Source organism: Acomys minous, assembly GCF_964271855.1.
Source record: "Acomys minous genome assembly, chromosome: 13".
Lineage (NCBI taxonomy): Eukaryota > Metazoa > Chordata > Mammalia > Rodentia > Muridae > Acomys > Acomys minous.
In genome coordinates, this window is record NC_140495.1 from 4,989,981 (window position 1) to 5,270,249 (window position 280,269).

Sequence of the window (280,269 nt, forward strand, 5' to 3'; positions counted from 1 at the left end):
GGAACTCTGGGGCGACCAGTTCTTGCAGGTTCTTAAGATGGTCCTAGGCCCTGGGAATCCTCTGGAATTGCTCTTGAGTAGTGGAGTAGCTGTCCACCCCACGGTAGTAACTCAAAACTCACAAGAGCATGGGTTCTGAGGTGGTAAGACCTGGGCTTTGACAGGCCTTGGCCACACCAGCACATCCGGTGGTTCCCTGAATGTGACACATCTCACCTCTGGATTTAAAAATCAGTTCTCTTGAGCTTTGTCTGGCCTCAAAAATTCCTTCTGCCCAGATTGTCCTTGAACTGTCAAAGCCTCCCAGTAGCTGAGATTACAGGCCCGTGACAGCAAGTCTGTTTTAAGACAAGGTCTCATAAACCCCAGCCTGGCCTTGAACCCCTGGTCATCCTGCCCCATGTAGGCTCAATTTTCTTAGCCAATATATTTTATTAACAACTTAGTGACCGAGCATACGTCACTTATAACCCGACTAACCAAAACAATAGGAAATGAGGATAATGAACACAATAACAAAACCTTAAGGATATCAGTTTCGAGGAATGATTCTCCTGGCATAATCAGCAGGATTTCTTCTGCTGGAACCTGGGGTAACCAGAACCCAGAACCTCAGCAGGAGCCAGAGCCCTGAAGCCTTCCCTCGAGCGGTTCTCTCTAGGAGCGTCTCGAAGTGGAGCAATGAACAGCCAAATCTATCCCAAGTCTCGAAAAAGCCCCGCCTCCAGTTCTGGGCTCATTTACATATCTCCTCCCAGAGTCTGTTCACAGGATCTTTTCAGCTGGCAACAATTAAGCTCCTGCACGAGGTGGTCGGTCTTCTAGTGAATTAACCTCACCTGTTCTCTCACGAGACCGTTCCAATCCTGCACTTGAGATCCTAAAAAACAGGTTTATCTCTCCTTCAGCCCCACCTTCCCAAATGCTGGGATTGCAGGTCTAGGCCACCCTTCTCTGTCTGAATTTATCTTTTATTGTTACCTGTGGGTCAGCAGATAACTGGGGTGAGCTCAGCTGGGGTACCTCTGCTCCACATGACTCTTGTCCCCCCCCTGAACCCAGTAGGCTCACTGTGCACCTGTCTGAGACCATCAGAAAATGGCTTGGTGGATGAAGCCAGGAAAGGATGTGCTGCGTGCACAGTAGGATAAGGATGGGCCAAGGGCCCCTGGCATGGTGGCTCAGGCCTTTGCATTTTGGAGGCAGGGGAAGCCAGAACTCCATGAGTTCAAGGCTAACCTACTCTATATAGAGAGTTCCAGGACAGCCAGGACTACATGGTGAAACCCAGTCTCAAAAAAAAAAAAAAAAAAAAAAAAAAAAAAAAAAAAAAGGGAGGGGTTGGCAATGATGAAATCCACAAAAAGCCACTGCCAGATGGAGAGGGATTTCATAGTGTTTGTTTGTTTGCTTTTCGAGACAGGGTTTCTCTGTGTAGCCTTGGCTGTCCTGAACTTTGTAGTCTAGGCTGGCCTCGAACTCACAGCGATCAGCCTGCCTCTGCCTCCTGAGTGCTGGGATTAAAGGCATGCATGAGACTGGGAGTGAGTTAGATGTGTGAAAAGAGCTGAGAACGGGCCAGGCAGAGGCTGCCCAAAGAGAATTATGAAGAAAACATGCAACACATACAGGAATCATGACAGGTAGAAGGTAGAAGCCTTTAGAAGAACCTTCTGGAAGGTGGGTATTTTGGCAGTTTGGCCACCAAGAAGTTGAACAGTAAAAAGACAGATCCTAAAAATTCAAAAAGAGCCAGTGGGACCCCTAAGGATCTTAGTGTGTGTGTGTGTGTGTGTGTGTGTGTGTGTGTGTGTGTGTGTGTTGCTATAACCAAATGTCATGGCCTAAACAGCAAACCATGTTTCTCACAGTTCTCCAGGCTGAGAAGGCTAAGGTCATAGTGCTGACGGTCAGTCAGCTCCTAGTGAGGGCTCTTTCCCAGACGTGCAAATGGTGGCCTCTGTGCCCATGTCCACAGAAAAGGGGGGAAACCCTTGCTGTCAAGGGGTCCAGGGAAGAAGGCACATCTCCACTCTGGCATGCACAGTAGCCTGAGCGCCCCCAATCTCTTAGTTACCTTACCTCAGGCCAAGCTGAAACACCTGGCTCTGACCCAGAAAAGATTCTCACTACCAGCCAATATAAAGCAGACTCTGACTTACTTCTGTAATTTATAACATATTTTATAACATATTTATATGCAGGAGATTTCATCTTGGGATATATTAGAAATTAAATCTATGTTCGGTCTATTGTGACTCAGAAGAAATAAAGTTGGTCTTGAGGGCAGTGGGAAGCTGTTAGGACTGAAGAGGGTGTTTTGACCAACCGTCCCTATGTGGGCAAGCATCTCACAACTCCTGTGCTAGTTGGAATGTGGGTCTGGTTAAATAAGTAGCTTGTGTGGCTGACATTAAGATTTTTAAAGAGCTGAGTTGGTGGTTACAGCTGGGGAAAAGCTTGATGGACTTTGATGTTTAAGCAAACAGCTCTGCAGGGAGCTGTGCTCATCGTCCCCAAAGGGGACGTACCAGCGCGCGTGTGTTTGTACTCTCTTTAGAAGCAAATTTGGTTTAGGAAAATTAAATGTTATCTTCTTTCTGATTTTACAGTGTTTACCCCCTGGGGTCTCCCTGCCTAGTTTCCTCCACTCTGTGAGCATTCAAAGCTGGTACATCTACACACATGAAGGAAAAGTCTGGAAACACATACCCCTGTTCTATCAATGAAAATTATCAAGATTCAGAAACTGGTGGTTAAGGGGTGACTTTTACTTTTGGGAGGAGATAATTCTTCAAACCAGGCTGGCTTAGAATTATGGAGATCTCAAACTCACAGTGATCTTGCCTCAGCCTCCCAAGTGCTGGGATTATAATCTAATTGATCAGAACTTTTCTTTTCTTTTTTTGGTTTGGTTTTTCAAGACAGGGTTTCTCTGTGTAGCCCTGGCTGTCCTGGGCTCACTTTGTAGACCAGGCTGGCTTTGAACTCACAGCGATCCGCTTGCCTCTGCTTCTCCGGTGCTGGGATTAAAGGCATGTGCCATCACACCAGGATTTGGTCAGAACTTTTCAAGGAAATATTCGTTATAAAAAAGAACAAGGGGCTGGAGAGATGGCTTAGTGGTTAGGAGCACTGCCTGCTCTCCCAAAGGTCCTGAGTTCAATTCCCAGCAACCACATGGTGGTTCACAACCATCTATAATGTGATATGGTGCCCTCTTTTGGCTTGCAGGAGTACATGCAAGCAGAGTACTGTATGCATAATAATAAATAAGTAAATAAATTAAAAAAAAAAAAAAAGAATGAGTGCAGACATGCCTGCAGTCCAGAGGTGGGTGTTCTAGGCAGTGGTGAGCCACCTGATATGAGTGAATGCAGATTCTCTGCAAGAGCCAGACGCACTTTTAACTACTAAGCCATCTCTCCAGCCCCCATCAGAACTTTTACATCATTCTCTTTATGAAACAGAATCTCTTTTTTCCTTTTATTGAAAATAGGGGTTTTTTCTCAAATAATATATCCTAAATTATAGTGTTCCCTTCCTCACTCCTCCTGGCTCTTCTCCCACTTTCCCGCTCACCTGGACCTACACACCTTCTGTGTCTCATTAGAAAACAAACAGGTTGCTAAAGGATAGTAGTAAAATATAATAATAAAAATTAACACATCAGGCTCCACTTGGCACTGTGGACGGAAAAGCTGCCTTGGATGCCCCGTTTCGGATCCCTAGCAGGCCCCTCCTGTCCTCAGGATAGAAGCTGTCTCTCCTCAGCCCTCAGCCCATGCAACATCCTCAGCCCAGATCATGCTAAGTGAGAAGGGCATTTTCCTTTCTCTGTCCCCTCTGGCCTCCTAAGGACAGGGAAGGCTTCTGCCCTGACCAGGTGCTGTCAGGGAGCAGGTGTGTGTGGACCAAATGCACCAGGTGGGGGCGCTGCTGAGCCGTGTGCTTGGCAGCTAGGCTTGTCAAGCTGGAAGGACTGCCCCACAGAGGGATAGAAAAGGAAATTCCTGGATCTGCAGTAGCCATAAGCAGAAAAGCAGGGGACAGTTTCAGATGGAGGCCACTTACTGGCCACCAACAACCTGGGGTGACACTGTCCCCCACCTGCTGTCCTACTAGAAGCACTGGGAGTACCAGATTCTGTCAGAGTGCCAACCAAACTGCTCAGGCAAGCTGGAGGCTTCCCTACCTTCTAGGGAGGAGGATAGCGCTGGCTGGGCTGTTCCCAGTCCTGCCTTGCCTGAGTGAGGGCTGGAGGGTGTGAAGTCAGCCATGCTCCACTGAGCCTGTGTCTAGCATACTAAAGGAAAACTACCTGGACAGATCTGGGGGTGGGGGTGGGGGTGGGGGGTGGCCTGATGGGTGGGGACAGTGAGAGAGATGTGCTGCTTTAGGCCTATGGAGCTCCAGGGTGAGGTCACAGGCCAGTATGGAGCTAAGTTAGTCAGAGTGCCTGGCTTGGGCTATGGGCATTGAAGGGCAGGCCTGAGGAAATGCCAGAGACTAGAATTAGAGGCAGAACAGGCTAGCAGGATCCTGCAGCCTAGGCAGCAGCTGAGGCAAAAGGGGTGGGGGGAAGGAGGGTAACCATGGCAACATTGGAGGGTGTATTGAGGCCTGCTGGGGTGCCAGAAGTCAGAGAAACTGCCTGATGGTCCAGGGCCTAAGGAGCCAAAGGCCAAGCCTGGAACCCCAGCTGTGGAACTCAGTCTTCCAAGCTGTTAGCTTCCTGAACACTCAGCTGCTGGGGTTCAAGACACCCACACAAGATGGGCCCATTAGCATTCCACAGTGGAGGGCAAAGAGAGGTCTGGAGGCAGCAGCCCTTCCTTTGAGGATATTAACCAGCTCTAGGGAACGGAGAAGTAAGTTTTCTTCAATGATGTGACCAACCATAGGCTGCCCATGTTCCTGTAAGGAGACCCAGATACTCTCTGGTTCATTAAGTGGGATTTGAGTGGAATCAACTTCAATCTGTTGTTGGCTCTTTATCTGGAGGAAGAGACATTCGTTCTTACCTCCTTAGGAAAAGATCGCATGGTGGTGTAGGCATAAGGTTATTGTGTAGTTTGTTTTTTTTCAAGATTTATTTATTATTATGGATACACTGCTCTGCCTGCATGTACACCTGCAGACCAGAAGAAGGCATCAGATCACATTATTGATGGTTGTGTGCCACCATGAGGTTGCTGGGAATTGAACTCAGGACCTTAATCTCTGAGCCATCTCTCCAGCCCAGTTACTGTGTAGTTTAAATGCTGATTTCTGACTCAGGAGGCAGAGGCAGGTGGATTTCTGTGAGTTCAAGGCAAGCCTGATCTAAAAAGGGAGGCTAGGACAGCCAGGGCTGAGAATTTACTGTCTAAATGTCGTGTAAAATCTGTTCCCCAGTTGTCGCCCTGATATGTCAAACAGCTTACAGCCAATCGATGAGCAGGAGAGAGAACAGGGCTGGACTTCCTGCCATCCAGGGAAGGAGACGAGGGGAAGTGGGGGTGGGGGGGGTGGGGGTGGGGTGGGGGTGGGCGTGGGGGGACTCAGCCACAGGCAAAGGGGCAGGAGGGACTGAAAGATTCAGCTGGAGCGAAGAAAGAACTAAAAGGTAAGTAACGTGGGGATTTGGGCAAAGATGGAGTCAGGATTACATAGAGAGTTAAGAACAGCCTTAAACTGTTCAACACTGTGTCATGAAGCTCTCAGGTATTTGTGTGATAGCTAGGTTAAAAGAGAAAGTAAGAGAAACAAACACAGTTTTATAAAAATAACTTCTTCGTGACAGCTCCACAGACGGGAGAAGGTCATGTGACTTGCCAACCTATAGGAGCAGAGCACTGAGTTCGGTGGGAGGTTATCCCTGCCACCTATTTCCAGGAGCAGCGGGCTATGCTGGGCTGCAGCTGGGGGCCCAGGCTCTCAGGACGGCATGCCTCCCTACATGGTGCCCCCAGCCTCAGCCCCAGGTGAAGAATTCAACAAGGCCCGGGACTGGAGAGCTGAGTAGGGACCGCGGTTAGAGGCTGTACAACTCCTGGGAGGTCTCTTCTAGGCCAATGCTGTCAGCTGAGGTCCTGTCTGACAGGTCGCCAGAGCTTGCAAGCAGCTGTGTCTCACTGGGGAGACCACGGCTCTTAACCATTATGTAGAACTCACAGAAACTCAGGAAGTAAAAGCTGACCCCTGAAGGAAATGACAGCCACCAAAATGGGACAACACATATTTACTACATCCATCTCTCAGAGGTACAAACGACCTTGCAACCCGGGTGACCCACGCTCACTTCGGCATAGCTTGGGGCACTTGACTGGGCTGTCCCACCTCCTTGTGTCACCAGTGATTACGCCTTCTAAATTAAAGTGCTGTGATTCGCCCCTCCAGTGCCGAGTGTCCCACGCAGGTGGCTTCTGTAGCGTCCCTCTGGTCACCACAGTAGGACTCTCTGGGTAGTGCCCGCAGCCAGGGCTTCAGTTCCCAGGGTACTCAAAGACAGCAGCGGCTCCCATCCCAGTCCCGATGCACATGGACACCACTCCATAAGCCCTGGGGAAGAGAATCTGCATTGGCTGGGCAGAGCCAGACCCCAACCCATGTCCCCGCCAGGCAGAGCTGCAGCCACAATGGCTGTGGACACAGAGGCAAGAGAGCCCCAGTCAGACACACTCAGGGCCAGACACCCTCCTTGTCTCTTTCTTTTTCTTTCGAGACAGGGTCTCACTCTAGCTGTCCCAGATCTCACTATGTAGACAAGGCCAGCCTCGAACTCTCAGTGATCTACCTGCCTCTGCCTCCCTGGGTGCTGGCATTAAAGGCATGTACCATTATGCCTAGGGTTCTTTTGTTTGTTTTAAGCTATTTTATGCTGTTTTTCTTTTTTTAATTAAAGATTTATTTATTATGTATACAGAGCTCTGCCTGTATATACACCTGCAGGCCAGAAGAGGGCACCAGATATCACTATAGATGGTTGTGAGCCACCATGTGGTTGCTGGGAATTGAACTCAGGACCTCTGGATGAGCAGGCAGTGCTCTGAACCTCTGAGCCATCTCTCTAGCCCATTTTATGCTGTTTTTAAAGCAAGGCTTCTGGAAGACAGGTCTCACCCCCACATTCCCAGTTCAGAGCACCTGTGTGTGTGTGTGTGTGTGTGTGTGTGTGTGTGTGTGTGTGTATGCTCGCCTCCCCAAGGCCCGGCTATCAGACACCTCAGCTCAGACACCCCCACAGCACCCCACGAGGAGCAGCCTTACCGTTTCCCACGGCGCTTCAGCTCATTGAGCAGTGTGACGACCTGCCTTGCTCCAGTGCAGCCCAGGGGGTGGCCCAGGGCTATGGCACCCCCCAGGGGGTTCACTTTCTCGGCGGGAATCCCCAGCTTCTCCACACAGTAGAGGGCCTGGAAGGAGCCAGAGCAGTAGGCGGAGTCTCGGCCCACCCTGCACCCCTGACTCTCTCGTCCCACCAGGCATCACTCGTCCACCTGGGCAACACCGAGACGCAGACTCACCTGGCTGGCAAAGGCCTCGTTGATCTCAAAGACATCTATGTCACTCACAGTCAGTCCTGCGGGTGAGGTGCAGACCAGAGCTGACAACGACCACTGGGCTGGACTCTGGGCCTCCCCAGGACCCCATCCCAACTACAGACCCCAGGAGTCTAGTGTTTGTATTCTAGGGACAAGTGAGTGAGTCCCAGCTGTGGAGTCAGGAGGCCCTTGGGTGTGGGGCGCTAGCCTGCCTCACCCACAGCACCCACAGGGTCAAGCCAATTCTGAGGTACAGGTATTGAGGGACCCAAGCCCAGGGTGAGAAGGAGCCGCCTCACCTGCTTTCTGCAAGGCCGCAGGGATGGCATAGGCAGGTCCGATGCCCATGATGTCAGGGGGGACGCCGACCACAGCATAGGACCTCAGGACCCCAAGGATGGGGAGGCCCAATTCTTCAGCCTTGGACCTCCGGGCCAGCAGGACGGCAGCTGCTCCATCGCTCACCTGACTGGAGTTCCCTAGGGAAGGGAACGTGGGACAAGGAGGCATCAGGCCTAGCTGAGGAGAGCCAGACCCCCACCATCACCTTCCCAGGGGTCCCGGTCAGCTCCAGGGTGGAACAGGTCACCTCAGTCAGCCCTAGTACCGGCCCATGCTCACCAGCCGTGGTAGAGCCTCCATCCTTGAAGGCAGGCTTCAGCTTGGCCAGGCCCTCCATGGAGGTGCTGGGACGGACACCCTCATCCTGGGTCACGGTGATGGTTTTCTTGTTGCCCTGGTCGTCAAGGACGGTGGTTGTCACGGGCACGATCTCAGCACGGAAACTTCCCCGGCTCTGGGCTCTCGCCGCCCTGCCAGCACCAGGGGACAGTAAGACACAGGCATGTCTGGGATCCCTTCCTGCCTCTCCCTGACCTTGGCCAACTCAGAAGAACATGTGCTCAGGGCCCGAAGTCTAGGAGCACACCGGCCTTTGAGGAGCACTGCCTGGAAGGAGCCCCTCAGGACCCGCACCCTGCCTGAGGATGTGCAAACACTCTTCTTCATCTGCCCCACAGCTCTAGATCGTGTCTAATTCCCACCTCAAAGGGGAGGAGGAAGTTTGAAGATGTTGGCCCTCCTGTATAATGGGCACAGGCCAACTGTGGGGAGTCAGTTCTCTGCTTCCTCCTTTTGGGAGGCAATGTTTCGTTTCTGATGTTACGCTGAATCCTTCAAATAGCTGGACAAGCAAGCTTCTAGCTGCTTGCCTTGTCTCCGCTAAGGGCTCCGCTTGAGGAGGCCATCTGGACCAGACACCATGAATTTCTTGGTTGTCTCCTCTTTGTTTGTCTTTGTTTTGTTTTCAGGTTTTTTGAGACAGGGTTTCTCTGTGTAGCTCTGGCTGTCTTGGAACTCTCCTTGTAGCCCAGACTGGCCTTGAACTCACAGAATCTCTGCCTCCCCAGTGCTAGGATTAAAGGCGTGCACCACCATGTTGTCTCCTTCTTGTACAGCTGGGCTGGCCAACCTAGGCTGCCCAGAGAGCCGAGGCTTTGTATTTCTCTGATGGCAGCTCAGCTTTCCCTGAGATCACCTCCCCAGTCTCAGGCCTAGTCAATCATTTGGGAAGGCAGAGCCCTTGCCCAGTCCATCATGGTGCTGGCCACAGCCACCTCCCAGCCAGAGATATGAAGTTTGTCCCTTGGCAAAGCTCTACCTGAAAGTACGAGGGTGGCTCTGTGATCCGCTCTCAACCCCTGCCAATAGTCCACCCCACCCACACTCACTTCTGCTGGGACGCCAGCGCGAAGGCATCCTGCTTCTGCCGTGAAATGCCAAACCGCTCAGCCACGTTCTCCGAGGTTATCCTAGCGCAGAGACAGGAAAGCAGGAGGTCGTGGGTCTGCTGGCCTGAGGGCCAGGGCCACACTGAAGGCCTGTGCGTGAAGCTCCGGGCATCCAGGTCTGAGACAGAAGCTTCCAGTCCACACCCCAGGGGCTCGTGGCTCATCGTGGATACCGAGCAACCACGTGATGGATGCTCAAAGACTCGCAGTTCAAAGATACCCTCTTGCAGGGCAGAGCAGCGTGAATGTGGGGCCCACAAAGGGAACTGTCCCAGGGGAGCTGCCTCAGCCCGTAACACAAGGGCAGGAGGGATGCTGGGGGCACACTCTGGCTGCAGTTTCTCCAATGGCTTCCAAGCTACTCTTAGAGACACAGGCTGTAGACCAAGCCAGGTAGTCTAGAGTTCTCACATGGCCAGCCTCCCAGAATTACAAGCCCCTGGACGCACTGAGGAGAGCTCAGAAACACGGCTCCAAGCAGATCTCATATACTGCATGTCACAGGCTCGAATCCTCCCCTGCAAGTATAGGAATCCAAGCTCCTGGCGTCCTCAACTGTTGAGGCCTCCACGCCTTTGGAGACTGCTACCACTGCCTTCCCTAAGACACAGCCTCTCAGACAGGAGGATGAAGGATGAGCTACATTTGAGGAACTTATAGAATCGGAGGTGTGTGTGTGTGTGTGTGTGTGTGTGTGTGTTGGAGGGCTGTGTCAGGAAATGGAAGTCAGCAGCATTCTCATACCCGGTTCCTATGGAGCATATGACACCCAGAGGAAGAAGTCCTGCAAGCCCCAGAGAAGAAAATTCCCTGGTATCTGACAAAGGACAGGCAGAACAGCGAGTGGGTAAACACACAGTTTCCTGTGAGCACTCACCCCATAGGAATCAGGCAGTCTTTGGCTTTCTCATTCTCCAGCAGGCGAGAAGAAATATTCCCAGGGTTCCCTCTGTCAGACAGGGTCATGGACTCCACCCTGAGGAGAAGGAGCGAGCTCTAGCTCTAGTAGGAAGCCCCAGGGGTGGCCAGCTGAGTGGCGAGTGCTAGGAAACAAATAGGCAGGGAATCCTCGGGGAGTGTGCTGAGCTGTCTAGGAAGCCTGAGAAAGGCAGACGGCCCTTGAGGCAGGTGGAGGTTACAGGGCAGCCGAGCCCTCTCTCCTTCAAGCCCAGCACTGGGCAGGCACTGTACTAGACACGCTGCCAGGGCCAAGGCCCCACTGCTCAGTACTGATGCAGGAAACTGGCCACCCCCAAGGACAGCCTCCCTGTCCCCCCTCCCGGGGCATATGCCCAGAGTTAGGCCAGCTTTCAGCAACTACAGATTCAAAGGGAGAACAGAGAAAATCCTTTTTAAATGAGTATAAAGTTAATGTCAATCAAGGCTACACAGAAAAACCCTGTCCCGAAAAACAGAAAGAAAGAAAGAAAGAAAGAAAGAGGAAGAAAAGAAAAGAAAGGGTGTGGGTGTGTGTTGGAAAGTAAAGCTTCTTCAAGATGATAGCAGATGGCCTTGACTGGGTGTTTTTCCTACCTCTAGTGCTAGCTTGAACTTTTTTCAAGCATAGAGCCCTTCAAACAGACCCCATGGTGTTAGGTGAAGTAGGTGTCCCCTTCTAAAGACGAAGACAGTCAGGTTTGAATGGTGAGAAATTTGTCCATGGTTGTCCAACCTAGACCACCACTAGGCAGCCTGGCCTCAGACATGACCCTCAGCGAGAAGCCCCTGGGCAAGCTGCACTCTCAGAGGCTGGAGGATGGTCAGGTTGTGACGTAGGCATCCTTTAGACCCACTCGTTTTGTTTCCAACACTCGGGTGCTCAAACTGATTGGGACTAGACTCCCTCAGGGAGGCCTCATGGAGGCTCCGCCCTTTCCCATAAGCCATCACATGTGTGGCCCTCATTATGGCAAACAGGAGGAACAGAGATATGCAGGCTGGCTGTGACCCTTGCTCACCGCAGTCCCCATTTGTGCACTTTGGCTGTTCTCCTACTGACACAAAGGTGAGGACAACCCAGTGCGGGCAGCCAGGGCCTGAGCACAGTCCAGCGGTGCTTCCTATCAAAAGCCGTCCAACGGAACCCGGGGCTGCCAGCTCGGAGGCCTCTCAAGGCCTCCTGTGGCAGCTTCAGACACCCCTAAGTGCTAGGCCCTAGCACCCTGGACTGCAATCTAGAGGGGTGACAGTGAACAGATATCCAGCAACCTGTCCCTCAGAATCCAGATGTACCCAGGTGCCAGTCTGGTGACAAGAGAATGGCTAGGCGAGTAAGACAGACAACAAAAGCTGTCCCTGGCCTTAGTTAGGATGGCTTCTAACCTAAGACCCTCTTGCCTCAGCCTCACTAGCTAGGATGACAGGTGTGCGTCACTGTGCTTTGCTCTATGCGTCTCTGGGTTTAGGGAACCTAACCTGATATTCCTTTCTCAATGGGCACAGAGAATACGCGAGCGCCACTGAAGGCACTCCCAAGAGTATAGTGCTTTCTTCTCAACATGCTTGCGTACCATCTTCCACCCTGGCAGACTCCCAGGGTGCTTTGGGACCAACCCTCCTTCCTGCTGGTGGTAAGACTAGACGGTTCCTGAGCGGCCCAGTGCTTGGGCCACTCCTGGACACATTTCTGGGAGCCCAGCCTACTCAGCTGTCTTAGTGGGCGGGAGAACCCTAAAATCATGGCTCCTCAGAACCTAGGAGAGGAAAATTAGTTTGATTATTGCATTGGTTAATAAGGTCCGGCAGGAAGGCGATCTTACCCACAGGCCATGCCAATGTCATAAGACCCATTTCTGATGCCACCTGCAACAAAAGCAGCACTTCATAACCATCGTCGGCCAGGGCGGGCCTTCCCTGCAGCAGCAGCACAGCCCGCTCCCTCCCTGCTCTCGGGGTGCGGTCAACAAAGGCTCACAGAAGACCCGGGAGCACCCAAAAAGGCTGGGGAGTGTGACAATGGCTGTTCCTCCACTCCTCCTGCCTAGGGTCGTGAGGGTCAGGGACTAAAATCAAAGCCTGGTAGTGGTGGCACATGCCTTTAGTCCCAGCACTCAGGAGACAGAGGCAGGTAGATCTCTGAGTTCAAGGCCAGCCTGGTCTATAGATCGAGTTCCAGGACAGCCAGGGCCAAAGAGAGAAACCTTGTCTCAAAAAACTAAAACAAGAAAAGAACTGAGGTCAACATCAGGGCATGCTCACGGGCACCCGGCAGTCACAACTTACCAGCGATGTTGGCCACTGCCTGCAGCCCCGACGAGCACTGTCTGTTGACCGTAGACAACGGTACCGTCTCTGGAATGCCACTGAAACACAAGTAGAGATGGTAGACGGCCCTGAACATGCCATAATCTCATGGAAAGCGGGGCCCATGAGGCTCTAGGGCCCTGTTATGGCCCATAGCAGTGTGTACAGACCAGAGGACTAACAGCTGGCCTTGGCCCAACTAGGGTAGACGTAGGTAAAGGAAGGGTCAACTACTGGGCAAATGAGGGTCCCCAATCACAGGCTTTCTTATGATTCTAAACTCGGGCAAGGAAGCTTCCTTGGGTCACAGGCAGTCTTCCTCTCCTTCTTAAGGCTTGAGGAAGAAAAGAGACTGGCCACCCGCCCAAGAGCTAGGCCTCATGGGCTGGACTCCAACCAGCCCTGCCCCTTGGCCTTCCTGGCCCCTACACTCTGTGGGCCCTGCTTGCATTCTCTAAGGATGAAGAGTGCTTCTGGCATGTTCGCTCTTACACCCTTGGTCCTGGGTGTTCTTTGGGCTTTGTCAGCAGGCTCAGCTCTGGAAGCTACCCAGGCTGCCCCTCCTGATAAGATAACCTGCCCTGGCCAACAGTACAAAGCCTTGGCCCTCCTCAGGCAACCTCAGGAAGTCCCTTGAGATCCTGGCTGACTCTGTTGTGCATCAGGCTTGGAGATCCTCAGGCCAGGCCCTTAGTGATGACGTCTAAGGCTTGACAGACTTCCACGCTACCCACTGCTCTAGCTGCTTTCCCTAAATCTCCACGCTCTCACCAAGCAACTACCGAGCACAAGGCACTGTGCCAAGCAGGCTAAACTACGACAAGCCTGTGCCCCAGAGGATACCCAGCCAACACACAGAAGATCGATCCACTGCTGAGATGGCAATAATGAGGCCAGATGGCGAAGCCACAGTGCGGGGAGGAACACAGCACCCTGCTGGACAAGGTCACTTATCTGACACCTGAGAGCCAGGTCTCCAGAGGTGTGCGGGCAGGGACTGCCAGAGCAAGAACAGGGAGAGAGACCTCTATGGGGATGGAATGGGCAGCAGCGGGCATACAGGAGGCAGCAAGTCAAAGCTAGGATGCACATAAGAGACAAAACTGGACAGTTACAGGGGGTGGAGGCTAACTCTGACCCTCTCCTAGTCTTTTTTCTTTTTTTTCAAGACAGAGTCTCTCTGTTAGCCTTGGCTGTCCTGGACTTGCTTTGTAGACCAGGCTGGCCTCGAACTCACAACGATCTGCCTGCCTCCCAAGTGCTAGGATGAAAGGCGTGTGCCGCCACGTCCAGCCTCTTTCCTAGTCTCTAGGTTCTGGTTTTTTCCCCTGTTCTGCCCTTGGCCACTGTTGTTATCATTTCTGTTTCTCTTCCATGTGGCAGGAAGGACTCGGGGAGGTGGGTCTTCAGTTTACACGTCGAAGTAAGTAAACTCCTGCCCCCCCCCCCACCCCCCGACCAGAAGGGCTTCTCCTGGCTCTCCTGCCCCATTCCCACCCTCATGCTTCTGATAACAGACCGAGCCTGGAGTTCTCAAGTAGCAACGGAAGCAAAGTCACCGATCAGCTTGGTTATGCGATTATGTGACATGTGAGGACAGAGTCCACGCTTCCAACGGGTAAACAAGTTGTCCTTAGGAAACATCAGGCTGCCTTTGCTCTAGTCCCAAAGCCCTGGGTATGCTGGTTCTGGGCCAAACACCTCACCCTTCAAAGTAAGAGAATAGCTGGGTCCAAAGATTGAGGTTGATTTGACATCTAATGTTCAACCTGATAGCTCAGCCTGGTTGACGGTGCTAGAATCCCCACCAGAGGCAGAAGGGTTACCTCAGAAATTGGGCGATGCGTGCCATGACGGCCCCAGCTCCCGGCTGAAGCACATTGCCTGTAAACAGAAAGCTTCTTTAGTACCAAATAGTGTTCTGCACTCATGTTCAACCATGAGTTCCAGAGAGGAGACATTCCAGATCTTTCTTTGGAGTCACTTCAGGATTTCCCTAGGCTCATTTGACGCTGTAGAAACTCAGAGTCTGGGGAATAGGGAGCCAGCTACCCAACAGCCCAGTGCTGGCATGCCACCAGCATGCTTACCAAGGCTGGGTGTCGCCTGCTTGCCTGGTAAGAGGGAGTCTCTAGGGTAAGAGGCACACAGTGCAAAGCCTGAATGAAAGCTGAGGGAAATGAGTCTGCAACTGTCACCTCCCCAAGTGCCCTCCTCCGATCCCTGTGTCAGTGCAGTGGGGAGGTACAGGCTGGCACCTCCGGACAAAACCGTGTCCTACACTACATTGTTCTAGGGCTGGAGAGATGACTCAGAGGTTACGTGCACTGTCTGCTGTTCCAGAGGTCTGAGTTCAATTCCCAGCAACCACAGGGTGCCTCACAACCATCTATAATGAAATCTGTTGCCCTCTTCTGGCCTGCAGGCACACATGCAGACAAAACATTGTATACATAATAAATAAATAAATAAATCTTTTTTTTAAAAAAGTATACATTATGTTGTTCTAGTTCAGGGAAAGCAGGGGTTAGAGTAGGGAGGTGAACTCGTCCACACCTGTAACCTGGGAGCATAGGTAGGGACCCCTGCTCTCCCACCTCCTGGACTTAGGGGCTTTAGAGCAACGGTTCTCAACTGTCAAAATGCTGTGACCTTTAATACAGTTCCTCATATTGTGGTGACCCCTCCTAACTATAACATTTTTTTTTCAGCCAGGTGCAATGGCACATGCCTGTAATCCCAACAGAGGCAAAGGCTGGTGTATTTCTATGTGTTCGAGGTCAGCCTGGTTTACAAAGCGAGTCCAAGACAGCCAAGGCTACACAGAGAAACCCTGTCTCAAAAAACAAAACCAAAAAAAAAATCATTTTTCATTGCTACCTCATAACTATAATTTTGCTACTGTTATGAATCATAATGTAACCATCTTTCGATGGTCTTAGGTGAACTCTGTAAAAAGGTCGTTTGACCCTCAAAAAGATCGCAACCCACAGGTTGAAAACTGCTGCTTTGGAGCATCTACCACAGGGTACTCCTGCTTTCCGCCTCCGTTCAGTTGGCCTACGGATGTGCCTGGAATGGTGCACCAGCTGGTTATCAAAGAATCATCCCACTGAAATCGGTGCAGACAATCGTCTTGCTCAGTGAACCCAGGTCCCCGGTGAGAAAGAAAGGCTCCAGGGAGAAAGAGGGCGGGGAGGGCCCAGTGCTGGCCCAGCAGGTGAGCTCACCCACGGAGATGTCTCCCAGCTGCTCAGGCCTGAGGTTCACGTCCTGGAGAACCGCGGTCAACACGGCCGACAGAAGCTCGTCCGGGGTGGTGTCCTGCAAGACGAGGCGATCAGCGGTGAGCCCAGCTCCCGCATCCCCACCCGGGGACTTTGCGGTCCCCGGACCCCAAAGAGCAGGATCCCACCCGCGCTGGCTGCCGTCTGCGCCCCTCGCCCGCAGGAGAAGCCTCACCTTGAAGCCGCCGCGGCCCGCGCGGCCGATGGGGGTGCGCCGTCCGTGCACCACCACCACGTCGGAGGCCGAGGCCTGCGGGAAGCCAGCGGCGCAGGGAGCGGCTTGTAGCGCGGAGCTGGACTCGGGCCGGCCAGCCAAGTGGCCCAGCACTACCTGCAGCCGATGCATCGCGGAGGTGGGTCTCACCGGTCAGCTTGGGCTCTGGGTGCCGAACAGAACGAATAAAAACAGGCGCAGGCGATGGCGCAGGCGCAGGACCGCCCTCTATCTCCTGAGGCCTCAATAGTGGAGGCTGTGGTCTTTAAAGGGGCCACCTACTCCTAGACAGAACCAACTAGATTAAGGGGATCTGCTTAAGGGCGGCCCAGCCACCCACCCCTCGCCCCAGAGCCCCGCCCAAAACTCATCCTAACTTGCCCTTTCTACTAAAAGCCCCGCCCCCCAATCCTAGGGAGGCCAATCACGATACGCACTCTTAAGCCTCACCCAGGAAGACAAGCTGGAAACTTTAGTTTGTGCAACCTTTTGCAGACACTAAAAGGAGCCGCAGCAAACTTTCGGTTTCCTGAGATGAACTCAGCCTCGAGGAAGGCCCTCCCCCTGAGCTCAGCGCGCAGGAGCGTGGAAGGCGAGACGGCGAAGCCCGGCCCTCCGCCGTTTGCTTGTGTGAGCCCTGGAGAGCACATTGGAAAGGAAATTTGCTCCGTTCGGCCCCGGGTCCCAAAAGTCTGGGCTGAGGACCTAGATAATGTTGAGGCAACAAGTTCGTCCCCGACGGGGTTGGACTGTCACAGAAAACAAAGCAATATTGGGTGAAGAACCGATTTTACCAAGGTGCTGAGAAGCAGACAGGTTCTAACTGTAGCGTGTCCCACAGGTCTTAAGCCTGTTTTAGTTAGGTGTGTTTGGATGATGTTATTAGTGCCCACATACCCCTAGGAATTCTACTGAGGCGGGAGGGTGGCGGGTGGGGGTGGGTGGAGACCGTTTGTCGAAGATTGACACCTAAGTAGATTGAGTGAACTCATGAAAACAAGCCTCCCTGCGTCTAGACTGAATTCCCAACGTTAAAGAGTAAGGTGGTGGGTCTGCGTGTTCTCTGCAGAGCCCCGGAAGGTCGTGCTGACTCCAAAGGACAGGATACTCTAAATGTCAATTTGCTGGCATGGTCGTGGCCTTCCCCTTTAAAAAACGGAGGCACCATCTTGCCCCACACGGCTAAAGGTAGATCGAGCCTTCGCGTTGCTTCTTCCGAAGCCAGCGTGCTCCTGTTACCAGAATATGGAAGGACGGTAACTCCTTCTAGTCCTAAGCAAGGCTGAATCAACTCACCACGCGTAGCCACCACTACCAGATTGCCCAGGACAGGTCGGTGGGCCAAGACATATGTCAGAGGCATTTTTCTAGGTTTTTACACCTTCAAGAGGAGATGAGAAAAGGTTAGAAACAGGAGTCGAGTGACACGGAGGGCAGTGGCGGGACGTTCCAACTAAACTCTTATGGTCTGGGCTCCAGACTCTAGCAAAGGGCGGAGCTTCTCGGAAAGCGAAAAGAAGGAGGGCCTGCCAGGAGCCCTAGGGGAAGTAGGAAGCGCAACAGGCGAGCGCACCGATCGCACCGGGGCCCGGGTGACTCGCTATGTCTGCGGGAAGCCCTCGCGCGGGACCCGTGTCCCTGGACTCCTCTAAATCCTCCCTACCCTTGGCAGCGCTCAACGTGGGAGTGCGGCGCCGCCTCTCGCTGTTCTTGAACGTACGCACGCTGGTGGCGGCCGACTGGACCTCGCTGGCGGAGGAGATGGGCCTCGAATACTTGGAGATCCGAGAGCTGGAGACTCGCCCTGACCCCACCCGCAGTTTGTTGGATGCCTGGCAGGGGCGCCCTGGCGCGACGGTCGGCCGGCTGCTAGAGATGCTGGCCTTATTGGGACGAGAGGATATACTGAACGACCTGGGGCCCCTCATCGGTGAGGAAGCATGCTTTCTGGCCTTGTGCCAACGGTCGCGGAGACTGGCCTTAGCTTGCCTATTTTTCTGCGGTGTGCTGGGGAGTAAGTGAGAGGCAGTCGAATTTTCTGTCAATATTCAGGACAGCATAGGGCTTGGGAGAGGGCTCAAGAACCCTAAGGTAGGGAGTTATGAGGAATGAGCCTAGGCAAAGACCTTCAGTTGGGGGGCTGGAGCGATGGCTCAGCGGTTAAGAGCACTGATTGTTCTTCCAGAGGTCATGAGTTCAATTCCCAGCAACTACATGGTGGCTCACAAACGTCTATAATGTGATCCGATGCCCTCCTCTGGCCTGTATATATAATAATAAATACAGCTTTTAAAAAGGACCTTCAGTTGGTCTAGAAGTCAATATCTGCTCTGGGGGTGTCTCGGTTGTGTCAGGAGCAATGGGACAAATGAGGGACTAAAGCGCCCTCTGTCTCAGCGCAACACCCCTGCCTACACTTAGGTACACCTTGCCAGATGGGGGTCACCATGTGTCAGTTTGCCAGAGCTATAGAGCGGTCCATGGCACCAGTGGCTAGAGAAGGCCAAGTAAGGCCAGAGAAGAAAGACAAGATTCTGAGTGTGTACAGCAGCCCGGGGCAACGGCGAGCCTTCTTCACCCTGCCTCTTCTCCACAGAGGAGAACTGCCAGAAATACATCCGTAGTCAGCAGAAACAAGAGTCTGAGAAGCCCTTACAGGTGGCCAGAGTGGAGAGCAGTGTCCCACAAACAAAGGAGCTGGAAGGCATCACCACTCTTGATGACCCCTTGGGTAAGGGCCCCTGTTGTTCCCCTGGATAGAATAGGTGGGCCACATCCCCCAGAACATGGGGTGTGCAGACCATGGACCTCGGAAGCAGATGGATGGGCCTGCGACCTTGGGCAAGTCACCCATTCTTTTCCAGCCTTGGTTTCCCCATTCCAAGAAGTGGGGACAATAGCAGTCCTATTTCAGAGTGGTTCTGACACTGTCATGTCATGCCTCCATCATAGTTTAATCCGGTGTTCTTCTGGGAGGGAGCTGTCTTTTCACTGGTGGGAAGGGCATGTGGGTGACATCACTCTGGGATGGGTGCAGTGCCCGTGTCCCTCGATGGAAGACTCTAGGCTGGGCTCCTTCCCGCAGAAGGCCGACTGCTTCTCTCGTCCCCCATCCTCAGGACAAATGCCAGAGCTTTTTGATGCTTTCATCTGCTACTGCCCCAGTGATATTGAGTTTGTGCAGGAGATCATCCGGCAGCTAGAGCAGACAGACTACCGGCTGAAGTTGTGCGTGTCTGACCGTGACGTCCTGCCAGGCACCTGTGTCTGGTCCATTGCCAGTGAGCTCATTGAGAAAAGGTTGGTCAGGTATCTAAGGGGGTAGGTGGGTGAGTGTGTGAAACCCAGAGGTCCAGATGCTGCAACTCTCCTGCCAGCTGGGCTCTGTCTAGCCTGTCTAGCCTGGGTAATGTGGTCCTTCCTAAGGCTGTCCTCTGGAGGTATGGTGCCTGAACTCTGCATCTCCCTTAGGTGTCGCCGGATGGTGGTGGTTGTTTCTGATGATTACCTACAGAGCAAGGAATGTGACTTCCAGACCAAGTTTGCTCTCAGCCTCTCTCCAGGTGAGCTTACAGATCGAGGAGGGGAGGTATAGCTTTAAGATGCCAGACCAAGAATGCAAGACCAAAGCAAGGCAGATATCTGAGATGATGTGCCTGTGCGCTTCTTTATATAGTGGGTATGTACCATTGGTTCCTAGCTGGTGGAGAGCTGGTGCCAGCCCTTGCTGTAAGGCTGGGTCTGCCCCACCATAGGGCATAGGCCTGGTCCCAATACCACACCCTTTGGCCTCCAGGTGTCCAGCAGAAGCGACTGATTCCCATCAAATACAAGGCGATGAAGAAGGACTTCCCCAGTATCCTGCGGTTCATCACTATCTGTGACTATACCAACCCTTGCACCAAGTCCTGGTTCTGGACCCGCCTTGCCAAGGCTTTGTCCCTGCCCTGAAGATGGCCCTGGGAGCCCTAGGTCTGTCAGTCTGTCCGTGCTCTTCTGCTTGCCGCCTCTGACATTGTAAGAGGGAACTTGTGGTCCACTCATCTCCAGACAGCTACAGTAGCCAGGCATCATCTGGACCCCATCCCTCCGGTCTGGACTGGAACTAGTGACTGCCAGTGACATCATTACTTGACTGCTGTCAGGCAGCACAGTGATGATCAGGGTTGGTTGAGTCTAAGTGGAGGACCAGCTGGGCTACATCTCAGCCATCTTTGGCCTCAGTGTCTCCACCTGAGAAACAGGCTATGGAGATCAGGCAGGGGACACGGTGAGGGACTGCTTTGGCTTTCCTAGGAGAGACACTCTGTGCTGAAGGAGAGCTGGCTATAGGACCACACAGTGGCTGTTAAAAGGGCCACAGGCTTGCCAGGACAGCGGCTTTTTCCACCTGTCTGCCTTAACTTTCCTCCTCCCACAGGCCAGAGGGGAAGTTGAGCTGACTAGGAGCCATCTTGACTCCCCTTAGTCTCAGCCCATGTCCAGAGGTGAGTGGCCTGAGCAACTGAGACCGCCCCTCACTCCCACCTGCCCACGCCTGTGCACACATCTCATTTATGCCTTGCCTGAGGTGGGATCCAGTCCTCTGACATGCCTGTCATGCATGAGCTGGACCACCAGGGCCATCCGGGAGCCTTCCTCCCTGGCTCACAAACACAAAGACTTTCTACCAACTTTCTGTACCTCGATGACCTACTCTGTTAACAAGCAGCAACCACACAAAATACCCTGCACCCAGTGCTCAGAGAGACGTGGTCCCATATAGTCTTGTTCATGTAGATATGTGTAAGTACACACATGCTCCTTCCCACACACACACGGGCATCTGCATGTTTGTGTTTCCTTTGGGACAGCTCCCTAGAATGGCTGAGTGGAAGAGTTCCACCGTCAAGGGGGCCTGGACCCCCTTGGCACAAGTAGTAGCATGTGCCTCTAATTCCAGCAGTCAGGAGGTAGAGGCAGGAGAATCAGGAGGTCAGGGCTGTCCTTGGCTACAGACCTAGTTCAAAGTCAGTTTGGGCTACATGAGATCCTATTGCCCTCCCCCGCAAAAGAAGAAAAAGATGGGGGCATGGTTGATTTCTTCTCTCTCTTCTCCAATCATTGTAAGCAAAGTCTAGAAAGGCCCCAACCATGACAGTCTTTGGGCCTTTAGCGAATTGAAGATTAAAAAAAAAAAAGGAGAAGCTGTTTGGCTCTCTACAGCACACATCAGCTGCAGGCTCGGCTGTTTTCTCTCCCAGCAAGGTGGTTTGCGTATTCCTCAGGTTCTCACTCACAGAGGCAGTGCTTGGTCCCTCTCCAGGCACACCTCAGCATCCTGAATCCAGAAGAAAATGGGCCTCCCCTCAGTGTCTGAGGGAGGAATCAATGGAGGCCTGTTTGCGTGACCTCACCAAGTGTTTCAGTGCTTGATGTTGGACATTCTAAAGCCATCAGGAGAAAGTGTCTTCTATACCTGTTTCTTAGGTTTTATGAGAACTTCAATAAGATAGATGGAAGAAAGGCTCATGTTTGTCATTTCTACTTCTGTATTTGAAATTGACAATAAAAAGTACTCTGTTTTGAGACAGTGTACTTGTTTGTTTGTTTGGCTTTTTGAGACAGGGTTTCTCTGTGTAGCCTTGGCTGTCCTGGACTCACTTTGTAGATGAGGCTGGCCTCGAACTCACAGCAATCCGCCTGCCTCTGCCTCCCGAGTGCTGGGATTAAAGGCGTGGGCCACCAACGCTCAGCCCAAGAAAGTGGGCTATGTGTGGAAGTGGCTATGTCTTTCTCATGTAAGAGAAGCTGCTCTGTAATTTGGTGTTCCCTGGGGCTTCCAGATGGCTGAGCCCCGGCCTCATGGGCGCCAAGAGGAGCCAAAGGTATCATCATCAGCTCCAGAAGCCTGCTTCCTCCCACCAGCCTGAGGCTGTCCTAGGTGAGACCATGTTCTAGAAGCCTGCTTCCTCCCACCAGCCTGAGGCTGTCCTAGGTGAGACCATGTTCTAGGCCTATTTGTCTGCAATGCTAGGGATTGAACCTAGGGTCCATGTTAGGCAAATCATCATCTGAGATATATTCTCAGATCATGATTATGATGTCACCCATATCCGGTGATTGGATGACAGGTGCTGCACACATACGATACTGATGTCACATTTGTGGTCCTCATTTTTGAGGAGCTTGTGTGAAGAGTCTAAGAACTCTGATTACCTTCCCAACTTCATGAAGATCTGTAATTATCTCCAGATAGAAGTTTTAGAGCTAGGTGAGACGTCGTGCCTATAGTCCCAGCTATGTGGGAGACTGAGGCAGGAGCACTGCTTAGGCCCCAGAGTTTAGGAAACAGCGAAATTCTGTCAAGAGAAGTTTTTTTTGTGTGTGTGTTTCATGTTTTGTTTTTTGTTTTTCAAGACAGGGTTTCTCTGTATAGCCTTGGCTGTCCTGGACTCACTCTGTAGACCAGGCTGGCCTGGAACTCACGGAGATCTGCCTGCCTCTGCCTCCCAAGTGCTGGGATTAAAGACATGTGTCACCAATGCCCGGCAATTTTTTTTTTTTTTGAAACAAGGTTTCTCTATGCAGATTTGGCTGTCCTGGAACTTCCTATGTAGGGAAGGCTGGCCTCAAACTCATAGAGATCTACCTGCCTCTGCCTCCCAAGTGCTGGATTTACAGATGTGTGTGTCAACACACCCATTTTATTTTTTTAATTTTTAAAGGAACATTTGTCATTTCTGCATCTATGAAAGTACATCTATTTCCAATCACCATGGCATTTCAGAAACTTTTCTTCTTTTCTTTTTTTCTGAGACAGAGATTCTGTGTAGCCTTGGCTGTTCTGGACTCACTTTGTAGACCAGGCTGGTCTCGAACTCACAGCAATCTGCTTCCCTCTGTCTCCGGAGTGCTGGGATTAAAGGCGTATGCCATCACACCCAGGGCACGTCAGAAACTTGATTTTTGAGGTCCAGGCAGAATAGAAAGGCCAGTCATGCTCTGTTCCAAAGGAAAGTAGACTCCAGTAGAAGAATCACGACACAAATGCCGGAGAGTCACAACAGCTCGGGAACCTGACGGTAGAGCCCTGGGCAGCGGGTACGGGGCGGCTAGACCAAAGGCAGTGTGCCCTACATGTCCTGGAGCGAGGGCTCTGGGAGGTGGTGGATGGGATGGTGCAAGCCCTCCATCAGGAGAAGCAGTAAGAGAAAGACCTTAGCGGCTGAGGCAAGCGAGAGGCACGTATAAGATGGGGAACCGGATGGTCAGAAAAGGTCAGCAGAGATGACTGGAGTGGTGGACCTCGGCTGCGGCGGGGCCCGGCTTGGGTCTGGGCAGGAAGGAGTGCTAGACTGAAGTACGTAGGGAGGAGCAGGATCCTGGCTGCCTGTAAGGTGGATTAGGTGAGTGGGAAGGCAGCGTTGCAATGTCTGCCTCAGGGAGCTGCTTGAAAGATGAGAAAGGAAACGGTGGCTTGCGGGAGTTGACTCTGTGGTCTCCATACTTCCTCTTTCCTTGGATCAAGCCCGACTGGCCTCATTCTAGTGCACCCCATGTTTGCAGCACGTCTCAACCCCGAGCACCCACATTTCCATTGCTCCATGTGGCTGGTTGCCCCTACACTGAGCTGCTCTGGAAGCCTGCTGCGTTAGAGCATGGTCCCTGAGCCAACAGCAACAGCATCAGCTCCCCTGTTAGACATGAGGCCTCTCTTTGATGGGGGAAGTACTGCAAATACAATTTATTAGAATTTCAGTGCTATTTATTTATTTAGTCATTTATTTTTTTTTTTGTTTTTCGAGACAGGGTCTCTCTGTGCTAGTCTTGGCTGTCCTGGACTCGCTTTGTAGACCAGGCTGGCCTCGAACTCACAGAGCTCTACCTGCCTCTGCCTCCTGAGTGCTGGGATTAAAGGTGTGCACCACCACACCCAGCTGCTTTTTAATGTTTTAAAGAGACTTTTATTTTATGTGTATCCGTGTTTTGTCTGCGTGTATTCATATACACCTCATGCATGCCTGGTGTCCACAGAGGTGGAAGACGGCGTTGAGACCCTTGGAACTGGAGTTACAGATGGTTGTGAGGCGCCATGTGGGTGCTGGGAACTGAGCATGGGTCCTCCCCAAGAGCAACAAGTACTCTTAATCACTGAGCCAACTCCCCCTCCCCAGACAGGGTTTCTCTGTGTAACCTTGGCAGTCCTGGACTCGCTTTGTAGAACAGGCTGGCCTCGAACTCACAGAGATCCACCTGACTCTGCCTCTCCAAATTCAGGTGTGCGCCACTGTACCTGGCTTGAGCCAAGTTTTTAAAATTTTTAAAAATTTTTATTTATTTAATCACCTTACAGCCTAATCCCAGCCTCCTCCTTCCTCTCCTCCAGTGCCACTCTCAAGCTCCCAGACCCCCTCCACACACCCCTCTCTCTTTCTTCTCAGAGAAGGAGAGGCCCCAAGGGGAACCAATTCACTGTCGCACCTCAAACGACAGCAGAACTAAGTGCATCCTCCCCCACTGAGGCCAGGCAAGGCAGCCCAGCTAGGGGAAAGGGATCCAAAGGCAGGCAGCAGAGTCCGAGACGGTCCTTGCTCCCATTGTTGGGGGACACACATGCTGAGTATGATGCACATCTGCCACATATGTGTAGGGGGTGTAGGGTGTAGGTACAGCACTTTGGTTGCAGTCCCTGTGAGCCCCCACACTGAGCCAACTTTACAGCATAGAACTCCAGAACTTGAGCGTCCTTATGTATGTACTCAGGAATGGTAGAGCTGGGTAGCTGTACTTCTAGTTTTTTTTTTCTTGTTTGTTTGTTTTGAGGAATCTCTATATTAATTCCCATAGTGGATGCACCACCTTACACTCACGCCTGTGCCCTATATACATGCATTTTTCATGCAGGCGAGAAGAGGGCATCAGATCCCATGGACTGGAGTTTACAAGTGATCCACCATGTGAGTGCTGGAAATTGAACCCCAAGTCCTCTGGAAGAGCAGCCAGTGCTCTTAAATGCCCCTGATTTTCTCTTTTTGTTGAGTCCAGAACCCAAGACTATGGAATGGTGCTGTCCATATTCAGGGTGGGTCTTCCTCTCTCCAATAAACCTCTCTGGAAATACCCTTAAAGGTATACCCACATGGCCAGGCATGGTGGCGCACACCTTTAATTCCAGGACTCAGGAGGCAGAGGCAGGCAGATCACTGTGAGTTCAAGGCCAGCTTGGTCTACAAAAGAGTCCAGGACAGCCAAGGCTACACAGAGAGACCTTGTCTCAAAAACAAAACAAACAAAACAAAACAAAACAAAACGTGCCCCCACAGGGTTTTCTTCCAGGGGAGTTTAAGTCCCACCAATGTGTCACTCAGGACACCATACATGCTGAAGAGCAAGGCCTGATGGGTTGGTTCTAGAGGGGGACCTGAGAGGTCTTAGGTCTTTTTATCTTATTTTAGTGTATGTATGTGCAATGAGAAAGAACACACACACACAGCATATATATTTGAATTCTTGGTTTCTAGTTAGTAAAACTGTTTGGGAAGGATCAGAAGATGGGCCTTGATGAAGGTATGTCACTGGGGGCAGACTTTGAGGTTTCAAAAGCCCATGCCCCTCCCAGAAAGCCCTCTCCTTCTGCTTCAGGCTTGTAGGTAAAGATGCAATCTCCCAGCTCCAGCTCCAGCACCACTTCTGGCTGCCTGCTGCCCTGTTGGTCCAGGACTCACCCTCTGAAACTCTAAGCAAGCCCTAATAAACTCTTTCTCCTATTCTTTGTTTTGGCTGTGGTGTTTCTTCACAGCAATAGAAAAGGTAGCCAAGACAGTTTATCCTTGTTTGTGTTCATGTGTATATATACATTTGTATGGGAGCATGTGTGTGTCAAGGCCAGAGGTCAATGTCAGACATTTTCCTCAGTAGAATCCCACCTTATTTTTTGAGCCAGGCTCTCTCATTGAACAAGTTTGGCTAGACTGGCTGGCCAGCGGGCCCAGGATTTCTTTTCATCTTAAAAAAAAAAAAAAAAGCCATGGGAAGGGATGGTTCAACAGCACCCACACAGTGGCTCACAAGCATCTGCAACTCCGGTTCCAGGAGATCCAATATTTATTTCTGGCCTTTGTGAGTACCAGGTACACAATGGTGCACAGAAGTACATGTAGCCAAAATCCTCAGATACACACAAAATAAAAAAATGATTTCAATTTTTTTATTGCAAAAAAAAGCCCCCAGTGATTTCACCTGTTTGTTTCATGACTGTGGACACATTATTACTGGCTGTTTCACTTTACTCTTATGGTTTCCCCACTGTGTGAGACTGGACCCTCAAGGGGTGAGCTGAAACAAGCCCTTCCTGCTGGGGCATGTGGCTCAGTGGCAGAGTACTTGACTGACCAGTGTTGCCTCATTCTTTTTTGTTTTGTTTGTTTTTTGTTCTTTGCTTTTTTTTTTTTTTTTTGAGACAGGGTCTCTCGGTGTAGCCTTGGCTGTCCTGGACTCACTTTGTAGACCAGGCTGGCCTTGAACTCACATCGATCCTCCTGCCTCTGCGTACCGAGTGCTGGGATTAAACGTGTGCACAGTAGCCGCCCAGAGACTGACCAGCATTCTTGAGGCCCTATGTTCATTCGCAGATGAACATTCTCTTTTTCTTTTATTTTCTTTTACTTTCTTTCTTTCTTTCTTCCTTTTTCTGTTTGTTTGCGATAGGTTTCTCTATGTCGCTCTGGCTAGCCTGGATTCACTTTGTAGACCAGGCTGGCCTCGAGCTCACAGCCATCAGCCTGCCTCTGCCTCCCAAGTGCTGGGATTAACCCAGCCAGGATTCCCTGTCAAGTAATGCCTTCGGCTTCTCAGTGATTTGAGAAGCTCTGACCTCTACTTCAGATTGAACACTCTCCTTCAGACTGTGTTATGACTTCCCTCAACACTAGCTCCTGCCTCTGAGTACATGACTCAGCCCAGAGTCAAGGACGCCTTTGGGAGACCCCAGGGTGCTGAGTGAAAAAGGCTGAGCTCTGGGGCCACGCCGGAGCTTGGGACCTGTAAAACGAGGGCAAGGCGATGGCAGCACCTGGGAGCCCTGCATCAGACACATTTAAACAAGTCAAGGCTGTGTGCAAACCATCGTGCATTTTCTCTGTATCTCTTCCCCTTGACCTCCATGACCCTGGCTTTATGGCTTGCTGACGGCCAGGAGATTCAGAAGTAGGAGACCGTAGGGGTGTTTACATAAGCCTTGGCTCTCCTATGGAGGGACTGCTGGTGACTGGTGCTTACAAAGACCACACCGCCTTCAGGTACCTTCCCCGCTCCTGCCCTTCCACTGCTAGTCGTCCTCATCCCATAATCACTTGGGGTTTCTCCAGAGTAGCCAGCTTGGAGGGGCTGCACCAGGCTCCTGGCCTTTCCTTTGTCCTGCTTATGCCTGGGCAAGCAGCTCCCTTGCCAAACTATTCTCAATCATCTACTTTGATGGTGTCATTTATTCCTAATTGGTATACTTGATGCAGCAATTGGTACTGGGAATGGCCTTAAGATGGGATTCTGGAGCTAAGAATCATATGATCCGTTGGAAAGTGACAGCCTGGCAATTCACAGCAAGCAGTGTCATCAAAGAAACTGAAGACCATACTAGAGATACCGGTTGGTGGGCAAGCCAGGCAGTGTGAGCACCAGGGCTACCTGGTACACTGACCCATCAGGTTGGACTGGCACCTCAGGCTCTCATTGTGCAATGGAAGTGTTATATGCTGAGCTTAGGCAAAGGCACAGTGAACTCTTCTTACCCACAATCCCACTGCCTATGTCTCTACCTATGCCTTTAAAGGAACACACTTCCTCAGTTAGTGGAGGGAAAGACAGCACAGGTTTCATTCAGAAAGGAGTCTGTCTAGTGGCCAAGAGTGACAGCTGTTGTTCCCAGCCTCACATGGAGTGGCTTGAGAAACCACCAGTGATGTTTGAGTCCGACGGACAGCATTGCTGCAGGTCTATCCGAGGTCCAGATCTGGCTTCACTTATGGCTAGTAATTAATGGGTATGCCAGGTGATCAGGAATTTTGAAAGGACAGACTTAAAGACCGGTGACAAGGAGGGAAAGGGGAAAAGGTCTGTAGCTAGATTGTTCCCAATGTCCCACAGGAATGCACATGCAGTGGCATTTCTGGGGGGACTCTCAGATATCAGGAGAGAAAGTCGGATGGCTCCTCCTGGAGACATCAGTTGGCCTCAGCTCCAGATGTGCTAGCATCGGCTGATAGGTCCAGTTACAACGAGATCAGAATTGCAGGGAAAGGGACTGTGGTGGCATCATAACATAGATTTCTCTCTGCTTAAAGAAGTAGACATTTAGCTGGGCGTGGTGGCACATACATTTAATCCCAGCACTCCGGAGGCAGAGGCAGGCGGATTGCTGTGAGTTCGAGGCCAGCCTGGTCTACAAAGTGAGTCTAGGACAGCCAAGGCTACACAGAGAAATTCTGTCTTGAATCCCCCCCCCAAAATAAAACCAAACCAACCCAAACAAACAACCATCCCCCCCCCAAAAAAACCCCCAAACAAACAGAAGTAGTAGACATTTAGTCAGAAAAAGGGAGCTGGAGAGATGGCTCAGTGGCTTAGAGAGCTTACTGTTCTGAGGAGGATCCAGGTTTGACTTCCAGCAAACGCCTGATGGCCGACTCCTCTATAACTCCAGCTCCGGGGGATTTAATGCCCTCCTATAGCCTCTGTGGGCATCAGGTCTGCACATGATGCACAAACACACCCTCAGGCTTTTAGACACCCACACACAGAAGATAAATCCTTAAGAAGAAAACAAATGAAAAGATAGATTTTGGTAGGTTGTAGGAAGGAAAGGAGTGTAATGCTCCGATGAGGAAGAATTTGGAAAGAGTAAGGGTAACTTCAACGACAGTTGTTTTAGCGAGATGGTGTGATGGGACTTGAACCCTGAAGTGAGTCTGAAGCATCCAGGGAAGAGCCCCTCACAGCTCTCCCACAGAGGGGTGAGAAAATGTGAAGGCTGAGGGGAGCCAGCGAGAGCAGGAGAAGAACAAGAAGGAAGGCTCCCAGGGGTCTAGCCTTGAGCTTGCTGGGTAGCCAACAACTTTGAACACCTGGTTGTCCTGCCTCTACCTCCCAGCGCAGGCCTCAGAGGGCTGTACCGGCAGGTTTTAGATCAACTTGACGCCTGCTAGAGTCATCAGAGAGGAAGGAGCCTAGTTGAAGAAAGGCCTCAGCCCAGCCCCCTGTGGGTGGGGCCATCTCTGGGCTGTGGTCATGGGTCCTTTAAGGAAGCAGGCTGAGCAAGCCATGATAAGCCAGGCAGTAAGCAGCACCCACCGTGGCCTCTGCATCAGCTCCTGCCTCCAGGGTCCAGCCTGGCTTGAGCTCCTGTCCTGACTTCCTTCAGTGATGGACTATGGTGTGGAAAATTGAGCCACATAAACCCTTCCCTCCCCAGCTTGCTTTTTGGTCATGGTGTTTCATCCCAGCAATAGAAACCCTAAGACGGGCTGAGCCACCCAGCTTAGGCTCCTCTGTTTGCTTTGTGCTGTGGTTACTTTCTTTCTACCTGCATAGTCATCTAAGCTACTTTTACATGGCCATAGTATATTTCTGCTGCTATACAGTACCCACTACCTTAGTATTTTCATACTTTGCTTGTGTGGTTTCCTTTACTTCCTCATTCTTTTAAATGTCACTGTGGGTGTTCCTGGATATGCTACTTAAAATATATGCACAAGAGTTGGTTTTGGCTGTAGATTGGACAGTGGAGTGTAGGGTTTGGAGCAGAAGCGTGGTTTTTACTTTGCCAGGATACATCAACTCACATTCCAATTAGCGGAGGATGAGAGTTTCTGCTGTTTAGCATTTCTGCCAGCATTTAGTGTTCTCTCATTTAAAATTCTTTATCTGGGCTGGATAGATGGCTCAAGGGTTAAGAGCACTGACTGCTCTTCCAGAGGTCCAGAGTTCAATTCCCAGCAACCATATGGTGGCTCACAACCATCTATAATGAGATCTGGTGCCCTCTTGTGGAGTGCAGGCACACATGCAGGTAAAATACTGTATAAAAACAAAACAAAAACGTAAAAATGGTCAAAAAGCAGCCAGGCATGGTGGCGCATGTCTGTAATTCCAGCACCTGGGAGGCAGAGGTAGGCAGATCTCTGTGAGTTCAAGGCCAGCCTGGTCTACAAAGCAAGTCCAGGACAGCCTGCGCTGTTACACTGAGAAACCCTGTGTCCAAAAACAAAGGGGGGAAAAAAGGTCCAAGAGCAACTTGGGGTTTATTTGCTTTACAGAGTACAGTTTATTATGAAGAGAAGCCAAAGTGGGGACTCAAGACAGGGATCTGGGAGGTAGGAACAGAAGCAGAGGCCATGGAATGATGCCACAATTAATTTCATAATGAGGTTTGCTTTACTGTCTCTCTCCTGAGATGGTCTCATGCAGCCCCGGTGGGCCGTGAATCCACTAATGCAGCCGCAGGCGGCCTTGTTCTTCTGCCTCCACTTCCCAAGCTCTGAGGTTACAAGAATTTGTTACCATGTTCAGCCTTGAAGTAGGCTTTTTTGTTTTGTTTTGTTTTGTTTTGTTTCCAAGACAGGGTCTCTCTGTGTCACCTTGGCTGTCCTGGACTCTCTTTGTAGACCAGGCTGGCCTTGAACTCAAAGCAAAGTGCCTGCCTCTGCCTCCCGAGTGCTGGGATTAAAGGAGTGTGCCACCACTGCCCGGCTTGGAAGTAGGTTTTTATATTTGTTTGTTTTTGAGTAGAACAGGTTGAGGAAAGGGAGAACAAATTCCTGAAAGTAGGAGAGGCACCAAGGATGAATAAACAGTAGGCTTTAAGAAAGACCTAGTAAGGGCTGGAGAGATGGCTCAGAGGTTAAGAGCACTGTTTTGATCTTCCAGATGTCCTGAGTACAAATCCCAGCAACCATATGATGGCTCATAACCACACAGAATGAGATCTGCTGCCCTCTTCTGGCGAGCAGGTGTACATGCTGGCAAACACTGTATACATAATAAACAAATAAATCTTAAAAAAAAAAAAAAAAGACCTAGTAAACCTATCATAGATACTGTTTGAAATGTTGACAGCACCTAGTAACTGGCCACCTCAACCACATATTTCCCATTTTACACTTAATTAGCCTGAGCTAATTAAGCTGCTGTGGTGCAAAGGCTCCATCTTAGGCATGGACTGGTCATTTCTTCCTTACAATCACCTTCGCACCCACCATGTGTGCCCTAAGTGTCTGTCACTTCGGTTATTCGTAATGTGAATTCACCAAGATGTCAGTTTCTCACCGGGCTCCAGGCCCTTAGCTTATGTACACAGTTCACGTACTAACACCCTGACCCAACATGCTTCTGCAAGGTGTTACGCCAAACGCAAGGCAGAACGCACACCGAAGTGGGGTATGGTTGTCACCTCTTGTCCTTATAAGGGATGACATCACATTTCATGTGACATGTACAACAGACTGGATGGAGGGATAGATGTCAGCAGTCTGTAACTCACCTTGGTACTGATACACAAGTGAAAAAACCAGCTCATCACAGAGACATAACATTGTATTAAAAAAAAATATTCAGAGCCGGGCACGGTGGTACATGTCTTTAATCCCAGCACTCGGGAGGCAGAGACAGGTAGATCTCTCTGAGTTCAAGTCCAGTCTGGTCTACAAAGTGAGTCTAGGACATCCAAGGCTACACAGAGAAAACTTGTCTTGAAAAACAAAACTATATATATCTATCTATCTATCTATCTATCTATCTATCTATCTATCTATCTATCTATCTATCTATCTACCTATCTATCTACTCAGAGGGGTGGGAGTACAGCTCAGTGGTTCAGGATGAAGTCATAGGTTTAATCCCTGGTATTGCCAGAAAGGAAAACAGTAGTTCAGATTCCTCACAGGGGTTGCCCACTAATTTCTGCACTTCAAAAGCAGTTTTTTTTTTAATTTAAAAAGCCTATAAAACTCGAATTAGGATAGCTACATAACTACCAGCTGATTACCCAAGACATCACTGGTCTTGAAATACATCTTTTCCTATGTGTACTGCAGGTGCTAACGGCAAAACTCCAGGCAGGCAGCTGCACAAGTGAAAAAGCATGTATAGGCCTTCACATCTGGTTTCTCAGTCCAGTGACACACGGTGGCAGGTCACAGTCCTTGGGCCTGATGCAGAGTCTGCCTTCTGACAGCATTGGTACATAGGCACTGGGCTGGGGAGAGGTAAGGGGCAGTTAACACTGAAGGGATCAAGAGTTCCTGGTTAACAGCTCACCTTTCTTCCTGCTCCTCCCTTGTGGTCCTGAGACCTGGCCTTCAGGAATTCTAGGCTGGCAAGAATTCTACCATAGCCGGGCACGGTAGCACACGCCTTTAATCCAGCACTCAGGAGGCAGAGGAAGCCGGATCTCTGAGTTCTGAATTTGAGGCCAGACTGGTCTACAAAATGAGTCCACGTCAGCCAAGGCACACAGAGAAACCCTGGGTCGAAAAACCAAACCAAACCAAAACAATGTGGGAAAAACAAGGATTCTCCTCTTGAGTAAAATATGCTATACTTTCAAGAACCAGGGTGGGATGTGGTGGATGCTGGCTACAAGGAACAGGGTTCCAAAATCACTCTACAATTCCTTCTCTCTCTTCCCTAGATGGTTATCAATGGAGCTATAAGCACAAGTGGGCTAAAACCATCATTTTATTAAAAGTACCTATTTTAAGCACACTTTATATAGCTGGCTCCCTAACTATTTGCTATCATAGTACACTTTTCCTGTATGGCACTTTATGACTTATAATTGCTTAACTAGTAATTTACTTAAGCTCTCTGCTGTTGACTACAAAAACTGTATACTTCACAAAAAAAAAAAAAAAAAAAAAAAAAAGGAACTAACTGCTCCAGCGCTCACAAGGAAGATACCGAGGCTGAAGCTTGCACTTGTGGCCTCAAATACTCAATCCTTGCTTCCTTGCTCTTTAAAATCATGGTACTGTAACCTCTATCAGCCCAGAGAGGGAAAGTCAGGGACGGGGGAAACAGAGCAGATCTATAGGGCGGCTTCCTCTTCTACTAATCCATTAAGGCGACGTGTGAGGAGGTAAGTGAGAACACATTAGTGAGTGTGAAGTGGCGTAATCTAACAATAATTTAGACCCGCTATCTTGACATTTCACCGCGAGACTGGTAGTTCCTTTACTTGGGGGAAGGGGGAAAAGCCAGGAGGCAGTCCTGAATTCTATACCAAAGGAAATGAAAGAAAATTGTAAAGTCTGTCCGTGGTGCACACAGGCCAGTAATTCCAGATTATCTTCGGTTTATTGTTTTTTTTTTTTTTTATTGGTACAAACCTTGACAGTTCTAATCCTTCCCCAGCTCCTCCTGATGTTACTTTTACTCTTCTCCTTCGAGTAGGTAAAAAGGTATCACACGTGTTGCGCTTCAGACCGGGAAAGCAGCTGAGGAGCCTTTGCAACCACGGCGGACCTAGCTAGCCTCCAGGTTCTCCCAGATGCCCTCAATCCCTCTAGCCTGAACTTTCCAGTCCAGGGGCAGAGTTTGCCCTTCCCTTTCAGTATACGATCAGATTTTCCTTCCCCTCCCCCCCCTCCACATGGCGACTTCCTGGCCCCGGTCTTTGGGGACCATTGAACACTCCGAGAGATGCTCCCAATAAGCCTGCATTTATATACTTTAACTTGTCTTGAACTGGCTCATTTCACCCCGGTAAAAATGAGAACCTAGCAACATGCAGTAAATGTGCAACTGGTAATGCCGGAAACGTCTTTCTACAGCAAGACCTTGCGCCTTTGCTGAGACTGGAATACCCATTTTCTGTTTCTTGAAGTCACCTTAGTCCTGTAACGTCTGTTCCAAATGGCACCTCGTCCTGAGGTGTTCTACAAGTCCTAGCAACCGGATATGCTCAGTGGACTTTCTACTCGAGAGTTCAGCAGTGTTGCCAGTGCCTGCACTGACAGTGTTCCGCTGAGACTATCCCCATGGACCCCACCCAGGTTGACGCTTTTATAGTTTTGTTTCTTCCCCTCTCCTTCCTATTTTACTAAAACGCGATCTTCTAAGGTCGAGAAAACTTAACTTTCTGTAATGTTGACAAAAGACAGAGCCCTTGAAATGACCCCAAGGCGCGTGACAAAACCTCACCTAACAGTCAAGGCGGTGCTGGGCAGAGCCAACTAACCAAGGTCCGGGAGGCAGGTGCTAATTGGCTCTCTAGACTCGACGCTGAGGAGACAAAAAACTCGCTTCCGCCCGGATCCTGGAGGCGGCGCTGAGTACTTCCGCCTCAGAAAAAAAAAATGTCATCACCAGCTGAGCTTCCGGTTCCATTCTGGAGCCGCGCCCCCCAAGACCTTTTATCCTATTTGGCCGTCGTCCAAGCACCCAACCCAGCCTGGGCTTCTCCACACCCTGGGGAGCGGTTTGTACGTTGTAAGGGCGTAAAGGTGACGCCGTGACGTCACCTCAGAGCACAGCGTCCTTCAAGGTTGTAGCGCTCCGGCAGAAGCCCGAGTCAAGCTCCCGGAGGCGGGACTAACGTATGATTGATGTCCACACGTACCAGTTGCCCTTCTCATACTTCCTCAAACCAACCAGTGAATGGGAAGCGGCGACGGTAACGTCAGTCCGCCGCTGCAGGAAGCTCCGCTCCCTCCGCTTGGCACTCAGTGGCCGCCATGCTTGGTGTGGCTACTCGTTCTGAGGATGTTTGCTCTCTTTTGGCTTTCAGATACCCTCAGCGATCTACGTAATGAGCGTTTCCTTCCCTCTGTCAACTTCCATTCTCTCCGGCTCCTTCCTCGCTTGCTGCTTGTCCAGCCACACCTAAGATGGCGGCTGGAGGCAGCCGGCCGAGGCCAGGGTTCCCCGGCGTGATGACGTCAGCGCGCTGCGCGTCAGCAGGTGGAGGGAGAAGGGAAAGTTTGGCCGGTGCTTGGGGTTCGGGTGGAGGGCGGGACGGAGGGGCAGGGCCGAGGAGAAGCTTGTGTCGCGGTGCCGTGGAGGCTGAGGCCCGCTCGTGGGCTGGGCCGGGGACTGCAGGACGCGGAGCCACAGGAGGCGAGGTCGGCCTCAGCTTGCGCGCCCCTGCCTCGGAGCCGCGCGCGCTTGACCCGCGCGTCCCGGCGTCGTGCGCCCCAAGGCTGGGCCGAGCGACTCGTGGGGGGCGGCGGCTGGGCGTGGGGAGGCGCGCGGCGAGTGGAACGGAGAGCCCGGAGCGTGAGGGATTGCGGAGCCAGGCGCTGCGGCCGTCATGTCCGAAGACTCGAGCGCCCTGCCCTGGTCCATCAACAGGGACGACTACGAGCTGCAGGAGGTGATCGGTGAGAGCCGAGGGGCGACGCGCGGGGACTCTGGGCCCGAGCCTTGCAGGGGCACTGGTGCGAGGCGTGCGCACAGGGTGGGGCTCCCTCGGTTGGGAGAGGCGTACCTGAGAACAGATGTGTCCTGTGCAGAAAGAGCCGTGTGGATGGGCCTGGTCGAGGCGGCACTGGGGGTTCGGGGGCAGAGCCGTCCGTGTTTCGGATCGTGGGCTATATGGGCACGTACGTCCATTCCTGCCTGTGCGCGAACGACCCTTTCTAGTGGACACGAAGTGTACAGGGGCAGGGATGGGGCTGAGGGGAGCTGCAGGTGCCCGGTGCAGAGCAGGTTAGACGCAGCTCCGACTCCTTATAACTGACTTCTCTGGTCGAGGAGGCAGATGTTAACTAAATAGAAAGAATGAAAAAGCTGTGAGGGTCTCGGTAGGTGGCAGGAAGGGAGTGAGCCAGATGACTCATCCAAGTGACTTGGATGAGTTAGGTGATTTCAGGGAAAATTGCTTTTCTAAGGTCAAGACCTGTAAATTGAGTCGAGGGAAGATTGCAGTCTCGGCACCCCTCCCTCCCGCCCCCCATGAGGGGTAAAGAAATGTGAAGACTCTGAGGAGAAAGTGCTTGATAAGGTTTAGGACCAGAAAAAGGGCACAGGTAGATCTCAGGGACCTTTGAAGCTATGGTAAAGATTTTGGAGTTGTAAGTGTCCTTGGAGGGCTTCAACTAGGGACCATGGCGTGATCTGTAAATCTGGTTTCCATGTGTGCAGTGGACCGGAATTGGGTCGGACGTCAAGCATGGATTGTCACTCCGAGGTGTATACTGCATGAGGAGGTGGTTGTTGAGGGGCCAGGGATGAGGGGAGGATTTGTAGCACAGCAGTAACCCAGGGACTGTAGAAATGAAACGGAGCCAGCCGGGCAGTGGTGGCACATACCTTTAGTCCCAGCACTCGGGAGGCAGAGGCAGGTGGATCTCTGAGTTCCCGGCCAGCCTGCTCTACATAGAGTGAGTTTCACAAACTCTGCCTCACCTTAGTTAAACAAGGGCTTAGTCAGCTTACATGAGCAGATCCCTGAGTGTTGGGAGAAGATGGTTTACACTGACAGCATCCTGCCTTAAAATTAGTTTTATAATAGAGATCAGTCGAAGACCCCGTAGCTTCCTTAAAGGTGCCATTGTTTATTGCACTGTTAAAAAAAAAAAGCAACCCACCAATTTTCTGTGTGTGTGTGTGTGTGTGTGTGTGTGTGTGTGTGTGTGTGAGAGAGAGAGAGAGAGAGAGAGAGAGAGAGTGTGTGTGTGTGTGTGTGTGTGTGTGTGTGCATGCGTGCATGCATGCTCAACAGTAGCTTTCCGCCTTATTTTTTGACCAGTCTCGTTAGTTGACCTGGAACTCACCATTTGGCTAGGCTGACTTTAGAGTCTTGTCTCTGCCTCCCAGAACCAGGATTTCAGGCTCTTCACAGCATCGCTGGGCCTGACACTGTACATGGTGCTGGGGATCCAAACTCGCTCAGCAAGCACTTTACGCTGAGCTATCTCTCCAGCCTCTCTATATAGATATATAATATATTATATATCTACACACACATATGTATTTTATACTTTATTGGCCTCCTGATTTCCAACAACATGGGCTAAGTTTTATCTAAAAGATATGCGCTGGCCAACGAGGTAAAGGAGGTTGTTGTCAACCTGAGGATCTGCGTTCCACTCCTCGGACCCTCTTGGTGGAAGGAGAAGCATGTAGTGGCGTCTTGCTCCCCCCCCCCCCAATAGAAGCTGAATAAAGCATGGAGGATGCTGATGTTTAAGTCACTTCATAGGTCCGCCTTGCTGCGTGTTGGCTCTTTGATGTGCACTGGTTGAACTAGGTACATCTCTTTCTCTTGTGCAGGCTCTCCTGATTGGTTGTTTTCTTGGGACTTTAATGAAGGGTTTAAATTCCAGGATAATGTCAGGAAAGAAAAGGGTCTGTTACTGTTAAGGAAGAGTGACATTGCTTTTCTCTCTGGTGGGTGTATGTCCTTCCGAGTTCTCCACAGCCTAACGAGGGTGAAAGGAGGGCTTATAGTTGTCATCCTTGATGCTTTTGCTGTGTACTGTGAACTATCAGATTTGGAAGGGCTATAGAGCTTTAGTGACATTAACTTTGCATACTCAGCTATAGAGCAGGATGTCTGAGTGGGCAATAAGAAGGAGTCTGTCAGTTGTTTGAGCGGATTCTCACCCCAGTCACAGAGTGATCCACAGTTCATCATAGGCTAAGAATGCCAGTGTGATTTGGTCATCTTTTAAAAATCCTGGTGGCTGGAGAGATGGCTTAGCAGTTAAAAGCATTTACTACTCTTCAGAGGACCTGAGTTTGGGTCCCAGCTCCTGTGTCAAGTGGCTTACAGCTGCCTGAATTAGAAGCTCCAGATCTGATGACCTCTCCTGGCTGTAGGTACCACCCACATCTACAAGACATTTGAATACACAGATACACATGTAAATAAAAAAGACAATAAATCTTAAAATAAGCTTACTTAAAATTTCTGACTTAATACTGTGAATTTCAGTCATTATAACATTATGTGATTCTTTTTTTTCCTTCCATCATCCAGCTTTAGAATATTTTCATCATCCCAATGAGATTCTTTTGTTTCCTGGTCCCAGTCAGCCACAAATTTATTTTTGCCTATAGGTTTGTCTTTTGTAGAACTTTACTTAAGTAGGGTCATATAATAATGGCCCTTTGGTGTTCGTCTTCTGTCACATAGCACACCATTCTGACTTCCCTAAAAACGTTTGTGGAGGTATAATTTACATCCCATAGAGTTAATCTGATTAAAGTGTGCAGATCAGTAATATTTTAGGAAATTTGCAGAGTTGCTCAGCCACACCACAGTCCAGTTTTAGAGCATTTCTCTCATTCCAAAGCGATGCCTCATGTCCATCTGCAGCGACTCCCTGCTCCACCCCAGCCCCAGGCAGCCAAAACTTAACTTTCTGCCTCTATAGACTTTTCCCTCTGGATGCTTCATATGAGAGTAACCTATAATGTGTATTTCTTGGTGTTTGTCGTCTCTTCCTTTATGTATTTGCTGAGGCTCACCCACGTTCTGCAGCATGTAGAAACAGTTATACATAGTTCCTTTGATTGGATCCCAGTTGGTGTCCAATGGACTCTTCCTGTTCCTTGGCTGTTTAGAATAAAGCTATTAGTATTCGTAGCAAGTCTTATTTGGAAAATGTTCTATTTTCCTTGTACAAATCCAGGAGTAGAATTTCAGGGTAAGTTAACTTTTCTCTATAAACCACCAAAATGGTTTTTCATTCTACTCCTTTGTATGAGAATTTCCATTTCTGTATAACTTAGCAATTTGCAGTTTGTCTGTGTGAATGTATATGTGTGTTCAGGGGAGCAAGCCCAGGGCCCCACACACGCTGGAGGACATGGCTAGCCCTGCCTCTGTGGTTATAGCTGTTCTGGTGGGCGTGGGGTGCTGCCTGACTGCACTTCTCCAAGGACTAGTGATGGTGAAGATCCTGTGTGCCTGCTTATTAGACTTCGTGCACATATCTTTAGTTCTTTTACTTGGGTTGTACTTAGGGACTTTTCTGAGGCAAGGTTCCTCCTGGAGCCCAGGCTAGTCTCAGATTGGTGGCAGCTTTCTTTCTTTCTTTCTTTCTCTTTTTCTTTCTTTCTTTCTCTTTTTCTTTCTTTCTTTCTCTTTTTCTTTCTTTCCCCCTTTCCCTTCCTTTCTTCCTCCCTCCCTCTCATCCTTCCTTCCTTTCCCTTTACCGTCTGTCTGTCTGTCTGTCTGTCTGTCTTTTTTGTCTGAGACAGGGTCTGACCATGTAGCCCTGGCTGTCCTGGAGCTCCCGATATAGATCAGTTTGGCCTCGAGCTCACAGATCTTCCTGCCTCTGCCTTCCAAGTGCTGGGATTAAAGGTGTGTGCTACCACGCCTGGCTGGGGGAGGGATTTTTTTCTTTCTTTTTGAGACAGGGTTTCTCTGTGTAGCCTTAACTATCCTGGACTCTCTTTGTAGCTCGAACTTATAGCGATCCACATGCCTCTGCCTCATGAGTGCTGGGATCAAAGGTGTGCGCCACCACTGCCTGGCTATGGGGGCCAGTTTTTCAAGACAGGGTTTCTCTGTGTGATAGCCCTGGCCATCCTAGACTCACATTGTAGACCAGGCTGTCCTTGAACTCATAGTGAGATCCAGCTGCCTCTGCCTTCTGAGTGCTGGGATTAAAAGCCTACCCCCAGCTTTTTTTTTTTAAACATTGTAACTGTAGCTGCTACATTTAAGTCTCTGATATGTCTTGAGGTTTTTGTATGATGAGAGAGAAGTAACTACCTTGTTTTGTACTTAAAGACCTTGAGACATAGAAGGTGAGAGAACAACTTTAAGAGTCATCTCTCCTGCTGTGTGGGTTCTGGGGTCAGACTCTGGTCATCAGGCACCTTGACCCTTTGAGCCATCTCACTGGCCCCTTGTTCTCCTTTATGGTAACACAAAGGAGCATGCTTTAAAGTTTCCTGTGTGATTATTTGTAAAAGATGTTAGTATCCTTACAGTTAATCACGTTACTAACTTTGAACTCATTTCTGGTTTAGATTACATAGACATTTTCAGCATGTTATGGCTGGAGAAATGGCTCAGCAGTTCAGAGCACTTGCTGTTATTTCAGAGGACCCAGGTTCAATTCCCAGAACCGATGTTTGGTAGCTCACGACTGCCTGTAATTCCAGTTAGAGGGGATTTGACACCTTATTTTGGCTTCTGTTAGTGTGTGTGCACACAAGTAAAAATAGAATGTTTAAAAAAAGAATTCCAGCACAGTTATACTATATTTGATATGTGTAGAAGCAGTTTTAAAAGTAAGGAATTTGGAGTTAGACTGACTAAGCTTGTCTTTACTGCTTAATGGCTTTGTGATTGTGGGCACATTTCATGCAGTTTGCTTTTTTGTTTGTTTTGTTTTTTGAGACAGAGTTTCTGTATGTGTAGCCCTGGCTGTCCTAGACTCCCTTTGTAGACCAGGCTGATCTCAAATTCACAGAGATCCACCTGCCTCTGCCTCCTGAGTGCTGGGATTACAGGCGTGCGTCACTTCGCTTGGCTTATGCAGTTGGTTTTAATGTCCAGTGTTTTGATGCTAGTAGTACCTGTCATGGGGACTTGGATTGAGAGCAGTTGTTTGTGCATCTGTTTTAGTGTGTATTAAATGCTCTCTAAAGCAGTGGTTATTGTCTAATTCCTTTACCCATCTTTCTTTCTTTCTTTCTTTCTTTCTTTCTTTCTTTCTTTCTTTCTTTCTTTCTTTCTTTCTTTCTTTCTTGTGACAGGGTCTACATAGCCCTGGTTGTCTAGGAACTCTGTCGACCAGACTACCTCAAACCCAGAGATCCACCTGCCTCTGCTTCCCCAGAGCTGTGTTAAAAGCCTTGCACCACCATGCTTGGCCCCTTTGTCTGGTATTTCCCAGATCCTGATACTGCTGTGAAACATGAAATTCTATGTGGTTTCAAGTCTTTTAAAAATTAATTTGTGTGTGGGAGGGCACTTGGTCTATGTAGCTCTGTGTGTATGTTGTGTGCACCCTTTGGGGACAGGCCAGAGGTGGACATTGAATGTCTTTTATGGCTGCCCACTCTGTCTTGTTTCTGCACCCCTACCCTCCACTCTGTGCTGGTTACAGACACATGCCCTGACCTACATAGGGGCTGCTATCTGGACGCAAGTCTTCATGTCTGCATATTAGTCACTTTACCCACTGAGCCATTTCTCCAGTCCCATGATTTGAGTTGAAAAATTGTAATAAATATTTTGAATCTGTTTATCGCTTACTGGAACATCTCTGCATGCCCCTTCCCCTTATTTCAGTTTTCATTCAAGTTTTGGTAGGTTGGGGATTTATGCTAGATATGGCAATATAAGGCTCTGCACCGTGGTATTTTTAACACTACATTATGGTGGGAGAGACAGAAACCAGCCTGGCAGAAACCACCTTGTTAAGGAAGGACTGCGCCATGTGACTGTTGTTGTCATATGTGAAAGTCTCAGTTAGTAATAACTGGTTACTTCAGACGAGGCTTAAAACTGGAAAACCCTAGACTAGTTTTGAGATTTCATTTTGGTTGATGTGATTTGCCAGCTTTGACAAAGGCAACTCTCTAGCTTTATTCTTTACTTTCTCCTCACTATTTTAACATTTATGAGTTTTTCCGCTAGCTACACATTTGAATCTTTAAACTTGTGATTGCCAAGTGTAGGTTCTAGAGTGTCCCTCTGTAACTGTGGAAGACTTGATGTTCTGTCTGACCTGATGTTTTCTGCTTAGTTGGGTGGGAAAACCAACTGACATTTACAGTGAGGCTGTTGTTAGATCCTCAACTTCATTAGACCAGAGATTGCCTCTGTCTGCAGGTGTCATAAAGCAAACACCAGGGCTTTAGTACTTTAGTACTTCCCTCCTCTGTATAGAAGACTAAGGTTTTCAGACCATCATAACTTAGTCTGTGACTCTCATTCTCATGATGATGTGATGGGTGTAGATGAGTCCGCACCCTTCCAAAGAGCTCTTCCTCCTGGATGCCTTAATTGGTGACTTCTTCTGTTGGCTTGAACTGTGATTTGGTCATTGCAGAAGGGAGTGAGGAATGACTCTTTTAATTGGGTAGCACATTGTTACTTCAGTAAAATAGAAAGTTGTGATAAAGCTAGTGTGTTGTTTTTGTCAAAACTAGAGTTCTCTTGATAAAGAATTAAGTAGTTAAAAAATAGTTAAAATGGTTAAAGAAGACATTGAAAGTAAATAATTTAACCTGATGCATGCATGGTGAGTAGTTAGTAAATATAGGTGTTAACTGTAAGAGGGAATTACCTACTAGTTAAGAGCAAAGTTCATGTCTTCAAGTCCTGCTTTGCCTTGCACTCACTGGATGATCTATGTCTTTTGGAAATTTTTTGTTTATATTATTTTATGTGTACATATTTTGTCTGTGTGTATGTATGTGTGCCATGTGTGCCTAGTGACCGAGGAGGCTATAAGAGTGTGTCAGACCCCTTGGAATTGGAGTTACAGATAGCTGTGAACTCTTTGGTTTTTCAACACAGGGTTTCTCTGTGTAGCCGTGGCTGTCCTGGACTCTTTTTGTAGACCAAGCCGGCCTCGAACTCACAGTGATCCACCTGCCTCTGCCTCCCGAGTTCTGGCATCAAAGACGTGCGTCACCACGCCCGGCTTAGCTGTGAACTTTTAACCTCTGGGCAATCTCTCCAGCCCATGACTTAAGTCTTAGCTTGGCTTACACTGTTGTGTTTGCATTATTTTGTGAGGGCAGTAATATTAAAGAAATTACTCAGCATAGTAAGTGCTCATTTAATGCCAGCTTTTATGATAATGACGATGGGGTAACACCATAAAGATTCGGCGATTTTTGTGTTCTGTCTTAAGTGAGGAATTCCTTTCCTTGAAGAATATTCTATTATTTGATTGATTTGCTCAAGTATTTATATGTACCAGGCACTGGTCTTGGTTCTGAGATAAAGCAAACACAGAAGTTCTTCCTCTCCTGAAGTTACTAACCCTGCTGTAATGGAAAGGGAGAAGATTGGAGGTTGCTAGAGATAGAAGTGAGGGTCCAGGTTTAAATAGGAGGAGGAGAGCCAAAGCTGACTGACTCATTTACTGGAGTGGGGAGGGGGCGTTTGAATAATGACTCCATGTATATGGCAGGATGGTGTTGCCTGGTTGTAGCCTGGTTTATGATAATAATTCTTTTCTTTCTTTCTTTCTTTTTAAGATTTACTTATTACATATACAGTGTTCTGTCCGCAGGTACACCTGCATACGGAACAGGGCACCAGATCTCATTATAGATGACTGTGAGCCAACACGACTATAAAAGAAACCCTGTCTCAAAAATTCAACCAACCAACCAAACAAAAAGAATAGCACTATAGAATGTACTTTGGAAAATTAACTTGGTTACTGTTGTGCACATAATATGAACATGAGATTGTTTAAACAATGGTACCGTGTAGAACAGTCAGTGTGCATTCTGTGATTTGATAGTTGTTCTCCATATAATCAGCCTTCTTCAGTTACCCGTTTCCAAGAGTCACATAGTGGCTTCTCCCTGACAGCAGAGATGGTTAAGTTTTCTGTGTGGCTTTATGTGTAGAAGAGTGTCTGGTTCACTGCCTAACCTGTGTGCGCAGGGGCCTAGTAACAGAAAGACGTTCAGCCTTTAAAAAAGCAAATTGCAGAGCCCTTCAGTAGTACTCCCTTGGGAGAGTTTTAATTTATATTTTGATAGACAAACCACAAGAGAAGGCAACACAAAATGCATCTGACACCCTTTTCTCATAAGCTATACACAGAAAAGCATCTACAGTTTCTGCTAAGGAAGACATGGAAACCAGGTATGTCCTTTTGGCTTCAGATAGTTGAAGATGGCCCTGAGTCTTCTAAATTGTAAATTAAATCTTAACAGACACTGTAGCAGACTTCTAAGGTGGCTGTGTCATTTGTAATCCTACTACCATTAATGCAGGAGGGTTCCAATATTTTCATATTTTCCTATGGTACTTTATATTTTTTATTTTTTGAGGTAGGATCATTTGATGTATCCCAGGGTGGCCTTGAACTTACGATTTTCATCTCAGCCTTTCTAGCAGTTACTCTCAGCTATTGTCTGTTCTAGGGCCATATTTATGCCAGACTCTACCAAGCTGTGTCCTATAGTCTTCCCTTTTCCAAGCCAAGGCCTAGGCTTTCGAGGCAAGTGCTTCATCTACTAGCAATTTAATTCCCAACCTCTTTTTCTTTTTCTACTTCTTGTTCTCCTCCTCCTCTTGTTCCACCTCCTCCTCCTCTTCTTCTTCTTCTTCTTTTGAGACAGGGTTTCTCTGTGTAGCCATGGCTGTCCTGGACTTGCTTTGTAGACCATGCTGGCCTTGAACTCACAGAGATCCACCTACTCCTGCCCGCTGAGTGCTGGAATTAAAAGTATATGTCATGTCAGGAAGGACTTTCTGTTTGTTTTTGAGACTGTCTTTCATGTACCCCAAACTGGCTTTGAACTCTAGAGACTCCTCCTGCCTGTGCCCCCCAAGTATGATTTCTAAGTGTGAACAACTATGCCGACCTTATGAAGGGGTTTAGAGTAGCCTCAGAAGCTGTTATACTATATATTATATGTTAGTTTTTGACTAGATAGTATTTGAATAGATAATGAAGTGTTTGGTTATACAAACAGTGCATGCTTAAGATAACTTTTTTTGTTTTTTTGTTTTTTGAGACAGGGTTTCACTGTGTAGCCTTGGCTGTCCTGGACTTACTTTGTAGACCAGGCTGGCCTTGAACTCACAGCGATCTGCCTGCCTCTGCCTCCTGAGTGCTGGGATTAAAGGCGTGCGCCACCACGCCCAGCTCCAAGATAACTTTTTTCAAAAAAAAAAAGATGGTCTTTGTCATGTTTTTTTGTTTGCTTTGTTTTTTCTCTCTTTCTTTCTCTGTCCTTTCTTCAGATAGGGTTCTCATTGTGTAGCCCTGGCTGGCCTGGAGCTGGCTGTCTAGACCAGTCTAGTCTTGAACTCACAGAGATTTACTTGCCTCTGCCTCCTTAGTTATGGGAGTAAAGACTGTGGTACCATGTCCAGCTGTCATGTTCTTGTCATGAGTTGACTTGTAATTCAAGAACAGTTAGCAGAATTATCAAATCTTTGTCTATTACAGTTTTTTAACCCAGAAATATAGAATTGATTATTTAATGTCAATATAGTAGAATTATGAATAAAAACAACATCATGTAAGTTGAAAAAATAGCATCATACTTCCTCATTAAAACCTAAAAACAACAGTACTCTGGAGGCAGAGGTGGGCAGATCTCTCTGAATTCTAGGTTAGCCTGGTCTACAGAGTACGTTCCAGGATAGCCAGGGCTACACAGAGAAAACAAGCCATGTCTGAAAAAACTAAAAGACCCCCCCTGCCACAGCCCAAAAACCTATAGACAGAATATTATCGTCATTGTTGTCATCATCATCATCATCATTGTTATTTTTTAATTTACTTACTTGGTTTTTCAAGATAGGGTTTCTCTGTGTAGCCCTGGCTGTCCTGGACTCACTTTGTAGACCAGGCTGACTGGTCTCTCAAGTTCTGGAATTAAAGATGTGGGCCACCAATACTAAGCTGGTTACCACTCTTTCTATTTGTTTTTGAGATAGTGTTTTTTTTTTAAAATGTATTTATTTATTTATTTATTTATTTATTTATTATGTATACAATGTTTTGCCTGAATGTACACCTGCACACCAGAAGAGGACACTAGATTTCATTATAGGCGGTGTGAGCCATCATGTGGTTGCTGGGAATTGAACTCAGGACCTTTGGAAGAGCAGGCAGTGCTCTTAACCTCTGAGCCATCTCTCCAGCCCCTTGAGATAGTGTTTAATGTATCCTAGTATATCTTTAAATTCAATATGTAGCTGAAGATATATTATCTTGAACTCTTTTTGTTTTTTTGAGACAGAGTTTGTCTGTGTAACAGCCCTGGCTATCCTTGAGCTCCTATGGAGACCAGGTGGCCTCAAACTCACAAAGATCCTCCTGCCTCTGCCTCCCAAGTGCTGGGATTGAAGACCTGTACCACTGACTTTGAACTTATTTATTAATTTATTTGTGTTTAACTGTTTATTTATTTCTGAGAGTTTCTCTGTGTAGTCCTAGTTATCCTGGAACTAGCTCTGTAGACTAGGCTGCTATGAAACTCCAAAGATGCCCTGTTTCTGTGTTCCAAGTGCTGGAGTTTAAGGCATGGGGCTCTCTGTGTGTGTAGCTACTTTTAATACTTTATTATATTTACATGTAGAAAATGGTAACCTTCATATCCTTTTATTTATCATTTTGCTCAGTGCCTTTTTCCCTGACATGCTCTCCCTCTCCTTGTTTTGTTTCTGAGACAGGGTTTTACTTTGTAAGCTTGGCTAACCTTGAACTCCCTGAGCCTGGGTTGGCCTAGAATACATACATGATCCTCCTACCTCATCCTGATGAACACTTGAGATTGTAGGCCTGTGATGAAATGGTCCACTGAGATAGTAATTGACAACCACGCTCATTAAACTACTTAAGGTTTTTAGTCCAATAGTGGTCTTGTGACCCTGAAAAGTATCTTGGTGACCAAGATTTTTTAAAGGAAAAGCCACAATTTAAATTAAAGTTAATTTAGGGTAAAAGTAGCATTAGAACATTTATTCTTGGCAGAGCATAATAATTATTTCAGCTATAACAATTTTTTTTACTTATATATTTTTTAGTTAATTTAGCTTGCTTTATTTATTTTGTTCAGTACATTGTAAAGGCCATGGAACTCTCAAATGTAGTGCCAGGGCTGATGTAACTGCTGTGGGGAGGGTATAGAGGGCCAAGAACTGTCTCAGCAAACACAAAATGTAGTTAGACCAGGATGATGTTACCTTAGTCATTTAAGTATCACTGTGCCTCATCATAAACTGTCATATACCTCTCCTGGGATGATGATGATGATGATGATGATGGTGGTGGTGGTGGTGGTGGTGGTGGTGGTGGTGATAAAATAAATGGTTCAGTGGTTAAGAGCATTGGCTGGTCTTCTAGAGAATATGGGTTTGATTCCTAACATCCACAAGGCACCTTACAAACATTTGTAACTCTAGTCCCATGGGATCTGGCCTCTTCAGGCACCAAGCACACACATACTAAAATATCAAATACATAAAATAAATAATAAAATTTAAAACCATTTCCTTTGGTGGTATGTGTGCATAAGGCTAGATGTAGGATGACTTTTGCAGTTGTTCTGCACCTTTTATTTTGAGACCTGGTCTCTTACAGATCCAACAAGACCAGCTAGCCAGCAATTCCCAGATCTTCCTGCCCTTGTCCCCCAGCAGTAGGCCTGCCGGCATGTGCTGGGCTGCCATGCCCAGCCAATGTTTACATGGGTCATGGGCTTCTGATCTCAGGCTCTCATGCTGCTGTGGCACCCACTTGATGGATGGAGCTGGCTTCCCATTTGTAGGTTGGTTCTGAGTCTTTTTTTTTTCTTTTTCTTTTTTTCGTTTGGTTTTTTGAGACAGGGTTTCTCTGTGTAAGTTTGGTTGGTCTAGAGTTGCTTTGTAGACTAAACTGGCCTCCAACCCACAGATATCTGCCTGCCTCTGCTTCCTGAGTGCTGGGATTACAGGCGTGCGCCACTGTGCCAAGCTTTTTGATTCTGAATCTAAAGTTAAGCTTGGGGCTGGATAGATGGCTCAGTGGTTAAGAGCATTGAATACTCTTCCAGAGGACCCAGGTTCAATTCCCAGCAACCACATGGCAGCTTACAACTGTGTGTAACTCCAAGATCTGACACCCTCACCCAGGTATACACACAGGCAAAACATCAATGCACATTAAAAAAAAAAAAGTTAAACTCTACTGAAAGTAATTGCTTGTTATAAAAGAGTCTAGGTAGCTTTCTACCAGAATAGTGGAATCACTTTTAGTTTTGTGTCCAGCTGTCTGCTGAAGACTTTTCATTAGTAGAGTTACTATGCAATACTAAAGCATTTTTTCCCTGTCCATTTGCCAACATTTTCTTGAAATTGCTTTATATTTGAGAAGAACATGAGACAATAGTGGAGGGGGGGAGGAAATCTCATGAGCACTTTCCCCATAGTGTTTTAGTATTTTTCTATCTGAGGCTCACTGTACAAGAACATGGTTAGTATACTAGTGATTACAGTATTGGGTGGAACCCATGTAATTTCGGTGAAATGAATAAAGGGTGGAAAGTTGGTAGGGATAATTTGCCCTTCTGTGTTTTGGTAAAGATTCAAGTACTTTTCAACCTTAATAAGCTCACCCTAGGCCAAGTAATACTTGAGACACAAGGGTATTTGAACAGTTTAAATGACTGAAATTATGCAGTGAGTAAATGACTGAATAATAGCAACCACTAATTGAGTGCCTCTCTGCCAAGCACAGGGTTGGGAAATGGAAGTTTATTCTATCAGTAGCAGTGGAGCTGGAGCACCAGTGTTGAGGCTGTTCAGTGGTACTGCTTGGAACTGGGTGAGTTTTGAGGCAGGCTTTGAAAGGAGGCTGTCTGGGGACTTAGTCGTAGGAAGATGGAAGAAAGGCACATAATGTGCATGAAGATAGTGCTAAAATAAATTAGATTCAGGATATGAAAAAATAAGTTAGAATATGTCCCTTTCTCAAGCACTTAGTGCAGGCTCAAGTAGGCGCTGTAGTTGGGAGGTGTGAGGAGTGGCTTGCTAGTGCACATGCCATTCTTGAGGGAGGGAGGGAGAGAGGGAGGGAGGGAGGGAGGGAGGGAGGGAGGGAGGATTCCCCTAGGAAAGAGTGTCATGGAGTTTATGACTCCTGGAACAGACCGTAGACTCAATCCAATCATAATTAAAAGACTTATTGACTAGGGGGCTAGAGAGATAGCTCAGTGGTTAAGAGCACTGTCTGTTTTTCCAAAGGTCCTGAGTTCATGAGCCCAGATGGTGGCTCATGACCATCTATAATGAGATCTGGTGCCCTCTTCCAGTATACAGGCATGCTTGTAAGCAGAATGCTTATATGCTATAAAGTTTTTAAAAAATCTTTTTTAAAAAAGATTTATTGATTAGCTGCTAGTGGGATGAACAGTCTCTAAGCCAAATTTGAGAATGCCATGAAGAAAGTATCCGGCATGGGGATGGACTTTAAAAGTGAAAACCACACAGACCTTCAATGTCTGTGCAGTTAAGTTAGGTGTTGTTTTCTGCTGTGTTCTGCCAAATTAGGTGGTTAAGGCACTCAGAACAATCCTTGGGTATCTATATAAGTAAGTTACAGAAGCAAAAAGCAGCCAGGCGCATCCTAGAAAGTAGATGGTCATGGCTCTATGGTTTGGGTGGAGTCACTGAGTCACGGTTACTGGAACGCTTATCTTCAGAGACTGGGGTCAGTGACAAACGGCTGCTAGGTACCAAGATGGATGCCTAGAATAAAATGGAGCTTCTTTAGACAGAACAAAGAGAATGTGAGTGAGATTAAGTTTGTAGTTTAATTTTCACAGTCTTAAAGGGCTTGATAAATGTCTTGAACCTTCTTTGGGGAGCGGGGATGGGGGAAGAAGGGGAAACCAACCAATGACAGCTTTTGAGATTATCCATTCAGCTTCTTCATCGTGGCTGTGTCTTAGTTGTTTTTGAAACACTGTTCCATGCTCGTCAAACAATTACTGGATTAGGAAGTAAAAAATAATAAGATAAAGTTTTTTTTTTTTCTTTTCCCTTTTGAGACAAGGTTTCTAAGTAGGCCTGGCTGTTCTGAACTGGCTGTGTAGAACAGGCTGGCCTCACAGATTTTCCTGCCTCTGCTTCCTGAGTTCTAGGATTAAAGATGTGTACCACTACACCTGGCTAAATTGTACCATTTTAAATGTCCACTTGGTTGAAATTTTTTTGCATTTAGGATATTTTATAAACATCACTAAAGAGAAATAATAAATTGAGTTTGTGGTGTGGTTGCTTCCACTCCTTAGTCTCACTTCTGGCAAACACTGTAGCTCAGTCTGCCTAAGACTCTTAATCAGTTGTTTTTGCCCCTTGAGTGCTGGCATCACAGTTGTGCACTGCCATGCCTAGCTTTAGAGCTTTAATTTGATAATATATTACAAGTCCTTAAAAAAATACTTTGTGTGTGGAGAAGTTTTCCCTACTGTGAGTTTATGGAGGGTTGGTGCCCATGAGGGCCAGCGGAGGGCTTTGAACCCTTGGGATTGGAGTTAGAGGAGGTTCTGCTACTACCAAGTGGGTGCTCTCAGCAAGAGTAGCAAGTGCTCTTCATCACTGAGCCACCACCCCCACCTCACCACATAGATTGGTATTTTTATAGCTTTTATGTCTTGGGGTGGGAACATTACGCAGTACACGGAGTGTAGCTCCTCAGTGTTCCCTACTGCTCCCTAAGGCTTTCCCTCAGTGTTTTCTTTGTTGTTCAGATAAACTATTGATCTTGTCACTAGTTCACAGATTTCATCCTCTGTGGTCTCTATGTCACTGAGTTCCTAGCAAATGCTTTTTCTCAGTCATTATAGTTATATAGTTCCATTTTGTATTTAAAAAATAACTTCTGGGTGCATATTTTATTGTCTTTTTTCTGCGTATCTTTGGCATGATAAACAAACCTTTGTAGATAAATGAGCAGCATGGCCAGTTAGCCACTGCTCTTAGCCACCTCAGACAAGGGTCAAGACTGAAAACAAGCAAAGCCTTCTGGGGCTGAGGACAGGCTATGTTGGTAGCGCTTGTGCTCAGTACTCACAACTCCCTTTATACACATTCCTAAGTTACTACGTGTGTGTGTGTGTGTGTGTGTGTGTGTGTGTGTGTGTGTGTGTGTGCGTGCACGTGCGCACATGTGTTTGTTATGTACGTGCACATGTGTATGACATATGCTTCCCGGACTCTCTTTGTGGGTACTGTGGCTACAACTCAGGCTTTCAGGCTTGGCAGCAAGCATCTTTACCCACTGAGGGGACACCCCCTCATCTCTTCATTGAGAATTTATTATTTTTTGAGGTAAGAGCTCATGTCTCATTCTCATATAATGTAGCCCAGGCTTATCTCCAACTTGCCCTGTAGCCGAGGATGACTGCACTAATCCCATCTGCCTCTATTTCCTAAGTGCTGTGATTTCAGGTGTGTGCTACCACCACATCCTGCATCGTGTCATTTTGATTATATCCTGGGCATTTAGGTTATTATGTTGGCAGACTCTTGATCCTATTTTAATCTTGTATTTTGGCAAGCAGTTACTATTTAGGCTTAGAGTATAGCTTTCTGTCCTACTTTTGGGAGCTATAATCCCCATGCTAGTTTAGTTTCAGGCTCTGTAATATTGTAATATTTCTCTGGCACCACTACAGCTCCTGGTCCATATCTGCAGGAGCTGGCCTGGCCCTAGGTACTGCTGAGGGCTGCTTGGCTTGCCATTGGCATAGGTGTGCGTGCACACAGCTGGATCTGCCTGCCACTGTTGAAGGGGTAGAGCAGAGAGCCATGCCCATGCTGGTGCTGGGGTTATTTGCCAGTCCTTGTCCTGGAGGAGGACTGGGGAATATTTTGACCTGCTATGTCTGTGCTGAGCTGCCCTTTTGCTAGACTTGTGTAGCCAGAGGGGCAGGCTCTGGGAGTTTGTTACCTTGACTGTGCGTGTCTGTCCTTTCTTGGCTCTGGGCTGCAGGCCTCTCTCAGCCTGGAATACATGAGAGAGAAAAGGAAAATGCAGTGAGCTTGCCCTGAAGTCTTTAGGTGGTCTGCCTCTTCTTCGTACTTTCCTTTTTGTGATTATTCTTCAGTTTTTTGTTTTGTTTTAAAAAGATTTATTTATTATTTATACAGTGTTCTGCCCGCATGTGCACCTTCCCGCCACAATAAGGCACTGGATCTCATTACAGATGGTCGTGAGGCACACCATGTGGTTGCTGGGAATTGAACTCGGGACTTTTGGAAGAGCAGCAGATGGTGTTCTTAACCTCTGAGCCATCTCTCCAGCCTCATTTTTATTTTTAAGATTTATTTATTATACAGTGCTCTGCCTGAATGATAGAAGAGAGCATCGAATTACACTATAGATGGTTGTGAGCCATGTGTGGTTGCTGGGAATTGAACTCAGAACCTTTGGAACAGCAAGTGAGTGCTCTTAACCTCTGAGCCATCTCTCCAGCCCTATCAGTTGTGTTTGTGGTATTTAGTTGCATTTAGAAAATAACAGGGAAAGCCAGGTGTGGTGCTACATGCCTTTAATCCCAGCACTCAGGAGGCAGAGGCAGGCGGATTGCTGTGAGTTTAAGGCCAGCTTAGTCTACAAAGCGAGTCCAGGACAGCCAGGCTACACAAAGAAACCTTGCCTTGAAAACCTAAAAAAAGAAAAGAACAGAACAGGCTCTTTGGCTCCCTGTGCTATCACACTTCAGAACTAAACATGAAATAGCTGCAGTGGTTTTGGTTTTTGTTTTTTTAATATCTAAATTCCACTTTTATTTATTTGTGCATGTGTATGTGTGGGTGCACAAATGCCATGGTACGAGTGTGGAGGTCAGAGGAATCAGTTCTCTCCTTCCACCATGTGTGCCTTGGGTTTGAACTCAGGCTGTCAGGCTTGGTGACAGGCGGAGCCTTTACCTGCTGGGCCATCTTGATGACCCTGAGGTTCTTAGCTTCCGTTCACCAGCTCTGTAGGGTGTTTCTCCTCATCCGTTGTTCACTGTGGGACAAAGTAGGCTTATTCTTTACTGTTTAAAGTGTGTGGTGATTAAATGCTATGCTTTGTGTGTGTACTTACTTACATGTGTATTTCACTTCAGGGAGTGGAGCAACTGCTGTGGTTCAAGCAGCTTATTGTGCCCCCAAAAAGGAGAAAGTGGCCATCAAACGGATAAACCTTGAGAAGTGTCAAACAAGCATGGATGAACTCCTGGTATGCATAGCTCATATGTCTTAAATGGAGATATATGCTCTTATATTGCATGTTAAAAGAAGAAATAATGTGATGATTTTTTAGTTCCTTTTGAAAAGATGACTTACTTTCATTAATAAGTGATTAATATAAAATTTATAAAATCAAAGTAAGTAAAAAATACTTATAATCTTATTACATTATAACATTTGGTACATACTTTTTTAGACTTCATATTTTGTGCTTTTTATGTATTTGCTCTTTACATTAAATGGCTTGTGTTTGCTTATGTAGGTTTAACCAGTATGTGTGTAATATCCATTGACTGTAGATAGCTTATTGACTGTATGTTCTAGTATTGCATGGTTGCTGTTTGTTCTTAGTGATACCTATGGTAGCTATTTAGTTCTTTTTTTTAAAAAAAGATTTATTTGTGTATATAAGCACTCTATTGTATGTGTGCTTGCATGACAGAAGAGAGCATCAGATAGAAGAGGACACCAGGTTTCATTACAGATGGTTGGGAGCCACCATGTGGTTGCTGGGAATTGAACTCAGGGAATTGAACGAGTAGCCAGTGCTCTTAACCTCTGAGCCATCTCTCCAACCTTAGTCCTCATTTCTTTAAGTAATACCATGAGTTTGTGATTACGGGGTCAAGATTGTTTTAAAAGAATCTGGCCTTAGAGAAGCAGGGTATCAGTTTGTGTTACGCACACTGAGGTAAGATGAGAGAGAACAGGTCCTCTAACTCTTTTTATTTATTAAATTTTTGTTTTTGTTTTTCAAGAATGGGAGTTTCTCTGTGTAGCCCTGGCTGTCCTGGAACTCTATAGACCATGCTAGCCTCGAACTCAGAGATTTACCTACCTCTGCCTCCCAAGTGCTGCGATTAAAGGCGTGTGTGTGCTACCACCACGCAGCTTTGCTTTGCTTTGCTTTTCCTTCCTTCCTTCCTTTCTTTCTTTCTTTCTTTCTTTCTTTCTTTCTTTCGAGACAGGGTCTTACTATGTAGCCCTGGTTACCCTGGAACTCTATATGTAGATCAGGCTGTCCTTACACTCTAAGACTCACAGAAATCCGCTTGCTTCTGCCACTAAGTGTCGAGATCAAAGGCATGTACCACCATGCTGGTTTAAATTACTTTTTCTGAGACAGGGTCTCTGTGTGTAGCCATGGCTGTCCTGGAGCTTGCTCTGTAGACCAGGCTGGCCTCTGAAGTCACAAAGATCCACCTGCCTGTACCACTACTGCCCAGCTCTTAAATTTATTTTAAAGTTTACTTTGGTATGTGTTTATATGTGTACATATCTGTGGGTCTGCATGTGCATATGTGGGCCAGAGTTTAATGTTGAGTGTCTTTTTCAATTGCTTTTCACCTTATTTTTTGAAGTGAGCCTGGAGCTAATTTGACTTGGCTGCTGGCCATCAAGCCCTATGGCCCGTCTTCCCAGGACTGGGACCGCAAGCATACACTAACCAGGCGTTTATGTGCGTTCTGGGGACCCAACTTAGATAGGGATTGAAGTAAGGACCTAGCACGTGCTAGGCAAGTACTCTGTCACTAAGCTTACGTTTTCAGTTCCATGACGGCTGGGAGAGCAGGGTTTAGTATTTCTTATTTCTGTGAGGTAAGATATTTATGTAGCCATGATGACCTTAAAACCTCTGTGTAGGGTGTGGGAGGAATAGCTTAGTGGTTAAGAGCTCTGACTGCACTTCTAGAACACCCAGGATCAACTTCAGCCCACATGGTAGCTCACAACCATCCATAACCCCAGTTCCAGGGGATCTGATACCCTCTTCTGACCTCCCCAGGCACCAGGCACAACAGACATACGTTCAGGCAAAATACTCATAAAGTAAAAATACACACAAAAAAATAAATAAGTATTTTTTAAAAAGCTGTATGTAGCTGAATCTATCCTTAGATCCTTTTATTCCTCTTGCTTCCCCCTCCCAGGTCGTAGGACTGTATCCATGTGCCATCACATGTGGAAACCCAGGTCTCAGTACTTGCCTTACATAGCCCTCAGTGTATCAGAACCAGGCAAGTAAGCATATAGTACACTACGTAGTATTTATTTATTTATTTTATTTTAGTTTTCCAAGACAGGGTTTCTCTGTGTAGTCCTGGCTGTTCTAGACTCACTTTTTAGAGCAGGCTGGCCTGAAACTCAGCAATCTGCCTGCCTCTGCCTCCTGAGTGCTGGGATTAAAGGCGTGCGCCACCATTCCCGGCTACTACGTAGTATTTGTATGCTGTGATGGGAGAGGATACACAAGGTGCTTATGAGTTAAGAGGCTCTCGAGACTTCCAGTCTAAGACCGCTCTTACCTTGAAAAATTAAGTTGTTACTTTTGCCTTTTTAATAATTAAAAACAAACAAACAAACAAACAAAGTAGCAACAGCCCCTGACCAGCCTGGATGCCATGGGAAAATGTTTTTAAAAAATGCCTACACTGAAACCAGATTGCTAAGTTAGGATATTGTGGGACTATATGTGATACTGAGGGAATTGAGGGGCTCAAGGTCCAGAGATGGAAGCATTAAGTTGTTTTGTGTGACTGCATCAAAGGCGTGGTGTCAGAAGGGAGAGGGATGAAACCAGAGGGCCCCTGGGTCACTCAGGGTTCTCTAAAATATTTAAATTTTATAACCTAGGACAGAGCTAGGCTTTTGCACAGGGTTCATTACTCTGGACTTAGTTCTAACTTTGTCCGTTTCAATGTACTTCTCTTGGTGTGAGAATTGTTAGTTGCTTCACAAAACCGAGATGAACTGATAACTTTAGTAAGACAAACAACCCCCCACAAACACACAGACAAATAGAAAAACTTACCTTCCGTTTATTAGTAAATACTCTCTGTGGTCCAGATCTTCCAAGATGGGTTTTCAAGAATGTCTTGTGTGATAAACAGTACTGTTCTAGTTTGAGAGATTCAGTGCAGTTCTAGATGTAAACTCAGAACTGATTGAAGGAGGTCTTGTGATTATCTGGGTTAGCTTTATTTTGGGTGGGGGAAGCGGGCCTTGAGACCAGGTTTCTCTGTGTGGCCCTGGCTGTCCTGGAACTCATTATTTAGACAAGGCTGGCCTTTAACTTAGAGCTCCACCTCACCCTGCCTCCTGAGTGCTGGGATAAAGGCGTGTGCCACCACGCCTGGCCTGGTTTAGCCTTTGAGGCAGGAGCTGGCCTGTGCATTCTGTCAGGCTGTCGTCCAGCTGTCAGTCGTCCTTTCTCTCAGGGCCTGCAGTTAGAGTTATATGCAGCCAGGCCTGACTCCTGGGTCCAGTGTAGCCGTTCATGAAGATCTTAGTTCCTTGGAAATTCCAGAAAAGACTTTAGCAGTTTTGGGCCAACCAGATCTGGATTTGCTTATTTATAGAGGTTGCTTTAAGCTAGATTTTAATCATTATCCATGTATTTTTTTCCTTTGTAGAAAGAAATTCAAGCTATGAGTCAATGTCATCATCCTAATATTGTGTCTTACTACACATCTTTTGTGGTAAAAGATGAGCTATGGCTAGTCATGAAGTTGCTAAGTGGAGGTAAGTAAACTGCAGTAGAATGCTAAGTTCCATAAGTTAAAATTTTAATAAAAATTTCCAGCACTCAAGATGCGAAGGCAGGCAGATCACTAGGATCTGCCAGATCAAGGCCAGCCTGAGCTACATATGAAGTTGCAGGCCAGCCTGAGCTACACAGTGAGATCCTGTCTAACAAAATGAGTAAACATTCTTCTCATCTTGATAAGGTTTTGTGGACATTTTGCATCTGAGGAGATACCGAGAATGCAGTTTCAGGGTAACAAATGCTAGCGTGTAAGTGATAGGTTCCACACTCCTTCTGGCTGTTAGGCCTCATCTCTCTTAATTTAGTATGCTTTTCTCCCCTTCCTTTCAGGACATAAACTGATGGAAAGACTTTGTCTATTTATGTAGCTTCATTTGACTCTTCCTGTTTGATGCCACACATAACCTGTATGTATTTCTAGCATACTGAGTATTAGAATGAAAATGCAGCTTGATGAAGTTCAGGCTGAATATTTTTGGATCTGTAACGTTGTACATTCCATACTGCATCACATCAGGAAGAATTTCCTATCTAAATGTATCTTTAATAGTTTATTTTATTAGCTTAAGGTTGTGACAACCCAAACCTCTCTATGAAAAGTATTTTTCCTTGTAGCTAGCAGAGAATCTGTGAGATAAAACTTTGACACTATTTTCTATATCCCTGTAGGACTTATATTTTATTGTTTTAGCATGCAGTCCTTGTTTAAATCAGTTAATTCATTAGAAGTTTTTTAAAATTTATTTTTGTTTAATGTGCATTGGTGTTTTGCCTGCATGTATGTCTGCGAGACAGTGTCAGATTCTCTTAAACTGGAGTTACAGACAGTTGTGATCTGCCATGTAGGTGCTGGGAGTTGAACTAGGACCTCTAGAAGAGAAGCCAGCACTCTCAACTGCTGAGCCATCTCTTTAGCCCTAGAAGTTATTTCTGTTATTGCATCATTTCTTCTGTAAATATAAGCAGACTGTTCTGTTTTGACAGGAACCTTGCCTTATTAACTGGGGCCCTTTAATCTATAGTATAGTTCCACTAAAACATGCAGGGCAGACAGGATGGCTCATCTGGTAAAAACACTTGCTGTAAGAGCAAGCCTCCTGCTTTGCTCGGGGCTCTGGACCTGTATAAAGGTGGATGGGAGCACGGCTCCACTGCGCCCGCAGACCACATGTGCACCGAGCATACACGGCCACTCCAGTAGCAAATAAACATTGTAATGTATCTTAAGAATTGATTGTTGGCCTGGAGAGAGATGGCTTAGTAGTTAAGAAAACTTGCTTCTTTTGTAGAGGCTTGATTTCTATTTCTAGCACCTACATGATGGCTTACAACCACCCATAACTCCAGTTCCCGGGGATCCAATGCTTTCTGACCTCCAGCGGTACCAGGCACGCACATGATACATATTTATACACATAAGCAAAATACACACATAGAACAGTACAAAATAACATTTTAAAAATGGTTGTCGAGCTGAGTATGATGGCTAATGCCTGAGCATAGAGGAGGCACAGGCAGGAAGAGTTCAAGTCTGGGGCAAGCTTAGAGTATGTATAGCTGCTTCCTTGCTGTTTGATTCCAGGTGTGTGTGTGTGTGTGTGTGTGTGTGTGTGTGTGTGTGTGTGTGTGTTTGCATTCATTTGTGTGATTGTGTGATGTCCTGCCTTCCTTGTTTTCAGACAGGGTCTCACTGCCCTCGTCTTTGCCAAATGGACTAGCCAGCTGGCCAGCAAACTCCAGCCTTGCCTGTCTCCACTTCCCCAGTGCTGGGATTACAAGAGGGAGTCACTACTTCCAATCCTTTCTCCCACGTGGGTTCTAGGAATCGAGCTCAGGTCCTGCTTGCTTTTTACTGGCTGAGCTGTCTCACAGCCATATCAAGAGTCAGCGGATATTCTAAGAAGTATTGGTATTTTCTCTGAAGACCAGTATAACTTAGATGCTTGCAGTGTCCATTGCTGTGACCTCAGTGATTTTGGGGCTTGGAAGTATTGTATGTTACAAATGCATCATAATTTTACATTAATATTTCCTGTTTGGACATAATATAAATTCATAAAACTTTTAATATTATACTTGAATCTGTTTTCTCTTGCACAGAAAATCTTGATTTCCCTAGTACTAAAATAATTACATATATTTTCTTGTACCATATATGTAATATACACAAATACATAGACATTCAGCATGTATAGATTGACCATTTTTATGGTTATGCTATGCATAGTGATATATCTGTTTTTTCCCTATTGGTAAGGCTTGGGTTTGAGTGTGTAGCAAGATTGGGAAGACTTGTGAGTGACGGAGCCCTCAGCCTTCCCATCCCTAAGTTGCTTGCTTGTTTTGTGCATGTGTTTTTGTAAGAGACTGTGAATTTCCATTTTATAGTGTACAGTTGCAGAAGAAAGAACCCCAGAGAAACATAAGGTTTAGAATAAAATAGATCTTTCTCTCTAGAAATTGTGTCTCATTGGAGAAGACTGTGTTTGAACTCTTTTCACTTATTTGCTGAGTGAGAATGCCGTTCTGTGTTCCAGAGTGTTCATAGGAATGGCGTAAGATCATAGAAATGAAGCTTCCACCACTGTGCTTCCACGTAGCAGGTGCACAAGAAGCTTATTCTAGGAGGAGCCTGCCCTTGCTATGTGATGCTTTCAGCGTAGCCAGAATCACCTTTTTGTTTCAATCCCATTAGTGACACACTGGAGAAACTGGATTGCTTTGTTAAAGGCCCGTTTCATATGATGGTTGCTAACACCAACCACCTTTCAAGATGGTGGCCGAGCATGGTTCTTTTCAGTATGGACAGATATGGGAACATTAGGTAATACTGTATCTTTTGTTATTGATCACCTATAGCATAATTTTCTTTCTTTGTGACTTATAAAAATGTGTAATACAGAGTTTTTCATGTTTTAAAAAAAAGAATTTCATGATGGATGGGAGTGTCTATTTAATTCTCATCACTTTTATCTCCTCGCCCATCTTCTCTGTGACTTTTATGCACATTAACTGTCCTGTTAAAGGGTTCCTGTTCCTCTGTCTGTGATCCTGATCACAGGCGGACAGGGTGTGAGGAGGGTTAAAATATCTTTTAACTTGCTTTTTGTCTCTCCTGGTCTTAGGTTTCCTGAGTCAGTATCTGATTTTCCCAGCTTAGCACTAGGATGCTTTAAAAATATATCCTGGTCATAAATCTTTATGTAATCATGTATCATCTTAATATATCCAGTTTTGAATATTAAAAGTTCTGCATTTTTAGGAAGGTAAAATATTTTACTATTTACCTCCTTATAATATTGCTTTATTATACTATTTACTATACTAAATAGAATAAACCTTTAAACTAAATAGGTATATTAAGCAATATGTATAAAACAAAAACTAGAGCTGTACTCACCACATGCATACATACATACATTTATTTACATTAAGGAATTTTGTTCTCATATGTCCAGCATAAGAAAAACACTTTATATTTTTTATTTAAATTAATTTTTAGTCTAGTCTATGTAGTGTTGGCATTTATTAGTATTCTCATAAATCTTTAGAAGCATGCTCTATCCAAATATCTGTTTCTGCCATTTACTAGAGTGATGCTTCAGTGTAAGATTTAAAAAAAAAAAAAATATATATATATATATATTTGTTTATTTATTATGTATATGAGTATGCTTTCTTCATGTACACTAGAAGAAGGCATTGGATCATAATACAGATGGTTGTGAGCCACCATGTGGGTGCTGGGAATTGAACTCAGGACCTTTGGAAGAGCAGCCAGTGCTCTTAACCTCTGAGCCATCTCTCCAGCCCTCAGTGTAAGATCTTAAAAGATCCAGGTAGTTGGGGCCATCAGGTTGTCCTCTGACTTTACTCCACTTGCATACACGATGTTCATACATGCACACACAAATCAAATGAATCTCAGTGATTAAGAAAAAAAACATTGGAGAAGAAAAACAAGTACCTATACCATTAAAAAATTCTGTATAGAAGTACAAACATCTAATTTAGATAAACTTGTCTAGCTAGTAAGGTATGTTGTTTAGAACCTTCCTCATATTTGTCACATTCTGACATTTGTCACATTCTGTCCTTCTCCTCGAGGACCCAGTAAAGTATCTGATAGTAACAATGATCTCTGCATTGCCTGATGAGCAGTATTGAGTTCTTGGGTTTTTTGTTATCTGTTGTCCTATCATGGAATACTGAACTAAACAAACTCTGGGCCCTCTTAAACCTCAGTGGCTCAGAAACATCTTCGTGGGAACAGCTGGTAAGGGATGAGGGCAGAGTTCAGGGGTAGCGTTCAGGCCCTGGCTTCAGTCTCCAGCCATGTAAGACAGAGAGAGGGAGAATAACAGCTATGTTTTTAAGTGAGTTCACTTTTGTTTTTAAAAAGGATCTTTTCATAAAAGTGAGGGAAGTACTTGAGGTACCTGTCAGGCTTAATGGGTATCGCAGGTCAGCAGCTGCTACACTTTACTACTTTTTAAAAATCTTTAACATTTTTTATTTTATTAGATGCATTCATTGTATGTGTGTGTATGAAGTGCCCACAGAAGTCAGAAGAGGGCATTGAATCCCCTGGAACTGGGGTGTGAGCCAGCATGTGGGTGCTGGGAACCGAGCCTGGATTCTGCAAGAGCAGCCAGTGCTCTAACCACTGTGCTGTCTCTTGTCAATACTATTTTGATAATTAGCAGTGATTTCCTGGGACAGTTGGAGTTGGGTCTGCATTGCTATTTGATCAATCTGTACCAAGGCTGTGATGGCACACAGATTATTTTGGGGCATAGAAGAGGTTATTTTTAACTTGCTTTGTTACAAAATTTGTACTAAATCTTATTTTTCAGTATTTTAATTGCTTTATTTTAAAACTACTTGAGGTTTATTTATTTTTCTTTTTAGAATTTCTTTTTGAGACAGGTTTTCATATAGTACATGGCTGGCCTCTTCCAGCTTGCTGTGTATTGAGGATGACCTGGAGCTCCTGGTCATTTAGTCATCTCTAATGCTGGGGCTCCAGAGGGCACCATGCTTGCTTAGGTCATGCATTGCTGGGTTAAACTCGCCTCTTGTCTGCTAGATAAGCACTTTACCAATTGAGCTGCCTCCTGGCTGGCAATGCCTGGAGTTTAATGGATAGCTGTCATCAAAGTAGTGCGGGTCTTAAAATGTCCTTTAAAAGGGAACTTCCTGGGCTCATAGTTTAGTAATGACAGTTTATAGCATTTGGGGAGTCTGCTGTTTGTTTGTGGGTGCTTTTGTTTAAAAGCTTGCTTGTTAAAGTTCAAAATGTGAGTTTTCTTTGTATAGTGTTCCTTGCAGACTGTGGTCAAGACATGGTCGAGCACACACTACTACAACTGTCCCCACACCCCTAATGTTCTTTAGTCAAATGGGAAGTCCGGTGATAATCATTAGTCTTTTTGGCTTAGTATATTTTGCCCTCACGTTTCTTTTACTTGACATCAAAACAAGTTCTAGATAATAATATAATACAATTTAATTGTAGTTTTCATTTAATTTCTGTCTGTCTGCCTGCCTTTCTCTTTCTCTCTTTTGAGGCAGGATCTCATTGTAGGCAAGGCTGAGCTGGAATGCAGTGTACAGTACAGGCTGGCCTTGAACTTAAGATAGTGCTCTTGCCTCAGCCTTGAACACTATCTTTGGGCATAATTGTTAAATGAATACATTTTGTTGATTTTTTAAATTCTATCAGGATTTTCCCCATTTTTAGTCTTTATTTTAAAAATTCTTAAAGTTTCAAACATGGAACTTTATTTTCTCACTAAATAGTTTTTGTGGCCTAAGTTTTTCAGAAGAGTGATCATACGGATTCACTGATTTGGTCACTTTGCTTCAGGGTTTAAAATGTGTTTGATAAGCTTAGCAGAACTGAGCTTCTCCCTAGGCCCTCTAGATGACAAGTTTATAAATTCCAGTCTCAAGGAATGGAAAGCTGCCCTGAAATTACGTGCTACGAAGTATTGTGTGGCATTTAGACCTGCTCTGGCTCCTTATTGCTAGACAGAATAACATGCCTGTTTCCTGCTGAAAGTCCTGCGTGGCAGTGGGGTGGCTTCCAGAGGGGAGAATTCGGACAGCTCTGCTGTCTGCAGTCCGTTCTCCCCTCGCCTTCTCTCTACATGGCGTTGGCACTGGAACTCTAGGAGTCATTACTTTGTTTTTCCTCTTTTAAGGCTAGATTGCGCTGTGTAGCTCTTGCTGGCTGAAACTCAGTGATTGACCTGTCTCTGCCTCCCAGGAGCAGGCGGGGATCACCATGTTAGTTCTTCAGGCGCTGAAGTTGAGATTTCTCTAGTCTGCCTTCTTTCCAAGAACATTGCTACCCATCTTCTGTTCTCTTGTGTTATCTAGGCTTAAGGTGCCCTGCTCAGTCTGGAGGGGCAGTTAGTTGCCCACAGAGGTCAAGCTTGACTCTCACCTGTGTTCTGTCACAGAGTCTTCTGTGGACTGTTCCAGGGGCTACATAGTCCAGGATTTGGCTCTCAGTTCTTTTCTTAGGCAGTTGGGCTGTTGTGCTGCAGCTACCACTACTACTATTTTAAATCAAACTTGCTTGAGCCATGGGATTATTTTGTTTGAGAGGGAGCTTTTGAGGGCATTCTCTTTTTCATGCAATTCATGCCATCCTTGAGCTCTCTGTGCAACTGAGGGTTATCTTCTTTAACTCCCTAACTTCCTGCCTGATTTACGTCATTGGATCTTAAGTGTGTTGGACAGTGCAGTGTTTTCTTTGTTTTGGGAATTGAGACAAGGGCGCTCGCTCCATGCTGCATCACCATCCTCCTAGATTACTGTTTCCTGTGTGCTTGAAATTAACTTTTTCAAATGAGTTAAGTGACGGTACTATATTTTTCGGACCATAAGATGCACCTTTTCCTCCCAAAAGTGGTGGTGGTGGTGGGGAGCAGTTAGAGTGCACCTTATGGTCCGATTGCTGTTTTTCTGCTCTAAAAATTGGGTGCATTTTATGGTCAGGTGTGTCTTATAGTCTGAAAAATACAATATGTAGTACAGTAGGGTTTTTTTGTTGTTTTTGGTTTTGGTTTTTTGAGACAGCGTTTCTCTATGGTATAGTAGATTTTTAGTGGGATCCAGTGATTTTACTTTCTTAATTGAAAAAAAAATTTAGAGAGTGTAGGTGGTAAACAGTGCATGTATAGAGGACAGTGGGGCCATTTCTATGTACTTTTGTGAGTTTCTGTGAAATTTTTGACTGTAAGTAGTTTTGATTGTCAGTGTTGTGTGGTTTTAACTGCTCCATAGAGTTTTGTTCCTCCTGCTCCAATTCTGAGAGGAATTGGATTGATAAGCCATCTGGACGTTACTTCAAGGAGAACGGAAATTACTTTTATTCCCATGTTTACCATTGTCTTACCTGTTTTATTTATGTATTTATTATCCTAGAATTTTAGCCCTTAAATTAACTTGAGTACTGTATTAGTCAGAGTTCTCTAGAGTAACAGAATTTATAGAGTAAGGGGATTTACTAGGATGATTTACAGACTGTGGTCCAGCTAATCCAACAGGTGCTGCCTATGAACAGAAGGTCCAAGGATCTAGTAGGTGTTCAGTCCCATGTCTAGGTGTCTTAGCCAGAATCACAAAGCCGGCTCTGATGCCAGTGAAGGAGTGGAGTTGCTAGCAATGCCAAGTGCCAGCCGCAAGGAATGAAACTTCCTTCTCCCATGTCCTTGTGTGGTCTTCCAGCAGAAGGGGTGGCCCAGGCTGGAGGTGTGTCTTCCCACCTCAAATATCTGGATTAGCAAAAGTCTCTCATAGGCATGACCCTCCGTTTTGGGGTTTTACTTAATTCTAGACTTAGCCAAGTTCACAGCCAAGAATACTTTCCATGTGTTTCTTTATTGAGTGACCTATATTTCGGTTGTATTTACCTCCTCAGTTATGAAATGCCAGTCTAATCTGGGTTGAAAACTTCTTTGGCTTGTGATATTTTATTTTTGAGTATTATTGATTGGTGTGATTCCCCCAGGGATTCTTTAGAGATGATTGGAAATCCTATACTAACCTTTCCAGGTTCTCATTAGAGACCTAAAGAGCACCCTGGTGTAACATACCATTTGAATATTAATTACTTTCTGTTTTAAGGTGGACGTTAGAATTTGAAGCATCATTTGAAGCAAGTATTTCCTCATACTTGCTATTCTTCCTTTCTTTCTTACATAATTTATTTTAATGTAATGTTTTACTGTGCTTTGATTCCAAACTAAATCAGAATGATTGGATGAGTTAACATTTTTACTGGGCTGTTTTCTGTTCTTAGGTTCTGTTCTGGATATTATTAAGCATATTGTGGCAAAGGGGGAGCACAGAAGTGGAGTCCTAGATGAGCCGACCATTGCTACAATCCTCCGAGAAGTCTTAGAGGGTTTGGAATACCTGCATAAGAATGGGCAGATTCACAGGTGAGTGATGCTGCCCGCTTCCCCTCTGTGGGTTGTGTTCTGCTTTTATATTGAGGACAGTTTCTTTCCTTTATGAATTTGTTTTATTTTTGAGCCCTGTGCTTTTTGTATTATTAGTTTCAATTTGTTTTGTTCATTATTAGAGTGTGACTTATACAGCCTATAAATATTAAGAAAGTGATAAATGGTTAAAAGAAAAAAGAAAGAGAGAAAACCAACATCAACAACAACAACAACAACAAAAAACAAACAAAAAGTAAGCCAGGCATGTCTTTAATAACAGCACTTGAGAGGTAGAAGCAGGTAGATATCTGTGAAGGCTAGTCTGGTCTACATGCAAGTTTGGGGACCAGTCAGGTGATATAGTAAGGTCCTGTCTCAAAGAACAAACAAACAAGTATTACGCATTTTAGTAAAACTGGAAAACGAAAAAACAGGGCAATTAAATTTCTGCCAAGAACATAGCCACTGGTAATGTTTGGAATGTTGGTTTTTGTTTTCTTAAGAACTTAGGTATGATATTTATATCATTTTGTCTCCTATTTTTGAAGTGCTAGGAATTGATCTCAGGCTCTGTGCATGCTATGAAAGTATCTTAACACAGACCCATGTGTTTCCAGCCTTAAGCTGGGTGCAGTGGCTCATACCTTAAATCCCAGCACTTGAGAGGCAGAGGCAGGAGGATCTTTGTGAGTTTGAGGCCAGCCTGGGCTTCAAAGTGAATCTAGGCCAGCCAGGGCTTGTTACACAGAGAGACTTTGTCCTGAAAAACAAAAACAAAGACCCCCTGCCCCCATAACTTCCCCTGCAAACCTCCCCCAATTGCCCCCAATAGTTAAAACCACACCAACTTTGAAAAGTCTTGCTAACTTGCCCAGGCTAAGATTAACCCCTGGTGCTTTTTTTTTTTTTAAGATTTATTTATTTATTACTTATACAGTATTCTGCCTGCATGTATGCCAGCAGGCCAGAAGAGGGCACCAGATCCCATTACAAATGGTTGTAAGCCACCATGTGGTTGCTGGGAATTGAACTCAGGACCTCTGGAAGAGCAGCCAGGGCTCTTAACCTCAGAGCCATCTCTCCAGCCCAACTCCTGGTGCTTTTGCCTTACTCTTCCAAGTACTAGAGTTACAAGTATAGACCACACCATGTCCACACTGTCTATTGCTCTTTTCATTTTACTTTATATCTTAAATATTTTTCCAAATTACTGAAAAGTTCTTTGTAAAATAGTTTTTTTTTTTTAATTAAAGCTTTAATTTTTTCTGTGTATACAGTCAGCACACTCATCCTAGTGCTGCTGCCTGGGAACTGAGTGGTAGACCCTGAACACATGGGTCTATAAGCCCTTTTCCAGACTCCTTGTGTGAGCTGCTGTCTGGTCCAGTGAGGTTGTTATTGCCAGTGGAGATGGAAGGCTTTTTCCTTAAGCATCTTTGGCCGCTAGGTAGGGAATAACACACACAGGTCCTGTGGAAGATTAGAATTTTTGTTTTGTTTTGTTTTTTGGTTTTTCAAGACAGGGTTTCTCTGTGTAACCTTGGCTGTCCTGGACTCGCTTTGTAGACCACACTGGCCTTGAACTCACAGTGATCCACCTGCCTCTGCCTCCCGAGTGCTGGGATTAAAGGCGTGCCCCACCACTGCCCGCCTGGATTAGAGTTTTTTGATAGCACATTGAGCAATTGTATAAAAGATGCTTCTCAGAGTTTCCTCCTACTTCTCTGTCATTAAACAAACAAACAAACAAACAAGATAATAATTCTAGTGGAATGTGTGTATCTGACTTTGTAGTCATAAATGCCACATCTTTTGCTGATTTGTAGCAGACAATATTCAACCATCTTGAATTTAGATACCAGAGAAAAGCATCAGAAACAGTTACAAAGATGTTTCATAGCCCATCAAGGAGAAGGTCTTATGGGCTCCTCTGCAACCATGATGGAGTGTTGATGGGGCCTAGCCTGTGCAGATAGCCATTTTTGTTGTGAATTCATGGGTCCAGCAGCCATGTCATGTCCGGAGTATAATGCTTGACAACACTTTGGCTCTTATATTCTTTCTGCTTCCTCTTTCTGCATTTTCCTTGACTCTCGGAGAGGGTGATGTGGACATCCACATTAAATTCGAGGTCTCATGGTCATTGATTCTCAGCATTTTTGACCATTTAGGAGTTTCTGTATTAACGGTAATCCACTGCAACCAGAAGCTTCTCTGACCAAAGCTCAGAGCACAAATCTGTGGGTATGAATAGATATTTAGAAGGCAGTTTGACATGTCCATTTAGGCAAGGCCTTTGACTGCACTGTAGGCTTTTGACTAGGTGTATAGTACCAGGTGTGGTTCCTTCTGTGGAGAGGTTGTCATACCCAGTCAGATAGCAGTTGGCTACTCCCATAGCAGTCACGTCATTTTTATACCAGTTGACATAACCTCGTCTGGCAGGTTGGCATGGAAGCTGAAGAAGTTCATAGCTAAGTAAGACAGTAAGACTGTCATGTTGTTTCTTTTTCTGTGTTTTTGTTTACTTTCTGTTGCTCTGATAAATACCATGATCAAAAGCAACTTGAAGTGAGGTGTGGCCTATTAACCTTACACACCCGTGTATAAACTTTAAGTGGTAGTTGTGAAGGAATGTTGCTTACTGGTTATGTAGCCCAGGCCGCCTGCCTAGGCATGGTACCACCCACAGTGGGCTGGGTCCTCTTATACCAATTAGGAAGTTATAAAATTCCTCACAGACACAGCCATGGCCAATTCTTGGGTTGAGGTTCCTTTTTTCAGTAGACTCTGTGTCAAGTTGACACCTGAAGCTAGCCATGACACTTCTCCCAGTAGTCTGTTTAAGTGTTCTGTCACCGTGAATGCGATCCAGGAGGAAGGAGGCTTCCAGCTCAGTTCCAGCTTGATTTCTCTGTGTCCTGCAACCAAAATATACGGCATCTTCAGCAGTAGGGGGTTTTTAGTGTTTATTTTATGTATATGTATGTGTGTCTGCACTTCTGCTCTGTGTACGTCCCTGGTGTGTGGCAAGGGCGTCATATTCCCTGGCACTGGAGTTACAGGTACTCGTGAGCCACCTGATTGTGAGTGCTCGGGCCCGAACTCGGGTCTTTTGCCAAGAGTAGTGTACATTCTTAACCACAGAACTATTTCTCCAGCCCTTGGCCTTCATTTTAGAAAAGTTTTGCAGACTATTGAATTCTTGGCTCACAATTTTTTTTTGTTTGCTTGCTTTTTAAATTTAGTGCTTTGAATGTGTCTCATTAACTTGTGGCCACCATTGTGCCCATGTTAAGTCAGTGTTAACTGTGTAACTCCCATACCCCTGCACGAGTTGTTTTTCTCTTGCTGCTATGTTGTTGCTGTTGGGTATGCACTTTATTTTGAATGTGTGATTTCTTCCTTTCTTCCTTTTTTTCTTTCTTTTAGTGTTTTGAATTTGTAGATTACTTTTTCTTTTAGATTGATAATGCTGTCTTGAAATTTAAAGATTGTGGGTCTGGAGAGATGGCTCAGCGATTGAGAGCCCTGGCTGCTCTTCCAGAGGACCTGCATTCGGTTCCCAGCACCCACATGGCAGCTCTCAACTGTCTGTAACTCCAGTACCAGGGAACCTGACACCCTCACACAGACATACATACAGGCAAAACAGCACATGGAATACAAATTAAAAATTATTTAAAATGTTGGATAAAAAGAAATTTTAAGCAGCCAGGTGTGGTAGTGCACAGTTTTAATCTCAGCACTTCGGAGGCAGAGGCAGGTGGATCTCTGTGAGTTTGAGACAAGCCTGTTTACAAAGCAAGACCAGGACAGCCAGGGCTCTGTGTAACAGAGAAACCCTGTCTCAAAAAGCAAAACAAAACCAAAAGAAAGAAAAGAAATTTAAAGACTGTTCTGCCATCATAAATCTGCTTTTTGTAGAATTTTCAATAATCCTTCCATCCTCTCTCCCTCTCTTCCTCCCTTCTCTCTCGACTGTCTTCTGCTCTTTTGCTCGCTCCCTTCCCCCCGGCCCTTTTTTCTAGTGTGTAGTCACTGCCTGCTCTCTTGTACTTGTCTACGTTTTATTTTGAAGGCTGAGGGGTGGGTAAAGGTCATACATAGCAGTGGCCGCCATGGCTTATGTCCTTCCTGTTGATGTTGGACTGTTTTTCTCAGAAGCCTGGGGTGGTGCTGCAGTACTTTTCGACCAGGCTCTTGTGAAGTTGTCTTTGCTTTCTGTGTCTTTGTATGGGTGGAGCACCTGTGTCTTCAGTGTCTTGGTTTGTAGTTGGACTGCAAGCACAGATGATAGAGTTACTGTTTACCCTTTCTTGCTGGCCAGTCCTCAGAAGGTGGCTTCTGTTGGCAGTGTCACTGTGTGCAGGTGTTGCCCACACTTGTAATCAAGTGAGTCTGAGTATCTCTGGCTGGAGATGTGCTGCTTGTCACTGTGTAGGCGACACAAAAATAGCACTTGCCTCAAAGGGGGTAAGAAACTTCATCTGGAGCCAAGTGTGAGCACCTGTGGCCTGAGAACACAGAGTTAGGTTACCACAATTACCTGTTCCAACAAGGTAGCAATTGCATTAAGTTTTCATAGAAACACTTTTTGAATACATTAGTGAAATCATCAGGTAGATGATTACAGCAAAGGAGAAAATCTTAGTTCCTGTCTCAGATGCTGTCTGATGAACTCTCAGGTTTTGGTTGGGGAGAGCTAGTGGTCTGCTAACTACATTTCAAGCAGTCTATTGTGAGGGCTACAAGAATGTTACATCTAATGGGGTTGGGAGTTCAGGGGTGGGGCTGGCTAACAAGGGGCTAAAGATAGCACAAGATAAATTGTTATTAGGTTCTTGACTATAACGTTTTGACCTCCCCAGTCTTTGAAGTTGTAATCAGATAATCAGCCCTGTGGAACTGTGGAGGGCAGGATGTAACTTCTTTCTGGGAATTTCATCCACAGTGGTCGGGCTGCCCTGGTAGAACCTCACAGGGACTGAACTAGGTTGCTGAGAATTGAACTCAGGACCTTTGGAAGAGCAGCAAGTACTCTAAATCTCTGAGCTATCTCTCCAGCCCCCTTTAGAATATATTTAAAGCACAACTCTAGCCTCATGTATTTGGTATGCTTAGGCAGCAGGATCATGAGACGGAAACAGCTTGGGTTACATAGCAAGATTCTTGAAAACAAAACAAAGATAAGAGGGCCTGGAGAGTTAGCTCATTGGTTAAGAGCACAATGAGGACATAGGCTCAGTTCTCAGCATGTACATGGAAATTCACAACCATCTCTGACTTCAGTTCTATGAGTTCTAATGTCCTCTTCCAACTTCCTGGGTACCAGGCAAACACATGGCACACATACATACATTTAGAAAAAAACAAAAACCCCATACACATTAAATAAATAAGAGAAAGAGTATATTTAGGTTCTCTATAAACTTGTGTGTTCATGGGTATTCACAGAGCACAACCTCACTGGTGACCTACTAATTACGTCATTCTCATTCTTTGTAAAATATTAGTTTATAACTAACATCTGGAACAGATGTAGGCAGTAGAGGCAACACTTTGCATTCATTTTCTCTCCCTCTCTTCTTTCCTTCCTTTCCTTCTTTCTGTCTGTCTGTCTTTCTTTCTTTTTTTCAGACAGGGTTTCTCTGTGTAGACTTGCTTTGTGGACCAAGCTGGCCTCAAACTCATGGAGATCCACCTGCCTCTGCCTCCCTGAGTGCTGGGGTTATAGGTGTGTACCACTGTGCCCTGGCTAGCATTAATTTTCAACCCCCTTGCCTCACCCCTGCCATCCTTGCCAGAAAAATAAATACTAGGTAGGCAGTCTTCCATGTACTTCATTCGATGGTTGATTACTACAGTGGCAAGGGACAGTGCATTGTTATACAGATCCAGATGTAGCTCATGGTGACACGGGGAGACAGACCTAGAAGTACAGCCATCTAGTAAACTCTGTAGGTCCTACAGTACAGCCAGTTACCCAGGGTGGGGGAAGTAGTGGCTGAATTGTACTCTTTTCCTACCAAAGGTTGTTAAGGTTCTTTTCTAGGAAAGGTAGTTTGCCCTGCAAGGACTCAAATTTCCTGAAGCTTCAGTCCCATTGTACCAAATAGCCAGTCAGGTTAGAGTATGACATCTAGCTCCCACCAATGGGATGAGGCACAGTCATCACTTAGGTCAGGGATAAAAGATGGATGCCATCTTGGCTGAATGAACTCACTAGCCTGGTTTGGGTTTTGGTGCAGTTTTTACAAGAAGAATTGCCTTGTTGAATTTTCTCTTTGTGTAGTCCTTTGTGCAACACCAAGATTTTGTTTTGTGGTTTTGAGACAGGGTCTGGCTGGCCTGGAATGCTCTGTGGAGACCAGGCTAGTCTCAAATTGACAGAAATCCATCTGCCTCTGCATCCCAAGTGCTGAGATTCAAGGTATATCCCACTATATTTGGCATTTTTAAAAAAAGCTTTTTAAGATAACAAACATGTCTGTTCCTCTTTTACTAGAGTTAAAATTAGATGTCATTACCAGTAAAAATATACCCAGTTATGAGTAATTTTGCTTTATTCTGTAAGTGCACAATAGTATGTTTTCCACTGTGCACTCCTTATTTGATCAGTTAGAATGTAAGAAATGAGGGTTAAGGAACTGGGAGTGAGTCATTGTTTTAGTGTGTAGTTTGTATAGAAAAAACTTAGTATATTTCAGCAATAAGGATTAGGTAAGGACAGATGAGGTTCACTTTCTTTGTCCATTATCATCCCAATCAAGAATATTTAATGAGCTTAGGTTTTCTAGATCGTATAAAAAGTTATGTTCCTATTATAGTTTTCTTTTTAATGTGTAGGTTGTACTATAAATGGCTAAAATTAAAAACATGCTATTGGCATTGGTACTTTTTAATATAAAACAGTATTTAAATATTGCTAATGTTTTGTAAATAAAATAACCCGTTGCTTAAATTGTGCTATTCTAAAGAACAAATGTTTGATAGTATTTTTTTCCTTGAAGAGATGTGAAAGCTGGAAACATTCTTCTAGGAGAAGATGGCTCTGTACAGATCGCAGGTAATGATTAGCATAACTGTGTGTGTGTGTGTGTGTGTGTGTGTGTGTGTGTGTGTGTGTGTGTGTTGCATAAAGGCATACATGTATGTGCTTTCCCATTTGTGAGTGCACTTGTTACCACTTTGCCTCAGAGCACCCTGAGCACTCATCGTAAGTGGCCACATGTCTGCCTGCCATTTGTGTGGTGCTGGCGGTGTGGGAAGGGCCACTCACGGAGCCACTGCCTCAGTTCATAGTGTTTCTTTTTATTTTGATGGAATATGTAAAACTGCCTTGTCTTTTGTGTTTTCTTAGTATCTGATTCTGTTCCGAGGACATCTTCCTGTTTCAGCATCCTCTCAAGATTGCTTCTGCTCCTCAGATAACTGTCCTGGCTGTTACTCATTGCTTTCCATTTTCCCACTCCCCGCCTTCATTAGGATCTTCGGATAGGGCTTCCATCTTGTAGCACTCTGTGCTTTTATTTGAAGGAGAAACAGTTAGGATTCCCCAGTGCTGAGGAACAAATACTCTTTTGAGAGGTGATGTGAAGTGGCCTTTTCTAGGGCTGGGGTGATTGGGTTTAACTGTCAGCTTGCCTCAGTCCAGAGCCTAGGAAGGGAGGCTCGATTAGGTTACTTGAAGTAGGCTGACTCACCTTGAACTTGGGTGGCACCATTGCATGTCAGCTGAGCACTAGCATGACATATGATTTGATGGCTTGTTGGTCTTGACTGTGAATATGTGTGGTCAGCTGCTTCAAGTTCCTGCCACCTTGACTTCTCGTAAATATGAGTGAGCTATTATAACCTAGAATTATTTGCCAACTTTCTCCTAGAGTTGCTTTTTAAAAAATCATAGTAGCGAAGCTGGGTGTGGTGGTTCATGCCCTTAATCCCAGCACTCAGAAGGCAGAGGCAGGTGGATTGCTATGAGTTTGAGGCCAGCCTGGTCTACAAAGTGAGTCCAGGACAGCCAAGGCTACACAGAGAAACCCTGTCTTGAAAAACAAACAAACAAACAAAACAAACAAACAAACAAACAAATCACAGCAGCAGGAAAGGAATAACACAAGGGTGGCACGGAGTCAATGCCTTCTAGGAAGCAAGCATGCGTGCAGTGGGAGCACAGCTTTGGCAGGTTGGAGTTCATGTCTGAAGGAAGGGAGTAGTTTACCCATCCAGATAAAATGCCAACATAGAATTGATTCTTCTAATGTTAACTTTCTTTTGGTTAAAAGAGGAATGAACACTTCTCACTAATTACAAGACATGGAGTAGTATGGTTACAGCATGAATAATTTTAGAATGCATAATGAGTTGAAAAAGGGAAAAAAGCTACACACAGTGCCATATGTTTGGAACCTGACTGGAGGAGGGAGCAAAGGTAAGGAGGTTTCCAGGGCTCACTGGCTAGCTAATCTGTCTATCCTACACCATGAGCTCCAGGCTCAGTGAGAGGCTGTGTCTCAAAAAATAAGATAGTCATTGAGGACTGTACCCAACATTTGTCTCTTGCATCTACAGAAACGTGCACACGCATGCACTGCACATGAATGTGAAAAGATGCAGAGCAAAACATAAAGCATACAAACATGAATCAGTTACTAGGTGCCAAGTGATTGGTTTGACCCAAACACCAGACAAAGCCAATTGTTGGGTCCAAAGCAAGAACACAAAACTCGGATGCTAGGAGTAGCTCAGCACGGTGATGTGTTAAAGTTGAAGATGTGTGTATGCAGACCCTAGGCAGTAGCTTCTGATAAACTCCTCCACACACGGGCAGCGATCTCTTCATCATGAACTTTAGACATTCCTAATGCCCTTCACTAGCAGACAGTGTAAATAAATTGTGGTTAATTCATTTACCACATACCACATGATGAAAGGCAGCACAACCAGCACAACTGTGGTTACCTACAAAAGCACTGAGCGGTCACGTGGGGAGAGCAACTGAGCATTAGCACCTTTGTCTAGCCATCTGTGCAGTGACAGGAACTCTGCTGCCTCTCTTTGCTTTCCCATACCCATCCTTTACCAAGTGTTTCCTTAGGTAACTTAAAATAATTTTGTATCTGTTTTTGTTGTGGTGAAATAAAAAATTTACTATTGTTAACCATTCTTAAGTGTTTGATCCTGTGGCTGTGAACTGCATACCTAAAAATACAACCCACAGATTCACATATATCACATTTTATTTATGCATTGCTCCATCAGTGATCATTCAGATTATATCTACCTTTTTGACTATTTTGACAAAAGTTGCTATAAATTGTGTATAAATATCTCAACTCCTGTTTCCATCCTTTCTTCTCCTTCCCTCCTCCCCTTTCCCGCTTCCCCCCCTCTGTTCTTCCCTTCCTCCTTTCTCCCTACCTTGCTTCCTCTTTCTTGTGTCATGTAGTCCAGGCTAGCTTGAACTCCTGATCCCCCTGTCTTCTGTGCTGAGACTGGAGCCATGTGTGACCATGCTTGGCTTATTTCTTCTGGGGTTATGCTCATAAGTAGGATGAGTGGGTATATGATGACGTTACATTAGCTTTTTAAAGAGGATTGTCTTGCAGATGTACCCTTTTTATTCCTTCCTGCAGTTCACAAGGGTTTCCATTTATCAACATCCACAACAACATTGATTTTCTAGGGTGCTTTTTTTTTTGTTTTTTGTTTTTGGTACACAGGGTCGTTTCACTATGTAGCTTGCCCTGGCTGGTCTGGAACTCATGGAGATCACTGTGCCTCTCTGCTGGAGTTAAACGTGTATGCCACTATGCCTAGTTTCTAGGTTTTTTGTTGCTGTTGTTGTTGGTGGTAGTGGTGTTTTTTGTTTTGTTTTTTATTTTTTTTTGTTTTTTTGAGACAGGGTTTCTCTGTGTAGCCTTGACTGTCCTGGACTTTGTAGACCAGGCTGGCTTTGAACTCACAGCAATCCCCCTGCATCTGCCTCCCAAGTGCTGGGATCAAAGGTGCCACCACCACCCAGCTAAAAAAATTTTTTTTATTAGTCATCTAAAGTAATGTCAATCTCATGGTTTTGATTATACTTGTCTAATGATCAGCTATGCTTTCATATACATACACACACACACACACACACACACACACACTGTTCATCTGCTTCTTTGGTGTCCGGGGGGGGGGGTGTGCTCACCTTAAATCCCAGCACTCGGGAGGCAGAGACAGGTAGACACACTGTGGGTTTGGGGCCAGCCTGGTCTATAAAGTGAGTCCAGGACAGCCAACGCTACACAGAGAGGCCCTGTCTAAAAAAAGAAAGAAAGAAAGAAATCTTTCCCTTGTTCTTTTAAATGTAATTTCTGTTGTTGCTGAATTGTAGGGCTGCCCCCCCCCCCCCCCCCCCGAGACAAAAATTTCACTTTACAGCCTGTATTTACTTCAGACCCTTTAGTGCTGGGATGTAGAAATTCTTTGTGTATTCTGGATATTAATACTTTTTCAGTTATGGTTTCAAGTATTTTTTTCTGACTCTGTGGGTTTATTTGGCTTGTGGTTTCATACACTTCAGTCCATGGCTGACTAGACCCATTGATTTGGTCCTAATGTTCACCCTGAGGTGAGGCAGAGTGACAGCATGGTAAGTAAGAGCATGTGGGATAAGGAAGCTGTTCACGACTGTAAGGAAGCAGAGAGCAGCAAGAAGGTCCTGCAACAAGGGGTCTTTCCAGACCACTGGCCAGTTTTGGCCCAACCTCTACACTGTCTCCCCAAATGCTATCTTACTCTGACTCTGTACAGGGATTAGTCCATTGATTCTCTAGAACTTTCAAGAGCTGTCACTTCCCAGAATCCATCAGTTGGCAACTAGCCCGAATTCATGGGCCTGTGGGAGATATTTCCTGTTTAAACTATTACTAATGCTGTGTTGTCGAATTCTGTTTCAGATTTTGGTGTTAGTGCTTTTTTAGCCACTGGTGGTGATATTACCAGAAATAAAGTGAGAAAGACGTTTGTTGGCACCCCTTGCTGGATGGCACCTGAAGTGATGGAGCAGGTACTGTGAGTTCTGCCTTTTTGAAATGGTTTAAGATTTTGTTATTAAACCAACAGGAAACCTTAGTGCTTGTGTTTGCTCACTATGCCAGGCTAGCTGCATGGAGTACATGTTCTGTTGGTTGGTTAAGAGCTTACTCTAAGGACAAACAGTACTGCATTACGAAGCAAACAACAACAGCAAAGTTGCAGACCTTTACATGGACACAAGAAACTCAAGCCTATACCAAAGACAATCCAAGGAATAAGATAATAAAATTAAAAAAAAATATGTCTTAGTATAGACGTAAGTTTCATTGCTAGGGCTTGTCTCTGTTTCCCATTTGCATGTCAGACACTTCACTGCAGACTCTTGCCACTTGTCGCATCACTTATAGTGAACTCTCATGAATTCAGAGCTCATTTCTTAGTGCTCATCTCATCTTCCTGATGGTACTGGAAACTCTTGACTGTGCAGCTTTATTTACTTTCTTCATTTTTCTCAGGTTTGTCAGACTGTTTCTCTGACCTCTTTTAGGCTGTCTACTCTGTCCTGGAACCAGGCTGGCCCTCTCTTCTCTACTCTTGAGTCTTCCAGCAGGTTGTGGTGGGGTACACATGTTCCAAGCACAGGATGGGACAGGAGGATCATGAAATTGAGGGCAGCCTAGACTGTATAGCCACACCCTGTCTCAAAAAACAAAACAAGATGTTGTTTCCTAGGGGCATCTTCTGGGCACATATTCACTGGATGGTCTCATCCCATCCAGGCACCACCTGTAAATGGTTCCTAAGTTATACACAAGCCAGACTTACTTCTCAAGATTCCAGGTTACTTTGCCTACTGTATGGGAACTTTTCATGATAGATGTATTGCCATACAGCCTGTGGGAGGAGGAGGAGGGCACTATGGCTACACAGTGTCACACAGCCTGTGGGAGGAGGAGGGCACTATGGCTGCACAGTGTCACACAGCCTGTGGGAGGAGGAGGGCACTATGGCTTCACAGTGTCTTAAGAGGCTGGACTCAGGAACAGAATGAACAAACATGGGCTATGGAGAAAGGCTGTGCCAGGGAGACAGGTATGAAAGAATTTGAGACTTCATTGGTTTTCTGGGGTGGATATGGTAGCGGCTAAGCATGGGTTGTCCCTGATCTGTCTGATAGAGAAGCTTGTGGAAATAAGGAATGTTGTTCATGGAGGGAGCTTGCCTTTGGATCGTTAGAGGCCTTCCTGATGTATCAGAAGGCAGGACAGCACACATTGACCACTGACTACAGCTTTGGAGACCAACTTCTCTTATGTAGCTCAGTATACAAGATGGTAATGATGATAACAGAAATGGTGAGAAATTTGGCAGGCTGTTTGAATCAGATCTTTTTTTTTTAAACCACAATTCTTTTATAACCTTTTTCATTGTAGTAATAATGATAAAACTCCTGGATATGGTAGCACACACTTTTAATTCTATCACTCAGGAGACTGAGGCAGTCTGGCTTAGCAATAAGATCTTGTCTTAATACAAACAAACAAACAAACAAACAAGAAACCTCATGGTAAGGGAGATAGGAAAGAAAGGGAAAGAATGATAGTTTCACATTTTTATAAATACTTTATTATGAATATTTTCCTGTAGAATTAATAAGCACTGCTAGCAATTGACTATAACATCCTTTTAAGTGAGTATAATAGTTAACAGTTTATTGGTTTAAAGTTGATGGACGTGTTGTGGTAGTGCACACTTATAATCCCAGTACTTAGGTGTCTGAGGCAGGGCAATCAAAAATTCAAAGCTAGCCTGGGCTACATAAGGAGCCCTCTCAGCACCCTCCCCAAAGCACCAAAGCTTATGACACTTTAATTTTACATGACATACTAGAAACTTTTGTATGCCTGCTAAAAGTAATTTTGCATCTCTCTCTCCCTCCCTCCCTTTCTCCCTTTCTCCCTCCCTCCCTCCCTCCCTCCCTCCCACCCTCCCTCCCTCCCTCTCTCTGTGTTGTCCATCTCCCTCCTCCCCTCCAACCATTTCAGGTTCGAGGTTATGATTTTAAAGCTGATATTTGGAGTTTTGGAATCACAGCGATTGAACTGGCCACAGGGGCAGCTCCTTATCATAAATACCCACCAATGAAGGTGAGGTTCGTATTCAAAGTATTGTTCCAGCTCAAGTCCCAGTTACTTTCAGAGCATTTTACACTTGTCAATCCTACAAGTAGTTATTTATTTTCCTAGGCATTGTGTGTATGTTGTAGCAAAATATAGTCTTTCCAATGAAATTACCAGCATAACCATTTTTACTTTGAATTATATAGGGTCACACCCAGAACAAGCCATTTTTGAATATGCATCTAAATGATACATATGTTCATGACATATAGCCATCACCGTATCCAGATGCTTTCTTTCCTTGGGTTCAGAGCCAGTGGCCTCTTCTATTTAGCTCTTCATAGAACACACACAGAACGGAGCTGTCGTGGCCTTGCTGGACTCAGCACAAGGACTGATCATAGTCTGACTGCTTCTTGCTGTCTGTTGTCCTTCCTCCTCGGTTTCTCTGCTCATCTGCCTTTCATAGGCTCTGGTGACAGAAGAGCTAAGGCTGCCAGTGCTTGCAGGGGAGGCAGCAAGAATGTGAACTAAATGACTGGGGCTTTGTTACTGAAACACACTTGGTGATTTCTGTAATAGAGATTTCTGGAAGAGAAAGCTCCACACTATGAAGTGAAGGAAAAACAGGTGAAGCAGTAGGTAAAGCTAACAAGGCTGTTCCCGTGTTCTACTATGGTTTGAATGTTTTGTGTTTTATGGTCGTTTGGCAGTAGAAGAACCAGGGCTGTGGATATGAAGAGATAGGAGTTTTAACTAAGGGACATAGCAGCAGCTGACAGTGGGCACCTTTGGGGGACCGTCCATCTATAGTTCCTCACCAGTATCCACTTCACATGGAAACTTGGGCTCTAAACAGTCTGTTTCCTGTGGTACTGAGTGTTGAGCCCAGGGTCTCCCACATTCTAGACAAGGACATATATCCTTTGGGCTAGAGCAGCAACCCTTAAAACTCCGTGTGTGTGTGTGTGTGTGTGTGTGTGTGTGTGTGTGTGTGTGTGTGTACACTTTTAAGAGATGAGAGGTTGTTTGCCAGGTATGTTCTGCAGTTACTCTTCACCTTGTATTTTGAGACAGGGTTCTTCCTGAACCTGGAACATGCCAGTTTGGCTGGACACCTGGCCAGCCATCACTCAGGACCTGTCCCCCTCACCTCCTCCTGTCCCCCTAGCTGAGATTAGAGGCATGGCTTTTTTATGTGAGTTCTGAAAGATTGAACTCAGGTCCTTAACGCTTATACAGCAAACAATTTACCAGCTGAGCCATCTCCAGCCTATAGATATCAATCAACTTCTGGAAAGTCAAACCTGCTTGTATATTGGAAACCTTTATCCATATTGAAAACGCCTCAGAAGTTCATACTGTACTGAAAATTCTTACAGGTTTTAATGCTGACACTCCAGAACGATCCTCCTTCTTTGGAAACTGGTGTTCAAGATAAAGAAATGCTGAAAAAATATGGAAAGTCATTTAGAAAAATGATTTCATTGTGCCTTCAAAAGGATCCAGAAAAAAGGTAAATATTAGATAAATGTGATGTCTCTTTTTTGATATATAAGCCAGTGTGGGAAGCCCTAAGAATTACATGTGTATACACGCATGATATTCTGTGTGTAGTCTTAAAACGAATGAATTAAAAACCTTGGAAACATTTATAAAGGTCATTTTACAAGGTTGGAAGTGATTGCTTTGATTTCAGTGGTCTTATAAGCATATACTATGTCTAAGTTGTACAGCTATTTCTTGATGCTTCTTACAACTATGAAATTATATACTGTGAATTCTGTATTAGTAAAATACCATGTTTATGGGAAAGTTTTTCTTTTTTCTACTTGTACCTAAAATATAACTGACATTTACAGTTTAATAACAAGAACTATAACATAATACATTTATATTTCATGTCAAATAATTGTACTTTCCATATTGGAAAGATTTTAGTAATCAAAGTTTCAAATAGTTTCTTTGTTGGCTTTAGACATACTGAGTGCTAAGCAGCAGGCTCTTAGATAAGGGCATTGAGTGTGTGTGTGGCTGTTGAACAGTACTGTAGGGGTGGTCACTGAGTGGAACCTCGTGTGTTTAGGTCACCCAGATCCGTTATCCTAGACATAGAACTTGAATCTGAAGCTTGTCATTTCTAACTTGGGGCCGCATTGCCACTGTATCTTACTCTCTGATCCTGTGTGGATGCATCAGCTTCCCACACCCACAGATCCACTCACCTGTGGATCCAAGTGCTCTGCTCAGATTGACTCAGAACTCAGGGTCCTCAGTCTTTTTCTGGTCCTCGTCCTCGAGCAGCCCAGTGTGTAAAACAGCATGGGCACTGCAGCAGCCGCTCTAGTGAAGCTGGAGGCGTGTGACCTGCGGCAGGGCTGTGTGGGCTCTACACAGACCTGATCCACTTAAGTACAGGGCATTGAGCATCAGAGTTTTGGTATTGGCAAAGGGGTCCTGGAACCGATTCTGGGATACCACAGGACAACTGTATATTCCATTAAGTTTCTTAGTACTAAAAATTGTTTAATTTTGTTTTTTCTAAAGGTTGACAAAAGTAAAAGACTTTGACATCTTTGATCATGTGTCTAGTATATGTAATGGGGCTTCAGATTTTTTTGGGGGGGGGAGGGGCTTCAGAATATACTGTTGGAAATATTGGAAAGGGTAAGAAAAACAGGCAGCAAAGTTCATGTCTATGTTTTTAGAATTTTTTTCTGTTTCTCAGTAGTGGCTAAAACTGATAGGGAATACCTTTGTTTCTGCCAAGTCAGCTGACAAAAAGAACAAATTCCTTTTTTATGGAAGTAACAGGTAGATCCATCAAACTGAAGGATGTGCAGGTGCCAGAAATAGTGAAGAATCCATAAATTACAGAAGAAATGTGAACTAATCCAGGGCCACCACCAATGGAACACTACTCAGTCTGATCTCCTACTCGGTTGGATTTCTGACACCGTGCTGTGACTTTCAGAATTGGGGCCTCCGATCCACCTGGAGGAGATTTTCATCTGAGGACCGTCAGAAAGTATCTTCCTCCTTTTTTATAAAGTGTTTCAGTTTACACATACAAGTGTTTGCCTGCATGAATATATGTGCACCACATGCATATATACAAGGAGCCTCCCTACTCAGCGCAATGATAGACATAGGAATGCTTGCCATCACCAAGAGGCAACAAAAATCTCTTTGTATGAATTGTTTTGACTTTACTTCCTATAGATTGAGAGTCTACATTTGTGCTCACTAGACACAGACTCAACACCTTTCAGGGCTGAAATGTAGAAACACTGTTGTCAAGCAGCTGTGTATTTGGCTGTAGGGCTCTCAGACATGCACTTGAAGAGTACCTGCAAATCAGAGTCCCTTGGCTACTGGGAACAGAGGCCCAGTTCAAGCTGCTGCCCACTTGGTGACACTGTGCATGCATTAGAGTTCTCAGGCAGCAGCATTAGTTCTTCAGTGGATAATGCAGTGGTAGCTGAAAAGGTTATAAATCTTTAAATTTATTAAAACCATAAATGAAAACCTTAGAAAAACACTAATTATGACCAAAGAATCAAGCAAGACTTTTAGAACTGAAAGGTTCAGTTAAAATGTAAAACAATGGCTGCTTCTTGTGTGGGCTGGACTGCGTGATTTGTTCCTGCTTGGATAAATTGTGAAGAAAGAAGAAGAAGAAGAGCGGAGAAGCCTGGTGGGCAGGCACCTTCTCCACCTGTCATCAAGGCCACAGCATAGCGAGCCTCCAGAAGTGCTGAAATAGGAAAGGTGCATTGCCTTGTGCGCGACACACACACACACACACACACACACACACACACACACACACACACACACACACACACACACACACACACACACACCACACACACACCACACACACACACACACCATTCTGCCTGCAGGCCAGAAGAGGGCAGCAGACCTCATTGTAGATGGCTGTAAGCCACCATGTGGTTCTCAGGACCTCTGGAAGAACATCAGTGCTCTTACCCTTTGAACCATCTCTCCAGCCCCCTTGTGAAGCCTTCTTTATCCTATTCCATAATTTCAGTTTATAATGAGAGTACCAGAAAGCCCCAAATGGAGGAATATGCTATAGAATACCTGACTGGTATTTTTCAAGAGTATTAAATGAAGAAGAAAATGAAAAGCATGATTAGAAGAGATTATTTGGACATGGAGAATAGATTTGACAGGATATTTCACAGGTGAATTAACAGAGAAGGAGCACCATGTGAAACTGAAGAAATTCTAATAAAATCTGTAGTTTCTAGCTAGAAAGATTGTACTAGTATTAATGACTTGGTTATTTTTTGATAATTATAATTTAATCATATAAAACATTAACTTCATAGCTCTAGTGAAGGATATGAAAGATTGCATAATATCTTTTCAACTCTTTTATAAGTCAAAACTACTTCAAAAAATATGTTTTAAATCTCTGGGAAGTAGAAAATGCATTCCAGTTTAAAAATTAGAGTTAAGTGTTGTTTAAGCACTTAAGATCAAATAACACAAAACACCACTCAGTTAAACAGAAAAAAAAATGAAATAAACAAAACACAAACTACTGACTGATTAAATATCAGGCACTAGAATAAACCGTAAAATCAGTAGGGCGCCTCCCTTCATCTTCTCAGGAATCTTACCAGGACATCATTTTTCGTCTGTTTCACAGAGTCACACAATACTTACATGCGCAGGTGTAGACTTATCAAAGGGAGGCTAGTGAGGATGGGGAGTGATAGTCAGCTAACCCACGGAACAACCCTCTGCTGGCACATGCCTGCCGTCTTAGAGTTTAGGGCGACGAGGAGGAACAGAACTTTAGTAATCGTCCGTGGCTCTTCAGCCAAGTTTGAGGCCAGCCTTGCAGATGAGAGACTTAATAATCACAACAATAACAGTAACGATGGTGATGATCATCTTTCTAATCCTGAAGCCTTGAATCCTCCTGGTACAGAGCCATCTGTTGTACACTCCAGCAGCATGCCTTCTCTCTTACTTGTAACCCTACGGAGGAACTGCAGACACACAGCAGCTCCCTCCTCTCGGCAGTTCTCTGGCTAGTCAGCTTCTTACTGTTCAAGAGTGAACACAAAATTAAGACTTTTTTGTTGGTAATAATTGAGTTTTGTATTACATTCTTTTACTTCACTTTTCTAAAAGCTGTACTTTAGAAAAAAGGAGATGGACTTAGAAGAATGAAATGAATAGTAAAACATTATCCTGGGTAAGGGAGGCATTGAAACATCAAAATCTTTACTGAATGTCAAAAATAAGAGTGCCACTGTTTAATTTCAGCTGGTGTAGCTTTTGCCGGTTGCTCGTTTCCTAACCCACCTTCATCCTCTGAAACACTGGTTCTCAACCTTGAAGTTTACTTGGAACTACCTGGGAGGGTTTAAGAACTACCAGTACTTTGGTTTTGTTCCCAAATACTGTGCTCCATTTGGTGAGATAAAGCCTAGTGTGGGAAATCTGAACATACCTCCCAGATGTAGTGCACAGCAGTGTTTAAGAGCCGCTGTTCACACTGAGGTTGTACAAGGTTCTGTGTAAGCATCCGTCCTCAGCAGTGTTATGTACCTCTTTGCCTCTGAGAAATAGCATTGTATTACATGGTAAGTATGTGGTAAAATTAGCTGTGGTCTTTGACAAGTAAATTCTTTATTCTTAGCTACCCTCTTTTAAAAGCTTGAAAGTTGATAATGAACTTTACTTGAAACAAGATTATGCATAACTGAACTCAACTGAATTTGGGTTAAGTTTGGAAAATTCAAACTCCCCCACACACATTTTTTTTAAGATAAAGGGAAATTGAGAAATCTCTAAGAATCTGTAGTTGCCTTAAACTGAATCCTGTTGGGCTACTCTGTAGCAAGAACCAAATGTTTGATTTCTTTTTCCCAGTCTAAACAAATTTTTATGCTTTGCTAAAACTTTTCGGTAGTTACTGTCAAGCTCCCTGAAGATGATATTGCCAAGTAGCAAACATTTTGGAAGTCTGTAAGAATTCTCTTCTAGAAACAATATTTTATTAATGAACTTTTCAAAGAGTGTACAATTGTCATTAGCACTCCCCTTCTCCAGGGCTTCGCTGTAGCCCTGGCTGTCCTGGAACTCACTCTGTAGAGACCTGCCTGCCTCTGCCTTCGAGTGCTGGGATTAAAAGTGTGTGCTCCCCACCCCAAAACCTGGCCGGTCATTAGCATTTTTCTCTGTGAGTGTTTGTTCTACTCAGTGTGCTATGCCAAGATTATTTTGTTTTTTGGCAGGTGAAGGAAAATGGACTATACTGAGTGTTTAGTTTGCTGCTCAGAAGAAAATTTCTCATTTTTGAAGATGGAAATTCACATTATGTTTGAAAGCTAAAAACTCTCCTTTCTGCTTTTAGACCAACAGCAGCAGAACTGTTGAGGCACAAGTTTTTCCAGAAAGCAAAGGTGGGCATTGCAGCTTGTGAGTGTATGCATTCATATGATGCTCCTCTGCCGGGCACTTTGCATTCACTGCTTCTAAGTTGCATTTCTTAACATGATTACATTTGGAGAAATTATGACAGATAAAATAATTACTACCAGTATTATGTATGCAGTCTTTGGTAAGTAAGTAACTTGCTTGGGAACCTAGAGTGAAAGATGAAGACCTAAGTTTGATTCCCTAGAACCCACAAAAAAAAAGGTGAGGTATTAAGACTTGGCTTATAATCCCCTAATTGGAGTAGAGACAGACTGTTGCCTAGAGCTCTTTGGCTGGTAAGACTAGGCTAGTTGATGACCCTCAAATCTCAAAGGGATCTCTTGCCTGAACAAGCAAGTGGATGCTGGGCCTAGTGTGCACACAGGCACATACCTCTGCATACGCATGGACATGCTGTTTCCTGTTGTAAAAGCAACCATCAACAGTTTAGCTCTCATTTCAAGGGTTAGTGCTGAACTAATAAATGCCCCATATCCTAACCAAAATGCATCAGTATATAGCCAACAAATAGACCTTTTTCCTAATGCACACTAAAGGTTTGTGGCTAGTTGAAAAATAATGGAAGTGCTGTATCAAAGCCCTCGGAGTGAAAAGGTGAAAGTGTTCCTTCCTCATCTCTTCACAAAATAGTTTTACTCATCACATATTAAATGTGATTGACATTTCTGTGTCAGATTTTGGTACAATAAAAAGTTCTGATAACTGACTTTTCTTTTCCAGAATAAAGAGTTTCTTCAGGAAAAAATACTACAAAGAGCACCTACCATTTCTGAGCGATCTAAGAAGGTACGTGGGGGTGTTTGATTCAGTGTTCTTAGGTCGCTTAAGCTAGACTTGGGGGAATTGTTGTTGTTGTTTGTTTTACATTTTGAAGTGGGTGCTATTCTGTTAATAGAAATGAGGGTTATTAATTTCAGCTATTTTAAAGCATTTCATATGTCCAATCAGAAACTCCCTGTCAGCCATCTGCTCAGGTATTACTCTGCTGTCTCCCAGAATAACAAGGGAAGCTGATGGCAGTTGGTGAGTCAGTTCCAACCCCGTTGAGTCACTGTTCCCAGACATCCAGAGTGAGATGGAGATTTTGCATAGCATGACAGCTAGAGGTGTAAAGCATATTATCTCCCAGCTCAAAGCATGTTAGAACAAAGCGTTTGTTCTGGGTGTGTTGTTTCTAAGAACTTTGCTCATACTTTGATCGTACGGAATGCATTAACGTTCCAGTTTGGACAAAATACTTGTTTGCCATTTCACCAAAAAGAGAATCCCCATTTTCCGTACTCTTCTCCCCGGAAAGGAGACTTAGCAAATGCGAAGGAGGCGCCGGCCTGTGGCTTTCTGTTGATGGTGCACTAGAGGGAGAAGACGGCAGGGTGCGCTTCTGCTCCACGTGGTGTAGTAGAGGAAGGCCTACCTGGGGAGTTAGGACCGTTCCAGTAGAAGCTTCTTGAGATTTCTGTCATTATCCAGAATGCTCTGCTTAACAAACAACAAATATTCTGAGTTTATACTCTCACTATCAGTCACTAATAGCACATTAGCTTGCCTTCACTTCCGAGCCTTGCCTCTCTGCAGGTAAGGACATACAAGCCTGCTTATAGGAGATCTCCATTTTCTCGGAACATGTGTTTGAGAAGCTAACTATACTCTTCCCTTCTAGGAAGGACCGCCTTCTATTTTCACTAGCGGCTCTTTGCCCTCATGTTTATCAACTGCTGTCATGTACCAGAGTCACAAGGGTTTAGAGCACAGATGGCTGAAGTCGAACGTCTGGGCAGTGGGCAGGTCAGACCAGCTGGTCCTTGTCTCGCTTCACTCTAGGCCGTCAGTGTAGCACGTCCTCAGAGTAGTTCTCCATAACTACCCGGACAGCAGCGCACCTTCCCGAAACTTTCTATTTCATTGTGACTTCCTTTACTTCTTTTAGCCGCCTGAACCATCTAACGTGTGACAGCCTTTCTACACCGTTAGAACAAAGCTCACGTCACCACCCCATCTTAGTAGGCCTGTACCAGTTCTTTGTACACAGTAAACATTTGCAAATAGTTGAATGCAATGTAAAACATCTCTGCTTGTAATTGCAGTAAATCCTAATTGAAATTGTTAAGTGTCTTTTGTGTGATTTCTTTGAGATCAGTGAGCCTTAAAGAAATCACAAGTTGGGTTTCATAGCACACACCTGTACCCACACACATAGAGTATTTTGGCAGCTAAAACAAAAGCATTGAAAGTGTGAGGCTAGCCTAGGCAACTTTGTGAGATACTGTCTCAAAATTAAATTCTAGGGAGGTGTGGTTCTCCTCTTGGGGGCGGGGCGGCTGATGGCCACCAGCTTGCGGAGGCAAGAGGAGCAGAAGAGGAGACAGACATAGGGCTTGGAAGGCTATAAGCACAATGGAGATCAAACACTTTGGGAACTACTTCAGGATCTAGTTCAAATTTACCCAGGGAGAACAAAGGCTATGTAGTGCTTGGGAGTGCATGGGGGCTTCCAGGAATGGTGTGAATGATTGGTTGAAACCTGGCACTTTAAGGATGCTTGTTTTACACGTGGCAACATGATCCTATCATGAGCAGGAACACAGCACCTAATTATCCTATAGGCGCAGGGAGGGGAGAGCTAGCAGGGAGCTGTGTCAAGGGCCATATACCAAGTGTGGTTAGGTGATCTATGTCTAAAGACACTCTCCAGGTGAGGTCAGGCAGAGAGCCGGAGGTCCTGCTGGGGAGAGGGAGTCCTGCACCTAACACCAAGCTCAGAGTGGCTGTCTGGACCGGGAGGACTGCAGCCTCAAACAGCAGGGCCCTTCCAACAGGAGTGGGAGTAGGAGATGGCTCAGTGGGTAAAGTGCCTGCTGCACATGATTGAGAACATTAGTTTACATCTCCAGAACACACATAAAAAGCCAGCCATGGCAGGGCATGCCTAAAACCCTAGCCTGAGGGGTGAAGAAATGGGAGGCAAAGGGAAATCTGAAGCTCAATTGGTTACCCAGTCTAGCCAAATTGATAAATTTCAGATTCTGCGAGGGACAAATATTAAGAATGTAAATGTAAAAGTGTGCTGGTTTAGTAAAAGTGGCAGTTGTAGGTTCTCCAAGATCCACGGTCTAGTACCAGGCATAGCTTCCCGCTTGTTGAACAGGCCTTCAATCTAATTAAGACATGTCCCCTGGGGGTGTCCATACCATGCTGATTGGCGTTGCGTGTGTAGTGTCACATAGCTAGGTAAGACTGTGAATGCTTTTCTCCATCCGAAGCTTGCCGCACCTTCTGTACCACAAAAACTAGTACTCGGAGGAGGTTTCTAGTCAGTTCTAGCTCAGGCCCTCTGGGTTGAACTTTTCCTGACGATGTCATAAATCCAATTTGAGATGGAATTGAGGAAAGGCAAAAGCATTTGTCTTATCTGGGCCAGCCTGGTCCACAAAGTGAGTCCAGGATAGCTGAGGCTACACAGAGAAGCCCTGTCTTGAAAAACCCAAAAAAAAAAAAAAAAAAAAAGTGTCTGCCTTTAGGTCCCGTGGAAGTGGCTCAGTGATTAAGAGCATTGTCTGTTCTTTCATAAGACTTAGTTCAGTTCCCAGCATGTACATGGTGGCTCATGACTGTTAGTCCCAGTCCAGGGGAATCTAAGATCCTCTTCTGGCCTCCCATCACGTGGTGCACAGATACACATTCAGGCAAATACCTACACACATTAAAAATTAAAGTTTGAAAAACTAGTTATCTTTAATAGATATAACATGCCAATACTGGAGGAAGTACATGTGATTGGAAGTCATGAGATCTAGGAAGTATCTATCCTTTGGCTCTCTTAAAGCTTCTTTAAGAAGATGGCAGTGGTGGAATACTTACTGTTTCCAAGCACAGGGAGAAGAAATTACTAAGCAAGACTTGAAGAAGGGAGTAAGATACTAAATATAGTGAAATTTTCATCTTTATTGTGGAAAATTCAATAAATTGATAACTTCTAAAATAGACAACAACAACAAAGCAAGCAGTAATGTTGTACACCCATTAGAGAGATGAATGTACATTTCCAAAGAAAGCTAAAATTAGGAAGAAGGTAGTGGACTTGTTCTTCTGAGTCAGGCTTTCATGTAGTCCAGGCTGACCTCCAACCCACTTATGGCCAAGGGTCCTTCGGCCAAGAACTAGGCACACACTACTTTGACTGGCACAGAGTCTCCATTATCACTCCTCCCCCAGTACTGAGCGTGGATCCCGGCATCTTGTATCCTAGGCTAGTGTTTGACCACTGAGCTACATCCTTTGCCCAGTGTGTTAGATTGTTGGATTTTCCTGTCAATACTTGCCTGGCTCCTGAGCTCTCTGTGAAGTATAATTTTGGATTACAAAGTTGAAGCTGGGCATAGTGGTGCCCATCTTTAATCCCAACACTTAGGCAACAAACAGGCTGATCTATGTCAATTCAATGCCAGTCTGTCTGTACTGCAAGCTACAGGCTAGCCAGAGTTACCCAGTAAGACCCTGGCCCAAAAGACAAATGGGGGAAAAAGTTGAATTCTTTACCTTGGGTTTATTTATAGTGTTCTTGAAATCTCCTTTCCTCCCCTTTAACTGCCTTGGTATGTTAAATGTTAGATTTTATTTTATTTTATTTTTTTGTCCCCTGTGCCTTAATCTAAAAATATTATTGGGCTTCAGAGTAAAAGAAGGTTGTGGTTAAAGTACTGGGTAGGACAGATTGAGGGTTGGAGGGTGTGAATTTTTAGGGGGCACACTTACTTAACCAGGATAATAATGATCTAGTTTCTATTTTACTTAAGTGTATACAGAACACTACCATAAGCACATGCGTTTCTTTTGCTCAGGTTCGGAGAGTACCAGGCTCCAGTGGCCGTCTCCATAAGACAGAGGATGGAGGTTGGGAGTGGAGTGATGATGAATTTGATGAGGAGAGTGAGGAAGGGAGAGCAGCAATCTCACAACTCAGGGTAAGTTTTATGTAGCTGGATAGATTCTTTAGAGTTGTCTGTGGCTCTTGTTACACTTTGATCTAAAACAGAAAGAAGGCCAATATTACAAGACAGAATTTTCCAGTGCTGTTTAGCAAATTAAACCATCACGATCTCTCAATGTGATAACATTTAGGTAGCATGAAAATAACACATGTCTAGAGGTGAAAACTGTCTTGATCTGGAGAGTAATTGCACGGTGCTATTGGCTAGACACTGCAGAGGAATGTCAACTGGAAAGCCTTTTGTGGAGAGGAACAGTGGACTTCTGTAATTGGTATATACTGGACGTCGTGTGTGTGTGTGTGTGTGTGTGTGTGTGTGTGTGTGTGTGTGTAGAGAGAGAGAGAGAGAGAGAGAGGAAGGAGCCTTGGGGTCTTCCTTTTCCTTTGCTTCATCATTATTTTCAATATATATATATATATGTATATATATATTTATCTACAATTTCATTCATCTCTTAAAAATGAAGTGTTTGGGCTGGGCGGTGATGGCGCACGCCTTTAATCTCAGCACTCAGGAGGCAGAGGCAGGCAGATCGCTGTGGGTTCAATGCCAGCCTGGTCTACAAAGTGAATCCAGGATAGTCCAGGCTACACAGAGAAACCTTGTCTCAGAACAAACAACAACAACAACAAAAACAAAAAAATGAAGTGTTTGTTGATGGACCTCTTAACAGTATGTGTCTTGGCTATTCTAAGTATGACAGCTTTAAAGCTGGAAGCATGCCTATCTGTGTACTCTGACTTAAATTCCTTCATACAGATGCACAGGTGTGCTACACCTGGGCCATATGATAGTTCTCATTTTAGTTTTTGTTTTTATACTTATTTATTTTGAGAATTTAAAAATTAATTTAAAAATTGAAAATTAGTATACAAAGTAATGTGTTTTGCTACGTATTTCTGATTCTACTTTGTTCTGACTGTTTTGTTCGTGCTCTCTCTCCATCCCCCTTTCCTGTTTCCAGCTCATGACTTGCTGGTTTTCCTTCTTCCCTTCCAACATCGCCTGTTCTGTTTTCATGTCACATGCATCTCATTATTTTCTCTCCCTCATTAAGACATCTTCTTCAGCTCTTAGGCTTCTCTCTCTAGACTTGCTGAACACCAGACACAAAGGGAAGTTTAAATCTAGGCACCACCCAGGGTGTGTTTGTTGTTACAGGGGTGGCTGGCTTCCATTCAACCTAATGGTCTCCAGTTTCACTCGTTTCCCTGCAGATGCTTTTGTTTTTCTTTGTGGCTGAATAAAATTACATTGTATGCTTTCCATATTTACTTTATCCAGTTTTCTGTTAATGGGCATGAACTATTGTGGATAACAGCAATAAACTTGGATGTGCAAGAAAATTTATAATGGGAGTTTGAAAATGTATTGACTAGCTTAAAGGCTTAGATTTGGCCTATGATCGTAGGAACATGATATGTTTATGATTAGTGGAAAGAAATTTGCTCTTGAGTATGACCTCTACTTCCTGGGAACTCAGACAGACTGGATGTTTGCTTATAATACTAATAATGTTAAATTTTCTTTTTGTTTTGTTCTGTTATATTCTATTTTGTTTGAGATGAGTTTGGGGGTGGGTGGGTAAGGTTGTAGCCCTGGCTGCCCTGGAACTCAATTTGTAGACTAGGCTGGTCTTGAACTCACAGAGAACTACCGGCCTCTGCCTCCTGGGTTCTGGGATTACATGCCTGAGTCACTATGCCTGGGTGAAACTGTTAACTTGTAATACAGTTAAGTATATTGATATGTTCAGTATGGACTATTTGGACAAAGACTGTAATATTTATCTTCGGAAAACTTAGATTCGAGTTAATATATAGATCAGAATGGAATGGAATGACTTATAGTCCATATTCCTTAAGTTCTTGAGTCTTGTTCTGAGTTAATAAGCATCTCTTTCTGTGTCTCTTTCAGTCTCCCCGAGTGAAAGACTCAATATCAAATTCTGAGGTAAGTAACGAGGTTATCATGCCCTTGTTAGAATAGACATTTTACTTTTGTTGTTTGTTGTTTGTTCAGTCTGTCTGTGTTTGTCTTTGTCTGAGTTTATCTCTGTATCATTAAATGTTGACGAGGCATTATACCAGCCAGATTTTAAGTTGGCTTAAAGGTCCTGAATACTCTTCCTTGCTTGCTGAATTGGTTTTTAGGTTTCTGCTGTTTGAAGTGGAAAGTAGCGGTTTTGCCTACATCTGATCAGGAACTTATATTGTTGTGCTAATGCACTATTAAGTACATAGCTATGTACATAGAACTATATTACGTATCTGACACCTTTCCACTGCTGTGCGTTTCTATTTCTCACTCTTAGTCCATATGGAATTACTCTCCTTCCCAGAGCTGCCATTGCACATGGTCAGCTCGTTTTTTAAAAGATGTATTTATTCATTTTGTGTATATGAGTGTTCTGTCTGCATGTACACCTGCATCCCAGAAGAGACTTAAGATGCCAGTTTAGATGGTTGTGAGCCACCATGTGGTTGCTGGGAATTGAACTCAGGACCTCTGGAAGAGCAGTCAGTGCTCCTAACAACTGAGCCATCTCTCCAGCTCCAGGTCAGTTCTTTTGAATAGTGAAAACTTCATCATGGGCTGAGGATGGCTTTGTTGGCAGAATCCTTGCCAGCCTGAAGCCTTGACTTCCATCCCAGTGCTGCATCAAAACTAGTGTGGTGCCTGTGCCTGTGATCCAGCTCTTGGCAGCTAGGGAGATTAGAAACTCAAGTACATTCTTGGCTACCTAAGAAGTTCACAGCTAGCTTGGAATACATTGAGCTCCTGTCCTTTACCCCACCCTTTTAAAAAAATTAGCAGAAATAGCCAGGAGGTGGTGGCACACCCCTTTAATCCTAGAACTTGGGAGGCAGAGGCAGGAGGATCTCTGAGTTCAAAGCCAGACTGGTCTACAGAGTGACAGCCAGGACAGCCAGGGCTCTACAGGAAAATCCTGTCTCAAAAAAGTGAACAAATAAACAAATAATTAGTGGAAGGAAAGGTCACTCTATGATCCCTTATTTTTTAACCCTTGTCACCATGAGCTGCATCCAAAGAGACCCTGTCTCAAAAAACAAAAAACAAAAACAAAACAAAACAAAAATCTCCATATGAATTATTTGTTGTTGTTATTGTTAAATCTTTTCTATAAAATTTTATTTATTTATTTATTTGTTTGTTTGTTTATATACATTGGTGCTTTGTCTGCATGTATGTCTGTGTCAGATCCCCTGGAACTGATGTTACAGACAGTTGTGAGCCACCATGTGGTTGCTGGGAATTGAACTCAGGACCTCTGGAAGAACAGCCAGTACTCCTAACCTCTGAGCCATCTCTCCAGCCCTTCATGTGATTTCTTATCTACCCATATTCTCATGCTATTTACATTGTTTTCACTTAATTGTGATAAAGTTAATATTACAAAATTTACAGTGATGATAATTTTCAGTTTGGTGACATTGAATAAATTCATTCTTTCTGCAGCCCTTGCCTTATCTATCCCAAGACCTTCCATCTTTCCAGGCTGTAACTCTGTCCATTGAATTTCTTTCATTTCTAGCTCCTGACAACTGCCTTTATATTTTCTATCTCTATAAACTTGATCATTTTATATACTTCATATTAGTGGAGTCAGAATATTTGTTTCTTCTCTCGCTGGTTTACTATACCCAGCACAATGTCCATCCATGTCTTTCTGATTTTCAAGGCTACATGTGTGATACTTCATTATATGTCCATCTGCCAAGCCATTGGAGTGCTTCTGCCTTCTGGCAGTTGTGGACAGCGCTGCCATGAGCGTGAGTGTGTAATGCTCGCTCTCAGTTCTCTAGAAGTGGAATTGCTGAATTGTGGTAAATCTATGTTTTCAACTTGTTTGGTTTGAGGCAAGGCACTACTTCATAGTGCAGGCTGGCTTCAAGTTCACAGTTCCCCTGCTTCAGCCTCTGAGCTAGAGTCACGAGTCGTACTCTGCTGGGTCATGTTCTGAAGAGCAGCTGTGTTGTTTTGTGTAGGGCCTACGCCATTGCACAGCACAGCAGCAGTATGCTGAGATGTCAGTCCTTCCATATTTACTTTCCCGCCCCTGCTTTGTTTTGCAGACAGGACAAGATCTCATGTAGCCCCATCTGGCCTCTGACTAGTCACTAAACTTCTGTCTCCGCCTCCTCAGTCAGGGGGTACAGGCTTGTTACTACCATTGCCTGCTTTTAGGTAGTGTCGGGACTCAACCCTAGGACTTTGTACATATGAGGCCGGGCTATAGCCCTATCCCTTCACATTTTATTTCTTTGTTTTTATATCATTTTGGTTTTTAGGATAGATAATCATATGCACATGCATTGTGAAAGCTGACCCTTTGAAATGCTACTAATAATTTTATGACCTTATTCAGAACTAATCTTCAAGTTGTATTTTTCTGTCAAAATCTAAAACCAATGCTAGCTTTTTACTATGCACTTAATGAACACAAAAGTTTCATTCCTGGTCTCCTTATTTTGTTTTTTAATTCTAAATTTAATTTTAATTTTAATGTATACATATATTTGTGTACAGGCACATGGATATGGGTACTTACAGAGGCAAGAGGATGGCATCAAGTCCCCTGGCACTGGAATTACAGGCTGTTGTTATCTGCCTGATGTGGGTGCTGAGAACTGAACTCTGGTCCTCTGCAAGAGCAAGAAGCCCTCTTAACCACTGAGTCATTTCTCCAGCTGGTGTCCTTGATTTTTACTTATATACAATGTTTAGGAGAGGTGGGGGGGAGTGTGTATGTGTCTGTGTGTCTGTCTGTCTGCCTGTCAAAAGTAGGACTTATTATTGTCCATTGACCTTTTTCTTCTAATACTAAAATATATTGATATTTTCCCCAGTAGCTAATTTTAAATGTTTAGCTTACTTTTATAATCAAGATATGTTTTTCCTCCAGATTGCCTAATTAAAATGTGTTAGATATTAAGGCATCCAGTGTCTAGTATCTGTGTTAATTACGATACTTCCCATTGTCCTCTGCCCCTCACACAGGGTCTCACTAGGGAGCCTGTTGAGCTCTGTCCTCCTTACCTTCCTGCCTCTGCCTTCTTCCTTTAATATGTATTGTTTGTAATAATAAGTATCAAAGAATATGGTTCCTTGAGGCTTTATCAAACAGCCTTGGTGCTATTTGTCCCTTGTCCTTCCTTCTTCTCTGTTGCTCTCCCTCCCCTCTCCCTGCAGGTGGGACCCTCTCCACATTACACTTCCTACCTCCCATCATCGGCTCCTGTGCTCCCTCCCCGCTCACCCCCATGTGTGCCTTCTGTCTGTTGTATGCTTGCTCATCTCTGAGGATGTGGAGCTAGGAGCCTCAGGGGAGGACATGAAGCGCTTGTTTTTCTGGATCTGGTTACCTTGATAGAACCTTTTTTCGTTACGTCTGTTTACGCGGGAAGCCCATGACTCACTTGTCTTTACAGCTGATTATTACCCTAGTGTGTATGAAGCACATTTCCATTGTTGTCCATCTGTTGAAGGGCAGTGCAGTTGTTTCCATTTCCCGGCTGTTGTGAGTAGAATAGTAGTGAACATTGCTGAGCAGGTGTCTGTGAAGCAGGCTATCAAATCCTTTGGGCCTGTCCTAGGACTGCCATAGCTCAATATGGTAGATTTGTTTTTAGTTTCCCACCAACCATTTTTCCAAAACCTCACCAGCACTTTTTGTCACTTGTTCTGTTGAACTCAGTCATTCTGACTGAGGTAATAAAATCTCAAAGTTGTTTTAATTTGCGTTTCTTTGATTGCTTAGGATGGTGAGCACGTTTTGAGATGTTTCTAGGCCATTTTTATTTCTTCCAATGAGAAATCTGTTTAGATTCCTAGACCACTTTTAAGTAGAGTCATTTGTTTTCTTGCTTCTATGTCTTTTGAGTTCTTTGTATATTGTGGTTGTTAATCCTCTGTCAGAACCACAGCTGGTAGAGTCCCTCATTCTGTGGCTTGCTCACTTGGTTGATTATTTCCTATGCTCTACAGCTTTGTAGTTTTATGGAGTCTTAGTTGTCAGTTGTTGCCCTTAATTCCTGGGCAATTGAGTCCTGTTCAGAAAGTCTTTCCTGTACCTGGATCTTATGGTGTGGCCTGTGCTCTCTTCCAGAAGTTTAGTGTTTCAGGTCTCAAATTGAGGCCTTTGATATACTAATTGGATGTAATTTTTGTGCAGGGTTATAGGTGCAGGTCTAATTTCGTTCTTCTGCACATGACAGTCCAGTTTTCCCAGCACCACTTAGTGAAGATGCTGTCTTTTCTCCCATGTTTCTTTTCTCTTTGCTCACAGTTCTAGAAGCCAAAATTCACAGGAGTGAGGTTCTAACCTCAGCATGACATGACAGGCTGCACAACTTGTGGGGGCATATGTAAAAGAGACGGCATATCTAGACGAGATTCTAAGCTATCTGTAGGACAGTCCATTCTCACAAGCAGTATCTACTCACCCCCTTTCCAGAGGTGGGACCATCACAACCCCCTCACCTGCGCTAGGCTGGTCCTCTACAAGTTATACCTCAGAAAGTCACTGGCCCAGGTGTGATAGTGCACATCTGTAATCCCAGCACTGGGGAAGCTGAGGGGAGATTTTGAGTGAGACTAGCCTTGGCTACCTACCAAGTTCTACACGAGCCTGCTTAATAAAACAACAAAAAGCCCTCCTCTAAAAAAAAAAAAATCAAAACTAGCCAGCCTTTAATCCCAGCACTTGGGAGGCAGAGGCAGTAGATCACTGTGAGTTCGAGGCCAGCCTGGTCTACAAAGTGAGTCCAGGACAGCCACGGCTACACAGAGAGGCCCTGTCTCAAACAAACAACAAACAAACAAAAAAGATGAAAACTAAAAAATTGTTTAGAATGCTTAGAAAGAATGACTTGTATGCAGCACAGACAAGTGTAGAGAAATGGTAATAACTCTGAGAATGTTGCCCTGTGAGTCCACTCAGATATCGCAGGCCTCTCTCCGTACTTACACAGCACTGCATCCTGTGTTTACTGCAGCTCTTCTCAGCAGCTGATCCAATGGGTACTTTGCTCCAAGTTCCAGAACAGATTTCTGCTCATCTACCTCAGCCAGCTGGCCAGATGACTACACAGCCAGCTCAAGTCTCTCTCCTGCCTCCTGCAGAGCCAGCAAAAACAGCACAGGTAAAATGGGTGGGTATGTTTTCTGGGTCTGTCATCTTGAGGGCAGATGAAAAAACATTAATGCAGCTTGTGCATTCTCAAGATGATAATTTGCCTTGGAACAAGTGAGAAATTCTGTCTTCATAGTTTCACAGGTGCAAATCAAATAAAAGTTCTATAAGGATCACACTGGTTTTTAAGCAACAACATAAGTTACTTATGAAAATGTACCAAGTACAAAAAGTTTTGCTAGTATATTGTTAGTTTATTAGATCATTATTAAGTTTAATGAAACTAAGTACAGTTATTGCAGTTTATTTTGAGACTGGAGAGCTAGCCGTCATTAATACTTCTTTTTTTAGGCTCTGTGTTTTCATATTTATTCTTCTTAGGATTGTTGTCCATTTTGTGAGAACTGATTTTGTTAAACTAGGTAATATTTAACTAAGCATGCACAATGGTCATTAAATTGTAGTGTGGTGGAAGTATCTGGGTAGTAACGGCTTCCCCGTGAGCCCCTGCACGCCATGTGCCTCTGTGGCTCCATCTGGAAACCTCTGGAATTTTGTATCATGTGATCTTATGCCATTTGGCTAAATTAAGAGTTTCAGTGTCAGTTCATTTATTTATTATCAGAGGTGCTAGCTGAGAAAAGAAATGGAAGTTCCTTTTGTATTTAAATGTATCTTCATTTCGTGTTTTGTCCCTGTAGACCACTGCTCTGACCACTTCCTTTATCACATGGAAAAAAATATAGATGTCTTAGAAAAATTGATGGAAAGATTGGATTTATTTTATAGACAAATAGAATGTATGTCCTCCAGCAAGCAAAAGATAGCTTTACAATTTTCAGAAAGATTTACTTTAGCTGCGAAAAGACCTGGAGCCTTGGGTGGAATGGAGTCCTGGGAGACAGCTAGTTTAGGCCTTTTTTTGGGATCAACTTTCTAATTCTGTTTGGCATGGCTGACAGTGGTCTTTTGTTGCTCCTTGGGAGTTGATACCCTCCTACAGCAAGGGCTGTTTCAGGGACTACGACGACCTGGGCTGGAGAGAAAGAAAACTGCTGCCAAGTATCGTCTTAGATGACCATTATCCTTGCTAATGTTCCCAACGTGACTTTATGCTTTCAAATGCATTTCAGGCTCAGTCTTCAGAACAATCCCAGGAGACCAAGATTCCTATCAGTCTAGTGCTAAGATTAAGGTAAGTAGGCATGTGCTGTTTTCTGAGTATTCTGTAGACGTTGTAATACTTGGGACTGAGAATAACCACCCAGGGGTAATTTCCTTAGAAATAGCAGCAGTAGTTTGAGAGTCCAGCTGTTAACAGGTTCTGTGGCTGCTGTGCCTCACTGCTTAGAGGTGAGCAGGGTGTACCTTGGCAGCACGGCAGTTTGGGTTGTGATGGAGGGTCATTGGGACACTGGCATCACTAACTGCTTCTCTGAAGATGAGTCTGATAATGTGAACTCTGGGAGTAGGTGCTTTACAGCTGTGATTGAACAACCTGTAAATACTGTTTGTAGCTTTTCTGTTTTATTGTATATGTTGTCATTGGTTCATGGTGGGGTATACAGAAAGGTCTAGACAGATTGTCAGTAAGAAGCGTCCCTGGTAGCGGATCTGTGCTTCCGCTCTACCCCACTAGCAGTTCCATCCAGATTCTGTAATTTTTTTTATCAGAATAACTTTGAGGTTGTATTATCTCCTTGTAGTCTTTCAGCATTAACGGTGTCACTGAAGTGCCATGTAGTAGAATCGCACACAGGAATCCAGGCGGTCGTCTCTGTAAAGCTAGAGATAGAGGCCACAGAGCGGTTTCCACTAGGAGCGGTGAAATGATGACACAGTGGTGGCTCCTCTCCTTATGGAAGTGGACCATTGCAGATGAGCAGGAAGCCTCGGTCTCCTGGCCTGTCATAACTGCGCAGGGCGATGTGCACACCTCTCTCTACAGAGAAATCTGTTTTGAAATCTTAGCAGTAGCATGTGCTTCAGGAAAGTGGAGAGGACACTTGTATGTGATAGAGTTTCTTTTATCTTGAGGGTGACTTTTTTTTTTTGCTTGTTTTTGTTTTATTTTGTTTTTTTGATGTTTTTGAGACCAGGTCTCACTTTGTAGCTCTGGCTGTTTTAGAACTTACTATGGAGACCCAGAGATCCACTTACTCTGCCTTCAAAGTGCTGGACTACAGTTGTGTGCCATCACGCCCAGTGTGAGTGATTGTTTAATGATCACTGTTTCAGAGTGAATGGAAATAGGAGAAAGGTGGATTCTTATTCCCATTGATGGAGACTTTGAAGCTGAACGAGCAGAAGGGATGATAAGACACACCTGTGGTCCATGTTGCCGTAATGTTGTTTGTAATTGGAATGCCAGTTAACGGCACAGTTTCAGTGAGAAGTCCCTGTTTAATTAAATGGATTTAAATCCACAGTGGTCTGTCCTGTGTACTGTTAGACATTATGTTCTGATTTCTCTGCCTTAGCTAGACTTTCCCGGGGACCTGGACTGTCTCAGCATTTCAAATGCTGACCACAGCTGCACCTCACCAGTCACACTGGAGATTCTGGGTTTATTTATTACTGCTACCAGCACGGGCCAGTTCCTTTTCCTGCCCTCTCTGCCTGTTCAAACTCTGCCCATCTTAAGTCCTGTTTAAAAACTATCTTGGCAGCTGAAAAGATAGTTCAGTAGTTAAGAGCACTGGCTCCTTTTGTAGAAGACCAGAGTTTTGTTCCCAGCACCTACACATGGCTCCCAGCCGTCGGTAGCTCCAGTCCCTGGGTGTTTGACACCCTCTCCCGGCCCTGAGCACGCTAGGCATGCACTGCATGTGCAGACTGCCATGTGTAAAAGGCGTGAGCAGACAGAGCCTGCCTCTGAAGTCCTCTTCCCCCTGACCTCGTGTTTTCTCTGGATTGTTGTGGAATTTGAAGGGATAATGTGTACTTAATTTCAATTTTATGAGTCTGTCATAGTGGACAAATGGGAATATGGGTGAAAAGGGGTTGTGTAGCATTTGAATCACTCGTTTGTGCTCACACACGTTTTTCTTTTACTTTTATATGATTATATGCTTCAGTTCACTTTTTGTTACCAAAACAGAATACCAAAGATTGAGGCTCACACCTATAATCCCAGCACTTGGGAGGCTGAGGCAGGAGAATTGCTGAGAGTCTGATGAGCCAAACCAGGCTAGAGAGTAAAATCCTCTCTTAATAACAGCAACAACAGCAAGAACCACAATAGAATCCTGAGATTGATTTCTTACAGTGGAAGCCAGAAGTTCACAGAGTTGTAGGGTCTGTGTGTCCATCTCACAAAGACCTTCATGCTGCTTGTTCTGAAGGGCAAGAGTGCACAAGGAAGCAGGGGCGGCACGGCTCACTGATTACAAGCCTTCTCATCGCAGCAACGTAGTGGCCTCTTAGTACCACACTGAGGACTCACTTGCCAACACTATAGCTTTGTGGGACTCATTCAGATCACAGTGTTATCTTAGTGGGAAAAGGTGGGACTGGGCATGAGCATCCTCAAATGCGAGATTCTTGTACTGATCAGTGGAGGTAATAAACTTCCACTGAAACATAAATTCAGAAATTCTTATTTTCCTTATTCTGTTTTCTTTTATAGGAATTCCAAAAAAGAACTAAATGATATTAGATTTGAATTTACTCCTGGGAGAGGTGAGTATTAAAAAATATGGTTGAAAACACGATGACTAATAATTTGTTGCTTAATTAAGTATAAAGTTTTTGTCATTTAGATAAGTTTTGCTCTTGCACTTCCTGGCTCAGGTTTTGGGATATATTCATGAAGAAAAACTGCAATGGATTTACCAGTACTTTCATTTGTAAACCTGATGGCAATAAGACATATGGTAATGAACACAAGCCTATTAGTAAATGCCACTGTCGGGCATGCATTTTGCTAAACGTTATCTCACTCAGTTTTTTGTTTTCGGTCTTTTGTTGTTGTTGTTGTTGTTGTTGTTGTTTGAGATTTATTATTATTACGTATACAGTGCTCTGCCTACGTATAAACCTGTAGGTCAGAAGAGGGCATCAGATCACATTACAGATGGTTGTGAACCACCATGTGGTTGGTGGGAATTGAATTCAGGACCTTCAGAAGAGCAGGTGGTGCTCTTAACCACTGAGCCATCTCTCCAGCCCACCTTTAAGATAGCCAGTTAAGGAAAAGTGATTCCCATTTAATAGAGGATGATCTCCAGGCTTAAAGGAAGGCAGATAACTTGTTCCTAATCTAAGAAGGGGCATGGGAGTTAAGCTGAAGTTCTGTCAGAGGCCAGAGTCCTTGCTCTTATCATGGCCATTGCCTCTTCTCTGATAGTAAACAACAGACAGGGCTCCAGCCTTCCCTTCTCCTCATGTGGAAGCCGAACCTTGTCACAATACTGTTTCTAATTGTGAACTTTGCCCTGCAACGAGGCTTCTTTTTTTCTTGCCTTTGTTAACTCAGGCTTGAGGAGTGGCCAACAAATGCCTGTTGCTAATTAATTTCTGAGTGCAAATATACAGAGGGGTATGCACCTTACTACCCCCTGCCCCCTGGAGATAGGGTTTCTCTGTGTAACAGCCCTGGCTGTCTTTGTAGACCCTTGGCCTCAAACTCACAGAGATGCGCCTGCCTCTGCCACACCCGGCATCTTACTTTTTAGGAATGTTTTCAGGAATCTTTCATTATTAGTCATCTGTATGAATGTGTACACATCACCTCTGCATTGGTTCTATTGTTCCTTCTACAAGCCTCTGGGACCTAATCAGTTAAAGATGAAATATGTTGCTTTGTTTGCTTATTTGAGAGAGGGTCTCACTGTGTAGTGTTGGTCTTGAACTCATAGACATCTGCCTTCCTCTACCGCCAGGGAGCTTGGGTTAAAGGTGTGCCCCTAAAGACGAGGCTGTGCCGAGGTAGTTTGCTTCATCTGTAGGGTTCCTGTTAGAGCCACTGCTTACGTGGGATCCCCAGGACGAGTAGATGAGAAGACGAACGGCCAGAACAGAGGTGATGACGTCAGTAAACTCAGGATTCTCAGGGAAGATCGGAAGACATTTTCTCATGTTTTCAATTTGAGAAATGCACTCAAATTCATTGAGTTTCCTGTCTCTTCATCTCAGAGAACTCAAGTTCAGAATTCAGTTTGACACAGGACTGTCTTGTCATCACTTGTAGGCTGCTCTGGTGGTTGTGAACTCTGCATTGTACAATTTAGCAGTTTATCTCTCACTTTGAGCTGATATTTGTCATGTAGTTCGTATAGATTAAGCTCCCTAGCCAGACTTATGAGAATTCTTTACTTGAAATTCAAGGATAACCCCCACCTGGCTTGCTAATTCAACAGATTTAGTGTCCAGCTTGATTCTGGCAGTGCTTCTATCATGAAAGTTACAGTGACATGTGTATACAAGCAGACAGCACTGTGTTCTTTGTCCCTGCAGATACAGCGGAAGGCGTCTCTCAGGAGCTCATTTCTGCTGGCCTGGTCGATGGAAGGGATTTAGTGATAGGTAAGCATATTGCTTTGTGTCCTTAGCCCTGATAGCATCTTGTATACATAGTACCTATAAAACCAGCTTCCAGTGAGCAGGTCTGATGCTTCTTAAAATAGTCTAAGCTTCCCTAAAGTTACAGCATCAAGAATAGTTCCTTATCAGAGCAAACAGACAGAAGCATGTCCTACCTCAGACCCTTGGTGGTGTAGGTGTCGCTGGGACACTAGTACAAATGACAGGAAAAGCCGTAAGTTAGTACATTAGTGGCTCTCCCACTTCTGATGGTTGGCATAACTAATCTTCGTAGAACACAGAAGTGAGGAAAACGGAAATTGAGTCCTAGAAAAAACAGAGTAAAAATGGGCTACAGTTGCCAATACTGACTACAGAGCCATCGGTTGGATATGCCAACACTTTCCTCTGAAACACTGATTAATGGATACTTTAGGTTTTGTGTGTTTTGTATAGTCTCTGTCTTTTTTCGTTGTTTTTTTGGGCTGCTTTGCCGCCCAGGCAGGCCTGGGACTTAGCATCCATCTCCTGCCTCCACCTCTACAGTGCTTACAGTGTCACAGGTGCGTGTCTCACACTTGGGTTTTGTATTATGTCATTTGAAAATCATTCTTATTTACAGATAGAACAAACACAGATCACAGGCTATACTTGGTTGGCTCCTAGTCACAGGCTTTCTGGTCTTTTAACATAAGGCATACCTTTTACTCAACTGTCTTTTTAGGGTAGTTAATACATTTTAAAGATAGTTTATTTAACAATGATTCAGGATTTATTTATTCTGTCTGAATATTAGTGATAGTTTTGATTTGAGAAGTGATTGGCCTTTTCTTCCATTTTGATTGTACATCGAAGATTCTTATTTTGTTTTTTTGAGACAGGATTTCTCTGTGTAGCCCTGGTTGTTCTGGAATTTGCTTTGTAGACTTGGCTGGCCTCAGGCTCATAGAGATGTTCTGCCTCTGACTTTCAAGTGCTGGGATTAAAGGCGTCTTCCACCACTGCTCAGCACACATCCAAAATTCTTAACCACCTGTTTAAGATTTTAAAATATCGTTGAAAATGTATTTATGTAGCTGCTTATTAATTTTCTTTGTTTGTATGATTACAGTGGCAGCTAATTTGCAGAAAATTGTGGAAGAACCTCAGTCAAATCGATCCGTCACTTTCAAACTGGTACTCAATTTCACCCCTGTACTCCCCTGCAGACCAGCCTTTCTGTTCCCTGAGTGCCGAGACTGTTAGCGTGTGCTGACTATGTTCATTTACTCTTCCAAGACCCCAGGCTGAACTCTCAATTTGAGTTGCCTCTCCCACCCAGAAGCTGACAGTCCAGACCTCTCACTCGAGTTGTTTCTGGAAGAAACACAGTGGCCTTCTATTTATACCCCAGGGACCTTTCACCTACCACCTTCCTTTCTGCCCCCCCTTACCAATTTTTATTGCTACCTGAAATTTTGTGTAAAAATTGCCACGCCTTGTTATTTTGTTTGATTCTTAGGCATCTGGTGTTGAAGGCTCTGATATCCCTGATGATGGCAAGCTGATAGGATTTGCCCAGCTCAGCATCAGCTAAACTGCAGCCCTGGACGGGTCAGTAAGGAGACGCCACACATGGACATCTGTTGCTTCTGTTGGCCTGAACTTACAACTGCCAAAGAACCCAGCAGCAAACTTCCTGGCTTGGAGCTGTAGAGTTTTTCTTTATGTTCTTCTTGCCGCCATCCCCCTCCTTGTCCCCCTCCTTACCCCTCCCTACCTCCCACTGCCACACCCTTTTCCCACAAGGAAAGAAAAGTTGGGTCACCAGTGGCCAGCACCCTCTCAGAGACTCCATCAGTAGACATGCTGCCCATGGCCCCTTTCTCCCTCCATCTGAGGAGCAGAAGCAGCGGTGTGCCTCAAGGCCCAGGAGGAAGTCTCTCAGCTCATTCTTGCCTTATACAGCAATGACCCAGGTGGATAGTAGCAGCTGCATTGGGCATCCTCATCTTGCCTGTTCTCCCACACCTGCCAGGATTTGAGCATCTTGGGATATCTCTTTAACACTGAAGTAGCAATTAAAAGTTGATGGTTCAGCTGGAGCCCAGAGAATTTAATGACTGTATTTTTTTTTTCTTTGTATGTGATGCGAATTCTAGCAACCTTTGTTAGGAAAAAGCACAGCCTCAGATGGAGGCAGCCCAACTCTTGTCTGTCCTGCTCACAGTGTCTCTTGCAAAGTGTTTTGCTGAGCTGTTCTCAGGCACCCCCTTCACTGCTCCCTCCAGAAAGGGTTGCTAGCCTTAACTTCAGCTGGTGCAAAACGTCTGACTCTAGTCAGACTTCAGCCATTTGCTCCTTCAGAATGGAACTTTAGATTGTGTGTGCAGAAAACATTAAGCCAAATGGCTTTTAAATCTTCTCTTGCCAGAGGTAGTTTTTGAACAGGAAAAAGAACTTGTAAGTCATATCATTGGGAAAGTATTTTCAATTTTTAAAACTTTAAACTGAAGGAAAAACTGATCTTTGATCCTCCTGTGAAGACGGATTTGCCCGGCCTCTAGGTCATGAGGAAATGGGTGTACACGGCTGAGATTTTACAGCAATAAAGGAGACTCACTAGGCTAGAGTGTGCCTTTTGTTCCTCCTGCACTGACTCCTTGGAGGGGGTTCTTAATTCGCTGAACCACACGTGCCGTGACCCTAGGTTTTATGAGTAGACAGTGTTAATTTGTTTTTCTACAGAAATTATGTAAATTATTATTTAGGTTTTTAAAAAGAGCACTCAATGCAATATGTGAATAATCAGTGGGGCTGGTTTCTCTCTCTCTTTTTTTTTTTCCTACTGTTTAATAGCATTTGTGTAATTGCTAAGAAGCCTACCAAGTTACCAAATTTTATATAAGAATGGAATAATCAGTCTGGCTTTAAAGAGATGCACAAAGATGGGCTGTGGGCCCCTAGAAAGGGACTAGTTAGTTGCCTTTTGTAGAATTTTTGGCACCTGCCATTGTTGGTCTGGTGAACAAGATTAGGTACCTAGTATGTTCCCACCCTCACCCCAGCCCCTCACAGTTCTGAGGATCAGGCCGCAGTATTGCCTGTGCAGGGTCTCTTGGAACACACCTGAAAGCTTTCCTCACATCTGACTTGGGTCACTGTATGCTTCATTCATTCTGAGCCTGCAGTTTCAGTCATGGACTTTCTTCACCTGTTCTGAGTGCAAAGGCATGTTGGGAAAGGGATGTTGGAGAGGAAGAGAAGCTGGATTTGAGAGGGAGTTAGGAGGAGAATAGATTAGATAACAGAGTTCAAGGTCCAGGATTGGTAAAAGGAGGAACCTACTGAGCCAGGAGGGAGAAAATAGATTGATGAGCTAGCTGAAAAAAACATTGCTCTTTCTTCCCATCACTCTGCCCTGTTATTAGGGGTAGGGTTTTGAGGAAGCAAAGACAGAGAAGGTGGGATTGAGGTATGGAAATGGCCCGTGTTTGTTATCTTTGGCACAAGACTAGGGGCTTGTTGTAGAATCCGTTTTGGTTTCAACAACTTGTCTTGATTCACTTAAGAGCTCAAGAAGGATTGCGTAACTTGGAGGTGGCCCAGTGCCAGGCTGGGAGTGAGGAACTGCCCCTCTCCTGGTCACGTGCTCTAGACCATCAGCTCCTTTGCCCTGCTGTGTGCGACAGGCACAACAGTAAAAGTGGCTGTGAGCTCTTTTTCAGTTCATTGTTTGCGTTTCTGGGAACCAGGAGGTGGGGACTGGTTACTTTTACATGATGTGTGGTGAATTCCTTCTGCTGGCTTCTGCAATGATGATAAAAAAGAAACACTCATTGGGAACTGCCATGGTGTGACATGGAGAAGTGCAGGGAGCCGTCTCCCTCCTTCCCAGGAGCAGTGCCCCTCTATCACTAGGTACTCAAGAGGCCCTCATCCCCGGAGGAGGGGCAGACTAGAGCACAGGATAACGTGCCAGCATAGCCAATATAATATGTGAAATGTGTGCTCTTTCTAAATGATTAAAGGAATTGTTTGGGTTATTTGTGGTCTCCCCCCACCCCCCGTTTCTGTTTTGAATCAAATCCTAGAGCCAGCTGAGACTGATGAGTAATCTGGAGGATAGAGCAATGATTTACCAATTAATGTCACTGCCTCCTTATGACGTATCCTAGATGATGGAAGATGTAAAATGCTACCTTCTCCCTCTTCTCTTGACTTTGTATTTTACTGCATGTTTTCTTCATTTTTAATCAATAAAGAATAAATTGTCCTTAGTGATGTATGAATGCTTCTGTTTTTTAGTAAAGTGGTTGATAAAGTGCTCTGGGGCTAGGCATGAAGTCATGACTTGTAACTTACACATGAAGAGAGTGAAGCCAAGGTGCATATAAACAGTAAAATAAACATACTGACATTGAAAGTTTAGTAGGTCAGCTTAAAATTGTGCTTGCTGGGTGTGGTGGTGCACGCCTTTAATCTCAGCACTCAGGAGGCAGAGGCAGGCAGATCGCTGTGAGTTCAGCGCCAACCTGGTCTACAAAGCGAGTCCAGGACAGCCAAAGCTACACAGAGAAACCCTATCTCAAAAAACAAAAAACCCTCAAACTGTTGTGCTTCAGTTGGGGTACCACATGCCCCAAGTCAAAAGAAGGAAGACTACCCAAAGAAACTGGACATGCCAGGCTATGCCATCTCCATTGCGTCCTGATTTCATGTATTGACAATGTAGAGCAGTGCTGTACCTGTGACCCCACCCCCACCCCACCCCCGGCTTAGATGCTGAAACTGTGGTTTCACAAATGATTCTAAGCTCCTTAATGTCTTGTCATCCACTGCTCGTTGGCTAACCTTTCTGATGATAATCTTTCCTGACAGAAGTAGCCAAAACCATGATATGTGTACTGTGGGCCCCAATATTTCTTTCAGAGCATAGAGCTGTGGAGCCTGAGTTGAGAGGGCTGCATAGCTTGAAGCTCATGAAAGCTTACTTTCCAGATCAGCAAAGTAGAGAAGTGAGCTGTGTGTTTCATGCAGAGTAGGGGCCAGGTTCTCAGATGTGCCCATGCTGTGTGCAAGGCAAGAATACGGCAGCCTCTGCTTACCTCTTCCAGAAGATTGAAGTGTCCCAATCTAGGTCCTTAGCCTTTACTTCCTCCTTTGGGTCATCTATCCCATGTTTGTTTTTAAAGTAGACTTCAGTTTTTAGGAAAGTAGAGTGGTTTCACCGCAAAATCAAGTATGATGTGTCCCCTAACCTTGGAACAGCCTTCTCTGCCTCCAACATTCCACACTGGAATTACATTTTTGATATTAATAAACTGCACCTGAAACTACTGCTGCCTGGGCTGCACATGTCTTCCCACAGTGACCCTTGGCTGTGGCTTGTGTTTGTTCTTTTCCTGTCACTAACACGAGGGTTGAGCCCGGGACCTTATGGATGTTGAACAAGCACTCTGATGCTGATTTGCATTCCCACATGATCCATTGGTCTTTCTATAGTTAGCATCAATCAGACAATGTAGTGTGTTCAGATCAGTTTCTTTTAGTAACACTCACCTGAAGTTCTTTCGTGTCTTTTATAACAGCTGGCTGGCTGGCTTGCTTGCTTAGCGCTAAACTCCAGTCTCTGCCACAGCTTGCCGCCCACCCACTGAGGAACGTCACTCTTCGTGTTTCCGAGTTTGGATAGTTAAGAGCAGAACTCCTGAAATCCTTGTGCAGGATTTTGTGTGGACATAGGCTTTCAACTTATTTCACAAATGCCAGTGAGCATAATTGCTCGGCTTTAGGGTAAGAGTGTGTTTAGTTTTTAAAAGTAAATTGCTAACGCATTTAAATAGCTGCTGTTTTACAGTCCTGCTGCTCTACAGCCCTGGCCTGTGGTGGTGATGTCAGTGTTTTGAATGTGGCTGTTCTATTAGGTCTACAGTAGTTCCTTATCTTAATTTGTAGCTTCCTAATATGTTCTGTTGGACATCTTCATGTATGTCAACTTACTTTATGTGTGTTCCGGACACATAGCTATTCAGCTCTTACTTGGAAGTAAGGTCAAACTTACAGAAATATTTGCAAATAATACCAAAGATTCACCTATATCAGCCTGTTGGCTTCTCTGAATGTAAATATCTCGCATAACTACATACATAACTATATACATCTATCAAAATTAGGATATGAGCCTTGATAGGATCCTACTGACTCATGTACAGACTGAGAAAAGGTCAGGCACTTGAGTATCATGCCTTTCCTGGGTTCAGTCCACAAACCCATATTGTCTTCGGCGATCATACATCCTTAATCTCTAGCCTGGCTCAACTTGATCTTTGTTTCTTTTGACCATAACACTTTTCTAATCAAAGTAGTGGGTGGTTACTTTGCAGAATGTCTCTTAGTTTGAGAAGACCATTTTTATGTAAATGGTTGATGGGCTTTTATCTACTTTTAACCAGTTGCTTGTTTTTCACTAAGTTTTAAGAGTTACTTATAGCTGAGCATGTTGTTAAGTGCCTATAACTTTGGGACTTGGGTTGCAGTAAGGCAGAATAACCAAGAGGCCAAGGCTAGCCTGGAGACGTGATATCTTGTCTTTTTTTTTTTTAAGATTTAAAAAAAAAATAACCTTTTCAAGTGTGTGGTTTAAAATCTCATTCTCTTTACCAGTGTCTTTCCTAGAGTACAAGTATTAAGTTTCAATTAAGGCTAACACCAGTTATTTTATAGGTTGTGATAGATGTTTCATTTTGAAAAACATTTGTATGCCCAAAATTATTCCAGTTTAACCCAGTGTCATCGTCTGGAATGCAAGGTTTTATATTTTATATTTATGTTTACAGTCCAATATAAGTTTTTATATAATATTTCCTTTTTCTTTATATACACACTACCTGGCAGCACTTGTGTTGCCTGGTTCATGAATGTTTTTTTTTTAATTTAAATAAATGCTGCCAAGTTTAATCTGTCTAAAGCTTCAGTTGAAGCTGAGAACAACTTTAATGTTACCTTCCACCCATGCCCTGTCTCTATCTATAGACAGGCGATTGCTGGAGATTTTCCTGACACTCTAAATAGATACTATATTTATTCCACATAAAACTGGGCTGGTGGTTAGAAAACAGTCATTACTTACCTTTCTGGGTCTTACAGTAATGGGAAAGGAGACTAGGAACTGTGTGTGTATGTGTGTGTGTGTGTGTGTGTGTGTGTGTGAGAGAGAGAGAGAGAGAGAGAGAGAGAGAGAGAGAGAGAGAGAGAAGAGAGAAGAGAGAAGGAGAGAGGGAGAGAGAGAGAGAGGGAGAGAGAGAGCATTCACACGTGTACATGGGTGTGCATACACGTGCTTTCATGTACACCACATCGTGTTAGAGGGCGATGTTACACAGTCTGTTTTCTCCTGGGGAGGGGGCAACGAATGGTAAGTAAACCTAGAAGAGCTCTCTGTGCACCATATTTGGCTTTGCCACTGTCCTGAGCTGGGCCAGATGGGCTGGGGAAGTCACCTCACCTAAGAGCTGCCCTATACTACCTTGTTTTGTATATTCTACTTATGTTCCTCTGCCAGCCCCTTTTTTTTCCTTTCAGTTTTCCGAGGACAGGGTTTCTTTGTGTAGCCTGCCTCTGCCTCCTGCAAGCTGGATTAAAGGCGTGTGCCATCACCTCCTGGCTACTTAACTCTTAAAATGGTTTGGAATCCAGAACATGAAAAGCCCTTCTTATGACTGGATAAGCAGGGTTGTGCACTGCACTGCATACGCATATGCTTGTGTCCATGCGTAGGAGAGATGATAGAGGGGACTTTGTCCTGTATCTTGCTATCGCTGAGTGCTTTGGGAGGTTGGAATACATTGGGAGAGCCTGTATTTGTTTTTAATCTAGTACAAGCACTAACAGTTTCTTCCTTGATTAGAACTGAAAATGCAACACACACACACACACACACACACACACACACACACACACACACACCTTGCTTGTAATCACTCAATGTTCTTGGTTTGTCTTTGGTAGTAAATAGAAAGGGTATGGTGTATCTCCTGACCTGGATGCTGCTCTGCTGAATAGCTAGTATTACATATACTACCAGAAAAAAAGAAATCAACTTAAACAGCAGAAGAATATTAAGGTCATAGGCAGGAATGGGCTCTTGGCATAGTTAGTGCAGGGTGGTTTTTTTCCTTTGAAGAGTTCATACGTGTGTGTCTTAGTCACATCTACTCTCTACTCCCTCTTTCTCTACAAAGTCTTTCTCAGTTTTCCCTAACACATCTTCCCAACTTCGTGTCTTCATTTTGTTTCTGTACATTTTTAAAGTTTTAAAACATGTATTTATGTGTATGAGTGTTTTGCCTGAATGTGTGTATTATATGCATCATGTGCGTGCCTGGGTCCTGTGGAGGTCAGAGGGGACACTGGATAGCCTGTGAGACTGGAGTTACAGGTGGTTGTGAACTGCCATGTGGGGGCTGGGAATCAAATCCATGACCTCTGAAAGAACAAGAAGCGCTCCTAACCATTGAGCCATCTCTCCACCCCTTGCTTAGATAAAAGCCAGTAACCCACTAAATATAGCTAATAGACTTATGAGTCCATACGTGCTTGGATATGGGTTCATCCAAAGAAGCATAATCGGGGCTGGAGAGATGGCTCAGAGGTTAAGGGCACTGACTGCTCCTCCAGAGGTCCTGAGTTCAATTCCCAGCAACCACATGATGGCTCACAACCATCTATAATGTGATCTGTACATGCAGGCAGAACACTGTATATATAATAATAAATCTTTAAAAAAAAGAGAGAGAGAGAGAAAGAACCGTGGTCAACCAGTCAGTGACCACTCCTTCAAAGAAGGCTGCCTCTGCTCCCATCAGCATCTCGGCTTGGGGTGAAAGAGTGGAATATGCCAGAGGTTCTTTTTCATGGATCTTACATAACAGACATTGATCAGCCTTTCCCTCCTCTCTTCCCTCCTAATGCTCCCAGAACTCTGATAACCACTCTTCTAAACTTACCTCTTGTGAGAGAAAGATTTAACATATGAGATCATATGATATTTGCCTTTCTATGCTTGTCTGTGTTCAGTTACTATAATGATCTCCAGTTTAAATTATGTTGTCACAAAAGAAGAGTTTCATTTTTTATGGTGAGTAATATTCTGTTGTATATATGTGCCACATTTCCTTTATGGATACTTGGGTTGTTTCCATTTTTGGTTAATGTTTTATTATATTTTTACTTATACATTGATATTATTACACATACATACAATGAACTACCTACAGCAAGAAGAACCACAAAACAATAAGGAATTATATAAATGTTACATTCATAGTGTTTTGGCTATTTGTATTTGGCAGCCTTGAAGAAAACATCTTTCCTGTCTTGGTGAGTCTAAAATTCTGAATGTAAATCAATATCTATCCTATCTCATCATTACCAACTTAAAACATCTATCTAGACCTAAAAACATCTTAACCCCTAAACTAAACTTAATTGTAAAACTAAGCTATCTGGTCTTCAACCCCATCAGAAACTTGAGAAGGAATAAAATTAATTACCTGAGTCCACAGGGAGTGTGTTTCCATTTCTTAAATGCTGTCATTTTTTAGCTGGCTTGATCTTACATAGGTCATGTGCAGGTAACTGCAGCTCCTAGGAGCTGATGTGTGCAGCAGCTGTGTCATCCAGAGGTCAGCACTCCACAGGACTCCACACTAAACTGCAGTTCATACAGTCTCTCTGCCCTCTCTTCTGTGATGTCCGAGAGCCTTGTCAGAAGGCAGACAGAGATGTCCCCCCTGGCGAATCACCCACAGTCACATACTCTCAACCATTAGAACAGTTTCTAAGTCCCAAAGTCAACCACTACCCTCCACAACAGGAAGCTCTGGTGCCCAAGACTGAGAGCATCTCACATTGTGAATATAAACACATAAACATCGAGAAGGCGGTTAACAGCATTCACAGGTTCTTTTCCTAGGGCCTAATACTTTAGTAGCCATGTGTTTTTGATCATGTTTATAGTCACAAGCATAAATTCCCTTCTGTGAAACAGGTCTCGGATCCGTGTGAGAGCGGCTGGTCAGCCTGGTAACAGCAAGTCTTGCCACAGTTACCCGAATAGGCACATTATGTACGGCACTGTAGCCTGTGGGGTTGAGTGCTTGGCAATGGGAGAGCATTAGAGTTGTTTTGAGATGTTATACTTGGAGGTCACTGAGAATGACAGCGGTAGCCTAGAAAATTGTTCTTCCTCATTATGATGCCTGTGTCTGTCACGTCCAATAAAACATTCTCAGATGACTGTGGTTTTGTTTCTGTTTTTATTTCTCCCATATTCCTTCTTGTCAGTCTAGGGACGTGAGGTAAGGTATAAGCTGACAGGTGTAGCTGTTCAAAGCTGGGTTAAACATTAATGCAGCTGTCACCACAGCCCAGAGCAGCAAGCGCCACAAAGCCAGGATACAGACTTGCCTCAGTTCCTAGACTGAGGAGTGAGAAGAAGACATGTCTCAGTTTGCACAGGTCATGGCTGAAGTGGGCGACTTTGGTCGCTTCCAGGTCCAGGTGACCGTCCTGATGGGCATCCCCAATTTCCTGTCTTCGTTCTTCGTGTTTGGTCAGGTCTTCATGGTCCTCGATGAGGCGCACCACTGCTCAGTGTCCTGGGTCAAGAACCACACTTTCAACCTCAGCGCTGCTGAGCAGCTGGCTGTAAGCATACCCAATGACACGGCAGGCAGGCCTGAGTCCTGCCTCATGTTCCGGCCACCTCCTGACGGTGCCAGCCTGGAAGACATCCTCAGCCACCGCTTCAACGAGACACAGGCCTGCGACTCAGGCTGGGACTATCCTGAGAACAGGCCTCTGTCCTTAAAGAATGAGGTAGGACAGCCTGTTGTTTGTCTTTCATAGGTTTGTCATTTGTTTGACCCTGCCCCTTTGGTTGGAACTTGCTGCCCTGTCTCTGTCCCTATGCCTGTTGCTCCATTGCCAGTCATCCTGGTCCCCTGTTGAGTATCACAGGCCAGGCTACCAGCCCTGTTGCCCAGCCTTGAGCTCTGTGTGCCAATTGATTGCATGGTGCCATTTCCTCTGTGCTCTGCTGCCCGAGTGTATCTTTGCTTTTGGATGTTCTCTCGCCTGTATCTTCCGGCTTGTCCCTCTGCCTGTTTGCAAAGCTGCCTGCCTTTATTCTTCTCCCCACTTGCTGCTCCCACTGACCACTTCATAAGATCCATGTGGTGGCCTCCATTCCATCCTGACTCGCTCTGTCTCCTCCCGCAGTAGATTGCTGCTTTTCGTCTTCTTTCTGGGTATGCACCTGCATGCTTGCCTCTGGGTACGTTGTATGGTGTCAGTATGAAGTCATTGAGTGGATCACATTCCCTTTACATTTTAAATATTCTGTCCATTCACTTGTGGTGTCAAGGATTGCCTTGGTACACAGGGTGGAACTATAGGGTTCAAATGATAAAGTTGGTCCTGGCTGCTGCACCCAGGTCACATACCCTGTTCTCATCTCAGTTTGACCTGGTGTGTGAACGGAAGGCCCTGAGGAGGACCTCCCAGTCAGTGTTCATGGCTGGGCTCCTGGTTGGAGCCCTCATCTTCGGACCCATCTGTGATAGGTATGTGCACTGCTGGTCCATCTTCCTTTTAGGCTCCTGGTGCTGGCTTGGTAACCCACCTGGAGCCTTCCTAGTGGTCATCAAGATGAGTCCTCATGCCTACCTTCCAATGAGACTCGCAGGGAAGACGCGCCCCGCACAACTCTCTTGGCTCTGACAGGGAGCCCGGGATGGGCTTGCCTGGGTGTCTTTTGAATCAGCCCCAAGTCATCCTCAGTTTACAGCCTGTTCTGTTACCTCAGGATTGGCCGCAGACGCTCCCTCCTAGTGCAGCTGCTTCTGTCAGGCGTCACAGGCCTGGCCACGGCTTTTGTGCCCAGCTTCGAGCTCTACATGGCTCTGTGCTTCATCTCAGCTTCTGCTGTCGCCGGGTATATGATGAGCACGATGATCCTTGGTGAGTGCCTGAGCCATGGGGCCATCAGGTGGAGCCCCTGAATAGCCTGTGGGGCTAGCTCCAGTCATCTGTACCCAAAGGAGGTCAGAGCAGAGCTTCCTGTGCCACGAGTGAGGCACAGCACTGACATGATACCATCTGGATGTCAACAGAGACAGAAGAGATAACCTCAGCCTTTGTTTTCAGTTTCTGAGTGGGTGGGGCCATCCAGGAGAACACAAGCCATGGTCGTGGCCCAGAGCAACTTTGCGCTTGGGCTGATAGTGCTAGCAGGACTGTCCTATGGTGTCCGCAACTGGAGACTCCTTCAGATAATAGGCACCGCACCAGTGTTCCTGCTCTTCTTCTACTTCTGGTGAGGAGACCCCTGCCAGTGACAGGCCACCCTAGCTGGGAGTGCTGTGGCAGGAGCAGGGCACAGAGGAGAGCCTGTGGAGCTTGGGCGGGAAGCTCAATGCACACTGGACATCTGGGTGGCTACACAGAGCTCAAGGCCCCAGCATCACAGCCGCGTTGGTTGACAGGGTTCTGCCAGAATCCCCGAGGTGGCTCCTCTCCCAAGGAAGGATAGAGGAAGCCAAACAGCTGGTGCAGAAGGCAGCCTTGGTGAACAAGCGGCCAATTTCTCCAGAGCTCCTGAACAAGGTACCTGTGGGTGGGCTCAGGCCCACCCCTGCCTCAGGCCAACCTCCATGCCTGTGTCCTGCCCCTCACTCTGCCCTTCTTCTAGCTGGTCTCTGAGAAGGCAGGCCCCTCGGGGAATGCCTTGGATCTTTTCAAACACCCTCATCTCAGGAAGATGACCCTGATTCTCATTGCTGTCTGGTAAGTCAGGGCCTTGTCCCTCCATGAGGACAGAGCCAGAGGGCCACTCGTGTTCTCTGTGTCATTGGAGGGGTGGACAGAGGCTCTGTGACTTTGACGGTCTCTCCCCAGGTGAGCCTGTGTCTCCTGGTGTGTGACTTGATGTACACCCAGTAGTGACGAGGATACTTGGGTACTTTGTAGGTTTGTGGACAGTATGGTGTATTATGGCCTCAGTTTCCAAGTGGGGGACTTTGGCCTGGATATCTACCTGACACAGCTAATATTTGGAGTAGTGGAAGTGCCTGCCCGCCTTTCTAGCATCCTCATAATGGAGAAGCTGGGTCGGAAGTGGAGCCAGTTAGGTGCTCTGATGCTGGCTGGTGTCATGTGCATCATCATCATCTTCATCCCAGGAGGTACCAGGCTGTTTCCAGCCCTCTTTCTCCCTGCTAGGGCTTGATCCATTGCCCCCACTCGCCTTCAGGAGTAAGGGCTTGCCTAGCACATGGTCCTGAGGGTGAGTGAGGCATTTGAGTAGACAGGGAGGTGTGCAGGCTGGGGTGATGTGTGTCCTCCCTCTTTGGGGCTGACCTGCGTTTCCCTCCAGATCTTCCCACGGTGGTCACTGTGCTGGCCGTGGTAGGGAAGTTTGCCTCGTCTTCTGCCTACACCATTTCCTACGTGTACACTGCTGAGCTCTTCCCCACCATCATCAGGTGAGAGCCTGTCGTGCTTTTGGTCTCTTGGCCCAGGATCTCTATCATCCAATCCCTCTGCCCCTCTGCTCCTCTGCCACCAGCCCCCAGGCCGTCATTGAGCTGCCTATGGGGCTCAGGCCACTGGAGGTTTAGTGCCACTCACCAAGCTGCCACAGGCTGTTGGAGGACAGATGTGGACATGGGCATGCCCTGGCCTGTCAGGGCCAGCATGTGGGACATAAGTAAGAGCAAAGCATGGCCCAAGAGAGGAGCACTGAGAAGTGGCCAAAGTGTTTGGGTTTTAGAGGTGACGAGAGAGTAAAAGAAAAAGCTTGCTGGTCCATGAAGCAGGCCCCCTAGGCAGGCCAAAGGTGTCTGAGACCCGGGTCCTCACATCTCTGGAGTGAGTGCAGCCTCATAAGTGGCCAGAGCCTTACCTGTGCTGCTCTCCCCAGGCAAACAGGCATGGGGCTGGTGAGCATCTTCTCCAGGATCAGTGGCATCCTTACACCACTCCTGATGTTGCTGGAGCAGTACCACAGGGCGGTGCCCATGATCATCTTCGGCAGCCTCCCCATCGGGGCAGGCCTACTGTGTGCTCTGCTGCCTGAGACACGGGGCCAGACCCTGAAGGACACCCTCCAGGACCTGGAGCTGGGCTCCCGTGCCCGGTGAGCATTGACTGTCCCTCGGGCCAGCTCTCCCTGTCACCGTTACTCCATATTTGCTTACCCAATGGTCACCCAGCAGCCTTGTGCCACTTTGGTGCCACAGATAATTGTTTTAGGTCATTTTCCTCGTACAGATGACACAGGAAATTATCATTGGATGGCATCCTGGTCAGCTACTGACAGCCTTTTCCCCTTGCAGGTCCTCCAAGGCACTGTCCCCTGAAAAAGAAATTCAGGCTAAAAGCAGTTTTATCGCCGGTGATAGTGCTCCTCGCTGTGAAAATGGTTGTTAAGAGCTTGGTCGTACACAGCAGCAGACGACATAGAGGACATCAGTGGGTCCTGCTTGTCGTTGGACAGGACCAACCCTCCTGCTCCCCTCTCTCTGAGTCATTGCCCGGTACCGTTTTTTGAGTTAGGGTCCTGGTGTGTTGTGGGTTTTGCCTCTGCCATTGTTTCTGTGGCTGTCTGTGTGATGGTGACTAGGATCCCAGCAGAAGAGTCCACGCATATGTGAGAAAATGCTCTCATAAGCCAGAACGTGTTGCACAGCTAGTAACAGTCTCCTTCTCCTACTTGTTAAACGTCCCACCGGCTTTCACATCGTCACCTGGGCCCAACGTTCAAAATGCAAACCCCTGAAGAACACTGGGAAACCATTTCTGGGGCATCACAGATTCTTTCAGAAACTTCCCCCTTCTTGCTTGGTCACCTTATCTTTTCAGAGTAGGCGTGAGCAGTGTTGTACCTGTATGCTCTGCATCCAACTGTGGATATTTCATACTGTTCTTTTTTTTTTTTTTTTTTTTTTTGAAATTACGTAGAATCATGCTCTTTAGCTTCGCACAAGAACCCTCTGGAATTTGATTCTGTATGTTCCTCTAATCAAAGAGAACCTACAAGAACAGGAAAGTGCATTTCAAGGCTGAAGCCTGCAGTGCTGTGATTATATGTGTGTTCTCCTTCAGCAGTGATTGCTGATTCCTTGGGAAAAGACTTAAAGGGACCCTTTGTTAACAGTATTGCCACAAGGGTTTGCCTATCGCTCTTGTTGTTTGCTTGGCTGTATGTATGAGCTGTATTCCCAGCCCTGCCTTGGAATCTATGCAGACATTCTAGCTTCCACTTTGTAGGGATGTGTATGTCTGGGGAGAAGTATTTTCACTCTGTCATGCTTAATTTTGTTGTCCACCTGAGTGGATTTGAGTCACTGTTGAAGATCATCTCGTGTGGGTGGTGTCTATAAAGGTGTCTTCAGAAGTTTCCCTGAGGAGGGAAGACCCTTCCTGAGTGTGGGCAATACTGTCCCATTGACTAAGGTCCTGGACTAAAATGAAACCATGAAACAAAGCTGAGTACCAGTGTTCAAAGTGCCTACTTCCTGCCACCACAACCACACTGTTAGAACTGCACCAGTGTTCAGTGTTGACTCCCTGCTGCCGCAGCCACACTGTAGAACTGCACCCTTAACCTGTAAACCAGAATACAAGTTTCTTTCCTTATTTGCTGTCATTGGTCACAGCAATGAGAAAATTGGTATGGAAGATGGAAGCTGTTTGTGATATACTTCTCATGTGATTCTTAGGTCTTTGGGAAAGGTTTGCAGGAGTGCGCGAGCTGGGCTCTTTGGGCCAGTGCATCCTTAAAATATTGTTTGCAGAGCTTAGCTAGCCATTCTGTTGGGAGCTTGTAAGACCAGAATGCCAAGAGAAAAACGGGCTGTCTCATTCAGCTTAAGAGATTTCAGAGTGAAACAAGGATTCTACTGGGAATTGGGCCGGAAGCCTTTGATGATACATTCTGGAAAAAAAAAATGGCTGCATTCTATCCTCCAGGAAATTGAGTGAAGCACTGAGGTGCTTTGTCTTGCTGCAGAAGGTAAACCGCACGCTGTTCGGGCCGTGCCAGGGTTACTGGGTATGCATTCAGGTTTACAGCGTGAGAGTGCAGAAAGATAAGAGCCGTGAACCTTGCTGGGAAAGTAGTGTGAGCAACTTGAGCTGCAGATAAAGAAAGTGCAAGCAAAGCACCATAAATAACTGTTAAAGGAACTAGCACCATTACAAAGAAGCCCTGTCTCTTTACTGAGATAGTAGGAAAGGTGCCCTTAAAGATAAGCCTTAAAGAAAGATTGGAATTGGTGAAAATACAAGTTCATTCAAAGGAAGAGCCTGAACTGAAAATAGTGCTGAAAGTTTCCCCCATTCAGAAACAACTCCATAAAGAAATGTTTCTCCCAGAGGCCACTGCAAGCTGCAGCTGTCATTCAAGGGGACCAGGCAACATCTCAAGCTGGCAGCAGGACTTGGCAACCTCATATGTAGCAGTGGTTCTAACCTTCCTAAGGCGGCCACCCTTTAGGACAGTTCCCCATGTTGTGCATCCCTTGTGAAAGGATTGTCAACCCCCAAAAGGGTTGTGACCCACATGAGAACCGCTGATCTATATGGTACTGGTTTTTGTAAGCACAAAAGATACAAGAGTGGTTGATCACAGAGGCTTGCAGCAAGGTTCCAGGATGTTGCTGAGGCCAAGAAGCATGTGATGAGGTTATAATCCCTGCAAGGCGGCTTTGGGATCGTTACAGATCTCTGTGAGGGTGCAGCCCAAGTCGCAGTGGAGACCCCGGATATTGGACGGTATCCACAGAAGAAAGCGGCAGATGCAGAGGAGGCAACCCAAGTGGGTGGGGCTGCCCAAGGCCACAGAGCCCAGTTGGGTGTACTTCCAAGCGTCCTGGCCTTTATCCTGTTATCAGGTAAAGGTCTGTCTTTATCAGCATGTAATTGAAGGCCATGCCAGACACACAGGCCTGTGTTGTGTGTGTTATCTCCTCCAAGCATGACATGGCTATTTCTACACTGAAATCTGAGAAACCCAGAGACAACTTAAATAAAGAAATGTTTCCCAGGGTGAGACCATCACAAGATAGGCCCTAGCAACATTTGCAAATAAAAAGAGCTGGGGGAAGTCATCAGACCCCCGACCTGAGATTACAGCTCCTGCACGCCTCTTCCCTCCACTCTAACTTTATGTCATCTGTTCCTGATGTGTGTGACCTTGGCAGGTGCTAGAGTATACAGAAGGGGGAAGGGTCACACAAGTGGGGACGTTATCATTCATCTAGGATTGGACTTTTCAGTGTGCAAATGCTGAAGGTTATCCACACTTGGTCAATAGACCTGGTAAACTCTTTACTTTATCAAGGCGGGTTTGCGTGGATCGTCTTTCTGCTCTAGGCATGGTGATCTGCAGTGTGAATAGATGTTTCTTCAAATCCCTCTAGGAAAGTAGTGCCACCGAGTTCTCCTGTCTCTATCTTGATGAGCACAACAGAAGGGGCTTTATAAGGAACGATATGGCTAGCATGTGGTAAGACATACATGTCCTTGGGAGGGTGCTATAGACTAGAGAATTGCCCATACTCTGGGGACATGGTAGCAGTGGACCTCCCTCTCAGCTCTATGGTTGTCATTGTCGAAGCTGGGATAGGATTCAGATCTCAAGCACAGTATGCAGGAATCCCCCAATCCAGGCCACGAACTTACTGTCTTAGAGTGGACACTTTTACCTAGTATGTTTGAATTAGTTTGGATAAGAACAGCCTCCAAGCCGGGCGTGTTGGCGCACGCCTTTAATCCCAGCACTCGGGAGGCAGAGGCAGGCGGATCTCTGTGAGTTCGAGGCCAGCCTGGTCTACAGAGCGAGTCCAGGACAGCCAAGGCTACACAGAGAAACCCTGTCTCAAAAAACCAAACCAAACCAAACCAAAACAAAACAAAACAAAACAAACAAACAAACAAAAACCCAAACAGCCTCCAGAGGCTCATTTATTCAGGGAGTTAGAACTGTTTGAGAAGGATTAAAGAGGTGTGGCCTTTGAGTAGGGGGCGGAAGTATGTTACTGGGCTTTGGGTTTTCAAAAGTCCATGCCAGGCCCAGTGTCCGTCTGTCCATCTGCCTGCCTTCCTGCCTGCCTGGAGATCGGAGTGTAAACACTCAGCCGCATCCCTGGCTGTCTGCTACCATGCTTCCTGTCATGGTGATAACGGACTGGCGGTTTGAAACTGTAAGCAAGCCCCCAGTTAAACGCTTTCTTTTCTAGAGTGGCCTTGGTCATGGCGTGTCTCCACAGCAATAGAAAGCCAGCATGCACATGGTCCTGGGTGTTAGTTCTAGAAATACAAATCCTCTCAGATCCTAGTCTTGGGTTCTCTGATTAGAGATTTATAGCGAGACTTTCTGGACCTGCCAGCCATATAAATACTAACACAGAGACATTAATATTTATAAAAATCTAAGGCACTATAGCTGGGTAGACTCTTAGCCAGCTCATACAAATTAACCCGAATAATCCTGGCCTGCATCTCACCACATGGCCCATTCTTTCTTTTTTTCTTTTTAAGATATTTATGCATTGTGTACACAGTGCTCTGCCTGCTTATACCCCTGCAGGCCAGAAGAGGGCACCAGATCTCATCATAGATGGTTGTGAGCTACCGTGTGGTTGCTGGGACTTGAACTCAGGACCTTTGGAAGAACAGACAGTGCTCTTAGCCTCTGAGCCATCTGTCCAGCCCACATGGCCCATTCTTTCCCTCTCTCTCACAGCCCTGGTGAGTCTGTCACACTGGCAAAACCTTTCTGCATCCGATTCTCCTCTCAGAGACCCTTTCTCAGCCCACAAGTCCCACCTTCCCTTTCTTGCCTAGTTGTTGGCTGTCAGATCTTTATTAAACCAACCAACAAGTGAGGGAGGAAGAGTGTTTACAAAATATGAGGTGATAATCCATAAGAATAACAACGCTGCCGGGCGTGGTGGCGCACGCCTTTAATCCCAGCACTCGGGAGGCAGAGCCTGGTGGATTGCTGTGAGTTCGAGGCCAGCCTGGTCTACAAAGTGAGTCCAGGACAGCCAAAGCTACACAGAAAAAAAAGAAAGAAAGAAAGAAAGAGAAAAAGAAAAAAGAACAACAACACCAAAATCTAACCAGTACTCAGCTCTCTGCTGGTATAGCAACCAACAATTGAATATACAGGGACAACCTTCACACAGTACACAAAAAGTCACCCCAACGGATATTAAAAGCAAGAGTTTCTAGAAATCTGACCCCTCAGATTAAGACCACTACTACCCTGCTATATTGTGGATCTTGAGTTCTCTCAAGTTGAATACTCACAGCAAAATAAAAATATATTCCGTAGCTTTTCTATACATCAGTAGGAAACATGAGGAAAAAGAAAAACAGGAAAATCAAGGAAACACACACACACAAGTAACTATTATTCACCTCATGCAATTGTCATCTTGGAGGCTTACTGCTGAATTAAGCTCACCCTTTCTGGCTTTCTCTGAACTAGCTGGCAGGTTCAACTCAGCTGTTCTGGCTCGAACCCTACTAGCTGATTGATTCAATCTGGCTTCCCCCAGCTTCTGACTGAATTGCTCTGCTTTGTCTTACACTAACTCTGGCAATCTGTTCTAATCTTCTGGCTCTCCCTTATTCTCTGCCTTCAGCTGCCTCTGCTGACCTGCCCTGAACCTGTATGAACTCACGAGCTCAGCTTCACTCCACTGCACTGATTCCCACTGAATTCCACTCACTGACTGCTCTGCACTCAGCTGAACTCAGTGGAACGGCCTGTGCTGAACCAGGCTCTGCTCTGCCTCTGTACCTGTCTCCTCTACTTTACTATATTGACTTCTCTACTGTGCCCAACTCTGTTGTCTCAACTCTACTGGACTGCTCTTAAGTAGCCTTTCTTTCCTGTCTGTTCTCCTGTGGGTTGGGTGTGTCCTATCTCTGACTCATTCTGTCAAATCTTTCTCTTATTTGTCACTTTGTCTGCCCCTCAATTAGATGTCACTTTCAAACATGGCTGCTTCCTTCCAGAAATTAACTTTACCTTCACTGTTTGGGAATAACGGTGTGTACTAAGGTGTGTCTGTGTTCCAGCCAGAAGGATTAAAGATGTGTCATTCCAGATGGATCCGGATAGAAGGTCTTTGAATGTGATCCCTTGTTGGAGCAGCTGTGTGGCTGGATTAAAATTCCTCTACTCATGCTCCCATACACAGCCCGCTTACACGAGCTTGGTAAAAGGAACATGGTGGCGCACGCCTTTAATCCCAGCACTCAGGAGGCAGAGGCAGGTGGATCTTTGTGAGTTCATGGCCAGCCTGGTCCACCAAGAGAGTCCACAGCAGCCAAGGTTATACAGAGAAACCCTGTCTTGAAAAACAAACAACCCCCCCAAACAAACAAACAAACAAAACTGCTACAGTGAAATGTTTAAGGCACTAAAGGAAGAAATTGAAGATGACAGTAGAAGATGGAAAAATACCTCATGCTCGTGAATCTGCATGATTAATGTTTTGAAAATGGACATGTTGCTGCTGAGATCAATCTATAGTTCGTGTCTAAAATTCATATGGAAGCACCAAAGACACTGATTAATGAAGGCGACTAATACAATATTGAGCAGAAAGAGCAAAGCTGGAAGTTTCCTACGTAAAGGACCCAAACAAACTCACGCAGCCCTAGCCACATGATTCTTGACGTCAGTGCCAAAAATGTACGTTAGAGGAAAAAAGTCTCTTCAGTTGTGCTGAGAAAACTGGCTTAGATATGTGGAACCATAAATCGAAGTTTTATTTCCCACTATACAAAAGTTAACTGAAAAATGGATCAAAGACCTTGTAAGACCAAGGCTATGGAACTATTAGAGGGTAATGCAGACAAGACTCAGCTATAGGCAAGGAATTTCCAAAAAGGATTACATGAGTACAAGAAATGATTATAAGATTTGACAAATGGGGATGTTTGGCCTTAAAAAGCTCCTGTGTAATAAAGGGGAAGATCAGCAGAACTAGAAGACAGCCTGCACAATGAGAGAAATCTGTGCCGTGTGTACATTGAACAGTCACTATTCACCATATGTAAAGAACTTAAAAACAAAATAGAACAGAACCGCTGGGAATGGTGGTGCACATAGGCTCAATTTTCTTAGCAAATATATTTTACTACGAACGTATTAACTGAGAGTACCTCACTTATAACCCGGCTAACCTAAACAATAGGAAAAGAAGATTAAAGAATACAATAATTAAACTGTAAGGATATCAGTTCCGAGGAACGATTCTCCTGGCATAATCAGCAGGATTTCTTCTGCTGGAACCTGGAACCTCAGCTGGAGCCCAGAGCCCTGAAGCCTTCCCTCAAGCGGTTCTCTCTAGGAGCATCTCAAAGTAGAGCAGTGAACAGCCAAAACTATCCCAAGTCTCCAAAGGCCCCGCCTCTTGTTTTTGGCTCATTTTTACACCTCCTCTCAGAATTTGTTCAAGGATGTTTTTCAGCTGGTTAATAACCAATCTCCCCCACATGGTGGTTTGACTTCTAAGGGGATAAACATCACCTGCTCTTTCACAAGTCTTTTCTCATCCCCCACTTGTGATCTAAACAAAAAACATGTTTATCTCTCCTTCAGGTACATCCCTTTAGTCCTAGGAACTCAGATCTCTGTGAGTTTGAGGCCAGCCTGGTCTACAGAGTAAGTTCTGGAACAGCTACACAGAAAATCCCTATTTAGAAACACCAACCAACCAACCAACCAGCCAGAAAAACCAAACCAAACCAACCAACTAATTTTTCCTAAAAGATCAATGAATGGGCAAATTCACAGACATTTCTCAAAAGAAAAAAATTAATAAATACATATAGAAAATTTCAGTATCTTTAGCCATAAGGAAACTACATTGAGATTATGTTTCACCACAGTCCGAACAGCTATGATCATGAAAAGAAGTCACAACAAATGCTAGTGACCATGTGGGAGAAGGAGCCTTTATACACGGCTGGCGGGATCACATGATCAGTGTGTGGATCGCATGGTGGCATGCTGTGAGCAGCAAAGGACCTGTGCAGCCTTGCTGACTGCATCCCACCTGGCCACTGCTCTAGGACGAATCTGCTCAGTGTGCCTGACTTCCCTTGACCTCTCACATTCTGGCCATTTTAAATTCCTGGGCTCTCCTTTTCAGCCTTGGCATCAAAACATTATTTATTCAACAGCTTCCTGAACAGACTTCAACCCCAAAAGGCATAGACTGATTCACAGGCTTTCCTCGAGCCCCATATCCCCCCCCCCCACCATAACTTCTGAGTTCTGTGTAACTACAAAACCAGCCCCATATAGATGCTTGCCAGGTCTGCCACTGGCTGTAGAGATGACTGTGGCTGAAGTGACCTTTCAGGCCAGGAGTATCTGAGCACAACAAAACATGTGTGCATGTGCTAGGATGCATGTGCAGGGCATCCTGGCACTCACTCTTTTCTCAAAACAAAGCCTCTCAAATGAGGTCGAGCATTTCTACCCTTGAGCCTGGAGTGCGAGAGGCCAATTCTTCAGCTGATCCCAAGACGTCTTATTGTTCCAATGGAAAGAACTTAGATTCTCTTGATGGCACCAATCTCTTCAGTAACTGCACCATTTGAAGCGTGGCCCAACATTAAGTTCTCCCCTTTACTCACCAAAATTTGTCAAATCTTTATACCTCAGTGTTTATTCCTAATTCTCACAGTAAACCTCCTGAGAGCGGCCAGCAACACCTATACCGTTGCCCAGATGTGTACGGCCATGAGATCTCCTCTACAGATTCATCAGTCCATCATCTTTGAACTCAACATCACAAAGTCACTACAAAACAGATTAAATATAGACAAGTTGGTGCTTGTTTTCTGGAGTGTGACATGGATGGATCCTAGTCTGGTTCCTGATGCCCCTTTTCTACCAGGGACCTCCTGAGCACAGCCCTTACTCTGTACTCTTACCAGTGCACTGGTCTTTGATACTCTTGCCGGAATCATTCACAAAACTCTGCTTACAAAAAGACAAACTGGCCAGGCGTGATGGCGCATGCCTTTAATCCCAACACTCAGGAGACAGAGGCAGGAGGATATCTGTGAATTTGAGAGAGGCCAGCCTGGTCTACAAAGCAAGGCCAGGACAACCAAGGCTACACAGAAAAACCCTGTCTCAAAAAACAAAACAAAACAAAACAAACAAACAGACAAACATACAAAGATGAAACTTCATTCCAAACGCAAGCATCCTGGTTCTCAATGCCGGCTTTTGCTGCTAGTCAGCTTTCTGTGCTGTGACAACAGACGTGACAGCAATAATTTAAAGGACAAAAGATTTATTTTGGTTCATACTTTCTGAGGCTTCTCGGCCACTAGGCTCTGGTTTTTGTGGTCTCACAGTGACACAGTCAGTATGACAGAAGGGCATGCTGCAGCTCTTCTGCCAGCCTCATGGTTTTCTGGAAACAGGATAAAAGAAAGATGGAGGCTGCAATAGCGCCTTCAAATGCAGGCCTTCAACTGCCCAGTTCCTCCAGAAAGACCCCCACCTCCTCAAGGTTGTGTTTAAGTGTCAAACTATAGCACTTTCTTAGGTGACAGCAGTGATAGGCAGAGCTTAGTAAGGCTAGATTAAACATTAATGCAGCTGTCACCACAGCCCAGAGCAGCAAGCGCCACAAAGCCAAGTTTCAGACCTACCTGGTGTTCCTAGACTGAGGAGTGAGAAGAAGACATGTCTCAGTTTGCACAGGTCATGGCTGAAGTGGGCGACTTTGGTCGCTTCCAGGTCCAGGTGACCATCCTGATGGGCATCCCCAATTTCCTGTCTGCGTTCTTCGTGTTTGGTCAGGTCTTCATGGTCCTCGATGAGGCGCACCACTGCTCAGTGTCCTGGGTCAAGAACCACACTTTCAACCTCAGCGCTGCTGAGCAGCTGGCTGTAAGCATACCCAATGACACGGCAGGCAGGCCTGAGTCCTGCCTCATGTTCCGACCACCTCCTGACGGTGCCAGCCTGGAAGACATCCTCAGCCACCGCTTCAACGAGACACAGGCCTGCGACTCAGGCTGGGACTATCCTGAGAACAGGCCTCTGTCCTTAAAGAATGAGGTAGGACAGCCTGTTGTTTGTCTTTCATAGGTCTGTCATTTGTTTGACCCTGTGCCTTCGATCACCTTCTGTGACTCTGTCTCTGTCTTTATACTTGCGTATAGCTTTGTGTTGTCTGTCTCCCCCGCTTTCTGATCAACCTGTATTTTTCTTTGTCCTCTGTTTGTTGGCCTATCTCCTATTCTCTCATTTTCTCTGACTGCTTTGCTTGTTGTCTACCAGCGTTTTTTTCTTTTTTGGGGGGGGGGTGTCTGTCCTTTTGTGGAGCTGGTGGCACCAAGATACCCATAAACTGTTGACAGAGAAGAGGAAATCTTTTACAGAGAAGGAAAAAAAAAAAAAAAATGGAAGCCTGGCTGCAGGCAATAGCTGGTATGTCAGGGGGGCTGGGCCATGGAAGTCAAACGGAAGTGTTCATAACATCTTTCTGTTGGTTTTGTTGTCTATTTGTTGTTTAATGCCTTTGAAAATAACGAACAAATACGAATTGAGGAGAGCTTGGGCGATGGCTCAGTGGGTAAAGTACTTGCTTTGGATCCTTACCACCCATGAGAAGAGTTTATGTTGTCTGCTCGGCCGCTTGCCTCCACCTCTGTCCGCTTACCTGTATCCACCGCTCCCTTTATCTTTCAGAGTGTCTGGCTGTAAGTTAACCTATTTTAAAGACCTCTAAGGCACCTGTCCAGCTGGACTCCTAGCGTTCTCTTCCTGTTTAATGTCTTCTTCTTCCACGTCCATCCCTCTGCCTTCCTACGTACTCAACATGGCTTCCTCCTTTTCAACTTCTCTCTAGGTCTTTTTCTATCTGCTTCTAGGATTCTGGAGAATACTTCAGACCCTGTGATTGTGGTGTGGATAACCAAACATTTGCTTCTATTAGCTCTATTCCCTCAGACATTCAAGCAGATAAATCAATTTCTCTTCCAGGTCCCTCCAGGTCCTGGGGGCCCTTGGAAAGCACCCTGCTTTCAGGCTGTTTCTAGAACAGGAATACTGAGGCGTGGCTGGAGATGACGTAGGCCAGGCAGTGTGGGAAGCAGGCCGTGGAGCCAGGCCTGGTCTGCTGGGCCCCCACTGTCTGCCTTACCTTTCTTTGTCATCAGAGGAGCACATATGGAGAGGCCAGAGACCCGAGGGAGCGGGCTCTTCACGGGGAGCTCTGCATTCTCGTCATGTGTCTGACTGCAGATCTCGATCACACGGATTAAACATTCACTCCCCCTCCTCCCACACATTTGAAAAAAAAAAAAAAAACAACACAACATCTGTTTTCAGAAGTCTTTGGAGACAATGTTTTAACCGAAGTGAAACATTCACTTTTTTAGATGGGACTATAACCTTTCTAAGTCTGAGGGCATGTCCTGCCTGGAAGTCTCCTCACTTTGTCGCCCTGACCCTCACCTGGGGGAGCTAGGTGGCTTAAGGGTGCTCCTAACCACTGACTCTAGCCAGCCTGGCCTGGAAGACTCTGGGCCAGTAGGTTCTCAACCTTCCTAATGCTATGGCCCTTTTATGTAGTTCCTCATGTTGTAGTAACCCTCAACCATAAAATTATTTACATTTTAATAATTTTGCTACTGTTATCAATTGTAATATAAACATCTGACATGCAGGATATCTGATATGCAACCTCTATGAAAGGGTCACTGGACCCCTAAAGGGGTTGAGACCCACAGGCTGAGAACCACTCCTCTATGCCTCTCCCTGACTCCTTGGCATCACCTTGTGCTAAGTGCTAACCTTGACTATCCCTCAAAAGTTTGGGGGCAAATTTTAGTTCCACAGAATTTCTCTGTCCACTTGGCCAAACAGCAGCATCTTTAAGGCCTAGTGAACCTTCCATGTTGTTCTGAGCCTACTCTAAACCTTATCCACAGTCTATGCTGGACTGCTACGTAGTTTCATCCAGCCTAAATAGTGTGGGCATAGTCAAAGGAGAGCGGTACCCTGTTCTTCGTCTTCTAGCATCCCAGTGGTCAGGGAAGATGTGGGTCCCATGTACAGAATACGGGGTGAATGGACTCGTGACACCCGACATTTACTTCTACCTTCTTTTTGTTGTTGTTTAATCTTCTTTGGCAGGGGCAGGGTTTCTCTGTGTAGCCTTGGCTGTCCTGGACTCAATTTGTAGTCCAGGCTGGCCTCGAACTCACAGAGATCTGCCTGCCTCTGTCTCTCTGATGGCTCGGATTACAGGTGCATGCCACCACATCCGGCTGCTTTTACCTTCTTGAAGAGGTAGTAATTGATGCTTGTGGCACCAGAATGTCCCCCAAAATGTTGAGAAAGAATATGAAGTCCTTTGCAGGGAAGAACAGAAGAAAGCTTCACTGAAGGCAACAGGTGTATGTCTGGGAGCCTCAGAGAAGGTAGGGCCAAGGACCTCTTTTTGTTTGTCCTTTTAATGCTCTTGACAATAATATATGAAGTAACAAATTGACAAGAGAACTGAGTGCAGAGGCAGGTGGATCTCTGTGAGTTTGAGGCCAGCCTGGTCTACTAAGTGAGTCTAGGACAGCCAAGGCTACACAGAGAAACCCTGTCTCAAAAAAAAAACCAAAATGAAACAAAAACAAAACAAAAAGATGATGGACTTACTTTCTCAGCGGGGCTCCCTCTTTGCCTGACTTGGGGAACCCCAGAACCTCTCAAATGAGTGCCACATAGCCCTCAGGGAGATTACAAGCCCAACCCTTTCCTGATAAGGAGCCCAGTTCAGCAAGCACCTGGGGATTCCCGGCAATATCCCTCCAATGCTGATAAGACACAGAATGATGCTGAATCTTTTTATAAGTTGGAAACTGCAACAATAGGAAGAGGCTCCGCATAGCTCCTGCCATGGTTTCTATGACACTGGAAAGCCCCATGCCTGAGGCTTCTCCGTGTGCTAAGCAGACATCCGGGGTTCCCTTGGCTGGTTCCACACTGTTAGAGTTCCTTTCATCCCCCTAACCAGCAGCTCCTTCAGGTGACAGGCCTGCTTACCCATCGCCCAAAAGCACATAGTCGTGCCCTATAGACCCCTCAGTTAGCACCATCCCTTAGTTTTCCTCTCTCCCCAGCCTGCAGCTGGGTTCTGGAAAGGCCATATCCTCATTGTCAGGTCCCAACTCTATGCTCAACACAGACGACAACTAACTGAAAGGTAACAGTTGCTGAAATAATGAGCACAACCAAGTTGGTAGGTTTTTGTTTTTAAGTTTTTATATTATATGTATGGGTGTTTTGTCTGCTTGTGTGCCTGGTACCTGTAGAGGCCAGAAGAGGACATCAGAGTCTCTGGACCCAGAGTTACAGGTAGTTTTGAGCTATGATGTGGGTGCCGGGCTGGGCATGTGAATGTGTGTGTGTGTGTGTGTGTGTGTGTGTGTGTGTGTGTGTGTGTGTTGTGCGCACGCAAGTGGCGGCAGCATATGCATGGTCAGATAACAACTTGAAGAAGCCAGGTCTGTCATTCTATTATGAGTCTTGGGAGTTGAACTCAGGGTCTTCAAGTCTGGGAGGAAATGCCTTCACTCCCTGACCTATCTTGCCATACCCCATTTGGTGTCTGAAAAAGTTTCAGTCCTTTTCTTCATTTATCAGGCATCACTAAATGACAACACCCTCCAGGGCCTCCAGGGCGTGGATGTTCGCTTATGATAGATGCACTTGCTGGGCCTTTTCATGGGCCTCAGAGTGGTCTCTGTGTGCTCAACACTATCCTGGCAAGGGCCCACTTTGTGGGACCTCCGATGTGATGGCCTTCTGTGTCTCCTTGACCTGTTTCTCAGCCAGAGATGTCACCCCTAGGAGCAGCCAGGGTCCTCACAAGCAAGAAAACAACTGGACAGTGGCACACGCCATTTCTACTACAATCTTGAATAAGCACAAAGAGATCACTGAAACAACCTGTCTGAGGTCCTCCGCAACCACAATCCCTCATCACCCTCTTGTCCCGGGGTGTCAAAAAGTGCAAGATCTGCTGGGCATGGTGGCACACACCTTTAATCGTAGCCCTTGAGAGACAGAGGCAGGCAGAACTCTGTTACACAGAGAAACCTGTCTCGAGCCCCCACTCCCCCAAAGTGCAAGATTTCATGACTCTGCACCAATCCTTGTCTGTAAAGATGTCAAAACCAGTCAGCACAGGGCCAGCAAACGGCTCAGCAGTAAAGGTGAGGCTGCCGGGCCTGATGACTTGAATTCAATTCCTGTAACACACAATATAGAGAGAACCAATTCCAGTAACTTGTCCTCTGGCCTCCGTATACATGCTATGGCATGTGCTTGCACACGTACACACATGTACAGGCGCACACACACACACAATAAATAAATGAGAAGAAAAAAAATTAAACAGCCTGTCCTCACAAGGTGACTTGAACATTGTATTGGACGTCAGGAGACAGTGGTGCCATTGCTCCAAACAACTTGTTTGATGGTCTGTGTTGTGTCCTGGTCACTTGGAAAAGTGAACCCTTTACTGAAGAATTGTCTGGATTAAATAAGGCTGTGGACTTGTCTCAGAGGCATTTTCTTGATTGCTCATTTATGTGAGAGGGCCCAGTCCTCTTTGAAGAAAACTGGTTCAAGGCAGGTTGGCTTCAGCCATGTAAGAAAGGTAGCCGGGAAGCAAGCCGCCAAAAAGCAGCCTTTCTCCGTAGTTTCTGCTTCAGCTCTTGTTTTTAGATGCCTGTCTTGGATGCCCTTGATGACGGACTGTCATCTGTAAACCAAATAAACCATTCCTCCATAAGTTGTTCCCAGTCACAGAAAAAGCAAACTTGGTACCAGGATAGGATGGTGCTGTGCTGGACCCTCACATGTTGTGTTGGGGACTGTGGAAGATATGGGGCCTTTGAGTGGAAAAACAATCGAGTGCTCAGAGCTTAACGGGCTCTTCTGTGGGATCTTGGAAGACAAGGACGTGGAAAGAATTACAGATGGTGGATGATGTGTGGCTTGTGAGGTTTCAGGGGGAAGGGAAAATTCTTAGTGTTGGATCATACATTGGATTAGGAATGTGTAGAGATAAAACCGTTGCTTCACACTGGAACGAAAAGGATGGTCAGCTGGGACTGGAAATTCAGCCATGGTTAATAGAGACTATCATTGTTGAGGTGAAATATTTTGGAAAGTATTTCCTCAGAGTCAGCACACAGAAGCTATAGTCCTGCGGTGGGGTGGGTGGGTGGGGGCGCTGGCTACACCTCAAGCTGGTAGCTGAACTTGGCGATATGTAAGAGTCTCCCATGTGGTTCTGGCATGAGAGATGCAAGACTGAGGGGGTCATGAGGACCAGCTCAAGCCTGGAACCATGTGGCAGTAATTGGATTTCCTAAGGGGAGTTCAGGAGAAGCCATTAGCGTAGGTCAGCCTCGGTTCCGGTGAAGACCCAGGGACTGAAGGGTCCTGGAAAGAAGCTAACAAACACTTGGCACTGTGGGGTACATTTGGAGCCCTGGCAGAAAGGCCAAGGAGAAGCCATTGGTGAAGGGACACCCTCGGCTGCAGAGGACATCTCAGAATACTGACAATGCCAGGAGCATGGGATGGCCACCAAGGATAGCAGTAGGTACGAGGCAGAGGCAGCGGAGCTTACAAGGTTAGCTGTGCGTATTTTGGATGATAGAGCCAGAGAGGTGGGACTTCCCAAGCTACTTGGAGCCCAGAAGCTCGTGAGTGAGTTTCAGCTGTTGGCTATTGGGCTCTTTATACTGTTTGATTTAAGCTTTGCTTTCTTGGATTATTCCTATTGTTCAGTTTGGGGAGTAAGAAAGTATATAATCGTGTGTGTATGTGTGTGTGTGTGTGTGTGTGTGTGTGTGTGTGTGTGTGTGTGTGTGTGTGAATTTTATAAGAGCCTACAGCTGAGAAACCTTAGAGTTTTAAAGAGACATTGGACTTTTAAAACCCTGGAACTTTTAGAGACTGTGGGAGTTTTAAAGTTGTACTGTATTTTATATTAGCATATCGATGTAAGTAAGATCTTAGGGACAAACAAGACAGGAACATTATAGTTTAACAGGCGATGTGTTTATGCACTAAGTTGACAAAGGGTGATGTCCTGGCTAGTTTTACTGCCAACTTGAAATGAGATTCATTGGGAAATAGGGGCCCTCAATTGAGGACTTGCCCAGGTCAGATTGGCCTGCGGATATGTCTGTGGGGGGCATTTTCCCCCCTAATTGATGTAGGAGGGCTCAGGCCACTGTTGACAATGCCACTTTTAGGCATTGTATAAGAAGCTGAGCATCTGGGAGCTAGCGAGTAAACAGCATTGCTCCTTTTCTGCTTCAAAGTGCTGCCCGGAGTTCCCCACTCGGCTTCCCTCAACAGTGGACTATAACCTGTAAGCTGAACTAAGCCCTGTGCTCCCCTGTTTGTCACAGCGACAGAACGCAAACCGGGTCAGTCTGCTTGACTGCAACTGTCTTGTCCAATTTATAGAGTTCGGATTTGACATTGACCCCGTCTTCTTCACCATGGTATTGACCACGCAAAGGCCTAGCCTAGTCTGGGTAGGCTAGGTCTTCGGTAGCCTATTTACTTAACTCTCGCTCATAACCTCTTCCCTCAGACTCTCTTTGTGTGAGCTCCCGTATACAGGGTAGGGTTCTGCACAGCAACCCAAGGGCTCTCTGAGCAGAGCCTTTCCTCACTCTGAGCTGCAGCGTCATGGTTGAACGCAAACACAAACCACACTAACTTGAAGAGAGCACATTTTATCACAGATCGTGTGCCCTTGAAGATGTTTCTCCTTCTCACTGTACCTTCTCCACAGTACCTGGGTACCTGGCCTCAGTGACATGCAAACATGCCGGCCTTTCTGCCCACATGGGCCAATAACTAGTGACAGATGCACTGTTGATGAGCCACAGCAGTGTGGTCGGTCCAGGGATGAAAGGCATCTGAATGGGGGGAAGGGACAGAAATGAACAGCCTTTCTCAAGGGTCTGGAGGCACAAAATGCCCAGCACAGTGGCAGGATGCTGACATAAAAGGACCTGGGAAATAGGTAAGAGCCCCTCTTAGAGGTTTTGGGAGCAGTGCCAAGGAGTCCAGGCTTTCTCCTAGCAACCCAAGGGAGCCATTGGATGGTTAGGGAATCATGAGAGAGATGTGGTGGGCTGTGCTTTAAGAAATGAGAGTGGAGGAGCCAGGCAGTGATGGTGCACACCTTTAATCCCAGCACTCGGGAGGCAGAGGCAGGCAGATCGCTGTGAGTTTGAGGCCAGCCTGATCTACAAAACAAGTCCAGAACAGGCAAGGCTACACAGAGAAACCCTGTCTCGAAAAACCAAAACTAACCAACCAAACAAACAAAAGCAAAAGCAAAACTCAAACAAACAAGAAATGAGAGTGGAATTCTCTCGGCCACCACAGTGGATCTAGGGCAGAACTGTACCTATTAAAAGCCAAAGAGGGTGATGACTTGGCGTGCCGAGTTGGGACCCTCCATCCCTTGCTGACGCCTGCACCTGAGACTGAGCGTGCCTGGGCCTCCCTGCATATCGTAGGCGCTGATTCTGGAGAGTGCAGCGGGTAAGCTTTCCCCAGGACAGAAGCTGCAAGGGTTCCTAACCAAGGGGCGTGGCAAATGGCGCTGTGGACTAGGGCTGCCAGACTTGGAAGAGTGTGTGTGAACCTCTGTGCCCCTTGCCTCCCCGCCCCCCAGAAGCTTTGTAGCCATAAGCACAGCACACAGTAACCCTGGCTAACCCCGACAGGGAGTGCCCTGTGTAACAGCCACTGGTCTACAAGTGTCATAGATGGCCCGATCAGATCCGGTCACAGCGTGGCTGACTTTATTCCCATTTTTGGGTGACTGGCTAAGAGGCTTAAGGACCCACAAAGCTATTCAGCTCTGACTATGGAGCCTGGCGGCAGGAGGCCCCACCTGTCTTCTTTCGCAGCAACCTCTAGTTGAGGAGAATGGGGAGGCACAAGAGTTAGGCTCTGTCTGGCCGTGCTTCATGCAGAGGCCGTTAGCTCACCCTCCCACACACCCAGCAAGTCCTTCAGAATGAACTATTGTCCTTGAGAAGTGTGTGTGCAGCAGTTCCTGTTATTGATTAATTTCTTGCTAAGTTATTTAACTGATGCTGACCAACTGGCTAGGTGCACGCATTAGTTCACGCATTCATTAACCCATTTCAGCAAACATTGTCCTAGCCTCCGCTTGCTTTAATTTCATGCATACAGCAATAGACACATTCAAAAAAATTAAAAATTTTTTTTTTCCGAGATAGAGTTTCTCTGTGTAGCCTTGGCTTTCCTGGCCTTGCTTTGTAGACCAGGCTGGCTTCGAACTCACAGTGATCCATCTGCCTCTGCCTCCCGAGTACTGGGATTAAAGGAGTGCACCACCACGCCCTCTGTTTAGATTTTAACTATCACGTGCACACTGTGCTGCTATGAGGTGCCTCGGCACACAGTGTGTGAAGTGTGGGGCCCGAGATAGTGAAGGTTTCCCTGGATGCCACACCTTGTCTTACGTGAATATGTTTCTGCCTCAGTTTGACCTGGTGTGTGAACGGAAGACCCTGATGAAGACCTCCCAGTCAGTGTTCATGGCTGGGATCCTGGTTGGGGCCCTTGTCTTCGGACCCATCTGTGACTGGTATGTGCTGCTGGTCCATCTTCCTTTTAGGCTCCTGGTGCTGGCTCGGTAACCCACCTAGAGCCTTCCTAGTGGCTGTCAAGATGAGTCCTCATGCCTACCTTCCAATGAGACTCCCAGGGAAGACGCGCCCCGCACAGCTCTCTTGGCTCTGACAGGGAGCCTGAGATAGGCTTGCCTGGGTGTCTTTTGATTCAGTCCCGGGAAGGCTCTTCTCTTCACAGATCTGTCTCCCTGTTACCTCAGGATTGGCCGCAGACCCTCCCTCCTAGTGCAGCTGCTTCTGTCAGGCGTCACAGGTCTTGCCACAGCCTTTGTGTCCACCTTCGAGCTCTATCTGACCCTACGCTTTGTACTGGCTACTGCTGCTGCTGGGTATTTACTAAGCACCAATGTCCTGCGTGAGTATCTGGGCCTGGGAGCCTTCATCTTCAGGGGCAGAGCCCGGAACTTGCTGATGGGGGTGGTGAAAGCCAACTGTACCTAAGAGGGTCAGAGCAGAGCTTCCTGTGCCGCAAGTGAGGCACAGGACTGACATGATACCATCTGGATGTCAACAGAGACAGAAGAGATAACCTCAGCCTTTGTTTTCAGTTTCTGAGTGGGTGGGGCCATCCAGGAGAACACAAGCCATGGTCCTGGCCCAGAGCAACTTTTCCATTGGGCTGATGGTGCTAGCAGGACTGGCCTATGGTGTCCGCAACTGGAGACTCCTTCAGATAATAGGCACCGCACCAGTGTTCCTGCTCTTCTTCTACTTCTGGTGAGGAGACCCCTGCCAATGACAGGCCACCCTAGCTGGGAGTGCTGTGGCAGGAGCAGGGCACAGAGGAGAGCCTGTGGAGCTTGGGCGGGAAGCTCAATGCACACTGGACATCTGGGTGGCTACACAGAGCTCAAGGCCCCAGCATCACAGCCGTGTTGGTTGACAGGGTTCTGCCAGAATCCCCGAGGTGGCTCCTCTCCCACGGAAGGATAGAGGAAGCCAAACAGCTGGTGCAGAAGGCAGCCTTGGTGAACAAGCGGCCAATTCCTCCAGAGCTCCTGAACAAGGTACCTGTGGGTGGGCTCAGGCGCCCCCCTGCCTCAGGCCAACCTCCATGCCTGTGTCCTGCCCCTCACTCTGCCCTTCTTCTAGCTGGTCTCTGAGAAGGCAGGCCCCTCGGGGAATGCCTTGGATCTTTTCAAACACCCTCATCTCAGGAAGATGACCCTGATTCTCATTGCTGTCTGGTAAGTCAGGGCCTTGTCCCTCCATGAGGACAGAGCCAGAGGGCCACTCGTGTTCTCTGTGTCATTGGAGGGGTGGACAGAGGCTCTGTGACTTTGACGGTCTCTCCCCAGGTGAGCCTGTGTCTCCTGGTGTGTGACTTGATGTACACCCAGTAGTGACGAGGATACTTGGGTACTTTGTAGGTTTGTGGACAGTATGGTGTATTATGGCCTCAGTTTCCAAGTAGGGGACTTTGGCCTGGATATCTACCTGACACAGCTAATATTTGGAGTAGTGGAAGTGCCTGCCCGCCTTTCTAGCATCCTCATAATGGAGAAGCTGGGTCGGAAGTGGAGCCAGTTAGGTGCTCTGATGCTGGCTGGTGTCATGTGCATCATCATCATCTTCATCCCTGGAGGTACCAGGCTGTTTCCAGCCCTCTTTCTCCCTGCTAGGGCTTGATCCATTGCCCCCACTCGCCTTCAGGAGTAAGGGCTTGCCCAGCACATGGTCCTGAGGGTGAGTGAGGCATTTGAGTAGACAGGGAGGTGTGCAGGCTGGGGTGATGTGTGTCCTCCCTCTTTGGGGCTGACCTGTGTTTCCCTCCAGATCTTCCCACGGTGGTCACCATGCTGGCTGTGGTCGGGAAGTTTGCCTCGTCTGCTGCCTTCACCATTTCCTACGTGTACACTGTTGAGCTCTTCCCCACCACCATCAGGTGAGAGCCTGACGTGCTTTTGGTCTCTTGGCCCAGGATCTCTATCATCCAATCCCTCTGCCCCTCTGCTCCTCTGCCACCAGCCCCCAGGCCGCCATTGAGCTGCCTATGGGGCTCAGGCCACTGGAGGTTTAGTGCCACTCACCAAGCTGCCACAGGCTGTTGGAGGACAGATGTGGACATGGGCATGCCCTGGCCTGTTACGGCCAGCATGTGGGACATAAGTAAGAGCAAGGTGTGGCCCAGGAGAGGAGCACTGAGAAGTGGTCAAGGAGTTTGAGTTTTAGGAGTGAGGAGAGAGTGACAGAGAAGGCTTGCTGGTCCATGAAGCAGGCCCCCTAGGCAGGCCAAAGGTGTCTGAGACCCGGGTCCTCACATCTCTGGAGTGAGTGCAGCCTCATAAGTGGCCAGAGCCTCACCTGTGCTGCTCTCCCCAGGCAAACAGGCATGGGGCTGGTGAGCATCTTCTCCAGGATCGGTGGCATCCTCACACCATTCCTGATGTTGCTGGAGCAGTACCACAGGGCGGTGCCCATGATCATCTTCGGTAGCCTCCCCATCGGAGCAGGCCTACTGTGTGCTCTGCTGCCTGAGACACGGGGCCAGACCCTGAAGGACACCCTCCAGGACCTGGAGCTGGGGTCCCCTGCCCGGTAAGCATTGACTGTCCCTCGGGCCAGCTCTCCCTGTCACCATTACTCCATCATTGCTTCCTGGGGATCATGGTGGCCACTTGGGTCCACAGATCTGAGTGGTTTAAGAGCTCATTTCCCTTATGCCAAGCAGGGAATGGTAAGAGAACTAGCATGGGGCAGGGCTGTTGAGCAGCCACTGACTGTCTTCTGCTCCCTGCAGGTCCCACAAAACAGCACCCCAGAAAAACGAAACAGAACGGACTTCCAATGTGAGGATGGCTGTTGTGAGCAGCTCATACTTCTGACTACGGTCGCTAAGCACCAGCCAATCAAAACCAGAACTGCCCACATCATTTTTTCTTGTTTGATTGGGATTCATAGCACATGAGATCAGGCCAGCCTTGGCCGCGGCCCCAGCACCACACTGCAGAGCCAAGTGGATGCGCCAGGGACAGTCCCACTGCCCTCCGCCCTCCACATCTCGCGCACAAACTGCACCCTAGTACCATGACTGAGTTAGGGCTTGAGTCTTTCTTGGTCTTCCCTGACAGCTTCTGAGGTTATGGCCTCCCTGTTCTCCTCAGCATGGAATACTCCACCCTCACAACTACAAAACAAAATCAACACCGCCCCAAACAACTTAAGCCTCAAACCCAGGGCAGGTCGCCAGGTAGGGCAACTGTGGGAACAGGCTAGCAGAGACAATTTTTATTCCATATTTACTTTCAAGATCCCCTCTTTCAGGCCAGTGGCCAGTTTGTGCCTCACCTGTGTGAGGCTGGCAAGGGGAGGAGTCTGATCAGCTCTTCCTCAACCCCGCTGTGCTCTGCTGCCCAAGTAGGCGGAGGAAGAAAGCCGAGCTTCTTTTGCTTAGCAGCTGTTGCTTGTTATTCCCAGCATGCCCTGCTTCATCAGCAGTCTGCACCTGACGGCTGGTAGAGGTGGCTCTGCTACCATGGAGCATTCACGGGTTGTTTAGAGGTTCTCTGTGTTGTCTGCTAGTATAGTAGAGTAGGGGGGACAAGCTGGTGTGTGTATTTACAAATGTCCTATGGCCGTCAGGTTATTGCTAGTGGTTGCTCACCAGCAGTTCAAAAGCTAAGACTTCTGGGAGCCCAGGTCCGATCTCCTCTCCTCTGTCTTTGCAATAGAAGGGAGGAATCCTATGGGGAACAGAGGCTAGCACGTGCCAATCCACACCTGTCCTCTAGAGGGCGCTGTTGAATAGCGAATAGCCGGCACACGGGGACCTGCTGCTCAGTGGCTGTCTTTGTTGGGCTGGTTCAGCATTTGGATCTCGAGCAATGGGGACAGAGGTCTTGCAAATCTGGACCCCAGACTTCCCATTCTATAGTGAGTGGGTTTTCCCAGCCTAGGGAGGCCATGAGTTTAATTCACATTACTCTCGCCTACCTACATACTTGCACACAATGAGTGGTTTTGTACGTTACTTTATACTAAGCCTCAGACGCTGCCAAGGCATGCACAGCGAAGAGGTCTGGCAGCCTGCTGTCCTCAGTCGACTTCTGAGATTAAGACCCCTTTACTGCACATCTTGAACTCTTAGCTTTTCTATGTCAGAGCTCTAAGATGCTCCCACGCTCCCCAGATTACTGTATCTTTTCTGTGACGTGGTCCCCATGGAACCTGTCCCTTTTCTCGTCCCACTCTTCTCACGGGTAAACCTGTGTTCTTGGAACTGTTGACCAAAGCCAGTCGACAGCCCATGGTCTCAGCCCTTCTTGCAAGGACTCTGTCCCCTGCCTCGGCACATGGTCGTGAAAGAACGCTCTCAGGGCAGGGGAGCTGGGTAAAGGGTCCCAGTCTTCCTCCTCAGGGGTCCTTTGTGGACTTCATATCACTTCATGTGTCAAGCTCAGTCTGTGGAAAGTGCTCTCTCTCTCTTTCTCTCTCTCTCTCTGGTGTGTGTGTGTGTGTGTGTGTGTGTGTGTGTGTGTGTGTGTGTGTGTTCTCTCTCTCCCTCGTTCTACTTCTACACCTCCAGACCACATGCCCCACTCTCCCATGACTTTTCTATGTGGCTCATGGTCACCCCCATTCCATTTACTGTCATCCAAATCTCAAAAAAACACCTGGCATATAAGTGAACAGACGAGTGAGTCTCATCCAGACACCTCACTTACTACGGCATCTGTTCTAGTTAATTCTGTGTAACCGTGACCAACATGAGAGTACAACTTCATTTGTGTGTGTGTGTGTATTATCTGCCATGTGGATGCAGTACCTGCATAGGCCTGAAGAGGGCACCAGATCCCCTGAGCTAGAGTTACAGGCATATGTAAGCTGCACAAAGTAGCTACCGAATGGGAACTGGGGCACCGCAGAAGAGCAGCAAGACCTCCTGACAGCTGAGTCATCTCTCCAGCCTGACAAACAACTTGCAAGGAGGAAGGATTTCTGCTCAAGGTTTCAAAATGTCGCGTCCATGGCTGCTCAGCACACGTATTAGTGGTGGTGGGGGTGTGGCAAGGCAGATTCTCCACCTCCTGATGATTATGAAAGAAAGTGAGGAATAGACTGGGGGTCACGTACAACTTACAAAGGCATGCCTCCAGTGATCTGCTTTCTCTAATTAAGCCCCACCTCCTGCAGCTTCTAGAACCTTCTAAAATAGGGCCATCAGGTCAGTATCAAATATTCAACCCATGAGACTCTCGGGGCCACTTCACAGCCACACGCTAACGGCGTGCTAACACTCTAGGTTGTCCATTCTTTGCATCTGGCTTGGTCGGCCACAACAGCAGGCAGATAGTCTGGGTTCAGGATGCCAGTGTGGCTAGCTTCCAATGAGGAGCCTATCCATATACCTATTTACATCTCTATGTGTCCTCCTCTACATGGAAGGCCACCTCTCTTGGTCCTTGCATGGTCTTCCTTGGTGCATGTACATGGAGACAAATTTTTCTCTCCATCTTCCTACAAGGTCACTAATTCCATCTGGAGAGTCCCATCTGATGATCGTATTGAGATATGATCTATTGCCATGACCTCGCCTCCACTTACCGTGACACTGGTGGTAAAGGGTATAATATATGAATTGGAGGAAATGCAAACGTTCTAGGGCAGCATTCTTTGTTCCCCTGGGACCTCTGATCTGTTGACTCTTCCCCAAGTCTCTCTCATCTCTCTACTCAAGTCAGAGGGTGAAGCCGTCCTTCCAACTGCTACTGAGACAGATTGGTCCTGTCCCTGTTACTGGCACCTCACACTTTAATTCTTGTTCTGTTTGGTTGTGTCCAACTAGAAAAGCCACAGTAGCGAGTGAGCTCAGGCACCTCTTTGTGTGTGCTGTCTCTGTACCTTGAACTGCAAGTGTCATATACTGTACAATTTCATTTTTCTGTGAATCCAGGGACCAGCCCCCACTGGTTGCTTAGCAGCCCAGCTTCTAATGGGCTTCTTTTCCATCTCCATTGGTGGCCATTTGTCCTCTCCACTCTGCACGCCTCCCACCCTCACTTCCTAACCAGCAGCCCCTCCCCTTGCTTGGGAAACGGAGGCCACCATGCTCAGCTCTCCAGCCTGCTGACTAGCAAATCTGTTGACCTAGAGGTGATTGCATGACCTTTGCCCCACACCTAACTGCTGCTGTCAGCCTCCGTTTCCATAGATCAAAGATTTTTGGCATCAGACAGGTCAGTGAAGGCTCTAAGTCACATTTGCCTCCATGTTTCTATGGTATCAAGAGAGCATCTGCTGCCCTCAGAGCTCTCTAGAGAGCCAATGGCCGTCCACTGTACCAGTGGTCAGCCCAGGTCACTTGACTCCAAAGGAGTCTTGGACAGAACTTAACAGTCATTGTATCGGGAGGGAGCAAGAAGGGCTCATGGCTTCACTGCTCCCTGATTGCCATCTCCTGGCTTTTGTTCCTCGTAAACTAGGGCCAAGGCGACCATCAGCCCTGGAGATGAAAAACCCTAATTATTTGTTAGTTTCTTCATACTGCAAGGGAGACAGAGATGACATTCTGGGCATTCTATGGTTTTGTGTGCATGTGTGTAATTATATGTGTGCATGTGTGTAACTATATGTGTGCATGTGTGTAACTTTATGTGTGCATGTGTGTAACTATATGTGTGCATGGGTGTAATTATATGGGTGCATATGTGTAATTATGTGTGTGCAGATGTGAGGCATGTGCGGTCAGAAGATGGCTTTGGATCTTGTCCCTTGACTTCCATCTTGCCTGAGACAGAGACTCTTTGCTGTGTGTTCCAGAGTAGCTTCTGGGGATTCCCAGCTCTGGCTCCCACCTCACAGTAGCACTGATGGGTTTCAAATGTATGCTACCAGTCCTTGCTTTACATAGCAAACGCAGGCCCCCATGATCGCATGGCAAATGCTTTACTCACTAAACCACCTCCCCAGCCCCATTGTGTATGTGTGTGCACATGTGTGTGTGTGTGTGTGTGTGTGTGTGTGTGTGTGTGTGTGTGATTAACATGTATAGCTGGCGTGAATATGAGCTCTTTACTCTCTTTCCGTTAAGCATCCCTCTGTCCTGTGTTGACTAGACATCTCTGGTGCCTAGAGGCTAGAGACTTCGGGGCGCACAGGACCAGAGCATTCTGCTCACTGTGTCACTGTCCTTACCAACCGCTGAGCTCCCCACTGTGCCACTTGCTCAGGCCGTCAGCCCTAGCACTTCTGCTCTTAAGATTTGGGAACTCAAAGGAGCCTGAGGGTTCTTGGACCAGCTGCACAGATGGGCTGTGAACACCTGGGAGGCCTGATGGAGACGAAAGGGTCTGTATCCGAGACATCAAGAGGACTGCTGTGCCTTCCCCATAAGTGGAGACTTGAAGCTAACATTGCATTCACATTCTCTCTCTCTCTCGTGTGCTTGCTCGCTCTTGCTCTCGCTCTGTGTGTGTGTGTGTGTGCACACGCGCACATGCGTGTAGGTGCACATACATGCACATAGAAGCCAGAGATCAAGCCTGAGTGTCACTAGGAGCTGTGCACCTTCTCATTCCATCTCTCTCTGTCTCTCTGTCTCCTTTTGTATCTGTCTTTCTCTGTCTCTCTCTGTCTCTCTCTTGTGTGTGAGCTCACTCTTGCTCTGTGTGTGTGTGTGTGTGCACACGCGCATGCGTGTAGGTGCACAAGCATGCGCGTGGAAGGCAGAGGTCAATCCTGGGTGTCATTGGGAGCTGTGCACCTTCTCACTCTCTGTCTCCTTTTGTAGCGCTCTCTCTCTCTCTCTCTCTCTCTCTCTCTCTCTCTCTGTCTCTCTCTCTCTGTACTTGTGGGAGCCAGAGGTCATCATTCCATGTTTTTCTCAATCCGTTTCCACTTTATTTCTTGAGATGTGGTCTGTCACTGAGTCGGAAGCGCTTACACTTCATAGAGTCAGACTGGACCTCCAGGACCCACTGGCCTCATCGCAGCCTCCCTCCCACCCACGCAGCGCCAGGAATGCAGGTGTAGGACCCACCTGGCCTCATCGCAGCCTCCCTCCCACCCACGCAGCGCCAGGAATGCAGGTGTAGGACCCACCTGGTCTCATCGCAGCCTCCCTCCCACCCACGCAGCGCCAGGAATGCAGGTGTAGGACCCACCTGGTCTCATCGCAGCCTCCCTCCCACCCACGCAGCGCCAGGAATGCAGGTGTAGGACCCACCTGGCCTCATCGCAGCCTCCCTCCCACCCATGCAGCATCAGGAATGCAGGTGTAGGACCCACCTGGCCTCATCGCAGCCTCCCTCCCACCCACGCAGCGCCAGGAATGCAGGTGTAGGACCCACCTGGCCTCATCGCAGCCTCCCTCCCACCCACGCAGCGCCAGGAATGCAGGTGTAGGCGGCTGTGCCTGGCTTTTTAGGTTTGAACTCAGGTCCTCGTGCTTCTGTGACAAGCACGTTCCCGACTGAGCCATCTCTCCACCCCCTCTATCTTGTCTTATGAGATAGGGTCTGTCACTGAGACCTAAGATGTGTTAATTAGACGAGGAGGGTTGGCCAGCTGGCTTCAGGAGTCCACCTGTCTCTGCCTCCCCAGTTCTGGGATTACAAACACAAGCTATCACTCCTAGCTTTTCATGTGCCCTTGGCCCGCTGTGTTGTCTTTTAAGTCCTGCCTCCGATTTTTCCTCAGTCAGTTTTGCCAATGTTCTGAGCAGTACTGTTTGCTGATGGAGAAATTAGGCTTCTTCCTGGATATGTCTGAGCATGTCTTTTGGGTAGAGTCAGGGTCCCTCAAGTCCCCTGCTTCCCCACAACCAGGTCAGCCTGGCTCCTGGTCCCCTGTTGATTCCCCCCATCTCTACTCCAAGCAAAAACGCTGGGGTCCTGTTTCCAGTATCAGGGGAGGGCTCTGGCTCCTAGGAAGGTGGGTCAGACCAAGGCCGTTCCACCAAGGAAATGTCCCTGAGGCAGAAGAGGGTACAGTGCAGATCCCAGGTATGGGATCAGGAAGGCTGGAAGGGCAGCCGATAAGGAGTGCGGATTCATCCAGAGGGGACGTGTTCTCAGGATAGAAGAGAGTTTTGTTTTGTTTTTTGAGACAGGGTTTCTCTGTGTAGCCTTCACTGTCCTGGACTCACTTTGTAGACCAGGCTGGCCTTGAACTCACAGCGATCTGCCTGCCTCTGCCTCCTGAGTGCTGGGATTAAAGGTGAGCGCCACCACGCCCGGCTGAAGACACTTTGCATAAAGGTACAAGGTTGCCTCATGAGGCGGTTTGCATATGTGCCTTAACCAGTTCTGTACCCAAGACTTTGGCCACTTGTGTGCCTGGAGTGGCTTATGGCCCTTACCATTCCCAGCCTCTCTGTCCCATTGTGACACCGTCTCCCCAGCTACCAATGGAATCCCAGGGTTCTGCTTCCAAGGTTATGGTTGGGTCTGGACCACAGTCAGGTGAGCCCTGCCTTTGGCTTGTGGTCCTGTCCCCAGGTAGGAGGGACTGGGTGTGTGTGTGTGTAGAAGGTGGCAATTACGGGGCTGTGTGCTCAGCGCAAAGGTGGACAGGAACATACCTGGGCCTGTTTAGCTGTGAGAACTCTGTGGAAAGAGCTGGCTGTCCTCACAGGAAGTGTGGGCTCTCCAGTGAGGCACCTGCTGATTTCCTGCATGCAGGTGGAGTGCTGAACCCTTTGAGTTCAGCAGAGGGAGGGGTGCTCAGGGGCCTTGCTGACTGCTGGTCCCTGTGGGTATTTAAGTACTGCCAAATTAACCAGACTGACCTTGAAATCGTCTTGTACCCTAGGCAGGCTTTGAACTTGTGATGCTCCTGACTCAGCCTCTCAAGTAGATGGACTTACAGGCCTATAGTGTCAGGCCCAGCTTCCTTTCTTTACTTTGGCTTTAATTTTTACTATCTTCTTTGAATTTATTCTTTCATTTTTCTTTCACTTTTTATAATGAAACTTAGTATGAATACACATTCAACATTTAAATTCTGCTATTAAATTGTTCTTAATTTATTTCCACAGTATATACTGCATGTTTTCTCTTGAATGTGCACTGTGTGTTTGTGTGTGTATGTGTGTGAGTGTATAAAATGAAAATAAGGGACTATTTGGGGAAGAGGAAGGGCCCCTGGGAGGGGGCACAAGAAGAAGACAAGGGAGAAAGGACAGAGGGTAATGATGACTGAGCAAAGTATAATATATATACATACATACATACATACATACATACATATATATACATGTATATACATATATAGGTATATACACATATATATTATGTGTGTGAAAATGTCATAAGGAGACCTGTCATTTTGTGTAATAAATATAATATTATATATGTATGTATGGATATTTAAGTGGGTCCTATGGAGGTAGAATAGGTCATCAGACCCCTTGGATTTGGAATTATTGGCAGTTGTGAGTGCCTGATGTGAGTAATAAGATGGGGCCTTCTACAAGAGCACTATATACTCTTAACTGTTGAGCCATCTTTCTAGGCCCTAAACACAGTCATCTTAAAAAGGAAAAAGAATCTATATGTTCATATCTTGAAATTTTCTGAAGCTTCACTTACGGTCTGGTACATGATTATGTTTCGCGGTCCTCTAAGCAGGTAAGAGGAAAAGATATATTCTCTAGTTGCTGGTTGCAGAATTTTATAAATGACAATAGATAAAAGATCCTTCATGAGCCAGATGTGGTGGCACATGCCTTTAATCCCAGCACTTGGAAGGCAGATCTGTGAGTTCTAGGCTAGTCTGGTCTACATAATCTACATAGTAACTTCCAGGACAGGTAGGGCTACATAGAGAGATGCTGTCTCATAAAAGAAAAAAAAAAGATCCTTAGCTTTAAAACACTTTTGAGGAGCTGGGCGTGGTGGCGCACACCTTTAATCCCAGCACTTGGGAGGCAGAGGCAGGTGGTTCGTCGTGAGTTCAAGGTCAGCCTGGTCTACAAAGCTTGTCCAGGACAGCCAAGATAACATAGAGAAACCCTGTCTTGAAAAACAAAAACACTTTGAAATGTGTGCGCATGTGTGTGTGTGTACAGGTGCATGGGTGTGAGTGTATGTGTACAAGTGTGTGTATGTTCATATTTGTGTGTTCGTGTGCGGGTGACAAGTGTGTGTGTGTTCGTGTGTGTGTGTGTGTGTGTGTATGTTCATATGTGTGTGTTCGTGTGCGGGTGACAAGTGTGTGTGTGTTCGTGTGTGTGTGTGTGTGTGTGTGTGTGTGTGTGTGTGTGAAAGCTGGAAGATGTCAGATGTTCTCCTCAGTGCTGTTGTTGTTGTTGTTATTATTATTATTATTATTATTATTATTATTATTATTAAGTCAGAGTCTGTCTGCATCTAGGGCTCTCATTTTTTTCTAGACTGGAAAGCAGCAAATCCCAGCAATCCTCCTATCTCGTCCTGTGGTGCAAGCATGCATTCCTGCTGACCTGGCATGTGGTGCCAGGCTCTGAACGCCAGTCCTTGCTTTTCCAGTGCTGCCCTCCTCACCCCCACGTTTTGAGGTAGACTTTTGTTGTATAGCCAAGGTTAGTCTTAAACTTGGATCTCCCCACTTCCAAGTTTTGGGGTGACAGGCATAGACCACCTCAGCCTCCCAGTGGTGTCAGTCTACATCACTGTTAAGTATGTGTCTGTTTTCCCTCGTAGGGGGCTTGCATAGGGCCTGTGGCAGTAGCTCAGGGGCTAAGAGCATGTGCTGCTGGTAGAGGATCCAAGTTCTGTTCCTGGCACTACACTGAGAGGCCTACTGTCCATCTCAGGGCATCTCACACCTGCTCTGGCCTCTGAGGGAGCCTGCGCTTACACACAAACACATATTTCCACACAAACGCATGCACATATACAGAATTAAAAATTGATCGGATCGCCGGGCGGTGGTGGCGCACCCCTTTAATCCCATCACTCAGGAGGCAGAGGCAGGTGGATCGCTGTGAGTTCGAGACCAGCCTGGTCTACAAAGTGAGTCCAGGACAGCCAAGGCTACACAGAGAAACCCTGTCTCGAAAAACCAAAAACCCAAAAGCCCAAACCAAAACAAAATAAAAAAATTGACCGGAAGAGTTAGATTTTTATCATGTATAGGAGCTGTTACTTCTGTCCACTTGTTAGTGTTTGGTATATTTGAAGGCTTTTAGAGAGATTTTGTTTTGCTTTTGGAGTCAGGAGTTCTCTGCGTAGCCCACCTACAAGTCCCTCCTGTTGGGTTTGAGAGAAGTGATGGGTTTCTTGGATATATTGATTTTTGGTTTTGGAGTTTGAGAAAATGTGTTGTTTCTCTATATGTGTTGCTTTTTCTGTTTCTCTTTAGAGTTTCTGTTCAGACTTGCCCTCTCTCCCACCTACCAAGCCGCAGCTCCACGCCCCGCTCACTACCTCTGTCTATTGGATCTGTTTGTTTAATTTTTCTCTTCAGATTTTTTTAATTTCAAACAACATTTTACCCCTTCTTATGCTGAGAAGCTTTACTATCCGCGTCTGTGAGACCTAGGTTTGGTCTTTGCGAACCCCACAGACTCAGTGTATGAGGGAGGTGCCAGAGAGAGCCGCTGCCGCTCATGGGGGGCGGGGGGCGGGATCTCCAAAACATTCAAAATGTCCGCTGCAGTGAAAATAGGGTGGCTGAGCCAGGAAGAGCGAGTTGTACAAACTAATGCGGTTTAGAAGGGAAGGAAGGGCCCATGAAGTCCACGCTGACCCGTTGGCTCCGTACTGGGATCTGACCATGGCAAATGATGACCCGAGGATTGAACTGCATCCTTTCTCTGAACAGATGGAGCAGGAACAGGATTCCAGGCCGGCCTCTGCATCCCAGAATCCCAGGAGCTCACACCAGCGTGAGACCTCCCTCCACTCCCATGCCTGGTCCTTGGAGATGTTGTTACGCAGGCTGAACGCCGTAGACGCCAAGAGGGACGACAAGCTGGCCAGCATTCTGGATGCCATAGGGGAGTTCGGCACATTCCAGTGGAGGCTGGTGGCCCTCACCCTCGTCCCCAGCATGCTGTCAACCTATTTTATGCTCTCTGACTTCTTCATGGTGACAGCCCAGCGGCCCTATTGCAACACCAGCTGGATCCTGGCCGTGGGTCCCAACCTCTCCGAAGCTGAGCAGCTGAACCTGACCCTGCCCCGTGCATCGAACGGCAGTTTCCTGACGTGCCTCATGTACATACCTGTGCCGTGGGATCTAGAGTCTATCATTAATTTTGGCCTCAATTATACAGAGACATGTAAACACGGGTGGATCTACCCTTATGCTGAGAAGCGCTCTCTAATCAACGAGGTATGCCGCTGTTGTGTGTGTGTGTGTGTGTGTGTGTGTGTGTGTGTGTGTGTGTGTGTGTACTAGAGCTGCCCTGGAGAGGCTGCAGAGGCAGGTGGCAGTTGGCCTTTAGCACACTCTGTGGAGGTGCACCAGGAGATAAAATTAGGCTCTGTGTTCTCCATCCTTGGGCCCTGCCTTTATTTTCCTTCCTTCCTTCCTTCCTTCCTTCTTTCTTTCTTTCTTTCTTTCTTTCTTTCTCTCTTTCTTTTTTTGGTTTTTCAAGACAGGGCTTCTCTGTGTAGCCTTGGCTGTCCTAGACTCGCTTTGTAGACCAGGCTGTCCTCGAACTCACAGAGATCCGCCTGCCTCTGCCTCCCGAGTGCTGGGGGCCCTGCCTTTCTTAGCCATGAAGCTGGAGTGCCTTTCAGCTAAGGGCCAGGCTTGCCACCTGTCCAGAGAAGTGCATCTCAGGTGTGGCTCTTCTGATGGAGGGAGGAAGACCCTTAAGCTGAGGGCACCTAAGGATGGCGCACAGGCAGCTGTATGCAGGGTGTCTCTGCTCCATAACCCTCGTCTTCTGTCCGGCATCTTGCAGACCTTGGATCTAAGCCTGGACTGAGGCAGCAGAGGCATGGGGGCATGGGAAACAGGTCAGAAGGCAGCTATGCAGAGTACATAGAAGCCAGTGATGGAAAAGAGAAAGCCTGTGGTGGCCACTCCCAGGGCTTCATGGGCTGAGTTGAGGCCTGGGCCTTTTCCAGCACAGATCTGTGCAGGATGGATACCTGGACCAGTGTGTGTGCCTGTGCTTATTAAGCCCTCTCTACCAGTCTCTGTCCTGCCTGACACCTCCACTTCTTCTCTCCAGGTTTTGCTACAAGGTGTTGGACAGGGTCCTGGGGTAACAGAGTGCAACACTTGACCCAGAACTACCTTCCCTTTCCCCCAGGTGCTATCTGCTTAAAGGCGGGGCTTCTCAACCTGTGGGTCACTCCCCTTTCCCAGGCGTTGCATGTCAGACATCGTGCAAATCAAAGATGTATGTTGCAAGGCATAACAGTAGCAAAATTACTGTTATGAAGTGAGAACAAAATAATTTCATGCTTGAGGGGGTCACCATAGTACGGGAAACTACATTACAGGGCCGCAGCATTCGGAAAGTTGGGAGCTGCTGGTGTAAGGGTTCCCCTCTGGGACAAGCTCAGTCTCTGTTCTGTGCGGAGGCTGCAGCCAGAGCCATTGTCTGACCCGCAGTTTGACCTGGTGTGTGGCAACGAGCCAAACATGGAAAACATGCAGACCATCTTCCTGGCAGGCATCTTGACGGGGTCTCTCCTCTTCGGGATCTTAAGTGACAAGTGAGTCTCCTAGAGTTCCCACGGATCCCTGGGAACCCCTTGCCTCTTCCTCAGGCTGGGGGAGGAAATATAGGGGTGCTCCAAAGCCTCGGGATAACACAGAGCCTGGCCCAGGTGCACAACCACGGCTGGCCAGGGAGGTTGTGGCCCTTGGTGGCATCTCTTCCTCACACCCACAGGCTGGGCCGCCATCCAACCATCCTGATTTCGCTGCTGGGGCTCCTCGTCTTTGGCTTTGGAACAGCCTTTGTGAATAGCTTCTACCAGTATCTGTTCTTCCGCTTCGCTGTGGCGCAGGTGTCCGTGGGCTTTACCATCTGCAGCGTATCTTTAGGTAACTGGATCTCAAGGGACAAGGTGGGGGGTGGAAACAGATACAGTTCAAGCTGGACCAGGAGGCAGATCTACATGGGATGGACAGACTTACACTATCCTACGGGGGAGGCAACAGACCACAGAGGGGAAGGAGTAAGAGGCGGCCTGGAGTTGTGACGGAATCAGCAGGCAGTGCTGCAACCCTCAGCCTCCGCTGTAGCCTCCCCGGGCCCCTTTATGATCGTTGTGTAGCCTTGAGCCCTATACGTGCTTTGTTCATTTCATCCTGTGCCTCAGAGGAGTCAGCCAACTTGTCCAGAGCCACGCACCAAGGAGGAGTCGGCGGCTCTACTCAGGCCTGTGTGATGCTAACACTTTCAACCCGCAGCCAAGTGCCTGCAATCCCTTATTTTCTCGAAGCTCCCTGGCACCTCTTCTCAGTGAGAACCTGTCAGAGCACAGCCTCAGGCTACGGAGCTCAAAGCACTAATGTACTCCAAGGCTTGCTCCTTGGCTCGGCACACACCAGACCATACAGGATGCCCCGCACCTGGCCCCTCCTATGAGTGGCACTGGTTAGGCCGAAGTTTTGGAGGCAGTGGCTGAGGGTAGAGCAGCAGCTAGGGTGTGTGGGGGCTGGGGATAAGAGGATGTAGGGAGCACACTGGGGACATGGGGACAGTCTAGCTGCGAGAGGTATCTGAAGAAGAGGCAGACGAAGCTGGTACTGTTGGTGGCGGGGGAGGACAGTCGGCCGCATGGAGGGCCAGGCTGGGGGCTGTGAACTGACCATGGTTTCGTTCTCGTGTTTTCTGCCCAGTCATGGAGTGGCTGGTGGGCGAGCACCGGGCCCAAGCCGTCCTACTTCAGCATTGCTTCTTCGCTGTGGGCATCCTGGTCCTGTCGGGATTAACTTACAAGATTTCCCACTGGAGGCTGCTGTTCCTCGTGGGCAGCGTGCCTATGTTCCCCCTCCTGTGCACTGTATGGTGAGCAAGCCAGTTTAGGGCGCGCACAGGGTGGGTCTCACAGGCGGGAGGGGGTGGGGTGGGGGCGGGGTGCAGAAGCGGGGAGGGCGATGCATGGCCCGAGAAGGAGCCAAAGGCTTTCGGTAGGAGTGCCCCGGGTCCAAAGACAGGCACAGGTCAGGCTTGAAGAGGTGAGACTAAAGATTTGGGATGTCCCCTTGGTCACCTTCTTGAGGTGACTTCAGTGGAGGAGAATCCAGAAGCATGGCACATGAGTTGAAGCTGAGCAAATGGGGTTCCCCCTTCCCCCGCCAGAAACGACTGTTTCAGGAACAAGAGGAAGGGGCTTTTGTGGTCAGTTGGGACATGATCAAGCTAGTTGGTGTTTTTAATGTAGGGAGCCACAGACAGGGAGCTAAGATATGAGCTTTGGCGCTGATTCTGGATCACTGGCCACACTGTGGGACCAACTGTGCTTGGTGGTGTCTCCCCACCCCCCATCACCTAGGGAAATTTGTAAGTGGCTTGGTGTTACTTTTTTTTTTCCATTGATTTCAGCCTCCTCCCACCTCTCTTCCCAATCACACACTCACACCCCTCCTCTCATTCCCCAGTCCTCTTCTCTGAGGTACCACCATGGGTACCCACCTACCCAGGCACCTCAAGCTACAGCAAGATTAAGCACATCCTCTCCCACTGAGGCCAAAGAAGGCAGCCCAGCTAGGGAAAAGGGATCCAAAGGCAGGCAACAGAGTCAGAGACGGTCCCTGCTCCCATTGTTAGGGCCCCACATGTTGACCAAGCTGCACATCTGCTACATATGTGTAGGGGATGTATGTCCAGCCCATTCAAGCTCTTTGGCCAGTGGTTCAGTCTCTGTGAGCCCCCGTGGGCCTGTGTTAGTTTATTCTGTAGGTCCTATTGTTGTATACTTGACCCCTCTGGTTCCCTCAGTCTTTGCCCCCACAAGACTCCCTGAGCTCTGCCTATTGTTTGGCTATGGGCCCCTGTTTAATGAAGCCTCTCAGAAGACTCTCAGTTAAGCTAGGCACCTGTCTGCAAGCATAGCAGAGTATGATTAATAGGGTCAGGGATTGTTGGTGTTCTCCCATAGGACTGGTCTCAAGTTTGGCCAGTCATTGGTTGGGCTTTCCCTCAATCTCTGCTTTATCTTTATGCCTACACTTCTTGTAGATAGAACAAATTTTTTATTTGCTCATATATTTATTGCTTATTTGCTCTTTTCACAATTATAAACAGTACCACATTGAACCCATCAATAAATATAACTATCAATAAAAACATTAAGTTTCAAAAATATAAAAATGTAGGTTTCTTAAATGAAGATGACAGGACAAATTGTGAATGTTTTGTGGGTAGGTTGGTGTCCCCCTCCCTCCACTGGAAGTCCCACCTGGCTACAGGAGGTGCCCACTTCAGGCTCCATATCTACCTCTGGTAGGAGTCTCAGTTTGGGTCACCCCCATAGACTCCCAGGAGCCTCCCCGATTCCAGAGATGCCTCCACCAATTGTCATTCTCTCTTCCAATCCTCTCCTGGGCCCCCAATCTCCCACACTTGATCCGCACCCGTGTTCCCCTCCCCCACCCCCTCCCCCACCCCCTCCCCCACCCCCTCCCCCACCCACTTCCCCACCCACTTCCCTCCCTCCATCTACTTCAGATGTCTATTTTATTTTCCCTTCTGAATGAGATTCAAACATCCCCCCTTGGGCCCTGCTTGTTACTTAGCTTTTTTGGATCTGTGAATTGTAGCATGATTATCCTGTACTATGTGACTAATAGCTGCTTATAAGTGAGTACATACCATGTGTGTCTGTCCAGGTCTAGGTTACCTCACTCAGAATGATATTTTCTAGTTCCATCCATTTGCCTGAGAATTTCATGATGTCCTTGGTTTTTAATAGCTAAGTAGTATTCCATTGTGAGCCACATTTTCTTTATCCATTCTTTGGTTGAGGGACATCTAGGTTGTTTCCAGATTCTTGCTATTATGAATAAAGCTGCTATGAACATAGGTGAGCAAGTGTTCTTATTGTATGGTGGAACATCTTTTGGGTATATGCCCAGGAGGGGTATAGCTGGGTCTTGAAGTAGAATTATTCCCAATTTTCTGAAAAAGCACCAGATTGAAGAGTGTTCCCCTTGCTCCACGTCTTTGCCATCATGTGCACCATCTATTGAGTTTTTTTTTATCTTAGCCATTCTGATAAGTGTAAGATGAAATTTCGAAGTCGATTTGATTTGCATTTCCCTGATGACTAAGGACGTTGAACATTTATTTAAGTCCTTCTCAGCCATTAAAGATTGTTCAGTTGAGAATTCTCTATTTAGCTCTGTACCCCATTTTAAAATTGAGTTATTTGGTTTGTTGGTGTTTACTTTCTTGAGTTCTTTATATATTTTGGATATTAGTCAGATGCAGAGTTGGTGAAGATCTTTTCTTATTCTGTAGGCTCCCATTTTGTCCTACTGATGATGTCCTTTGTGTTTTTCAGTTTCATGTGGTTTTCAGTGGTCCTATTTATTAATTGTTGATCTTAGCGTCTGAGCTGTTGGTGTTCTGTTCAGGAGGTTGCCTCTTGTGCCAGTGAGTTCAAGGCTCTTCCCCAGTTTCTCTTCTAGTAGATTTACTGTATCTGGTTTTATGTTGAGGTCTTTGATCCACTTAGACTTGAGTTTTGTTCAGGGAGATAAATACGGATTTGTTTGCATTCTTCTACATGCTGACATACAGTGAGACCAGCACCATCTGTTGAAGATGCCTATCTTCTCAAAGAACCAGCTTTTTGTTCTATTGATTCTTTTTGTATTGTTCTCTTTGCTTTTAGTTTATTGATTATTGATTTCAGGCCTAAGCTTGATTACTTCCAGCCGTCTACTCCTCTTGGGCGTCTAGAGCTTTCAGGTGTGCTGTTAAGTGGCGAGTATGGGATCTCTCCAGTTTCCTTAGTGCTATAAACGTTCCTCTTAGCACTGCTTTCATTGTGTCCCATGAGTTTGGTATGTCGTGCCTTCATTTTCATTGAATTCTAGAAAGTCTTTAATTTCTTTCTTTATTCCGTTCCTCAACCAGTGGTCACTGTGTAGAGGGTTGTTCAATTTCCATGAGTTTGTAGTCTTTCTGTTGTTGAAGTCCAGCTTTAATCCATGGTGGTCTGCTAAGATGCAAGGAGTTACTTCAGTTTTCTTGTTATCTGTTGAGATTTTCTTTGTGTCCAATTGTATGGCCAATTTTGGAGAAAGTTCTGTGAGGTGCTGAGAAGATGGTATATTCTTGTGTGTTTGGGTGAAATGTTCTGTTAGGTCCACTTGATTCATAATGTCTGTTAATTTCATTATTTCTCTGTTTAGTTTCTGTCTCATTGGTGAGAGTGGGGTGTTGAAGTCTTCTGCTATTAATGTGTGGTGTTTGATGTGTGATTTAAGCTTTACTAATGTTTCTTTTACAAATGTCCTTGCATTCGGGGCATAGAAGTTTAGAATTGTGGTGTCATTCTGGTGTATTTTTTCTTTGATGAGTATGAAGTGTCCTTCCCCATCTCTTTTGATTAGTTTTGGTTGAAATAAACTTTTGTCTCAGTAGAAAAGCTGAAATGTCTACTCCAGATTGCTTCTTGGATCCGTTTCCTTGGAAAAACCTTTTTCTAGAAGTGGCTAGACTTTCTAATCTAGCTAGCTCCCAAACAATTGAGGCAGAGATCTGCTGATTCAAGCAGCCTTAAACACAGTAACTAAGCAGGTATTCCTCTAGTCCGGCATTCTGTGCTGATCTGGCTATTTCTCAGCCACACACCCTGATTACTTGCTGTGCTCATTCCCCTATTGGCTCGATCTCTATAGTCATCTGCCTTCCTGTCCTCCCGCTCCCTCTCCTGCCTCATGGTCCCCTTCTTTTCTCTCTCCTTCCTCTTGAACCCCTGGCTGGCTCGGAAGTCCAACTTTCCGGTCTCTTCTGCCCAGTCATTGGCTCTTTAGCTTCTTTATTAACCAATCAGAGATAATTGGGGCACATTCTTTACACCGCATTGATACAGGAGATTCTTCAACAATCGTGACAGTGCCCACGTCCTGACTGCAGCCAGATCTCAGGGGACACACATCAGCATCTGAACACACAGAGCACAAGACCAACCTTCAACATACTTCTTTAAGCTTCCCTATGCTCTGGTATAAACTACCAACAGGCTGTGGCAGCCCTACCTGTGAGGCCTGGTGTCTAGGGTCCTTTTGAGCTGGGACAGTCTCCCATATTCCCCTAAATACATTGTACACCAGTGGCTTTGTGGGGTTCTGTGGTGAGTAGACTGTTAAGGATGAGATCAAGAATCACCTGGGAGACATGCTTCTGAAGGATTATCTTGGTTAATCAAGATAGAAAGACAGCCTACTGTGGGTAGCATCGTTCTCTGGGCTGGAATCCTGGATTGTGTGAAAAGGAAAAAGTCTAGGCATATGGGAAACTCAGAGGCAGCTGCATCGCTAAGAAGTCCCTCTCCCAGTTGCTGCTTACCTCTAACAGTTTACACATTTTAATATCCCAAGATTATATAGCAGAACTGGGAAAGAGCAGTGGTTGGAGTCTCGGGTCAAGGTTAGGGGAGGATCTTGTGACCCTCCCACTCTTTCTCTAAGAGAAAATGTTGGCCACCCCTTGGCTATTAACCTAGCTATCTGCTATAGACGCTGTTGATTTAGTTGCCATGACTGTGGGCCACGGCCTGCTGTAGGTCGATATGCTTCATGATAAATATGGTCATGCCACGCCCAAAGAAACTAGCTGTATAGCACTGTATGCCCTCCAGCTTGTACGTTCTTCTGCGGTGTTCCAAGAGCCTTGGAGAAGATGCTGTATGTATATTTTCCTTCACTTAAACCTGAGGATTGGCCCACACATGCCACAACCACAGTACAGACTGTAGCAGCAGACATGTTCTCAGCAGTTTGTAAAAGTTGCCTTTACTCACCTGATGCAATTGTCATCTCGGAGGCTTCCTGCTGAAGGAGCTCACCCTTTCTAGCCCCTTTTGAACTCTAGCTGACTGGTTCAACACAGCTTTTCTGGCTCAAACTCCTCTCCAAGCTGACTGATTAAATTTGGCTTCTCTCAGCTTCTGACTGAACTGCTCTGCTTGGCCTCAAACTAATTGTGGCAATTTGTTCTGGATCCTTCTTATTCTTTGGCTTTAACCCCTCTGCTGACCTGCACTGCACTGCAAGAATTTATGAACAAACTCAACTCTACTACACTGTTGTATTGTCTTATCTACTGAACTCGTTTTTGTTTTTGTTTTGTTTTGTTTTGTTTTGTTTGTTTTTTTGTTTTTTTCAAGACAGTTTCTCTGTAGCCCTGACTGTCCTGGACTCACTTTGTAGTCCGGGCTGGCCTCGAACTCACATCCATCTACCTGCCTCTGCCTCCCAAGTGCTGGGATTTAAGGCATATGCCACTACCACCTGGCTCTACTGAACTCTTTTTTAAAAAAAATAAATGTGATTTAAAAAAAGATTTATTTATTTATTATGTATACAGTGTACATTAGGTCACATTATCGATGGTCGTGAGCCACCATGCGGCTGCTGGGAATTGAACTTAGGACCTTGGAAGAACAGACAGTGTGCTCTTAACCACTGAGCCATCTCTCCAGTCCCTGAACTCTTATTGTACTCTATTATATTGACAACTCTACTGGATTGCTCTTAAGTAGCTTCTCCTTCCTGTCTGTTCTCCTGTGGGTTGGCTGTGTCCTATCTCTGACTGATTCTATCCAACTTTCTCTAATTCATCCCTTTGCCCCTCAATTAGACGTCGATTCCAGCCGTGGGTGCTTCCTTCTATAAGCTAACTTTCCCTTCATTGTTTGGGATTAAAAGTGTATACTAAGGGTGTGTCTGTGTTCTGGCCAGATCATACTGTAATCCAGAGTGTTTCTACATCCCAGCTGGATCACATAGACCTAGGAGGCCTTTGGATGTGATCGCTTGTCAGAGCAGCCATGTTACCGGGTTAAAGTGCCTCTACATCAGTTTGATTGCTTATGAGTCTCTGCAGTAAGCACGACCTAATGTACAAATAATTTTTCCTTCAACTGTAGCATCCCGCAGCAGGATAGTCACAAAAATCTGCAGAACAAATTGATAGGCAAGATGCATTGGCTTGATGAAGCAGTAGTAGTAGTTAACTTCTCCACTGGGGCTTACAACACCCCACACTACAGTTTTTGTCTGATTATTGTACCAAACATGGGTTCCTTCCTGTGGAGTGAACATCAAGTCCAAGCTGGAGGTAGCTGGCTGCATCTTTAACTGCCGTGCTGCTGTTACACCAGTGGCCATGCTGATACGTAGGGCCCAGAATGGAGCAAGACTGTTAGTGATGAGAATTCTCTTGCAGGAGTCTATACGACCCCTTCAAAAGCTATGACCACTCACCAATAAGGAGAACGCTCACGACTCAGACTTAGCTCAGTTTGTTTTCTGCAACTCTATGGTATCTTCAGCATTAGGTGCTAACCATCCAGTTTTGGAATGCAAATGGCGATGGTAAAAGCATGTATGGTTTATGAGGCTTCACAGACCTCCCTGGACACAGCAGTGGCCCACTCCTCTTTATTCAAAGTTGGAACAATCTCACTTCTGGCCAGGTAGTGGTGGCGCACGCCTTTAATCCCAGAACTTGGGAGGCAGAGGCAGGTGGATCTCTGTGAGTTTGAGGCCAGCCTGGTCTACAAAGCAAGTCTAGGACAGCCAAGGCTACACAGAGAAACCCTGTCTCAAAAAACCAAAAAAAAAAAAAAAAATCTCACTTCTGCCTGTGTTCTCTCTCCTCAGTATCCAACCCTTCCCTTGAGTTTCAAGGCTTTGAATCCCAGAATGGGCTTTTCAGTAAAGATCCATTTTGCAATCCTCCTTCTACGCTATCTCAAGACATAAGACAGCAAGAACAAAATGCCAAGCCAGCATTTCCACCTGTCTTCCCTCTTGTTTAATTTACCTCCCAAATCACAGTCTTTTACAGAGGACACTGCTCACACGCCTTCTCACCTTTGTAACTTCTCCATTTGTTATAAGCAAGTTTTCTGTAGGCAGGCAGGTTAGTCTTGTGACCCATAGTAACAGCCATGCAACTGCCTCAGTGTTCGACACTCGGTTACTCTCAGGGACTGCAATATGTTTTCCAGTCCATTAGCCTTTTGGGAGACAAAGAGCAAGATGGCTATCCCAGCATTTCTTCCAAGAATGTTCTACCCTGAGTCATCTCTGCTGCTTTTCATATAAATAGTGTGTGTGTGTGTGTATCAGATACTCTGGAGCTGCAAGTGATCGTGAGTTCCCTGATGTAGGTGCTGGAAACTGAGTGAGCCTTCTGTAAAAGCAGTATGCACGCCTTTAATCCCAGCACTCGGGAGGCAGAGGCAGGCAGATCGCTGTGAGTTCGAGGCTAGCCTGGTCTACAAAGCAAGTCCAGGGCAGCCAAGGCTATCATAGAGAAACCCTGTCTCGAGACCCTGCCCCAAATCAATCTTCAATAAAACAACAACAAAACCAGTAGAGGGCTACAGAGATGGTTCAGTGGTTAAAAGTGTATACTTTTCCTGGAGAGATGTAAGAGACACATTTATTCATCCCCCAGTAATGACAAGGCCAACAAAGCCAGAGAAAGATTTATCAAGGCCAGTTTGGCGAATGTATGAGCTCATCGATGTTTTCTACACACTCATAGGCTGCACACAGTCAGGTGCTTCACCCGGTACCCAGCCCCTTAGTCAGACCCTGCTTACCACAACAAGGGGCAGAAGGGAGTGAGCACTGAGATGTTAGCAGCCTCATTACCACTGGCAAGAGTCAGCTGCTGTAGAAACTAACCTACTAACCGTTCTCTTCGTTTTGTTGCCACAACCGTGGGCTAAGGAAGGTTTGCTACAGAGCACCGTTGCCTTTCTTGCTTCGTGGTGGTGATGGCCGCAGCAAGCCTGAAGGAGACAGCCGCGCTATGGTTCTCAGAGAGTGGGCATGAGCGATGATGCTCAGACATGCTCTTGAACTTTGAGGAAAGGAGAGCTTAGAGGTGAATGATTGGGGGTAGCTGAGGAGACTATAGGGCAAAGGATCAAATGGCCGAGTGCTACCTCTGAGCAGCAGTGGGGGCTCCAGGGGTTTAGGTGAGAGGGGCTGATCGCCATGCAGCAGAGCAGAAGGCATCAAGGTTGGTGGTGGCCTTCAGGGCCCCTTGGTCACGTGCTGATGCACATGGCCACAGCTGAGGCATCTCAGCTGGAGAGCCACTGGCCTTGGGTGCATCCTGGGATGCTGAGGTAAGGCAGAGGTGGGTCACACAGGGTTCTCCGAGAATCCCCACGGTGGCTGATGGTGAAGGGGAAGGTGGAGGAGGCCCGGAAGGTGCTGTGCTATGCAGCGGCTGTGAACAAGAAAACCATCCCTTTAAATCTACTGAACGAGGTAAGAGGCGTCGGGCCAGGGCGAGGCTAGGGCTGGAGACGGTGGAGAGCTCTGCCCTCCCTCGGCCTTTCGGTGGGACCTCAGCCCACTGCTTCAGAGTGATGACAACAAAGCCCAGCAAGGCCAGAAAGCGGCTGGCACTGGGGCAGGGGCGGAGGGAGGGCCCTGCTCTGTGTGTGTGGGGGTGGGGTGGGGGTGGGGGAGTGGAGAGCAAGCTGGGTTTCCTCTCCTCTGCCTCTGGCTGGTCTTGCTGTCTTTTAGCTGCAAGTGAGGGGAAAGAAGGTGACTAAGGGCTGCATCCTGGACTTCTACACCAAGCAGCACCTCTTCAAGGTGGTCCTGGCCATGTCCTGTGCGTGGTGAGCATCTGGGGTGCATGGAGGCCAGCCAGGCCTAGGGCTGTGACTTCCAGTCTTTGGGTTATTCCTACATTACCACCCCTTTTCTTTGCCTATGCCCTTATCCCTGGCGCTCAATCCTCCCTCTCCCTCTTCCTCTTCCTCTTCCTCCTCCCTCCCTTCCCCCTCCTCACTTTTCTCTTCCTTCCTCTTATTTTGTCTCTCTTCCCCTCTCTCTTCCCCCGTCTCTCCCTCTTCCTTGCTCGCTTCTGGTTTTGTTCCAGGTTTACTATCAGTTACATCTATTTTACATTGAGCCTCAAGATAAAAGATTCTGGGGCAGCCATCTACTTCAGACAAGTGGTCCCCAGCATATTGGAGGTGCCGGCCCGGCTGTGTTGCATATTTCTCCTGGAGAATTTTGGGAGGAAGTGGAGCCTATACCTGGGTGTCATCCTAATTACCATCGTGTGTTTGTTCCTCCTTTTCCTCTCTCAAGGTACAATATTTAAGGAAGGCAGCCTCCAGACCTCTCACCTCTTCCAGGTTTTCCTAAGCTAAGCACGTAGAAACTGGCTTCTTGCATGTCTCGTCTGTTCTCCCTGAGGAAGCTCAGCCCCCAAGACACCATGTACCCACATGCAGAGTGGGTTTTCCTTGAGTGTGAGATGAGGCAACCTCTGTGACCCCATTCCAACCCTCACCAGAAGCGGATCGAGTGGGCAAATGAGAGTAAATGGTGGCAAAGGCATTTATTTATTTATTTATTTTTATTTACTTTCTAATTTTTTTTTTTGGTGCTCCCCAGGTCTTGCCTTGCACCTACAGCCTTTGGTTAGCAAGTACCTACTGTTATCTGTGCCATCTGTGTTAATCTGTTCATTGAAAATTGGTATAGTAGTGACCAGGTCCCATGACAGGGGGGCTCAGAGGCCTTTCCCAGGGGCTCACTGTCTGGATCCTGGCATTTGGTATTATCTCCAACATCTCAAAGGCCCCTGGGCAATGAACATGGGTCAGTCTGTAGGGCTGGAGTGCACAGAGCTGTGATGCTCCACCTGTGGCCACAGTGCATGTCTGCCCTAAGGAGCCTCTTCCTTCCTCTTGAAGACCTCTCAGTGCCCTCCCAGATGCTAGCAGATATTGATTCGCTGTCCACAGCTTTCTTCTTCTTCTCCTCCTCCCTATTCTTCTTTTTCTTCTTCTTACTTCTTCTTCTTCTTCTTCTTCTTCTTCTTCTTCTTCTTCTTCTTCTTCTTCTTCCTATTATTATTGACATTATCACTACTGTTAAGCAGAACCCTGAATCAAGTGGACATGTTTACAGATCTCATATGTGGGCAAGACACTAGGACTAGAATTCTGGAGCTAAGTAACCTGAGGGTTGGTGACACGGCTCATCTGGTGAACTGCCTGTCACATAAGCATGAAAATATTGACTCTGAATATCCTGGGCTCGTGTAACAATCTCAGTGGGACAGCACATGTCATAATCTGGGTCTTGGGGAGAAAGCGACAGTAGGATCTCTGGGTTTTGCTGCCTGGTCAGTGTTGCTGAATCAGTGAGTTCTTGGATCAGTGAGAAACCCTTAAAAAAAAAGTGTTTGGCCTGCCCCAAGTCCTGTCCACGTTCAGGACTGGCTGGCCCCATGCAGACCAGCTCTCCTGTGGCTGAATGTTTGAGTCTGCTGGCTAGGTGACCAAGTGGAGGGGTGGGCCACTTGGCTACCTTTGATAAGGGGCTGAGAGAAAGCTGTAGGGCCCTAAAGGTAGAGTGGTCCGAGACTCAAGGCCACGCTGTCTTCACTCAGAGCTGAAGTCGACAATAATCTTGATGCTCATGCTTGGAGAGTTTAGCCTGGCTGCCACTGTCACTATATTCTTCATCTACACTGCTGAGCTCCTCCCCACTGTCCTCAGGTATGGAGTCTGGTGTGTTGGGAGGGTGGGGAGCACAGGGGAGGATGAGACAGTGACAAGATTGATGTAGCAGATAAGGCTGAGCATTGGCCGGGGACCAATTACTGTGTTAAACATGGTTGGCACGGATTGCCAACCCAAAAGACAAAACAAACAAAAACACAACCCAAAATGCCACCATTGACCTTTCAGTTGACAAAAAATCAAAGACATGAAAGGCTCTTGTTCTAGGTCACACACAGCAAGGGACAGAGCTGGAGTTTGGACTAAGGGCTGTCTTAGTTTCTTTTTCCGTCACTGTGATGACAAGGAGTTTATTCTGGCCCGCCGAAGTTCAAGGTGGGGGCAAGGGGGGGGGGAAGATCATCGTGATGGGGCAACCCAAGTAGAAGGAGCTTGAAGCAGCTGACCACATTACAGTAAGGACTCGGTGATGCATGCCCATGCCTCTCACTCCCCTTTCCTGCTCGCACAGTCCAGGACTCCAGCCTAGGGAATGGTGCCACCCACAGTGGGCAAGTCTTCCCACCTAGCCTGACCCCCTTAAAACCACACTGAGAGGCCAGGCTCCCAGGTGATTCTAGATTTCGTCAGGTTGACAAAAATGTTAGCCACCCCCACAGGGTCTGACTCCAGTTTCTCTGCCTTGCACCATCTCCTGGCTTGCTTTCTGCCCCGCTGCGGCAAACACCACAACCGAAAAGCAGCTTGGGGAGGAGAGGATTTGCTTTGCCTTGCAGCTTACCTTCATGAAGGGAAGCCAGGATATGAACACAGGCGCGGGAACTAAGTGATAAGCCATCGTGGAATGCTGCTGACTGGCCTGTCCCTCGTGGATTATTCAGTTTGCATTCTTATACATGCCAGAACCGCTTTCCCAGGGGTGGTACTGCTCAGCTAGTTAGGCCCTCGCACATCAATCATCATCAATCAAGGAAGTGTCCCAAGACTTCCCCACAGGCCAAACTGATGGGAGACATTTTCTCAAGTGGGGTTCTCTCTTCCCAAATTACTCTAGCTGTGTCAGGTGCAGCCCAGGGGTCAGATCGATAAGGCTGCTGTCACCAGTATCTCTGTGGCCGAAGAGGCAGAACCTTAGGGCAACCCAAATACACTCTAGGCATCTGGTGTGGGCCCCACCCTTGCTCACAGGAGCATATACTGTGACTCTCCAGGAGAAACAACTGCCGAGTCAACGATGAACTTGGCTCTCCCAGGTCACTCTGGGCTGGGACAGGGTGAAGAGCAGAGGATGTGGGTTTTAAGCAGCTTCTCTCTCTCACTGTGCCCAGCCTCCGAGCCTAAGAAGTCTGCTAAACCAGTCTCGACCTCACTTCCAGGTCAACAGGTCTGGGGATGGTGTCTCTAGCCTGGGCAGCTGGGGCCATCTCCTCTCTGACCATGTTCAGTCAGATCAAGTCACAGCTACCGATCATCTTCTGCTGCCTTTCCTGCATCTTGACCCTGTGTTTCTCCTCGCTGGTGCCAGAATCAGGAAGCCATGCTCTTCGTGACAGCATAGACTATTCAAGGTAGGTATGCAGTGATTTCTTGTCTCAAGCTCTGGGCACTCTCCATCCCAATGACAAGAGGGCCGGTGGCACCAGGGTTTTCCTGTCCAAAGCCATCTCCCCAGAGCTTCTGGATGTGGCCACTTGCCTGGGTTCAGTTCGGGCTGCTGGCTTTCTCCCTCTGCTTGGCTTTCCTTGCCATAGATGCTCTCATTGCCTCACCTTTTATGCTTATCTGGACTAGGGCATCATCCTTGGAGATGAGGAAACTGAGGTGACATAAATTCATGCGGTATCAGACTGTCTTCCCCTAAAGGGTTTTTGAGAAAATTAAACCCACATTGTACAGGGTCCAGCATGTGGCAGGTACTTGGTGAAAGCTAGTGACAATGATGGTGAGACATACTCTGCACTCACTGGAAAGGTCTAGTTGGGGTTGGGAGATGGATCCAGCATGATACTGAATAGAGGGCTCCTCCTGGACCCATGACCAAGCTCGGCTAGGGACCGAGATGAATGAGAAAGCCCCCATCTCTCACAGAAGGAGTCATGATTGAAGATGCCTCATGATTTTTCTCAGCATCCACAGAGAGTCTTCTGACTTCAAGGATAGAAGCCTAGACATTTCCACAGTTATGTTGCCTGAGGAGTCAATGTCTGATGTTGACTGTACTGACGAAGTGACAAAGAATACCATGCTCAACGCTATGCCTCTAAAACCAGAAGCAGAAAGTTTCTTCAGCATGGCCTTGGAGAAACCCAAGAACAAAGAATTGGTCAGCCCAGCTCCCTAAAGACCAGGTTCCCTGGAGCATTTGGATTGGAGTCTAGTGGCTGGGTGTGGGACCATGGACTTAAGGCCCAGTCTGGCATCTGGGAAGAGTCTGTCCTCCTCTAAGGCCAGCCCTCAGGATCCAAAACTAGTCCCTCCTGAAGGAGGATCTAACTTGTGATTCATTCTAATAAAACAGTCATGTTGGTCTTGATATGGTTAGGCCAAGGTTGGCTGTGTCACGACAATCCAGAGGCTGTGGCTAGACAGGTGTGGCGTGGTGGTCAGACAGGCAACCAAGGCTTTTCAGGATCTTTAGTTAAATCCTTGGGGACAGAAAACAGCTCTCTGGATGGAGTGGGTGTGGGATGGGGAATATCTCTGTGGTCCTGTGATGGACCCTTCTAGCCCAGCCAACAGCTCAAGCCCGGACCAAGGACAGAATTTATCAGGGTTTAGATGGAATGTGGAAGATCAGTGAGAATGTCTCTCATTGTCTGGGGGCAGTCTTACTCTTCCCCTTGAGAGTCCACATAAGCATGGCTTTAAATGTTACCCATCCCAGGCTTTATCCTGAGAGATACTCTCCCGATAGCTCCAATAAAGTTGACCTCTGACTTCCACCACCATCACCACAAGAAAAAGCCCTTGCGATGTTTAGTTTTAATTGCCAACTTGACATCATCTAGACTCATGTGGGAACAGGCCTCTGGGCATGCCTAAAGGGCATTATCTTCATCAGGCTAGCTGAGGTGGGAAAACTCGACAGCTGTATATGGTACCGTTCCTTGAGTTGGCCCTGAACTTCATGAAAAGAGGAACATTAGGTGAGAAGTGACCAGTGTGTTTCCATCCCTTTCTGCTTCTTCACTGTGGCTGCAATGGAATCATCTGTCTCAAGATCTCCACCGCGATAAACTGTAACCTCAAACTATGAGGTGAAATAAACCCTGTCTCCCTTAAGTTGTTTTTAAAAAATTTTTTTTAAATAACAGTGAATGGAAAGGAACTCTCCTACTTAGTCAAATTGACACAACCTAGAGTTATCTGAGAGGAAAACCTCCATCAAAGAACTCTTTAGATTAGACTGGTCTGTGAGGGCTGCCTTGACTCTGAATTGATACAGAAGGACCCAGTCCACTATGGGCAGTACCAATCCCCAGGTTGCGGGATATGCAAAGCTAAGCTCGAGGCAGTGAGGGAGCCAGAGTATCCTGCCTTGAGTTTCTGCCCCAAATTTTCTCAGTGACAGATTGTAACCTAGAAGTGTAAGCCAAATAAGGCCGTTCCTCCCCCAAGTTGTTGTTGGTCAAGACTTATAATCGAAGCAACAGAAAGGAAGCTAGTGAAGTAACTTAGTACAACACTCAACCTACAACCCTCAGAACCCAGGGCGAGCCTGCCGTTGTCAGCTAACATAAGATGCCCCCAAGTCCTGGGGGGTCAGGCCCTGGCACCACCATTTCTCTCCCTCTGTGGGATTATTTATTTATTATTATGTATGCAGTGCTCGGCCTGCAGGTATACCTGCAGGCCAGAAGAGGGCATCAGATCACATTATAGATGGTTGGTTGTGAGCCACCATGTGGTTGCTGGGAATTGAACTCAGGACCTCTGGAAGATCAGTCAGTGCTCCTAACCTCAGAGCCACCTCTCCAGCTTGATCATAAACTTTTAAATAGTAGCTTTCATCTAACTCTTGGATCTTCTGCAAGGATAGGAAAGCCTTCCGTTCTCATGAAGGCAAGACTCTTCTGATTGGATTTAAGGCCTATACCATGAGTTGGAACCCATACTTGACACTACGAATGTGGCCAAGAACAGACTAGATAAGACAAGGGCCTACGGAAAACCTAATACTATTATTCTGCTAAAGGAAAATGGCAATAAAATACCTCCTAATGGCCATATATTGCTATACCGTATAAATCTGTGTCTCATCCAGCCCTCATCAGAGAAGCCTTTTCTTACAATGGGTGGGAAATAACACCGAGACCCACAACTGGACTAAGTACAGAGTGAGAGGCTTTTGAGCACTCAGTCCTAGGTGGAATGTTTTTGTTAAACCCTTACCTTCAAGGATCAGGGACCCAAGCGCAGGAGGAGGTAGAAATATAAAGAGCCAGAGGCTACAGATGTCTCCAAGGAAACCGTGTCCTCCAGATACAATAGGACTGATCACACATGAACTCAGGCTGTGTTGGGAAACACAAGATCTGCACAGGCTAAGACAGATGTGGGTAGGGGTAGTGACTAGGACGTCCATCTCTCACCAAGAAGCTCCCTATCTGCAATTGATGCCTGCTGGCCAAGGGAAAATAAGTTTTCTCTAGTAGAATCTCACTAGCTGAATCAACTTCACTTCAGGGTAGGTCCCATGCCCAACACAAAATGAACTCCATAGTATTTATGTGGACTTTTTTTTTTTGGTCTCCTCTTTCTGTCTCTCTCTGTCTCTGTTTCTCTCTGTCTCTCTCTCTGTCTCTCTGCCTCTCTGTCTCTCTCTGTCTCTCTCTCTCTCCTCTCTTTCCTCTCAGTATTTTTTCAAGCATTTTCTTTTTCTTATTGGTCTTCTGCTTGCTTGTTATTTTTGTTTTTGTGGTGTGTGTGTGTGTGTGTGTGTGTGTGTGTGTGTGTGTGTTTCTTGCTTTTGATTCCTGGGGGTTTGTTTTTTTTTTTTTTGAAAGAGAAAAAAACATAAAATTGGGCCGGTAAGGTGGTGGGGGAGGATTTGGGAGGAATTGAAGAAGGGGAAAACACGGTAAGATATGTTTAAAATTTTTTCAACTAAAAAAAAAAATCATTAAAAAATATTCAGAGGTGAAGTGATGCAACTCTTAAAACACAGGCTAGGTGCCTCTGACTCTGTTGCCTGCCTTTGGGGCCCTTTGCTCCTACTGGGTTGCCTCGTGTAGCCTTAATAGGAGAGGAGAGGAGGTACCTAGACTTACTGCCACTTGACAAACTATGGCTGGTTGATATCCGTGGAGCCCATGGAGGAAGAGTGGATGCGGAGGGTGGGGGCGGGGGTTGAGGGGGGCTGGGAGGAGAGGAGGGACGGAGGAGAAACTGCAGTTGGGATGTAAAAAAAAAAAAAAAAAAGACAGACTTGGAAAGGGACACCTGCGAGTCCTAGAAATGCACGCTGTAGAGACTTAAATAATAAAGCTACAGACACAGCCCAGGAAAAATAGAATTGAATACCTTTTAAGGGTTGTGTCTTGTATAGTACAGAATGATTTCTCTATTGTTGTTTTTTATCTATAATACTTTGTATCACTTAAATTTCAAATCGAAGAGTAACCTAACATGCCTGTGATGCCAGCACTTGGGAAGTGGACACAGGAAAATATGGGTTCTAGGCCCGGTGTGGACTACATAGCAAGTTCCAGGCCAGCCTAGGCTATCGAAGGAAGACTCTGTCCTTAAAATATAAAACAGCTATACGTTACGGTTGTGCAGCTTGGTGTTCTTGTGGGACTCCTAACAGTGGGAGCAGGGGCCGTCTCTGACTCTTCTGCCTGCTTTTGGGACTCTTTTCCTCCTACTGGCTTGAGTCATCCAGCCTTGACATCAGGGGAGGCGCCCAGTCTTTTGGCAACTCGATATGCCACGCTTGGGAGATATCCCTGGGAGGCCTGCTCTTTTCCGAAGGGAAATGGAGGAGCAGTGGGTGGGAGGAAAAGGAGGTGGGGGGAAGAACTCAGAGGAGAAGAGGGAGGGGGAAACTGCAGTCAGAATGTAATGTAAGAGGAGAACAAATAGAATATATAAAATAACATATGCACTAAAAAGAAAGATAAAATGATAAACATAAGGTTAAACTACAAGTTCATGAGTTAGAATCTCCATGTACAGTCCATGGCCTTTGGGTAACTCAGAGTTCCGGCCCTTCTGATAGCTCGAGTCCCCACACCTGCCGTCCTCAATTAAGACAGGAACACAACAGACAGCCGAGGGCAGGCTGGCTGTGGCTGTTGGCTCCCCTAGTCCCTGCATGTGGACTTTGGCTATCGTCCAACTGGGACACGGGTGAGACACCCACTGCAGAGCATCACGAACCTGGCTATTGCCAGGAACACCTCCTGACAAGGACCAGGATCTAAGAGGCACCAGGGGCCCGTCAGAACCTGGGTTTCTGCCCCAGAGCCCCAGTGCCTAGCTCAGCTGCTCAGCTTCAGATGCCTCCGCCGAGTCCAGAGCTGGGGGTACGTCCAGGCTTGAGATTACTAGAGCTTTCGGGAAGGGGCATCTCTAGGTGCTTGTGGTGTGCACTCAAGCTAGGAACTCCTGAGTGCTTGGGCCAGCCACGCTCTGCAGCCATCTTCTAGGCAGATGAATTCTGGTGAACACCTGTCAGGTCCCCCCCTAATTCCCTTATTCACTCACTGTCACCTTTTCCTGCATCCCTGGCTTCATCAAACAGCTGCTGAGCAGCAGGTATACTGAGAAAGGCCAGGGTGCCGACAGTACTGTGCCTCAGAGACTGAGAATGGGGCCAGAAGGCAAATCCTCGCCACAGGGAGGCACGCAGGAACCCGAGGGACAGGAAGATACCTCAAGGAAAGCCCCAGAGCTTGGAAAAGCAGCTCCCCAAAGGGGGGAACAAGCAGAGACTGCTCTCCATGGGGACAGAATGACCCGAGAAGACGGCTGAAGGAGGGGAATCAAGGCAGACAGTCAGTCTGGAGACTGGTGGAGGAGGCCTTGAGGCCCAGGCTAAGTCTGATGCTCTTCCCAGGGCTGGGAGCTTCCGCTTCCTGCCTGTGCTAACACTGGTGGCTAGTATTGCTATTGTCCTTGACGCATGTGGCAGGAGGGATGACCTTCCTGCTTCGTCTTGGGATGGCCAAGATGGCCTGGTAGGCCCCTCTTCCCTACATGGTGTCCTATCCCCAAAGGTCGGGAAATCAAATGGGGCCTGGAGTTCAGGGTTGTGTAACAAGCCACGGAAAGGAAGCACTGTTCGGCATGGTTATTTGCCTGACATAGGAGACCAGAGTCCACCCTTCTGCAAGGAAAGCAACAGACTCACCTTAGTTGAAAAGTCAGGATACCTTTGCTCTAGTCCCAAAGCCCTGGGCACTTGGCCGTGGGCCTGGTAACACACCCCCTCTAAGTAGGGGAAAGGTCGGACCATGGGGGGGATGGGGGGGTGCAGTGGCCCGAGCCCTGCCCTCAGGTCGCAGTGAGCATCCCAACAGCTAGAGGCATGGAGCTGCCTCAGAAGTGGGCTGTCTGCACAATGCTGGCCCTGGCCCAAGGCTGGGTTATATCACTCATGGACAGGAAAATACTTTTATATTTTATTTTTTTTGGATCTTTTCATTTATTGTACGAAGGAGTTATACTAGTCCAAGTTAAAAGCAGACCCTAACATTACATTATACAAGCTGTAAGGTTTTTAGACTTGTGACAAAGGACAGAAAGGAAATTCTACCCATTGCAAGGAAATCTTCACTTAAGCTTCAGAGCCACAAACACTTAAAAAAACCCATGACCCTTCAGCTGGTTGTCCTTAGCCAGTCCAGTCTCTATCAGGAACTGGCATCTGTTCTTGCGCTGGTCACCCTGTAGCTGAGTTACTTCTCTGTATTCTAGATACTCAATTACAGCACCGTTGCAGGCAAATTTCTTCTTTAAACGCTTTCGCTAGTTTCCTTTTATCGTAACCATCAGAGATCCCTTGGACAGTAGTAAGGGTCTTCCTGCCATTTCTCTGTTGAATTCTTATATGGATATAATCCTCAGTGCCAGCAGGAAGCAGGTCACCACCCTTACTTGCATCAGCAAAGGGGTCCTTGGTGGAAAAGGCCTGCGGAAGGCGGCTGCAGGAGAAGAGGGGGCGGGGCCAGAGCTTCGAGAAGCAAGGGGCCCTGAGGGGGAGGCAGCTGAGTCTTTGGTGGCTCAGTGACTGGGCGAAAATCTTTTATTTCATGCCCTCCTTTACAGCTGTAAGACCCAGACAGGACACACTCTAGGTGTCTCCTTAGGACAAGTCCTCTGGAAGGCAGGCTCAAAGACTGTGGAGGCCAGGTACGCGCAGCCATCCACACTCTGGCTTCATTGTGTCACCTCTGTCTCTCTAGCGGAGGCATCTGCCCAACTCAAATCAGCTCAGACTGGGCAGTGGCTCGCCCTGCCAGGTGCCCGAGAGTCTCCTGGGAACTGAAGAACAGGAAGCTGGGTAGGTAGGGAGAACCTGGGAGGAGCTGGGGGAGGGGAATAAATATGATCAAAATTTACTATGAAAAAGTCCAAGAGGTTAAAATGTTAAAAAAAAAAAAATCTGTGGGGATGCTGGGCATGGTGGCACGTGCCTTTAATCCCAGCACTTTGGGAGGGAGGCAGAGGCAGGCAGATCTCTGTGAGTCCAGGACAGCCAGAACTACAAGAGAAACTAAGATATCACCAGTTTTAGTTGATCTTTCTGGAATGGTTTTCTTAATGGGACCCAGGGCTCCAAAAGTTTCCAGGGCTTTAGACTGGGTGGGGAAAAAAATTATTCAAAGTCTGCCTAAAGAACATCCTGGGTGTGAGGTTGCATTGCGCTCTACGAATGTTTGTCACACCACAGTATCTGGAATGAAAACATTTAAAAAAATTTTTAAAAGCCCAGTAATAGGAAAAGCATACACAAAATTAAATGAATGTAAGTAAAATTTAAAAATAATTTAACAAGCACAATACTTGAAAGAGCTAACAAAACGAGACCTGTAGGCGGGAGGGGGGGCGGGTAGGGGGGGTGTAATTTTGAAAGTGTACAGCCTTAGGCAGTAAGGTGTATGCCCCATCAGCACGAGGGCCCAAGTTCGATTCCCAGCACTCATGTAGTAGCCAGGCGTGGAGGGATGGAGGCATGGGGGTGTCGGGGTGCCGGGGCATGGCGGTGTGTACCTAATGTGTTAGTACCAGGGATGCAGAGGCAGAAGGCTCTCCAGGGCTTGCCAAGTCCGTAAGCTCTAGGTTTAGTGAGAGACTGTCTCAAGTAACATGGGAGAGACTGAGGGAGACACTCACTGTGGACGTCTGGACTGTAGACATCTGGATTCTACATGCACACATACACTTGAGCACCTGCGTGAATCACACATGCACGCATGCCACCCCGCACACTCATGCACACATGCACTCATGAGCAAGCACACACGAAGAGCGTGCTCTTTTCCAGAGACCTCCAACACGCTAGCACAGGGAGTTTGGTGCTAGACCCGAGGGAGTTACCAGCTAGATGACGTTTTTGTCTTTAGGGTGTTGCTGTAACCCAAGGTTAGAGGGATAAGGATGGGGGCAAGATTAGATCAAAAGTCGAGACTTTGCATTTTAGCTGGAAACAGTGATTGACTCCATTTAAAACGTGAATTTTAGAAAGTTGCTATTTTGGGACAGAGTGTCGTAGGCCGTCCCCAAATCCCCATGCCTGGCCCTCTCTCACGTTCTGCCTCCTGAGCCTGCTAAGAGCAAGCCTGCACTGCCACAGCTCCTTATGCTGCGGTGGGGATTAATCCTGGACTTGTGCATGCTGGGCAAGCACTCCACCAACATGGCAACATCTCTGTGACAAGCCCTAGAAGCACAGTAGGCATGCTCTTGAGGTACGCAAAGCCAGTAAGCACCGTCAGTAGTGAGAGAGTGAGTGAAAGGTTTAGCTTCTGCAGCACCAGGGCTCACTTCCAAATCAGGAAGCAGCTGGAACAGAGGGAGCCATTTTGTGCACACTCACGTAGGGAAGACGCCATTGCATGCAGAGGGTGGCGCATTCCTGGTCCTGCCTGTCTTCAGATTGTGTTTCTTTATGAATCACGTGCCCTAAAATGCCAGATGGCAAGGCTCCCTGGGCTTGGGCCAGAGAGGCCAACATTAGGAGATAACTTATTAAGAGCAAAGTTAACTGTAGGGCACCTATGGGAATGACTCACCATGACTCGTATTTGGGTTTGTGTGTGTGTGTGTGTGTGTGTGTGTGTGTGTGTGTGAGAGAGAGAGAGAGAGAGAGAGAGAGAGAGAGAGAGAGAGAGAGAGAGAGAGAACATGTGTGTGTATCTGTGTGTCTGTGTACAGGTGTGTGTGTGCATGTGTGTGTGTCTGTGTAGAGGTGTGTGTGTGTAGCCCCTTGTTAGGAACAAAAATCAACAAACCCCTTGAACCTGTGTTCATAGTCATTTAAAGCGACAGCAGCTTCTTCCCTTTCAAGCACAGATATTTGTGCCTAAACCTGTCCTTCCCAGTGGCTAGCACCTGTCTTCTGTCCTGCTTTAGCACCCATTGCACTATGGTGCTGGAAAACTCTGCCCTCCCCGTGAACGCTGACCCTGGAATGCTCTGCCAGCACTAGGCATTTAGAATGCCTTCCACCTGAGATTCTTGCTTTCCATTAAACTGTGTTCCGGTGGGGGCTAGGCAGGGCTTAATGTTGCCATGGCTGGCTTTAAACTTGAAAAGTAGCCAAGAGGTCCTTGAATTCCTGACCCTTCTATCTTCATTCCCCAAGTGCTGGGATTATGGACCATCATGTCTGGCTTTTCCATCAGACTTAATGGAGATTACCAGTGGGAGATCGTGTGGGTCAGGTTGGTCCATGGGGGGGGGTTGGGGGGTAGTTTTACATTGACTGGTGTGGGAAGACCTACAGCCCACTGTAGGTGGCACCATGCCCTAGGCAGAGGGTGCTAAGCACAAGTAAGCACGGGAAGATGTGTTTCTGTCTGCTCTCAGCCGTGGGTGTGGTGCGACTGGCTATTTTAAGTCCCTTCTGCTCTGACCTGCCTGCTATGATGGGCTACAATCAAACTTTGAGCTAAAATAAACAAACCCTTTCTCCATTCAGTTGCTTTATCAGGGTGTTTTACCACAAAAACAAATGAAACTCAGAAAGCTCCCAAGGAACACCACCCAAGGTTGATCTGTGGCTATCACATGAGTTCACCTACACACATGCATAACTGACACATAATGTGCACCCATACAAACACATACAAATACACACATATACACACAAAGACAAGCAATGTGCTTCAAGCACATGAGAGAAACAAAATGGGAGAGACAAGGATAGAGGGAAATGAGGAAGAAAGGTGAAAACAGAAGAAGGGAATTTTGGAGCTCACATAATAGCAAGGAGGTGGTTCAATATTGAAACAGAAAAGGGGAAACACCCTCAAGAGAACACAGAGGGAAGAGTCAGAAAGTTTAATGACTCCTGTACAAAATGTCTTTGTAAATGAAAGGGGCAGAATAAAAAGTTAAACACTTTTTTTAATACTTCAAAAAATCACTAAGAAAGAGAAAAGTTGAGGGCTGGCAAGACGGCTCAGTGGGTAAAGGCACTTGTTGTACATACCCGACAACCTGAATTCCATTCCTGGATCCCACGGCGGAAAGAGAGAAGTAATGCCTGAAGAGATTTGAGTTCCACAAAGTGAGCTGTGGCACACACACACGCACACACACTCACTCACATATACACACTCACACACACATACGCACACATTCACACAAATACATGTACTCACACACACATACAACACACATATACACACACTCACACACACATATATACACACACATACATACATACATACACCCACACATATATACACACACTCACACACACACTCACACACACATACTATTAAATAAAATAAAATGTAAAGAAGATAAAAAGCTGGGGCTAGATATGTAGCTTAGTTGTTTGAACGCTTGCCTGGCGTGCACGAAGCCCCAGGTTCTCATCCCCGTCTTGAACGAACAGAGTGGGGTGGTGCAAAGCTTGTAACCTAGAACCCAGAACAAGGCAGAGGCAGGAGCTCGAGGTCGTCCTCAGCTACACAGGCAGGTCCAGGCTAGCCCCCCAGATACCCGAGACATGTCTTGAAAACAAAACAAAACAAAAAACAAGTGAAAAATTCAGTCTTTAGGATGAGCAAAATGGCTAAGAGGCTTCATCCTAAGATGTCTGGTCACCAAGTGCTCTGTCCGTGAGAGGAAAGATGAATGCCCTGGGTGCAGCTGGGAGGGTGAGGGGAGTGGAGCTAGGACCTCCTCCTGCAGCCATGTGGGTCCCCTGGAGTTGGCAGGTGTGGCGTCTCTCCCTGCCTTCAATCCCAGAGAAGCACTCTGTTGTCCTGACGTCTGCAGTCTCTGCACCTGTGCTGGGACAGGGGCTCCCACACTTTCATTTGAGGTCTCTGGGGCATCTCAGGCACGTCCTTGAGACCCACCACCCTGGTTGTGGAGTGGGCTGTCCTGTCCTGATGCTATGCAAACTTCTCTGGGCCTTTCTCAACGCAGAAGGACTCAACATTGTGACACCGGGACATGGCACTGTTACCTACAAGGTTCACACTCAGCATCCATGGCATCAAGTTACAAAAAAACCTAAACAAACAAAAACAACAAAGCACAAAAAAAAATCTCATTTCTTCTCAGGCCTTAGATACACTACGATTTTGGTCTTGGGCAGTAGCTATGGCTATCCTAGGCCTAGCTGCGTGCAGTCAGTGGGTGGTGGGTTTGTACACGTGTTATAGGAGTGATGTGGTCACAGTCTCCCCCCACCCCCCACCCCTGGGGCTCTAGGAGGTTCACAAAGTCCAGCACTAGAAAATGGTGGAGAGGGGACAAGGGAGGAGGTGTGGTGCAGCCTGCCCTCTGGGGTGTCTAAAGAGCACACAGGCCCCGCTCTTAGGAAGACAGGGAGGCAGTGTGTGCACTTGGAGGCGGAGATGGAAAGGCATGTTCTGCCTTTAGGAGTCTGGGTCTCTTATGCTTCCTCGTAGACGTGTGTGCTGGTGTGTGTATACGCTGAGATATATGTGGGCACGTGTGTGTGCATACAGGTGAAGGCCAGAGGTTGTTGGTGGGTTCATCCTGGATCTTCCTCCACTTTGTTTTTTGAGGTAGGGCCTCTTTCTGAACCAGGAGCACAGTGGTTTGACTGGTCTGGAAGCCACTTTGCCCTGAGGATCCTTTGCCCTTCCCCATCTGAGCAGAGCACTAAAGTTATACAGCTGCCGTCAAGCCTGCACATTGAAAAGGTGTGCACGTAGGATCTGACCTCTGACCTCACGCTTGTGGGAGAGGCACGTCACCCTCTGAGCCCTCTCCTGGTATCCTCTCCCTTCATGCTTTTGGGCTTTCCTGGGGTCTGAGAGAAACATTGTTATTGTCATGGTCTGGGGCTGGCCAGTCACTGTGACTGGGGAACTTGGTAACATCCTAGATGCAGGGACTCCGGTTCATTCACTCAGCAGGAAGTCACTGGTGAGCTAACGTGCCAGTCACACTGCAGGCTCCTTCGCTTTGCCAGACACTTCGGCTACGGGGAAAGGGGACCGGTGGCTGCAGGGGTGTTCGACACTAAGGAAGTGCATCTCAAACAGGCGTTGAGACCCGTGGGACATTCTCAGAGACCTGTAGGACCGCTTCAGTGCCTTGATGCAGTGTGTCCTGCTCTTCCGGCCAGCGAGCTGCCCAAGAGTAGGACCCGGAATCTCAAAGTACTTAAGCTTCCAGCTTGTGTCCCAGGACCCAGGAGAGAAGTGAGCAAATCAGAACAGGAATCAGAGGCGGGACTTCAACTCCATCTCTAGTGTAAAGCTGTTGCCAAGGCTCCAGAACCTTCTGCCTTCCGTCTGATAGTGTGTAATGGCAGTGTTAGGAGGTGGGTATCCTGGTTCATGCCCAGAAACCAAGAAGACTTTTGAGGTTCTGCCTGCAGTGTTGATTGCAAAATGCTGTGAAAAAAACCAGAAAGTTACAGTTTACACTTCTGGGAGGGACTTCAAAAATGTGCGCAGACTTTAAAAAAAAAAACTATATATTTGAAACAAAATCTTATTCTGTAGCCCAGACTGGCCTTGAACTTGCATGTACCCACTTGCACCATCACATGGGTTAAATGGATGCTCTTTGAGGAGGAGGGGTTTTGAAGTTCATTGACCGGCTTTGAGAACCTGGAAGGTGATGATGGGGTGGCCTCACGAAGACTCACCTTCTGATTGGCTGCAGAACGGGTGGGCAGGACTTGTGAAAAATGTAAAGCTCCGACTGGCTCCCTTGTGCAAGCCACCGGTTTTTTATTCTTTGGAGTCCAGAGCCCAGGCTGACCGGTGAGACCCACCTCCGCGATGCATCGGCTGCAGGTAGTGCTGGGCCACTTGGCTGGCCGGCCCGAGTCCAGCTCCGCGCTACAAGCCGCTCCCTGCGCCGCTGGCTTCCCGCAGGCTTCGGCCTCCGACGTGGTGGTGGTGCACGGACGGCGCACCCCCATCGGCCGCGCGGGCCGCGGCGGCTTCAAGGTGAGGCTTCTCCTGCGGGCGAGGGGCGCAGAAGGCAGCCAGCGCGGGTGGGATCCTGCCCTCTGGGGTCCGGGGACCGCAGAGTCCCCGGGTGAGGATGCGGGAGCTGGGCTCACCGCTGATCGCCTCGTCTTGCAGGACACCACCCCGGACGAGCTTCTGTCGGCCGTGTTGACCGCGGTTCTCCAGGACGTGAATCTCAGGCCTGAGCAGCTGGGAGACATCTCCGTGGGTGAGCTCACCTGCTGGGCCAGCACTGGGCCCTCCACGCCCTTCTCCTTCCCCGGATCCTTCTCCCACACCACAGACCTGCGTGCGCTTGCTGAGGGACAGGAAGGACTCTGGACCATTGCTCCTAACAGCCTGTCTCAAGCCTAGAACCTTGGGCGCCCCCTCGAGGCACACCAGCCAACTGGGTGGAGGTGGGAAGCCGGAGTACCAGGTGGTGGTAGCTGCTCTAAAGCACAGATGTTTCTGGACACTCCGGGAGGTGGGAGAGCAGGGATCCCTACCTACGCAGACGTCCTTTCCCGGGTTACAGGTACAGACGAGCTCACCCCGCTCTGCTCTAACCCTGCTTTCCCTGAACTAGAGCAACGTAGTGTAGGACATGGTTTTGTCCAGAGGTACCAGCCTGTTCCTCACCACCGACCCCCTGCACTGACTTTGGGGAGGTGACAGTTGCAGACTCACTTCCCTCAGCTTGCAGGCTTTTCGCTGTGTGCCTCTTACCTTAGAGACTCAAGCAAGCGGGCCCCCAACTTGTGCCGATTTAAAGGAGCTCGCCCTACTAAGCGTACTGTGGGCGTGGCGCTCCAGCTTGGGTACCTGACTCGCCATCCCCCACATCCTCCACAGCCTCACGCAAACCTCTCTCTCTAGAGGCTGTAGTTCCTGGAGAGATCTGGAACATCTCCTTTCTGGGGCGTGTTTTACCTTAGGCCTCAAAGGACACCACCTGGCACTGAGTAAGGGCTCTCTTCTGCCCACAGGTAATGTGCTTCAGCCAGGGGCCGGAGCCGTCGTGGCACGAGTGGCCCAGTTCCTGAGGTAATCCGTCTGGCTCCAGCTTTGATTGTCCACCATGACTGTGGGGGGTGGGGGTGGGGGGGTAGAGGGGCCCTGGCACAGGGGATACATCTGCGTGTGGTGGAAGGTCAGGTTGAAAGACGATATTGAGGCAGCTAGAGTGCGCTGAACTCTGCTCTGTAACCTTTCCCCTATTAGAGGAGGGGGTGTGTCACTGGGCCCATGGCCAGAGCACCCAGGGCTTGGGGACTGGGTCAGGGCCTCTCTGTGGTCTAACTTTCAGGCGAAGCCGTCTTACCACACACCCTTTAGAGGCAATGATCGCATCGCCACGCCGAGCCGTCTCTACTTGCACTCTTAGTTGAACATCTGGGATGTGCAGGCGCTTGCAGTCAGCAGCAGCTTGGGGTTGAGTTGACACCTCATGGGGGGCACAGGAGCCCAGGGGGAGGCAGGATATTCTTGGCTTTCATTACTGGGGAAGCAATGGTTCATTAACTCCTATGTGGAGACTGAGGACGCCCTTCCCCCAGTCCTTCCTGCTGTGTGGGTTGGAAGTCATAGCAACACTGGCCACTGACAGAACAGGAAAAAACAAAACAAGACAAAACAAAACAGAAAACGAACCAACAAACCGCAGAACCTCTGGGAACTTAGCCTGATGTTCAAGGTCTCCCCGTCTCTCTCCAGGTTAACTGGCCTGCTTCCTCCAGTTGGCTGTTTGGGGCTGACTGCCTGCTTCCATCACGCCTCTGCCCCTCCGTCCCCACAGAGGGCTGTCTTTGTCTGCTTCACCTGTCCCCGCTGAACCCTGCCCAACTGTACGCTCCTCATTCTTTGTGCTTAGCGTCCTCAAACCCTCGGGGTTCAAACGAGTGCCCCCCAACCCCCACCATGTTCTTCCTGTGCTGTGGCCGCCCCACACGTCAGCTTTCTCTGTATTTATGAGGCACAGTGCTGTCCGCTCCACAGATTCTCTGCGGTGAGACCTCAGGCTCAGAGGCTATTTTAGGGGAAACTTGGTGAATTTGGTAGAGTGGTAGCCAGACATGAGGGCACCTAGGAGAAATTCCGCAGCGTGGGGAGCCACCCACCCTCCTCAGGGCCCCTTCAGGACCTGGCTTAGAGCCCCAGTTCAGGGCCTCGCCGGTTCTCCTGCACACCAGCACCATCCTAACTCCTGGGGTTCTCAGTGTCAGGCAAGGGTCTGGGCTGGTCCCGGGGCTTTACCGTGTTGGCCAAGGCCTGCATGCCACCTTGCAAGGCAGCTCCAACAATAACTTAGTGGCTGAACGCAGGGAGCCCCAGAGCAAGGGGTAGAGGAATGAACATGCCAAGTGGGGGGGGGCACCCCACAGGGCTGGAAACTAGACACATTGCCGGGGATGAATGGTGGCTCAGTGTTGGAGTGTTACCGCTGTGCCGCAGCCTAGCAGCAGTCTCACGCTCAGAGGACCACAGAAATGACTGGTTCTCGTGGCTGAGTCTTCATGGCAGCAGAAGGAGGCTGTCGGTGGCCTCACAACAGGCCCCCACGTCCGTGTTGGGAACTGTGGGATGGCTGAGAATGTGCTTGGAGAGTCTGGGTAGAAAGTCACTGTGGAGACAGGTCTGCACAGATGCTACTTCTGCTATTAGGAGCTGCTCAGTTGGGGGCGGGGCTGCCCGTTCTCCTCATCTGTGCACACATTGCTGGGGCTCTCGTGGGCCCCGATTTCTGTGAGATTATGGCATGTTCAGGGCCGGCTGCCATCTCTACTTGTGTTTCAGTGGCATTCCAGAGACGGTACCGTTGTCTACGGTGAACAGACAGTGCTCGTCGGGGCTGCAGGCAGTGGCCAACATCGCTGGTAAGTTGTGACTGCCGGGTGCCCGTGAGCATGCCCTGATTTTGACCTCAGTTCTTTTCTTGTTTTTTTGTTTTGTTTTGAGACAAGGTTTCTCTCTTTGGCCCTGGCTGTCCTGGAACTCTATCTGTAGACCAGGCTGGCCTTGAACTCGGAGATCCACCTGCCTCTGTCACCTGAGTGCTGGGACTAAAGGCGTGTGCCACCACTACCAGGCTTTGACTTTGGTCCCTGACCCTCACGACCCTAGGCAGGAGGAGTGGAGGAACAGCCATAGTCACACTCCCCAGTCTTTTTGGGTGCTCCCGGGTCTTCTGTGAGGCTTTGTTGACTGCACCCCGAGAGCAGGGAGGGAGCGGGCTGTGCTGCTGCTGCAGGGAAGGCCCGCCCTGGCCGACGATGGTTATGAAATGCTGCTTTTGTTGCAGGTGGCATCAGAAATGGGTCTTATGACATTGGCATGGCCTGTGGGTAAGATCGCCTTCCTGCCAGACCTTATTAACTGATGCAATAATCAACTAATTTTAGTCTGTTCGGCTATAATTCTCCCCGACTGCCTGGCAGCTGGCTGGGCTGGGCTCCCACAAATGCAGCCTAGGAATGGTTGAAGCTCTGAGTGTAGTGGCCTCTTTCCATTCTTACAAATCTGGTTGTCACGTTGGAAATCTGAGCCACATGGGCTTCCGTTGCACTGGCTGATTTCCCATGTTCCTGAGAGAAGTGCCAGAGTGGGTTCCCTGAAGTCAGCGACATTTCCTTACTATGTAATGTTCGTCTCCCTAGGATGTAAACTTGTCTGCCACCCTAGTACCAAGGGAGAAATGCCAGCTGGCTATACTGTGCTCTGATCTCTGGTGATCTGCTCACTGTCCCCTTCACTCAGACTGCACCTTTGTTTCTGCCTCTGGGTCAAAGCCTGTTAAGCCTGATAGTGTCTCCAGGAAAGGACAGAACACTGGGGCCACCTGCATGGAAGGCAGCCTAGGAGAGCTTTGGAAGACGGTCTTGGCAGGTTTTGGAGCTAGCAGCGATGCCTGGAAGATACTTACATCATGGCCTGATCATCCCCTAGCTTTAAGATTTGCAGCTGGCTCAGGATCGAACTGTGGGACCAGATTGTCTATTTGGGGTTCGTGCTGGTGACAGTGAACAGCTCATATCCTCATATCCTCATCTGCAAGCAGGGACACCCTCCTCAGCTCTGTGATGTGGTAGCTGACTCTGTGGGGCACGTGTCACTCAGTCACACAGTTTGACAGGGTCTCATGCTTAAGCAGAATTCAAGTGCCTAGCCAGGTCTATATCCTGGCCGAAGCAGGAGCATTTTAAGGCTCACCTAAGCTATGGAGCAAATCTGGGGCTGAGGCAGTTTAGCAAGGTCCTGTCTCAAAATGAAATCAGTTTCTTCTAAGGCCAAGAGATGCAGTTTAGCAATGCAGTGCTCATTCACCACACAAGACCCTGTGGTTAAAACTCAACCCTTCTAAAAGAACAGAGGGTTCACGTTACACCAAAGTCAGGAGAAGGCTTAGCAGAGGCCTTTGGCAGTCATGTGGACTCGTGGCTGCCTCCCCAGCAATGTCTGACTCCTCTGCACTGCCCACCGGCCTTTTTCTCAGCCATCCCAACCCACGCAGGCTAGGTCTTTAATATAGGCTTAGTGCTCACCGTTTCCCCTGCCTCCCGCAGACTTGGGGACACTGTGGGCTAGATCAGGCTGATTTGGTCTGCACTGCATTGGAGGGGCAACTGGAGGGCCACCCCTGGGGCTTCCTGCTAGAGCTAGAGCTTGCTCCTTTTCCTCAGGGTGGAGTCCATGACCCTGTCCCAGAGAGGGAACTCTGGGAATATTTCTTTGCGTCTGCTGGAGAACGAAAAGGCCAGAGACTGTCTGATTCCTATGGGGTGAGTATCTACAGAAAGCTTCCTCTCTCTCTCTCTCTCTCTCTCTCTCTCTCTCTCTCTCTCTCTCTCTCTCTCTCTCTCTCTTCTCCTTTGTGGCTGGCAGTGCCAAGCCCTGAACCTGCCACCCCCCCCCCCATCCTTCATCCTTGGAGTGTTAGGCTCAGCAAGATCGAGGTATGGGATTGCCACTACCTTCCCTGAGCTGCCCAGTCTCAAGGAGGATGGTGGCAGATGCCGCCCCCATCCCGCTACAAAGCCCCAGTTGGAGACCTGGAGCATTGGAAAGGATTGGGGGGTGGGCACTGAAATTCTGAACATGTTTGGGAAGGACTCGAGACTGTGAAATGCAGTATACAAGAGCTGCTCCATCTCTCCAGGGCTTTAGCCTTGCAACCAGGTCTCTGAGCTCAAGGGTGTCCAAGGGCTAGGGATTCTGGGATACTGGCCACACGAGAACTCTAGGCTGGCCTGGCTTGGTCCGTAGCCTGTGTTTCCAAGAGTAGCCTGGAAGCCATTGGAGAAACTGCAGCCAGAGTGTGCCCCCAGCATCCCTCCTGCCCTCGTGTTACGGGCTGAGGCAGCTCCCCTGGGACAGTTCCCTTTGTAGGTCCCACATTCACGCTGCTCTGCCTTGCAAGAGGGTGTCTTTGAACTGCAAGTCTTTGAGCATCCATCACGTGGTTGCTCGGTATCCACGATGAGCCACGAGTCCCTGGGGTGTGGACTGGAAGCTTCTGTCTCAGACCTGGATGCCCGGAGCTGCATGCACAGGCCTTTAGGGTGGCCCTAGCCCTCAGGCCAGCAGACCCACGACCTCCTGCTTTCCTGTCTGTGTGCTAGGATAACCTCGGAGAACGTGGCTGAGCGGTTTGGCATTTCACGGCAGAAGCAGGATGCCTTCGCGCTGGCCTCCCAGCAGAAGTGAGTGTGGGTGGGGTGGGCTATTGATGCCAGGGCTCACATGATGGTACAAAGGTGCTGACTAGCCTCATGCCTCTAGCTGGGAGGTGGAAAGGCTCAGCATCATTGTCAGGTGTGTCTTCCCAGGGCTCTCTAACTGTTCACTCCATTTTGTGTTCTCTTCCTACCTGGGCCTCAGCCTCTTCCCAGCTCTGCTCCTTGGGGCAGAAGGACTAGGACCCTGTTCTGCCCAGATATTGGTGCCCATTGGTGATCTCTAAGGCTGGATTTGGGGCCAGTGATGCTAAGGTCTAGTCCTCCCAGCACAGGAGGCAGACCTGGGCCAGGAGCCGTGACCTGAGGCTGCCATTCAAGAAAACCAGAGCCTCAGGCCTGTGGGGAGCAGAAGGGCAAGTTGGCCACTTAGGCCATGTATGGAGAACAGCAAAGGAAGGGATAAAACCTGAGCCAGGCGGCCTCACCTTTTAGAGTTGGTCAGCAGTGTGTGTGTGTGTGTGTGTGTGTGCGCGTGTGTGTGTGTTGCCTGGAAGCTGGGCGTCCCTGCCCATGGGAATGTCTACTTCCGTTTTGCACATGGCTACAAAGGGTCACCCTATACGAGCCTCGTGTACCAACTGCGTGTGAACAAGAACATACATCCATCTCACTGTTAATTTGAGATGGGGAGCAGGTGAAATTGTACCTTTAGCGGTCAAGCATGAAACTTGAAGAATCCAGCACAAATATTCCCAAGGGTCCAGCCTCATAGTGGAAGAGACCACTGAGCAGGCTTAGCGGCCAGTGACTCAGGAGAGCCAAACGCAGTAGCACCTCTGAACATCCTGGGTTGAGCACCAACGAGATGTGAAAATTAGGAGTCAGTGATGAAGAGTCTAGGAAAGCTTTGGGCACCCCCTTCCCCTCCCAGAGGAGGGCAGTGTCCTGAGGGACTGTCGGCATCCATCACAGCTCCACCAGGGGATGAGCAGTGGTTGCACAGCCTGGGGCTGTGTGTCTTCCTGAGTTGGCCAAGGTCAGGGAGAGGCAGGAAGGGATCCCAGACATGCCTGTGTCTTACTGTCCCGTGGTGCTGGCAGGGCGGCGAGAGCCCAGAGCCGGGGAAGTTTCCGTGCTGAGATCGTGCCCGTGACAACCACCGTCCTTGACGACCAGGGCAACAAGAAAACCATCACCGTGACCCAGGATGAGGGTGTCCGTCCCAGCACCTCCATGGAGGGCCTGGCCAAGCTGAAGCCTGCCTTCAAGGATGGAGGCTCTACCACGGCTGGTGAGCATGGGCCGGCACTAGGGCTGACTGAGGTGACCTGTTCCACCCTGGAGCTGACCGGGACCCCTGGGAAGGTGATGGTGGGGGGCTGGCTCTCCTCAGCTAGGCCTGATGCCTCCTTGTCCCACCTTCCCTTCCCTAGGGAACTCCAGTCAGGTGAGCGATGGAGCAGCTGCCGTCCTGCTGGCCCGGAGGTCCAAGGCTGAGGAATTGGGCCTCCCCATCCTTGGGGTCCTGAGGTCCTATGCTGTGGTTGGCGTCCCACCTGACATCATGGGCATCGGACCTGCCTATGCCATCCCTGCGGCCTTGCAGAAAGCAGGTGAGGCGGCTCCTTCTCACCCTGGCCTTGGGTCCCTCAATACCTGTACCTGAGACTTGGGTGCTGGGCTTGACCCTGTGGGTGCTGTGGGTGAGGCAGGCTAGCGCCCCACACCCAAGGGCCTCCTGACTCCACAGCTGGGACTCACTCACTTGTCCCTAGAATACAAACACTAGACTCCTGGGGTCTGTAGTTGGGATGGGGTCCTGGGGAGGCCCAAAGTCCAGCCCAGTGGTCGTTGTCAGCTCTGGTCTGCACCTCACCCACAGGACTGACTGTGAGTGACATAGATGTCTTTGAGATCAACGAGGCCTTTGCCAGCCAGGTGAGTCTGCGTCTCGGTGTTGCCAGGTGGACGAGTGATGCATGGTGGGACGAGAGTCAGGGGTGCAGGGTGGGCCGAGACTCCGCCTACTGCTCTGGCTCCTTCCAGGCCCTCTACTGTGTGGAGAAGCTGGGGATTCCCGCTGAGAAGGTGAACCCCCTGGGGGGTGCCATAGCGCTGGGCCACCCCCTGGGCTGCACTGGAGCAAGGCAGGTCGTCACACTGCTCAATGAGCTGAAGCGCCATGGGAAACGGTAAGGCTGCTCCTCCTGGGGTGCTGTGGGGGTGTCTGAGCTGAGGTGTCTGATAGCCGGGCCTTGGGGAGGCGAGCGCACACCTGTGGTTCTGAAGGCTCGCTTAAGAGGCAGCATAACCTGTGGAGGGTGTCTGGTGCCTGGGCGTGCGTCTGTGTGGGGCTCAGTCCCCACAGATCTGCTCTACTGACTTTGACTCTGCCACAGCCCTTGTGGCTGCAGCTCTGCCTGGCGGGGACATGGGTTGGGGTCTGGCTCTGCCCAGCCAATGCAGATTCTCTTCCCCAGGGCTTATGGAGTGGTGTCCATGTGCATCGGGACTGGGATGGGAGCCGCTGCTGTCTTTGAGTACCCTGGGAACTGAAGCCCTGGCTGCGGGCACTACCCAGAGAGTCCTACCGTGGTGACCAGAGGGACGCTACAGAAGCCACCTGCGTGGGACACTCGGCACTGGAGGGGCGAATCACAGCACTTTAATTCAGAAGATGTAATAATACAGGGACAAATGAGCACTGGGCCATCCAGCCCAGTCCTCTCAACTGAACCAAAGTCAACGCAGGCCACTCTTGACCATGGGACCATGTGTGTTTCTGTGGGACAGCGGCCTCATGAATGACGGCCATAACAGACATAGTAAACGTGTGTTCTCTGACTTGGGTAGCAGTCATTTCCCCCAGACCTTGCTTTATTGGGCTCTGTGGACCATCACTGTAGAGACTGCCATAGGCTCTCTGGTGGTGGCCTGTGCTTGTTAGCCCTGAGACCCGTCATGCAGGGCTTGGCTGACGTCATTCCCTAAAAGGAGATCCCTCATTCTAGAAGCTGCTTCGGCCCCGTAGCCTGTGTGCCTCTGCTCAGCAGCCCTGCCCCTCAACCCCGAGCCAGACTCACGCCCCGGAGCCTCAGAACTGCTGAGTTTTAACATATCTCTCGTCGAAAGAGCCGTGGCCCCGCAGCCTCAGGGTGCAGGGCTTCTCACCCAGAGTGCCTTCCACCACCACCGTGGACTCGTACAGCAGGCCGCTCCTGCGGAAGGGGTGGGTGAGGTTAGGTAGTACTGGCCGGTGCCCAGGCCCTACAGGCCGAGCCCCGGAGGCAGGAGGCAGCTCTCACCTAGGACTGAAGGAGATCTGAAGGGGAATGGAGGTTGGGGGTGCATTGATGGTTCGGGCCTCCAGCATCCCGCTGCCTGGGGAGACCCCAAAGGCATGATCTTCCCTGGCTGGTTCCTCCTGCCCTGCACCAAGAAGAAAGGGGGCTGTGTGTGGGCGGGGCTGTTGCATGTGTTGTTCTCCCAGACCAGACCAGCCTCTTGGGTGCATCACTGGTCATGCCAGCAACCCGGGGCATGGCAACCAGGAACTCCAGAAGTGTCGGATGCCATGAGCCCTAGGGAGCCAGTCTATTTGGAGAGGATCCAGCAGTCTTTCCTAGGGGGTCTTGCTAGTCCCATCGAGGGACAGCGGCATATGGGAGGGCCCAACGTACCCATCAGCACTGTCCAGTAGCTCAGACAGCCGCTGAAGTTCATCAGGTAGACCTCCTGGGTGTGCTGCTGGTTCACAAAACAGGTCCCAAAGTCTAACCAGCTGGCAGAGAGCCGCAGCGATGGCACAGCCACGACAGCCCGCAGGGGCACCTCCTAGGAGCCCAAGTCAGTGACTCAGTGGAGCAGGAAACAACCTTGCCCACTGGGGGTGTTCTGAACCGGGGTCCTGGGGCACAGGGATCTCCACCTCACCCAAGTACTGATACTTCTGAACAGAGCTGGGGGTGAGGGACTGGGGCTTGGCACTGCCACCAAAGCCAGAGGGGCAGGTGGAATCCCTGCAGAATGACACTCTCCACTTCTCTGCCTGCCTCCTACCCACAGACCTGTGTCCTATTCCCAGTCAGCAGGTCAGTCAGCCATCTGACCTCCTTCACCCTCCTTGTCTTCTGCCTCTTAGGGGGTCCAAGACACCCCCCAACTTATTAGACCCTGAAACCAAGTGGCCAGAGGCCCCTCAGAAGTCCATGAAGTCAGGCACTGCCATGGTCAACTTCTCCTTGGCCCCAGCTGCCTCCCAGGACCCTGGCTGCAGGACTCCACTACCCTGCTCTGCTGCTGGTGTCTCTGGCACCTCACAGGGTTATCCTTCAGTTCCTTGCCTGCGTCCACGGCCCTCTGACTCCCGTGGTGCCACACTGGCCTGTGTGTGACCTGGCCAATGGCAACTCATTCTAGCACTCAAAGCCCCGCAGGAGCCAAGCCACGCCCCTCACAGCACGGTCCCCACCAAGGTGGCCACATCCTAGGCCTCTCTGTGTAGTTTCCATTTTCCCTCGATTAGACAGGAGACAGGCTTCACCTGTCACCTCTTCCAGGGAGCACCATGGATTGCTCCCTCCAGCCCCTCACCCTTGGGGAAGGGTGCTGTCTTTCTTCCTGAGGCGCAGGTGGTTGGGGTAGGGTGGGCTGGGGTGGTGGTGGGGTGGTGGTGGTGGTAGAGGTAGCACGGGTAGGGGCAGGTTAGAACATGCCTGAATGGTCTGGTTGGTGAAGCCCAGGAGCAGATTCTGTGTAAACACCATTGTTTTCTCTCCGTTCTTACTCTGCTGGATATCCACTCCAGGTAGGATCTGGTCGGCTGGAAGCTTCTGGTAGGACAGCAGCTCCAGGGAGAGTAAGAAGGATACGTCCACCTGAGTAGACGTGACATGGCGTCACCTGAAGGTGGGTGACCTGCTTCATCTGAAGCTCTCCTGCCTCCTTCACTCCCCCCCCCCCCCCGCGACAGCTCCTGTTCCTCCAGCCAGGTCCGGTCAGCCTCTAGCTTATACGGCTGTGCCCCCCCACCCCACCCCCAGTGCCCCAGCTGCCTTGCACACAGCTCAGCAGAGCCCCCATGTCAAGCAGTTGGTCCCCAATGCCTCCACACACCCACTGTGTGCACAGCATCCTTGTCACCTTCCTTGTCCCCCCAGGAGTCTACCAGAGGCAACACAGTAAGGAAACTGTCCCTCTCTCACTGAAGATGACTTGGGGTGAGGTTGTGTATATGGGCCAAAGAAGGACTGTTTTTATCCTGAGGCCATGGAGGGGCCTGTTAGGGTCTGAAATGGGACATCCAAGGCAGCATTTCCTTTCACAGTGCCTCTCGATACTGTGGGGAGCTGGCTGTGGAAGGACGAGACGGCTGAGAACAGCAGACAGGAGATCTAGAGTGAGCGAGCCTTGGGCTCCTGGCCCTCAAGACAGCTCTGTGGAGGCTCATCAGAGTCAGCCGGAGTGTTGGCCACACGCACTGAATCCTGACTTTCATGTGGCAAGGAGGTAGGAAGGGGGTCTGGGAGCTTGTGCTTGTTGTGAGCATTCTAAAGGTCGGTGTTTCCAGACTCGGAAGCCATTGTCTAGGGCCAAGACGAGGAGCACGGGCAGAGCTACAGGTCAGAGGTCACCCTTGGGGCTTGGTTGGTTATCAGGCTCGGAGCTCCGGCTGGTGGGAGTGTTTGCAGTGGTACCGAGTAGAAAAGGGGCCGCATGGGGCAGGACATGGTGATGGTGAGTTCAGTTGTATGGGTTGTGTTTCGGTCTAGAGCTAAAAAAAGTTCCGGTCAGGAGCCAGATGCTCAGGTACCATCTGCCTATGACCACAGAGAAGGTCCAAGGCCACTGTGTGATGGTCATTTTGTTTCCCTTTCTGAGAGTGTTTGGTTCTCCCCCGAGCCTCCCGGGGAGCTCTAGTAGAAGAACCCTCCCATCCTCTTAGCTCTCTTCATGAGGAACCCAGGCGGAGTGGTCGAGAGAGCTCTGTGCCATCTCCCACAGCTCTGGCTCTGGCTCCCCAACCTCCGCAAGCGAGGCATGGGAAGTCCCTCCAGACAACAGGTGGCAGGCCCTCACTGCACAGACAAAGATGTGTCTGCAAGCCTGTGGCTACTCAGTGGGACCCTGGAGGAGGTAGACCAGATGACCCAAGATGTGCAGAGTAAGGCAGGCACTCGGCAACAACTGCGAAACTCAGCAACAGAAGGGGTGAGGGTCTGCAGGGAGGGGAGAAGGAGGGCCTTGCAAGGCTGGAGGGGAGGTGGGAGAGGGAGGGTCTGCAGCTTTGCAGACCTTGACAAGCCTGTGCTTACCCAGGGAGCCGCTATTCAAAGGGCTGTGCGCATGCCCTATTTCTGCAAAGCCTGAGTCCTATTCCCATTTCAGGTACCCCTAAACCCAAGGAGGCAGACGTTCATGGTTATTGTCAAGGCATCCCCCAGGACAACCCCACCTTTAAAAATCCAGGCTCTGTGTTCTGCGTGGCTTACATTCATGGCAATCCAACTGTGAGTGGCCCCAAGCCAGGGCATTTAACCTTGAGCCAAACGGCACATGAGAAGGGAGGGTCATGGTGTAAAGCAGAAGTGCTCATGGGACATACACTGCAGAGTCTGGATGTGCTTATGGGATGCATGTGGCCATTTGCAGTAGGTCTGTCTGTGTGGAACCTGTGCAAAGGGACTATGTATGTTGAAAGGGACACGCTTGGGACGGGAGGCACACAACCTGTGATTGTCCATTTACCTGATGCCTAGATGTGAACAGGGTGTGTGTGTGTGTGTGTGTGTGTGTGTGTGTGTGTGTGTGTGTGTGTGTGTGTGTGTGACCTGTAGAAGTGGGGAGGGAAGTGGTCCACCCCTGCACTGACCAGCATGTTCTCCTGTGGGCGGAGCATCAGCTGCTGGCCCGTGGAGGCTAGCTCCTCTTCACACTGCTGCTGAGGGGCTCCACCTTGAGAAACGAAGAAAGGCCTGGAGACCAGGACCCGGAAGTAGTGCAGAATCTCCCTGGTGTTGATCAGTTTCAGATGACGGGTGGTAAGCCAGTCACTCAGCACCTGGGGGCCACAGAGGTGCGGGAAAGGGCTGGCATGCCACATCTCTTCCCACTCCTCAGGCCCGTGACTCTGGGAAAGGGACTCAAGACTTGAAAGGCCTGTGCCCCAGAAGGACCCACAGGCACATGGGAGGTCCAAGTCCTTTGACTGGTCAGGGTGACAGCATACTTACCCCATTGCAGGGATTTTTCGGGATGAGGTCGCTGGCCTGGCACCGGAATTCCAAGTAGCCACTGCTGTCCAGTTCAACATCCAGCCTGCCCAGTGACAGGCACTGCTCTGGCAGGCAGCCAGGGTCTGGGTCCCCTACCGCCCTGTCCGCGCCCCTGCTGTCTCCTCCTCCCTTCTGTTCCCGTCCTTTGGCTCTGAGAACCCCACCAGTGAAGTGAAGAGATGGGGACAGGCAGGGAGATCCGGCTGACTCACTGCGCGTGTCGCACGTGGCCGTTCAAATCTAGTCTCAGGGGGCCAACGGCAAAGCCCTGAAGACGCCGCATTCGACCTGGAACCTCTCTGTCTGTCTGCAGAGCCCAATCCATCAGAGATCACTGGTGGTCCCTGAGCTGAGCAGGCAGTGGGGCTCCCAGGGGAGAGGAGGTAACTATGGTACCCTCACCCCAGGTGGGAAGGCTCACCTCCTTATCCAAGCTCATGAAGCCCAGGGCATAGCCAGTATACCCCACCTTGTGCATAACATCAAGGCTGAGCACCGTGGGTGTGAAGGAGAGGTACATGGTGCTGTTGCCTCCAGCTGGGATGACCTGGCAGGAACACGGTGGCCTCAGCCCTGACCCATGCTCACTGGCAGGGCCAGGGCAGCTCCACAACAGAGCGCCTGCTGCTGCCCACTCACCATCTGCCTGGGGTTGATATGGTATATGTTGTCGGAGGGCACTCCCTCATGCCCCTGCAAGATGACTGAGATGATCTGCTCTTCAGCCCTGGTGCCATCACCGCAGCTACCCTGTTGCCAAGGAGACTCTGCAGTTCACGTGGGCTCAGCTGACCGGGGCCTCATCTCACCACACCCCGTACCCCTGCTCACCGATGAGGTGACAGCATAGCTGGACAGTGACATGTTAGAGAGACTTGGGGACCCTGGGGAGCTGGCCTCAGAGGTCTCGGGGCACACGAGCTCATTCCCAGCTTGATCCCGCAGCGGGAAGGGTGGTCCATAAAACACGAGCAGCTCCAGCAGCTGGTCCTCCTTTTCTTCTGGGATGTAGGTCTCCCAGTCTAGGCGGATGTCTGGAACAGTCATGGAGGATAAAGGAAGGGGGAGGTGGTCTCTTTCTGGTCCCCACCTCCTTACTCACCCACATTTCATGGTGGAGGAGACATCAGTGGTTTTTTTTTTTTTTTTTATGATGCCACAGGTTTAGAAAAAAGTTCCTGGGGATGGGAAGATGACTCAGTTGGTCACTTATTGGCTGTGGGTACTGGTTAGTTTTGTCAACCTGTCCCAAACTAGAGTTGCTTAGCAAGAGGGGACCTCAGTTGAGAAATCACTTGCATCAGTCTGTCCTGTGGGCATGTCTAGGGGACATTTGCTTGAGGAATGATTGATGTGGGAGGGCCCATCCCACTATGGGCAAGGTCACCCCTGGGCAGATGGTCCTGGGTTGTATAAACACAAGCTGAGTAAGCCGAGAGGAGCAAGGCAGTAAGCAGCATCCCTCCATAGTCTGCCTCGGTTCCTGCCTCTAGGTTCCTGCCTCGACTTTCTGTCCTGCCTTCTGTGATAATGAGCTGTATGCCAAATACACCCTTTCTTCCCCTAGTTGATTTATTTTTCATTGTATTTTGTCACAGCAACAGAAAGCAAACTAGGACCCTGTGTACACAGGAGGACTTGAGTCTGAACCACAGAGCTACATGAAAGGCTGAGTGTGGCAACACATGCCTGTAATCCCAGCTCTGAGGAGGCAGGGACAGGCTGACCCCTGGTGGTTTCTGACCAGCCAGTCTAGGCTACCGGCTACCTGCTGAGTCCTGGGACAATGATAGGCCTGTTTCAACAAGCAAGGTGGGTGGCACCTAAGGAACAACACCTAAGGCTGTCTTCTGGTTCCTACATGCATGGGCACACTCATGAGAGCATGTCTAAACACACACACACACACACACACACACACACACACAGAGAGAGAGAGAGAGAGAGAGAGAGAGAGAGAGAGAGAGAGAGAGAGAGAGAGAATAGTTCTTCACAGGCTTATGTCACCTGAAGCTCTCATCATCATGTGACCATTCTTCATGTCCAAATCCCCACACCTAGGCCTTCCTTGCTTCTCACAGCTTCCTGTCCCATTGGTTTGCCTCTGACAGGTTGGCTTCCCTTTGTACCCCTATTCTTCTGCCCAAGAGGCAGAGCCAAACTCTGGATGAACCAAACTGCACCATCCCCCCGGATAGCACTGGGTAAGTCCTCCAAGCTGAGGAGAGTGTACGTCATTTCTCCCCAAACCTGGGCTGCCACACTGTCCTCGTTCCTGAGCACAACAAAGCTTAGCTGCACCTTCTCTCCTCGGACACCTCCTGTGGCGGCCTCCCTTCACCTGCCAGACTTGCACCTGTCTGCAATACTGTTCCACGTAGCAGTGACTCAACAAGTCCAGTGCCCCTTCTGCCCCTGCCTGCCCGTGCACTCCACCTGGCTGCTTCCTAGCAGCACTACAGCTAGTTTAGACTTTTTTTTTTCCCCATGCAAAAGCTTTCCTTAGCCGTGCCACCTCTTCAGCTGTGCCAGGAACCAACCATCCAGTCACCTCCTCGTGCCTCAATTAGCACGGAGTTTCTGAATCAAACAGGCAGGCACTGGTCCTGGGCACCAGTCCTGGCACCAGTCCTGGCACTGGGGAATGCATCGGGATACACCCAAGGCTCATGATCTTGTCTCTCCTGTCTATTATCTGGTGTCCGCTCCATCCCAGGGTCACCAATGACCTCCATACCTTGAGTCTGGAGGACTGGAACAGTCTGCGGAGATCTTGAGTGGTGAGGAAGGAAAGAAAACCACTAGGGAGAATGGGAGCCAAAGAGAAGGCCTGGAGAATGGGGAGGGGGGGTTGCGACATAGGCCTGTAATCCCGGCTACTTGGGAAGATGAGGCAGGAGGACCCCAAGTTCAAGTCTGCCCTGAGTGAGTTCAAGGGTGGCCTTGGCACCTGGAGAGACCACATTTCTAAATAAAAAGAGAGAATGGCTGGGGAGAAGGCCGTGGCCAGAGCACTGGTTTAGCATAAGCAACACCGGCAGTTGACCCTTTCAGAACCAACAACCAACCAAAAAAAAAAAAAAAATCCACAGACAAGGTCATCTCGGGACTTTCAAAAGCTTAGCCTCCTGTTCCTTGTTTATCAAAACTACACGTAACGGGAAAGTGCATACTCCTGAAAATTGTCCTCTGTCCTCCACACTGTCAACATATGACTCTTCCTCACACACACCAATAAATAAATAAATGTAATTTACAACCAAAAACAAACAAGCAAAAATCACACCAAAGTGTTGGCAAGTCAGTGACACTAAGATAGGCAGGTAGCAATATTTACACAAGGCAAGGGGAGTCTGGAGAGTGAGAGCGGTAAACTAACGGGATCGATGAGGAACGGCCAGGGGCAGGGACGAGAGAAGAAGCTTTCAGTGCATCCATAGAGCAGTGTTGTAAATTCAGTGAGGGTCTGATCTCAAGACATGGCGGCAGTGAAGACAAGAATAGTTTCAGAGCTGTGTGGCTCCCACAAGGAACAGACATTCCCAGTGCCCTGCTTCTCGCCTGTGGCCGTGCCTTCCTTAGAATGGGCTGCAGAGTTTAAACCTCTGGCTTCTGAGTTGTCCACTACCCTTCCTTAGATCACCATATGCCCACCACCTCTCTGCTCTACCAGATGCATCCTAAGCTCCCCAACCCCAGCTCCCCAGCCCCCACCCCCTCAACCCCCCAAAAAGAAGCAGAGAGGCTCCTCAGAGGCCCCAGCACCTGTACACTCCCCTCAGGATGGAAGGCCAGGGGAGCCTCCCTGACCATGATGTGAGCAACTCACCACAGGGACTGGAGTTATACAGACGGAGTGTTCTGGTGACTGTGTCTCCTCCGGAGATCTGGGTCCCAAACCTGGAGGGAGAGGGCAGCCTGAGCTGGCCCACTCCTCACAGACTGTGCATCTCAGGCCAGAGAGGCATCAGCCATCTGCCCTTGTCCCAGTATCACCAAGACCCAGGGCTACAAGCGCTAGAGGAAGTGTTGCATCAACCCAGGGCTCTGACACTGTGCCTGGGGTCATCAGGTGGGCCCTGGCTTAGCTGTGTCAGCCCCAGGGTCTGGTGCTGCCTTGGATCACTCTCTGCCCACCCACCCGCTCACCCCAAAGCTCAGAGAGGCACAAATGCCCCTCAGGTTTCTCTTCTCCAAGGTGGCCCCGCCCTAGAGCCTCCTTAGGGATGGCTCAGGTGGGCCCAGGCCAGCTGGAGAACCAGGAGCCGGCACAGACAACCTGGCCTGGCAGCCAGCGGGTCCTTGGGGAGAGAGTCCTGGGGATCAGGGACTAGGGCTGAAGCCGGGTACCTGATGATAGGCTCCTTGGGTAATGGGGCCACACTGTAGCATGTATTCCTCAGGGAGCTGATGGGACAGCCCACCACAGCCATGTACACGGGGATGACGATTACTGGTAGGTCTCCCACCTGCAAACACGGCAGCTCTTTGTCAGTGAGAGCCACTGCATTTCTTTTGGGCAGAGCTTCCACTTGTTCAGCCGGGCCAGGGTCCCCAGGACTCAGGTCCTGCTGAGCCCAGCCTCACTCACTGCCCAGTTCCCAAGCTAGGCATCCCTTGCCTGGATCGCTTCACTCCTAGCTCCTGCTTGCCCGTCCTTCCCCTCACAACCTGCTACTTCTACTGATCCACTAGCCTTGGGGGCCTCCGGCCTCTTGCAGCCCCTTTGTTCAGATTTCTGTATCTTTCCATTTGTTAAAGGTTGGGCGTGGGGGAGGGCATGGGAGTTGGAAAGATGGCTCAGCAGTTAAGGGCCCTGACCACTCTTCCAGAGGACCCAGGGTTCAAATCCGGCACCTGTGCGGCAGTTAACAACTGTCTGTAACTCTAAGATCTGACACTCTCACATAGACATGCAAATCACCAGTGCTTGTAAAATGAAGGTTAAAAAAAAAAAAGGTTGTGTGTGTGCGCATGTGCACGTGTGCACGAGAGTGAGTGGGTGTATGAATAGGCCGCCTACCACCGTGCAGAGGGCTGGAGAAGGGCGTGGTGCTGGGCAGCTGGTGTTGCCTCTCTACCCCTTATTGTTCTTCTCAGCCTGCCCTGCACTTCATGGAGATCCAGAAGGTTCTGCCACACAGGAGGCCTCTCCTGTCTGAAGCGCCTCAGCTTTGGACCCAGAAGCTGTGGCAGATGTGAGCGAGCAGTACCTGGGCAGGGGCTGTGTTTGGAGAGGCTGCAGGCCACAGCTGGCAGAGAGAGACTAGAAACTGTGTGCCTATACGTGCACCCTTACCACGCAGAGGAGGTCATCCCAGTACTCGCCCCACATGTTGGCACAGCCTGTGATGTTGATACTCAGCTCCTGGTAGGCTCCCAGCATGCCCTGGGAGATGTGGGGGAAGAAAGCAACTCCTTTCCTGTGAGATAACACGCTCTCCATAAAGTCTGGGGAGAACAGAACAGAGAGTGAGGGCTGAATCCCCAGTTAGCAAAATCTGGCCCTGGTAGAGCCACCACATAGCCTGTATTCAGTCCTGAAGCCAGCTCAGGCTGGCCCTGCTTGGCCATCTTCTTGTACCTCCTATGAGGTCAAGATGTCAAAGCCCAAAGCCGTGTCCTATATACAGCTCAGGCCCTAGCAGGAGGAAAGCTTGGGGGGTTCACTGAGGGGACACACTGAGAGGGAATCTCTGGTCCAGATTTCCCTCCCTGGCAGGTGCTGCCCCACATCCTCAGAAGGCCATGTCGAACCAAACTCTGGCTATGGCTTGGGCCCAACACTTCCCATGTTGGTGGCTCTTACCCAGATGTTCTTTCTTGGCCAAGTGCTCTTGGATGCGCGCTGTCTTTAGCAGGGCAGGGGGCATGTCAGGGCTTCACAGAGATAGGAGATAGTATTGAAACGTCTGTCCTTCCCACACCCTGAGCCACAGCCCACGGCAGAAACAGCTGGACAGGTGCTCCGCGAGGCTGGACAGGTGCTCAGCACAGCTGGACAGGTGCTCAACACAGCTGGACAGGTGCTCAGCACAGCTGGACAAATGCTCAGCACAACTGGACAGGTACTCAGCACGGCTGGACAGGTGCTCAGCATGGGAAGGTAACCCTGCCTGCTCTGCCCAAGGGAAGCTGATCAAGTCCCTTCTTTACCTCTTCACCTCTTCAAATTTCTTTTCCCACTAGACTTATACTATCCAAAGCAACCACAGGTGCAGGCTACCCACTGAAGCAGGAATTGCCTCCCAAGAAATACACAGAACGGGCTCTGAGCCAGAGATGCTGTTATCCCAGAGGCAGATCCCAGCTCTGGGGCCCCAGATCTTTAGCACCCTCTCCCAAGCTGCTCCCTGACTTGCTTCAGGATTTATTGACATGCTGGAGTGGGAGGCTAATGGTTTAGACAGCTCTTCCCCGCCTCACTGTGCCTACAGCCCGCATCCGTGATCTATCCTATAGCCCACACCGGTCGTCTTAGCGTCCAGGACAGTCCCTGTTCCTTACCCCTCATCCTGCCCCTGTGCACTCAGTCCCTCCAGCCACCCTAGCATCTCCCTGATCTTCCCTGCCTGGTCTCAGAAGCCCTCCATATCCAAGGCCAAGCTGAGGAGGAGTCAAAGGCCTGGCCTCTCCCACAGGCCAACTTGGGGTCTTCACGGTGAGCTGTAACAGCCATTCCCTCTGTGTATCTATCTGTGAGCCATAGACACCACCACCCCCGGCACTCAGCCTGCAGCTCTCCAAACCACACCAACACCCAGTGAGGAAAACCCTCCTGACCACATGCACCCTGGGAAATGCCCCCAGAAAGAGACTGAGACTTACAGACTGGTCTTTTTGTCCAGGCTGTCCTGGGAGCTCCCGAAGTATTCAAATGTGAGGGTAAAAGGGGTTTGTATCGGGGAGCAGTTCGTCAGGATGAGTTGGCGAGTCACGTGGGTCCTCAGTGGCACATTCGAGCCAAAGTCCAAGCGGAGGTCTTCCAGGTGGCCTGGCCACTGCACAGGGCTGGCAGCACTGCCTCATGCACAGATACCATGTCACCCACCACTCCTGTTCTCACTCAGAGAGACACCCTGGGTGGGGTGGGGGAGTAGTCCTAAAACCCAACTTAACTCTTGACCCCTTCCTTACTGAGTACCAGACCCCAGATCCAACCTTCTTGCCAATTCATGGTTGCCCGAGGAGTGCTCAGGCTGCGCAAACTGCCCCAGTGGTCAGAGTGGCATCGCTGTCCATTTGCTGGGCCTCATACGGGAAAACCCGCAGATGAGCCCCTGCCATCTCCTGCCTCACAGTGTGAACACACATGCCACGCAGGGTGGGGCAGAAGGAGTGGTTTCTGCAGAGACAGTGGGGCCTGTGACGACTTGGGAGCCTTCTTTCCACTGTGGGGATTTGCTTGGGAGTAAGGGGGACCAGGACCATGGTGCAGCGGCAGACCCTCTGTGTGGCTTCTCCTAGCCTGGACTCACCTTCCAGCAGACTCCTCTGCGGAGATGGCGATGGTCACTTGCAATCCCAGAGGCTTCCCAGAGATGCCCAGGGCCAGTGGCTTCTCCATGCCAGACACGTGGCAAGGGAGGACCAAATCTGTAAGCTTTTCCTGCAAGAAGTTGATCCACGGGTCAGCTTCAGGGGTAGGGCCTCAGAAGATGGGTCTATGGGTGACTCAGCACGGAGGCTTTGGCTTCTCTGAGGAAGGGTCTCCAGGGCCTGCATGAACCATCCTGGCAGCCCATGGCTATGTGTGTCTGCCCCACATATCTGTATATATCCACAGGCAGGTGTAGTGGCTCATCTTTCTCGCCAGATTAATGGGACTTAAGATCACTATAGAAACAAATGTTTTGGCAAGCCTGTGAAGGACCAGGTTAACTGATGGGAAGGCCCATCCTAAATGTGGGCATACCATCGAGACGGGGGTCTCTCTGTAGAGCAGGCTGGCCTCGAACTCAGAGATCTGCCTGCCTCTGCCTTCTGAGTGCTAGGATTAAAGGTGTGTGCCACCACCACTTGGCCTTTCTTTTTCTTTTAGACATTTTGTGCATATATACCATACATACATAATGGCATGTATACCACTGTAGGCATGAGAGTCCTAGACTGAATACAGAGGCGCGAGCTGAGCACCAGCATCCATCTCTCTCTGCTTCTTGTTTGCAGATGCAGCATGACCAGCCGCCCCATAGGCTTGCAGCATAACTAAACCTGCCTTCTCTTCAATTGTTCTTGTTATAGCAAGGAGACAAGTAACTGATACCGGATACTCAAAAAAAAAAAAAAAAAAAGCCACGTCTGGAGAGCAGTTCATGTTCTTTGATGGGCAGCAGGATGCTGTTCCACGCCAGGCCTGGGTCTATCTGTCCTTCACCCCGGCACCCAGGCTCAGCAGAGTAAGAATGTCCATTGGCCCATGTGTGCCATCAAGGAGTTGAGAGCCGGAATTGTTAAGTCTCTGAGAGATGGCTTCTAGCCTCCACGTGCAGTGGCTTGTGTGCACTCACTCTTACATGCACACCGTCAACGGATGAATGGATGAATACATACACACATACAATATTAAAAGGAAAAATAAAGGCCAGGTGGTGGTGGTGCACACCTTTAATCCCAGCACTCAGGAAGTAGAGGCAGGCAGATCTCTGTGAGTTCCAGGCCAGCCTGGTCTACAGAGTGAGTTCCAGGCCAGCCAGGGGTACACAGAGAAACCCTGTCTCAAAAAACCAAAAACCAAAATGAAAACCAAGAAGAAGGAGGAGGAGGAGGAGGAGGAGGAGGAGGAGGAGGAAAATTCAGTTTTTAGGAGTTGAGGATCCACAAAGAGAACCCAGCAACACCCAAAGCCCACTGTGATGGAGTCCCTCTGGGATACTCCAGGAAGAAGCCGAGCCTCTCCTAGGAAGATGTTAGCCACTGCTACCTTCCCACTGAAACACCCAGAACAGTGTCTGCCTTGGGCAATGGCTTTGCCCTGGGAAAACTGGACAGCTGGGTTGCCTGAGGCCACAGAGTTGCCTAGAGAAGGGTAGAGCTTGAGGCAATGTGGTCAGTGGGTCTCAGGGCACATCCGAGCCTCAGAGAGTGGGTCCAGAGTGAAATGCAAATACATTAAGCCTTTTGCCCACTCAAGAAGAGCAGGCGTTCTGTTATGACCCCTCTAGTGGAATCTGTGTGACAAAAGTTACCACGGAACCGAGGTGACAATCCCTACCAAGGGACAGCTTTCTGGAAATGGGTCAGGTGTTCTTGCCAGGAGTAACTAATTGTAATCTCCCTCCCCCCTTCTGCCCCCCCTCATTAATTGGAAACATCTTGATTGTTTTTTTGAATGCTTTCTCTTTCTGTCTTTGTTTTTTATTTTCCGTATCAAAAAACTTTTCAAAATGTAACTGTGTTGCTAGGCGACAATTGACTTGAAACTGCAGCCAAGGGTCATTCAGTCAAGTTTACTACTAAGTTCCATTCCACTTGTTAATAAAAACATGGATAAAAATTAATCATAGTTTGAGTAGAACTCCAGATAGTGACGGATGAGCTAAAAAACAAAACAAAACAAAACTGTCTTGACTCACAGATGTTTGACATAATGAGAAAACTTGACCTTTGATAAAGAGAACACATACACTGACTTACAAACGATTGTTCAAGATCAACAACAACGTAATTACACTACATCCTGTATTTTGATTTGTATAAAAAATAGTGTAACCACATATAAATGCCCCCATTTAAAAATATGTATATAAACCCGGCTTGCTTGTCTCCAAATTACACTAAAAAATCAAACAGCACCTCTGGCTTTGTTTCTGTTTGTCACTTGACACTTCAAAAACTCCCGACACAAAACCCTATACCCGACTAAAATGGCCCACGACAGGGTTCGGTATGTGGTGGGCCTCCCAGGAGGCACAGGTACCAGCGGTGGCAAAGGGTGCTTTCCCAGCCGCTAGGCACCCCCAAACCACCTTACTCACCAGTGTGTGGGCTGTCAACTCCAAGGTGACCTGGCGTTCTTCACTGGGGCCCAGGAGGCCACGTTTGGGAGAGATTGTCACTGTGCACAAGGCTGCTTGAGGCCCCAGTAGCTGGAAGATGCAGGGTGGGCTTATTGTTGTGCGAGGCTCCAGGTGAACTAGGGTTTACACAGAGTGCTAACACAGCAAGCTGGGTGGGGTTGAGTGCTTCAGGAACAAACCACAGAGCCTTCTCTCTCCCCAAGAATGGATGGACCTCACCCCACCATGCAGTTGCCTGGACCAAGTGGGCACCCCGCTGTGATGGAGACCAGGAGGCAGCTGCCTTTGAGGTTTCTCTCACGGTGTTCAGTGCAAGCTCCACTGTCAACGACAGGGGCATTGCCATGACTAGGGTCTGAACAGCCTGTGTGGACCAGCTATGGGCTGTGCTGGCTGGGAGGTGATAACTGTGCTCATTAAAGATGGGGCCATGAAAGGCCAGGCAAGATGAACAGCTCCTTAACTAGCCATGGTTTGCTGCAAACTGTGGATGGAGCAACGGGCTTTGGGACAGGAGGGCAAACATTTAGTCTAGAGGGTGGCCATTCACAGGGTGGAGCCACACACATCTCTGTTGCTAGGAGCTGCAGTTTCTGCCCCCGCAGGCTCAGTCACCTTGCCCCAGTGGAACCGGGTGGGCAGGAGTGTGCCATTGACAAGCATGACGCTTAGCTTTGTGGGCACACCCAGGTAGAGGCTGCTGAACTCCATGTGACTGTTCTGCAAGTAGACGTAAGGCTCCTGCACCTCAGCATACACAGGAAGGTAGCTGGAACACAGGAAATCACGTGGCACACGGATCAGAAAAGGAGAAGGAAAACTACCCCAATTTATAAAATGGCACCAGGATGTCTGTGCTAAAAGACCTGGGATTCTTAGCATAATAAAAACAAACAAACAAAAGCCAAACCAAAACAACAACGAAGCAGCTTGGGGTAGTGGTGCATATATATAATTCCAGAACCCAGAAGGCAGAGACAGATGGATCACTGTGAGGTCACAGAGAGCCAGGTGTACATGGGGAGTTTCAGGCCAGCTGGGGCTACACAGTAAGAGCCTGCTGCAAGAAAACCAAAGGCAAAAACATACAAACAAAACTCTTAAAACCAAGTTTGCCACGGCTGCAGCAAAAAGATCATCATTCAAAAACAACCACATTCTTATACCTTAATAATGAGCATGTAGAAACAAAATACTTAAAATTTAAAATCACTCAAAGTTGAAATATCTGAGAATTTTTAAGGAGGATACTCTGGGTTTTCTTTAGGATGGTTACTCCCCTCTTCCTGTTCTTAACCAAATGAAAACAATAAGAACAACAACCAAAAAAAAGAAAAAAGAAAAAAGAAAAAAAAGAAAACCAACTATTTTTCCTATCTTTACCACAAGAATCTAGGTCTTCCTGTCCTAGGTAGCTCTGCCAATTTGTCACCTGAGAAGTAAGTCTCACTTAAGGAGCTATCCAGATCAGACTGACCTGTGGGCGTGTCTGTAGGGGGTTGCCTGGACCAGAACAGATGCAGGAGGGCTCAGCCCACTGTGGGCAGCACCGTTCCCTAAGCAGGCGGTGCTGGTCTGGATAAGGAAGCTGAGCATGAGCCCAAGAGGGAGCCAGCTGAATTCCAATATGGTTCCTGCTTCTAGCTCCTGCCCTGCCTGCTTCTCTGCCTTCATCATCACCTGCACCACCAGGTGTGTGCCAGATATAAAGGACCGCCTGTCCCTGTGCTCTCTCCCTGCCTCGGTTTCTCTCCCCTCTGTGTGTCTGAGGTGCCCCCCTCTCCCCTTCCATCTCTCCCGCTCTCTCCCAGGTCTCTCCTGGTTGCTCTCCCACTGTCTCTGTTTCTGTCTCTGTCTCTCTGCTTTCATGGCTCACTCAGACTAGAACTTCTCTTCCTCTCTCCCTTTCCCTTCATACAATAAACCTTTTTGTACCAGATCTGTGGCGTGACAACTCTCTCTACTTATATATATTACAACACCGACTTCCCTCAGTGACGCACTGTGAGACGGGGAGTGTAAGCCAGACAAACCCTTTCTTTCTCTAAGTTGCTCTGGTCAGAGTGTTTTGGTTTTCTTGACAACAACAAAAAGTAAACTACGACAGCTCTAAAAAAGCTTCGAGTCTTATCCCAGTCAGCGTTCAGCCCCCAGAATTTTCTGAGGTTATTGAGTTACTGAGTGTTTCTCCCATGACTGGCTCCAGCTGTTTCTGCTTCAGGAAGCCTGACCTGTTTTCCATGTTTGCCTGCCTCCCTGGGGTTTGGGTGGTACTCTGATGGACATGAGGGAGATGCTTTTTTTTTTTTTTTTCCTTTTCCTTGGTGGGGCAGGAGCTTGATGGACAAGTGCTCTCCATGTCTAGATGGCTGGAGGCAGTTTTTAATATGATTAACATTCATGATGAGCTGATGTAGTAAGCCAAGGAGATTATCCTAAAGAGTCCAGATGGGCCTCTCAATCATCTGAGAGGCCTTACATGCAAGAGCCTGGGGTTGCCTGACCAGTTGTAGTCAGGTGAGTTGATTGAGTCCTTGCAAAGAATTATATATGCATGTAACCATCCCACAATATTACACATATATAGTTTGTATATTATATATTATATATACACACATATATATACTATGTAGTATATATAATACATAGCCTTGCTATGTATCTTGGGCAGTGCTTAAATTTATAATATTCCTATTTCAGCTACCTGAGTGCTAGGATTATAGGCATGCACCGTGATTGGCTGTACCAAAGCCTCGTGTGTGCGTGTGCGTGTATGTAAGTGTGTATGTGTGTGTGTGTGTGTGTGTACATGTGTGTCTTTGTGTGTGCATGTCTGTGTGTGTGTGTCTGTGTAGGCCAGAGGTCATGTCAGTACTGGGTGTCCTCCAGCATTGTGTGTACACCTGATTTTTGGAAACAGGGTCCAGCTGCCTGCCTCTGCCTCCCCAGGCCTGAGATTACAAACACAGCGTCTAATGTGGGTGCTGTGATCCAAACACAGCTTTCATGCTCTCATAGCAAGTACCTCATCAGCAGACCCTAAAATTATATTTTAATAAATGTATTATTGTCCTATTTCTCTGGGCTGACATGATACTATCAAAGATAACCCATAAATAAATATAAGATGTAATAGATTTCTTTTTCCCTGTGACTCATTTCTTTTATCTGACTTAAAAGAGAACTACACTACACAAACCAGTAATTAAATCTGTGTTGATGGGCCTTGTGTACACATCACAGAAGCTGGCAGAACAAAACGATAACGGACAGCTCATCCTGAACGGTTGGAGACCTCAGGGTCTTACTTTTAAGAATGAACAGAACTCTGCCTCATGTTTTGCTATGTATCTCCGGGGGACGTGTTGTAGGGGCCAGAGAGGTCGAGCACACCAGGAAAACATGGCCCACATAATCAACTGAGCAGGGCTCACAGAGGCTCATGGAGGCTCACGGAGGCTGAAGCAACAATCATGGAGCCCGTGTGGGTCTGAGCTAGGTCCTCGCACATATGTCACGGCTGCAGAGTTGGTGCTCTCACGGGACTCCTAACAGTGGGAGTGGGGGGCGTCTCTGACTCTTCCGCCTGACCACGGACCCTTCTCCTCCTCCTGGCTTGCTCTGAGGGTGTGCGCCTCGTCTTACTGTAACTTGTTTTGCCATGTTCAGTGGAGACTCTTGGGAGGCCTGAAGGCAAATGAGGGAATCTGGGATTTGGAAGAAGGGATCTGGAGGAGGGGGAGTTGTATCGGGTGGGGGGTGGGGGGGGTGGGGGGGGTGGGAGGTGGGGGGGGTGGAGCTAGGAGGAGTGGAGGGAGGAGGAACTGAAGTCAGGATGGAATGTATGAGAAGAGAAGAAAAAAAGAAAATAAAAAAGAATGAACAGACCTAAGGTGCATGTTGAAGTGGAAGGCTTGAACACCGGGACACGCGGCCAGACTAACAGACACCCAAAAGAGGTGCAGTGGGAAATTCAGCAGAGCCCTTGTGTCCGGCACGAGTTCTGGAGTGGTGGCACCTAGGCTTTTCAAGTGACCTTTTGTAAATCATCAGCAACTGTTATCTGAGGTTTATGGAGTCGCTTTTCCAGTCTTGTATGGCTGAGAATTACTTAGGTAGCGGTCCCTTCAGACAACCCCGAGATCAGATCAGAGGGTTTGGTATTCAGAAACTGACTTGCTGCAAGTGCCTTTTGTGTAACAATAAAGAGGCAAAGGGGTTTGGAATTCACGTCATCAGAGTCGGCCTTGCTGCTCGCAAAAGCTGTAATACATCCTGCAGTGTCTCCCTGAGTAACTCAGGAGGCCAACAAGAGAGGAGAACTTTGTAAGTCAAACCAAACAATGTTTAACATTTTGTGCTTTAATAATACTTTATTTTTGTACTTTAATAAAAGCCACAGAAAGGTTGAAAGCCGTGTATCTAATTAGAGACTTGTGTCTTAGAGACAAAGACTGCTTACAACCCAGCAGTAAAAAAGAGAATATTATTTCTTTTCCTTCCTTCCTTCCTTCCTTTTTTTATTTTTTGTTTTTTTATTTTTGAGACAGGGTTTCTCTGTGTAGCCCTGGCTCTCCTGGAGCTCACTCTGTAGACCAGGTTAGCCTTGAACTCAGAGATCCACCTGTCTCTGCCTTCCAACTGCTGGCATTAAATGCATGCACCACTTTTGCCCTGCTGAGCATCCTATCTCTTAATGCATTTTAGCATACATTAATTATTCATAACAGTGGGTTTATCATGGGATTTTTATACATGTGCATTTGTGCTTTTTAATTTATTCACTTGTTTACTCTCTTGTCCCCCTCCCCCTCTCAATAATAACCTCCAGTCTCACCTATTCTCCCTTCTACTTCCATGTCTTTTCTGGTTATTTTTGGAGGGAAGAGGGTGGGTGACTGTGCTGGGTAGTTTTATGTCAACTTGACACAAGCTGTAGTCATTTGAGAGGAGAGAAACTCACTTGAGAAAATGCCTCTGTAAATCAGGCTGTAGGCAAGCCTGTAGAGCATTTTCATAATTAGTGGAGAGGGCCCAGTGTTAGGATACCTGCCTGCCCCATCTGCCTAGCAACCTATGACATCATCACCTGCCTGCTACTAGGTGCGCCAGCTACCCAGGATATAAAAAGGACAAACCCATCTTGTCTGTATGTCTGTCTGTCTGTCTGTCTCTCTCTCTCTCTCTCTCTCTCTCTCTTCTCTCTTCCTTTCTCTTTCTCACCCTCTTGGTCTGTCTCTTCTCTTTCTCTTTGGGGTGCCCTACCCCCTTCCTGCTCTCCCATGCTTCTATGCAAATAAACTCCATATCATGTCTGTTGCCTGGCATCTTATTTTTCATATTTAATATTCAGCCCACTGTGGGTGGTTCCATCCCTGGGCTGGTGCTCCTGGGTTCTTTAAGGAAGCAGGCTGAGCAAGCCATGGGGAGCAAACCAGTAGGCAGCACCCTCCATGGCCTCTGCCTCAGCTCCTACCTCCAGGTTCCGGCCCTGCGTGAGTTCCTGCCTTAACTGCTTCAGATGATGGACTGTTATGTGGAAGTGTGAGTGAAATAACCCTTTCCTCCCCGAGGTGCTTCCTGTCACAGTGTTTCAGCACAGCAACAGTGACCCTAACTAAGACAGTGACCCAGTAAGCTTCATTAGGGTTGCTTATAGGAGCAAGGGCAAGTGAGATGCCGGAAGAACTAAAACTGGATTTCAGGGTTACTGGTTACAGGGTTACTCCTCCTTTTTCACTGCAAAACAGCTTCAGCAGCTGCTGGTCTGACCTGCTGCCTGAGGCACAGCCATACATTTGGCTTCCGGGGCTGCCTAGACCCACTATTGAGTCCAAGGCCAGCCTAGGATACACACACACACACACACACACACACACACACACAGAGAGAGAGAGAGAGAGAGAGAGAGAGAGAGAGAGAGTCCAAGGCCAGCCTAGGATATACATATATAATGAATCCAAAGTCAGCCTAGGAGGTGTATATATATATATACATATATACATATATATATATATTCATTCCAAGGCCAATCAGAAAGGGAGGGATTCCCTTCTCTCATTATGCTTCCTCTTACTAGGAAACTGCCCAAGGCAGCCAGAAAACGCCCTCTCGGCCACCCCAGAGCAGGAGTCACAGGTGCCTGTGAGACACTGACTTGGTGCTGGCAATCAAACCCTGATCATCTGGGGAAACGGCAAGCACTCCTAACATTGAGCCATCCTTCCAGCCCCTGTATCTGTAGGGGTTTTTTTTTTTTGGGAGGGGGGTTGTCTTTATTTGTTTGTTGTTGTTGTTGTTTTGAGACATGATTCCTCTGTGTAGCCTTTGCTGTCCTGGACTCGCTTTGTAGACCAGGCTGGCCTCGAACTCACAGTGATCTGCCTGCCTCTGCCTCCTGAGTGCTGGGATTAAAGGTGTGAACCACCACGCCTGGCCGTGTAGTTTAAACTCAGAAATATCTCTAGATGAATGCATAGTTGTACCCACTATAAACACGAGCTGCCAACAGGCCCCTCTCGCCGCCCCGCGGTGCGCCCCTCCGTACCTGCAGGCCCCTCTCGCCGCGCCGCGGTGCGCCCCTCCGTACCTGCAGGCCCCTCTCGCCGCGCCGCGGTGCGCCCCTCCATACCTGCAGGCCCCTCTCGCCGCCCCGCGGTGCGCCCCTCCGTACCTGCAGGCCCCTCTCGCCGCCCCGCGGTGCGCCCCTCCGTACCTGCAGGCCCCTCTCGCCGCCCCGCGGTGCGCCCCTCCGTACCTGCAGGCCCCTCTCGCCGCGCCGCGGTGCGCCCCTCCGTACCTGCAGGCCCCTCTCGCCGCCCCGCGGTGCGCCCCTCCGTACCTGCAGGCCCCTCTCGCCGCGCCGCGGTGCGCCCCTCCGTACCTGCAGGCCCCTCTCGCCGCCCCGCGGTGCGCCCCTCCGTACCTGCAGGCCCCTCTCGCCGCCCCGCGGTGCGCCCCTCCGTACCTGCAGGCCCCGTTCTTCACCTCCAGCTCCAGCACTGTCTGCAGCCGCTGACAACGCAATGTGTCTAAGGTGATGGTCACTTTGCACTCCCCCAGGGGGTGAAGATGGCCGGTTAAAGGCTCCATGTCGAAGGGGGAAACCTGGGGGAAACCCAGAAGACACAGTGAGAAGTGAGGCCAGGGGAATGGAGGTGCTGGAGGTCGCCTGTGCCTGGCCAGGATCACCCGCAAGCCGCCCCTGGATCTCACAGGCGTGAAACCAAGAAGGAGGCACAAAAGCAGTCAGGAAAACACAGCTGGGTGAAAACATTAGGAAGGAGAGATAAGAAGAAAAAAACAAACAACAAACAAATAAACCAGCGACGACAACAAAACCCCTGCGTGTTCAGGTAAAGGAATATGCAAGACAGAGTTTCCAAAGTTCCTGACACAGATCTAAGAAGTGGGAGGCAGAAGGAGGTGCCTGGGGAGGGAGTGGGGGGAACTGAGAAAACCAAAGACCATAAAGGGAGCTTGGCTGCCCTGGAGGAGGTGCTACGGGCAGGTCCAGGTCAACCTTCGACAGATTCATCTGGGGCTAGCCCTCAGGCCCTCAGGCCGCTCCACTGGGGAGGGCAGAGGTTGCAGATAGGCAGTCCTCTTTGTACCTGTCCTGGTATCCCCCAGCGCCCCCCCCCCCCCACCATCACCACCACAACAGGATTGACTTACCTATCAGCAAACCCAGCCCTCCACATACCCAAGGCAAGAGCAGACAGGTGAGAAGAAATGCCAAAGGGTCTGCTTCTGGGAAGGCAACTCTACTCTGCCCCCGCACCCCCCCCCTGTCGATGGCTCCCCCCCTTACCCCCCTCGGGTCTGATGAGAAGGGCACCTGTAGGATTAAGAATCCTTAGGTCCCAGGTGGGCCACAGTGGGATGTCACTGGAAGGATATTATCTCTCCCTTCAGTGAGACCACGACAAAGGGTGTGAGAGCCACAACTGCCTGGAGGTGCCACACGATCTGGATAGACCCCCATCTCGCCCTCATCAGAGGGCGATCTTGAATTTCTGACCCCCTCTGGCTCAGAGTGCTGGCAATGCAGGCGTGTGCCACCAGGCCCTAGGGATTGAAATCAGGGCAACTGACAGCTCAAATCCCTAGAAAATTGTCGAACTCTCAGGTGTGCGGCACCAGCTGCCACCCGGTGGCCAGTACTCAAACCGCAATCACGGTTTCCAGGTGAGCCTCAGGAGGCGGGAGTGTGGCCTTCCTGGCTGCTTTGCCTGTTCTCTTCTGGACTCAGGATGCTTCCAAGGAGAAACCCCACACCACCCTTTTCTGCATCCAGTGGTTAAAAAAAAAAAAATTCTGTGTTCAGACAAATCCCAGTTCAGACAAAAGCCAAAGGTGGGTGTCCCGTGGGGAGGCCGCATGCATCTTGGGAGCGTGCAGGGTCCTACTCACATCCTCTCCCCTCTCTTCCAGGCAGTCTGGACTCTCCTTCAAATGCCACACAGCGTCGAGCTGGCTCACGTTCCGGATCTGGATGAAGCTTGAAGCCTTCTGTCCCAGGCGGAGCAGACCGAACTGAAGGGCTGGGACATCGATGACCAGGGCAGGTCCCTGAAACAGCAGAGGGGCTTGCCACTGCCGGCCTGCCTGCCTGAGAAGGGGCTGGGACCTGCTTCACTCCCTTCCCCCACCCTCTTCAGGCCCCTCCAGCTGCCCAGTTCCCACCCAGGGAACCTTAAAGGCCGCCTCGATGTGGAGCACCACCGGGGAGGGCGAGTCTTTGATGTCACACTGCAGGTCCTGGCTGGTTGGGCCAGGCGCCCCACCAGTTAGGTTTAACTCAAAGTCTCCAACCTCGTTGGGCTCTGGGGAAGAGGAGGAGATTGAGGTGGAGATCAGAGGTGGAGATGGTTTCCTTCCAGACCAAGGCTGCGTCTGACCACAGGACAACCAGGGTCTGGCACGGGTCCCCTGCATCCATCCCCAGGCAGGCCACACCCTCACAGGGGTGAGCTACCTATCACACCCACACAGGGCTCCACTTCAATGATGTGGCAGTGGCTGATCTTCTCCCACATGTATCTGATGGGTGACTTGCTATTGTTCCACATCTGAAAGACACATGCCAGCCCAGGCTGTGTGGGTACTGGTCCTTCCATGTCAGGTCAGAACCTGCAGGGGGATGGTGGGATCGCTGGCTCCCTGGAGAGCCATCTGATTGTCTGCTGGCTGCTGCCCATCTCTAGGCCGGTCCCTTCCCTAGAGGCACCTTTTCTTCATGTTGTAGGGATACTGGTAAAAGCATCCTGCTGAAGACCCAGGGATGGGTCACACGGCTCTGACTTCGGACGATTCAGGAACACTGATAAAACTCAGACAAGCCTCGCCCGGGGGTGTGAACCATGACAGGCTCGGGATCCCATGAACAGGACTGGGCTCCATGCTGTGGTCTGCTGAGCTCCACTCTCACCACCTTACACCTAAGTGCAGCATTGCCTGGGCCAGCGAAGCCGGTGTGAGGATTCCTCACCTTAAAATCTTTCTTCACGGTGATGCCGATGTAGCTCTCGCCGGGAATAATGAGAGCATAGGGCTCCAGGAGGACCTGGAAGGGCTCTGCCAAGCCTTTCACCTCTATTTCCAGGACGATCACGTCATCCACAGAGTATGAATAGTCCCCCAGGCTCTCCGCCCCTGAGCTGAACACAAACCTGCTATGAGCTAGGGGCTGACACAGCGCAGGAGTGTCACGTCCCTGCCTTTAACCTACTGTGGACAACAGAAAGTGCTCCGTTACTCCCAATGCCCAACCCTACAGTCACAGGACAACGCAGAGTGACAGCCAAATAGTTGAAGGCCTGGTGCCCAAACCTGCTGCCTTGGAAAACAGAGCACAGCCACTAGACTGGGTGGGGCCTGTGCAGCGTGCTCTCTGGAGACCCAGCTCTAGCCAGTCAGTGCACCTTGCAAGCCCTTCCCACGGCACCCAAAGGCACCCAGGGGCTACCAGCGAGGCTGCCCAGTGGTAGCAGCGAGTCTGCCTCTCTTACCCAGGCTCAGGCCCTGCTCACCTCAAGGGCTCAGGGACAGCTTCCAGAACCATTTGCAGTACACTGTGGAAACATTTGAGCTGCAAGACAAACACAGTGTGACAAGCAGGCTCACCTTCCGGACAGGTTGCCTGCCTGTGGGGAGCTAGGGGACAGGGTAGCTATTCCTCTCCCCGGAGCCGGGGTGCGGGGGGGGGGGGAGCGGGGAGGCGCTCTGAAGTGATGTGCTGCTTCCTGGTGTCCGATCTCCACCTTAGGGAGAATGGGGTCCCTACTAGGGAAAGAACCTACTGCAAAGATAGCACCAGCCCTCAAGTTGGACATTGGCTCCGATTAGCACCCTCGGTGTGTGCAGCTGAACTGCAGAGGTCCCCAGGGACGAGGAACAAGCACAGGGTTGTCGTTCGAGAGGGACACGGGGTCAGAAGCAGGAAACAGCTGCTGACTCCCGCACACTAGACCTGCATTCCAGCCATACTCTGAGCTACAGGCTGTACTCGGCACGGTGCCCAGGTGCCTCATCAGGCCCAGCTGTGGTTTCGGGATCTTTCAAGAACATACACGGGGGTTGGGGGAGGAGAGACACAGACACATAAAAAGCTCACGACCCCAGTCCCTGGCTAGTGAGATGACCTCATGAGGAGAAAAACTCAGGATGAACTCGTGGTCCGAGTGGGCATCGAGGACGCCCTTCTCAGGGATGATGGAGAATGCTGTCTCCCTGTCGGGGTGGCACTTGATGCTGTCCGAGCTGGGCGTCTCTCCGGGCATCAGAGGCTTCAGGTTGGGCTTCATGATCTGCCAGTGGAAAGCCAGCTCCACGTGCCTATGGGGGCAACCGTTCAGTGGCCAGTGGTTCCAAGGCCATGCCACAAGCCCCTAGCCCCTCCTACCCTGATTGGTCTGCTCTATGGGCAGAGACCATGCCAGCTCTACAGCACCAGAAGGGACAGGACATAAGGCATACTGCTGGGGTGGGGTGGGGGTAAGATGGAGGTGGGGTGTCAGATCAGTCCCCTCCTGTCATGCCAAGTGACTGACACATACACCCCAGGGCAGCCCTGGTGGGAGGCTCACTAATGTCAAGGCTGATGAATGTGATGGCCAAAGGCTGGCCAAGGAAGCACCTGCCGGTGAGTGCTTAGCCCAAACACCCAGCCTGGGATCTGGAAGGCTTTCATGGCATGGACACAGAATGAGCTCTCTGGGAAATTGTCCCTAGATCTTCCCTCACTCAGCACCATGAAAGGGGAGTAGGAAGAAACAAGTGATATGAAGTGAGAGACAGGACAATGGGGAAGAGGCTCCAACTGGGCAGAGGGAGAAGGAGGGACACAGGGCGAACACACCAGTGCCGTTTAATAAAGCAGCCTCGGGATTAGGAGTCATTTTATACTCACCTAAAAGTATATGTAATACATATGAGTGTGTGTATACACAGAGAGACAGGTAGAGAGGGGGAGGGAGGGAGGGAGGGAGAGAGAGGGGGGGGAGGGAGAGGGAGGGGGAGAGGGAGAGGGAGGGGGGGGAGGGAGAGGGAGAGAATGTGTATATCTTAAACCATAGACTATTAAAAAAAAAAAAACCCAAGTACCAGGACTTGGTCAAGGCAGTTTAAGTGACTCCCGAAATCATCCCTTGGCCGCCTCTCAGTGTTGAGGTGGTCCTGTTGCTGAAGACACTGCACACTTAGGGCGCAGGAATCGCATGATTTGAACTGAATCTGACCTGAAAGAATCATTCCTGTGGTCTAGCTTCCATAGTTCCAGAAAATACTATCCAGCTGCCAAGGGAGGGAAACACACACTCCTACGCAGTTGCAACGATGACAATTACCAGCATGACAGTATATGCACTGAGGTGAAAGAAGGGACACTCACGTGGAGGTGGCAACCAACAATTGTCTAGGTAGGACTTAAGGTCCACTCAACAGGAGGGAAAACATGCCAGGTACTGGAAGCCTAGGCAACTTCCTGGGGTTAGTGAGATCATGAACATTACAAAACAAAACAAAACAAAAATACGATTGCCAATTTGCTAGACCAGCATAATTCCTTACTGTTGGGTTTCAGGCCAAAGTGGACCTGGCCTCCCAGGTTCTCCCAGCACCCCTTGGTCCCTACCTGCTATAGGGCATGGCTGGCATACCTCACCATCTACCCTGAACTTTCCAGGCCAGGGGCAGGGGCTTCCCTTCACTCTGTGTGTGTGTGTGTGTGTGTGTGTGTATAATCCAGAAATTTTGGTCCCCTTGCTCTCCTCCCTCTAGCCATGCTTTTCTCTCCCCCTTCTCCCCCTGCATGGTGGCCGAGAGCTGTTCGCAATAAACCTGCATTTATATACTATAACTTCATCTTGCAATTAGCTCATTCTGATGTTTCGATCACTTACTATATTCAAAATCTTATCCTCAGACCCATAGACAAGTGTAGCTACTGCCCTTCTTCAAAGATGCTTCGCGTTACAGCACCGCAGAGCACCGCAGCTGGGCACAGTGCAGAGAGCTGGGGAGCCTGGCGATGGCTACAGTACAGCCCCTGTGTCTGCGGCTCCTGAGCGTCACAGGGTAGAGGCAGAAAGGCTGTAAGAGCCAGAGCACCAGGAAGGCTGCCATGGTGACACAAAGAAGACCAGAAGACGGCAATACAAAGACCCACTAATGTCGAAGAGGAAAACTTAGGGATGTCCCCTAGGCAAAGAACTGTGCTGGGAGAATTAGCCTCTGCCAAGGATGAGCGGTCAACAGCGGACTCAGCAGGATGTATTTGAATATATGTGTGTGTGTGTGTGTGTGTGTGTGTGTGTGTGTGTATGCTCACATATATATGTAAACACACATAATCAAAGAAAAAGAAGTTATCAATTGAGTATGGGATTGGATATGGGAGGGGCTTGAGGAAGGGCAGCTGTGGGGGGGAAGGGAGGAGCTGCATCAAGGAAGTGGCCACCAAGACTTAAAATGCAGCTAGTGTACTGAAGAGGTGCTTGCCAGGTGATTTCATTTTAATCGATTTAAACAGAAAGAGCCGGCTGGGGAGCTAGCTCACTGGTAAACGTGGGGACCTGACTGAGGTCGCAGAACCCACAGTAAAACAAGCAAAACATCCGGGCATATTCTGGTCGTGGTGGCACACGACTTTGATCCCAGCACTCAGGAGGCAGACGTAGACAGATCTCTGTGAATTTGAGGCCAGCTTGGTCTACATAGTGAGTTCAAGGCCAATCAAGGCTATACAGGGAGACCCTGTACAAAAAAAACCGACAGCAGCCAGGTGAGGCGGCTCAGGGTTATAATCGCAATGCTCACAAGGTGGGAGCCAGCGGGTGCTCTGGGCTTCCTGCTAGTCACGTCTGGGCCAAATGGTGAATTCCTCACAAATGCCTCACAAAAAACAAGGCGGTGCTGCCTGAGAAACCAAAGCTAAGCTTGTCTTCTAGCCTGCTCATGCCCACAACCCCACAAACATGCACACCTGAAGACACACAAAACATACATATACACACCTCACATACAAGCACTCACACACACACCTCACCTCACACACCTCACTTCACACACCTTATACACAAGCACTCACACACACACCTCATACACACACCCACACACCTCATACACAAGCACTCACACACACACCTCATACACACACCCACATACCTCATACACAAGCACTCACACACACACCTCATACACACACCCACATACCTCATACACAAGCACTCACACACACACCTCATACACCCCACATACCTCATACACAAGCACTCACACACACACCTCATACACACCTCACACACAGCTCACACACCTCATACACAAGCACTCACACACACACACACCTCACACACACCTCACACATACCCCTCACACACCTCATACACAAGCACTCACACACACACACCTCATACACAAGCACTCACACACACACCTCATACACAAGCACTCACACACACACACACACACTCATACACACACGCCTCATATACCTATACCTCATATACACACACACTTTACACACACACACGTTTCACACATACCTCATACACACACCCCTCAAACATATATACCTAATACACCCTCCTCTCTTTCTTTCACACACACCTCACACACATACCTTACACACATATTATATACACATACCTTACACCACACACATGAGCACACACATACACACACACACACACACACACACACACACACACACACCTCACATGGTCAATGTGAGTCAGGAGCCTTCTCTCCATCTGGATCCATCCTGGGCTCACAGCACCCTGACTCTTAGAAAGCAGCTCTTGTGTCATGAGGAACCCAGGGCTACTGAAGGAGGCCCAGGGCTACGTGTCAACAACATTCCAGGATCACTCACGTAGCATTTCTGATGATGAGCTGTTTCCTTGCAGTGGACTGGAGGTTTTCCGGCTCAAATCGGATAAAGTATTGAGCTGTTAAATCTTTTAGCTCTCCTGGCTCTGGTTCGCTTTTTCCACCAGAAATATAGATGAGATCCAAGGCCACCAGCTGCCCGGTCCCTGACGAGGAGAGTCACATGGCTCATCAGGTCTCAGCAGGCTGATGCCCCACGGGACCCATGACACATCCCATGCAGCCGGCCCTATCCAGGGTCCCCAGAGCACAAATAAAGGGAAGGTGGACCCTGAGCACCCACTCCCACCCTCAGGCCTTCCCCAGCCAAAAGGAGGTGACTTTGAGAGCCTCGCAATGTAGCAGACACTCAGTTCCTGACTGCCAAGTGGAACAGGACACAAACAGAAGTAAGGGAGGAGACGATGAACTGTGTGCACCTGGTGAGATTAAAAAAAAAATGCCCTCTCCAACTGTGCAAACACCTAGAGGTGTAACTGGTGATTTATGTGCAAGCCACGGATGACTCTCAAAGACCAAAGAGGACTCAATGGGAAAGAACGAGAGATTTCTCCAGTAGCCGTGACACTAGGGGAGCAGAGGCAGGAGAGGCAGGAGGCTCAGGGGTTCAAGGCAGTGGCCCCCTCAGATGCCCGTCCTCCCAGATGTGGCTAGCATCCCTACTGTGTAAGGCAGCTCCTGGAGCCACGCCCCCACCTACGATGACCAGCTCCTTGATCTGACAGTTGTCGCACACGATGACGAAGGTCTTTTCCACCTTTCCTAGGCCAGTGGGGAGGAACAGGACCTGTTGGAGAGGGAGAGTGTGTATAGCAGAAACTGACCAGGAGGCAGAGAAAGCAGGTGAGGGTCAGGGGTGGGCATAACCCTCAGTGGGCTGTCCCTGCTGAGCAACTTCCACCAGTGAGGCCTCACCTAGGAACCATTCCACAGAGTCTGAAAATAGTGCCACCAGCTGAGGAACAAGACTTCAAAATGTGAGTTTACAGGAGACATTTTGGATTACAACCATAACGTCCCGTATTGATGTTTAAACTAATTACTTAGTGAGTCGGTGTGCCGCAGCATGCATGTGGAGGTCTGAGGATGGCCTACGGCAGCCCAACGCATCACCCTGCAGACCGCAAGCACAAGCAGCTGGCTAGAAGCTGCCGATGCTGGGGCCTGGCTCGGCCTGGTGAGGAGGTGAGTCATGAGAATGCGGAGGTGCATGCAATAATGGAATTTCTGAGGAAACCACCAAGGGTGTGCATGAGGAACAGGTCCGATTACCCACCTCCAACAGTATGGCAAACCCTGGGGCCAGCTCAAACACAGACGGCATGACTCCAAAGGGAGGCTGCTCCACGAAGCCAGTGGTTGCGACAGCCTAAAAAAAAAAAAAAAAGCAGCAGTTACACAGTGACAACAAACGTTGCAAACCCAGCACTCATGCTGGAAGGCTCGCAAATGTTCATTTTCCTGTCTGAGGATTTCAAGGATCCTCCAAGTGAGTGAAGAAATCGTGGCCCAGTCTCCCCGAGGGTCTGTTTACTCCACCTTGCCAGGTACCGGCTGAGGCTCTGAAGGTTAGGGGTGAGAAAGCCACGGTGAGGAGCTGACAACTGGGAAATAGGTGCCAGGTGCTGAGGACACAGGAGACACAAGAACGGCTTCCCGGAAGTCCTGGTCTTGTCTGTGGTGGTCACTGCACCTACCTCTGTCCCCGTCCCCACCCCACTCCCATGTCCTTATCAGCTTCTGAGTCACAAGGACACCTGCCGTCTTGGGAACAGAACTGTGGTTTTTCACAAGAGACCGCTGGGCTAGAGGAACAAACTGGTCCTTGCAAGACCCTACTGGGCAACAGCCATGCCTGGCAAGGGGCATCTCATATTTCCAGGCCAGAAGGCATGGGGAAATCTACCCACCATAACTGAAACTATGGTGTACACATGACATCATTGGTGTCAGACTAGGGCTGCCCAGGCAATGGGGAGCTGAGACAGCAGGCCATGCTCTGGTCCCAGTCCCAGCCCGCAGGATTACAGCAAAGAGCCTGGACATACAGACACGCATGTGAAATCTCACTCTTTGAAAGGTTGGCTCAAAACATACTGTGTGTATATGTGTGTGTGTACAGCCATGTGTGTGTAGGTGTCCATGTGTCCATGTGTGTGTAGGTGTCCATGTGTCCATGGGTATGTAGGTGCACATGTGTCCTTGGGTATGTAGGTGCACTTGTGTTCATGTGTGTGTAGGTGCACATGTGTCCATGGGTATGTAGGTGCACATGTGAACATGTGTGTGTAGGTGCACATGTGTCCATGGGTATGTAGGTGCACATGTGTCCTTGGGTATGTTGGTGCACATGTGTTCATGTGTGTGTAGGTGCACATGTGTCCAGGGATTACGCCAGGCTGGCCCTTTTATGTGAGTTCTGAGGATTTGAAGATTCTCCCACGTTATCGACTGAGCCATCTCCCAACCCCCAGAATATTTTAAAGTACTGTGCAAAAAATACAGAATTCACCCAAAGCCGCCTGTCCACACATGACACTCAGATCTGCCGTAATAATGCTGGGCCAAGTGAGCACATGGGGTCACCTTGAAGACTGCATTAAAAAATAAGAGGCACAGCTGTGTGGAGGTGGTGCATGCCTTTAATCCCAGCACGCGGGAGGTGAGGCAGGCGGATCTCAGTTCAAGGGCAGCCTGGTTTACAGAGTTAGTTCCAGAACAACCAGGGCTACATGGAGAAACCCTGTCTTGAAAAACCAAAATAAAACAAAATAAAAATTAAAAAATAAGAGCTAGCATAAGGGACTGACTTTCACATGAACTCTGGTGCCCCTTATTTGGCCATGTCCCCTTGATGGGGAGGCCCGATGGCACTCGGAGGAAGGATAGCAGACTACCAAGAAGAGACTTGATACCCTAGCATCATATTCAAGGGAGGAGGTCCCCCTCAGTCACAGTCATAGGAAGGGGAATGGGGTGAAAGCGGGAGGGAGGGAGGAATGGGAGGATGCACGGAATGGGATAGCAATTGAGATGTAATATGAATGATTTTATTTTCAATTAAAAAAAAAAAAAAAGAACTAGCATACACCTGCTGCACTGGTGCTCGTAACCAGAAGCACATCCCTAACCTCCACACGTGGGTCTCCGGCCACGGCGGATCTACAACACCCTCCTTTTGTAAGTCTCTGGTCCCCGATGTGATGCAGCAGCCCCCTCGGGGAGCTCATTTGCTTGCTCCTTTCCCAGGCAGCAGTCCACAGTCACTCACCCGGAAGCTTGGTGGCGGCCAGCTCTTCTGGGGCATCACGCAGAACTTGCCGGCACTGAAGCCCACGTTTTTGCAGATGAATCTGGTTATCTTCACTCCTCCAATGAGGCAGTGGCCGCAGTCCAATACCGGGGACACTGCAGCCATGGGAAGAGATTGCTCAGGGAGGGCAGCATGGGGCTGGAGAGATGGCTCAGCAGGTAAAGGTGCTTGCTGCCAAGCCTGACGATCTGAGTTCAATCCCCCGGATGGACACAGTGGAAGGAAGGCACCAACTACTTCAAGTTGTCCTCTGACAGCCACGTGAGCATCATGGCACACATGCCTCTCCTACCCCACATACACACCACATATATACATGTATAATACATAAATGTCAAAAAATTTTAATTTTAAAAAGGACAACACCAAGTGATAGGATAACAATTGAGCTGTAATCTGAATAAATTAATTTTTTAAAAGTAAAAATAAATAAATAAAAATAAAAAGGACAACACATCGCACTGAATGGGCCGGGCTACCATTTTCTGAGGTCCTGGCAGAGCTCAGAGTTACACTGAGCAAGATGGATCAGTGGGGCCTGCCCTGACACCTGAGTCCCTTGGGCTCTGTCCACGGTGCTGCCAGGTCACATGACTGTAGTCTTATTAGCGTAAGCATCCACTGTAGATTCCCTGTCTGGGCCAGGGAGACCCAATAGCATCTTGGGGGGGGTGTTATATAACAAATAAGGGGGGCCTAGGTTCAGCTGAGGGACTGGCTGAAGCTGGCTTTTCTAAGGAAGCCTCCCTCCTGCAGCACCAGAGTCAACACCTACAGAGATTCCCTCTGGGCACACAGAAACACTTTCTACTGCACTGTGGGAGCAATGCCAGCAGACAGGAGAACGGAGGCCTGCTGCGGCAGAAGCTGCTTGAAGGCTCCTTTCAGGACCCTGAAGCCTCTGTCCAAGAGACACAAGATCTGTGTCGCTCTCAGGGAGTCCCGAGATGCAGCCCCCCCCCCCTTACAGAGGCTCCTCAGCCCTAACTGCATCCCACTGAAGGTACAGGGCACACACTCACAGGTCAGCACTGGTGGCGGCCTCCGGGCCTGCAGGGGGATCACCAGTGTGTGGGCAGACTGGGTCTCAACCAAAATGAAGTCATCAAAATCCCCAAGGCAGTCCGGGATGAACTGGACAACGTACTGGCAGGTCATCCCGGGAGCCACCATCCCGCCTTTTCCTGGGAACATCCCTGTGTACAAGAAAAGTGACCAATGAGAATGAGGGAGCAGCCACCCAGTGTATCTATTTCTGCCATATTGAATATTCTTTGCTCAGGAGGGAAGAGAAAACTCCGGAACGCTTGGGAACCTAGCAGAAGCTACAAGACTTATGAGGCCCCTCCCTCGGGGAGGTTAGATAAGCACGGAGCGACTGCGGGGGGAGTGGAGAGTCTTCTGTGTGGCTGCCCGCAAGTTGAACAGTGAGCTCTGGGGGTGCAGCTCTCATGAGTGGCCACTCACGCTAGGATGAAACCTTGTGACCCCGCTGCCTTTCAGTCATCTATGAGCGCCTGTAACTCTTCGTCTGTGATCCTGTACCTGACCCCAGTGAACTCACTGTTTCACCAAGTTAGACTTGGTTGGGACGGGTGGTTACCTGACTCTGTCAGTGCTGCCTTTCTGGGGTGAAGAGATGCTGGCTCACAGCTCCCCAGGAAAAGTCATGCAATAGACACTGGCCACAGCTGGACCAAGGCCAGGCTGACGGCAGAGCTGCCTGGGGCATGCAGGACTAGTGCTAAGGTAGCAACATCAAGGCCCAACAGGAGCGAGGTGGCCTATGGGAAATGAGTACCGGGAGAATTACCTGGCCTTGTGGCGTAGGGCTTGTCTCACGGGCAACCTCAGAGAGCCCCTTGAAATCTGTGCGTTTGATGGCAAAGGGGTTTTGTTTTGTTTTGTTTTAGTTTTTTGGTTAGTTTCTCACTCTTCCCTCAGGCTGGCCTCAGAACTGTGTCAATCCTCCTCCCTCAGCATTCCAAGGGTGGGGGATTACAAGTGGGAGCCGCCACCCACCCCTGCCCAATACCAGAGGCCCTCGAGACATGGCAGACACGAAAGCTGGAAGGCTGGTTGGAAGGTTACCATGGTGATGTGAGCAACAGACTGTGCCTGATCAAGGGCAGCCACAGTGTGAAGGGTGAGGTGCTAGCAGAACCTGTGCACTGAGGAAGGTGGGGAGGACAGAGAAGCTGACAGGACTCTGAGACCTGGATGGGACAGCATGGCGGGCTATGGGCTGATCCTGAGGGACCCCAGACACCGCTAAAGGAGGGAGGCGTGGGCAGAGCTCAGGACAGGGCCTTCCACCCAGCTCGTGAGAAGTCAGCAGCCGGTCCTGTTCATCATTCGAGGCAGTGTAGAATGCTAGGACAGCGAACTCACCGAGCCCAAGAGCAAAGTATGGCGAGGACGGTGGTAAGACTCGCAGGTGTCGGCTGGTCGCGGTGGTGTTCTGTAGAGCAATGGCCATCTGTGTAAAGGTAAGGGGTTCCTGTCAGCCACCCAGCGGTGCGTGGCATGCAGGCAGGTTTTATTATTTCTCTCTCTGGGGTGTGTGTGTGTGTGTGTGTGTGTGTGTGTGTGTGTGTGTGTGTGTGTGTGTGTGTGTTGTGGTTGTTTAGAGATAGAGATGAGAGGACAGCTTGTAAGGGTCAGTCCTCCCCTTCTACCGTGTGGCTTCTGTGACAGAAATCAGGCTGTCAGTCTCGGTGGCAAAAGCGCCTTTACCCACTGAGCCATCTCACCAGCCCAAATTCAAATGAGATGGGAAGGAAGAGGGAACTGAAAGAAATAAGCTCGGTCATACCTCACATGCCGGAAGTCACCGAGGTTGGGTGATGGGTGCATGGGGATCCGCTGTGCTAGTCTATCTACTTTTATTTGGGGACAATCCCATGGTAAAATTAAAACACAAAGCCAAGCATGATGACATGCCCTTGCTTTCCCAGCACATGGGAGGTCAGGCCAGCATGGGCTACGTAGTGAGTTGTAGCCCAGCATGGGTCACAGAGTAAGGCCCTGACTGAGGGAGTTTTTTGAAGCCTTCCTCCCCCAGTTAAAATGCAAAGTAAAATGAAAATTGGAGTTGATTCAATGCTTTTTCCTGATTTTTAAAGCGATAGCTACAGTTGTTCTGACAGTCAGTGCTCAAGGGGATTGGAGTTGGCTCAAGAACCCAGAAGGACCCAGATCTGTAGAATTTTAAAAATCCTTTTATACTATAGGGCACAATGTTTACATTGTACATTATTATAGGTTACATTGCTTACACAGGTTATATTGTTACATTACTATAGGTTACAACCTACTGTGGGGTTAGTTTCAAAAGTGAATCCCGCACAACCTAGAGCCACCTGGGAGGCATCTTAGTGGGGGTTATTTAGATCAGGTGGGCGTGTCTTGGGGCATTGTCCTGATTAAATTGGTGAAGAAAGACCCAGCCTATTGGGCGGCACCATTCCCTAGGCAGGGCATGCTGAACTGCATAGGACAGAGGCTGGAGGGAAGCAAGCCGGTGCCTGGGTGCGTTTGCTTCTCTCTGCTTGTGACTGCAGGTGTGGCAGGACTAGTTTCTCGGGTTCCTACTTTGACTTCTCAGTGAAGATGGACTGCAGCCTGGAACTTTAAGCTAAGCAAAGCTTCTGTTCCAGAAGGTGCTTTGGGCCAGCGTTTTTAATCACAGCAACAGACGGGAAACTAGGTCGCCTAAACACAGCCTCCCACACACCTTAAATCGCCTGTGCATTCCCCATAATGCATGGTAGCACTGCACTCATAGGTCTTACCCTGTGCTGCTTAGGGAGCAAGAGGCAAGCCTCTAAGTGGCCAGTGCAGATGAGAGCATGGTGGGCGCTCGGCCCAAGACACACACAAGACCCACTCAAGGCGGAAGGGTGGGATGAAGCAGTGGGGTGCTCCACATCAGCTCACACGTGAGGGTTCAGCACAGTGCTCAGCACACAGACGTTTCGCTTTGTGGACTAGCCTAGAATTTACACACACACACACACACACACACACACACACACACACACACACAGAGCTCACAAGAAAGAGCGCCGAGTAAGGCGCGAGGAGGGGAGAGAGTGCTGAGTGAGGAGCAAATTCTACTTCCTTCTCGCTGGTGCAGTGTTCCTTAGCTGTGCACTTACCAGTGGTCCTAGGTACTCAGGAGTATCAGGGACTCTTATCAAGGTTGACTCCATAAACTGACCTCTCCTAGAGCCCGCTGACCTCTGAATCTGGGCTGGGTACCGGCTCTACCCAGTGCTAAGCTGTACAACAGGACTGTCTGGGCAGCAGTTTCAAGGTGCACCCACACATTGCTGCCGTGTCTTCTATTGACCAGCACCAACGAGCTCTCCCCCAGACTGCTCTTTTCCAACTCTTCACTTCCCAGTACCACCGATACTTGAGGCCCAGCTTATGTTTTCCCTGCCTCATCTCCAGAGTCAACTAGTGCTTCAGAGACTCCTGGGTCCTCGCCACCCACACTCCATGCTGGTGGCCCCCACCGCCAATGCTGGCAGTACCACCATGGCTGCTTTTATAAAGTGCTGGGCTGGGGGTGTCAAACCCAGGGCTAGGCGGGCACTGCCAGCTGAGATACACCCAGCCCTGCTGGCTCCTTTTATTGGAAAGCAGGATTTACAACCTTAAATCTAGGCAGTACGTGTGCTGACCTCTACCAGAACGAGCTTACTTTTCTGCCTGTGGGTAGAGCTACAAAGTAAAGTAGAAATGCTTTCCAGTACATCTGTATTTGGCCCCTGCGTCTCCCCATCAGTGTGTGTATGCACATCTTTTATTGTGTGTATGTGTGGGTGTTTGTGTTTGAGTTATGCAGGAGCGCTGTGTGTTGCACGAATGTGCTCACATGTGAGGGCCAGAGCTCAGACTCAAGTACCATTCCCCAGGAGCCACTTGCTTTGTTGTGTGCAGGTAGATGGAAAACACTTGTGTGTGTGCGTGCACGTGCATGGTTTTTGCATATCTGGAGGCCAGGAGTCAATATCAGGTGTTTTCCTCTATTACCTTTTGAGTCAGGGTCTCTTGCTAAGGCCTGGTGCTCACTGATTGGCTAGGCTGGCTGGTCAGGGAGCTCCCAGGATCCTCCTGTTTCCACATCCCAGTGCTGGGATCACAGGCCTGCACCACCCTGCCTGGCTTTTCACACTGGGCCTGGGGATCCAAACTCAAGCTCTCGTGTTTGCACTCTAAGCATTTTACCCACTGGATCATTTCCCCGACTACACACACACTTCTCATAAGCCGTAAATCCACGTTTAAACCTCTGCTACAATCAATCAAATGCCTGCAGCTGTAAGACATAGCATGTTGTTTTCATGCATATATACATATACATACATATATCTTTTTAAAGACTTTTTTTTTATGAGACAGGTTCTCTGTGTAGCCCTGGCTGTCCCGGAACTCACTATGCAGACCAGGCTGGCCTTGAACTCACAGAGATCCACCTGCCTCTGCCTCCCAGAGTGCTGTGATTATAGGTGTTGGCACTATACCCAGCGTAAGACTTATTTTTTCTTCACTACATGTGTGTGTATCTGTGTGTGGGGGTGTGCATGTGGGTGTGGGTGTCTGTGGAGGTCAGAGCCCCCCGGGATCCCCCGGAACTAGAGTTACAGACAGTTGTCGTGTGGGGTTCTATCCTAGGTCCTGTGCAAGAGCGATAAGCGCTCCTAACTGCTGAGCCATCTCCCAGATCCTCTTCTGCTTTTTGACAGAAGTTCTCATATCCTAGTCTGGCGTCTGACATCCTACGTAGCTGAGAACGGCCTGGGGTCTCCTGGCCCCCTCCTGCTCCCAAGCAGGGGGATGACAGGAGTGCTCCGCCTCACCCAGTTTGTGGTTCTTTAAAAAAAAAAAAGTCCTGGGTGTTAGAGATACTTAATGGTGTGCTGTGAGTGCCTCCTTCAACCAAGGAGAAGCTGTGAGGTAAAAATGACACTAACCTGCCGCTGAAGCTGGGTGACAGAGGTAGGGATGTGCACTAGTCTTGCCCTACTTTTGTGTGTGGTTTGGAAATTCCATGGTGTAAAGAGGCAAGATTTCTACCTCATAGACTGGTCCAATCTCATAATCTGTGAAAAATCCAACCGATGGCTTCGCCAGGAACACAGGGGCGTCTGCGCAGCTGTGGGGGTGCAAGGGGAGAAAGCCTGTGACTTTCCTCTGTCTGGCACAGTAGGAAGCAGCGATCGACACATTCACACAGCACGATATGGTGGCACACTCCCACGCTCCCAGCCCTTGGGAGGTGGAGGCAGGACCATCAGAAGTTCAAGGCCAGTGTCAGCTACGTATCAAGTTCTAGGCCAGCCTCTGCCTCTCCACTCCCTCTCCCAAAAAACCAAAAGTAAAGAAACAAACTCCCCTACACCATGAAAGGTGTTTGTTCATAATAGGCTGTTTGTTGGGTTTTCTGGTTGATGTTTGCTAAACAGGTTATAAAATATTTTAGGGCTGAAGAGGCGACTAGTGCTCTTGTAGAGGGCCAAGCTTGGTTTCCTGTACCCATGTCCTCGGGCAGCTCACAAACACTTATACCCCAGCTCTGGGGAGGGGAGGGGAAGGGAGGGGAGGGGGAGGATCAGATGGACCCCTAGGCACCTGTATTCCCCCTTGCCCGAGACACACACATACATTTAATTTTAAAATTAATCGTAAAACCATAATTTTAAAGCAAAATCCATTTTTTGTGAAGACAAATATACTTCTAAAATTTTCAGTATGCACAAGGAAATTCTAGAAGCTTAAATACCAACATGTTAACTGGGTTTTTAGTACAGTTTTCTGTATTTCTTTATTCCTTTTAAACGTGTGTCTATGTGTCCGTGTGGGAGGCGTAAGGAGTGGGGTACGTAGTGGTGAGCCTGCATACAGCCAGAGGAGCAATCGGGTGTTCCTTCACACTCTGCCTTGCTCTATGGAGACAGCATCTCTCACTAACCCCAAAGCTTGCTCTTTCAGCTAGGCTGGCTGGTCTGCAAGCCCTTGAGATCCAGCTGTGGCCACCCACTCCCCGCTCTGGAGTTACAAGGTTCATACCCAGATTTTGATGTGCATACTTGGGACTTGAACTCAGGTCCGCATACTTGAACAGCAACCACTCATACCTCCTGAGCCACCTTCCCAGGCCCAGTTGTCAGTATATTAAGCTTTTCTTTATTAGTGTGATTATATCTCATACTTGGAGACAAACTGAACTTATGGGAAAAAGGATTCCCTGTGATTTGCCTCAAAATTTCAGTGGCGGAGAAGTGAGCAGAGGATTAGAGGAAGAGAGATTTTTGTTGAGTTGAATTCATGTGGGCATGGGGTTTCATGACATTAGGCCATGTCTGTGGTGTCATAACTAACTTATAATGGCCATATAATAAACTACATAATAAACGCTTACATTTCTTCTTTATAAAAAGATACATTAATAGTTTTGCTTGTTTTGGTTTTGGTTTTTCGAGACAGGGTTTCTCTGTGTAGCCTTGGCTGTCCAGGACTCACTTTGTAGACCAGGCTGGCCTTGAACTCACAGTGATCCTCCTGTCTCTGCTTCCCGAGTGCTGGGATCAAAGGCATGTGCCACCCCCACCCAGCAATAATTTTAAATATACTAAAGCAACTCATTCCTTTAAGGCAATTACTGAAACATAGCCAAAAACAGTCTCTTAAAGAAAAGAAAAATTGGGCTGGAGAGATGGCTCAGAGGTTAAGAGCACTGGCTGCTCTTCCAGAGGTCCTGAGTTCAACTCCCAGCAACCACATGGTGGCTCACAACCATCTATAATCTGATCTGATGCCCTCTTCTGGCCTGCGGGTGTACACACAAATAGTGCACTCATATACGCAAAATAAATAAATCAATCTTTTAAAAAAAAAGAAAAGAAAAGAAAAGAAAAATCATCATTTTCTTTAATTATTTGCACCTAAGCAAATGTTAAACGTTGCTATTAGACCAAGACATGTGATCCTTGCATGGTGGTCCTTTTTCACTGACAACTTGACCAGCTTTAGAATCTCCTAGGGGCCTGGTTGGGCACACCTGCAGGTGTGTCCGTGTTTCCGGAAAGGACTGGCTGCAGAAGAAAGGGCCCACGGAGACCGTGGCCAGCGGCACCCCACAGACTGGGGAAGGCAGGAAGCCAGCCGAGCTACCCCTTCCCCATGTCTGGCGGTCATGAAATGAACTGCTCTGGTCGGCCACATCCTCCCTGACAGATTGAACCTTCTGAGCCTGGGGCCCAAATCAAAGTAACCAATACACCGTGGAAGGGTCACATGGCTTTCCCCCAGAGAAGCCCACACCAGCCCCCCAGGGCTCTGTTCCTCTACTCTGGGGGTCAAAGGCCATGCCTGTGGGTGACCCTTAAGCCCTGCTCTCTTCTGGTTTGATACCTTGGCTTTCCAAAGTCTAGGGACCTCCTTAGTCCAGGTCTGGAGTCTTCCTGGTCTCACTCTAAAGGGTCAGATTCTCTGGGGTTCTAAGGGAAGACGCACCTCCACTCTGGCTCTGCACTCAGGCATCCTCCTTGTCTTGCGGGCTTCCTTGAAGGGACAATTAGAGACTTGCCTCCATGTGGTGTGTTAGGCGGGAAAAACCGAGGGTTTTTCAAGAAATGATTCCGATTCTCCATCCTGGCAAGAAGCAGTTTCTCTGCTTGCCGCTGCGGCACCCGTAGGTGTTTCGTCCACTTCCTGTTGTTTGGTGTACTTGCCTTCTTCAGAGCACATGAAAGTACAGTCAATAACAGGCAAGGGGGCATGGGGCTTGCTGACCTCTTGGCCAACTATGTGAGCCCGAGACGCTCAGTGCAGACTCCCCTGTGTGTGTTCCTGGGATTCCTTCCCTCCCACGCCTTCCCTGCACCCAAGGTGTCAACGTAATTCAGTTCCAACCTTGACTGTGTCTTTGGTCCCTTGTCTGGCCTTACAAACGGAGGTCAAGCTGTCTGTGGTGTACTCAAACTCATCAAACGGGACCAGCTTCCTGCAGCTCTGCTCAGCCGCCCTGTCCGAGTCTGTCGTGCGCACGAGACGCTTCTCACAACTAAAGGTCAGTTTTGAACATCCAGGGATGGAGGTGCCTGTGGCACCAAGGAAACACTCATTAGCTATGGCACATCAAGGAAGAGGACGCTTCTAAGGTGAGCACATAAAGTCACCAGACCCACAGTTGCGTCATATTCTCCTCAAAACTGTCACATTCACGACACCAGATACTGCTGTTCAGCACATGAACTATCCCTGGGATTTACTCCCTGTCTCTGAGACATAGGGCTAACAGTAAACAGCTCCCCATTTCTCAGCACGGCTAAGCAACAAGAGCAAGTGAATCACTACTAAACATACCCCATGTGTGAGCAGTTTTTTAAAAAATAATTTAAATTTTCTTTTATGTGCATTGGTGTGAGAAGTCAGATCTCCTGGAACTGAAGTTACAGACGGTTGTGAGATGCCATGTGAGTTCTGGAAATTGAACCCAGGTCCTCTGGAGGAGCAATCAGTGCTCTTAACCACCGAACCATCTCTCCAGCCCCAGTCCCCTCTTTCTATAATGGTATTACTAAAGTTTTGTTTTTATTATGTCTCATTTATTGGGGACGTGTACATTTATCAGTGCATGCGTGGAGGTCGGAGGACAACTTTCAGAAGTTAGACCTGGGGATTAAACTCAGGTCACCAGGCTTGGTGACAGGTGCCTCTAACAGCTGAGCCATCTCTCTGCCATCTAGTGTGAGTGATGTTTGAAAACAAAACCCAAAAGCAAAAACCTCATGTGAGGAATCAACATTTGAGTTATATCTTTACATCTCCAAGGCCATACCCCTGAGGCTAGACAGAGACTTCTGCTGCTAGCAAAAGTGGGGCTGGAGAGATGGCTTCTTCCAAAGGTTCTGAGTTCAATTCCCAGCAACCCATGGTGGCTCACAACCACCTATAATGAGATCTGATGCCCTCTTCTGGCCTGCAGGTGTACATGCAGGCAGCACACTGTATATATAATAATGAATAAATAAATCTTTTTAAAAAGTGCAATAAGCCCCCACCCCTAGTCTTAATACAGTGCTTCCAAGGAGTGAGTGTCCTTTCTCTACCAAAGCCACATAGCTTCTCAGCACAGCTCACTCTACCTTTCTCGGTGTGGGTATCTTTCTCATCACCACCCAGGTCCCTGGATCTCAATCCTCCCACCCCAAACAGAGACAGCTGCAAAGCTCCAAAGCCCTTGCTCCAAGGGGGGAGGCGGTATCCCAGTCCCTGGGGCTGCTGAGGGCATGTCTTTCCAGCCTGGCAGAGTTAAACACCGCTGAGGCTTGCACATGGGTTTCACAGTGACATTTCTCCAGCTGTACAGTGACTCTTACAGAATCTCCTCCATACGTTAGCCTGCACGAAGCAGACCCCTGCCCTCTTCACCCTCGGGTCTGGCCCAGCGTCACAGCCCTTCCCCCCTCCCCTCTTTGTCTGTCCCCTAGCCCACCCTGTTTGAGAAATGCTGCTCTTCTCCTGAGTGGGGAGCAGCCTGCTCCACTCTGCCTGCATAGGAACTTGATTGCTTGCTTATCTGAGTCTTCAGCCCCTCCCTTGGCTGGTTCATTCAACTTAAACATTTTTGGATCTCTAGGTGTTGGGCAGCCAGCAAAGGCATCAAATCCCACATGGGGAGGATGGGACATTTGCCTTGAAAGTGCTGAGATCATGAAGACAGTTGCAATATATGATAACTGCTGAAGAAAAGGAGGGGACAGCCCATGAACGCACAAGGAGTTAGCAGCAAGAGTGGCTGAGGTGTGGCTGCAACCTCGGGATGTCCCCCGCACTCTGCTTGAATGTTTGAGAACAGATACCTTTGGGCGCTGAGCAAAATGGCACAGGATCGTTGTAGTAATCCTCTGGGCAGATTAAGTGATGTTTCTGCAGCAGCTCACTGTCTATGCACCACCTGAAGACTGTCTTCACTGCAGAGAAGTGAACGGGACAAAGGCATTTAGGCCAGACCCCGGGGAGAAGCCGCTGAACCCACACCTCCACACTCCACGCTCCAAGCCTACGCTTCCCAAGCGAGTTCCCAGAGTCCTATGGTGAAGCCGGCACTTAAGAAATTAACGATCAAAGATCTCTCAGCCACTCAGCTGAGGGCAGCAACTTGGGGTTATTGAGGTAACCGCTACTTACATGGAGTCTGCAACGGCATACGACAGAGGATGGTACATGCAACCTAAGCCCCAGTCTTCACCCTCTGTGTCTGTCCTTTGCAGTGTCACTAGAGACAGGGTTTCTGACAGTCCTAGTCTAGACCCGGTGCTTCCAGGTTCATGAGTTCGAGACCAGCCTGGTCTACAAAGCGAGTCCAGGACAGCCAAGGTCACAGAGTAGCTGGAAACTGGATGCCTTTGGAAAGTGACATGAGGGAAATGTGCCCTCCTCCGGCAGATGCAGGAGACAGTTTTGTAAAATAGACTTCTTCTGTATTTTCATTACATTTGTTTGTTTCTTATGTGTCTGTGAGGGGCATGTAGGTGCCACAGCGCACATGTGGAGGTCAGAGGACGGCATGCAGGAGTCAGCTGATGTCCTATCACACGGCCCTGAGGACTGAACTCTGGCTGTGAAGGTAGCATGTGCACTCGGAGCCATCATCAGCTTTGGATCTTGGAGTAGTTTGGCGGCCAAACTGAGAAGGCCTGAGAGTTTGCGCATCCCTCTGCCCCTGGACATGTGTAGCTTTTCCCCCACTGTAGTGGATGTAAAACATGCTTCTGTTTTGTGTGAGATGTGAAAAAGACTTGTGTGAGGGTGTGCGGTGTTTTCCCGCTGGAAACGGACTTGTGAGAGAACAGGTGATGTTTGTCCACTAGAAGAGGAACTGCCCCTTGCAGGAGCATGGTCTTTGCCAACTGATAAATGTCCTAGTACAGACTCTGAGAGGAGATATATATGTATCCGAGTCCAAAGCAAGAGGCTTGGCTTTTTTGGTTTCTTGGTTTTGGCATTGCTACTCATTGTTTGGCTAATCATGGCTCCGTGTCCTGGTGTTCCGGGTTCTGGCTACTGCTCCGGGTTCCGGCTGCTGCGGTTGCGGTCACCTTTGCTGAATTGCGGGTTTGCTGTTTAACGGGTCTGCTGAAATCCTCACTATGAAGAGTGGAATCACTCCAAGGAACTGAGTCTAAAAAGGTCTACTTCTCCTGTTCCCACTAACCTCTTTTCTCTCCTACCTAGGGTAGGTGAGTTGGAAGTGGGGGAGGCAGTATAAGCATTAAAGAACCTCAAATAAAGTAGGTTTGAAAAGTTCAAAGCCTACACTCCACTACTGGCGTCCTTCTCAGGACAGCATACTTGCTACACACGAACCTATGATGACATAGCACCATCACTCAAACACTTTGGTGGGGAACAGTAGCAGCACCAAGTAGGTACAATCCAGCCACTATGGATTTTGGTGATGAGCACCTGACAGGACAAAGAGTCATCTCTCTTTTCAAACCTTCTCTTCAGTCCAGGGTGTAGGGATTAGGGTGGCATCTTTGTTGTTTTGTTTGTTTGTTTTTCTTTCTGAGACAGGGTTTTTCTGTGTAATAGCCCTGGCTGTCCTGGACTCACTTTGTAGACCAGGCTGGCCTCGAACTCACAGAGATCCGCCTGCCTCTGCCTCTGCCTCCCGAGTGCTGGGATTAAAGGTGTGCACTACCACGCACCGCCTGTTTGTTTTTTTTAAAGTTGGCATATTAAATAATAATGGGCTTCTTAATGATATTTTTACACACCTACCATTGAACATCCTCTTCAAAGCAGTTTTTAAAAATATTTTAAGTGTGTATGTGTATGTGTGTGTATGTATGTGTGTGCAGGTGTGTATGCATGTGTACATGCCTTGAGGGAGTAGGTGGGAAAAGCAATGCTGACGAGGGCCAGAGGCATCAGATCCTCTGGGGCTAGAGTTCCAGGTGGCTGTGAGCTGCCTGTACTTGGAATTGAACTCAGGTCCTCTGCAAGAACGGGACATGCCCCTACCACTGAGCCTTCTATCCAGCAGTCTCTTCCATGTCAGGGCTGGGCCTGTAAAACCTTGTGCCGGCCCCGCTGATGGTCTTCTTCCTTCTGGGAAGGCTGGGATTCCTTCACTGGTGCTCCGGCTCCTCAGCATGGCTCTGCAGGGGCTGGTTGTTCCAGAAGCCCGTGGGGGCTCCAGAAGCCTGTGGGGGCCAGTGACCAGTGGGGACAAGAATGAGCACGCAAAGCTGTCCTGGAGAGTTCTGACCTTCCTCCACCCGTATGGAGAAGCGAGAGGTTCCTCCCCTTGTGACAACTGTGTTAGTGGCTACAGAAAGGTTGCTCTGTGCCTGGAGTAACAAAAACAGTTCTCTAGGTGGGGAAATACGTCCTGGGGCTGTCTGCCCTGCCCTGAGATGCAGGGACCAGAGGGATGTCTGTAAAGATGCTCTACGGTTCTTCTCTTTCATTTTGGAAATAAAAAGACACTTTACAAGCAGAAGGAAGTAATTGTAATTCCAGCTTCGGAGGTGGAGACAGGCAAATTCCATGGGGCTCACTGGTCAGTCAGCCCAGCCTACCAGGCGAGCTTGACAGGACAGGTCAGAGGAGAGGAAGCCTTGGTGGGGTGGCTGGTGGGACCTAAGTAGGACCAGTGGGTCACACCAATGCCAAGCCCCTGGCTTGGAGAGTTAAATGCTGGCCAAGCACACTGGAGCGTTTTGTACTGGTTGACTGTCGTGATTGCAACTTCTCTCCTTATGCTCAGAAAAGAGTGGGCTGTAGAGTAGCTGTGGAACAGTGCACACAGCAGGGAAGCAGAGGCCGGCAGATGGATATGCTTGACACCTACCTGGGGGCAGCTTGATGGGGGTCTCGAGGACATGAAGTCTGTCGCGTTTGGTAGCATGCTCTGTCTCTGCGAGGTCCCGTGCACGAGCCTGGATGATGTGTCTCTCCAACATGGAAACCTCACTCAGACGCTGCTTGTAGAGTGCTCGAGCCTGCAAGTGGCATTCAGAGGCACAGACAAAGGGTGAGATCATGCATTCTGGCTCTACCCTGTGCCCTTGCACATCGGGGCTTTCAGCCCAGCACAGGGCAGCTACAGAACTACCAGAACCCTTTGGTCCAACATACGATATGTAAAATCTGAGGTCGAGAGACTGAAACTTCAGTTTCATAATGCGGTCAGAACAGAGTCGAGCTTGGTACGCTCCGTCTCCTGGTTTCACAGTAAAGAGAGGCTCCACCCACATCACCACTCACACTGTGAAATGCACACCTGTTCTGGTACACGGAAGTGAGGCTACCCAAATCTCGACTCAGGAGAGGCCCTGCTCTCTAGCTCCACCAAACAGAGCCATGGACAAGGCTCCAGCTGTCAGGCTCTTTGGTCTGTTTAAGCTGTTGGAAAGGACTCATCTGAGGCTGCATCCTTTTGTTGCATCCACATCCGGCATACATAAAGCCATGACGTGTTTTGTTGTTGTTGTTGTTGTTTGTTTTGTTTTGTTTGTTTGATCCAAAGAGAAATGTGATCAGGTAATATGCTACCCAGAGAGATTTGCTGGGGTTTTTTTGGAGGGGGCTGGAGGCTGCAGAGGTGGCTCTGCCGTTAACAGTATTTGCTGCTTTCCCAGAGGACCTGTGTTCAGTCCCTAGCACTCACACGGATCAGCTCACACCTGCTTGTACCTACAGCCCCAAGGGAATCTGACATTGTCTTCTGGCCTCCAAACACATGTGTGTCGAAACACACACAGACACATACATACACATAAATGAAATAAATGTTTAAGGGTGTGTGTCTATATGTGTACATGCATGCACGTGCAGAGACCAGAGGAAAACATTCCGTGCTCTGTTTTATCATCCTTAACCTTATTTTCTTGTCTCTCACTGAACTTGGTAGGTTTGATGGCCAGCCGTCCCCAGCAATCCTCTTACCTCCAACCCAGACAGGGTTGGGGTTACAGGTCGGCACTCAGCCAGTACCGTTTTTTTTGTTGTTGTTGTTGGTGGTGGTTTTTGTTTTTTGTTTTTTAATGTAAGTGCTGGAATCTGAACTTCTCTCTAGCCCCAACCTGTTGAATTTTCTGAGTTCCTGGGTCCCTGTCTCAGTTTACCTTCTGTGACTCAATCCTGCTTCTTAACACTTGCAAACACTATACCCAAAACTCTGCCACAGCATCAACATTGAGAGGTCCAACCTGGCTGTCCCAGAGCGTGCTTCAACTTCAAGACTACGTAGACTGACAAGCCAGTCAGCGGAGCTTCTAGCCCATACATACTCCTGGGACTGGAAGCAAAGCATTCGGAAGGGTGGGATACTAAGGCAGTAGTGTATGGGAGAGCACTTCTCGCTGCCTTTCTAGAACTCAAAGACATTTATTTGGTCATTGGTATTTGACTTCCATCTGTTTATCTGTTGGTGGGCGCTATGGTGAGCTATGGTACACTATGGTGACCTTATGGAGGCTATAGGACAACGTATGCAAGTCAGCTCTCTCCTTCTGCCATGCGGATCCTTGGGAGAGAAACCCCAGGTCATCAGGCTCGGCAGCAAACGCTTCGACGCTCAGACCCCACCTTTCCAGCTCTAGCCACTCCTTGAAATGAGATGGATGAAGGCTAGGAGGTGGTGGCCAGATCTTCCTGCACACAGGAAACCTTCTCTGAGAAAGCAGTGGCCAGGACAGCCTTGAACATAACATACCATGCTTACGGCAAGGTCCCATTCCTTGGACCTCCTTCCAGAAAGCCCTGATCTCAATTCTCGGATGTAAGAGTCAGGGTACTACCCAAAGCCATCAGTTAATGATTCTTTACTGAACAAATCCACGCACTTCGTATGCAGAGGAGGCAGGGTTCGGTCCTGAGTACACATTTTGAGCCTATGTGCTGAGCTATCAGGCCGCACAGTGTTTCTGTAGTCAGAACTGGGAACGACCAACAGCCAATAAGACCGTGTGGACGTCAAGTCAGCCCAGTGCTTTCAACCATCTCTGTGGGCAGACAGTCCTTTTCACAGTAACTGCAGAGATCAGAACAATCAGAACAATAAGAATAAGGAACTGCTGAGTGGGGGGCCCAAAAGCCAAAGGGAGGGTGGGGTGAGGCAGGAATTGTTTTTCTGGGAACACTTGGGCTATTGCAAGCTTGATCTCGCCCTGTCAGCATTACCTGCCAATATCCTGCCACTGGGAAGGAGGGTGTCTCACTTTTGGGGGACGGAGGTGTCACAGCTTATCAGCAAACACATTTATCTGCCAAGCCATCTTACCAGCTCCTATACTTTCTTTTTAAAGTTCCGTTTTGTTGTTCTTGTTTTTGTTTTGTTTAGGGGGTTTTTTGTTCCGTTTTTGTTGTGTTGCTGGGGTTTGAGGGCCTTACACTTGCCAGGCAAGCACTCAACCACTGAGGTGTGTCACACTTGTGATGTATTCATGGCCACTGACTGTGCGTGGCACACAGTAGGTCTGTGTTAGACAAGGACTGAGTGAAGCTGGGGCCATGCTGTGTAAGGAGCAAGCGAAGGACAGAGGAGAGTGACAAAGAAAAAGGCCCAAGAGGCTGATAAGGAGGAGAGTAGGGAAGGGAGTCCTCAACAGTGGGACCGCCAGGACACAGACAAGCTCGTCAGGGAGGACCCGGGTCAGCTGTTTTGCCTCCAGTGCAGAAGAGGAAGCCACGTTGCTGACCCAGTGATGTGGGAAAGAGCGCCTCAGCCATGACTGTGGTTAGTGATAAAGTCACCCAAGGGAGGACGTGACTGGGTTTCATCATTCTTTAAGAAACGAACTACCGGGCTGTCTGCTCCAGTCGTTTCCTTTACATTTGCAACGTGTAATGTGCATGCACGCAGAGAAAGCCGCTGGAGGTGTCATTTATAAGCGTAAGTGTAAAGCTTGGATAGGGTTCTTCACTTTAGCGTGTCACGGGAGAGTCCGCGCCTGCTATACCTGCTGCAGCTGGTCCAAGAACTCCTCGTGGCGCGCATCTTCACTGCCGCGGGCCTTGATCAAGCTGTTACTCAAGTCATCCCCGATCACCTGGGCCGTGTACAAGTTTCGGAAGACGCGGGCAAGCAGGTGTGAGATGTCCTGCGTGCGCAGCGACGCGGGGCGCAGACTCAGCATCTGCGGCTCTGGGAGTGGAGGGATCGCTTGGAACCCAGCGCGGAGGGACCGCGTGGGGAAGCCGTACTGGCAACCATCGGTGAAGGCGAGCGAGGGCAGCAAGGAGGACCTCCTGGCGGCCGAGCTGGGGCTTCTGGACTCGGCCCGGTGCTGGGTAGACTCCCACACTGTCTCCGGGGACAAAACGGCCCAAGAAACTGCAGTTTGCTGCTCTTCCATGCTCTCAGGTTCCATGGCAACTGGGACGCTGCAGGCTCCCCGTCCCGCTTCTGCTTCCGGCTCCGCCCCTTCCGTCTAGTTTTTCTTTTGAAGAGCGTCATCCCTGTCGTCACGCAAAGGCTTGCGTTCCTAACGTCTAACTAGGTGGTCTAGGCTAACCTCAAACTCACCAGCCTCCTTCCTACCTCTTCCTCAGCGTCCCGCGTGCCGGACACAGGCGCCCGCCACTGTGCCAGCTAGCATCTCTTTTACTTCTTCTTTGTAAAGGCTTATTTTTATATTGTTGTCTCTGTGTGTACATATGCGCAGTCGTCAGTGGAGGCGAGAGGAAGGTGTTGCATCTCCGGGAGCTGGAGTGATAGGCAGATTTAATCCTTCGGACATGGGTTCTGGATACAGCTCTGGTCCTCTGCCAAAGCCTCTCCTCAGCCCCAGCATCCCTCCTCTTACAGGTGGCTTATTATGAAGTTTTATGGGCAACATGATTCATTGTCGTGCTGGTCTGACTGCAAAGCCTTGGGGTTTTGTTTGTTTGTTTGTTTGTTTGTTTTTTGGTTTTTTTTTTAACTACCCAAGTGCCTTCATCCGTTCTTTAATTTGCCCAGAAGGTTCTTTACATATAATTTCTTTAAAAAAGCAAACAATTTGTTGTTTTTGCTTTTGCTTTGGGGACAGGGTCTTACCCTGAAGTTCAAAACCAGCTTGGAGATCATTACAGAGACCTGGGCTGCGGCTCTGCTGGAGTCCTCCAGCCCTTCACTGGCAGCCGAGGGCAACTGAGGCATCTGGGTACAGCCAGCCACTGCTGTGTGTGCCAGTTTATTAACCTCCTTTGTAATGCGTTCTCGTTCTGTGCTGTTCCTCTAAAGAACCCAGCCAAGACAGGGCATAAGATCTAGCTGGGCACGGTGGCGCATGCCTTTAGTCCCAATGATCTGTGTGGCAAAGGCAAGCAGATAGATCTCTGAGTTTGAGGCCAGCCTGTTCTACATAGCAAGTTCCATGCCTCCCAGGATTACATAGTGAGACACTACCTTGAAAACAAAAAATAAATAAAGAGATGTTTATTTTATGTGTATAGGTGTTGTGCCTACATGTATGTATGTGCGCCGTGTTACACCTCCAGATTCCCTTGCCTAATATAGGATCCATAATAAGCATTTTCTACTTAGGTGTGAGTTTGCTTGCCTTACACCCCCAAATCTACTTCCTGAGTTGAGTCCTAGGATGTTCACCCACAAACCTGAGCCACTTCTGCTGCTGTTGTTTGGCTCCCTCCTCTGTGCTCTGAGGCAGCCTTACTATCCAGAGCACCATGCTGAGGTCTGCACATGACAGGACCAGACCTGCTACACTCTTCCCTGCAGGAAGAGTTCACCTAGCCAGGTGGAACGTCCACGACTGCCCTCCGGGTACCTGCGACCCTAGGAGTGTTTGCCCAGATATCCTGAGTCCGTTTCCAGGACCAGGCTAAGCTTCCTCCTCCTCAGCTCCCTCTCCTAGGCCTGGCTGGTATGTGCAGTAAGGATAGTGTGAGAGTGGAAGATGGCCGAACAGGCCATCTGTCTGATTTTCTACACACATTCCAGGTTCTCAGTGGTGCAGGGAAAGGCTTTACAAGGGGAGAGTTACAGAGTAAGCAAGGCCCTAGTGTAAAGGGAGGGTCTCCCCAGAACGAGTGGTCCTGTCATTAGCTGCTGCTCCACTGTGGGAGCTCCCAGGTGTCCTTCCCTGCTATACAGGAGGTCAGGACAATTGATCTTGCCGGTACCTGCTGTTTCTCCACTCTATCCAGATGTCCTCAGAGAAAGTCACAGGGAGTCTGGGTCTGAGAGATGCTCGCATCCCTCTCCTCTGTGTGCCCTGTCTCACTGTCTGTTCAGCTGACCACCCAAGCCAAAGTCTCTCACAACATCCAGTCCCTCAGGCGGCAAAGGCTACTCCAGAAGTCCCCATGCCGATGGCTCTACCACGTCTTCCCTGCCTGTCGCTCTGATTTCCCTTGCTTTCCTCTCTCTTCTCTTCACTCTCCAGCTTCCTGTCTCTATTTTACTAGACTCTCTGCTCCTGGTACACTCCCCCACGACTGATCCTGCCATGCACGGCATTCACTTTCCATTGGGTCTCTGAAAGAGTGAATGACTGACTCCCACCATCTGTCCAGTCACCTCCCGAAGGAGACTCTGGGCACAACGGGAATTCCCAGTGAGCTGTTCTCTTCATTCCATAGTCTCTCCTGCAGCCTGTAACTTTTGGTTTCACACTTCTTAAATTTATTTTCAAGCCAGGTTTTCTCTATGTATCCTTGGCTGTCCTGGACTCACTTTGTAAACCAGGCTGGCCTTGAACTCACAGAGACCCACCTGCCTTTGCCTCTCGAGTGCTGGGATTAAAGGCGTGCGCCACTACGCTTGGCTTCACAAATGTCTTTTACTTAATTTTTTTTTCATATGTGAAACATTTTCTATTATCAGTCACGAAAAAAAAGAACCCCCCCCAAAAAAAAACAAAAAAAAAACCCCTCAAATAGGTCTAGGACACCCAGGGCTGTTACACAGAAAAACCCTGTCTAGAATAACCTAAAAACAAAACCAAAAACAAACCTTAAACAGTGCCCAAAGGGGGAAAAAATACTGGGCCTAGTGACATAGGTCTGTCATCCAAGCTACTTAGGAAGCTGAGGCAGGAGGATTGCTTAGGCTACAGAGAGAGCTCAAGGTCATCCTGGGCAACTCAGCCAGATCCTATCTGAAAATGACAAAGGATGGCTGTGGGGGTCCGGGGGTGGGGGTGGGAGGTGGGAGGTGGGGAGCGGGCGGGGGGGGGGGGTTGCGGTTGCAGCTCAGTGGGAAAGCACTCACCTGCCATTCGAGGGGCCTCAGGTTCAATTCCCAGAACTGATGATGAACTAATACATCTCATAAAAGTATCATCGGTTATTTCTCCCCAGATAATGAGATTACCATATTGTTACAGCTATTCTTCCTACTTATAAAATCATTGATTTTTTTTGTAATACAAAACAAAACAAAACATGCTATGTGTTGTGGCCTCCTCACTTGTTCTACAGCAGCTTTGCAGGGGCTGTTTTGTTTGCTTGGCGTGCTTTGGGTTTTGTTCTACTGTAGATATTGCCATCATGAGGAACTTTGCTCGTGTCCGTACTGACTTCCTGTGGCTGTATACTATTTATGAGGGGTGATATGCTAGAATTCCTCAGCCGACGGTATGTCAATATTTAGCACTTGGCCCTCCAGAAGGATTGTCTCACAGTAGGTGCCCAGCAGGTGCTCCTGGGTATTTTTGTTTGCTGCCCTTGTGTGTGTGAGGTGCATATGGAGGCCGGAGGCCAGCTTCAGCTTTTCCTCCTCGGGAGCCATTTTCCTCGTTTTCTTGTTGTTTGTGTGTTTGCTTGTCGGAGACAGTGCTTCCGTTGTGCAGCCTGGCAGGCCTGAACTCGTCATACACACCACAATGACCTCTACCTCTTGAGTGCTGGGGTTAAAGGTGGGCACCACCACACCCAGGTCACATTGTTCCGTGAGACAGGGTCTCTCGTGGGCCTGGAACTCTCCAAGCAGGCTAAGCTGCCTCACCAGTGAGCCCTGGCACGCAGCAGTCTCTGCCTTGTTGGCACTGGGGTTACAAGCATGTGCCACCACGTCTGGCATTTTTACATGGGCTCTCACTCGAGTCCTTGTGTTTGCACGAGCACTCTACCGACTGAGCTGTCTCCTCAGCCCACTGGACACTTTAAATGTGCTTCCAGTCTGTCTTGAACTTCATCCTTAGCCCCACACCTCCCCCTTGAACTGCCTTGTACTGCACGTAGTCCCCTGGAGGTCTGATAGCTTCCAGTGTAGCCAAAACTGAGTGCTAAAGACAGCTCTGTTTTCCAGGTCCCTGGCCAAAGCCTTCCAGTTGTCCTTGAGTCCTCAGTTTGCCTTGGCTCTACTTAAGAAAAAGAAAATGAGCCGCGCCTAGTGGCGCATGCCTTTAATCCCAGCACTCGGGAGGCAGAGGCAGGCGGATCGTTGTGAGTTCGAGGCCAGCCTGGTCTACAAAGTGAGTCTAGGACAGCCAAGGCTACACAGAGAAACCCTGTCTTGAAAAACCAAAATAAAATAAATAAAAATAAAGAAAACAAAAATGAAAACAAAGCCCTCTCCCCAAAAAACATATTTAGTTTTATTTATGTATCTGTGTGTGAACGTCTGCATGAGCTGTGTTCATGCAGGCACCTGTAAAGGCCAGGAGAGGACACCAGTCACCTAGAGTCAGTCATAGGCTAACGGGAGCTGCCTTGGATCTGAACCCGGTCCTCTGCAAGAGCACGACAAGCTTTCAACCTCTCAGCCACCAAGCTTTCTCTTGAACACTGACTGGCTGGCTGTACTTCTGAAAACTTTCTGGAATTCTTTTTTTTTTTTTTTTTTTTTTTAGTTTATTTATTTAAAGATGTATTTATCATTATGTATACAATGCTCTGCCTGCATGTACACCTGCAGGCCAGAAGAGGGCATCAGATCACATTACAGATGGTTGTGAGCCACCATGGGTTGCCAGGAATTGAACTCAGGACCTCAGAAAGAGCACACAGTGCTCTTAACCACTGAGTCATCTCTGCAGCCCCAACTTTCTAGAAGTCTATCACCTTTCATCTGCAGAGAGGCCTGTGGTATGGAAGAGCATAGGCACCTTCCTCCCTCCCTCCCTCCCTCCTTCCCTCCCTCCTCCTCCTCCTCCTCCTCCTCCTTCTTCTTCTTCTCTCTTTCTCTCTCTCTCTCTCTCTCTCTCTCTCTCTCTCTCTCTCTCTCTCTCTCTCTCTCTCTCTCTCACACACACACACACACACACACACTGTGAATGATTGAGGGCAGGAATATCTTCCCTCAGGCTCCCTGTTTTAGACCCTCCTCATCCTTGACTTTTTCTAGCCAGCAGAGGACTACTTTTCCCGTATGACTCAGTCCAGGTGTTTCTTCCGGAGAAGCTGAAAGGATTGTAAGACCCCACAGGCCTCAGACCCTGTCATCTCTTCGTTTACTCCTCCCACCAGGCTCTCTCTTAGCCGTAGCCACCCGCCACACTGTCACATGTTCCTCCAACACACCACTCTCCCTGAGCCTGATCTTCTGTCTGGAATCCTCGGCCCCAGGCACTCCTGCACACCCTACTCGCTCACTTCCTTGTGTCCTCTCAGAGCCACTGACCCCGTATAGCCGGCCCTGCCTTTCACTTCCTTGTCACCTCATATGCTACAGGGCCCACTTGTGTTCAGTGCAGCTCTCTTTTCTTTCCACTAAAATCTAAGTTCCAAGACAGCAGGAGGTTTTGATTTTTTTTGTTTTGTTTTGTTTTTCGAGACAGGTCTCTCTGTGTAGCCTTGGCTGTCCCGGACTCGCTTTGTAGACCAGGCTGGCCTCGAACTCACAGCAACCTGCCTGCCTCTGCCTCCTGAGTGCTAGGATTAAAGGTGTGCGCCACCACGCCTGGCTTGATGTATTTTTGAACACTGAATATTCCCAAGTTTCTGTGTGCCCAGTGGATGATAGATCCTTAATACATATTTATAGAATCAACAAAATAGAAGAACTTTTTTTCTTTTTTGAGACAAGGTTTTTCTTCTCGTCCTGGCTGTCCTGGAACTCATTCTGTAGACCAGGCTGGCCTTGAACTCGCAGAGATCCTTCTGCCTCTGCCTCCTGAGTGCTGGGATTATAGGCATGCGCCTGACTGTAGATGAGCTTTTTTCAAACAGGAGTTTTGGTGCCTTCTCCTGATTGGACACTCCCTTCTCCATCTCACGTGGACTTTGTCACCTGAGAGACACAACCAACTTTCTACTCATCTTAGACATGACACCAGTGACACACTAGGCAGATGATCCCGTTCGGGACTTGTTTGGTGAACTGGGTATCTTACTGGGGTCATGTACAGGAGCATGGGTGAGTTAAAGGCAACTGTTCCATTGAAAAGCCCAACACTGAAGAACTTGCAGGCAACTCCCCCAGGGCCTCCTCTCTCTCTGCACATGTGTTTACTGATGAGACAAACCTGGAAGAGGTCTTGTACATTTTTTTTTTAACTTCCTGAGCCTCGCAAGTTTCCTTAGCTTTCTGAGTCTTCCCATCTTCCCTCTCCCTCTAAGAGGGAATCTTTCAGGTCAAAGGAGATGGCTCTGGAGCACTCTCCCCAGCACCCATGAAGCACACCATCTACTTGTGGCTCGGGTAAGTGGAGGTGAGCAGTGAGCAGCCATCAAAGTTGACTCAGTTCCAGGGCCGGGAGTGGCGGTGCACGCCTTTAATCCCAGCACTCGGGAAGCAGAGACAGGGAGATCTCTGGGAGCTCTAGGCCAACCTAGTCTACAAAGTGAGTCCAGGACACCAGGGATACACACAGAGAAACCCTGTCTCAAAAAAACCAAAACAATACAAACAAAACAAAACAAAAAATTTAGCTGGGCATGGTGGCATGGGGGGCATGGTGGCACATGCCTTTAATCCCAGCACTTGGGAGGCAAAGGCAGGTGGATCGTTGTGAGTTCAAGGCCAGCCTGGTCTACAAAGTTCTAGGACAGCCAAGATAACACAGAGAAACCCTGTCTCAAAAAACCAACCAACCAACCAAATAAACAAATAAAAGCAAGTTGACTCAGTTGCATTCCCATGAATGCTAATAAATATAATCTCAGAAAAGAAGCTTTCAATTGGTGGATGTGGGTGGTACATGCCTTTGATCCCAGAACTCAGGAGGCAGAGGAAGGCAGAGCTCAGTGAGTTCAGATTTCAGTGAGTTCAAGGCCAGTCTGGCCTACAAAGTGAGTCCAGGACGGCCAGGGCTACACAGAGAAACCCTGTCTTGAAACACCAAAAGAAGAAGAGAGAGAAAGAAAGAGAAATGAAAAAAGAAAAGAAAAGGAAAAAAAAAACCCTTCAAGATCCCTGTGCTATCCTGTGATTACCACGAGAAACGTCATCTGTATGGCCTCTCCATCCTTGCCCCATGAGTGATGTCAGCCCAGGATGGTCTGAGGACCCTTCCTTGCCACCAGTGCCTCCTTGCTCAGGTGACCATCCCATTTCCTATTGATGCCGTTGGACCTGGGTCAGGACCTTCTGCATGCAGCCAAAGCGAAGTTCACAGTTTTCAAAAAGCAAGGCCATGGCCTTAGAGCGAGAGCCTCCGTGGCTCTTGTGTTCGAGAAGGCCATGGGCGGATGAACTCTAACCCAGATCCCTTGGCAGGCAAGTATCGGTGCCACCTACATCCCATCTGTGACTTCATTTTCTCCCAGAGCCAACGGTTGCTCCTGGTTATAGAAAAGCAAAGTTCCCTGCTTAGATTCTCACTGCAGAAATGACTCCTTCACCCTGACTTGGGATCTGAAGACAGGGAGATGACCAAATTGGCTTCACTCACCCAGGCTAGGCTTGGTTGAGCTTCCTGGGGGAGGGGCTGAGCAAGGTGAACCCGGGAGCCTGACCATCCTGAAATTTCACATTCTTGTGCTGATAGTGCACACTCGTATGTACACACTACTGTCAAAGTGAGGCATGGTATGGGGGCCAAGGGAAGTGCCCCTGACAGGACTGGCTCTAATACTAGACCTGCCCACAGTCACCTCAGAAGCCCCCTCCCCAGCCTCCACCTTTGCGCAGACCCTTGACACTGAGACAGCCAGGGTTTGGGGATGTGCGACAATGCTGGATCTCTGCCTATAGAGAGCAGGTTTCAGACACTTCAAAGAAAGCCTAGTGCTGAGCTTTATGAGTAACCGGAGTCTCAGGAGATTTTGCCAAGGTTCTGGGGTAGGGTAAATGCAACAGCGAGCCAGGACTAGGCCCACACAGCTGCCGTGGGAGTTGGGGGCAGACAGAGTCCAACCACTTTGTAGTTTCGCTCTACAGCTCTTGCTGTGTCTTATATGTCCCAGCCTCCCCCCACCATATAGAGTCACCCTACACACACCACTTAAACCTAGTTGCCCAGAGCAGAGGACCTCCCACCCATGAGGGAGGAAGAAGAAAGCGGAGGGGAAGGTTCAGCCGAGGGGGAGCACCATCCTACAGGTCGCACTCGGAACAGGGTGTGGCACACCTCATTTCTGGCAGAACCTGGCTTTGAGTCAGCATGCACATTCTAGCTGCCAACCCCAGGCGAGGGAGGAGACATCCAACGTGTTTGGTGGAAGACAAAAATGGGCTTGTTTCAAGTGATTTTGGGGGGTATGTAGCCCCACCAGGGCCATTTGTGGCAGAGGGAGAGGCCCTAGTGCTTGATAATGCCCTGGCTTGGAGTCCAAGACTCGGAGACAGAGATGACAAGAAGAAGAGATGACGCTGGCGATGAAGCTGCCAACTGGCAGTGTCAGGAACTCTTGCTCTCAGGTTGTGGAGAGGAGCCAGGCTTGAGGAGGTCTGACTCATAGTGAGAGTACCTAGCAGGCCGCAGGGCAGGATCAGAGATCGAAGTGGGAGGTTCTGAGGCTCCAGGAGGACCCAGAGAGAGCAGAGCTTTGGAGAAAGAGAAGGGGGTGTCTCATCTTTCCTCCTCCCAGGCTCTGTCTACAATGGGATGCCTTCCCAGGGCATCAGAATGGGAGCTCAGTGCCAGACAAGGAACCAGCCCGGGACTATAGGGTGAGGGGTCAGGGGAAGGTACATGAACACGGTTTACCCAACCTCAACACTCATCTGCCCACGGAGGCCTGCTAATGCCAGAAGAGAAAGGGCTGCGGTGAGCCAGGCCAGCCTTTTCCAGGCTAACCGCCTTCACCATCAGCGGTGGGGTCCACCAGGGGACCCCTACCCAGGCAGCCTCATGGCAGGCCTCCCATCTTTCTTCGCCCCTCATTAGGGGGCGAGGGGCCTGTCCCTGATTGCTATTACCCCTACCTTAACGAAAGCACCCCCAGCCCCTCCCTGAAGTCTCCCTGAAAGAGGAGATGGTCCCTCTGGAGGAGTGGGGAGAATCTAGATATTACTCTCCCCAAATTTCCCAATGTAGGCCCGGGCTTGCACTGGTTTCTCGGAATACAACTCAGACTGCCCAACTAGAGCGCGGCTTAAGTAAGCAGTGATCCCTGTGCCCGCTAAGGCACGATTCTGATTCTTTCCCATATCACCCACAACCCCAGCGATGCTAGGCGCCCACAGGCAGGGCGTGGGGCAGGAGCTCGCCGCCGTAATGACAGGGCCTGTGGGTGGCGGCCGCGGAGGAAGCGGGAGGGTTCTGACTATTTCTGGCCCGGGCGCACCCAGCTGGCCCAAGCCCCGGCCAGGGTTGGCCAGTCTTCCCAGCCCCCTCTCCGTGTCCTTTCCCGGTTCCCTGGATGGGGCGGGGAGAAGAGCCGGTTGGCGGGCCCTGGGGGCGGTGCGGTGCCGTGGACCCACCCCCACCCCCCCATCCCCGGCCTCCTCCCACCGCAGTTCAGTTGGGTCCCTGCACTGGCCTGCGTTGGGACCCCAGGCTGCTCGTTTGCTGCTCTAGTGAGTCACGCCGCGTCCCCTCCGCCGCGAGCCCCGACGGGCATGAACTCGGGTCGGGACTTCCTGACCCTCCATGGTGAGTGTCCCGTCTGCAGGGGAGACCCTCGGGAAAGCCTGTCCCTACCAGGGTGGCAGGGTTAGCAGCCCCTTCAGCTGCATTTTCACCATCAGAGAAATCAACTCCTTATAGCCCCCTTGGGGGATCCGGGAAAGCTTCACCCGGCTCCGCGCCGGGCAAACCTTGGGCGGTTCCAGACTTCCACCTAAATCTGGCCCAAGAGATCGGAAAGCAGTGCAGACTTCTCTCCAGGATTTCCCCTTATCTTGTTCATAAAAGGTTGGGTTCCTCGGTCCAGATGGCACTCAAAGGGTTGGGGAAGGAAAGGAACAGCATCCTTAGCCCACCAAGTTCTCTCTTCAGAGGCTTCCCAAACACGGGTGTGTCTGGACCGCGTCAGGCCGCGCGGGTGCGGCGGATGAGGGTGTAAAGGGGTGGGGCGAGGAGGAGGAGGAGGAGGAGGTGTGCAAGTTTGGCTGAGGTCGGTCTGGCAGCCTTCGCTGCCTAGAACAGAAAACAGCGATGCCAGGGCGATCGTATTTGCTGACCCTCTGGCCTGAGTGGGCAGGGTCTTGGCTAGAATAGCCTTGCAGCTTGGTCCTTTGTACAGCGGCTTTGTTTCTTCCAGTCTGGGCTAGCTCTTCTCCCCAGGGCTGTCCCTCTAGCAGAGAGGAAAAGTCCAGGCTTCTGGCTACAAGTCTTAGAAGCCTCAGGGAAGAGAGGAACTACTAGTGTTCACATTCACGTACACGCGGGGAGGGGGGCGAAGGAAGGGGGGGAGGCGCACGCGCGCGCGCGGCGTAAGAGGTGGGTGTGCGTACATGGGGAGTCTTTCTTTCATGTCTCCTCAGGTCATCTACTAGCTCAGCAAACCCTGCAGCTCTCACACCAATCCACCGCTTAACGGTATTTCTCACTTGACTCTAGTATCCCTGAGATTGGAGTTTTGTTTTGCTTTTAATACAACACGTATTTGTTTGTGTATTTGAGGGGGTGTGTGTGTGGGTGTACGGAGGTCAGAGGGTAACTTGCAGGAATCGCTTCACTCATACCGTATGGATTCCAGGGATCAAACTGAGGCCACTAGGCTTGGTAGCAATCCCCTTTACTGGGCTGAGACGTCTTACCAACTGGCTTGTAGATTTTTGTGCTCCTTAGCCTTCCACTCCACCCTGGCTGGATATGAGCTCTGCAGCCAGTCCCCGGTCTGTTTTGTGTTTGTCAGTTAACCTAGACTTTGTAGCTGGAGCCCAGTAAGCTAGGGTTTCTCAAAGCCACCTTGTCAGGCTAAGTCCCTGCCCCTGCCCCCTTCTCTTCAGAGGCCAGAAATACCCTTATATTTTCTGGCACACTGGTGGGAACAGAGGGTTGACAGCGCAGAGGATCACAGTTGCCCCTTCCCCATCTACTAGCTTTGGCTGTCTACTTACCAAGTCCCTGCCTGCCTCCCTCGGAACTCTCTGGTTGCCTCTGGACACTACAGAAGCCTTGGGTCATGTTGTAACAGGCTCTCGCCTCAGCGACAGTACCCATGTCCTATTTCTTTCCTGGGTCAGCCCTGGTATCTTCCTACCGAGAAAGACACGGAGCCTCAGTCTAATAGCGTAGGCCTGGCCAGCCTGGCTTATGGTGTTTGAGACCAGCCTCCTGAGTGTGTGACTCAGTCGAGCCTTTCCTGCAGGACAGGAATGTCCACTGTGACCAAGCTGATGAACCTGTGGGCCCACCGCTTCTAGCTTGGCATCCACAGTGACCTCCACCGAGCACCTTCTGCCTACATTGCAAACCAGATGAGGAAGTAAGGATGGTCGAGGAGACTTGGTGGCAGGAGAGTGTGGTCCCTGGGGCTTGTACCCGTTAGCTGTACTTCTGCCAAGGAGTCTGTGTCTCTTTCCGCAGTGCAGGTCCCACAGCCCTGTCGCCTGCTGCCTGACCACATGTTCTGGCTTGGGCAGCTGGGGGGGTCCACTGCAGGAATGCTGTCAATCCCTTCCATTGGCCGAGACCTATTTTGTCCTTACTTCCTACTCATCCCGAGGCAGTGTTGGGTGAAGGCATACACTGTGAAGACAAACACCAGGCGCTCTCTCTCTCTCTCTCTCTCTCTCTCTCTCTCTCTCTCTCTCTGTCTTCATGTCAGACAACTCACTTGACTTCTGTGCGCCTTGGTTTCCTCATTTGAAAATGTGAGGAAACACACCTATTTCACAGGGTGCTGTGATTGTGGGATGACCACCGGTAGACCATCAGATTCCAGCCTTGCCAAACATGATGGAGCACTACCAAGGGCAAACATGGCTGGAATTCGATGCATGATCCCAGGAGCTCTTTCTGCCACTAAAGCCCAACAACGGATGCTCCAGTCCCCACCTATCCCAACCCCCTACTCTGCTTTAGCTAAGCCTGGATGGGCATTTTCAGCAGGTCCCACAATGTGCCTGAAAAATATATCACCTTGCAGGACCTTTGCCTTAACTGAAGGCATCCATCCACACTGACTTCCCTACACCTGGCCCACCTGCCTACTGCAAAGGGCTGGCATTCTGTAAAGGGGAAAAGGGCCCCCTGAGAGTCACAGGCTCCAACCCGGCTTTGCTATTTACTGTGCAACCTTTGCCTTTCTGAGCCTTTTTCTCCTCTGTTAGATTACAATGTATTTTTCCATGGAGGATGTTGCCAGGATAAAATGCTAGTGGTGGCTCGGGATTTAACTCGGCAGAGCGCTTGCCTGGCACGCACACATCCCTGGGTTTAGTCCCTGCACTGTGTAAGCCTGGATAGTGGCACATGACTACAATTCTGGCATTCAGGAGCTGATAATCATGAGTTCAAAGCCACCCTCAGCTACACAGAGTTGGAGGTCAGCCTAGGGTACACAAGATCCTGTCTCAGACAAAATTATCAGGTTTATGGATTCTGGGTTGCTTAAACACCCGAGGCCCCCAAGAAAAGCCACCACAGCAAGTAAGGGTGGCCAGCTCCCCACTGATGGGGGAGCTGTGTCTCAAAACTGTCTGCCTCTGGGGCCCAGTGTGGACCCATGATACACACATGTTGGCCCATGTTGGTCTTTTTTAAAATAATTTTTTGTTTTTGGTTTTTTTCACGACAGGGTTTCCCTGTGTAGCCCTGGCTGTCCTGGGCTTGCTTTGTAGACCAGGCCGGCCTCGAACTCACAGCGATCCATCTGACTCTTCCTCCTGAGTAATGGGATTAAAGGTGTGCAACACCACCACTACCAGGCCTGTGTTGGTCTTAAACTGTTTTGTGTCCCAGGCCATTTGTGGAGTCAAGAAAAGCCCATGAGCCTTCTCAAAGCTGCATTTTATTGTTGGGGGTTGTTCATGGGAGGTGTCGTTTGTTTGTTTTGAATTTTTGGAACTTTTGAAGTAAAGAAAATACAGCATATTGAGGTGCGATCACATCAGGGCCTAGGTGGTCTTTGTTCTGCACCTCGATACAGTGGTGGTGTTGACAGCGGCTATGGTGGCAAAGGCGACAGCCCACGCCTTTAAAACTAGCACTTGGGAGGCAGAAGCAGGCAGATCTCTGAGTTCAAAACAGCCTGGCCTACAAAGTGAGTTCTAGGACAGCCAGGGCTACACAGAGAAACCCTGCCTTCACCACCACCACCACCACCACCACCAACAACAACAACACCCTCTATATGTTTTTGGTTTTACAATCTGGGCAGGCTACTCTATATTCTACACACACACACACACACACACACACACACACACACACACATACACACACACATACACACACATACACACACACACATACACACACACAGAGACACACATACACACACACACACACACACACACACACACACACACACCAAATAAAAAGCTTTCCTGCGTCCACACTTCGTTCATCTACATTAAAGTGCCTTGCTTGTCACTTATTCTTCAGTGTGACTGTAGACAAGCCTACTTGCTCTGTGCTTCAGGATTTTTGTTTTTACTGTGCTGTCTGTGCCAAAAACTGGCTTTGCCAGTGAGTCACTTTTGCTGCTGTAGTGAACCCAGTGGGGACCTGTCGGGGACAGAGGGTAAGGGAGGGTGAGTCAGGCCTCTGGGTGGTGTCCTGGCCCTCCTGCAGCAGGGACTCAGTAATTACAGGCTGAATGAAAGGGAAGTTGTACACATGAAAGGTCCCAGTGTTCCCGGGCACTCTGCCGCATAGTTTTGCACAAAGTTGCCGTATTTCTGATTTATTCTAGGCAAGCCTGCAGACTCTTTTTGGAGTCAGTTTTTTTTTTTTTGTTTTGTTTTTTGTTTTTTTTAAAGAATTGTGTTTGTGCCTGGTGGAGGTGGCACACGCATTTAATCTCAGCTGGAGACAGAGGCAAGCAGATCTCTGAGTTCAAGGCCAGCATGGACTACAGTTTCAGGAGAGTAAGAAGCACTGTCTCAAAAAAATAAAAATAAATAAAATAAATAAAAATAAAAAAGAAAAAGAAAAGAAAGAATTGCGTTTACTTTGGAGGATTACCTTGCTTTGATGGGAAACCGAGTAGAAACCATAGAGCAGACAAGGCCTAGTCACAACAAATCAGTTGAGTATCTGAGGGCAAGAGCATTGGCGGGCTCCGTTGACTAGCCCCTGCTCTGCCTGACCACCTCAGCGTCTCTTTTAAATTCTGCAAGCCACCAGGAGTCTCTTTGCAGCGCAGTGTCTGCCGCCCTGGTGCCTGGGCGGTCTTGGCAGAGTTGGCTACTAGGTCTTGCAGAGTTCCCTATTAGGCTCTACGGCACACTTGCACCCTTCCCCGCCCCAGTCCTCACCCTCACACACCCTCGGGTCCTCCGCTCCTTGCCTGGGCTCCGCCTTTCTAGAGCAGGACCCTTCCTCCGGGCTCCGCCTCTCCCTCCGTGTGTTTCCTGGCTGTGACTCCTCCACGTCGCCTTTTAGGCGGTGACTGCCAGCCCCCGGGCCTGGCCTATGGCTGGCAGGCTCTGCCACCCCAGTCCTCCAGACATGCTTGCTATTCTAACACTCTACATGTGAAGGCACATGGATCCGGAATTCAAGGCCATCTCGGCCACACGGGAGGTGAATGCCTCGCCCGTACCGCCTCGGAGGTTCTGGTTCCACGTCCTCCGCCTACTTCCACTCTCTCTAACCATCCTACCCATCGGCCCCGCCCCCAGACTTGGCCCCGCCTCCAAAGACATGGCCCCGCCTTTTGTACAGCGGGCCCGCCCCTCTTCAGGCTCTGGCTCCGCCTTCTCAAGGCTAGACCCTGTCCGGCTCAGCCGGCTTCCAAGCTTGGATTCACCAGGGAGAGCACCATGCAGTGCCTAGGGGTCCCGAGTTGTAGGGGGCGGCGGCGGAGCTTGAGCCGCTCCCGGGAGCTCTTCCTGCGGGAGCAGAGTCGCAAAGTGGCGGCGCTCAACGGACAGAGACTCGGTAAGGAGTGCAGGGGACGCTGAGAGCCTTCTGTGGGGAATCGGACGGCAGCTGGAACAGGACGCTCTTTCCTCCGAGCCTCTGATTGTACAAGTTTAATTCCTTCGGCGGGGCTGTGTTTTCAGTGTGGGTGCGAGGGGTTAGTATTGGAGGGATTAGATACCTACCCTTTTTCCAGCAACCTAGTCTCCAGGCTCCCCACTAACTCCAACCCCTCATTGGTTACAAATTCACCCCTGCGTGTGTGGTTCCGTGTATCACTGACTGTGTAACCCAGTTGGGTCTAGTATGATGATGGGAAAAAATGTGTACCTAGCCAAGTGACAGTTGGTGACCCCCGGGTTGGCTAAGTGATTCTGTCACACCCGTGGTATTGAGACACCATTGAATGGGGATCGTAGTTTGTAATGCCGTATACCCAAGCGTGACACTGTGGAACTGAAGGTGTCTGTGTGTAACCCTATGTGACAGTGTGCAGGTGACTGCAACTGCTTGTGACCGATGTGACTGTGTGCCCTAAGGCGATGAAATGACTGCCATTCTGTGCTGTGGTGTGGGTTTTCTTTTTTTGTTTTTCGAGACAGCATTCCTCTGTGTCACTCTGGCTGTCCTGGACTCACTTTGTAAACAAGACTGGCCTCTAACAGATGTGGGTTTTCTGATGCGGTTACCTGGTGTCTCGGTGGCTGCGTGTTTCATAACTCTGATCCTGAAAACAGGCTGCCTTCTTCTGAGTCCCACCTCCATTGTGCGACTCCCTTCTGCCTCGATTTCCTCCTCTGTAAAATGGGGCTAATGATACTGCCTTTCTTCATAGGGTTGTTGAGGGGGTTAAGTACATGTGCTGCCCACAGTATCTTATTCAAACGCTAGCTGTCATTATGGTGGCTGCTGTTATTATTATGGGGGTGACATCCCTGCACTGTATGTGGGGTGCCCATGTGTGAAAAACAGTAACGCCCATTCCATGAGACACGGGTACTTTGGGGGCGGGGCGCTGTGTCCCTGTGTGCAGGGTTGTGTCTGAGTATGTGAGTGTTTATGGTGCCCAGCACCTTCATCACGGGTCATGTTGGGAACAGGTGCTCCCGAATCCCCACAGCAGTTCCCTCCATGGTCGCTTCCCTGTGAGCAACTAGCCTGAGGTCACAGCCCGCCTGCCCGGCCCTCCTGAGGCTGAGTGAGGGCTGAGTAAGGGGTTCCCACAGACTTTCTCCATGATAAGAGAACAAGGGTCCTGTGTTGGCCACCCAGAGTCCTCAGATCCAGGAAGCCCTTCCCACTCTATGGAGGTCCTGCCCAGATTTCCCAGTTCCTGAAGTGTGGAAGGTGTCACCCTACTGGGGCTTATCAGTGTCTGACCCCACAGCCCGGGCCACTGCTGGCTCCAGGACAGGATGAACTTGTCATCTCTTCATGGTGTTTTCCAGAACGAGAGGGTGGGAGCTTGCCTTCCACTTCCCGGCAGCCCCCATTCCCATCCTATTAGCAGGAGTTTGCTTAGCTGCAGGCAGCTATTGGAGGGGGCAGGGTGCTGCCAGATGGGCAGGAGCGGCCCCTCCTAGTTCTACCTTAGTCCGAGAAGAGACAATGGGATGTCCCAGCAGAGGCCAGAGGTGGCCTTTTGCTCTGAGAGTCTGGAAACTCCCTAAGCTTCCGTCCGTGTGGAGCATTTTGTGTGAGCCCCCTTCCCTCCTCCCAGGATTCCCCACACTGAAGGAGAGCTTCCCATACCGACTCAGAGCATCCTCTAGCAATGGGTAGACACGCGAGACAAAGATGGTGGCGTGTGGCATGACTGTTACCTCAAAGGCTGCCTACAGTGCTTTCTGAGATGCTTACCCCAGGCCTGATGAGGCAGAGAAGGGGCCCTCCTGAATCTATGGGGGTAGCTGTTAAGCCAAGGCATCGGTCCTCACTAGGAGTAAGAAGCTGATTAGGGATAAGGGTGGGCGAGTGAGGCCTGGTCCATACAGGCTTGCAGATAAGTGTGTAGAAGGCAGTGGGTGCGCAGTATGGATGAACTGGGAGTGCATATCGGGGTGGAGCGTCTGGGCCATGGCATTGTGATGTCTCTCCAGCATTAGAGACTCTGGCCTCTCCAACAGGACAGTTGGAATCTCTGATGTTACTTTTCTTTTGGGTCACACCATTTTCAGGACATAAGGAGGTGTCCAATTGGCTTTGAGTAGATCTGGCTGCTGGTCTGAGTGTATCTACCTCTGTATCACACCCCTGGTTTATTAAGGGACAGGTGCAGGTCTTCTTTGTCATCATTAGTACAGGGTCCGTTTGTGGATGAAGGGTTCCTGAGAGGCTTGGTGTCCTTCTGGTTCCTCCTGTCTGCCTCTGTCCAGAGAGAGGGTACTGAGTCCTGTGGAACCCATGACGCAGGTCAAGCCCGCATCTCTGAAACCGGCACAAGAGCTGTGCAGGAGTAGGGCAAGCAGGCAGGCAGAGTTCTGTCATCCCTGTGGGCCCCGCCTCAGCTTCTGAAAAGACTGAGCTCTGTCCTGAAGCAACTGTTTCCTGAGGGAGCCCAGGCCCAGGACACTCAGTGGTGGGGGTTCACTAGGAAAGACAAGGTCATCCCAGCAGGCTAAACTCAATGCATAGTGGGCTCACTGTTCTCTTCTGGGGACAAAGATCAGAGACTGGCTTAAGCAGATTCTAGCTAGAGGTAGAGGGTGGGGGGGCATAGGGGGGAAGGAATAGCTTAGGCCCAGGGATCCCCTGGCAGGAAACCATGAAGTCACGAGGTCCCATAGCTGGTCAGGAAGTGTGTCGAAACGTAGGTACAGATAATGTTGGAGCCACTGGAGGTGGGAGGTTAGGTGGCTCTGAAGGCCTGCGGTTCATTTCCGGCTGTGTTGGTCTTTTTCCCTCTCCTGCTTTGTCTTTTAGTCCCAGATCCCTTCACTCTGAGCCAGGCCATTTCCCAGATCCCCCCCAGGAGCCAGAGGGTTTTGAACTGTGCTCATTCAGGCTTTAAGACAAGTCACAGTGTCTAAGTATGGTCCGAGGCAGAGCGTGTAGCACAGAGGTCAGACACCTGCCTGCTATGCACAGATGCCCTGGCCTTGATCGGTACTCACTGCTGGGGCAAAAAGATGATCTTACGTGGGTAAAAGTCTTCTCCGAAGGAGGCAGGGCTCCGGGGAACTGGCTGGTGGAGTTGGAGGAGGGAGAGGTGCCTCCGAGTGAGGATGAGCTGGTGCAAGTGGGCCCGAGAGGGCAGAGGACAGGCCACGGTGGCGCTGATGAGAAAGGGACACCGGCGGAGGAAGCGGTGTCTCACCCTCATTCCTCCCCGCAGGGTTGCAGGATGACCAGGACCTCCAGGCCCTTCTGAAGGGCAGCCAGCTACTGAAGGTTAAGTCCAGCTCATGGCGGAGAGAACGCTTCTACAAGCTACAGGAAGATTGCAAGACCATCTGGCAGGAATCTCGGAAAGTCATGAGGTCCCCGGAGTCCCAGCTGTGTGAGTGCCCTGGGTCTCGTGGTGGGTCTCCTGGTAGGTGTGGCGTGGCGCAGGGTAAGGTGGAGGCCAGTCACGGTCCCTGACCACAGGTGGACCAGGCGTGAAATAAGGACCAAAAGGAAGAGACTGAGGCTGGCTGGGGTCAAGCAAAGATTCGAGTTAAATTATTTGTAGGGAAACTGAGGTGAGGCTGGTCACAGAAGGCAGTCCTAAGAGTACGGGAAGATGAAGATACAGAGCCATGAATGCTGATGAGGGGCAGCCAGGCTCAGAAGCAACTATGGAGCTGGACAGGGTTGTTTACTGTTGGGATTCAGACCCTAGGTGAGCGGCTGAGGTGCCTACTTAACATACCAAAGCGGACCTGGCCTCCAGGTTCTCCCAGCATTCCTCAGTCCCCCACCTGAACTTTCCAGCCCAGGGGCTGGCCTTCCTCTCCCCCATTTTGCCTCTCTCTCTCTCTCTCTGCAAGTGATTTCTCTCTTTTCCACCCCTCCCCACAGCCGCAGCCCGAGAGCTGGTCCCAATATACCTGCCTTTAAATACTTTAATTTGGCTTGAATTGGCTCATTTCTTCAGCGGAGAATATCTGTCAGTTTGAATTTATAGTGGCCACCCAGGCAGGAGACAAAATGGGTGGATCAGTACTCCAAGTATGGTGGGGCCAAAAGCTAGGCCCAAAGTCCAAGGATAGATAAGGCCCTACCAGTAGCTGGAAAGTAAGGTGAGGCCCAGGAGGCCGACTGTCCTGGACTAGAGCCTTCTGAGGCTGGGGTGGAGCAGGGCAGGGAAAGGGCAATTGAGCCTGCAGGGCTATGCACTCACTGTCTTTTTAGGCTTCTCAAAGGCCCAGGGACCCAAGACAGGGTTTCTCTGTATAGCCCTGGCTGTCCTGGATCTCCCTTTGTAGATCAGGCTGGCCTCGAACTCACAGAGATCGGCCTGCCTCTGCCTCCTCAGGTGCTGGGATTACAGGCGTGTGCCACCATGCCAGGCTCTGTGTCTTCATTCTTTTAGTCTCCCCTCCTGCCCTTCTCTCGTCTGAGCCCCCAGTCTGGCTGTGACAGCTGGCTGTGCTGCCCTCTTCATGGCTCTGTCAGAGGCAGTCGTTTACCTCACGGCGGCCTGTTCTGCTATCCCACGCCTCCTCCCTGCAGTCTCCATCGAGGACATCCAGGAGGTACGGACGGGGCACCGCACAGAAGGCCTGGAGAAGTTTGCCCGTGACATACCCGAGGACCGGTGCTTCTCCATTGTCTTCAAGGACAATCGCAACACCCTAGACCTCATCGCCCCGTCATCAGCCGACGCTCAGCACTGGGTGCAGGGCCTGCGCAAGATAATCCATCACTCGGGCACCATGGACCAGCGGCAGAAGCTCCAGCAGTATCCTCCTGGGGGTCATGGGTCCTGGCTGGGCGTGGCACTCGGTCTGGTCTGGTCAGTTGTGGTGCCGTAACAAAATACTGGAGCGTGTCAGTTCCATTGCTGATCGGTCGCTGTGACAGTTGTCAAAAACAAATCAAGAGAAGACGGCTTTGTTCTATGGTTTGGGAGAATACAGACCATCGTGGCGGGAAAGGCATGGTTGCGGGAACACGAGGCAGCAGGTCACATTGTGTCAGGAAGCAGAGAGAAAGAAAGGAACTGTGGTGCTCCGCTCACTTCCTTCTTTCCCATTCTTAGTCAACTTGGGAATCCAAGCACTGGCGAGAAGCACATCTCCTCTTGTCACTCCCTAGAGACACACCCAGAGTGCTTCCAGTCCAGGCAAGCTGGCAGTGACAACTGAGCACCACACAGACTGAGTGGCTGCCACAGCACTAGTGTGTTTCTTGGGGCACAAGGAATATTTGGGAGTGATACTGTGACCCCAGCCTTCAGAGCAGCCTGTGGGCTGAGGATGGTAACTTGTGGATCATTCCATGCCGTGACCCTGCATCTCGCATGCCTGAGATGAGGGAGGAACCAAGTTCCCACATTTGTTTGCCTGAGACAGGTTCTGGGCTGGAACTTGTGATCCTCCTGCCTCCCTGAGTGCAGGGATCATAGGCCTTTCCCAGCATGCCCTGTAGCTCCCTTTTTTTATGACAGTTTTATGGAGGGATAATTCACATACTATAAAATTAACCCAAGTGTTGAACCAAGGGGCAGTGCCTCTGACAGTAAAGAACTTGCCATGCAAACATGAGGACCTGAGTGTGAGTCTGTCACACAAATGAAAGACCAGGGGCGGGGCTGGCAACATGGCTCAGTGGTTAAGAGTTCGTACAGCTCTTCCAGAGGACCCAAGTTCGATCCCAGCACCCAAGTAAGGGGGCTCACAGCAGTCTGTCTGTAGTTTCAACTTCAGGGACCTAATGCCTCTGGCCTCTGGGGGGTACCTGCACTCATGTACACATACGTACACACATGCACACACACACACATTCACGTATGCATGCATGTATGCACACACACATGCATGCACACAGACTTGAAAATAAAATGAATCTATTTTTTAAAGCCAGATAATGGTGTACGTGCTTGTGGTCTCAGCACTGAGTAGCAGGGACAGGTGGGTCCCCCTGGGCCTTCCTGGCCACCCGGCCTAGATTAACAAGTGAGTTCCAGCCAGTGACGATCTTGACACAAAAGACAAGGTGGGCAGCACCCGAGAACCAACACCTGTGGTTAGCCTTTAGTCTCCACGTGCACAGACATGCACCTGCACCCACATGAACAGGCACAGAGACCCACACCGTCATTCAACCTGATTTAATGTTTTTCACACATTTACAGTTGTCCTTTCATCCTTTCATCACCATCAATTTTAGGATATCCGCATCACCCTCTTCCTGGCCCCCCAAAAAACCCATTAGTGGTTCTTTCATATTTTCCTCCAACCCCAGGTCTAGATAGCCACGGTCTGTTCTTTGACTGCATTGCTCTCTGTGGACTTAGCATAGATTCAGACCCTGCCACCTCCCTACTGTACAGATGCTCCCTGCTGTGTGGATGCTCCCTGCTGTGTGGATGCTCCCTGCTGTGTGGATGCACCCTACTGTACAGATGCTCCCTACTGTATGGCTGCTCCCAACTATATGGATGCTCCCTACTGTAAGGATGCTCTCTGCCGTATGGATGCTCCTTGCTGTGTAGATGTACTCTGTTGTGCGGATGCTCCCTGCTGTGTGGATGCTCCCTACTGTGTGGATGCTCCCTGCTGTGTGGATGCTCCCTGCTGTGTGGATGCTCCCTGCTGTGTGGATGCACCCTGCTGTGTGGATGCACCCTACTGTACGGATGCTCTCTGCTGTATGGATGCTCCTTACTGTACAGATGCTCCTACTGTACAGCTGCTCCCTACTTTATGGCTGCTCCCAACTATATGGCTGCTCCCTGCTGTATGGATGTTCCCTATTGTATGTATGCTCTCTACTGTACAGATGTTCCCTCCTATACAGATGTGCCCTACTGTACGGGTACTCCCTAATGTACGGATGCATCCCTAACTCCCAACTCATCAGTAATGGACCCATGAGTCGTGGGACGTTAGAACTGCCATGAAAACTCTTGAGTACATACTAGAAGCAAGACTGACAGATTATATGGTAACTGTTATGTTTAACTTTATTTATTTGTTTTTTTTTTTTGAGGTAGGTTTCTCAGTGTATCCCTGTCTGTCTGTCTTGGAACTCACTCTGTAGACCAGGCTGGCCTTGAACTCTGAGATCTGTCTGCCAAGTGCTGGGATTAAATGCATGTGTCACCACCACTTGGCCTGTTTTAAGTTAAAAAAAAAAGATTCTATTTTTGCCATTTTATTTTAAGTGTGTGTGTTGCCTGCACATATGTCCCTGTGCCATGTCCATGCCTGATGCTCAAGGAGGCCAGAAAAGAGTCTTGGATCCCTTGAAACTGGAGTTAGATATGGTCAAGCCTCCATGTGGGTGTTAGGGATTGAACCCCAGATCCTCTGGGAAAGCAGCCAGTGCCCTTAACCACTGAGTCATTTCTCCAGCCTCTTGTTCTGGGTTTAATTATGTCTGTCTGTCTGTCTGTCTGTCTGTCTGTCTGTCTCTCTCTCTCTCTCTCTCTCTCTCTCTCTCTCTCTGTGTGTGTGTGTGTGTGTGTGTGTGTGTGTGTGTGCAATGCCTGCGGAGGTCAGAAGGGGGCCCTGGGTCCCCTGGAGTTCAGCTGTGAGCCATTGTGAACAGCCCCATGTCAGTGCTGGGAACCGAACCCTGGTCCTCCAAGCCGTCTTCCCACCTTCACGTTTAACTTTCTGAAAACCAGACAAACCATTTCCTGAAGGGAATTCCAACAGTTTAGCCTCCCACCAGCAGCGCGAGGGGTCTCGCTTTCACAGCGCCAGTAGGGTACTACTTTTTAGTCTTTCTCTTTGGTTATACGCACTCCCTTGCTGCGAAGAGAGGCTCCGGCTCACTTTCTGTTTGTTTTTGTGTGTGGTGTGGAGTAAGAAATCTATTTTCCCTTTTTGCATTTGGATATGCAGTTGTTCCATCACTGTGAAAGTGGGTATTTGCTCTGGACTTGGTTCTAGCCACTTGTCTCTTAGTCTGTCATTTCATGCACTGTCCTTGCACCACACTCTTTTTTTTTTTTAAGCTCCTATAACTTTGTAGCAAGCTTCATAATCAGGAAGTGTGAGTGTCTAAGTCTTTTTGTTTTGCAAGATTTGTTTGGCCAGTCTGCATCCCTTGACTTACTGCGTGTGTATTTTAAGATCAGTGTGTCGATTTCTTTCTTTCTTTCTTTCTTTCTTTCTTTTTTTTTTTTTTGAGACAGGGTTTCTCTGTGAGCAGTCCTGGCTGTCCTGGACTCACTTTGTAGACCAGGCTGGCCTCGAACTCACAGCAATCCACCTGCCTCTGCCTCCCGAGTGCTGGGATTAAAGGAGTGTGCCACCACGCCTGGCTCGATTTCTTGAAAAGAAGCCAACAGCATTTGAAAGGGTTCGTAGGTTAGTTTGGGGACTTTCAGCATGCGAATATGTCTTCTGTTGACATTTGATTATTCCTTTTTCCATTTGAAGATCTACTTTGTGGGTGAGTGTCCATATATGTGTGGTGACTGCAGAGGCCAGGAGCAGGTACCAGCTCACGTGGAGCTGGGGTTATAGGTGGCTGTGAGCCATCTGATGGGGATGCTAGGATCCTAGGTCTGGTCCTCTGCAAAAACCACAATCCATCTTATGTGAGGAGCCATCTCTCCAGTTTTTCCCATTTCTTTTACTACTGTTTTATGGCTTTCTGAATTTTAAGTTTATACTTTAAAAAATGATTTCAAATAATTTTAATAATTTGGTGCTATTGTGAGTTGAATTACTTCTTAGATTTATGATTTTTATTATTTGTTTGCTTTTCATCACAGGGTTTCTCTGTGTAGCCCTGGCTGTCCTGGAACTCACTTTGTGTAGGCCAGTCTGGCCTCGAACTTGGAAATATGCCTGCCTCTGCCTCCTGAGTGCTGGAATTAAAGGCACCAGTGCCTGGCACTTAGATTTTTATTGTTGTTTTGGTTTGCCTGTTTTGAGACAGAGTCTCAGGTAGCCCAGGCTACCCTGGAATTGGCTATGTAGCTAAGGATGACCTAAAACTCTTGATTCTTCTGCCTTTACCCCCTGAGTGCTGAGACTGCAGGGTGTACCACCAGGCCTGGCCCTGGGGCTTAGGCTTTTGTTTTTATTTATGTTTGTATTTTTATTTTTTTTAAAGATTTATTTATTTATTATGTTTACAGTGTTCTCCCTGCATATGGGTCAGAAGAGAGAACCAAATCACATTATAGATGGTTATGAGCCACCATGTGGTTGCTGGGAATTGAACTCAGGACCTTCGGAAGAGCAGATGGTGCTCTCAACCTCTGAGCATATCTCTAGGCCTGGACTTTTATTTTTTTTAGGTTGTATGACATTGCTTATGCTGCTTACGCTGTTGTCTCCTTTATGGTTTCTTCAAAAATTCCATTGTCGCTTCTTCTGAGCACACCCGTGAAGCTTATTGTTTTGTTTGGCCCAGTGCTCTAGCTCTGAGGGCGGTGCTAGGGGCCTCCCTCCCCAGCCGGTCCCTCAGAGTCTGAAGGGAGACTAGACTGACTTGACACAGGCTTTGGGCTTGCGTGGGACATCTCCATATTCTGATCAGTGGCTGGAAGTCTGTGTTTCTGTAAATTAAGCCTCGGGTACCGGAGGGACGTTGGCTGATGGTCTGAGAAGCCAGAAAACACGCTTTGCAGAGTTAATGGTGGTTCCAGGCTGATATCAGCATGGCGGGAGGTGATCTTGTCAGGCGGGGGAAAGCTACTGACTGGGTTTCCTTCTCCATAGCCTAAATTGTCTGCAGTGAGTCTTTTTATAGCAAAGATTTCCAAACGTCATCAGGTTTCAGAGAGAGCAAATAGAACTGGGCCTGCTAGCAAACAGTAGCTGGGCCTGGTGGTGCAGTCCTGCCAGCTACCCAGGAAGGTGAGGCAGGAGGATTGCAAGTTCAAGGCCTACCTGGACTAAAGAGTGAGTTTACAGTTGATCTGAGTCATTTGGAGAGCTCCTGACTTTTAAATACAAAGTAAAAAAAGGACCAAGGATGGCCCTGCATTCAGGGCCAGGCAGTTGTGGTGCACACCTTTAATCCCAGCACTTGGGAGGCAGAGGCGGGTGGATCACTGTGAGTTCGAGGCCAGTCTGGTCTACAAAGTGAGTCCAGGACAGCGAAGGCTACATAGAGAAATCCTGTCTCCAAAAACAAAAACAAAAACAAAACAAACAAACATCCTGCATTCAGTCCCTAGTGCCAAACAAATAGACCAACAAGCAAGGAAAGAGAAATGAGGGGAAAGGCCCCCTCCCCCCCTATTTCCATCCCCCTCCCCCACCTCTCATCCCCCCCACCCCCACCCCCCGGCAAGGAAGGCCTCCAGGTCCTGCCCTGCTCTGTGGCCACCTACAGGCCACTGTGGCTTTACATGTCTGGGATCCTGGTGGGCATCAGGCTGTTGTACGTGTCCTTGACTGCTTGTCCAGCTGGATTCACTCCTGCTTGCGGAAGGCTGACAAAAACAAGGACAACAAGATGAACTTCAAGGAGCTGAAGGATTTCCTGAAGGAACTCAACATACAGGTGGACGACAGCTACGCAAGGTGGATCTTCAGGGTGAGCTAGCTTGGGGTGGCTGTGGGGGGGGGGCGGGGGAGCGGGGGAGGCAGGGGCGGGAGTCTCGTTCCTGGCTGAGGCTGGCTCCGAGCCCTACCCACGGACTGTGCTGGGCTTGCAGGAGTGTGACCACTCCCAGACGGACTCGCTGGAGGACGAGGAGATCGAGACCTTCTACAAGATGCTGACCAAGCGGGCAGAGATTGACCGTGTCTTTGAGGAGGCTGCAGGGTCCGAGGAGACCCTGTCGGTGGAGAAGCTGGTGACCTTCCTGCAGCAGCAGCAGCGGGAGGAGGCGGCAGGGCCAGCCTTGGCCCTCTCCCTCATTGAGCGCTATGAGCCCAGTGAGACTGGTGAGACTGGCCCGGCGGTCCCAGAGACAGTGGCTAGGAGATTGATGGAACTCCAGGCAGGCAGGCAGGCAGGCAGGCAGGCAGGCAGGCAGGGAAACAGATGTGTTGGACAGAGAGCCAGCTGATCAGTATGTGGCTATCTGTGTAAGAGAGAGCTCAGTGGCAGCCCTGCCTGGGCCTCACTTTCCTCCAGTTGTTTCTTCAAAAGGCACTGAGCGTTCATGCCCCAAGACATAGAAAGAAGTGGCTGGCAAAGCCAAGGTTGTTTTTACTTCCTTCTTTGTCGAGTCTGGGTCCAGCTTTGAGACATGACCCAGAGAGGACGGAGTCCTGCTCAACACCTCCAGGCTAGCTCAGTTGGCTTAGTGCGACCCAGTCTCACAGTACAGATTTAAAGGAGGATTGGGGGGGGGGTTTTGCAGCTCAGCGGTAGAGTGCTTCTGGGAGACCCTGTGTTTGGTCCTGAGTCCTAAATACCCTGGGGACACATTAACACTCTGCCTTTGAGGCTTTTAGAGTGGGAGGAAGGAGACGAGACAGGGCCTCACCACACTGTGACCACAGCCACACTGGGAGGCCACGACTTCTGCTCCCCAGAGCTGCAGAGGACCAGCTGAAGGTGCATGGGCAGACGGAGTGGAGAAAAGACTTCTCTTTCCACAGTGGTGGGCAACTAGCTCTGACTAGAAATGGTGGCTTCTTCCTACGCAGCCAAGGCTCAGCGGCAGATGACCAAGGACGGCTTCCTCATGTACTTGCTATCGGCTGACGGCAGCGCCTTCAACCTGGCCCACCGCCGTGTCTACCAGGACATGGACCATCCGCTCAGCCACTACTTAGTGTCCTCATCCCACAACACCTACCTACTGGAAGACCAGATCACGGGGCCCAGCAGCACGGAGGCCTACATCCGGTGCGGTCCCAGGAATTGCTAGGGGCCAGTTGGGGCGGGGCCCAGGATGGGACCCAGAGGGTCCTAACCTAGCTGTCGTCACCTCCTGCAGGGCTCTGTGCAAAGGCTGCCGCTGCTTGGAGCTTGACTGCTGGGATGGTCCCAATCAGGACCCTGTCATCTATCACGGCTACACTTTCACCTCTAAGATCCTTTTCTGCGATGCGCTCAGAGCCATCCGGGACTATGCCTTCAAGGTTGGGTGTGCCCTTGGGAGTGAGGAGAGGGTACTAAGGGTGGACAGTCCCTTCTGACTTATCTTGGGGCTTCTAGGCATCCCCCTACCCAGTCATCCTATCCCTGGAGAACCACTGCAGCTTGGAGCAACAGCAAGTGATGGTACATCACCTGAGGTCCATCCTGGGGCCCATGCTGTTGGACCGGCCACTGGATGGGGTTACCACGAGCCTGCCTTCGCCTGAGGTATGGAGTGGGTACCCTTAAGGCGAGGAAGTGAACCTGGCTTGGAGGCCTGGGTGGGTCATGACCAGTTTGGCTGTACATCCCCAGCAACTGAAAGGCAAGATCCTACTGAAAGGGAAGAAGTTCGGGGGCCTGCTGCCTGCCGGAGAGGAAAACGGGCCGGAAGCCACTGACGTGTCTGACGAAGATGAGGCTGCTGAAGTGGAGGATGAGGCCGTGCGGAGCCAATTACAACAAAAGTCCAAGGTTCTAGGGGAAGCTGTGGAGGTGGGATGGCCCCAGGCCCGCCCCACCCTATTGCCCATGGGACAGTTGCCTTGCCTAGGTTTTCCTGTGGCTGCCATTCAGACCCTCTGCCCCCTCTCTCTGTCTGTCTCTCCTCCCTTTCCCTATCTCTCCCCCTGCCTTTCTCTCTTGTCTGGGTTTCTGGTGCCCAGTGTCTACCCTCTGGCTCTAACCTGGGCCTCCCCGCGGCCTCCAGGAGGATAAGCTAAAACTGGTGCCAGAGCTCTCTGACATGATCAATTATTGCAAGAGTGTCCACTTTGGTGGCTTCTCCAGTTCTGGAACCTCCGGGCAGGCATTCTATGAGATGGCGTCCTTCTCTGAGAGCCGTGCCTTCCGACTGCTGCAAGAATCCGGTAAGCCCCCTGCCCTTACAGGCATACGATCCTGGCCGTCTGGACTGGTCAAGTCTGGGCCTGCCCTCCAGCCCTGCAGGGCCCCAGGTGTTATGTCCAGATGGAAGTGGTGGGGTGGCTAGGGGTGTCCTTAGCCCACCGAGGCCTTCACTGCTGACTTGTGTCCACCTATTCTCAGGAAATAGTTTTGTCCGCCATAACGTGGACCACCTGAGCAGGATCTACCCGGCTGGGCGGAGAACTGACTCTTCTAACTACAATCCTGTGGAGATGTGGAACGGGGGATGCCAGATTGGTATGGGCCAGCTGGAGGTGGGGGGAGGTTAGAGAGAGCACCTCGGCCGTGATGCCCAGGGTCCTAGAGCCCTGATGGTCTTGGGGCTTGAGAAGGTTCGGGGGCAGGCCGAGGGCTGAGCATGGAAATTGCCCAGCCAGCGAATCTGTGTCTGGGGTGCACTCCAGCCCCTTTGAGTTTTGCCTTCAGAAATGGAGCGTGTGGGCTGAGGGTGTGGCTCAGTTGTTCCGAGTGCTTGCCTGGCATGCGTGAAGTTGTAGGTTCATGCCTCTTCTCTTCATAAAATGGGGATAGTGTCATACTTGTCATCCCAGCAGGTGGGGGTGGGGGTGGGGGTGGTGTGCTGGGCTGGTCAGGAGTTCAAGGCCAGTCTGGGCTACACGAGACCCTGCCTCAAACCCCAGCAACACAGGCTGGGGAGATGACTCAGTCAACAAAAAAGTTTGTCATACATGTATGAGGTCCTGTGTTGGGATTCCTACTCATGCGAAAACACAGGAGTGATGGCACACCTCAGCACCGGAGGCAGAGGCAGGGACAGGCTGATCTCTGGAGCTCACTGGCCAGCCAGCCCAGATGTATTGGGGAGCTCCAGGTTCAGTTGAGACCCTGTCTCAAAAAAAAAAAAGGTGAAGCATGATTTGGAAAGATGCCAAGCTATTGAGCTTTGGCCTCCACATATATACACACATCCATATGAACACATGCCTGCATTACACACAACACCACACACACACACAAATAAATAGAATGTGTGATCCGTGTGGTGGATGAGGGGAAGGCAGGAGACACCAGAACGTGATTGGCTCCTTCTTATAACTCATGTTGGAACCTAGAGTACAGTGCACTCTGAGCAGGCTGGCCTCTAGGACTCTGGGGCCAACCCAAGCCTGTGACTGCTCTGCTACTTTTTTAGTGGCTCTGAACTTCCAAACCCCCGGGCCAGAGATGGATGTGTACCTAGGCTGCTTCCAGGACAACGGAGCCTGTGGGTATGTGCTGAAACCTGCCTTCCTGAGAGACCCCAACACCACCTTCAACTCACGCGCCCTGACTCAGGGGCCCTGGTGGACTCCGAAGAGGCTCCGTGTCCGGGTATGGCTAGACACAGGAGGGTCGGTGGCCTGTGGGCATTCCTCCCTGCTCACTGTGTCCCTCAGTGCTCATTGTCCCCTACCTGCCCTTAGATCATCTCGGGACAGCAGTTGCCAAAAGTCAACAAGAATAAGAATTCAATCGTGGACCCCAAGGTCATAGTGGAGATCCACGGTGTGGGCCAGGATGTGGCCAGCCAGCAGACAGCAGTTATCACCAACAACGGTATAGCATGCACCCAGGGCCTGGGTTGGACCAGGCTGCTGGCGTCACCGATGACCTTGCTATTGATATTGGCGCCTGCCCTTCTAGGTTTCAACCCATGGTGGGACACGGAGTTTGAGTTTGAGGTAGCTGTGCCTGACCTTGCCCTGGTCCGCTTTGTAGTGGAGGATTATGATGCTTCCTCTAAGAACGACTTTATTGGCCAGAGTACCATCCCCTGGAATAGCCTCAAGCAGGGTGAGTGTTGGAGGGAAGGGGCCTGTCAGGAGCAGTGGGCGGGGCCTGGCTTCCCTTAGACTACAGCTCACCATGCCTGGAGCATCCTCTCCCAGTGACCAGAACTGCCCTTCCCACCAGGGTACCGCCACGTCCACCTCTTGTCTAAGAATGGAGACCAGTATCCATCAGCCACGCTCTTTGTGAAGATCTCTATTCAGGACTAAGCCTGAGGCCCTGGTGAGGTCCACCCTAAGTGGGCCAAGCTGTGTTCACACGTCGTCGGGTGTGGCTGGCATTGTTGCACCGACCTCTGGCTCAGAGCTCGAGACCCTGAACTGCCTTTGACTTCTGCCTCTTTGAGGGACTCAGGAGCAGTCCAGTCCCCAGAGTGGTCTAAAATTCCGTTAGGATCAACACTGCAGCCCTGTCCCCTACCCTCTAACTGTCTTTAGGTTGTGAGTTTTTATAAAAATCACAAGATGAAACCTCGTAGTCTCTTTACATGGACAACAGAGAATCCTACAGGCCTACGTGCACACCCCTTCCCACCCTGGTGGGGTCACGTGGATCCAGCCGTCAGTTAGGAATCCTTTCCATAGGGAGGGTATAGCCCAGAGCACCCCAGGGCCCTGGCGCCAAGAAAGGGACTCCATCAGATGGTGCAGTTTGAAAGCACGCAGGCACTCATGCCACACCCGACACCGGCCACGGGCTTTTATTAGGAAGCGGGAGTTATCCCAGGAGGGATGAACAGGTTTTTCCAGCTCAGAAGAAGCCCAGCTTCTTTTTCTCTTGCTGCTGTTTCCACTTGGCCATGCGGTAGAACTCCTCCTTGGATTTCCCAAAGATGTCTTGGAAGTCAGAGTCTGAGAGATAGAACTGGGGGTCGAGGGAAGGGGTGGGGAGGGGACAGTAGTGGGGATGGATGCGGTTACCAGAGGCCAGATTCCTGTCCCTCAGAGGTGTCACCCATTGTGCACTTGCCTGGCCTGCTCAGAGCCCACTATGGGGGCAGGATCCCCTGGGATCCTCTAGTGTAGAGTTAGCACTAGGTTGCAGGCCATGCTGAGAATGCAGCGTCTGGTACCCACCTCCCCTCAGGCAGCGTCTGGTACCCACCTCCCCTCGGGCAGCATCTGGCACCCACCTCCCCTCAGACAGTGTCTGGTACCCACCTCCCCTCAGACAGTGTCTGGCACCCACCTCCCCTCAGGCAGTGTCTGGTACCCACCTCCCCTCAGGCAGTGTCTGGTACCCACCTCCCCTCAGGCAGTGTCTGGTACCCACCTCCCCTCAGGCAGTGTCTGGTACCCACCTCCCCTCAGACAGTGTCTGGTACCCACCTCCCCTCAGGCAGCGTCTGGTACCCACCTCCCCTCAGGCAGTGTCTGGTACCCACCTCCCCTCAGGCAGTGTCTGGTACCCACCTCCCCTCAGGCAGTGTCTGGTACCCACCTCCCCTCAGGCAGTGTCTGGCACCCACCTCCCCTCAGGCAGTGTCTGGTACCCACCTCCCCTCAGGCAGTGTCTGGTACCCACCTCCCCTCAGGCAGCGTCTGGTACCCACCTCCCCTCAGACAGTGTCTGGCACCCACCTCCCCTCAGGCAGTGTCTGGTACCCACCTCCCCTCGGGCAGTGTCTGGCACCCACCTCCCCTCAGGCAGTGTCTGGTACCCACCTCCCCTCAGGCAGTGTCTGGTACCCACCTCCCCTCAGGCAGTGTCTGGTACCCACCTCCCCTCAGACAGTGTCTGGTACCCACCTCCCCTCGGGCAGTGTCTGGTACCCACCTCCCCTCAGACAGTGTCTGGTACCCACCTCCCCTCAGACAGTGTCTGGTACCCACCTCCCCTCGGGCAGTGTCTGGTACCCACCTCCCCTCGGGCAGTGTCTGGCACCCACCTCCCCTCAGGCAGTGTCTGGCACCCACCTCCCCTCAGCCAGTGTCTGGTACCCACCTCCCCTCAGGCAGTGTCTGGTACCCACCTCCCCTCAGGCAGTGTCTGGTACCTACCTCCCCTCGGGCAGCATCTGGTACCCACCTCCCCTCGAGCAGCGTCTGGTACCCACCTCCCCTCGGGCAGTGTCTGGTACCCACCTCCCCTCGGGCAGTGTCTGGTACCCACCTCCCCTCAGACAGTGTCTGGTACCCACCTCCCCTCAGGCAGTGTCTGGCACCCACCTCCCCTCAGGCAGTGTCTGGTACCCACCTCCCCTCAGGCAGTGTCTGGCACCCACCTCCCCTCAGGCAGTGTCTGGTACCCACCTCCCCTCAGACAGTGTCTGGTACCCACCTCCCCTCAGGCAGTGTCTGGTACCCACCTCCCCTCAGGCAGCGTCTGGTACCCACCTCCCCTCAGACAGTGTCTGGCACCCACCTCCCCTCAGGCAGTGTCTGGTACCCACCTCCCCTCGGGCAGTGTCTGGCACCCACCTCCCCTCAGGCAGTGTCTGGTACCCACCTCCCCTCAGGCAGTGTCTGGTACCCACCTCCCCTCAGGCAGTGTCTGGTACCCACCTCCCCTCAGACAGTGTCTGGTACCCACCTCCCCTCGGGCAGTGTCTGGTACCCACCTCCCCTCAGACAGTGTCTGGTACCCACCTCCCCTCAGACAGTGTCTGGTACCCACCTCCCCTCGGGCAGTGTCTGGTACCCACCTCCCCTCGGGCAGTGTCTGGCACCCACCTCCCCTCAGGCAGTGTCTGGCACCCACCTCCCCTCAGGCAGTGTCTGGTACCCACCTCCCCTCAGGCAGTGTCTGGTACCCACCTCCCCTCAGGCAGTGTCTGGTACCTACCTCCCCTCGGGCAGCATCTGGTACCCACCTCCCCTCGAGCAGCATCTGGTACCCACCTCCCCTCGGGCAGCGTCTGGTACCCACCTCCCCTCGGGCAGTGTCTGGTACCCACCTCCCCTCAGACAGTGTCTGGTACCCACCTCCCCTCAGGCAGTGTCTGGCACCCACCTCCCCTCAGGCAGTGTCTGGTACCCACCTCCCCTCAGGCAGTGTCTGGCACCCACCTCCCCTCAGGCAGTGTCTGGTACCCACCTCCCCTCAGACAGTGTCTGGTACCCACCTCCCCTCAGACAGTGTCTGGTACCCACCTCCCCTCAGGCAGTGTCTGGTACCCACCTCCCTTCAGACAGTGTCTGGTACCCACCTCCCCTCGGGCAGTGTCTGGTACCCACCTCCCCTCGGGCAGTGTCTGGCACCCACCTCCCCTCAGGCAGTGTCTGGTACCCACCTCCCCTCAGGCAGTGTCTGGTACCCACCTCCCCTCGGGCAGCATCTGGTACCCACCTCCTCTTGGGCAGCATCTGGTACCCACCTCCCCTCGGGCAGCGTCTGGTACCCACCTCCCCTCAGGCAGTGTCTGGTACCCACCTCCCCTCGGGCAGCATCTGGTACCCACCTCCTCTTGGGCAGCATCTGGTACCCACCTCCCTTCGGGCAGGGTCCACACCCTGTGGCAGGTCTTCCACTGCCTGGTGCATCAGCCTTTCCCGGGGAAGACTCCCATTGGCCGTTGAGCTGTTGCAACTGCTGGTGGAGTTCAGGCTGGGGTTCTCGCCATCAATCCCGAGGTCCGCCTCCGACTCACTCTCTGGTCCATCCTGGGAAACCTTGAAGGCCAGCAGTGTCGAGTGACCTGCCTCGTTATCGCTTGGTGGTGGAGTTAGCTGCAAGTTATGGACTTCCTGTCCGGAGAGAAGCCTCAGGGTTTGGAAGATGGAGGACAGGCACCCACCAAAGATCACCCTGAGCCCAACAAGACTCTTGGCGCCATCTGAACCCCGTTTTGCCTTTGAATTTGTCCCTGGGATCCTCCACCTCTGTCCCTTTCCATCTGAACCGAGATGGCTGCCAGGGAAACAGTCCGACACTCACTGCTGTTATCTCAGAGATGGAAGACCCTGGTCCCAGGCTGTCCTCCACCACCTCCTCATAGGACCGGTTGCTCTGGGGTAAAGAGTTGGGGTCAAAACAAACAAAAGAGTTTGTTACCAGGCCTGGGGCAAGGGAAGAAGGGAAGGGGCTCCCTTGGAACCCAGGAAGAAGCCTAAAGCGCAAGATGAGATTTCCCTCCCCCTGGCTCATAGGATGACCTCATCCAGGGAAGGGCCTCTTCCAGTCCCCCTCCCCCACCCCCAGACTAAGATGGGGATGATGTAGTAGGCCTCACCGTCCACTTGTAGGGATCCCAGGTGACAAACCACCCAGTGAAGGTGGCGGGTTCATGGCCCTGCTTGACCAGAATGATGGGTGTGGCCAGGCTCCTCTCTGCTGGGTGAGCCCTGAGGTACTCATGGCCCCAGGCCACTGCTTCCTTCTTCCACTCGCCGGCAGCTTTCCCGAGCCACAGGAAGATCTGGGCCACAGAGAAGGCCTGGGCTCAGACAGATGGAAGGACTGCTTGAGTCAGCCATCTCCTCCCTGCTCCACGTCGTCGTCAGACGGCCTCAGAAGCCCGCATGCCTATCTATGCCTGGCCAAGACGACTCACCTAGCAAGTTGCGGTGCCCACACACCCATGAACACTTGAGGTCACGGGCATGCATGACTCTAATCTGCAAATAGCTGGGAAGTATTAGCACATGCCAGGCACTAAGAACTCATCCGTGGAAAGAATCCAAGGTTCTGTGCCTGAACCGGGCAGTGCGGCACGTGTCTGTAATGACGTCACTGGCAAGGTGAAGACAGGAGGAGCAGTTCAAAGCCCATCCTTGGCTATGGAGAGAGTTTGAGGCTAGCCTGCACAACATGATACCTTACCTCAAAAGTGGGGTGGGGTGGGCTGGAATTACTGTTCAATTAAAGTGCTTGCTTGCTTAGCAAAGTCCTGGGTTTGACTCCCTTACCACATAAACAGGACGGGGTGGGCAGCCCTGTAATGCCAGCATCAGTAGAAATTCAAGATTATATAGTGAGCTCAAAGCTATTCTGGGCTAGATGAGACTGTCTCAAAACAATAACAAGATCTGAGAACAATCTTTGCCTTCACAAGGGAATAGGCCACATGTTTGTCTCAGGAGAAAGTGAGTAAGAAGCAGGCAGCACCAAGGGCCAAGTGAGGGATATGCCTGGCACACTCAGGGGACAGCAAGAGGCGACCATGGCTGGAAAAGACCAGCAATGTGCAGTCAAAGGAGACCTGACCAGAGAGGACTGTGGGTAATATAGGGTGGGCTGTGAAGTGGGGGGAACAGGGTACTGTTGTCTGGGCTTGGGCTTTCTCTGAGTGACATCAGAGCTCAGCCTCGTCACAGTTCAGAGTGTACCACACAAGTCTCACACACACAATGACACACACACACATACACACTATGCTACACATACATGCGCACACTCTGCCACACACAATGACACACAGTCTCACACACACAATGACACACACATTACAGCCTCAAAGATGCATTGTCTGTTGCCATAAAGCCAGATAGCTGACCACAGCCACATACCGCCATCCACCATCATCACAATGTCTGCCCGTAACGCACATCCATATGCTTATATATACCATCTCAAAGCCACACAGAATTTCACAGGCTCACAATACAGTCACACCAACAGCCAATCATATGTTCCTCCTTCTCCTCCCACACAGACACATGTGCACGTGCAGTGTCATCAGCTACAACTAGCCAGTTCTGGTTAGTACTGGACTACACAAGCACTGGCTTGGTCTGCCTAACACACAGCCATATAGTTACTCAGTCAAGTGTGCAGGAACACATACTACCCAGTCAGTCCCTCCACGGTCTGCTACTGCCATGCAGTCAGCCACAGGCCCTCAGTCACATGGAGTCACGCACAGCGTTATAGGACACACGTGCAAGGTCATAATCACACACAACCCAACTCACGGTCCTAGTGTGTTACGGCTCTGCCTTCACGCCCAGACTCTCAATCCCTGGTACCAAGCAGTCACAGGCTAACCTCACCCTCACACCTAACTACACCAAGCAGACACACCCTGCATTCCCAGCCCAGCCAAGCAGGAGTGGCTGCCTTACCTCATGACAGGTGTCCAGTAACATGATGTCATACTGGTCCAAGTGCTCTTGGCCAAAAAACAGCACTTCTGTGAGGACCAGGCAGCCTGAGTGGCTGGAGCACTCGAACAGTCGGGGCTGGATGCTGGAGATCTCCTCGGCAAGCCTGGCCAGGAGAGGGGCTGTGAGAGGGTGCAGTCTGGGGGCTGCAGCAGGGGCCCTTGGCATGGGTGCCCCACCTCCACCTCAGGGAAAACAGCTGCTTTGGGACAGGAGCACTGGGCCACCATCTGAACTCCACCCATCCCTTGACTTTCTCTAGAAGCGCCTGCTCTGGGCCAGGGCCCCTTACTCTCAATGGACAGAGAGCAGGTGACTGAAAACCTGTCATCAGGGTAGGCGTGGGGAAAGGGGACCCCTGACCTAGCATGGGGGAAACTGAGATGAGGCTCCATCTTCCCTAGAATGGGGGTCCCCTGCACTTAGTGAAGTTCAGAACTGGCCTTAGGTCCAAGGTGGAAGAGAGATGGGGGGAGAGGGGGGGAGTGAAGCTGGGAGCCCAGGAGACTTGGGTGGTGCCCAGGAATGCAGCTCCTTCTTTCACTTAGCCTGTGGTTTAAGGATGCCCTTAATGGCAATGCAGGATGTGGATTCTGCCAGCAGAGGGCGCCATTTCTCCCAGTTTGCGCTGGCACTGTCCCTATTCAGGATACCCCCAGGGCTGCAGTCCTAGTTTTATCTGTGTGACCTCTCACTAGTGGCCCACCTCCAGGCCTTAGTTCCTCCTCAGGATAAACATATTCTTCCCTATCCTGTTACCTCTTGTTACTGGCATAGGGGGCCCGGCCTCCAAGGGCCTCCCAGAAGTGGGGAGGCTCCTGACCCTCCAGCACCATTTCCTTGTTATTCCCCGAGAAGACAGTGACCACCATCCGTGCCATCTCACGCTGGTCCCCATTACAGCCCTGGCAAGCAGAAGCTGGGTCAAGCAAGCCTTGCAGTGGGGAGACCTTCACCCCCAGTCCCATGTCCCATCCACTGGGGCCTGTGGGAAGCTGGACCTGAGCCAAGGGAAGTACCCCATGAGTAAAGTACCTCCCTTTCGGTTTCCCCAGCTATGATGTCACGGCTCCCCCCCCACCCAGCCCTCCCCACCCCCTGCTAAGTCCAGAGCATGGGTGACAGACATCCAGGTCTGGGGATCATTTGCAGTTTATATTAAACATGAGAGAGAGAGAGAGAGAGAGAGAGAGAGAGAGAGAGAGAGAGAGAGAGAGAGGGAGAGAGAGAGAGATGGGGGACAGGGGGAGGCAAGTAGACTAGGCCTTGGCCTTTCCCAGAGAGGCTTGGGAAAGTCCCCAAGCAAAGAGAGGCAGGCTTGGGACCTCAGGGACCTCAGTCCATTTGTGACCACATAACTTCCCCTTGTTCTATCAGGGTTCCTCGGGGGCCACTTCGCGCCACCCACAGCCTCATCCCCACTGGCCTGTCTCTGGTTGGGTTTCAAGTCCGCGTGGCGGGAAGGGGCCCATCTCTGACCTAGCGCCGCCTTCCCACTGGTGACTCTGGTACCTTCCCAAACCAGAGGTAGCAAACATCAGCTGTGATCAGAAAGAAGATATCGCTGGACTTGAGAGAGGAGGCTCGGGCCGGCACCTCCATGGTTCTGGTGTTGTGGCTGTCAGTCCCTTGCATGTGGAAAAGCCTGGTGCCGGATATTGACGGCCTCTTCCCTTTGTTGTCTGCACTCCCCTAGAAGAAAGTGGGGGCCTCAGGCTGAGGCAAGGGCTCCTGGGGGGCTACCTCCTTGTCTTAGTGGTAAAGAAACTGCCTCAGGACTAAGGCTAGCACTGTTCTCCGGCCCTCCGAGTGTGGACTGTGGCAGTTCTGTCTATGTAAGGCAGTAAAACAGACCCCTTCAAATTAGACTTGTCACCCACGCCCTGAGGGCCCGAGCATGCTTCTGCCACCACACATACCACCTCATCTATACACAGAATCGACAGAGGGAGGGACTATGAGACTTCTCAACTGGACCTAAAACCTCCCTGGGTGGCTTTATGTCAAATAGTTTCTCTCTCTCTCTCTCTCTCTCTCTCTCTCTCTCTCTCTCTCTCTCTGTCTCTCTCTCTCTCTCCTTTTTAATGAGGCAGGCAGGGTTTCTCTGTGTAGCCTTTGGCTGTCCTAGACTCACTTTGTAGACCAGGCTGGGCTCGAACTCACAACGATCCACCTGCTCTGCCTTCCAAGTGTTGGGATTTATAGACATGCGCCATCGCGCCCTGGCATCAAATAGTTTTTATTCCGTGTGTGCAAGTGTGCTTGGGGGGGGGGGTCCCAGGACATCCGCTGTCATTCTCAGGAGTGCTCTCCACACGTAAGCTACACTGGCCGTCAAGTGTCAGGAATCCTCCTGCCTCCACCTCCCCAGACCACCGCAAGCAGCACCTCACCCAGCCTCCTACAAGCTGCCAGAGTCACCCCCTCTCCAGTCCCTGTGTCAAAGGGATGAAAAGTCCAACACGGGCCCTACCTGGAAGACCACCAGCTGCCCCTGGAAGATGGCTAGGAAGTGAGGGGGCTCTCTGCCCATGGTCACATGTGCCTGCACCGGTGCTCCCTGGTACGTGAGATCCAGTTCCTCAGCATGGTAGTTCAGGGCGGCGATGTCTTCTGTGCTGGTTTGGTGGCCCTGAAGCAGGGAGGGGGAGGGGACAGTAATGGCTGGGGTCTTCCTACCCCGCTCTTAGGTCCTAGTTCTCTGGCCGCACGCATCTGACTGCCCAGCAGGTGCGCGTACCTGCCATAGGTACAAGATGTACTGGACCCGGCCCAGCTTCCGGTATGTGTAGAGGACAAGGTAGCAGTTCCCTGAGCACAGCTGGCCATGGTGCTTGGGATCCACAGGCTGCCTTCGTGAGTCCTGGATGCACCACACCTGAGGAGCAAGGGACGCGTGGGCACAGGTGAACCTTGCCGGCGGCATCTTGCCCACCCACGTCTAGCCGGAAAGCTCTCCCTGGCTTAGCTGGGCCAGCAAGCCGCTCACAGAGACAGCTCTCTGCCTTCCGTGCTCTGTACTGCTCACTGCTGGTGGGTGACCCTCGCCCTCAGTAACCCTCAAGCCTTTGCTGCAGGCTTAGTCTGCATGCTGGGCCTTGGGAAATAAGTGGAAGAGGCTACAAGATGGATTCAGCTCCTGGCCCATGGCCACCTCTGCCTAGACCCCGCTAGCTGAAGCCCTCGGTAGGGGCAGACAGCACCCTGCCCACTCCCTGTCCCGTGCACAGAGGCAGAGGCTCCCTGCTCAGGGCAGCAGAGCAGAAGTGGGGCTGTAGGAGAGGCCCTGGCATTCTGGAGGGAATTTTTCCTTTTTTCCTTAAAGTGTCATTAACAATAACAACAAGCCAGGCGTGGTGGCGCACGCCTTTAATCCCAGCACTCGGGAGGCAGAGGCAGGTGGATCATTGTGAGTGCGAGGCCAGCCTGGTTTATAAAGCGAATCTAGGACAGTCAAGACTACACAGAGAAACCCTGTCTCGAAAAACCAAAAAAAAAAAAAGAAAGAAAGAAAGAAAGAAAGAAAGAAAGAAAGAAAGAAAGAAAAAACCTGGATTCCATCTGTAATCCTGGTACTGGGGAGGCAGTGCAGGAGGATCAGAAGTTCAAGGTCAGCCCTTGACTATTCAGTGAGTTGGAGGCCAGTTTAGGATATGCGAGACCCTGTCTAATAAGACAAACAGGCTGCAATGGCAGCGCTTGCTCACCACAGCTGTTGCCATGGGAGCCACACCTCAGCTTTAGAACCAGACAGAACTGGCAGAAGCCCGCATCTGTGCAGGTTGGCATGTGACCCTCTTAAGTCCCAGTTCTTCCCACATGTGAACTGGGAGCACAGTGCCAAAGTCACTCCACTTGAGCCGGCCTGGGAACAGTGTCTGGTGTCTCTTCCCCAGGCCGGTGGAGAGCTTCGCCAGGGGACTTCTGCTCTGGACCAGGCTTTTCTGAAAAGGTCCCGCACACCACAATCTACGCAAAGCTGCGCTTACCTGGCATAAGGCCTCCCTACTCGGAGAGGCTCTCCTTGCCTTTGTGCCTGGAGCTGATCCCGGACATCGTGTCCAGGCTTTCTTGCCCTCCGTTCCCCTCAGCTTCTATCTCCTTCCGGCAGAACTCTAGTTCCTATGGTCTCACAGCACCCCCACATCAGCTTGGGGGCCATATTGGACCATAATTTCTGCCTCCACGTTATGGACTTAAAAACAGGCCTAAGGGCCAGGCGTCAGTGGCGCACGCCTTTAATCTCAGCACTTGGGAGGCAGAGGCAGGTGGATCACTGTGAGTTCGAGGCCAGCCTGGTCTATAAAGCGAGTCCAGGACAGCCAAGGCTACACAGAGAAACCCTGTCCCAAAAAACCAACCAACCAAACAAACAAACAAACAACAGCCCTGAGGGAACTAAGGGTTCTGCCTTAACGTGTCAGTAGGTCAGTATGTTAGCCTATACTGTACAGTGTGTGTACGTCACCCTCAACCCCTTAAGTGTCTAGAACACATGTCTGAGGGCAGAAGAGGGGTTCCTGACTGTGTGTTAGGGCTAGGTGTGCTCCGGCTGTGATTTGTATGACTGTGCACCTGTGCTGACCACAGGGCATGGTTCATTGTCCAACTGTTGTCAAGTTCCGTGTCTGTGAGTGAGCGGCCATGGCGTTGTATGATTTGCTATGACTGCTGGACAGAGGGCATAGGTTTCTATCTTCCTGAATATATCCCCGGTTGTGGGAGGGTGGACATGCACATGCGCCTGGGTCATTTTAATTAGTTGAGACAGTGTCTCACTGGCCTCGAACGCCTAATATTCCGCCCCCACCCCACCCCCCACCCGCCGAGAGCGCTGGGTTTGTGGCCATAATCACTCCTCCCCTTCCCCACTTCATCCCAAGTCAACTGCTCTCTAGGCACAAGCCTATCCTTGGGTGCACACTAGCACCCCCAAGCCAGAGCCCTCACCTCCACCTTCCCAGAGCCGTTGTCCACCATTCTGAGCTGGGCCGCTAGCTCAGGCTGGCTGTGCAGCTTGCCTACGTCCAGTTTTACCTGCAACTGTTTACCTGCGTGTGGAGTTTAGAGTCAGGGCACCCATCTCATAGGGTCTGGGGCACACCTTCTTCCTTCTCATCCTCAGGGGCCACACCTCCTCACCCATTCAGCCAAGACCCTGACCTGTTTGCCCCCTCCGGGGCTCAGGCATCCCCGATAGCCTCTGGGTCCTTTTAGGCCCCGCCCATTCCCCAGGCTCCACCCCAGCGCCCCTCCTCTTGCTCACTCTTCCCTCTGTGATTTTTCCTATCTAGCTCCTTTGACCATGTTCTGAAGAGCTGCTGGAAGGCTGTGGACTCCGCGCCGTCGTTCACCACCTCCACATTGGTGTAGTTCGGGTAGCCTTTGGCCTGGATGAAGCCCTAGGACACAAGTCTTGTCAGGCCTGTGGCTCAAGGGCCCTCAGCTGTGCTCCACCCCCAGGGACATCCCCCAACTTTAGTTATGAGGACAGCCAAGATCTGAGCTGCTGGTTAATTAACCAAACTCATGACCCATTTAACAAGCTGACTCCTTCACTACTGGCACTCCCAGGTGCCCTGGTGAGGAGCTGGCCATGGCAAACCGTACAGTCTCACAAACCTCCTCTGCCTCCCACCTCCAGTGCAGAAGGCTCTCAGGCCTCAAGGGAAGGCTTTGTCCTGCACACATGAGGTTCTGTGTGTCAGGCATCTTCCCTCCCACTCAAGGTTTCCAGGGCAGACCCACTCACTTCCTGACCCCAGGACAAGGACCCCTCTTCTTGGAGACTCCAGGATAAAGATGGTCCAAGTGAGGGCATTTCTTCCCGCAGGGCATCCTATACTAGACCTGACCTTGTAGGGACCCCGGGGACCTCACCATAGCCCTGCTGAAGGCAGCCTTCTTCTCCTGGGGGCTGGACTTCCGTCCCTGCCACATGTAGATCTTGAAGCCACCCTGGTCCAGGAGATAGCAGCCCTAGGAAAGAGTGTGAGTCTGGGTGGCAGGGACTGGGGTTATGAAGTGGGGATGGGCAGGCTACTGGGCCAGGCTTTCCTTACATCCTCTTGCAGGAGGTCCTGGGTCAGTGGACGGGTCGCCAATTCCTGGACCACGAGGTCGGTTCCCTTCTCGCAGACACTGGGAGCAAGTAGCCAGATGTGGTCAGCTGCCGCCTCTCCGTGGCCTGGCGCCAGCCCAGCACCCTTGAACCCCTCTAGTTTCCCAGAGACTGAAGTGATAAGCTATGAAGTCAGTTACTGCTTCTCATCAATGCTTCTGCAAACCATGCGAGCCTGCATACCATGGAGGCCCAATACCCACTATGACCTACCCCAGACAGCCCCATGCTCTTGCTGGAGGTTTTTGTAGAGGTGCTGTGTTGTTTCAGTAATGACAAACACACAGAAATGACCGCCCTCGCTCTCCCCGTGCTGTCCCCCAGGTCTGCTCACTGGTAGAGACGAACGTTGGCTTTTTGTAGCTGGCTAACACAGCTGTTGGGCACAGAGGCACACAGCCTGCCTGACCTGTGGCCCAGCACAGCCTCCATGATGCGCATGAGGTCGACAGCTTCATTCTCGTCATCCACGACACCAATCTGGGCACGACCACCTCGCTCCCTGTCTCTGAGGCTGCAAGTCAGGGTCAGCGCCTGTAGGAGAGGACCCAGTAGTCACGACTTCCTGGAGTGGCCCCTGGTGCCACATTACAGCCCAGCCCAGGTTTTTCTTATCACTGCTTGGTGCCCACAGGGATGGGGCCAGGAAAGCCAGTGTCTTTCCATGCTAGTGTCCTCAGAGACATCTCCAGGGGACAATTGAATTTCTCCTGAACCTAGTGGATGCCTATTGGGTTAGCCCTGCTACCTCTTGGGGTGGCCCGGAGATGGATTCTTAGAGGGCTCTCTCTCCCAAGCCCTGTGCCCCCCAATTCCTAGGGCAGACACTGACCCGTGATTTCTCAGAAATGCTGGTTTTGGGTCCATTCCACTGGATCATCACCTTGCCCAGGTCCAACAGGAAGATGCCTCCCTTGTTAAAGCTGCTCCAGGACAAGGCCACCTTCCAGAGCCAGGGGAGAGGGGTGGAAGGAAACGGTATCAGCTCCATAGGCAGGAGGAGGGGAGGGGGCAAGGCAGGTGGTGGGGAGGGGGAAGGCAGATGACAGGGACTGGGCAAGGCAGGTGGCAGGGAGAGGGCAAGGCAGGGTATGTCAGTTGTATGATAAGGCTATGTTCAGCTGTGTGTGTGGGCATGCAGGCATGTGCGAGTGTGCATGTGCATGTGTATGTGTGTGTATGTGTGTGTGTACCTGGGACAGAGCCTGACCTTCCACGTGGTTATACAGAAGTGGGGCAATTGTTTTTTTTCCCTCTATGAACATGCACGCTTGCATATATGAGACACATTATGTATGTGTCTGCTCCTAGTGACAGCATATATGTGCCTGTGTGGTGACAGTATGCCACCGAGCACAAGGTAGTTATTGAAACAGCCACTTTACATGAATGAGAACAGCATAATGGGAAACACCAAAGACCACATGATGTCCCTCCCCACATGACTAGGAATCTGTGGGGGTTCGGTACAAAGTCTGGGACGGACTTTGTGCAGCACAGAGCTGCCATGAGCTTTGCTGACTGTGGATGCCCAATTACAGGGTCACTGTCCACGCTGTAGATGAGCATTCATTGCCTCAAACTTGGCCAGCTGGCAGCAGAATGCCTGTTGCTCTTAATTTCCTGGCCTGTGAAAGTAAAGGGTGCTCTGTGTTAATTTATGAAAGGATGATGCAGTAGACAGTGTGGGTGCATGTGTGTGACGGCAGATGAAGTGACAGTGTGGGTGCATGTGTGTGACGGCAGTGAAGTGACAGTGTGGGTGCATGTGTGTGACGGCAGATGAAGTGACAGTGTGGGGCTGTGCACACTCCCATCATGCTGCCTACAAGAATCCAGCGCACCACTATGTCTGCCTCTCTTCCCAGTTCTTTTTTTTTGTTGTTTTTTGTTTTTTGGGGTTTTGTTTTTTTTTTGAGACAGGATTTCTCTGTGTAGCCTTGACTGTCCTGGACTCGCTTTGTAGACCAGGCTGGCCTCGAACTCACAGAGATCTGCCTGTCTCTGCCTACCAAGTGCTGGGATTAAAGGCGTGCGCCACCACCGCCTGGCTTATGCCCCAGTTCTTAAACCACCCATGAGACACAGGAGGAAAAGGGAAGCCAACAGCAGACAGAGGTGGGGCAGGAGCCCAAGCCTGCCTGTGTCTCCTTAGTGAGGCGGGCTGTCTGAGGAGCGGTGCCTCACTTCTCCCTACACTGTCCACCAACTCCCACCCTCTCTTACGATTCAGGATGCTCAACCTGGGTGAGTCTGAAGGGCAGAGCATGTCCCTGGCTGCCCTCACTCACCTCGGTGGCAGACACGTGTTTCCTTCCCAGGATGTGGAGCAGTCGCTGGACGTTGTACGTGTTGGTCTCCACATGCTTAAGAGCAGGGCCTCTGCCTCCCTTCCTATAGCTAAGAAGGGGACAGGGACCCTTGAGTGAAAACACATCCCATGCAGGAACGAGTGTGGGAGTGAGCAAATGCATGTGTGTAAGTATGTGTGAGGATGATACCTGTCTGTTTAGTACATGTGTTTAGTACATGTGAGCATATGTATGTGTGAGTATATAAGCAGATGAGGTACACGTGTGCATCGCTTATTAGCATGTGGGACTGTGTAGACTTGGGTATGTTTGGGGAGTTCATCTGTACTTTTTACCCAGGTGAGTCCAGATGTGAGTACATGGAAGCACCTATCTGTGTGGTGGGTATATGTATCCAGGTATGCATGCCCATCTACAGGGGCACACACATGGGCTTGTATTTTTGCATAGACACACAGACTTGTCTGCATTATATGCAACCAATTGGCCCAGCGATATGAAACAAAAATGATTTACTATTGGTAATTAGGTTAACTCTCTCTTCAATCTCAAAATGTGACAATTAAAAAAAGAAAATACGTGGTGGCGCACACCTTTAATCCCAGCATTCAGGAGGCAGAGGCAGGCGGATCACTGTGAGTTTGAGGCCAGCCTGGTCTACAAAGTGAGTCCAGGACAGCCAAGGCTACACAGAGAAACCTTGTCTCGAAAAACCAAAAACCAAACCAAACAAACAAAAAAATAAAACCATCCACAGTAGAATTACTCATAAAATCCCCAAAGTGGAAGCAACACACATGTGCACTAGTTATTGAGATGATAAATATGGTAGGTTCATACAGTAGAATATCATCCCGCAGTGAAACAAAGCCACGTAGCAATGCATGCCACAGTGTGGATGGATCTAGAACATAGGAGCAATGAGGAATGAGCTCAGTGGTCCAGGGCTTGCCTGCCATGCGGGAAAGGCTCTGGGTTCCAACCTTAGCACAGGCGGAAGAGGAGGAGGATGGAGAGGAAGAGGAAAAAGAGGGGGAGGAGGAGGAAAAGATAAAAAAAAAAAGTCAGCCACAAAAGCTCACTTCCTGTGTAGTTGCACGTACAGGGCAAGTCCAGAACAGGCAAATGGACAGACAGAAAGCAGCCTAGTGGCTGCCTGTGGCAGGGGGAGAGGGTGCAGGGAGGACCTGGAGGGAGGCTGCCCAAAGGCATGGGGCTCTTCAGAGCGATGAAAAGAATTATTTTCCTTTGTTTTTTTTGAGACACAGTTTTTCTATGTAACCTTGGCTATCCTGGACTTGCTTTTGTAGACCAGGCTGGACTTGAACTCACAGAGATTCCCTCCTCCCCCCACCCCTGCCTTCCAAGTGCTGGGATTACAAATGTGTGCCACCACACCCAGCTAATGGAACGCTTTAAAGCTGATTGTGGTAATGGTTGCAAATATCTTTTTTTTTTCCCGGAGACAGGACTCTTTGTGTGTAGCCTTGACTGTCCTGGACTTGCTTTGTAGACCATGTGAGCACATGTATCTTAAAGTACACACGCATGTGCACATGTGCTCACAAGCACTCCATTCAGCCAGTGAAAAGCCACTGTCCCAGGGGAGCTGGTGGTGCTCTCCTGTGTCCCCCTTTCTGTCCCCAGCTCTCCCAGCACTCACA

The 280,269-nt window shown here is 49.0% G+C and overlaps 10 protein-coding genes and 2 long non-coding RNA genes across 18 annotated transcripts in view; 7 read left to right on the forward strand and 5 right to left on the reverse strand.

The window, feature by feature from the left end:
• Positions 1-6,208: 6,208 nt before the first annotated feature.
• Positions 6,209-16,364, reverse strand: LOC311582142 (3-ketoacyl-CoA thiolase B, peroxisomal). The gene is made up of 12 exons (XM_084754926.1): positions 16,022-16,364; positions 15,790-15,883; positions 14,386-14,443; positions 12,539-12,618; positions 12,076-12,118; positions 10,194-10,292; positions 9,257-9,337; positions 8,148-8,338; positions 7,826-8,005; positions 7,509-7,564; positions 7,252-7,397; positions 6,209-6,543 (listed from the first exon to the last, which is right to left on the reverse strand). The coding sequence occupies exons 1-12, from the start codon at positions 16,190-16,192 to the stop codon at positions 6,468-6,470; spliced, it is 1,275 nt and encodes a 424-aa protein (XP_084611052.1). The 5' UTR covers positions 16,193-16,364; the 3' UTR covers positions 6,209-6,467.
• An 888-nt stretch (positions 16,365-17,252) lies between these two features.
• MYD88 (MYD88 innate immune signal transduction adaptor) lies at positions 17,253-21,635 on the forward strand. The gene is made up of 5 exons (XM_084754931.1): positions 17,253-17,990; positions 18,657-18,791; positions 19,180-19,360; positions 19,532-19,623; positions 19,857-21,635. The coding sequence occupies exons 1-5, from the start codon at positions 17,663-17,665 to the stop codon at positions 20,009-20,011; spliced, it is 891 nt and encodes a 296-aa protein (XP_084611057.1). The 5' UTR covers positions 17,253-17,662; the 3' UTR covers positions 20,012-21,635.
• Positions 21,636-35,038: 13,403 nt separating this feature from the next.
• OXSR1 (oxidative stress responsive kinase 1) lies at positions 35,039-106,497 on the forward strand. The gene is made up of 18 exons (XM_084754922.1): positions 35,039-35,412; positions 52,808-52,920; positions 56,345-56,453; positions 64,793-64,934; positions 71,951-72,006; positions 75,884-75,993; positions 78,008-78,109; positions 79,465-79,598; positions 84,486-84,534; positions 85,292-85,357; positions 89,410-89,532; positions 91,477-91,512; positions 96,579-96,725; positions 97,849-97,910; positions 100,344-100,396; positions 102,173-102,241; positions 103,350-103,414; positions 103,740-106,497. The coding sequence occupies exons 1-18, from the start codon at positions 35,343-35,345 to the stop codon at positions 103,812-103,814; spliced, it is 1,581 nt and encodes a 526-aa protein (XP_084611048.1). The 5' UTR covers positions 35,039-35,342; the 3' UTR covers positions 103,815-106,497.
• Positions 106,498-111,462: 4,965 nt separating this feature from the next.
• On the forward strand, positions 111,463-117,306 carry SLC22A13 (solute carrier family 22 member 13). The gene is made up of 10 exons (XM_084754937.1): positions 111,463-113,098; positions 113,741-113,844; positions 114,087-114,241; positions 114,428-114,596; positions 114,766-114,886; positions 114,972-115,066; positions 115,250-115,464; positions 115,656-115,764; positions 116,202-116,417; positions 116,617-117,306. The coding sequence occupies exons 1-10, from the start codon at positions 112,721-112,723 to the stop codon at positions 116,708-116,710; spliced, it is 1,656 nt and encodes a 551-aa protein (XP_084611063.1). The 5' UTR covers positions 111,463-112,720; the 3' UTR covers positions 116,711-117,306.
• Positions 117,307-125,599: 8,293 nt separating this feature from the next.
• On the reverse strand, positions 125,600-126,070 carry LOC311582153. Its single transcript, XR_014774021.1, has 2 exons — positions 125,981-126,070; positions 125,600-125,739 (listed from the first exon to the last, which is right to left on the reverse strand). It is a non-coding gene; the product is annotated as an uncharacterized lncRNA (long non-coding RNA).
• LOC311582139 (solute carrier family 22 member 13) lies at positions 126,015-139,766 on the forward strand (the record flags this gene model as incomplete). The annotated part of the gene is made up of 10 exons (XM_084754921.1): positions 126,015-126,392; positions 134,894-134,997; positions 135,244-135,398; positions 135,592-135,760; positions 135,930-136,050; positions 136,136-136,230; positions 136,414-136,628; positions 136,820-136,928; positions 137,366-137,581; positions 137,784-139,766. The coding sequence occupies 10 exons, from the start codon at positions 126,015-126,017 to the stop codon at positions 137,866-137,868; spliced, it is 1,647 nt and encodes a 548-aa protein (XP_084611047.1). The 3' UTR covers positions 137,869-139,766.
• Positions 139,767-139,853: 87 nt separating this feature from the next.
• On the forward strand, positions 139,854-164,589 carry SLC22A14 (solute carrier family 22 member 14). 4 transcript variants are annotated; one of them, XM_084754911.1, is made up of 12 exons: positions 139,854-145,611; positions 146,376-146,543; positions 147,788-148,300; positions 149,537-149,640; positions 149,820-149,974; positions 150,776-150,944; positions 159,283-159,403; positions 159,665-159,762; positions 160,026-160,240; positions 161,553-161,661; positions 163,002-163,193; positions 163,753-164,589. In XM_084754911.1, exons 3-12 carry the CDS (start codon positions 147,788-147,790, stop codon positions 163,964-163,966), a joined length of 1,890 nt encoding a protein of 629 aa, XP_084611037.1. In that variant the 5' UTR covers positions 139,854-145,611; positions 146,376-146,543; the 3' UTR covers positions 163,967-164,589. The 4 variants fall into 4 exon arrangements, with proteins under 4 accessions (XP_084611037.1, XP_084611035.1, XP_084611036.1 ...); XM_084754909.1 differs by having other exon boundaries at positions 146,376-146,519; XM_084754910.1 differs by having other exon boundaries at positions 139,854-144,480; positions 146,376-146,519.
• An 11,402-nt stretch (positions 164,590-175,991) lies between these two features.
• On the forward strand, positions 175,992-184,765 carry LOC311582143 (3-ketoacyl-CoA thiolase B, peroxisomal-like). Its single transcript, XM_084754927.1, has 12 exons — positions 175,992-176,243; positions 176,382-176,475; positions 177,236-177,293; positions 179,043-179,122; positions 179,548-179,590; positions 180,926-181,024; positions 181,865-181,945; positions 183,022-183,212; positions 183,355-183,534; positions 183,804-183,859; positions 183,968-184,113; positions 184,402-184,765. The coding sequence occupies exons 1-12, from the start codon at positions 176,073-176,075 to the stop codon at positions 184,475-184,477; spliced, it is 1,275 nt and encodes a 424-aa protein (XP_084611053.1). The 5' UTR covers positions 175,992-176,072; the 3' UTR covers positions 184,478-184,765.
• DLEC1 (DLEC1 cilia and flagella associated protein) lies at positions 184,572-234,813 on the reverse strand. The gene is made up of 37 exons (XM_084754901.1): positions 233,910-234,813; positions 230,798-230,948; positions 227,799-227,909; positions 225,847-226,034; positions 225,448-225,668; positions 223,009-223,087; positions 219,313-219,400; positions 217,944-218,117; positions 216,880-217,016; positions 214,885-214,977; positions 214,305-214,395; positions 213,592-213,754; positions 209,861-210,053; positions 209,249-209,307; positions 208,708-208,876; positions 208,195-208,288; positions 207,912-208,042; positions 207,630-207,788; positions 206,182-206,321; positions 199,830-199,983; positions 199,173-199,283; positions 196,674-196,804; positions 196,024-196,215; positions 195,005-195,075; positions 194,495-194,646; positions 193,546-193,664; positions 193,025-193,095; positions 190,027-190,229; positions 189,835-189,945; positions 189,617-189,742; positions 189,408-189,502; positions 189,154-189,238; positions 188,793-188,981; positions 186,637-186,798; positions 185,602-185,755; positions 185,227-185,350; positions 184,572-185,139 (listed from the first exon to the last, which is right to left on the reverse strand). Exons 1-37 carry the CDS (start codon positions 234,318-234,320, stop codon positions 185,016-185,018), a joined length of 5,226 nt encoding a protein of 1,741 aa, XP_084611027.1. The 5' UTR covers positions 234,321-234,813; the 3' UTR covers positions 184,572-185,015.
• Positions 234,814-243,714: 8,901 nt separating this feature from the next.
• Positions 243,715-264,620, forward strand: PLCD1 (phospholipase C delta 1). Of its 2 annotated transcripts, none has more exons than XM_084754908.1 (15): positions 243,715-243,875; positions 252,595-252,759; positions 253,917-254,145; positions 259,784-259,913; positions 260,035-260,266; positions 260,978-261,179; positions 261,271-261,415; positions 261,492-261,641; positions 261,729-261,887; positions 262,123-262,282; positions 262,461-262,577; positions 263,494-263,672; positions 263,765-263,897; positions 263,985-264,134; positions 264,255-264,620. In XM_084754908.1, the coding sequence occupies exons 1-15, from the start codon at positions 243,842-243,844 to the stop codon at positions 264,338-264,340; spliced, it is 2,271 nt and encodes a 756-aa protein (XP_084611034.1). In that variant the 5' UTR covers positions 243,715-243,841; the 3' UTR covers positions 264,341-264,620. The 2 variants fall into 2 exon arrangements, with proteins under 2 accessions (XP_084611034.1, XP_084611033.1); XM_084754907.1 differs by lacking the exon at positions 243,715-243,875 and adding an exon at positions 249,014-249,278.
• A 156-nt stretch (positions 264,621-264,776) lies between these two features.
• The window catches only part of VILL (villin like), a 21,391-nt gene continuing 5,898 nt past the window's right edge, over positions 264,777-280,269 (reverse strand). Inside the window, exons 4-20 of one of the 3 annotated variants that reach the window (XM_084754904.1) lie at position 280,269; positions 278,585-278,693; positions 277,126-277,236; positions 276,628-276,827; positions 276,235-276,313; positions 276,053-276,151; positions 275,439-275,574; positions 275,123-275,223; positions 272,913-273,050; positions 272,646-272,804; positions 271,685-271,864; positions 270,932-271,077; positions 270,134-270,278; positions 268,303-268,488; positions 268,008-268,079; positions 267,560-267,817; positions 264,777-264,995 (exon numbers count right to left, since the gene is read on the reverse strand). The exon at position 280,269 is cut by the window's right edge and continues 208 nt beyond it. In XM_084754904.1, the coding sequence (XP_084611030.1) occupies positions 264,882-264,995; positions 267,560-267,817; positions 268,008-268,079; positions 268,303-268,488; positions 270,134-270,278; positions 270,932-271,077; positions 271,685-271,864; positions 272,646-272,804; positions 272,913-273,050; positions 275,123-275,223; positions 275,439-275,574; positions 276,053-276,151; positions 276,235-276,313; positions 276,628-276,827; positions 277,126-277,236; positions 278,585-278,693; position 280,269 (2,234 nt within the window). In that variant the 3' untranslated portion in view covers positions 264,777-264,881. Of the gene's footprint in view, positions 264,996-267,559; positions 267,818-268,007; positions 268,080-268,302; positions 268,507-270,133; positions 270,279-270,931; positions 271,078-271,684; positions 271,865-272,645; positions 272,805-272,912; positions 273,051-275,122; positions 275,224-275,438; positions 275,575-276,052; positions 276,152-276,234; positions 276,314-276,627; positions 276,828-277,125; positions 277,237-278,584; positions 278,694-280,268 lie in introns of all 3 variants that reach the window. The other 2 variants (XM_084754903.1, XM_084754905.1) reach the window with 2 other exon arrangements.
• LOC311582156 lies at positions 265,002-266,012 on the reverse strand. Its single transcript, XR_014774024.1, has 3 exons — positions 265,992-266,012; positions 265,572-265,627; positions 265,002-265,207 (listed from the first exon to the last, which is right to left on the reverse strand). It is a non-coding gene; the product is annotated as an uncharacterized lncRNA (long non-coding RNA).

Excerpts from the sequence above, each read along its gene's own strand:
- PLCD1 (XM_084754907.1), top strand. The coding sequence starts at position 249,161 with ATGCAGTGCCTAGGGGTCCCGAGTTGTAGGGGGCGGCGGCGGAGCTTG. Across the intron at positions 259,914-260,034 it reads ACGCAAGGTGGATCTTCAGG|GAGTGTGACCACTCCCAGAC; the intron begins GTGAGCTAGCTT and ends CTGGGCTTGCAG. Across the intron at positions 261,180-261,270 it reads AGCACGGAGGCCTACATCCG|GGCTCTGTGCAAAGGCTGCC; the intron begins GTGCGGTCCCAG and ends CACCTCCTGCAG.
- OXSR1 (XM_084754922.1), top strand. The coding sequence starts at position 35,343 with ATGTCCGAAGACTCGAGCGCCCTGCCCTGGTCCATCAACAGGGACGAC. Across the intron at positions 64,935-71,950 it reads AAGAATGGGCAGATTCACAG|AGATGTGAAAGCTGGAAACA; the intron begins GTGAGTGATGCT and ends TTTTCCTTGAAG. Across the intron at positions 97,911-100,343 it reads AGTCTAGTGCTAAGATTAAG|GAATTCCAAAAAAGAACTAA; the intron begins GTAAGTAGGCAT and ends TTTCTTTTATAG.
- MYD88 (XM_084754931.1), top strand. The coding sequence starts at position 17,663 with ATGTCTGCGGGAAGCCCTCGCGCGGGACCCGTGTCCCTGGACTCCTCT. Across the intron at positions 18,792-19,179 it reads CACTCTTGATGACCCCTTGG|GACAAATGCCAGAGCTTTTT; the intron begins GTAAGGGCCCCT and ends CCCCATCCTCAG. Across the intron at positions 19,361-19,531 it reads AGTGAGCTCATTGAGAAAAG|GTGTCGCCGGATGGTGGTGG; the intron begins GTTGGTCAGGTA and ends CATCTCCCTTAG.
- LOC311582142 (XM_084754926.1), bottom strand. The coding sequence starts at position 16,192 with ATGCATCGGCTGCAGGTAGTGCTGGGCCACTTGGCTGGCCGGCCCGAG. Across the intron at positions 8,006-8,147 it reads TGGAGGCTCTACCACGGCTG|GGAACTCCAGTCAGGTGAGC; the intron begins GTGAGCATGGGC and ends TCCCTTCCCTAG. Across the intron at positions 6,544-7,251 it reads CTGAAGCGCCGTGGGAAACG|GGCTTATGGAGTGGTGTCCA; the intron begins GTAAGGCTGCTC and ends TCTCTTCCCCAG.
- SLC22A13 (XM_084754937.1), top strand. The coding sequence starts at position 112,721 with ATGTCTCAGTTTGCACAGGTCATGGCTGAAGTGGGCGACTTTGGTCGC. Across the intron at positions 115,465-115,655 it reads CATCATCTTCATCCCAGGAG|ATCTTCCCACGGTGGTCACT; the intron begins GTACCAGGCTGT and ends GTTTCCCTCCAG. Across the intron at positions 115,765-116,201 it reads CTCTTCCCCACCATCATCAG|GCAAACAGGCATGGGGCTGG; the intron begins GTGAGAGCCTGT and ends TGCTCTCCCCAG.
- DLEC1 (XM_084754901.1), bottom strand. The coding sequence starts at position 234,320 with ATGGAACCTGAGAGCATGGAAGAGCAGCAAACTGCAGTTTCTTGGGCC. Across the intron at positions 218,118-219,312 it reads ATACTTTGCTCTTGGGCTCG|GGATGTTCCCAGGAAAAGGC; the intron begins GTGAGTTCGCTG and ends TCTTGTACACAG. Across the intron at positions 189,946-190,026 it reads GCTATGCTGTCACCTCATCG|GGTAGCTGCGGTGATGGCAC; the intron begins GTGAGCAGGGGT and ends CCTTGGCAACAG.
- LOC311582143 (XM_084754927.1), top strand. The coding sequence starts at position 176,073 with ATGCATCGGCTGCAGGTAGTGCTGGGCCACTTGGCTGGCCGGCCCGAG. Across the intron at positions 179,123-179,547 it reads GGCAGTGGCCAACATCGCTG|GTGGCATCAGAAATGGGTCT; the intron begins GTAAGTTGTGAC and ends CTTTTGTTGCAG. Across the intron at positions 183,860-183,967 it reads ACGAGGCCTTTGCCAGCCAG|GCCCTCTACTGTGTGGAGAA; the intron begins GTGAGTCTGCGT and ends GGCTCCTTCCAG.
- SLC22A14 (XM_084754911.1), top strand. The coding sequence starts at position 147,788 with ATGGAGCAGGAACAGGATTCCAGGCCGGCCTCTGCATCCCAGAATCCC. Across the intron at positions 150,945-159,282 it reads CCCCTCCTGTGCACTGTATG|GGTTCTCCGAGAATCCCCAC; the intron begins GTGAGCAAGCCA and ends TGGGTCACACAG. Across the intron at positions 163,194-163,752 it reads GACAGCATAGACTATTCAAG|CATCCACAGAGAGTCTTCTG; the intron begins GTAGGTATGCAG and ends GATTTTTCTCAG.